Here is a 281,463-nt window from a genome sequence, read left to right as displayed (position 1 = left end):
GTCAACTCTGGGTCTGACTGAGCGCCTCCAGGAGAGAGACCCAAGCAAGACGCGCCCCGAGGAGTGTCTTGCCACATGTCAACACTGTGTGTGACAGAGGGCCTCCAGGAGAGATGCCCAAGCAACACGCGCCCCGAGGAGTGTCTTGCCATATGTCACCACTGGGTCTCACTGAGCGCCTCCAGGAGAGAGGCCCAAGAAAGACACGCCCCGAGGAGCGTCTTGCCACATGTCAGCACTCGGTCTGACTGAGCGCCTCCAGGAGAGAGGCCCAAGCAAGACGCGCCCCTAGGAGCGTCTTGCCACATGTCAACACTGGGTCTGACAGCGGGCCTCCAGGAGAGAGGCCCAAGCAAGACGCGCCCCGAGGAGTGTCTTGCCACATGTCACCACTGGGTCTGACTGAGCGCCTCCAGGAGAGAGGCCCAAGCAAGACGCGCCCCGAGGAGAGTCTTGCCACGTGTCAACACTGGGTCTGATTGAGGGCCTCCAGGAGAGAGGCCCAAGCAATACGTGGCCCGAGGAGCGTCTAGCCACATGTCACCACTGGGTCTGACTGAGCGCCTCCAGGAGAGAGGCCCGAGCAAGACGCGCCCCGAGGAGCGTCTTGCCACATGTCAGCACTCGGTCTGACTGAGCGCCTCCAGGAGAGAGGCCCAAGCAAGACGTGCCCCGAGGAGCGTCATGCCACATGTCACTACTCAGTCTGACTGAGCGCCTCCAGGAGAGAGGCCCAAGCAAGACGCGCCCCGAGGAGAGTCTTGCCACGTGTCAACACTGGGTCTGATTGAGGGCCTACAGGAGAGAGGCCCAAGCAAGACGCGCCCCGAGGAGCGTCTTGCCACATGTCAACACTGGGTCTGACAGAGGGCCTCCAGGAGAGAGGCCCAAGCAAGACGCGTCCCGAGGAGCGTCTTGCCACATGTCAACACTGGGTCTGACTGAGCGCCTCCAGGAGAGAGGCCCAAGTAAGACGCGCCCCGAGGAGCGTCTTGCCACATGTCAACACTGGGTCTGACTGAGCGCCTCCAGGAGAGAGGGCCAAGCAAGACGCGCCCCGAGGAGCGTCTTGCCACATGTCAACACTGGGTCTGACTGAGCGCCTCCAGGAGAGAGGCCCAAGCAAGACGTGCCCCGAGGAGCGTCTTGCCACAAGTCACTACTGGGTCTGACTGAGCGCCTCCAGGAGAGAGGCCCAAGCAAGAAGCGCCCCGAGGAGCGTCTTGCCACATGCCAACAATGGGTCTGACTGAGGTTCTCCAGGAGAGAAGCCCAAGCAAGACGCGCCCCGAGGAGTGTCTTGCCACATGTCAACACTGTGTCTGACAGAGGGCCTCCAGGAGAGAGGCCCAAGCAACACGCGCCCCGAGGAGCGACTTGCCATATGTCACCACTGGGTCTGACTGAGCGCCTCCAGGAGAGAGGCCCAAGCAAGACGCGCCCCTAGGAGCGTCTTGCCACATGTCAACACTGGGTCTGACAGCGGGCCTCCAGGAGAGAGGCCCAAGCAAGACACGCCCCGAGGAGTGTCTTGCCACATGTCACCACTGGGTCTGACTGAGCGCCTCCAGGAGAGAGGCCCTAGCAAGACGCGCCCCGAGGAGCGTCATTCCACATGTCAATACTCGGTCTGACATAGCGCCTCCAGGAGAGACGCCCAAGCAAGACGCACCCTGAGGAGCGTCTTGCCACGTGTCAACACTGGGTCTGATTGAGGGCCTCCAGGAGAGAGGCCCAAGCAAGACGCGCCCCGAGGAGCGTCTTGCCACATGTCAACACTGGGTCTGACAGAGGGCCTCCAGGAGAGAGGCCCAAGCAATACGTGCCCCGAGGAGCGTCTAGCCACATGTCACCATTGGGTCTGACTGAGCGCCTCCAGGAGAGAGGCCCAAGTAAGACGCGCCCCGAGGAGCGTCTTGCCACATGTCAACACTGGGTCTGACTGAGCGCCTCCAGGAGAGAGGGCCAAGCAAGACGCGCCCCGAGGAGCGTCTTGCCACATGTCAACACTGGGTCTGACTGAGCGCCTCCAGGAGAGAGGCCCAAGCAAGACGTGCCCCGAGGAGCGTCTTGCCACAAGTCACTACTGGGTCTGACTGAGCGCCTCCAGGAGAGAGGCCCAAGCAAGAAGCGCCCCGAGGAGCGTCTTGCCACATGCCAACAATGGGTCTGACTGAGGTTCTCCAGGAGAGAAGCCCAAGCAAGACGCGCCCCGAGGAGTGTCTTGCCACATGTCAACACTGTGTCTGACAGAGGGCCTCCAGGAGAGAGGCCCAAGCAACACGCGCCCCGAGGAGCGACTTGCCATATGTCACCACTGGGTCTGACTGAGCGCCTCCAGGAGAGAGGCCCAAGCAAGACGCGCCCCTAGGAGCGTCTTGCCACATGTCAACACTGGGTCTGACAGCGGGCCTCCAGGAGAGAGGCCCAAGCAAGACACGCCCCGAGGAGTGTCTTGCCACATGTCACCACTGGGTCTGACTGAGCGCCTCCAGGAGAGAGGCCCTAGCAAGACGCGCCCCGAGGAGCGTCATTCCACATGTCAATACTCGGTCTGACATAGCGCCTCCAGGAGAGACGCCCAAGCAAGACGCACCCTGAGGAGCGTCTTGCCACGTGTCAACACTGGGTCTGATTGAGGGCCTCCAGGAGAGAGGCCCAAGCAAGACGCGCCCCGAGGAGCGTCTTGCCACATGTCAACACTGGGTCTGACAGAGGGCCTCCAGGAGAGAGGCCCAAGCAATACGTGCCCCGAGGAGCGTCTAGCCACATGTCACCATTGGGTCTGACTGAGCGCCTCCAGGAGAGAGGCCCAAGTAAGACGCGCCCCGAGGAGCGTCTTGCCACATGTCAACACTGGGTCTGACTGAGCGCCTCCAGGAGAGAGGCCCAAGCAAGACGCGCCCCGAGGAGCGTCTTGCCACATGTCAACACTGGGTCTGACTGAGCGCCTCCAGGAGAGAAGCCCAAGCAAGACGTGCCCCGAGGAGCGTCTTGCCACATGTCAACACTGGGTCTGACTGAGCGCCTCCAGGAGAGAGGCCCAAGCAAGAAGTGCCCCGAGGAGCGTCTTGCCACATGTCAACAATGGGTCTGACTGAGGGCCTCCAGGGGAGAAGCCCAGGCAAGACGCGCCCCAAGGAGCTTCCTGCCATATGTCACCACTGGGTCTGACTGAGCGCCTCCAGGAGAGAGGCCCAAGCAAGACGCGCCCCGAGGAGCGTCTTGCCACATGTCAGCACTCGGTCTGACTGAGCGCCTCCAGGAGAGAGGCCCAAGCAAGACGCGCCCCTAGGAGCGTCTTGCCACATGTCAACACTGGGTCTGACTGAGCACCTCCAGGAGAGAGGCCCAAGCAAGACGCGCCCCGAGGAGTGTCTTGCCACATGTCAACACTGTGTCTGACAGAGGGCCTCCAGGAGAGAGGCCCAAGCAACACGCGCCCCGAGGAGCGTCTTGCCACATGTCAGCACTCGGTCTGACTGAGCGCCTCCAGGAGAGAGGCCCAAGCAAGACACGCCCCTAGGAGGCTCTTGCGACATGTCAACACTGGGTCTGACAGCGGGCCTCCAGGAGAGAGGCCCAAGCAAGACGCGCCCCGAGGAGTGTCTTGCCACATGTCACCACTGGGTCTGACTGAGCGCCTCCAGGAGAGAGGCCCAAGCAAGACGCGCCCCGAGGAGCGTCATGCCACATGTCAGCACTCGGTCTGACTGAGCGCCTCCAGGAGAGAGGCCCAAGCAAGACGTGCCCCGAGGAGCGTCTTGCCAAATGTTAACACTGGGTCTGACTGAGCGCCTCCAGGAGAGAGGCCCAAGCATGACGCGCCCCGAGGAGCGTCTTGCCACATGTCAACACTGTGTGTGACAGAGGGCCTCCAGGAGAGATGCCCAAGCAACACGCGCCCCGAGGAGTGTCTTGCCATATGTCACCACTGGGTCTGACTGAGCGCCTCCAGGAGAGAGGCCCAAGCAAGACGCGCCCCGAGGAGCGTCATGCCACATGTCAGCACTCGGTCTGACTGAGCGCCTCCAGGAGAGAGGCCCAAGCAAGACGTGCCCCGAGGAGCGTCTTGCCAAATGTTAACACTGGGTCTGACTGAGCGCCTCCAGGAGAGAGGCCCAAGCATGACGCGCCCCGAGGAGCGTCTTGCCACATGTCACCACTGGGTCTGACTGAGCGCCTCCAGGAGAGAGGCCCAAGCAAGACGCGCCCCGAGGAGCGTCTTGCCACATGTCAGCGCTCAGTCTGACTGAGCGCCTCCAGGAGAGAGGCCCAAGCAAGACGCGCCCCTAGGAGCGTCTTGCCACATGTCAACTCTGGGTCTGACTGAGCGCCTCCAGGAGAGAGACCCAAGCAAGACGCGCCCCGAGGAGTGTCTTGCCACATGTCAACACTGTGTGTGACAGAGGGCCTCCAGGAGAGATGCCCAAGCAACACGCGCCCCGAGGAGTGTCTTGCCATATGTCACCACTGGGTCTCACTGAGCGCCTCCAGGAGAGAGGCCCAAGAAAGACACACCCCGAGGAGCGTCTTGCCACATGTCAGCACTCGGTCTGACTGAGCGCCTCCAGGAGAGAGGCCCAAGCAAGACGCGCCCCTAGGAGCGTCTTGCCACATGTCAACACTGGGTCTGACAGCGGGCCTCCAGGAGAGAGGCCCAAGCAAGACGCGCCCCGAGGAGTGTCTTGCCACATGTCACCACTGGGTCTGACTGAGCGCCTCCAGGAGAGAGGCCCAAGCAAGACGCGCCCCGAGGAGAGTCTTGCCACGTGTCAACACTGGGTCTGATTGAGGGCCTCCAGGAGAGAGGCCCAAGCAATACGTGGCCCGAGGAGCGTCTAGCCACATGTCACCACTGGGTCTGACTGAGCGCCTCCAGGAGAGAGGCCCGAGCAAGACGCGCCCCGAGGAGCGTCTTGCCACATGTCAGCACTCGGTCTGACTGAGCGCCTCCAGGAGAGAGGCCCAAGCAAGACGTGCCCCGAGGAGCGTCATGCCACATGTCACTACTCAGTCTGACTGAGCGCCTCCAGGAGAGAGGCCCAAGCAAGACGCGCCCCGAGGAGAGTCTTGCCACGTGTCAACACTGGGTCTGATTGAGGGCCTACAGGAGAGAAGCCCAAGCAAGACGCGCCCCGAGGAGCGTCTTGCCACATGTCAACACTGGGTCTGACAGAGGGCCTCCAGGAGAGAGGCCCAAGCAAGACGCGTCCCGCGGAGCGTCTTGCCACATGTCAACACTGGGTCTGACTGAGCGCCTCCAGGAGAGAGGCCCAAGTAAGACGCGCCCCGAGGAGCGTCTTGCCACATGTCAACACTGGGTCTGACTGAGCGCCTCCAGGAGAGAGGGCCAAGCAAGACGCGCCCCGAGGAGCGTCTTGCCACATGTCAACACTGGGTCTGACTGAGCGCCTCCAGGAGAGAGGCCCAAGCAAGACGTGCCCCGAGGAGCGTCTTGCCACAAGTCACTACTGGGTCTGACTGAGCGCCTCCAGGAGAGAGGCCCAAGCAAGAAGCGCCCCGAGGAGCGTCTTGCCACATGCCAACAATGGGTCTGACTGAGGTTCTCCAGGAGAGAAGCCCAAGCAAGACGCGCCCCGAGGAGCGTCTTGCCACATGTCAACAATGGGTCTGACTGAGCGCCTCCAGGAGAGAGGCCCAAGCAAGACGCGCCCCGAGGAGAGTCTTGCCACGTGTCAACACTGGGTCTGATTGAGGGCCTCCAGGAGAGAGGCCCAAGAAATACGTGCCCCGAGGAGCGTCTAGCCACATGTCACCACTGGGTCTGACTGAGCGCCTCCAGGAGAGAGGCCCGAGCAAGACGCGCCCCGAGGAGCGTCTTGCCACATGTCAGCACTCGGTCAGACTGAGCGCCTCCAGGAGAGAGGCCCAAGCAAGACGCGCCCCTAGGAGCGTCTTGCCACATGTCAACACTGGGTCTGACTGCGGGCCTCCAGGAGAGAGGCCCAAGCAAGACGCGCCCCGAGGAGCGTCATGCCACATGTCACTACTCGGTCTGACTGAGCGCCTCCAGGAGAGAGGCCCAAGCAAGACGCGCCCCAAGGAGAGTCTTGCCACGTGTCAACACTGGGTCTGATTGAGGGCCTACAGGAGAGAGGCCCAAGCAAGACGCGCCCCGAGGAGCGTCTTGCCACATGTCAACACTGGGTCTGACTGAGCGCCTCCAGGAGAGAGGGCCAAGCAAGACGCGCCCCGAGGAGCGTCTTGCCACATGTCAACACTGGGTCTGACTGAGCGCCTCCAGGAGAGAGGGCCAAGCAAGACGCGCCCCGAGGAGCGTCTTGCCACATGTCAACACTGGGTCTGACTGAGCGCCTCCAGGAGAGAGGCCCAAGCAAGACGTGCCCCGAGGAGCGTCTTGCCACAAGTCACTACTGGGTCTGACTGAGCGCCTCCAGGAGAGAGGCCCAAGCAAGAAGCGCCCTGAGGAGCGTCTTGCCACATGTCAACAATGGGTCTGACTGAGGTTCTCCAGGAGAGAAGCCCAAGCAAGACATGCTCCGAGGAGCGTCTTGCCTCATGTCAACAATGGGTCTGACTGAGCGCCTCCAGGAGAGAGGCCCAAGCAAGAAGCGCCCCGAGGAGTGTCTTGACACTTGTCAACACTGGGTCTGACTGAGGGCCTACATGAGAGAAGCCCAAGCAAGACGCGCCCCGAGGAGTGTCTTGCCACATGTCAACACTGGGTCTGACTGAGGGCCTCCATGAGAGAAGCCCAAGCAAGACGCGCCCCGAGGAGTGTCTTGCCACATGTCAACACTGGGTCTGACAGAGGGCCTCCAGGAGAGGGGCCCAAACAATACGCGCCCCGAGGAGCGTCTTGCCATATGTCACCACTGGGTCTGACTGAGCGCCTCCAGGAGAGAGGCCCAAGCAAGACGCGCCCCGAGGAGCGTCTTGCCACATATCAGCACTCGGTCTGACTGAGCGCCTCCAGGAGAGAGGCCCAAGCAAGACGCGCCCCGAGGAGCGTCTTGCCACATGTCACCACTGGGTCTGATTGAGAGCCTCCAGGAGAGAGGCCCAAGCAAGACGCGCCCCGAGGAGCGTCTTGCCACATGTCAACACTGGGTCTGACTGAGCGCCTCCAGGAGAGAGGCCCAAGCAAGACGCGCCCCGAGGAGCGTCTTGCCACATGTCAACACTGGGTCTGACTGAGCGCCTCCGGGAGAGAGACCCAAGCAAGACTTGCCCCGAGGAGCGTCTTGCCACATGTCAACACTGGGTCTGACTGAGCGCCTCCAGGAGAGAGGCCCAAGCAATACGCGCCCCGAGGAGCGTCTTGCCACATGTGTACACTGGGTCTGACTGAGCGCCTCCAGGAGAGAGGCCCAAGCAAGAAGTGCCCCGAGGAGCGTCTTGACACATGTCAACAATGGGTCTGACTGAGGGCCTCCAGGAGAGAAGCCCAAGCAAGACGCGCCCCGAGGAGCGTCCTGCCACATGTCACCACTGGGTCTGACTGAGCGCCTCCAGGAGAGAGGCCCAAGCAAGAAGCGCCCCGAGGAGCGTCTTGCCACATGTCACCACTTAGTCTAACTGAGCGCCTCCAGGAGAGAGGTCCAAGTAAGACGCGCCCCGAGGAGCGTCTTGCCACATGTCAACACTGGGTCTGACTGAGCGCCTCCAGGAGAGAGGCCCAAGTAAGACGTGCCCCGAGGAGCGTCTTGCCACATGTCAACACTGGGTCTGACTGTGCGCCTCCAGGAGAGAGGGCCAAGCAAGACGCGCCCCGAGGAGCGTCTTGCCACATGTCAACACTGGGTCTGACTGCGCGCCTCCAGGAGAGAGGCCCAAGCAAGACGTGCCCCGAGGAGCGTCTTGCCACAAGTCACTACTGGGTCTGACTGAGCGCCTCCAGGAGAGAGGCCCAAGCAAGAAGCGCCCCGAGGAGCGTCTTGCCACATGTCAACAATGGGTCTGACTGAGGTTCTCCAGGAGAGAAGCCCAAGCAAGACATGCTCCGAGGAGCGTCTTGCCACATGTCAACAATGGGTCTGACTGAGCGCCTCCAGGAGAGAGGCCCAAGCAAGAAGCGCCCCGAGGAGTGTCTTGACACTTGTCAACACTGGGTCTGACTGAGGGCCTCCATGAGAGAAGCCCAAGCAAGACGCGCCCCGAGGAGTGTCTTGCCACATGTCAACACTGGGTCTGACTGAGGGCCTCCATGAGAGAAGCCCAAGCAAGACGCGCCCCAAGGAGTGTCTTGCCACATGTCAACACTGGGTCTGACAGAGGGCCTCCAGGAGAGGGGCCCAAACAATACGCGCCCCGAGGAGCGTCTTGCCATATGTCACCACTGGGTCTGACTGAGCGCCTCCAGGAGAGAGGCCCAAGCAAGACGCGCCCCGAGGAGCGTCTTGCCACATATCAGCACTCGGTCTGACTGAGCGCCTCCAGGAGAGAGAGCCAAGCAAGACGCGCCCCTAGGAGCGTCTTGCCAGATGTCAACACTGGGTCTGACAGAGGGGCTCCAGGAGAGAGGCCCAAGCAAGACGCGCCCCGAGGAGTGTCTTGCCACATGTCAACACTGGGTCTGACTGAGCGCCTCCAGGAGAGAGGCCCAAGCAAGACGCGCCCCGAGGAGCGTCTTGACACATGTCAACACTGGGTCTGACTGAGGGCCTCAATGAGAGAAGCCCAAGCAAGACGCGCCCCGAGGAGCGTTTTGCCACATGTCAACACTGGGTCTGACAGAGGGCCTCCAGGAGAGAGGCACAAGCAATACGTGCCCCGAGGAGCGTCTTGCCACATGTCACCACTGGGTCTGACTGAGCGCCTCCAGGAGAGAGGCCCAAGTAAGACGCGCCCCGAGGAGCGTCTTGCCATATGTCACCACTGGGTCTGACTGAGAGCCTCCAGGAGAGAGGCCCAAGCAAGACGCGCCCCGAGGAGCGTCTTGCCACATGTCAACACTGGGTCTGACTGAGCGCCTCCAGGAGAGAGGCCCAAGCAAGACGCGCCCCGAGGAGCGTCTTGCCACATGTCAACACTGGGTCTGACTGAGCGCCTCCGGGAGAGAGACCCAAGCAAGACGTGCCCCGAGGAGCGTCTTGCCACATGTCAACACTATGTCTGACTGAGCGCCTCCAGGAGAGAGGCCCAAGCAATACGCGCCCCGAGGAGCGTCTTGCCACATGTGTACACTGGGTCTGACTGAGCGCCTCCAGGAGAGAGGCCCAAGCAAGAAGTGCCCCGAGGAGCGTCTTGACACATGTCAACAATGGGTCTGACTGAGGGCCTCCAGGAGAGAAGCCCAAGCAAGACGCGCCCCGAGGAGCGTCCTGCCACATGTCACCACTGGGTCTGACTGAGCGCCTCCAGGAGAGAGGCCCAAGCAAGACGCGCCCCGAGGAGCGTCTTGCCACATGTCACCACTTGGTCTGACTGAGCACCTCCAGGAGAGAGGCCCAAGTAAGACACGCCCCGAGGAGCGTCTTGCCACATGTCAACACTGGGTCTGACTGAGCGCCTCCAGGAGAGAGGCCAAAGCAAGACGCGCCCCGAGGAGCGTCTTGCCACATGTCAACAATGGGTCTGACTGAGCGCCTCCAGGAGAGAGGCCCAAGCAAGAAGCGCCCCGAGGAGTGTCTTGACACTTGTCAACACTGGGTTCAGACCCAGAGGGCCTGAGGACTGGGTTCAGACCCAGAGGGCCTGAGGGCCTCCATGAGAGAAGCCCAAGCAAGACGCGCCCCGAGGAGTGTCTTGCCACATGTCAACACTGGGTCTGACTGAGGGCCTCCATGAGAGAAGCCCAAGCAAGACACGCCCCGAGGAGCGTCTTGCCACATGTCAGCACTTGGTCTGACTGAGCGCCTCCAGGTGAGAGGCCCAAGCAATACGCGCCCCGAGGAGCGTCTTGCCATATGTCACCACTGGGTCTGACTGAGCGCCTCCAGGAGAGAGGCCCAAGCAAGACGCGCCCCGAGGAGTGTCTTGCCACATGTCAGCACTCGGTCTTACTGAGCGCCTCCAGGAGAGAGGCCCAAGCAAGACGCGCCCCTAGGAGCGTCTTGCCACATGTCAACACTGGGTCTGACTGAGCGCCTCCAGGAGAGAGGCCCAAGCAAGACGCGCCCCGAGGAGTGTCTTGCCACATGTCAACACTGTGTCTGACTGAGCGCCTCCAGGAGAGAGGCCCAAGCAAGAAGCGCCCCGAGGAGTGTCTTGACACTTGTCAACACTGGGTTCAGACCCAGAGGGCCTGAGGACTGGGTTCAGACCCAGAGGGCCTGAGGGCCTCCATGAGAGAAGCCCAAGCAAGACGCGCCCCGAGGAGTGTCTTGCCACATGTCAACACTGGGTCTGACTGAGGGCCTCCATGAGAGAAGCCCAAGCAAGACACGCCCCGAGGAGCGTCTTGCCACATGTCAGCACTTGGTCTGACTGAGCGCCTCCAGGTGAGAGGCCCAAGCAATACGCGCCCCGAGGAGTGTCTTGCCATATGTCACCACTGGGTCTGACTGAGGGCCTCCAGGAGAGAGGCCCAAGCAAGACGCGCCCCGAGGAGTGTCTTGCCACATGTCAGCACTCGGTCTTACTGAGCGCCTCCAGGAGAGAGGCCCAAGCAAGACGCGGCCCTAGGAGCGTCTTGCCACATGTCAACACTGGGTCTGACTGAGCGCCTCCAGGAGAGAGGCCCAAGCAAGACGCGCCCCGAGGAGTGTCTTGCCACATGTCAACACTGTGTCTGACAGAGGGGCTCCAGGAGAGAGGCCCAAGCAACACGCGCCCCGAGGAGTGTCTTGCCATATGTCACCACTGGGTCTCACTGAGCGCCTCCAGGAGAGAGGACCAAGCAAGACGCGCCCCAAGGAGAGTCTTGCCACGTGTCAACACTGGGTCTGATTGAGGGCCTACAGGAGAGAGGCCCAAGCAAGACGCGCCCCGAGGAGCGTCTTGCCACATGTCAACACTGGGTCTGACTGAGCGCCTCCAGGAGAGAGGCCCAAGTAAGACGCGCCCCGAGGAGCGTCTTGCCACATGTCAACACTGGGTCTGACTGAGCGCCTCCAGGAGAGAGGGCCAAGCAAGACGCGCCCCGAGGAGCGTCTTGCCACATGTCAACACTGGGTCTGACAGCGGGCCTCCAGGAGAGAGGCCCAAGCAAGACGCGCCCCGAGGAGTGTCTTGCCACATGTCACCACTGGGTCTGACTGAGCGCCTCCAGGAGAGAGGCCCAAGCAAGACGCGCCCCGAGGAGAGTCTTGCCACGTGTCAACACTGGGTCTGATTGAGGGCCTCCAGGAGAGAGGCCCAAGCAATACGTGGCCCGAGGAGCGTTTAGCCACATGTCACCACTGGGTCTGACTGAGCGCCTCCAGGAGAGAGGCCCGAGCAAGACGCGCCCCGAGGAGCGTCTTGCCACATGTCAGCACTCGGTCTGACTGAGCACCTCCAGGAGAGAGGCCCAAGCAAGACGTGCCCCGAGGAGCGTCATGCCACATGTCACTACTCAGTCTGACTGAGCGCCTCCAGGAGAGAGGCCCAAGCAAGACGCGCCCCGAGGAGAGTCTTGCCACGTGTCAACACTGGGTCTGATTGAGGGCCTACAGGAGAGAGGCCCAAGCAAGACGCGCCCCGAGGAGCGTCTTGCCACATGTCAACACTGGGTCTGACAGAGGGCCTCCAGGAGAGAGGCCCAAGCAAGACGCGCCCCGAGGAGCGTCTTGCCACATGTCAACACTGGGTCTGACTGAGCGCCTCCAGGAGAGAGGCCCAAGTAAGATGCGCCCCGAGGAGCGTCTTGCCACATGTCAACACTGGGTCTGACTGAGCGCCTCCAGGAGAGAGGGCCAAGCAAGACGCGCCCCGAGGAGCGTCTTGCCACATGTCAACACTGGGTCTGACTGAGCGCCTCCAGGAGAGAGGCCCAAGCAAGACGTGCCCCGAGGAGCGTCTTGCCACAAGTCACTACTGGGTCTGACTGAGCGCCTCCAGGAGAGAGGCCCAAGCAAGAAGCGCCCCGAGGAGCGTCTTGCCACATACCAACAATGGGTCTGACTGAGGTTCTCCAGGAGAGAAGCCCAAGCAAGACGCGCCCCGAGGAGCGTCTTGCCACATGTCAACAATGGGTCTGACTGAGAGCCTCCAGGAGAGAGGCCCAAGCAAGACGCGCCCCGAGGAGAGTCTTGCCACGTGTCAACACTGGGTCTGATTGAGGGCCTCCAGGAGAGAGGCCCAAGAAATACGTGCCCCGAGGAGCGTCTAGCCACATGTCACCACTGGGTCTGACTGAGCGCCTCCAGGAGAGAGGCCCGAGCAAGACGCGCCCCGAGGAGCGTCTTGCCACATGTCAGCACTCGGTCAGACTGAGCGCCTCCAGGAGAGAGGCCCAAGCAAGACGCGCCCCTAGGAGCGTCTTGCCACATGACAACACTGGGTCTGACTGCGGGCCTCCAGGAGAGAGGCCCAAGCAAGACGCGCCCCGAGGAGCGTCATGCCACATGTCACTACTCGGTCTGACTGAGCGCCTCCAGGAGAGAGGCCCAAGCAAGACGCGCCCCAAGGAGAGTCTTGCCACATGTCAACACTGGGTCTGATTGAGGGCCTACAGGAGAGAGGCCCAAGCAAGACGCGCCCCGAGGAGCGTCTTGCCACATGTCAACACTGGGTCTGACTGAGCGCCTCCAGGAGAGAGGCCCAAGTAAGACGCGCCCAGAGGAGCGTCTTGCCACATGTCAACACTGGGTCTGACTGAGCGCCTCCAGGAGAGAGGGCCAAGCAAGACGCGCCCCGAGGAGCGTCTTGCCACATGTCAACACTGGGTCTGACTGAGCGCCTCCAGGAGAGAGGCCCAAGCAAGACGTGCCCCGAGGAGCGTCTTGCCACAAGTCACTACTGGGTCTGACTGAGCGCCTCCAGGAGAGAGGCCCAAGCAAGAAGCGCCCCGAGGAGCGTCTTGCCACATGTCAACAATGGGTCTGACTGAGGTTCTCCAGGAGAGAAGCCCAAGCAAGACATGCTCCGAGGAGCGTCTTGCCTCATGTCAACAATGGGTCTGACTGAGCGCCTCCAGTAGAGAGGCCCAAGCAAGAAGCGCCCCGAGGAGTGTCTTGACACTTGTCAACACTGGGTCTGACTGAGGGCCTACATGAGAGAAGCCCAAGCAAGACGCGCCCCGAGGAGTGTCTTGCCACATGTCAACACTGGGTCTGACTGAGGGCCTCCATGAGAGAAGCCCAAGCAAGACGCGCCCCGAGGAGTGTCTTGCCACATGTCAACACTGGGTCTGACAGAGGGCCTCCAGGAGAGGGGCCCAAACAATACGCGCCCCGAGGAGCGTCTTGCCATATGTCACCACTGGGTCTGACTGAGCGCCTCCAGGAGAGAGGCCAAAGCAAGACGCGCCCCAAGGAGCGTCTTGCCACATATCAGCACTCGGTCTGACTGAGCGCCTCCAGGAGAGAGGCCCAAGCAAGACGCGCCCCGAGGAGCGTCTTGCCACATGTCACCACTGGGTCTGATTGAGAGCCTCCAGGAGAGAGGCCCAAGCAAGACGCGCCCCGAGGAGCGTCTTGCCACATGTCAACACTGGGTCTGACTGAGCGCCTCCAGGAGAGAGGCCCAAGCAAGACGCGCCCCGAGGAGCGTCTTGCCACATGTCAACACTGGGTCTGACTGAGCGCCTCCGGGAGAGAGACCCAAGCAAGACGTGCCCCGAGGAGCGTCTTGCCACATGTCAACACTGGGTCTGACTGAGCGCCTCCAGGAGAGAGGCCCAAGCAATACGCGCCCCGAGGAGCGTCTTGCCACATGTGTACACTGGGTCTGACTGAGCGCCTCCAGGAGAGAGGCCCAAGCAAGAAGTGCCCCGAGGAGCGTCTTGACACATGTCAACAATGGGTCTGACTGAGGGCCTCCAGGAGAGAAGCCCAAGCAAGACGCGCCCCGAGGAGCGTCCTGCCACATGTCAACAATGGGTCTGACTGAGGTTCTCCAGGAGAGAAGCCCAAGCAAGACATGCTCCGAGGAGCGTCTTGCCTCATGTCAACAATGGGTCTGACTGAGCGCCTCCAGTAGAGAGGCCCAAGCAAGAAGCGCCCCGAGGAGTGTCTTGACACTTGTCAACACTGGGTCTGACTGAGGGCCTACATGAGAGAAGCCCAAGCAAGACGCGCCCCGAGGAGTGTCTTGCCACATGTCAACACTGGGTCTGACTGAGGGCCTCCATGAGAGAAGCCCAAGCAAGACATGCTCCGAGGAGCGTCTTGCCACATGTCAACACTGGGTCTGACAGAGGGCCTCCAGGAGAGAGGCCCAAGCAAGACGCGCCCCGAGGAGCGTCTTGCCACATGTCAACACTGGGTCTGACTGAGCGCCTCCAGGAGAGAGGCCCAAGTAAGACGCGCCCCGAGGAGCGTCTTGCCACATGTCAACACTGGGTCTGACTGAGCGCCTCCAGGAGAGAGGGCCAAGCAAGACGCGCCCCGAGGAGCGTCTTGCCACATGTCAACACTGGGTCTGACTGAGCGCCTCCAGGAGAGAGGCCCAAGCAAGACGTGCCCCGAGGAGCGTCTTGCCACAAGTCACTACTGGGTCTGACTGAGCGCCTCCAGGAGAGAGGCCCAAGCAAGAAGCGCCCCGAGGAGCGTCTTGCCACATGCCAACAATGGGTCTGACTGAGGTTCTCCAGGAGAGAAGCCCAAGCAAGACGCGCCCCGAGGAGCGTCTTGCCACATGTCAACAATGGGTCTGACTGAGAGCCTCCAGGAGAGAGGCCCAAGCAAGACGCGCCCCGAGGAGAGTCTTGCCACGTGTCAACACTGGGTCTGATTGAGGGCCTCCAGGAGAGAGGCCCAAGAAATACGTGCCCCGAGGAGCGTCTAGCCACATGTCACCACTGGGTCTGACTGAGCGCCTCCAGGAGAGAGGCCCGAGCAAGACGCGCCCCGAGGAGCGTCTTGCCACATGTCAGCACTCGGTCAGACTGAGCGCCTCCAGGAGAGAGGCCCAAGCAAGACGCGCCCCTAGGAGCGTCTTGCCACATGACAACACTGGGTCTGACTGCGGGCCTCCAGGAGAGAGGCCCAAGCAAGACGCGCCCCGAGGAGCGTCATGCCACATGTCACTACTCGGTCTGACTGAGCGCCTCCAGGAGAGAGGCCCAAGCAAGACGCGCCCCAAGGAGAGTCTTGCCACATGTCAACACTGGGTCTGATTGAGGGCCTACAGGAGAGAGGCCCAAGCAAGACGCGCCCCGAGGAGCGTCTTGCCACATGTCAACACTGGGTCTGACTGAGCGCCTCCAGGAGAGAGGCCCAAGTAAGACGCGCCCAGAGGAGCGTCTTGCCACATGTCAACACTGGGTCTGACTGAGCGCCTCCAGGAGAAAGGGGCCAAGCAAGACGCGCCCCGAGGAGCGTCTTGCCACATGTCAACACTGGGTCTGACTGAGCGCCTCCAGGAGAGAGGCCCAAGCAAGAAGTGCCCCGAGGAGCGTCTTGACACATGTCAACAATGGGTCTGACTGAGGGCCTCCAGGAGAGAAGCCCAAGCAAGACGCGCCCCGAGGAGCGTCCTGCCACATGTCACCACTGGGTCTGACTGAGCGCCTCCAGGAGAGAGGCCCAAGCAAGACGCGCCCCGAGGAGCGTCTTGCCACATGTCACCACTTAGTCTAACTGAGCGCCTCCAGGAGAGAGGCCCAAGTAAGACGCGCCCCGAGGAGCGTCTTGCCACATGTCAACACTGGGTCTGACTGAGCGCCTCCAGGAGAGAGGCCCAAGTAAGACGTGCCCCGAGGAGCGTCTTGCCACATGTCAACACTGGGTCTGACTGAGCGCCTCCAGGAGAGAGGGCCAAGCAAGACGCGCCCCGAGGAGCGTCTTGCCACATGTCAACACTGGGTCTGACTGAGCGCCTCCAGGAGAGAGGCCCAAGCAAGAAGCGCCCCGAGGAGCGTCTTGCCACAAGTCACTACTGGGTCTGACTGAGCGCCTCCAGGAGAGAGGCCCAAGCAAGAAGCGCCCCGAGGAGCGTCTTGCCACATGTCAACAATGGGTCTGACTGAGGTTCTCCAGGAGAGAAGCCCAAGCAAGACATGCTCCGAGGAGCGTCTTGCCACATGTCAACAATGGGTCTGACTGAGCGCCTCCAGGAGAGAGGCCCAAGCAAGAAGCGCCCCGAGGAGTGTCTTGACACTTGTCAACACTGGGTCTGACTGAGGGCCTCCATGAGAGAAGCCCAAGCAAGACGCGCCCCGAGGAGTGTCTTGCCACATGTCAACACTGGGTCTGACTGAGGGCCTCCATGAGAGAAGCCCAAGCAAGACGCGCCCCAAGGAGTGTCTTGCCACATGTCAACACTGGGTCTGACAGAGGGCCTCCAGGAGAGGGGCCCAAACAATACGCGCCCCGAGGAGCGTCTTGCCATATGTCACCACTGGGTCTGACTGAGCGCCTCCAGGAGAGAGGCCCAAGCAAGACGCGCCCCGAGGAGCGTCTTGCCACATATCAGCACTCGGTCTGACTGAGCGCCTCCAGGAGAGAGAGCCAAGCAAGACGCGCCCCTAGGAGCGTCTTGCCACATGTCAACACTGGGTCTGACAGAGGGGCTCCAGGAGAGAGGCCCAAGCAAGAAGCGCCCCGAGGAGTGTCTTGACACTTGTCAACACTGGGTCTGACTGAGGGCCTACATGAGAGAAGCCCAAGCAAGACGCGCCCCGAGGAGTGTCTTGCCACATGTCAACACTGGGTCTGACTGAGGGCCTCCATGAGAGAAGCCCAAGCAAGACGCGCCCCGAGGAGTGTCTTGCCACATGTCAACACTGGGTCTGACAGAGGGCCTCCAGGAGAGGGGCCCAAACAATACGCGCCCCGAGGAGCGTCTTGCCATATGTCACCACTGGGTCTGACTGAGCGCCTCCAGGAGAGAGGCCCAATCAAGACGCGCCCCGAGGAGTGTCTTGCCACATGTCACCACTGGGTCTGACTGAGCGCCTCCAGGAGAGAGGCCCAAGCAAGACGCGCCCCGAGGAGAGTCTTGCCACGTGTCAACACTGGGTCTGATTGAGGGCCTCCAGGAGAGAGGCCCAAGCAATACGTGGCCCGAGGAGCGTCTAGCCACATGTCACCACTGGGTCTGACTGAGCGCCTCCAGGAGAGAGGCCCGAGCAAGACGCGCCCCGAGGAGCGTCTTGCCACATGTCAGCACTCGGTCTGACTGAGCGCCTCCAGGAGAGAGGCCCAAGCAAGACGTGCCCCGAGGAGCGTCATGCCACATGTCACTACTCAGTCTGACTGAGCGCCTCCAGGAGAGAGGCCCAAGCAAGACGCGCCCCGAGGAGAGTCTTGCCACGTGTCAACACTGGGTCTGATTGAGGGCCTACAGGAGAGAGGCCCAAGAAAGACGCGCCCCGAGGAGCGTCTTGCCACATGTCAACACTGGGTCTGATTGAGGGCCTCCAGGAGAGAGGCCCAAGAAATACGTGCCCCGAGGAGCGTCTAGCCACATGTCACCACTGGGTCTGACTGAGCGCCTCCAGGAGAGAGGCCCGAGCAAGACGCGCCCCGAGGAGCGTCTTGCCACATGTCAGCACTCGGTCAGACTGAGCGCCTCCAGGAGAGAGGCCCAAGCAAGACGCGCCCCTAGGAGCGTCTTGCCACATGTCAACACTGGGTCTGACTGCGGGCCTCCAGGAGAGAGGCCCAAGCAAGACGCGCCCCGAGGAGCGTCATGCCACATGTCACTACTCGGTCTGACTGAGCGCCTCCAGGAGAGAGGCCCAAGCAAGACGCGCCCCAAGGAGAGTCTTGCCACATGTCAACACTGGGTCTGATTGAGGGCCTACAGGAGAGAGGCCCAAGCAAGACGCGCCCCGAGGAGCGTCTTGCCACATGTCAACACTGGGTCTGACTGAGCGCCTCCAGGAGAGAGGCCCAAGTAAGACGCGCCCCGAGGAGCGTCTTGCCACATGTCAACACTGGGTCTGACTGAGCGCCTCCAGGAGAGAGGGCCAAGCAAGACGCGCCCCGAGGAGCGTCTTGCCACATGTCAACACTGGGTCTGACTGAGCGCCTCCAGGAGAGAGGCCCAAGCAAGACGTGCCCCGAGGAGCGTCTTGCCACAAGTCACTACTGGGTCTGACTGAGCGCCTCCAGGAGAGAGGCCCAAGCAAGAAGCGCCCCGAGGAGCGTCTTGCCACATGTCAACAATGGGTCTGACTGAGGTTCTCCAGGAGAGAAGCCCAAGCAAGACATGCTCCGAGGAGCGTCTTGCCTCATGTCAACAATAGGTCTGACTGAGCGCCTCCAGGAGAGAGGCCCAAGCAAGAAGCGCCCCGAGGAGTGTCTTGACACTTGTCAACACTGGGTCTGACTGAGGGCCTACATGAGAGAAGCCCAAGCAAGACGCGCCCCGAGGAGTGTCTTGCCACATGTCAACACTGGGTCTGACTGAGGGCCTCCATGAGAGAAGCCCAAGCAAGACGCGCCCCGAGGAGTGTCTTGCCACATGTCAACACTGGGTCTGACAGAGGGCCTCCAGGAGAGGGGCCCAAACAATACGCGCCCCGAGGAGCGTCTTGCCATATGTCACCACTGGGTCTGACTGAGCGCCTCCAGGAGAGAGGCCCAAGCAAGAAGCGCCCCGAGGAGCGTCTTGCCACATATCAGCACTCGGTCTGACTGAGCGCCTCCAGGAGAGAGGCCCAAGCAAGACGCGCCCCGAGGAGCGTCTTGCCACATGTCACCACTGGGTCTGATTGAGAGCCTCCAGGAGAGAGGCCCAAGCAAGACGCGCCCCGAGGAGCGTCTTGCCAATTGTCAACACTGGGTCTGACTGAGCGCCTCCAGGAGAGAGGCCCAAGCAAGACGCGCCCCGAGGAGCGTCTTGCCACATGTCAACACTGGGTCTGACTGAGCGCCTCCGGGAGAGAGACCCAAGCAAGACGTGCCCCGAGGAGCGTCTTGCCACATGTCAACACTGGGTCTGACTGAGCGCCTCCAGGAGAGAGGCCCAAGCAATACGCGCCCCGAGGAGCGTCTTGCCACATGTGTACACTGGGTCTGACTGAGCGCCTCCAGGAGAGAGGCCCAAGCAAGAAGTGCCCCGAGGAGCGTCTTGACACATGTCAACAATGGGTCTGACTGAGGGCCTCCAGGAGAGAAGCCCAAGCAAGACGCGCCCCGAGGAGCGTCCTGCCACATGTCACCACTGGGTCTGACTGAGCGCCTCCAGGAGAGAGGCCCAAGCAAGACGCGCCCCGAGGAGCGTCTTGCCACATGTCACCACTTAGTCTAACTGAGCGCCTCCAGGAGAGAGGCCCAAGTAAGACGCGCCCCGAGGAGCGTCTTGCCACATGTCAACACTGGGTCTGACTGAGCGCCTCCAGGAGAGAGGCCCAAGTAAGACGTGCCCCGAGGAGCGTCTTGCCACATGTCAACACTGGGTCTGACTGAGCGCCTCCAGGAGAGAGGGCCAAGCAAGACGCGCCCCGAGGAGCGTCTTGCCACATGTCAACACTGGGTCTGACTGAGCGCCTCCAGGAGAGAGGCCCAAGCAAGACGTGCCCCGAGGAGCGTCTTGCCACAAGTCACTACTGGGTCTGACTGAGCGCCTCCAGGAGAGAGGCCCAAGCAAGAAGCGCCCCGAGGAGCGTCTTGCCACATGTCAACAATGGGTCTGACTGAGGTTCTCCAGGAGAGAAGCCCAAGCAAGACATGCTCCGAGGAGCGTCTTGCCACATGTCAACAATGGGTCTGACTGAGCGCCTCCAGGAGAGAGGCCCAAGCAAGAAGCGCCCCGAGGAGTGTCTTGACACTTGTCAACACTGGGTCTGACTGAGGGCCTCCATGAGAGAAGCCCAAGCAAGACGCGCCCAGAGGAGTGTCTTGCCACATGTCAACACTGGGTCTGACTGAGGGCCTCCATGAGAGAAGCCCAAGCAAGACGCGCCCCAAGGAGTGTCTTGCCACATGTCAACACTGGGTCTGACAGAGGGCCTCCAGGAGAGGGGCCCAAACAATACGCGCCCCGAGGAGCGTCTTGCCATATGTCACCACTGGGTCTGACTGAGCGCCTCCAGGAGAGAGGCCCAAGCAAGACGCGCCCCGAGGAGCGTCTTGCCACATATCAGCACTCGGTCTGACTGAGCGCCTCCAGGAGAGAGAGCCAAGCAAGACGCGCCCCTAGGAGCGTCTTGCCACATGTCAACACTGGGTCTGACAGAGGGGCTCCAGGAGAGAGGCCCAAGCAAGAAGCGCCCCGAGGAGTGTCTTGACACTTGTCAACACTGGGTCTGACTGAGGGCCTACATGAGAGAAGCCCAAGCAAGACGCGCCCTGAGGAGTGTCTTGCCACATGTCAACACTGGGTCTGACTGAGGGCCTCCATGAGAGAAGCCCAAGCAAGACGCGCCCCGAGGAGTGTCTTGCCACATGTCAACACTGGGTCTGACAGAGGGCCTCCAGGAGAGGGGCCCAAACAATACGCGCCCCGAGGAGCGTCTTGCCATATGTCACCACTGGGTCTGACTGAGCGCCTCCAGGAGAGAGGCCCAAGCAAGACGCGCCCCGAGGAGCGTCTTGCCACATATCAGCACTCGGTCTGACTGAGCGCCTCCAGGAGAGAGGCCCAAGCAAGACGCGCCCCGAGGAGCGTCTTGCCACATGTCACCACTGGGTCTGATTGAGAGCCTCCAGGAGAGAGGCCCAAGCAAGACGCGCCCCGAGGAGCGTCTTGCCTCATGTCAACACTGGGTCTGACTGAGCGCCTCCAGGAGAGAGGCCCAAGCAAGACGCGCCCCGAGGAGCGTCTTGCCACATGTCAACACTGGGTCTGACTGAGCGCCTCCGGGAGAGAGACCCAAGCAAGACGTGCCCCGAGGAGCGTTTTGCCACATGTCAACACTGGGTCTGACTGAGCGCCTCCAGGAGAGAGGCCCAAGCAATACGCGCCCCGAGGAGCGTCTTGCCACATGTGTACACTGGGTCTGACTGAGCGCCTCCAGGAGAGAGGCCCAAGCAAGAAGTGCCCCGAGGAGCGTCTTGACACATGTCAACAATGGGTCTGACTGAGGGCCTCCAGGAGAGAAGCCCAAGCAAGACGCGCCCCGAGGAGCGTCCTGCCACATGTCACCACTGGGTCTGACTGAGCGCCTCCAGGAGAGAGGCCCAAGCAAGACGCGCCCCGAGGAGCGTCTTGCCACATGTCACCACTTAGTCTAACTGTGCGCCTCCAGGAGAGAGGCCCAAGTAAGACGCGCCCCGAGGAGCGTCTTGCCACATGTCAACACTGGGTCTGACTGAGCGCCTCCAGGAGAGAGGCCCAAGTAAGACGTGCCCCGAGGAGCGTCTTGCCACATGTCAACACTGGGTCTGACTGAGCGCCTCCAGGAGAGAGGGCCAAGCAAGACGCGCCCCGAGGAGCGTCTTGCCACATGTCAACACTGGGTCTGACTGAGCGCCTCCAGGAGAGAGGCCCAAGCAAGACGTGCCCCGAGGAGCGTCTTGCCACAAGTCACTACTGGGTCTGACTGAGCGCCTCCAGGAGAGAGGCCCAAGCAAGAAGCGCCCCGAGGAGCGTCTTGCCACATGTCAACAATGGGTCTGACTGAGGTTCTCCAGGAGAGAAGCCCAAGCAAGACATGCTCCGAGGAGCGTCTTGCCACATGTCAACAATGGGTCTGACTGAGCGCCTCCAGGAGAGAGGCCCAAGCAAGAAGCGCCCCGAGGAGTGTCTTGACACTTGTCAACACTGGGTCTGACTGAGGGCCTCCATGAGAGAAGCCCAAGCAAGACGCGCCCCGAGGAGTGTCTTGCCACATGTCAACACTGGGTCTGACTGAGGGCCTCCATGAGAGAAGCCCAAGCAAGACGCGCCCCAAGGAGTGTCTTGCCACATGTCAACACTGGGTCTGACAGAGGGCCTCCAGGAGAGGGGCCCAAACAATACGCGCCCCGAGGAGCGTCTTGCCATATGTCACCACTGGGTCTGACTGAGCGCCTCCAGGAGAGAGGCCCAAGCAAGACGCGCCCCGAGGAGCGTCTTGCCACATATCAGCACTCGGTCTGACTGAGCGCCTCCAGGAGAGAGAGCCAAGCAAGACGCGCCCCTAGGAGCGTCTTGCCACATGTCAACACTGGGTCTGACAGAGTGGCTCCAGGAGAGAGGCCCAAGCAAGACGCGCCCCGAGGAGTGTCTTGCCACATGTCAACACTGGGTCTGACTGAGCGCCTCCAGGAGAGAGGCCCAAGCAAGACGCGCCCCGAGGAGCGTCTTGACACATGTCAACACTGGGTCTGACTGAGGGCCTCAATGAGAGAAGCCCAAGCAAGACGCGCCCCGAGGAGCGTTTTGCCACATGTCAACACTGGGTCTGACAGAGGGCCTCCAGGAGAGAGGCACAAGCAATACGTACCCCGAGGAGCGTCTTGCCACATGTCACCACTGGGTCTGACTGAGCGCCTCCAGGAGAGAGGCCCAAGTAAGACGCGCCCCGAGGAGCGTCTTGCCACATGTCAACACTGGGTCTGACTGAGCGCCTCCAGGAGAGAGGCCCAAGCAAGACGCGCCCCGAGGAGCGTCTTGCCACATGTCAACACTGGGTCTGACTGAGCGCCTCCAGGAGAGAGGCCCAAGCAAGACGCGCCCCGAGGAGCGTCTTGCCACATGTCAACACTGGGTCTGACTGAGCGCCTCCGGGAGAGAGACCCAAGCAAGACGTGCCCCGAGGAGCGTCTTGCCACATGTCAACACTATGTCTGACTGAGCGCCTCCAGGAGAGAGGCCCAAGCAATACGCGCCCCGAGGAGCGTCTTGCCACATGTGTACACTGGGTCTGACTGAGCGCCTCCAGGAGAGAGGCCCAAGCAAGAAGTGCCCCGTGGAGCGTCTTGACACATGTCAACAATGGGTCTGACTGAGGGCCTCCAAGAGAGAAGCCCAAGCACGACGCGCCCCGAGGAGCGTCCTGCCACATGTCACCACTGGGTCTGACTGAGCGCCTCCAGGAGAGAGGCCCAAGCAAGACGCGCCCCGAGGAGCGTCTTGCCACATGTCACCACTTGGTCTGACTGAGCACCTCCAGGAGAGAGGCCCAAGTAAGACACGCCCCGAGGAGCGTCTTGCCACATGTCAACACTGGGTCTGACTGAGCGCCTCCAGGAGAGAGGCCAAAGCAAGACGCGCCCCGAGGAGCGTCTTGCCACATGTCAACACTGGGTCTGACTGAGCGCCTCCAGGAGAGAAGCCCAAGCAAGACGCGCCCCGAGGAGCGTCTTGCCACATGTCAACAATGGGTCTGACTGAGCGCCTCCAGGAGAGAGGCCCAAGCAAGACGCGCCCCGAGGAGTGTCTTGACACTTGTCAACACTGGGTTCAGACCCAGAGGGCCTGAGGACTGGGTTCAGACCCAGAGGGCCTGAGGGCCTCCATGAGAGAAGCCCAAGCAAGACGCGCCCCGAGGAGTGTCTTGCCACATGTCAACACTGGGTCTGACTGAGGGCCTCCATGAGAGAAGCCCAAGCAAGACACGCCCCGAGGAGCGTCTTGCCACATGTCAGCACTTGGTCTGACTGAGAGCCTCCAGGTGAGAGGCCCAAGCAATACGCGCCCCGAGGAGCGTCTTGCCATATGTCACCACTGGGTCTGACTGAGCGCCTCCAGGAGAGAGGCCCAAGCAAGACGCGCCCCGAGGAGTGTCTTGCCACATGTCAGCACTCGGTCTTACTGAGCGCCTCCAGGAGAGAGGCCCAAGCAAGACGCGCCCCTAGGAGCGTCTTGCCACATGTCAACACTGGGTCTGACTGAGCGCCTCCAGGAGAGAGGCCCAAGCAAGACGCGCCCCGAGGAGTGTCTTGCCACATGTCAACACTGTGTCTGACTGAGCGCCTCCAGGAGAGAGGCCCAAGCAAGAAGCGCCCCGAGGAGTGTCTTGACACTTGTCAACACTGGGTTCAGACCCAGAGGGCCTGAGGACTGGGTTCAGACCCAGAGGGCCTGAGGGCCTCCATGAGAGAAGCCCAAGCAAGACGCGCCCCGAGGAGTGTCTTGCCACATGTCAACACTGGGTCTGACTGAGGGCCTCCATGAGAGAAGCCCAAGCAAGACACGCCCCGAGGAGCGTCTTGCCACATGTCAGCACTTGGTCTGACTGAGCGCCTCCAGGTGAGAGGCCCAAGCAATACGCGCCCCGAGGAGCGTCTTGCCATATGTCACCACTGGGTCTGACTGAGCGCCTCCAGGAGAGAGGCCCAAGCAAGACGCGCCCCGAGGAGTGTCTTGCCACATGTCAGCACTCGGTCTTACTGAGCGCCTCCAGGAGAGAGGCCCAAGCAAGACGCGCCCCTAGGAGCGTCTTGCCACATGTCAACACTGGGTCTGACTGAGCGCCTCCAGGAGAGAGGCCCAAGCAAGACGCGCCCCGAGGAGTGTCTTGCCACATGTCAACACTGTGTCTGACAGAGGGCCTCCAGGAGAGAGGCCCAAGCAACACGCGCCCCGAGGAGTGTCTTGCCATATGTCACCACTGGGTCTCACTGAGCGCCTCCAGGAGAGAGGACCAAGCAAGACGCGCCCCGAGGAGCGTCTTGCCACATTTCAGCACTCGGTCTGACTGAGCGCCTCCAGGAGAGAGGCCCAAGCAAGACGCGCCCCGAGGAGAGTCTTGCCACGTGTCAACACTGGGTCTGATTGAGGGCCTCCAGGAGAGAGGCCCAAGAAATACGTGCCCCGAGGAGCGTCTAGCCACATGTCACCACTGGGTCTGACTGAGCGCCTCCAGGAGAGAGGCCCGAGCAAGACGCGCCCCGAGGAGCGTCTTGCCACATGTCAGCACTCGGTCAGACTGAGCGCCTCCAGGAGAGAGGCCCAAGCAAGACGCGCCCCTAGGAGCGTCTTGCCACATGTCAACACTGGGTCTGACTGCGGGCCTCCAGGAGAGAGGCCCAAGCAAGACGCGCCCCGAGGAGTGTCATGCCACATGTCACTACTCGGTCTGACTGAGCGCCTCCAGGAGAGAGGCCCAAGCAAGACGCGCCCCAAGGAGAGTCTTGCCACGTGTCAACACTGGGTCTGATTGAGGGCCTACAGGAGAGAGGCCCAAGCAAGACGCGCCCCGAGGAGCGTCTTGCCACATGTCAACACTGGGTCTGACTGAGCGCCTCCAGGAGAGAGGCCCAAGTAAGACGCGCCCCGAGGAGCGTCTTGCCACATGTCAACACTGGGTCTGACTGAGCGCCTCCAGGAGAGAGGGCCAAGCAAGACGCGCCCCGAGGAGCGTCTTGCCACATGTCAACACTGGGTCTGACTGAGCGCCTCCAGGAGAGAGGCCCAAGCAAGACGTGCCCCGAGGAGCGTTTTGCCACAAGTCACTACTGGGTCTGACTGAGCGCCTCCAGGAGAGAGGCCCAAGCAAGAAGCGCCCCGAGAAGCGTCTTGCCACATGTCAACAATGGGTCTGACTGAGGTTCTCCAGGAGAGAAGCCCAAGCAAGACATGCTCCGAGGAGCGTCTTGCCACATGTCAACAATGGGTCTGACTGAGCGCCTCCAGGAGAGAGGCCCAAGCAAGAAGCGCCCCGAGGAGTGTCTTGACACTTGTCAACACTGGGTCTGACTGAGGGCCTCCATGAGAGAAGCCCAAGCAAGACGCGCCCCGAGGAGTGTCTTGCCACATGTCAACACTGGGTCTGACTGAGGGCCTCCATGAGAGAAGCCCAAGCAAGACGCGCCCCAAGGAGTGTCTTGCCACATGTCAACACTGGGTCTGACAGAGGGCCTCCAGGAGAGGGGCCCAAACAATACGCGCCCCGAGGAGCGTCTTGCCATATGTCACCACTGGGTCTGACTGAGCGCCTCCAGGAGAGAGGCCCAAGCAAGACGCGCCCCGAGGAGCGTCTTGCCACATATCAGCACTCGGTCTGACTGAGCGCCTCCAGGAGAGAGAGCAAAGCAAGACGCGCCCCTAGGAGCGTCTTGCCACATGTCAACACTGGGTCTGACTGAGGGCCTCAATGAGAGAAGCCCAAGCAAGACGCGCCCCGAGGAGCGTTTTGCCACATGTCAACACTGGGTCTGACAGAGGGCCTCCAGGAGAGAGGCACAAGCAATACGTGCCCCGAGGAGCGTCTTGCCACATGTCAACACTGGGTCTGACTGAGCGCCTCCGGGAGAGAGACCCAAGCAAGACGTGCCCCGAGGAGCGTCTTGCCACATGTCAACACTGGGTCTGACTGAGCGCCTCCAGGAGAGAGGCCCAAGCAATACGCGCCCCGAGGAGCGTCTTGCCACATGTGTACACTGGGTCTGACTGAGCGCCTCCAGGAGAGAGGCCCAAGCAAGAAGTGCCCCGAGGAGCGTCTTGACACATGTCAACAATGGGTCTGACTGAGGGCCTCCAGGAGAGAAGCCCAAGCAAGACGCGCCCCGAGGAGCGTCCTGCCACATGTCACCACTGGGTCTGACTGAGCGCCTCCAGGAGAGAGGCCCAAGCAAGACGCGCCCCGAGGAGCGTCTTGCCACATGTAACCACTTAGTCTAACTGAGCGCCTCCAGGAGAGAGGCCCAAGTAAGACGCGCCCCGAGGAGCGTCTTGCCACATGTCAACACTGGGTCTGACTGAGCGCCTCCAGGAGAGAGGCCCAAGTAAGACGTGCCCCGAGGAGCGTCTTGCCACATGTCAACACTGGGTCTGACTGAGCGCCTCCAGGAGAGAGGGCCAAGCAAGACGCGCCCCGAGGAGCGTCTTGCCACATGTCAACACTGGGTCTGACTGAGCGCCTCCAGGAGAGAGGCCCAAGCAAGACGTGCCCCGAGGAGCGTCTTGCCACAAGTCACTACTGGGTCTGACTGAGCGCCTCCAGGAGAGAGGCCCAAGCAAGAAGCGCCCCGAGGAGCGTCTTGCCACATGTCAACAATGGGTCTGACTGAGGTTCTCCAGGAGAGAAGCCCAAGCAAGACATGCTCCGAGGAGCGTCTTGCCACATGTCAACAATGGGTCTGACTGAGCGCCTCCAGGAGAGAGGCCCAAGCAAGAAGCGCCCCGAGGAGTGTCTTGACACTTGTCAACACTGGGTCTGACTGAGGGCCTCCATGAGAGAAGCCCAAGCAAGACGCGCCCCGAGGAGCGTCTTGCCACATGTCAACACTGGGTCTGACTGAGCGCCTCCAGGAGAGAGGCCCAAGCAAGACGTGCCCCGAGGAGCGTCTTGCCACAAGTCACTACTGGGTCTGACTGAGCGCCTCCAGGAGAGAGGCCCAAGCAAGAAGCGCCCCGAGAAGCGTCTTGCCACATGTCAACAATGGGTCTGACTGAGGTTCTCCAGGAGAGAAGCCCAAGCAAGACATGCTCCGAGGAGCGTCTTGCCACATGTCAACAATGGGTCTGACTGAGCGCCTCCAGGAGAGAGGCCCAAGCAAGAAGCGCCCCGAGGAGTGTCTTGACACTTGTCAACACTGGGTCTGACTGAGGGCCTCCATGAGAGAAGCCCAAGCAAGACGCGCCCCGAGGAGTGTCTTGCCACATGTCAACACTGGGTCTGACTGAGGGCCTCCATGAGAGAAACCCAAGCAAGACGCGCCCCAAGGAGTGTCTTGCCACATGTCAACACTGGGTCTGACAGAGGGCCTCAAGGAGAGGGGCCCAAACAATACGCGCCCCGAGGAGCGTCTTGCCATATGTCACCACTGGGTCTGACTGAGCGCCTCCAGGAGAGAGGCCCAAGCAAGACGCGCCCCGAGGAGCGTCTTGCCACATATCAGCACTCGGTCTGACTGAGCGCCTCCAGGAGAGAGAGCCAAGCAAGACGCGCCCCTAGGAGCGTCTTGCCACATGTCAACACTGGGTCTGACTGAGGGCCTCAATGAGAGAAGCCCAAGCAAGACGCGCCCCGAGGAGCGTTTTGCCACATGTCAACACTGGGTCTGACAGAGGGCCTCCAGGAGAGAGGCACAAGCAATACGTGCCCCGAGGAGCGTCTTGCCACATGTCAACACTGGGTCTGACTGAGCGCCTCCGGGAGAGAGACCCAAGCAAGACGTGCCCCGAGGAGCGTCTTGCCACATGTCAACACTGGGTCTGACTGAGCGCCTCCAGGAGAGAGGCCCAAGCAATACGCGCCCCGAGGAGCGTCTTGCCACATGTGTACACTGGGTCTGACTGAGCGCCTCCAGGAGAGAGGCCCAAGCAAGAAGTGCCCCGAGGAGCGTCTTGACACATGTCAACAATGGGTCTGACTGAGGGCCTCCAGGAGAGAAGCCCAAGCAAGACGCGCCCCGAGGAGCGTCCTGCCACATGTCACCACTGGGTCTGACTGAGCGCCTCCAGGAGAGAGGCCCAAGCAAGACGCGCCCCGAGGAGCGTCTTGCCACATGTAACCACTTAGTCTAACTGAGCGCCTCCAGGAGAGAGGCCCAAGTAAGACGCGCCCCGAGGAGCGTCTTGCCACATGTCAACACTGGGTCTGACTGAGCGCCTCCAGGAGAGAGGCCCAAGTAAGACGTGCCCCGAGGAGCGTCTTGCCACATGTCAACACTGGGTCTGACTGAGCGCCTCCAGGAGAGAGGGCCAAGCAAGACGCGCCCCGAGGAGCGTCTTGCCACATTTCAACACTGGGTCTGACTGAGCGCCTCCAGGAGAGAGGCCCAAGCAAGACGTGCCCCGAGGAGCGTCTTGCCACAAGTCACTACTGGGTCTGACTGAGCGCCTCCAGGAGAGAGGCCCAAGCAAGAAGCGCCCCGAGGAGCGTCTTGCCACATGTCAACAATGGGTCTGACTGAGGTTCTCCAGGAGAGAAGCCCAAGCAAGACATGCTCCGAGGAGCGTCTTGCCACATGTCAACAATGGGTCTGACTGAGCGCCTCCAGGAGAGAGGCCCAAGCAAGAAGCGCCCCGAGGAGTGTCTTGACACTTGTCAACACTGGGTCTGACTGAGGGCCTCCATGAGAGAAGCCCAAGCAAGACGCGCCCCGAGGAGTGTCTTGCCACATGTCAACACTGGGTCTGACTGAGGGCCTCCATGAGAGAAGCCCAAGCAAGACGCGCCCCAAGGAGTGTCTTGCCACATGTCAACACTGGGTCTGACAGAGGGCCTCCAGGAGAGGGGCCCAAACAATACGCGCCCCGAGGAGCGTCTTGCCATATGTCACCACTGGGTCTGACTGAGCGCCTCCAGGAGAGAGGCCCAAGCAAGACGCGCCCCGAGGAGCGTCTTGCCACATATCAGCACTCGGTCTGACTGAGCGCCTCCAGGAGAGAGAGCCAAGCAAGACGCGCCCCTAGGAGCGTCTTGCCACATGTCAACACTGGGTCTGACAGAGGGGCTCCAGGAGAGAGGCCCAAGCAAGACGCGCCCCGAGGAGTGTCTTGCCACATGTCAACACTGGGTCTGACTGAGCGCCTCCAGGAGAGAGGCCCAAGCAAGACGCGCCCCGAGGAGCGTCTTGACACATGTCAACACTGGGTCTGACTGAGGGCCTCAATGAGAGAAGCCCAAGCAAGACGCGCCCCGAGGAGCGTTTTGCCACATGTCAACACTGGGTCTGACAGAGGGCCTCCAGGAGAGAGGCACAAGCAATACGTGCCCCGAGGAGCGTCTTGCCACATGTCACCACTGGGTCTGACTGAGCGCCTCCAGGAGAGAGGCCCAAGTAAGACGCGCCCCGAGGAGCGTCTTGCCACATGTCAACACTGGGTCTGACTGAGTGCCTCCAGGAGAGAGGCCCAAGCAAGACGCGCCCCGAGGAGCGTCTTGCCATATGTCACCACTGGGTCTGACTGAGAGCCTACAGGAGAGAGGCCCAAATAAGACGCGCCCCGAGGAGCGTCTTGCCACATGTCAACACTGGGTCTGACTGAGCGCCTCCAGGAGAGAGGCCCAAGCAAGACGCGCCCCGAGGAGCGTCTTGCCACATGTCAACACTGGGTCTGACTGAGCGCCTCCGGGAGAGAGACCCAAGCAAGACGTGCCCCGAGGAGCGTCTTGCCACATGTCAACACTATGTCTGACTGAGCGCCTCCAGGAGAGAGGCCCAAGCAATACGCGCCCCGAGGAGCGTCTTGCCACATGTGTACACTGGGTCTGACTGAGCGCCTCCAGGAGAGAGGCCCAAGCAAGAAGTGCCCCGAGGAGCGTCTTGACACATGTCAACAATGGGTCTGACTGAGGGCCTCCAGGAGAGAAGCCCAAGCAAGACGCGCCCCGAGGAGCGTCCTGCCACATGTCACCACTGGGTCTGACTGAGCGCCTCCAGGAGAGAGGCCCAAGCAAGACGCGCCCCGAGGAGCGTCTTGCCACATGTCACCACTTGGTCTGACTGAGCACCTCCAGGAGAGAGGCCCAAGTAAGACACGCCCCGAGGAGCGTCTTGCCACATGTCAACACTGGGTCTGACTGAGCGCCTCCAGGAGAGAGGCCAAAGCAAGACGCGCCCCGAGGAGCGTCTTGCCACATGTCAACACTGGGTCTGACTGAGCGCCTCCAGGAGAGAAGCCCAAGCAAGACGCGCCCCGAGGAGCGTCTTGCCACATGTCAACAATGGGTCTGACTGAGCGCCTCCAGGAGAGAGGCCCAAGCAAGAAGCGCCCCGAGGAGTGTCTTGACACTTGTCAACACTGGGTTCAGACCCAGAGGGCCTGAGGACTGGGTTCAGACCCAGAGGGCCTGAGGGCCTCCATGAGAGAAGCCCAAGCAAGACGCGCCCCGAGGAGTGTCTTGCCACATGTCAACACTGGGTCTGACTGAGGGCCTCCATGAGAGAAGCCCAAGCAAGACACGCCCCGAGGAGCGTCTTGCCACATGTCAGCACTTGGTCTGACTGAGAGCCTCCAGGTGAGAGGCCCAAGCAATACGCGCCCCGAGGAGCGTCTTGCCATATGTCACCACTGGGTCTGACTGCGCGCCTCCAGGAGAGAGGCCCAAGCAAGACGCGCCCCGAGGAGTGTCTTGCCACATGTCAGCACTCGGTCTTACTGAGCGCCTCCAGGAGAGAGGCCAAAGCAAGACGCGCCCCTAGGAGCGTCTTGCCACATGTCAACACTGGGTCTGACTGAGCGCCTCCAGGAGAGAGGCCCAAGCAAGACGCGCCCCGAGGAGTGTCTTGCCACATGTCAACACTGTGTCTGACTGAGCGCCTCCAGGAGAGAGGCCCAAGCAAGAAGCGCCCCGAGGAGTGTCTTGACACTTGTCAACACTGGGTTCAGACCCAGAGGGCCTGAGGACTGGGTTCAGACCCAGAGGGCCTGAGGGCCTCCATGAGAGAAGCCCAAGCAAGACGCGCCCCGAGGAGTGTCTTGCCACATGTCAACACTGGGTCTGACTGAGGGCCTCCATGAGAGAAGCCCAAGCAAGACACGCCCCGAGGAGCGTCTTGCCACATGTCAGCACTTGGTCTGACTGAGCGCCTCCAGGTGAGAGGCCCAAGCAATACGCGCCCCGAGGAGCGTCTTGCCATATGTCACCACTGGGTCTGACTGAGCGCCTCCAGGAGAGAGGCCCAAGCAAGACGCGCCCCGAGGAGTGTCTTGCCACATGTCAGCACTCGGTCTTACTGAGCGCCTCCAGGAGAGAGGCCCAAGCAAGACGCGCCCCTAGGAGCGTCTTGCCACATGTCAACACTGGGTCTGACTGAGCGCCTCCAGGAGAGAGGCCCAAGCAAGACGCGCCCCGAGGAGTGTCTTGCCACATGTCAACACTGTGTCTGACAGAGGGCCTCCAGGAGAGAGGCCCAAGCAACACGCGCCCCGAGGAGTGTCTTGCCATATGTCACCACTGGGTCTCACTGAGCGCCTCCAGGAGAGAGGACCAAGCAAGACGCGCCCCGAGGAGCGTCTTGCCACATTTCAGCACTCGGTCTGACTGAGCGCCTCCAGGAGAGAGGCCCAAGCAAGACGCGCCCCGAGGAGAGTCTTGCCACGTGTCAAAACTGGGTCTGATTGAGGGCCTCCAGGAGAGAGGCCCAAGAAATACGTGCCCCGAGGAGCGTCTAGCCACATGTCACCACTGGGTCTGACTGAGCGCCTCAAGGAGAGAGGCCCGAGCAAGACGCGCCCCGAGGAGCGTCTTGCCACATGTCAGCACTCGGTCAGACTGAGCGCCTCCAGGAGAGAGGCCCAAGCAAGACGCGCCCCTAGGAGCGTCTTGCCACATGTCAACACTGGGTCTGACTGCGGGCCTCCAGGAGAGAGGCCCAAGCAAGACGCGCCCCGAGGAGTGTCATGCCACATGTCACTACTCGGTCTGACTGAGCGCCTCCAGGAGAGAGGCCCAAGCAAGACGCGCCCCAAGGAGAGTCTTGCCACGTGTCAACACTGGGTCTGATTGAGGGCCTACAGGAGAGAGGCCCAAGCAAGACGCGCCCCGAGGAGCGTCTTGCCACATGTCAACACTGGGTCTGACTGAGCGCCTCCAGGAGAGAGGCCCAAGTAAGACGCGCCCCGAGGAGCGTCTTGCCACATGTTAACACTGGGTCTGACTGAGCGCCTCCAGGAGAGAGGGCCAAGCAAGACGCGCCCCGAGGAGCGTCTTGCCACATGTCAACACTGGGTCTGACTGAGCGCCTCCAGGAGAGAGGCCCAAGCAAGACGTGCCCCGAGGAGCGTCTTGCCACAAGTCACTACTGGGTCTGACTGAGCGCCTCCAGGAGAGAGGCCCAAGCAAGAAGCGCCCCGAGGAGCGTCTTGCCACATGTCAACAATGGGTCTGACTGAGGTTCTCCAGGAGAGAAGCCCAAGCAAGACATGCTCCGAGGAGCGTCTTGCCACATGTCAACAATGGGTCTGACTGAGCGCCTCCAGGAGAGAGGCCCAAGCAAGAAGCGCCCCGAGGAGTGTCTTGACACTTGTCAACACTAGGTCTGACTGAGGGCCTCCATGAGAGAAGCCCAAGCAAGACGCGCCCCGAGGAGTGTCTTGCCACATGTCAACACTGGGTCTGACTGAGGGCCTCCATGAGAGAAGCCCAAGCAAGACGCGCCCCAAGGAGTGTCTTGCCACATGTCAACACTGGGTCTGACAGAGGGCCTCCAGGAGAGGGGCCCAAACGATACGCGCCCCGAGGAGCGTCTTGCCATATGTCACCACTGGGTCTGACTGAGCGCCTCCAGGAGAGAGGCCCAAGCAAGACGCGCCCCGAGGAGCGTCTTGCCACATATCAGCACTCGGTCTGACTGAGCGCCTCCAGGAGAGAGAGCCATGCAAGACGCGCCCCTAGGAGCGTCTTGCCACATGTCAACACTGGGTCTGACTGAGGGCCTCAATGAGAGAAGCCCAAGCAAGACGCGCCCCGAGGAGCGTTTTGCCACATGTCAACACTGGGTCTGACAGAGGGCCTCCAGGAGAGAGGCACAAGCAATACGTGCCCCGAGGAGCGTCTTGCCACATGTCACCACTGGGTCTGACTGAGCGCCTCCAGGAGAGAGGCCCAAGTAAGACGCGGCCCGAGGAGCGTCTTGCCACATGTCAACACTGGGTCTGACTGAGCGCCTCCAGGAGAGAGGCCCAAGCAAGACGCGCCCCAAGGAGCGTCTTGCCACATGTCACCACTGGGTCTGATATAGAGCCTCCAGGAGAGAGGCCCAAGCAAGACGCGCCCCGAGGAGCGTCTTGCCACATGTCAACACTGGGTCTGACTGAGCGCCTCCAGGAGAGAGGCCCAAGCAAGACGCGCCCCGAGGAGCGTCTTGCCACATGTCAACACTGGGTCTGACTGAGCGCCTCCGGGAGAGAGACCCAAGCAAGACGTGCCCCGAGGAGCGTCTTGCCACATGTCAACAATGGGTCTGACTGAGCGCCTCCAGGAGAGAGGCCCAAGCAATACGCGCCCCGAGGAGCGTCTTGCCACATGTGTACACTGGGTCTGACTGAGCGCCTCCAGGAGAGAGGCCCAAGCAAGAAGTGCCCCGAGGAGCGTCTTGACACATGTCAACAATGGGTCTGACTGAGGGCCTCCAGGAGAGAAGCCCAAGCAAGACGCGCCCCGAGGAGCGTCCTGCCACATGTCACCACTGGGTCTGACTGAGCGCCTCCAGGAGAGAGGCCCAAGCAAGACGCGCCCCGAGGAGCGTCTTGCCACATGTCACCACTTAGTCTAACTGAGCGCCTCCAGGAGAGAGGCCCAAGTAAGACGCGCCCCGAGGAGCGTCTTGCCACATGTCAACACTGGGTCTGACTGAGCGCCTCCAGGAGAGAGGCCCAAGTAAGACGTGCCCCGAGGAGCGTCTTGCCACATGTCAACACTGGGTCTGACTGAGCGCCTCCAGGAGAGAGGGCCAAGCAAGACGCGCCCCGAGGAGCGTCTTGCCACATGTCAACACTGGGTCTGACTGAGCGCCTCCAGGAGAGAGGCCCAAGCAAGACGTGCCCCGAGGAGCGTCTTGCCACAAGTCACTACTGGGTCTGACTGAGCGCCTCCAGGAGAGATTCCCAAGCAAGAAGCGCCCCGAGGAGCGTCTTGCCACATGTCAACAATGGGTCTGACTGAGGTTCTCCAGGAGAGAAGTCCAAGCAAGACATGCTCCGAGGAGCGTCTTGCCACATGTCAACAATGGGTCTGACTGAGCGCCTCCAGGAGAGAGGCCCAAGCAAGAAGCGCCCCGAGGAGTGTCTTGACACTTGTCAACACTGGGTCTGACTGAGGGCCTCCATGAGAGAAGCCCAAGCAAGACGCGCCCCGAGGAGTGTCTTGCCACATGTCAACACTGGGTCTGACTGAGGGCCTCCATGAGAGAAGCCCAAGCAAGACGCGCCCCAAGGAGTGTCTTGCCACATGTCAACACTGGGTCTGACAGAGGGCCTCCAGGAGAGGGGCCCAAACAATACGCGCCCCGAGGAGCGTCTTGCCATATGTCACCACTGGGTCTGACTGAGCGCCTCCAGGAGAGAGGCCCAAGCAAGACGCGCCCCGAGGAGCGTCTTGCCACATATCAGCACTCGGTCTGACTGAGCGCCTCCAGGAGAGAGAGCCAAGCAAGACGCGCCCCTAGGATCGTCTTGCCACATGTCAACACTGGGTCTGACAGAGGGGCTCCAGGAGAGAGGCCCAAGCAAGACGCGCCCCGAGGAGTGTCTTGCCACATGTCAACACTGGGTCTGACTGAGCGCCTCCAGGAGAGAGGCCCAAGCAAGACGCTCCCCGAGGAGCGTCTTGACACATGTCAACACTGGGTCTGACTGAGGGCCTCAATGAGAGAAGCCCAAGCAAGACGCGCCCCGAGGAGCGTTTTGCCACATGTCAACACTGGGTCTGACAGAGGGCCTCCAGGAGAGAGGCACAAGCAATACATGCCCCGAGGAGCGTCTTGCCACATGTCACCACTGGGTCTGACTGAGCGCCTCCAGGAGAGAGGCCCAAGCAAGACGCGCCCCGAGGAGCGTCTTGCCATATGTCACCACTGGGTCTGACTGAGAGCCTCCAGGAGAGAGGCCCAAGCAAGACGCGCCCCGAGGAGCGTCTTGCCACATGTCAACACTGGGTCTGACTGAGCGCCTCCAGGAGAGAGGCCCAAGCAAGACGCGCCCCGAGGAGCGTCTTGCCACATGTCAACACTGGGTCTGACTGAGCGCCTCCGGGAGAGAGACCCAAGCAAGACGTGCCCCGAGGAGCGTCTTGCCACATGTCAACACTGGGTCTGACTGAGCGCCTCCAGGAGAGAGGCCCAAGCAAGAAGTGCCCCGAGGAGCGTCTTGACACATGTCAACAATGGGTCTGACTGAGGGCCTCCAGGAGAGAAGCCCAAGCAAGACGCGCCCCGAGGAGCGTCCTGCCACATGTCACCACTGGGTCTGACTGAGCGCCTCCAGGAGAGAGGCCCAAGCAAGACGCGCCCCGAGGAGCGTCTTGCCACATGTCACCACTTGGTCTGACTGAGCACCTCCAGGAGAGAGGCCCAAGTAAGACGCGCCCCGAGGAGCGTCTTGCCACATGTCAACACTGGGTCTGACTGAGCGCCTCCAGGAGAGAGGCCAAAGCAAGACGCGCCCCGAGGAGCGTCTTGCCACATGTCAACACTGGGTCTGACTGAGCGCCTCCAGGAGAGAAGCCCAAGCAAGACGCGCCCCGAGGAGCGTCTTGCCACATGTCAACAATGGGTCTGACTGAGCGCCTCCAGGAGAGAGGCCCAAGCAAGAAGCGCCCCGAGGAGTGTCTTGACACTTGTCAACACTGGGTTCAGACCCAGAGGGCCTGAGGACTGGGTTCAGACCCAGAGGGCCTGAGGGCCTCCATGAGAGAAGCCCAAGCAAGACGCGCCCCGAGGAGTGTCTTGCCACATGTCAACACTGGGTCTGACTGAGGGCCTCCATGAGAGAAGCCCAAGCAAGACACGCCCCGAGGAGCGTCTTGCCACATGTCAGCACTTGGTCTGACTGAGCGCCTCCAGGTGAGAGGCCCAAGCAATACGCGCCCCGAGGAGCGTCTTGCCATATGTCACCACTGGGTCTGACTGAGCGCCTCCAGGAGAGAGGCCCAAGCAAGACGCGCCCCGAGGAGTGTCTTGCCACATGTCAGCACTCGGTCTTACTGAGCGCCTTCAGGAGAGAGGCCCAAGCAAGACGCGCCCCTAGGAGCGTCTTGCCACATGTCAACACTGTGTCTGACAGAGGGCCTCCAGGAGAGAGGCACAAGCAACACGCGCCCCGAGGAGTGTCTTGCCATATGTCACCACTGGGTCTCACTGAGCGCCTCCAGGAGAGAGGACCAAGCAAGACACGCCCCGAGGAGCGTCTTGCCACATTTCAGCACTCGGTCTGACTGAGCGCCTCCAGGAGAGAGGCCCAAGCAAGACGCGCCCCGAGAAGCGTCTTGCCACATGTACACTGGGTCTGACAGCGGGCCTCCAGGAGAGAGGCCCAAGCAAGACGCGCCCCGAGGAGTGTCTTGCCACATGTCACCACTGGGTCTGACTGAGCGCCTCCAGGAGAGAGGCCCAAGCAAGACGCGCCCCGAGGAGCGTCTTGCCACATGTCACTACTCGGTCTGACTGAGCGCCTCTAGGAGAGAGGCCCAAGCAAGACGTGCCCCGAGGAGCGTCTTGCCACGTGTCAACACTGGGTCTGATTGAGGGCCTCCAGGAGAGAGGCCCAAGCAAGACGCGCCCCGAGGAGTGTCTTGCCACATGTCAACACTGGGTCTGACAGAGTGCCTCCAGGAGAGAGGCCCAAGCAATACGTGCCCCGAGGAGCGTCTAGCCACATGTCACCACTGGGTCTGACTGAGCGCCTCCAGGAGAGAGGCCCAAGCAAGACGCGCCCCGAGGAGCGTCTTGCCACATGTCAGCACTCGGTCTGACTGAGCGCCTCCAGGAGAGAGGCCCAAGCAAGACGCGCCCCGAGGAGCATCTTGCCACATGTCACCACTGGGTCTGACTGAGAGCCTCCAGGAGAGAGGCCCAAGCAAGACGCGCCCCGAGGAGCGTCTTGCCACATGTCAGCACTCGGTCTGACTGAGCGCCTCCAGGAGAGAGGCCCAAGCAAGACGCGCCCCGAGGAGCGTCTTGCCACATGTCAACACTGGGTCTGACTGAGCCCCTCCAGGAGAGAGGCCCAAGCAAGACGCGCCCCGAGGAGCGTCTTGCCACATGTCAACACTGGGTCTGACTGAGCGCCTCCAGGAGAGAGGCCCAAGCAAGAAGCGCCCCGAGGAGCGTCTTGCCACATGTCAACACTGGGTCTGACAGAGGGCCTCCAGGAGAGAGGCCCAAGCAAGACGCGCCCCGAGGAGTGTCTTGCCACATGTCAACACTGGGTCTGACTGAGCGCCTCCGGGAGAGAGGCCCAAGCAAGACGCGCCCAGAGGAGCGTCTTGCCACATGTCACCACTGGGTCTGACTGAGGGCCTCCATGAGAGAAGCCCAAGCAAGACGCGCCCCGAGGAGCGTCTTGCCACATGTCAACACTGGGTCTGACTGGGCGCCTCCGGGAGAGAGACCCAAGCAAGACGCGCCCCGAGGAGCATCTTGCCACATGTCTACACTGTGTATGACTGAGCACCTCCAGGAGAGAGGCCCAAGCAATACGCGCCCCGAGGAGCGTCTTGCCACATGCAACAATGGGTCTGACTGAGGTTCTCCAGGAGAGAAGCCCAAGCAAGACGCGCCCCGAGGAGCGTCTTGCCACATGTCAACAATGGGTCTGACTGAGCGCCTCCAAGAGAGAGGCCCAAGCAAGAAGCGCCCCGAGGAGTGTCTTGACACTTGTCAACACTGGGTCTGACTGAGGGCCTCCATGAGAGAAGCCCAAGTAAGACGCGCCCCGAGGAGTGTCTTGCCACATGTCAACACTGGGTCTGACTGAGGGCCTCCATGAGAGAAGCCCAAGCAAGACGCGCCCCGAGGAGTTTCTTGCCACATGTCAACACTGGGTCTGACAGAGGGCCTCCAGGAGAGAGGCCCAAGCAAGACGCGCCCCGAGGAGTGTCTTGCCACATGTCAACACTGGGTCTGACTGAGCGCCTCCAGGAGAAAGGCCCAAGCAAGACGCGCCCCGAGGAGCGTCTTGACACATGTCAACACTGGGTCTGACTGAGGGCCTCAATGAGAGAAGCCCAAGCAAGACGCGCCCCGAGGAGCGTTTTGCCACATGTCAACACTGGGTCTGACAGAGGGCCTCCAGGAGAGAGGCACAAGCAATACGTGCCCCGAGGAGCGTCTTGCCACATGTCACCACTGGGTCTGACAGAGCGCCTCCAGGAGAGAGGCACAAGTAAGACGCGCCCCGAGGAGCGTCTTGCCACATGTCAACACTGGGTCTGACTGAGCGCCTCCAGGAGAGAGGCCCAAGCAAGACGCGCCCCGAGGAGCGTCTTGCCACATGTCAACACTGGGTCTGACTGAGGGCCTCAATGAGAGAAGCCCAAGCAAGACGCGCCCCGAGGAGCGTTTTGCCACATGTCAACACTGGGTCTGACAGAGGGCCTCCAGGAGAGAGGCACAAGCAATACATGCCCCGAGGAGCGTCTTGCCACATGTCACCACTGGGTCTGACTGAGCGCCTCCAGGAGAGAGGCCCAAGTAAGACGCGCCCCGAGGAGCGTCTTGCCACATGTCAACACTGGGTCTGACTGAGCGCCTCCAGGAGAGAGGCCCAAGCAAGACGCGCCCCGAGGAGCGTCTTGCCATATGTCACCACTGGGTCTGACTGAGAGCCTCCAGGAGAGAGGCCCAAGCAAGACGCGCCCCGAGGAGCGTCTTGCCACATGTCAACACTGGGTCTGACTGAGCGCCTCCAGGAGAGAGGCCCAAGCAAGACGCGCCCCGAGGAGCGTCTTGCCACATGTCAACACTGGGTCTGACTGAGCGCCTCCGGGAGAGAGACCCAAGCAAGACGTGCCCCGAGGAGCGTCTTGCCACATGTCAACACTGGGTCTGACTGAGCGCCTCCAGGAGAGAGGCCCAAGCAATACGCGCCCCGAGGAGCGTCTTGCCACATGTGTACACTGGGTCTGACTGAGCGCCTCCAGGAGAGAGGCCCAAGCAAGAAGTGCCCCGAGGAGCGTCTTGACACATGTCAACAATGGGTCTGACTGAGGGCCTCCAGGAGAGAAGCCCAAGCAAGACGCGCCCCGAGGAGCGTCCTGCCACATGTCACCACTGGGTCTGACTGAGCGCCTCCAGGAGAGAGGCCCAAGCAAGACGCGCCCCGAGGAGCGTCTTGCCACATGTCACCACTTGGTCTGACTGAGCACCTCCAGGAGAGAGGCCCAAGTAAGACGCGCCCCGAGGAGCGTCTTGCCACATGTCAACACTGGGTCTGACTGAGCGCCTCCAGGAGAGAGGCCGAAGCAAGACGCGCCCCGAGGAGCGTCTTGCCACATGTCAACACTGGGTCTGACTGAGCGCCTCCAGGAGAGAAGCCCAAGCAAGACGCGCCCCGAGGAGCGTCTTGCCACATGTCAACAATGGGTCTGACTGAGCGCCTCCAGGAGAGAGGCCCAAGCAAGAAGCGCCCCGAGGAGTGTCTTGACACTTGTCAACACTGGGTTCAGACCCAGAGGGCCTGAGGACTGGGTTCAGACCCAGAGGGCCTGAGGGCCTCCATGAGAGAAGCCCAAGCAAGACGCGCCCCGAGGAGTGTCTTGCCACATGTCAACACTGGGTCTGACTGAGGGCCTCCATGAGAGAAGCCCAAGCAAGACACGCCCCGAGGAGCGTCTTGCCACATGTCAGCACTTGGTCTGACTGAGCGCCTCCAGGTGAGAGGCCCAAGCAATACGCGCCCCGAGGAGCGTCTTGCCATATGTCACCACTGGGTCTGACTGAGCGCCTCCAGGAGAGAGGCCCAAGCAAGACGCGCCCCGAGGAGTGTCTTGCCACATGTCAGCACTCGGTCTTACTGAGCGCCTTCAGGAGAGAGGCCCAAGCAAGACGCGCCCCTAGGAGCGTCTTGCCACATGTCAACACTGTGTCTGACAGAGGGCCTCCAGGTGAGAGGCACAAGCAACACGCGCCCCGAGGAGTGTCTTGCCATATGTCACCACTGGGTCTCACTGAGCGCCTCCAGGAGAGAGGACCAAGCAAGACACGCCCCGAGGAGCGTCTTGCCACATTTCAGCACTCGGTCTGACTGAGCGCCTCCAGGAGAGAGGCCCAAGCAAGACGCGCCCCGAGAAGCGTCTTGCCACATGTACACTGGGTCTGACAGCGGGCCTCCAGGAGAGAGGCCCAAGCAAGACGCGCCCCGAGGAGTGTCTTGCCACATGTCACCACTGGGTCTGACTGAGCGCCTCCAGGAGAGAGGCCCAAGCAAGACGCGCCCCGAGGAGCGTCTTGCCACATGTCACTACTCGGTCTGACTGAGCGCCTCTAGGAGAGAGGCCCAAGCAAGACGTGCCCCGAGGAGCGTCTTGCCACGTGTCAACACTGGGTCTGATTGAGGGCCTCCAGGAGAGAGGCCCAAGCAAGACGCGCCCCGAGGAGTGTCTTGCCACATGTCAACACTGGGTCTGACAGAGTGCCTCCAGGAGAGAGGCCCAAGCAATACGTGCCCCGAGGAGCGTCTAGCCACATGTCACCACTGGGTCTGACTGAGCGCCTCCAGGAGAGAGGCCCAAGCAAGACGCGCCCCGAGGAGCGTCTTGCCACATGTCAGCACTCGGTCTGACTGAGCGCCTCCAGGAGAGAGGCCCAAGCAAGACGCGCCCCGAGGAGCATCTTGCCACATGTCACCACTGGGTCTGAGTGAGAGCCTCCAGTAGAGAGGCCCAAGCAAGACGCGCCCCGAGGAGCGTCTTGCCACATGTCAGCACTCGGTCTGACTGAGCGCCTCCAGGAGAGAGGCCCAAGCAAGACGCGCCCCGAGGAGCGTCTTGCCACATGTCAACACTGGGTCTGACTGAGCCCCTCCAGGAGAGAGGCCCAAGCAAGACGCGCCCCGAGGAGCGTCTTGCCACATGTCAACACTGGGTCTGACTGAGCGCCTCCAGGAGAGAGGCCCAAGCAAGAAGCGCCCCGAGGAGCGTCTTGCCACATGTCAACACTGGGTCTGACAGAGGGCCTCCAGGAGAGAGGCCCAAGCAAGACGCGCCCCGAGGAGTGTCTTGCCACATGTCAACACTGGGTCTGACTGAGCGCCTCCGGGAGAGAGGCCCAAGCAAGACGCGCCCAGAGGAGCGTCTTGCCACATGTCACCACTGGGTCTGACTGAGGGCCTCCATGAGAGAAGCCCAAGCAAGACGCGCCCCGAGGAGCGTCTTGCCACATGTCAACACTGGGTCTGACTGGGCGCCTCCGGGAGAGAGACCCAAGCAAGACGCGCCCCGAGGAGCATCTTGCCACATGTCTACACTGTGTATGACTGAGCACCTCCAGGAGAGAGGCCCAAGCAATACGCGCCCCGAGGAGCGTCTTGCCACATGCAACAATGGGTCTGACTGAGGTTCTCCAGGAGAGAAGCCCAAGCAAGACGCGCCCCGAGGAGCGTCTTGCCACATGTCAACAATGGGTCTGACTGAGCGCCTCCAAGAGAGAGGCCCAAGCAAGAAGCGCCCCGAGGAGTGTCTTGACACTTGTCAACACTGGGTCTGACTGAGGGCCTCCATGAGAGAAGCCCAAGTAAGACGCGCCCCGAGGAGTGTCTTGCCACATGTCAACACTGGGTCTGACTGAGGGCCTCCATGAGAGAAGCCCAAGCAAGACGCGCCCCGAGGAGTTTCTTGCCACATGTCAACACTGGGTCTGACAGAGGGCCTCCAGGAGAGAGGCCCAAGCAAGACGCGCCCCGAGGAGTGTCTTGCCACATGTCAACACTGGGTCTGACTGAGCGCCTCCAGGAGAAAGGCCCAAGCAAGACGCGCCCCGAGGAGCGTCTTGACACATGTCAACACTGGGTCTGACTGAGGGCCTCAATGAGAGAAGCCCAAGCAAGACGCGCCCCGAGGAGCGTTTTGCCACATGTCAACACTGGGTCTGACAGAGGGCCTCCAGGAGAGAGGCACAAGCAATACGTGCCCCGAGGAGCGTCTTGCCACATGTCACCACTGGGTCTGACAGAGCGCCTCCAGGAGAGAGGCCCAAGTAAGACGCGCCCCGAGGAGCGTCTTGCCACATGTCAACACTGGGTCTGACTGAGCGCCTCCAGGAGAGAGGCCCAAGCAAGACGCGCCCCGAGGAGCGTCTTGCCACATGTCACCACTGGGTCTGACTGAGAGCCTCCAGGAGAGAGGCCCAAGCAAGACGTGCCCCGAGGAGCGTCTTGCCACATGTCAACACTGGGTCTGACTGAGCGCCTCCAGGAGAGAGGCCCAAGCAAGACGCGCCCCGAGGAGCGTCTTGCCACATGTCAACACTGGGTCTGACTGAGCGCCTCCGGGAGAGAGACCCAAGCAAGACGTGCCCCGAGGAGCGTCTTGCCACATGTCAACACTGGGTCTGACTGAGCGCCTCCAGGAGAGAGGCCCAAGCAATACGCGCCCCGAGGAGCGTCTTGCCACATGTCAACACTGGGTCTGACTGAGCGCCTCCAGGAGAGAGGCCCAAGCAAGAAGTGCCCCGAGGAGCGTCTTGCCACATGTCAACAATGGGTCTGACTGAGGGCCTCCAGGAGAGAAGCCCAAGCAAGACGCGCCCCGAGGAGCGTCCTGCCACATGTCACCACTGGGTCTGACTGAGCGCCTCCAGGAGAGAGGCCCAAGCAAGACGCGCCCCGAGGAGCGTCTTGCCACATGTCACCACTTGGTCTGACTGAGCGCCTCCAGGAGAGAGGCCCAAGTAAGACGCGCCCCGAGGAGCGTCTTGCCACATGTCAACACTGGGTCTGACTGAGCGCCTCCAGGAGAGAGGCCCAAGCAAGACGCGCCCCGAGGAGCGTCTTGCCACATGTCAACAATGGGTCTGACTGAGCGCCTCCAGGAGAGAGGCCCAAGCAAGAAGCGCCCCGAGGAGTGTCTTGACACTTGTCAACACTGGGTTCAGACCCAGAGGGCCTGAGGACTGGGTTCAGACCCAGAGGGCCTGAGGGCCTCCATGAGAGAAGCCCAAGCAAGACGCGCCCCGAGGAGTGTCTTGCCACATGTCAACACTGGGTCTGACTGAGGGCCTCCATGAGAGAAGCCCAAGCAAGACACGCCCCGAGGAGCGTCTTGCCACATGTCAGCACTTGGTCTGACTGAGCGCCTAAAGGAGAGAGGCCCAAGCAAGACGCGCCCCGAGGAGTGTCTTGCCACATGTCAACACTGTGTCTGACAGAGGGCCTCCAGGAGAGAGGCCCAAGCAACACGCGCCCCGAGGAGTGTCTTGCCATATGTCACCACTGGGTCTCACTGAGCGCCTCCAGGAGAGAGGCCCAAGCAAGACACGCCCCGAGGAGCGTCTTGCCACATTTCAGCACTCGGTCTGACTGAGCGCCTCCAGGAGAGAGGCCCAAGCAAGACGCGCCCCGAGAAGCGTCTTGCCACATGTACACTGGGTCTGACAGCGGGCCTCCAGGAGAGAGGCCCAAGCAAGACGCGCCCCGAGGAGTGTCTTGCCACATATCACCACTGGGTCTGACTGAGCGCCTCCAGGAGAGAGGCCCAAGCAAGACGCGCCCCGAGGAGCGTCTTGCCACATGTCACTACTCGGTCTGACTGAGCGCCTCTAGGAGAGAGGCCCAAGCAAGACGTGCCCCGAGGAGCGTCTTGCCACGTGTCAACACTGGGTCTGATTGAGGGCCTCCAGGAGAGAGGCCCAAGCAAGACGCGCCCCGAGGATTGTCTTGCCAAATGTCAACACTGGGTCTGACAGAGTGCCTCCAGGAGAGAGGCCCAAGCAATACGTGCCCCGAGGAGCGTCTAGCCACATGTCACCACTGGGTCTGACTGAGCGCCTCCAGGAGAGAGGCCCAAGCAAGACGCGCCCCGAGGAGCGTCTTGCCACATGTCAGCACTCGGTCTGACTGAGCGCCTCCAGGAGAGAGGCCCAAGCAAGACGCGCCCCGAGGAGCATCTTGCCACATGTCACCACTGGGTCTGACTGAGAGCCTCCAGGAGAGAGGCCCAAGCAAGACGCGCCCCGAGGAGCGTCTTGCCACATATCAGCACTCGGTCTGACTGAGCGCCTCCAGGAGAGAGGCCCAAGCAAGACGCGCCCCGAGGAGCGTCTTGCCACATGTCAACACTGGGTCTGACTGAGCGCCTCCAGGAGAGAGGCCCAAGCAAGACGCGCCCCGAGGAGCGTCTTGCCACATGTCAACACTGAGTCTGACTGAGCGCCTCCAGGAGAGAGGCCCAAGCAAGACGCGCCCCGAGGAGCGTCTTGCCACATGTCAACACTGGGTCTGACTGAGCGCCTCCAGGAGAGAGGCCCAAGCAAGAAGCGCCCCGAGGAGCGTCTTGCCACATGTCAACACTGGGTCTGACAGAGGGCCTCCAGGAGAGAGGCCCAAGCAAGACGCGCCCCGAGGAGCGTCTTGCCACATGTCAACACTGGGTCTGACTGAGCGCCTCCAGGAGAGAGGCCCAAGCAAGACGCGCCCCGAGGAGCGTCTTGCCATATGTCACCACTGGGTCTGACTGAGGGCCTCCATGAGAGAAGCCCAAGCAAGACGCGCCCCGAGGAGCGTCTTGCCACATGTCAACACTGGGTCTGACTGAGCGCCTCCAGGAGAGAGGCCCAAGCAAGACGCGCCCCGAGGAGCGTCTTGCCACATGTCAACACTGGGTCTGACTGAGCGCCTCCAGGAGAGAGGCCCAAGCAAGAAGCGCCCCGAGGAGCGTCTTGCCACATGTCAACACTGGGTCTGACAGAGGGCCTCCAGGAGAGAGGCCCAAGCAAGACGCGCCCCGAGGAGCGTCTTGCCACATGTCAACACTGGGTCTGACTGAGCGCCTCCAGGAGAGAGGCCCAAGCAAGACGCGCCCCGAGGAGCGTCTTGCCACATGTCACCACTGGGTCTGACTGAGGGCCTCCATGAGAGAAGCCCAAGCAAGACGCGCCCCGAGGAGCGTCTTGCCACATGTCAACACTGGGTCTGACTGAGCGCCTCCGGGAGAGAGACCCAAGCAAGACGCGCCCCGAGGAGCGTCTTGCCACATGTCTACACTGTGTCTGACTGAGCACCTCCAGGAGAGAGGCCCAAGCAATACGCGCCCCGAGGAGCGTCTTGCCACATGTCACCTCTGTTTCTGACTGAGTGCCTCCAGGAGAGAGGCCCAAGCAAGATGCGCCCCGAGGAGCGTCTTGCCACATGTCAGCACTCGGTCCGACTGAGCGCCTCCAGGAGAGAGGCCCAAGCAAGACGCGCCCCGAGGAGCGTCTTGCCACATGTACACTGGGTCTGACAGCGGGCCTCCAGGAGAGAGGCCCAAGCAAGACGCGCCCCGAGGAGTGTCTTGCCACATGTCACCACTGGGTCTGACTGAGCGCCTCCAGGAGAGAGGCCCAAGCAAGACGCGCCCCGAGGAGAGTCATGCCACATGTCACTACTCGGTCTGACTGAGTGCCTCCAGGAGAGAGGCCCAAGCAAGACGCGCCCCGAGGAGCGTCTTGCCACATGTCACCTCTGTTTCTGACTGAGTGCCTCCAGGAGAGAGGCCCAAGCAAGACGCGCCCCGAGGAGCGTCTTGCCACATGTCAGCACTCGGTCCGACTGAGCGCCTCCAGGAGAGAGGCCCAAGCAAGACGCGCCCCGAGGAGTGTCTTGCCACATGTCAACACTGTGTCTGACAGAGGGCCTCCAGGAGAGAGGCCCAAGCAACACGCGCCCCGAGGAGTGTCTTGCCATATGTCACCACTGGGTCTCACTGAGCGCCTCCAGGAGAGAGACCCAAGCAAGACACGCCCCAAGGAGCGTCTTGCCACATTTCAGCACTCGGTCTGACTGAGCGCCTCCAGGAGAGAGGCCCAAGCAAGACGCGCCCCGAGAAGCGTCTTGCCACATGTACACTGGGTCTGACAGCGGGCCTCCAGGAGAGAGGCCCAAGCAAGACGCGCCCCGAGGAGTGTCTTGCCACATGTCACCACTGGGTCTGACTGAGCGCCTCCAGGAGAGAGGCCCAAGCAAGACGCGCCCCGAGGAGCGTCTTGCCACATGTCACTACTCGGTCTGACTGAGCGCCTCTAGGAGAGAGGCCCAAGCAAGACGTGCCCCGAGGAGCGTCTTGCCACGTGTCAACACTGGGTCTGATTGAGGGCCTCCAGGAGAGAGGCCCAAGCAAGACGCGCCCCGAGGATTGTCTTGCCACATGTCAACACTGGGTCTGACAGAGTGCCTCCAGGAGAGAGGCCCAAGCAATACGTGCCCCGAGGAGCGTCTAGCCACATGTCACCACTGGGTCTGACTGAGCGCCTCCAGGAGAGAGGCCCAAGCAAGACGCGCCCCGAGGAGCGTCTTGCCACATGTCAGCACTCGGTCTGACTGAGCGCCTCCAGGAGAGAGGCCCAAGCAAGACGCGCCCCGAGGAGCATCTTGCCACATGTCACCACTGGGTCTGACTGAGAGCCTCCAGGAGAGAGGCCCAAGCAAGACGCGCCCCGAGGAGCGTCTTGCCACATGTCAGCACTCGGTCTGACTGAGCGCCTCCAGGAGAGAGGTCCAAGCAAGACGCGCCCCGAGGAGCGTCTTGCCACATGTCAACACTGGGTCTGACTGAGCGCCTCCAGGAGAGAGGCCCAAGCAAGACGCGCCCCGAGGAGCGTCTTGCCACATGTCAACACTGAGTCTGACTGAGCGCCTCCAGGAGAGAGGCCCAAGCAAGACGCGCCCCGAGGAGCGTCTTGCCACATGTCAACACTGGGTCTGACTGAGCGCCTCCAGGAGAGAGGCCCAAGCAAGAAGCGCCCCGAGGAGCGTCTTGCCACATGTCAACACTGGGTCTGACAGAGGGCCTCCAGGAGAGAGGCCCAAGCAAGACGCGCCCCGAGGAGCGTCTTGCCACATGTCAACACTGGGTCTGACTGAGCGCCTCCAGGAGAGAGGCCCAAGCAAGACGCGCCCCGAGGATTGTCTTGCCACATGTCAACACTGGGTCTGACAGAGTGCCTCCAGGAGAGAGGCCCAAGCAATACGTGCCCCGAGGAGCGTCTAGCCACATGTCACCACTGGGTCTGACTGAGCGCCTCCAGGAGAGAGGCCCAAGCAAGACGCGCCCCGAGGAGCGTCTTGCCACATGTCAGCACTCGGTCTGACTGAGCGCCTCCAGGAGAGAGGCCCAAGCAAGACGCGCCCCGAGGAGCATCTTGCCACATGTCACCACTGGGTCTGACTGAGAGCCTCCAGGAGAGAGGCCCAAGCAAGACGCGCCCCGAGGAGCGTCTTGCCACATGTCAGCACTCGGTCTGACTGAGCGCCTCCAGGAGAGAGGCCCAAGCAAGACGCGCCCCGAGGAGCGTGTTGCCACATGTCAACACTGGGTCTGACTGAGCGCCTCCAGGAGAGAGGCCCAAGCAAGACGCGCCCCGAGGAGCGTCTTGCCACATGTCAACACTGAGTCTGACTGAGCGCCTCCAGGAGAGAGGCCCAAGCAAGACGCGCCCCGAGGAGCGTCTTGCCACATGTCAACACTGGGTCTGACTGAGCGCCTCCAGGAGAGAGGCCCAAGCAAGAAGCGCCCCGAGGAGCGTCTTGCCACATGTCAACACTGGGTCTGACAGAGGGCCTCCAGGAGAGAGGCCCAAGCAAGACGCGCCCCGAGGAGCGTCTTGCCACATGTCAACACTGGGTCTGACTGAGCGCCTCCAGGAGAGAGGCCCAAGCAAGACGCGCCCCGAGGAGCGTCTTGCCACATGTCACCACTGGGTCTGACTGAGGGCCTCCATGAGAGAAGCCCAAGCAAGACGCGCCCCGAGGAGCGTCTTGCCACATGTCAACACTGGGTCTGACTGAGCGCCTCCGGGAGAGAGACCCAAGCAAGACGCGCCCCGAGGAGCGTCTTGCCACATGTCTACACTGTGTCTGACTGAGCACCTCCAGGAGAGAGGCCCAAGCAATACGCGCCCCGAGGAGCGTCTTGCCACATGTCACCTCTGTTTCTGACTGAGTGCCTCCAGGAGAGAGGCCCAAGCAAGACGCGCCCCGAGGAGCGTCTTGCCACATGTCAGCACTCGGTCCGACTGAGCGCCTCCAGGAGAGAGGCCCAAGCAAGACGCGCCCCGAGGAGCGTCTTGCCACATGTACACTGGGTCTGACAGCGGGCCTCCAGGAGAGAGGCCCAAGCAAGACGCACCCCGAGGAGTGTCTTGCCACATGTCACCACTGGGTCTGACTGAGCGCCTCCAGGAGAGAGGCCCAAGCAAGACGCGCCCCGAGGAGAGTCATGCCACATGTCACTACTCGGTCTGACTGAGTGCCTCCAGGAGAGAGGCCCAAGCAAGACGCGCCCCGAGCAGCGTCTTGCCACGTGTCAACACTGGGTCTGATTGAGGGCCTCCAGGAGAGAGGCCCAAGCAAGACGCGCCCTGAGGAGCGTCTTGCCACATGTCAACACTGGGTCTGACAGAGGGCCTCCAGGAGAGAGGCCCAAGCAATACGTGCCCCGAGGAGCGTCTAGCCACATGTCACCACTGGGTCTGACTGAGCGCCTCCAGGAGAGAGGCCCAAGCAAGATGCGCCCCGAGGAGCGTCTTGCCACATGTCAGCACTCCGTCTGACTGAGCGCCTCCAGGAGAGAGGCCCAAGCAAGACGCACCCCGAGGAGCGTCTTGCCACATGTCACCACTGGGTCTGACTGAGAGCCTCCAGGAGAGAGGCCCAAGCAAGACGCGCCCCGAGGAGCGTGTTGCCACATGTCAACACTGGGTCTGACTGAGCGCCTCCAGGAGAGAGGCCCAAGTAAGATGCGCCCCGAGGAGCGTCTTGCCACATGTCAACACTGGGTCTGACTGAGCGCCTCCAAGAGAGAGGCCCAAGCAAGACGCGCCCCGAGGAGCGTCTTGCCACATGTCAACACTGAGTCTGACTGAGCGCCTCCAGGAGAGAGGCCCAAGCAAGATGCGCCCAGAGGAGAGTCTTGCCACATGTCAACACTGGGTCTGACTGAGCCCCTCCAGGAGAGAGGCCCAAGCAAGAAGCGCCCCGAGGAGCGTCTTGCCACATGTCAACAATGGGTCTGACTGAGGGCCTCCAGGAGAGAAGCCCAAGCAAGACGCGCCCCGAGGAGCGTCTTGCCACATGTCAACACTGGGTCTGACTGAGCGCCTCCAGGAGAGAGGACCAAGCAAGAAGCGCCCCGAGGAGTGTCTTGACACTTGTCAACACTGGGTCTGACTGAGGGCCTCCAGTAGAGAAGCCCAAGCAAGACGCGCCCCGAGGAGCGTCTTGCCACATGTCAACAATGGGTCTGACTGAGCGCCTCCAGGAGAGAGGCCCAAGCAAGAAGCGCCCCGAGGAGTGTCTTGACACTTGTCAACACTGGGTCTGACTGAGGGCCTCCATGAGAGAAGCCCAAGCAAGACGCGCCCCGAGGAGTGTCTTGCCACATGTCAACACTGGGTCTGACTGAGGGCCTCCATGAGAGAAGCCCAAGCAAGACGCGCCCCGAGGAGTGTCTTGCCACATGTCAACACTGGGTCTGACAGAGGGCCTCCAGGAGAGAGGCCCAAGCAATACGCGCCCCGAGGAGCGTCTTGCCACGTGTCAACACTGGGTCTGACTGAGCGCCTCCAGGAGAGAGGCCCAAGCAAGACGCGCCCCGAGGAGCGTCTTGCCACATGTCACCACTCGGTCTGACTGAGCGCCTCCAGGAGAGAGGCCCAAGCAAGACGCCCCCCGAGGAGCGTCTTGCCACATGTCACCACTGGGTCTGACTGAGAGCCTCCAGGAGAGAGGCCCAAGCAAGACGCGCCCCGAGGAGTGTCTTGCCACATGTCAACACTGGGTCTGACTGAGGGCCTCCATGAGAGAAGCCCAAGCAAGACACGCCCCAAGGAGTGTCTTGCCACATGTCAACACTGGGTCTGAAAGAGGGCCTCCAGGAGAGAGGCCCAAGCAATACGCACCCTGAGGAGCGTCTTGCCACGTGTCAACACTGGGTCTGATTGAGGGCCTCCAGGAGAGAGGCCCAAGCAAGACGCGCCCCGAGGAGCGTCTTGCCACATGTCAACACTGGGTCTGACAGAGGGCCTCCAGGAGAGAGGCCCAAGCAATACGTGCCCCGAGGAGCGTCTTGCCACATGTCAGCACTCGGTCTGACTGAGCGCCTCCAGGAGAGAGGCCCAAGCAAGACGCGCCCCGAGGAGCGTCTTGCCACATGTCACCACTTGGTCTGACTGAGCGCCTCCAGGAGAGAGGCCCAAGTAAGACGCGCCCCGAGGAGCGTCTTGCCACATGTCAACACTGGGTCTGACTGAGCGCCTCCAGGAGAGAGGCCCAAGCAAGACGCGCCCCGAGGAGCGTCTTGCCACATGTCAACACTGGGTCTGACTGAGCGCCTCCAGGAGAGAGGCCCAAGCAAGACGTGCCCCGAAGAGCGTCTTGCCACATGTCAACACTGTGTCTGACTGAGCGCCTCCAGGAGAGAGGCCCAAGCAAGACGCGGCCCGAGGAGCGTCTTGCCACATGTCAACAATGGGTCTGACTGAGCGCCTCCAGGAGAGAGGCCCAAGCAAGACGCGCCCCGAGGAGCGTCTTGCCACATGTCAGCACTTGGTCTGACTGAGCGCCTCCAGGTGAGAGGCCCAAGCAATACACGCCCCGAGGAGCGTCTTGCCATATGTCACCACTGGGTCTGACTGAGCGCCTCCAGGAGAGAGGCCCAAGCAAGACGCGCCCCGAGGAGTGTCTTGCCACATGTCAGCACTCGGTCTTACTGAGCGCCTCCAGGAGAGAGGGCCAAGCAAGACGCGCCCCTAGGAGCGTCTTGCCACATGTCAACACTGGGTCTGACTGAGCGCCTCCAGGAGAGAGGCCCAAGCAAGACGCGCCCCGAGGAGTGTCTTGCCACATGTCAACACTGTGTCTGACAGAGGGCCTCCAGGAGAGAGGCCCAAGCAACACTCACCCCGAGGAGTGTCTTGCCATATGTCACCACTGGGTCTCACTGAGCGCCTCCAGGAGAGAGGCCCAAGCAAGACACGCCCCGAGGAGCGTCTTGCCACATTTCAGCACTCGGTCTGACTGAGCGCCTCCAGGAGAGAGGCCCAAGCAAGACGCGCCCCGAGGAGCGTCTTGCCACATGTACACTGGGTCTGACAGCGGGCCTCCAGGAGAGAGGCGCAAGCAAGACGCACCCCGAGGAGTGTCTTGCCACATGTCACCACTGGGTCTGACTGAGCGCCTCCAGGAGAGAGGCCCAAGCAAGACGCGCCCCGAGGAGCGTCATGCCACATGTCACTACTCGGTCTGACTGAGCGCCTCCAGGAGAGAGGCCCAAGCAAGACGTGCCCCGAGGAGCGTCTTGCCACGTGTCAACACTGGGTCTGATTGAGGGCCTCCAGGAGAGAGGAACAAGCAAGACGCGCCCCGAGGAGCGTCTTGCCACATGTCAACACTGGGTCTGACAGAGGGCCTCCAGGAGAGAGGCCCAAGCAATACGTGCCCCGAGGAGCGTCTAGCCACATGTCACCACTGGGTCTGACTGAGCGCCTCCAGGAGAGAGGCCCAAGCAAGACGCGCCCCGAGGAGCGTCTTGCCACATGTCAGCACTCGGTCTGACTGAGCGCCTCCAGGAGAGAGGCCCAAGCAAGACGCGCCCCGAGGAGCATCTTGCCACATGTCACCACTGGGTCTGACTGAGAGCCTCCAGGAGAGAGGCCCAAGCAAGACGCGCCCCGAGGAGCGTGTTGCCACATGTCAACACTGGGTCTGACTGAGCGCCTCCAGGAGAGAGGCCCAAGTAAGACGCGCCCCGAGGAGCGTCTTGCCACATGTCAACACTGGGTCTGACTGAGCGCCTCCAGGAGAGAGGCCCAAGCAAGACGCGCCCCGAGGAGCGTCTTGCCACATGTCAACACTGAGTCTGACTGAGCGCCTCCAGGAGAGAGGCCCAAGCAAGACGCGCCCCGAGGAGCGTCTTGCCACATGTCAACACTGGGTCTGACTGAGCGCCTCCAGGAGAGAGGCCCAAGCAAGAAGCGCCCCGAGGAGCGTCTTGCCAAATGTCAACACTGGGTCTGACAGAGGGCCTCCAGGAGAGAGGCCCAAGCAAGACGCGCCCCGAGGAGTGTCTTGCCACATGTCAACACTGGGTCTGACTGAGCGCCTCCAGGAGAGAGGCCCAAGCAAGACGCGCCCCGAGGAGCGTCTGGCCACATGTCACCACTGGGTCTGACTGAGGGCCTCCATGAGAGAAGCCCAAGCAAGACGCGCCCCGAGGAGCGTCTTGCCACATGTCAACACTGGGTCTGACTGAGGGCCTCCAGGAGAGAGGCCCAAGCAAGAAGCGCCCCGAGGAGCGTCTTGCCACATGTCAACACTGGGTCTGACAGAGGGCCTCCAGGAGAGAGGCCCAAGCAAGACGCGCCCCGAGGAGTGTCTTGCCACATGTCAACACTGGGTCTGACTGAGCGCCTCCAGGAGAGAGGCCCAAGCAAGACGCGCCCCGAGGAGCGTCTGGCCACATGTCACCACTGGGTCTGACTGAGGGCCTCCATGAGAGAAGCCCAAGCAAGACGCGCCCCGAGGAGCGTCTTGCCACATGTCAACACTGGGTCTGACTGAGCGCCTCCGGGAGAGAGACCCAAGCAAGACGTGCCCCGAGGAGCGTCTTGCCACATGTCAACACTGGGTCTGACTGAGCACCTCCAGGAGAGAGGCCCAAGCAATACGCGCCCCGAGGAGCGTCTTGCCACATGTCACCTCTGGTTCTGACTGAGTGCCTCCAGGAGAGAGGCCCAAGCAAGACGTGCCCCGAGGAGCGTCTTGCCACATGTCAACACTGGGTCTGACTGAGCACCTCCAGGAGAGAGGCCCAAGCAATACGCGCCCCGAGGAGCGTCTTGCCACATGTCACCTCTGGTTCTGACTGAGCGCCTCCAGGAGAGAGGCCCAAGCAATACGCGCCCCGAGGAGCGTCTTGCCACATGTACACTGGGTCTGACAGCGGGCCTCCAGGAGAGAGGCCCAAGCAAGACGCGCCCCGAGGAGTGTCTTGCCACATGTCACCACTGGGTCTGACTGAGCGCCTCCAGGAGAGAGGCCCAAGCAAGACGCGCCCCGAGGAGCGTCATGCCACGTGTCACTACTCGGTCTGACTGAGCGCCTCCAGGAGAGAGGCCCAAGCAAGACGCGCCCCAAGGAGCGTCTTGCCACGTGTCAACACTGGGTGTGATTGAGGGCCTCCAGGAGAGAGGCCCAAGCAAGATGCGCCCTGAGGAGCGTCTTGCCACATGTCACCACTGGGTCTGACTAAGAGCCTCCAGGAGAGAGGCCCAAGCAAGACGCGCCCCGAGGAGCGTGTTGCCACATGTCAACACTGGGTCTGACTGAGCGCCTCCAGGAGAGAGGCCCAAGTAAGACGCGCCCCGAGGAGCGTCTTGCCACATGTCAACACTGGGTCTGACTGAGCGCCTCCAGGAGAGAGGCCCAAGCAAGACGCGCCCCGGGGAGCGTCTTGCCACATGTCAACACTGAGTCTGACTGAGCGCCTCCAGGAGAGAGGCCCAAGCAAGACGCGCCCCGAGGAGCGTCTTGCCACATGTCAACACTGGGTCTGACTGAGCGCCTCCAGGAGAGAGGCCCAAGCCAAAAGCGCCCCGAGGAGCGTCTTGCCACATGTCAACAATGGGTCTGACTGAGGGCCTCCAGGAGAGAAGCCCAAGCAAGACGCGCCCCGAGGAGCGTCTTGCCACATGTCAACAATGGGTCTGACTGAGCGCCTCCAGGAGAGAGGCCCAAGCAAGAAGCGCCCCGAGGAGTGTCTTGACACTTGTCAACACTGGGTCTGACTGAGGGCCTCCAGTAGAAAAGCCCAAGCAAGACGTGCCCCGAGGAGCGTCTTGCCACATGTCACCACTTGGTCTGACTGAGCGCCTCCAGGAGAGAGGCCCAAGTAAGACGCACCCCGAGGAGCGTCTTGCCACATGTCAACACTGGGTCTGACTGAGCGCCTCCAGGAGAGAGGCCCAAGCAAGACGCGCCCCGAGGAGCGTCTTGCCACATGTCAACACTGGGTCTGACTGAGCGCCTCCAGGAGAGAGGCCCAAGCAAGACGTGCCCCGAGGAGCGTCTTGCCACTTGTCAACACTGGGTCTGACTGAGCGCCTCCAGGAGAGAGGCCCAAGCAAGACGCGGCCCGAGGAGCGTCTTGCCCCATGTACACTGGGTCTGACAGTGGCCCAAGCAAGATGTGCCCCGAGGAGCGTCTTGCCACTTGTCACCACTGGGTCTGACTGAGCGCCTCCAGGAGAGAGGCCCAAGCAAGACGCGCCCCGAGGAGCGTCTTGCCACATGTCAGCACTTGGTCTGACTGAGCGCCTCCAGGTGAGAGGCCCAAGCAATACGCGCCCCGAGGAGCGTCTTGCCATATGTCACCACTGGGTCTGACTGAGCGCCTCCAGGAGAGAGGCCCAAGCAAGACGCGCCCCGAGGAGTGTCTTGCCACGTGTCAACACTGGGTCTGATTGAGGGCCTCCAGGAGAGAGGCCCAAGCAAGACGCGCCCCGAGGAGCGTCTTGCCACATGTCAACACTGGGTCTGACAGAGGGCCTCCAGGAGAGAGGCCCAAGCAATACGTGCCCCGAGGAGCGTCTTGCCACATGTCAGCACTCGGTCTGACTGAGCGCCTCCAGGAGAGAGGCCCAAGCAAGACGCGCCCCGAGGAGCGTCTTGCCACATGTCACCACTTGGTCTGACTGAGCGCCTCCAGGAGAGAAGCCCAAGTAAGACGCGCCCCGAGGAGCGTCTTGCCACATGTCAACACTGGGTCTGACTGAGCGCCTCCAGGAGAGAGGCCCAAGCAAGACGCGCCCCGAGGAGAGTCTTGCCACATGTCAACAATGGGTCTGACTGAGCGCCTCCAGGAGAGAGGTCCAAGCAAGACGCGCCCCGAGGAGCGTCTTGCCACATGTCACCACTTGGTCTGACTGAGCGCCTCCAGGAGAGAGGCCCAAGTAAGACGCGCCCCGAGGAGCGTCTTGCCACATGTCAACACTGGGTCTGACTGAGCGCCTCCAGGAGAGAGGCCCAAGCAAGACGCGCCCCGAGGAGAGTCTTGCCACATGTCAACACTGGGTCTGACTGAGGGCCTCCAGTAGAGAAGCCCAAGCAAGACGCGCCCCGAGGAGCGTCTTGCCACATGTCACCACTTGGTCTGACTGAGCGCCTCCAGGAGAGAGGCCCAAGTAAGACGCGCCCCGAGGAGCGTATTGCCACATGTCAACACTGGGTCTGACTGAGCGCCGTCAGGAGAGAGGCCCAAGCAAGACGCGCCCCGAGGAGCGTCTTGCCACATGTCAACACTGGGTCTGACTGAGCGCCTCCAGGAGAGAGGCCCAAGCAAGACGTGCCCCGAGGAGCGTCTTGCCACTTGTCAACACTGGGTCTGACTGAGCGCCTCCAGGAGAGAGGCCCAAGCAAGACGCGGCCCGAGGAGCGTCTTGCCCCATGTACACTGGGTCTGACAGTGGCCCAAGCAAGACGTGCCCCGAGGAGCGTCTTGCCACTTGTCAACACTGGTTCTGACTGAGCGCCTCCAGGAGAGAGGCCCAAGCAAGACGCGGCCCGAGGAGCGTCTTGCCACATGTCAACAATGGGTCTGACTGAGCGCCTCCAGGAGAGAGGCCCAAGCAAGACGCGCCCCGAGGAGCGTCTTGCCATATGTCACCACTGGGTCTGACTGAGCGCCTCCAGGAGAGAGGCCCAAGCAAGACGCGCCCCGAGGAGCGTCTTGCCACATGTCAGCACTTGGTCTGACTGAGCGCCTCCAGGTGAGAGGCCCAAGCAATACGCGCCCCGAGGAGCGTCTTGCCATATGTCACCACTGGGTCTGACTGAGCGCCTCCAGGAGAGAGGCCCAAGCAAGACGCGCCCCGAGGAGTGTCTTGCCACATGTCAACACTGGGTCTGATTGAGGGCCTCCAGGAGAGAGGCCCAAGCAAGACGCGCCCCAAGGAGCGTCTTGCCACATGTCAACACTGGGTCTGACAGAGGGCCTCCAGGAGAGAGGCCCAAGCAATACGTGCCCCGAGGAGCGTCTTGCCACATGTCAGCACTCGGTCTGACTGAGCGCCTCCAGGAGAGAGGCCCAAGTAAGACGCGCCCCGAGGAGCGTCTTGCCACATGTCAACACTGGGTCTGACTGAGCGCCTCCAGGAGAGAGGCCCAAGCAAGACGCGCCCCGAGGAGAGTCTTGCCACATGTCAACAATGGGTCTGACTGAGCGCCTCCAGGAGAGAGGTCCAAGCAAGACGCGCCCCGAGGAGCGTCTTGCCATATGTCACCACTGGGTCTGACTGAGCGCCTCCAGGAGAGAGGCCCAAGCAAGACGCGCCCCGAGGAGCGTCTTGCCACATGTCAGCACTTGGTCTGACTGAGCGCCTCCAGGTGAGAGGCCCAAGCAATACGCGCCCCGAGGAGCGTCTTGCCATATGTCACCACTGGGTCTGACTGAGCGCCTCCAGGAGAGAGGCCCAAGCAAGACGCGCCCCGAGGAGTGTCTTGCCACATGTAAGCACTCGGTCTTACTGAGCGCCTCCAGGAGAGAGGCCCAAGTAAGACGCGCCCCTAGGAGCGTCTTGCCACATGTCAACACTGGGTCTGACTGAGCGCCTCCAGGAGAGAGGCCCAAGCAAGACGCGCCCCGAGGAGTGTCTTGCCACATGTCAACACTGTGTCTGACAGAGGGCCTCCAGGAGAGAGGCCCAAGCAACACGCGCCCCGAGGAGTTTCTTGCCATATGTCACCACTGGGTCTCACTGAGCGCCTCCAGGAGAGAGGCCCAAGCAAGACACGCCCCGAGGAGCGTCTTGCCACATGTCAGCACTCGGTCTGACTGAGCGCCTCCAGGATAGAGGCCCAAGCAAGACGCGCCCCGAGGAGCGTCTTGCCACATGTACACTGGGTCTGACAGTGGGCCTCCAGGAGAGAGGCCCAAGCAAGACGCGCCCCGAGGAGTGTCTTGCCACATGTCACCACCGGGTCTGACTGAGCGCCTCCAGGAGAGAGGCCCAAGCAAGACGCGCCCCGAGGAGCGTCATGCCACATGCCACTACTCGGTCTGACTGAGCGCCTCCAGGAGAGAGGCCCAAGCAAGACGTCCCCCGAGGAGCGTCTTGCCACGTGTCAACACTGGGTCTGATTGAGGGCCTCCAGGAGAGAGGCCCAAGCAACACGCGCCCCGAGGAGCGTCTTGCCACATGTCAACACTGGGTCTGACAGAGGGCCTCCAGGAGAGAGGCCCAAGCAATACGTGCCCCGAGGAGCGTCTAGCCACATGTCACCACTGGGTCTGACTGAGCGCCTCCAGGAGAGAGGCCCAAGCAAGACGCGCCCCGAGGAGCGTCTTGCCACATATCAGCACTCGGTCTGACTGAGCGCCTCCAGGATAGAGGCCCAAGCAAGACGCGCCCCGAGGAGCGTCTTGCCACATGTACACTGGGTCTGACAGTGGGCCTCCAGGAGAGAGGCCCAAGCAAGACGCGCCCCGAGGAGTGTCTTGCCACATGTCACCACCGGGTCTGACTGAGCGCCTCCAGGAGAGAGGCCCAAGCAAGACGCGCCCCGAGGAGCGTCATGCCACATGTCACTACTCGGTCTGACTGAGCGCCTCCAGGAGAGAGGCCCAAGCAAGACGTCCCCCGAGGAGCGTCTTGCCACGTGTCAACACTGGGTCTGATTGAGGGCCTCCAGGAGAGAGGCCCAAGCAACACGCGCCCCGAGGAGCGTCTTGCCACATGTCAACACTGGGTCTGACAGAGGGCCTCCAGGAGAGAGGCCCAAGCAATACGTGCCCCGAGGAGCGTCTAGCCACATGTCACCACTGGGTCTGACTGAGCGCCTCCAGGAGAGAGGCCCAAGCAAGACGCGCCCCGAGGAGCGTCTTGCCACATATCAGCACTCGGTCTGACTGAGCGCCTCCAGGATAGAGGCCCAAGCAAGACGCGCCCCGAGGAGCGTCTTGCCACATGTACACTGGGTCTGACAGTGGGCCTCCAGGATAGAGGCCCAAGCAAGACGCGCCCCGAGGAGCGTCTTGCCACATGTACACTGGGTCTGACAGTGGGCCTCCAGGAGAGAGGCCCAAGCAAGACGCGCCCCGAGGAGTGTCTTGCCACATGTCACCACCGGGTCTGACTGAGCGCCTCCAGGAGAGAGGCCCAAGCAAGACGCGCCCCGAGGAGCGTCATGCCACATGTCACTACTCGGTCTGACTGAGCGCCTCCAGGAGAGAGGCCCAAGCAAGACGTCCCCCGAGGAGCGTCTTGCCACGTGTCAACACTGGGTCTGATTGAGGGCCTCCAGGAGAGAGGCCCAAGCAACACGCGCCCCGAGGAGCGTCTTGCCACATGTCAACACTGGGTCTGACAGAGGGCCTCCAGGAGAGAGGCCCAAGCAATACGTGCCCCGAGGAGCGTCTAGCCACATGTCACCACTGGGTCTGACTGAGCGCCTCCAGGAGAGAGGCCCAAGCAAGACGCGCCCCGAGGAGCGTCTTGCCACATATCAGCACTCGGTCTGACTGAGCGCCTCCAGGAGAGAGGCCCAAGCAAGACGCGCCCCGAGGAGCGTCTTGCCACATGTCACCACTGGGTCTGACTGAGAGCCTCCAGGAGAGAGGCCCAAGCAAGACGCGCCCCGAGGAGCGTGGTGCCACATGTCAACACTGGGTCTGACTGAGCGCCTCCAGGAGAGAGGCCCAAGTAAGACGCGCCCCGAGGAGCGTCTTGCCACTTGTCAACACTGGGTCTGACTGAGCGCCTCCAGGAGAGAGGCCCAAGCAAGACGCGCCCCGAGGAGCGTCTTGCCACATGTCAACACTGAGTCTGACTGAGCGCCTCCAGGAGAGAGGCCCAAGCAAGACGCGCCCCGAGGAGCGTCTTGCCACATGTCAACACTGGGTCTGACTGAGTGCCTCCAGGAGAGAGGCCCAAGCAATACGCGCCCCGAGGAGCGTCTTGCCACGTGTCAACACTGGGTCTGATTGAGGGCCTCCAGGAGAGAGGCCCAAGCAAGACGCGCCCCGAGGAGCGTCTTGCCACATGTCAACACTGGGTCTGACAGAGGGCCTCCAGGAGAGAGGCCCAAGCAATACGTGCCCCGAGGAGCGTCTTGCCACATGTCAGCACTCGGTCTGACTGAGCGCCTCCAGGAGAGAGGCCCAAGCAAGACGCGCCCCGAGGAGCGTCTTGCCACATGTCACCACTCGGTCTGACTGAGCGCCTCCCCGAGAGAGGCCCAAGCAAGACGCCCCCCGAGGAGCGTCTTGCCACATGTCACCACTGGGTCTGACTGAGAGCCTCCAGGAGAGAGGCCCAAGCAAGACGCGCCCCGAGGAGTGTCTTGCCACATGTCAACACTGGGTCTGACTGAGGGCCTCCATGAGAGAAGCCCAAGCAAGACACGCCCCAAGGAGTGTCTTGCCACATGTCAACACTGGGTCTGACAGAGGGCCTCCAGGAGAGAGGCCCAAGCAATACGCACCCCGAGGAGCGTCTTGCCACGTGTCAACACTGGGTCTGATTGAGGGCCTCCAGGAGAGAGGCCCAAGCAAGACGCGCCCCGAGGAGCGTCTTGCCACATGTCAACACTGGGTCTGACAGAGGGCCTCCAGGAGAGAGGCCCAAGCAATACGTGCCCCGAGGAGCGTCTTGCCACATGTCAGCACTCGGTCTGACTGAGCGCCTCCAGGAGAGAGGCCCAAGCAAGACGCGCCCCGAGGAGCGTCTTGCCACATGTCACCACTTGGTCTGACTGAGCGCCTCCAGGAGAGAGGCCCAAGTATGACGCGCCCCGAGGAGCGTCTTGCCACATGTCAACACTGGGTCTGACAGAGGGCCTCCAGGAGAGAGGCCCAAGCAATACGTGCCCCGAGGAGCGTCTAGCCACATGTCACCACTGGGTCTGACTGAGCGCCTCCAGGAGAGAGGCCCAAGCAAGACGCGCCCCGAGGAGCGTCTTGCCACATATCAGCACTCGGTCTGACTGAGCGCCTCCAGGATAGAGGCCCAAGCAAGACGCGCCCCGAGGAGCGTCTTGCCACATGTACACTGGGTCTGACAGTGGGCCTCCAGGAGAGAGGCCCAAGCAAGACGCGCCCCGAGGAGTGTCTTGCCACATGTCACCACCGGGTCTGACTGAGCGCCTCCAGGAGAGAGGCCCAAGCAAGACGCGCCCCGAGGAGCGTCATGCCACATGTCACTACTCGGTCTGACTGAGCGCCTCCAGGAGAGAGGCCCAAGCAAGACGTCCCCCGAGGAGCGTCTTGCCACGTGTCAACACTGGGTCTGATTGAGGGCCTCCAGGAGAGAGGCCCAAGCAACACGCGCCCCGAGGAGCGTCTTGCCACATGTCAACACTGGGTCTGACAGAGGGCCTCCAGGAGAGAGGCCCAAGCAATACGTGCCCCGAGGAGCGTCTAGCCACATGTCACCACTGGGTCTGACTGAGCGCCTCCAGGAGAGAGGCCCAAGCAAGACGCGCCCCGAGGAGCGTCTTGCCACATATCAGCACTCGGTCTGACTGAGCGCCTCCAGGATAGAGGCCCAAGCAAGACGCGCCCCGAGGAGCGTCTTGCCACATGTACACTGGGTCTGACAGTGGGCCTCCAGGATAGAGGCCCAAGCAAGACGCGCCCCGAGGAGCGTCTTGCCACATGTACACTGGGTCTGACAGTGGGCCTCCAGGAGAGAGGCCCAAGCAAGACGCGCCCCGAGGAGTGTCTTGCCACATGTCACCACCGGGTCTGACTGAGCGCCTCCAGGAGAGAGGCCCAAGCAAGACGCGCCCCGAGGAGCGTCATGCCACATGTCACTACTCGGTCTGACTGAGCGCCTCCAGGAGAGAGGCCCAAGCAAGACGTCCCCCGAGGAGCGTCTTGCCACGTGTCAACACTGGGTCTGATTGAGGGCCTCCAGGAGAGAGGCCCAAGCAACACGCGCCCCGAGGAGCGTCTTGCCACATGTCAACACTGGGTCTGACAGAGGGCCTCCAGGAGAGAGGCCCAAGCAATACGTGCCCCGAGGAGCGTCTAGCCACATGTCACCACTGGGTCTGACTGAGCGCCTCCAGGAGAGAGGCCCAAGCAAGACGCGCCCCGAGGAGCGTCTTGCCACATATCAGCACTCGGTCTGACTGAGCGCCTCCAGGAGAGAGGCCCAAGCAAGACGCGCCCCGAGGAGCGTCTTGCCACATGTCACCACTGGGTCTGACTGAGAGCCTCCAGGAGAGAGGCCCAAGCAAGACGCGCCCCGAGGAGCGTGGTGCCACATGTCAACACTGGGTCCGACTGAGCGCCTCCAGGAGAGAGGCCCAAGTAAGACGCGCCCCGAGGAGCGTCTTGCCACTTGTCAACACTGGGTCTGACTGAGCGCCTCCAGGAGAGAGGCCCAAGCAACACGCGCCCCGAGGAGCGTCTTGCCACATGTCAACACTGAGTCTGACTGAGCGCCTCCAGGAGAGAGGCCCAAGCAAGACGCGCCCCGAGGAGCGTCTTGCCACATGTCAACACTGGGTCTGACTGAGTGCCTCCAGGAGAGAGGCCCAAGCAATACGCGCCCCGAGGAGCGTCTTGCCACGTGTCAACACTGGGTCTGATTGAGGGCCTCCAGGAGAGAGGCCCAAGCAAGACGCGCCCCGAGGAGCGTCTTGCCACATGTCAACACTGGGTCTGACAGAGGGCCTCCAGGAGAGAGGCCCAAGCAATACGTGCCCCGAGGAGCGTCTTGCCACATGTCAGCACTCGGTCTGACTGAGCGCCTCCAGGAGAGAGGCCCAAGCAAGACGCGCCCCGAGGAGCGTCTTGCCACATGTCACCACTCGGTCTGACTGAGCGCCTCCCCGAGAGAGGCCCAAGCAAGACGCCCCCCGAGGAGCGTCTTGCCACATGTCACCACTGGGTCTGACTGAGAGCCTCCAGGAGAGAGGCCCAAGCAAGACGCGCCCCGAGGAGTGTCTTGCCACATGTCAACACTGGGTCTGACTGAGGGCCTCCATGAGAGAAGCCCAAGCAAGACACGCCCCAAGGAGTGTCTTGCCACGTGTCAACACTGGGTCTGACAGAGGGCCTCCAGGAGAGAGGCCCAAGCAATACGCACCCGAGGAGCGTCTTGCCACGTGTCAACACTGGGTCTGATTGAGGGCCTCCAGGAGAGAGGCCCAAGCAAGACGCGCCCCGAGGAGCGTCTTGCCACATGTCAACACTGGGTCTGACAGAGGGCCTCCAGGAGAGAGGCCCAAGCAATACGTGCCCCGAGGAGCGTCTTGCCACATGTCAGCACTCGGTCTGACTGAGCGCCTCCAGGAGAGAGGCCCAAGCAAGACGCGCCCCGAGGAGCGTCTTGCCACATGTCACCACTTGGTCTGACTGAGCGCCTCCAGGAGAGAGGCCCAAGTATGACGCGCCCCGAGGAGCGTCTTGCCACATGTCAACACTGGGTCTGACTGAGCGCCTCCAGGAGAGAGGCCCAAGCAAGACGCGCCCCGAGGAGCGTCTTGCCACATGTCAACACTGGGTCTGACTGAGCGCCTCCAGGAGAGAGGCCCAAGCAAGACGTGCCCCGAAGAGCGTCTTGCCACATGTCACCACTGGGTCTGACTGAGCGCCTCCATGAGAGAGGCCCAAGCAAGACGCGCCCCGAGGAGTGTCTTGCCACATGTCAGCACTCGGTCTTACTGAGCGCCTCCAGGAGAGAGGCCCAAGCAAGACGTGCCCCGAGGAGCGTCTTGCCATATGTCACCACTGGGTCTGACTGAGCGCCTCCAGGAGAGAGGCCCAAGCAAGACGCGCCCCGTGGAGCGTCTTGCCACATGTCAGCACTTGGTCTGACTGATCGCCTCCAGGTGAGAGGCCCAAGCAATACGCGCCCCGAGGAGCGTCTTGCCATATGTCACCACTGGGTCTGACTGAGCGCCTCCAGGAGAGAGGCCCAAGCAAGACGCGCCCCGAGGAGTGTCTTGCCACATGTCAGCACTCGGTCTTACTGAGCGCCTCCAGGAGAGAGGGCCAAGCAAGACGCGCCCCTAGGAGCGTCTTGCCACATGTCAACACTGGGTCTGACTGAGCGCCTCCAGGAGAGAGGCCCAAGCAAGACGCGCCCCGAGGAGTGTCTTGCCACATGTCAACACTGTGTCTGACAGAGGGCCTCCAGGAGAGAGGCCCAAGCAACACTCGCCCCGAGGAGTGTCTTGCCATATGTCACCACTGGGTCTCACTGAGCGCCTCCAGGAGAGAGGCCCAAGCAAGACACGCCCCGAGGAGCGTCTTGCCACATTTCAGCACTCGGTCTGACTGAGCGCCTCCAGGAGAGAGGCCCAAGCAAGACGCGCCCCGAGGAGCGTCTTGCCACATGTACACTGGGTCTGACAGCGGGCCTCCAGGAGAGAGGCCCAAGCAAGACGCGCTCCGAGGAGTGTCTTGCCACATGTCACCACTGGGTCTGACTGAGCTTCTCCAGGAGAGAGGCCCAAGCAAGACGCGCCCCGAGGAGCGTCATGCCACATGTCACTACTCGGTCTGACTGAGCGCCTCCAGGAGAGAGGCCCAAGCAAGACGTGCCCCGAGGAGCGTCTTGCCACGTGTCAACACTGGGTCTGATTGAGGGCCTCCAGGAGAGAGGCCCAAGCAAGACGCGCCCCGAGGAGCGTCTTGCCACATGTCAACACTGGGTCTGACAGAGGGCCTCCAGGAGAAAGGCCCAAGCAATACGTGCCCCGAGGAGCGTCTAGCCACATGTCACCACTGGGTCTGACTGAGCGCCTCCAGGAGAGAGGCCCAAGCAAGACGCGCCCCTAGGAGCGTCTTGCCACATGTCAGCACTCGGTCTGACTGAGCGCCTCCAGGAGAGAGGCTCAAGCAAGACGCGCCCCGAGGAGCATCTTGCCACATGTCACCACTGGGTCTGACTGAGAGCCTCCAGGAGAGAGGCCCAAGCAAGACGCGCCCCGAGGAGCGTGTTGCCACATGTCAACACTGGGTCTGACTGAGCGCCTCCAGGAGAGAGGCCCAAGTAAGACGCGCCCCGAGGAGCGTCTTGCCACATGTCAACACTGGGTCTGACTGAGCGCCTCCAGGAGAGAGGCCCAAGCAAGACGCGCCCCGAGGAGCGTCTTGCCAAATGTCAACACTGAGTCTGACTGAGCGCCTCCAGGAGAGAGGCCCAAGCAAGACGCGCCCCGAGGAGCGTCTTGCCACATGTCAACACTGGGTCTGACTGAGCGCCTCCAGGAGAGAGGCCCAAGCAAGAAGCGCCCCGAGGAGCGTCTTGCCACATGTCAACACTGGGTCTGACAGAGGGCCTCCAGGAGAGAGGCCCAAGCAAGACGCGCCCCGAGGAGTGTCTTGCCACATGTCAACACTGGGTCTGACTGAGCGCCTCCAGGAGAGAGGCCCAAGCAAGACGCGCCCCGAGGAGCGTCTGGCCACATGTCACCACTGGGTCTGACTGAGCGCCTCCAGGAGAGAGGCCCAAGCAAGACGCGCCCCGAGGAGCGTCTTGCCACATGTCAACACTGGGTCTGACTGAGCGCCTCCAGGAGAGAGGCCCAAGCAAGACGCGCCCCGAGGAGCGTCTTGCCACATGTCAACACTGAGTCTGACTGAGCGCCTCCAGGAGAGAGGCCCAAGCAAGACGCGCCCCGAGGAGCGTCTTGCCACATGTCAACACTGGGTCTGACTGAGCGCCTCCAGGAGAGAGGCCCAAGCAAGAAGCGCCCCGAGGAGCGTCTTGCCAAATGTCAACACTGGGTCTGACAGAGGGCCTCCAGGAGAGAGGCCCAAGCAAGACGCGCCCCGAGGAGCGTCTTGCCACATGTCAACACTGGGTCTGACTGAGCGCCTCCAGGAGAGAGGCCCAAGCAAGACGCGCCCCGAGGAGCGTCTGGCCACATGTCACCACTGGGTCTGACTGAGGGCCTCCATGAGAGAAGCCCAAGCAAGACGCGCCCCGAGGAGCGTCTTGCCACATGTCAACACTGGGTCTGACTGAGCGCCTCCAGGAGAGAGGCCCAAGCAAGAAGCGCCCCGAGGAGCGTCTTGCCACATGTCAACACTGGGTCTGACAGAGGGCCTCCAGGAGAGAGGCCCAAGCAAGACGCGCCCCGAGGAGTGTCTTGCCACATGTCAACACTGGGTCTGACTGAGCGCCTCCAGGAGAGAGGCCCAAGCAAGACGCGCCCCGAGGAGCGTCTGGCCACATGTCACCACTGGGTCTGACTGAGGGCCTCCATGAGAGAAGCCCAAGCAAGACGCGCCCCGAGGAGCGTCTTGCCACATGTCAACACTGGGTCTGACTGAGCGCCTCCGGGAGAGAGACCCAAGCAAGACGTGCCCCGAGGAGCGTCTTGCCACATGTCAACACTGGGTCTGACTGAGCACCTCCAGGAGAGAGGCCCAAGCAATACGCGCCCCGAGGAGCGTCTTGCCACATGTCACCTCTGGTTCTGACTGAGTGCCTCCAGGAGAGAGGCCCAAGCAAGACGCGCCCCGAGGAGCGTCTTGCCACATGTCAGCACTCGGTCCGACTGAGCGCCTCCAGGAGAGAGGCCCAATTAATACGCGCCCCGAGGAGCGTCTTGCCACATGTACACTGGGTCTGACAGCGGGCCTCCAGGAGAGAGGCCCAAGCAAGACGCGCCCCGAGGAGTGTCTTGCCACATGTCACCACTGGGTCTGACTGAGCGCCTCCAGGAGAGAGGCCCAAGCAAGACGCGCCCCGAGGAGCGTCATGCCACATGTCACTACTCGGTCTGACTGAGCGCCTCCAGGAGAGAGGCCCAAGCAAGACGCGCCCCGAGGAGAGTGTTGCCACATGTCAACACTGGGTCTGACTGAGCGCCTCCAGGAGAGAGGCCCAAGTAAGACGCGCCCCGAGGAGCGTCTTGCCACATGTCAACACTGGGTCTGACTGAGCGCCTCCAGGAGAGAGGCCCAAGCAAGACGCGCCCCGGGGAGCGTCTTGCCACATGTCAACACTGAGTCTGACTGAGCGCCTCCCGGAGAGATCCCCAAGCAAGACGCGCCCCGAGGAGCATCTTGCCACATGTCAACACTGGGTCTGACTGAGCGCCTCCAGGAGAGAGGCCCAAGCCAAAAGCGCCCCGAGGAGCGTCTTGCCACATGTCAACAATGGGTCTGACTGAGGGCCTCCAGGAGAGAAGCCCAAGCAAGATGCGCCCCGAGGAGCGTCTTGCCACATGTCAACAATGGGTCTGACTGAGCGCCTCCAGGAGAGAGGCCCAAGCAAGAAGCGCCCCGAGGAGTGTCTTGACACTTGTCAACACTTGGTCTGACTGAGGGCCTCCAGTAGAAAAGCCCAAGCAAGACGCGCCCCGAGGAGCGTCTTGCCACATGTCACCACTTGGTCTGACTGAGCGCCTCCAGGAGAGAGGCCCATGTAAGACGCGCCCCGAGGAGCGTCTTGCCACATGTCAACACTGGGTCTGACTGAGCGCCTCCAGGAGAGAGGCCCAAGCAAGACGCGCCCCGAGGAGCGTCTTGCCACATGTCAACACTGGGTCTGACTGAGCGCCTCCAGGAGAGAGGCCCAAGCAAGACGTGCCCCGAGGAGCGTCTTGCCACTTGTCAACACTGGGTCTGACTGAGCGCCTCCAGGAGAGAGGCCCAAGCAAGACGCGGCCCGAGGAGCGTCTTGCCCCATGTACACTGGGTCTGACAGTGGCCCAAGCAAGATGTGCCCCGAGGAGCGTCTTGCCACTTGTCAACACTGGGTCTGACTGAGCGCCTCCAGGTGAGAGGCCCAAGCAATACGCGCCCCGAGGAGCGTCTTGCCATATGTCACTACTGGGTCTGACTGAGCGCCTCCAGGAGAGAAGCCCAAGTAAGACACGCCCCGAGGAGCGTCTTGCCACATGTCAACACTGGGTCTGACTGAGCGCCTCCAGGAGAGAGGCCCAAGCAAGACGCGCCGCGAGGAGAGTCTTGCCACATTTCAACAATGGGTCTGACTGAGCGCCTCCAGGAGAGAGGTCCAAGCAAGACGCGCCCCGAGGAGCGTCTTGCCACATGTCACCAGTTGGTCTGACTGAGCGCCTCCAGGAGAGAGGCCCAAGTAAGACGCGCCCCGAGGAGCGTCTTGCCACATGTCAACACTGGGTCTGACTGAGCGCCTCCAGGAGAGAGGCCCAAGCAAGACGCGCCCCGAGGAGAGTCTTGCCACATGTCAACACTGGGTCTGACTGAAGGGCCTCTAGTAGAGAAGCCCAAGCAAGACGCGCCCCGAGGAGCGTCTTGCCACATGTCACCACTTGGTCTGACTGAGCGCCTCCAGGAGAGAGGCCCAAGTAAGACGCGCCCCGAGGAGCGTATTTCCACATGTCAACACTGGGTCTGACTGAGCGCCATCAGGAGAGAGGCCCAAGCAAGACGCGCCCCGAGGAGCGTCTTGCCACATGTCAACACTGGGTCTGACTGAGCGCCTCCAGGAGAGAGGCCCAAGCAAGACGTGCCCCGAGGAGCGTCTTGCCACTTGTCAACACTGGGTCTGACTGAGCGCCTCCAGGAGAGAGGCCCAAGCAAGACGCAGCCCGAGGAGCGTCTTGCCCCATGTACACTGGGTCTGACAGTGGCCCAAGCAAGACGTGCCCCGAGGAGCGTCTTGCCACTTGTCAACACTGGGTCTGACTGAGCGCCTCCAGGAGAGAGGCCCAAGCAAGACGCGGCCCGAGGAGCGTCTTGCCACATGTCAACAATGGGTCTGACTGAGCGCCTCCAGGAGAGAGGGCCAAGCAAGACGCGCCCCGAGGAGCGTCTTGCCATATGTCACCACTGGGTCTGACTGAGCGCCTCCAGGAGAGAGGCCCAAGCAAGACGCGCCCCGAGGAGCGTCTTGCCACATGTCAGCACTTGGTCTGACTGAGCGCCTCCAGGTGAGAGGCCCAAGCAATACGCGCCCCGAGGAGCGTCTTGCCATATGTCACCACTGGGTCTGACTGAGCGCCTCCAGGAGAGAGGCCCAAGCAAGACGCGCCCCGAGGAGTGTCTTGCCACGTGTCAACACTGGGTCTGATTGAGGGCCTCCAGGAGAGAGGCCCAAGCAAGACGCGCCCCAAGGAGCGTCTTGCCACATGTCAACACTGGGTCTGACAGAGGGCCTCCAGGAGAGAGGCCCAAGCAATACGTGCCCCGAGGAGCGTCTTGCCACATGTCAGCACTCGGTCTGACTGAGCGCCTCCAGGAGAGAGGCCCAAGCAAGACGCGCCCCGAGGAGCGTCTTGCCACATGTCACCACTTGGTCTGACTGAGCGCCTCCAGGAGAGAGGCCCAAGTAAGACGCGCCCCGAGGAGCGTCTTGCCACATGTCAACACTGGGTCTGACTGAGCGCCTCCAGGAGAGAGGCCCAAGCAAGACGCGCCCCGAGGAGCGTCTTGCCACATGTCAACAATGGGTCTGACTGAGCGCCTCCAGGAGAGAGGTCCAAGCAAGACGCGCCCCGAGGAGCGTCTTGCCATATGTCACCACTGGGTCTGACTGAGCGCCTCCAGGAGAGAGGCCCAAGCAAGACGCGCCCCGAGGAGCGTCTTGCCACATGTCAGCACTTGGTCTGACTGAGCGCCTCCAGGTGAGAGGCCCAAGCAATACGCGCCCCGAGGAGCATCTTGCCATATGTCACCACTGGGTCTGACTGAGCGCCTCCAGGAGAGAGGCCCAAGCAAGACGCGCCCCGAGGAGTGTCTTGCCACATGTAAGCACTCGGTCTTACTGAGCGCCTCCAGGAGAGAGGCCCAAGCAAGACGCGCCCCTAGGAGCGTCTTGCCACATGTCAACACTGGGTCTGACTGAGCGCCTCCAGGAGAGAGGCCCAAGAAAGACGCGCCCCGAGGAGTGTCTTGCCACATGTCAACACTGTGTCTGACAGAGGGCCTCCAGGAGAGAGGCCCAAGCAACACGCGCCCCGAGGAGTTTCTTGCCATATGTCATCACTGGGTCTCACTGAGCGCCTCCAGGAGAGAGGCCCAAGCAAGACACGCCCCGAGGAGCGTCTTGCCACATGTCAGCACTCGGTCTGACTGAGGGCCTCCAGGAGAGAGGCCCAAGCAAGACGCGCCCCGAGGAGCATCTTGCCACATGTACACTGGGTCTGACAGTGGGCCTCCAGGAGAGAGGCCCAAGCAAGACGCGCCCCGAGGAGTGTCTTGCCACATGTCACCACCGGGTCTGACTGAGCGCCTCCAGGAGAGAGGCCCAAGCAAGACGCGCCCCGAGGAGCGTCTTGCCACATGTCAGCACTCGGTCTGACTGAGCGCCTCCAGGAGAGAGGCCCAAGCAAGACGCGCCCCGAGGAGCGTCTTGCCACATGTCACCACTGGGTCTGACTGAGCGCCTCCAGGAGAGAGGCCCAAGCAAGACGCGCCCCGAGGAGTGTCTTGCCACATGTCAACACTGGGTCTGACTGAGCGCCTCCAGGAGAGAGGCCCAAGCAAGACCTGCCCCGAGTAGCGTCTTGCCACATGTCAACACTGGGTCTGACTGAGCGCCTCCGGGAGAGAGACCCAAGCAAGACATGCCCCGAGGAGCGTCTTGCCACATGTCAACACTGGGTCTGACTGAGCACCTCCAGGAGAGAGGCCAAAGCAAGAAGCGCCCCAAGGAGCGTCTTGCCACATGTCAACAATGGGTCTGACTGAGGGCCTCCAGGAGAGAAGCCCAAGCAAGACGCGCCCCGAGGAGCGTCTTGCCACATGTCAGCACTCGGTCTGACTGAGCGCCTCCAGGAGAGAGGCCCAAGCAAGACGCGCCCCGAGGAGCGTCTTGCCACATGTCACCACTGGGTCTGACTGAGAGCCTCCAGGAGAGAGGCCCAAGCAAGACGCGCCCCGAGGAGCGTGGTGCCACATGTCAACACTGGGTCTGACTGAGCGCCTCCAGGAGAGAGGCCCAAGTAAGACGCGCCCCGAGGAGCGTCTTGCCACATGTCAACACTGGGTCTGACTGAGCGCCTCCAGGAGAGAGGCCCAAGCAAGACGCGCCCCGAGGAGCGTCTTGCCACATGTCAACACTGAGTCTGACTGAGCGCCTCCAGGAGAGAGGCCCAAGCAAGACGCGCCCCGAGGAGCGTCTTGCCTCATGTCAACACTGGGTCTGACTGAGCGCCTCCAGGAGAGAGGCCAAAGCAAGAAGCGCCCCAAGGAGCGTCTTGCCACATGTCAACAATGGGTCTGACTGAGGGCCTCCAGGAGAGAAGCCCAAACAAGACGCGCCCCGAGGAGCGTCTTGCCACATGTCAACAATGGGTCTGACTGAGCGCCTCCAGGAGAGAGAACCAAGCAAGAAGCGCCCCGAGGAGTGTCTTGACACTTGTCAACACTGGGTCTGACAGAGGGCCTCCAGGAGAGAGGCCCAAGCAATATGCGCCCCGAGGAGCGTCTTGCCATATGTCACCACTGGGTCTGACTGAGCGCATCCAGGAGAGAGGCCCAAGCAAGACGCGCCCCGAGGAGCGTCTTGCCACATGTCAGCACTCGGTCTGACTGAGCGCCTCCAGGAGAGAGTGCCAAGCTAGACGCGCCCCTAGGAGCGTCTTGCCACATGTCAACACTGGGTCTGACAGAGGGCCTCCAGGAGAGAGGCCCAAGCAAGACGCGCCCCGAGGAGTGTCTTGCCACATGTCAACACTGGGTCTGACTGAGCGCCTCCAGGAGAGAGGCCCAAGCAAGACGCGCCCCGAGGAGCTTCTTGACACATGTCAACACTGGGTCTGACTGAGGGCCTCAATGAGAGAAGCCCAAGCAAGACGCGCCCCGAGGAGCGTCTTGCCACATGTCAACACTGGGTCTGACAGAGGGCCTCAAGGAGAGAGGCCCAAGCAAGACGTGCCCGGGGAGCGTCTTGCCACATGTCACCACTGGGTCTGACTGAGCGCCTCCAGGAGATAGGCCCAAGTAAGACGCGCCCCGAGGAGCGTCTTGCAACATATCAACACTGGGTCTGACTGAGCGCCTCCAGGAGAGAGGCCCAAGCAAGACGCGCCCCGAGGAGTGTCTTGCCACATGTCAACACTGGGTCTGACTGAGCGCCTCCAGGAGAGAGGCCCAAGCAAGACCTGCCCCGAGTAGCGTCTTGCCACATGTCAGCACTGGGTCTGACTGAGCGCCTCCGGGAGAGAGACCCAAGCAAGACGTGCCCCGAGGAGCGTCTTGCCACATGTCAACACTGGGTCTGACTGAGCACCTCCAGGAGAGAGGCCCAAGCAATATGCGCCCCAAGGAGCGTCTTGCCACATGTCACCACTGGGTCTGACTGAGCGCCTCCAGGAGAGAGGCCCAAGCAAGACGCGCCCCGAGGAGCGTCTTTCCACATGTCAACACTGTGTCTGATTGAGGGCCTCCAGGAGAGAGGCCCAAGCAAGACGCGCCCCAAGGAGCGTCTTGCCACATGTCACCTCTGGTTCTGACTGAGTGCCTCCAGGAGAGAGGCCCAAGCAACACGCGCCCCAAGGAGCGTCTTGCCACATGTCAGCACTCTGTCTGACTGAGCGCCTCCAGGAGAGAGGCCCAAGCAAGACGCGCCCCGAGGAGCGTCTTGCCAGATGTACACTGGGTCTGACAGCGGGCCTCCAGGAGAGAGGCCCAAGCAAGACGCGCCCCGAGGAGTGTCTTGCCACATGTCACCACTAGGTCTGACTGAGCGCCTCCAGGAGAGAGGCCCAAGCAAGACGCGCCCCGAGGAGCGTCTTGCCACATGTCAGCACTTGGTCTGACTGAGCGCCTCCAGGTGAGAGGCCCAAGCAATACGCGCCCCGAGGAGCGTCTTGCCATATGTCACCACTGGGTCTGACTGAGCGCCTCCAGGAGAGAGGCCCAAGCAAGACGCGCCCCGAGGAGTGTCTTGCCACATGTCAGCACTCGGTCTTACTGAGCGCCTCCAGGAGAGAGGCCCAAGCAAGACGCGCCCCTAGGAGCGTCTTGCCACATGTCAACACTGGGTCTGACTGAGCGCGTCCAGGAGAGAGGCCCAAGCAAGACGCGCCCCGAGGAGTGTCTTGCCACATGTCAACACTGTGTCTGACAGAGGGCCTCCAGGAGAGAGGCCCAAGCAACACGCGCCCCGAGGAGTTTCTTGCCATATGTCACCACTGGGTCTCACTGAGGGCCTCCAGGAGAGAGGCCCAAGCAAGACACGCCCCGAGGAGCGTCTTGCCACATGTCAGCACTCGGTCTGACTGAGCGCCTCCAGGAGAGAGGCCCAAGCAAGACGCGCCCCGAGGAGCGTCTTGCCAAATGTACACTGGGTCTGACAGTGGGCCTCCAGGAGAGAGGCCCAAGCAAGACGCGCCCCGAGGAGTGTCTTGCCACATGTCACCACTGGGTCTGACTGAGCGCCTCCAGGAGAGAGGCCCAAGCAAGACGCGCCCCGAGGAGCGTCATGCCACATGTCACTACTCGGTCTGACTGAGCGCCTCCAGGAGAGAGGCCCAAGCAAGACGTCCCCCGAGGAGCGTCTTGCCACGTGTCAACACTGGGTCTGATTGAGGGCCTCCAGGAGAGAGGCCCAAGCAAGACGCGCCCCGAGGAGCGTCTTGCCACATGTCAACACTGGGTCTGACAGAGGGCCTCCAGGAGAGAGGCCCAAGCAATACGTGCCCCGAGGAGCGTCTAGCCACATGTCACCACTGGGTCTGACTGAGCGCCTCCAGGAAAGAGGCCCAAGCAAGACGCGCCCCGAGGAGCGTCTTGCCACATGGCACCACTGGGTCTGACTGAGAGCCTCCAGGAGAGAGGCCCAAGCAAGACGCGCCCCGAGGAGCGTGGTGCCACATGTCAACACTGGGTCTGACTGAGCGCCTCCAGGAGAGAGGCCCAAGTAAGACGCGCCCCGAGGAGCGTCTTGCCACATGTCAACACTGGGTCTGACTGAGCGCCTCCAGGAGAGAGGCCCAAGCAAGACGCGCCCCGAGGAGCGTCTTGCCACATGTCAACACTGAGTCTGACTGAGCGCCTCCAGGAGAGAGGCCCAAGCAAGACGCGACCGGGGAGCGTCTTGCCACATGTCAACACTGGGTCTGACTGAGTGCCTCCAGGAGAGAGGCCCAAGCAAGACGCGCCCCGAGGAGCGTCTTGCCACATGTCAACACTGGGTCTGACTGAGCGCCTCCAGGAGAGAGGCCCAAGCAAGACGCGCCCCGAGGAGCGTCTTGACACATGTACACTGGGTCTGACAGCGGGCCTCCAGGAGAGAGGCCCAAGCAAGACGCGCCCCGAGGAGCGTCTTGCCACATGTCAACACTGGGTCTGACAGAGGGCCTCCAGGAGAGAGGCCCAAGCAAGACGCGCCCCGAGGAGCGTGGTGCCACATGTCAACACTGGGTGTGACTGAGCGCCTCCAGGAGAGAGGCCCAAGTAAGACGCGCCCCGAGGAGCGTCTTGCCACATGTCAACACTGGGTCTGACTGAGCGCCTCCAGGAGAGAGGCCCAAGCAAGACGCGCCCCGAGGAGCGTCTTGCCACATGTCAACACTGAGTCTGACTGAGCGCCTCCAGGAGAGAGGCCCAAGCAAGACGCGACCGGGGAGCGTCTTGCCACATGTCAACACTGGGTCTGACTGAGTGCCTCCAGGAGAGAGGCCCAAGCAAGACGCGCCCCGAGGAGCATCTTGCCACATGTCAACACTGGGTCTGACTGAGCGCCTCCAGGAGAGAGGCCCAAGCAAGACGCGCCCCGAGGAGCGTCTTGACACATGTACACTGGGTCTGACAGCGGGCCTCCAGGAGAGAGGCCCAAGCAAGACGCGCCCCGAGGAGCGTCTTGCCACATGTCAACACTGGGTCTGACAGAGGGCCTCCAGGAGAGAGGCCCAAGCAATACGTGCCCCGAGGAGCGTCTAGCCAAATGTCACCACTGGGTGTGACTGAGCGCCTCCAGGAGAGAGGCCCAAGCAAGACGCGCCCCGAGGAGCGTCTTGCCACATGTCAGCACTCGGTCTGACTGAGCGCCTCCAGGAGAGAGGCCCAAGCAAGACGCGCCCCGAGGAGCGTGGTGCCACATGTCAACACTGGGTCTGACTGAGAGCCTCCAGGAGAGAGGCCCAAGTAAGACGCGCCCCGAGGAGCGTCTTGCCACATGTCAACACTGGGTCTGACTGAGCGCCTCCAGGAGAGTGGCCCAAGCAAGACGCGCCCCGAGGAGCGTCTTGCCACATGTCAACACTGAGTCTGACTGAGCGCCTCCAGGAGAGAGGCCCAAGCAAGACGCGCCCCGAGGAGCGTCTTGCCTCATGTCAACACTGGGTCTGACTGAGCGCCTCCAGGAGAGAGGCCCAAGCAAGAAGCGCCCCGAGGAGCGTCTTGCCACATGTCAACAATGGGTCTGACTGAGGGCCTCCAGGAGAGAAGCCCAAGCAAGACGCGCCCCGAGGAGCGTCTTGCCACATGTCAACAATGGGTCTGACTGAGCGCCTCCAGGAGAGAGGCCCAAGCAAGACGTCCCCCGAGGAGCGTCTTGCCACGTGTCAACACTGTGTCTGATTGAGGGCCTCCCGGAGAGAGGCCCAAGCAAGACGCGCCCCAAGGAGCGTCTTGCCACATGTCAACACTGGGTCTGACAGAGGGCCTCCAGGAGAGAGGCCCAAGCAAGACGCGCCCCGAGGAGCGTCTTGCCACATGTCACCTCTGGTTCTGACTGAGTGCCTCCAGGAGAGAGGCCCAAGCAAGACGCGCCCCGAGGAGCGTCTTGCCACATGTCAGCACTCTGTCTGACTGAGCGCCTCCAGGAGAGAGGCCCAAGCAAGACGCGCCCCGAGGAGCGTCTTGCCACATATACACTGGGTCTGACAGCGGGCCTCCAGGAGAGAGGCCCAAGCAAGACGCGCCCCGAGGAGTGTCTTGCCACATGTCACCACTAGGTCTGACTGAGCGCCTCCAGGAGAGAGGCCCAAGCAAGACGCGCCCCGAGGAGCGTCATGCCACATGTCACTACTCGGTCTGACTGAGCGCCTCCAGGAGAGAGGCCCAAGCAAGACGCGCCCCGAGGAGCGTCTTGCCACGTGTCAACACTGGGTCTGATTGAGGGCCTCCAGGAGAGAGGCCCAAGCAAGACGCGCCCCAAGGAGCGTCTTGCCACATGTCAACACTGGGTCTGAAAGGAGGGCCTCCAGGAGAGAGGCCCAAGCAATACATGCCCCGAGGAGCGTCTAGCCACATGTCACCACTGGGTCTGACTGAGCGCCTCCAGGAGAGAGGCCCAAGCAAGACGTGCCCCGAGGAGCGTCTTGCCACATGTCAGCACTGGGTCTGACTGAGAGCCTCCAGGAGAGAGGCCCAAGCAAGACGCGCCCGAGGAGCGTGTTGCCACATGTCAACACTGGGTCTGACTGAGCGCCTCCAGGAGAGAGGCCCAAGTAAGACGCGCCCCGAGTAGCGTCTTGCCACATGTCAACACTGGGTCTGACTGAGCGCCTCCAGGAGAGAGGCCCAAGCAAGACGAGACCCGAGGAGCGTCTTGCCACATGTCAACACTGAGTCTGACTGAGCGCCTCCAGGAGAGAGGCCCAAGCAAGACGCGCCCCGAGGAGCGTCTTGCCACATGTCAACACTGGGTCTGACTGAGCGCCTCCAGGAGAGAGGCCCAAGCAAGAAGCGCCCCGAGGAGCGTCTTGCCACATGTCAACAATGGGTCTGACTGAGGGCCTCCAGGAGAGATGCCCAATTAAGAAGCGCCCCGAGGAGTGTCTTGACACTTGTCAACACTGGGTCTGACTGAGGGCCTCCATGAGAGAAGCCCAAGCAAGACGCGCCCCGAGGAGTATCTTGCCACATGTCAACACTGGGTCTGACAGAGGGCCTCCAGGAGAGAGGCCCAAGCAATACGTGCCCCGAGGAGCGTCTTGCCACATGTCAGCACTCGGTCTGACTGAGCGCCTCCAGGAGAGAGGCCCAAGCAAGACGCGCCCCGAGTAGCGTCTTGCCACATGTCAACACTGGGTCTGCCTGAGCGCCTCCAGGAGAGAGGCCCAAGCAAGACGCGACCCGAGGAGCGTCTTGCCACATGTCAACACTGGGTCTGACTGAGCGCCTCCAGGAGAGAGGCACAAGCAAGAAGCGCCCCGAGGAGGGTCTTGCCACTGGTCAACAATGGGTCTGACTGAGGGCCTCCAGGAGAGATGCCCAAGCAAGACGCGCCCCGAGGAGCGTCTTGCCACATGTCAACAATGGGTCTGACTGAGCGCCTCCAGGAGAGAGGCCCAAGCAAGAAGCGCCCCGAGGAGCGTCTTGACACTTGTCAACACTGGGTCTGACTGAGGGCCTCCATGAGAGAAGCCCAAGGAAGACGCGCCCCGAGGAGTGTCTTGCCACATGTCAACACTGGGTCTGACTGAGGGCCTCCATGAGAAAAGCCCAAGCAATACGTGCCCCGAGGAGCGTCCTGCCACATGTCACCACTGGGTCTGACTGAGCGCCTCCAGGAGAGAGGCCCAAGTAAGACGCGCCCCGAGGAGCGTCTTGCCACATGTCAACACTGGGTCTGACTGAGCGCCTCCAGGAGAGAGGCCCAAGCAAGACCTGCCCCGAGGAGCGTCTTGCCACATGTCAACACTGGGTCTGACTGAGCGCCTCCAGGAGAGAGGCCCAAGTAAGACGCGCCCCGAGTAGCGTCTTGCCACATGTCAACACTGGGTCTGACTGAGCGCCTCCAGGAGAGAGGCCCAAGCAAGACGCGACCCGAGGAGCGTCTTGCCACATGTCAACACTGAGTCTGACTGAGCGCCTCCAGGAGAGAGGCCCAAGCAAGACGCGCCCCGAGGAGCGTCTTGCCACATGTCAACACTGGGTCTGACTGAGCGCCTCCAGGAGAGAGGCCCAAGCAAGAAGCGCCCCGAGGAGCGTCTTGCCACATGTCAACAATGGGTCTGACTGAGGGCCTCCAGGAGAGATGCCCAATTAAGAAGCGCCCCGAGGAGTGTCTTGACACTTGTCAACACTGGGTCTGACTGAGGGCCTCCATGAGAGAAGCCCAAGCAAGACGCGCCCCGAGGAGTATCTTGCCACATGTCAACACTGGGTCTGACAGAGGGCCTCCAGGAGAGAGGCCCAAGCAATACGTGCCCCGAGGAGCGTCTTGCCACATGTCAGCACTCGGTCTGACTGAGCGCCTCCAGGAGAGAGGCCCAAGCAAGACGCGCCCCGAGTAGCGTCTTGCCACATGTCAACACTGGGTCTGCCTGAGCGCCTCCAGGAGAGAGGCCCAAGCAAGACGCGACCCGAGGAGCGTCTTGCCACATGTCAACACTGGGTCTGACTGAGCGCCTCCAGGAGAGAGGCACAAGCAAGAAGCGCCCCGAGGAGGGTCTTGCCACTGGTCAACAATGGGTCTGACTGAGGGCCTCCAGGAGAGATGCCCAAGCAAGACGCGCCCCGAGGAGCGTCTTGCCACATGTCAACAATGGGTCTGACTGAGCGCCTCCAGGAGAGAGGCCCAAGCAAGAAGCGCCCCGAGGAGCGTCTTGACACTTGTCAACACTGGGTCTGACTGAGGGCCTCCATGAGAGAAGCCCAAGGAAGACGCGCCCCGAGGAGTGTCTTGCCACATGTCAACACTGGGTCTGACTGAGGGCCTCCATGAGAAAAGCCCAAGCAATACGTGCCCCGAGGAGCGTCCTGCCACATGTCACCACTGGGTCTGACTGAGCGCCTCCAGGAGAGAGGCCCAAGTAAGACGCGCCCCGAGGAGCGTCTTGCCACATGTCAACACTGGGTCTGACTGAGCGCCTCCAGGAGAGAGGCCCAAGCAAGACCTGCCCCGAGGAGCGTCTTGCCACATGTCAACACTGGGTCTGACTGAGCACCTCCAGGAGAGAGGCCCAAGCAAGACGCGCCCCGAGGAGTGTCTTTCCACATGTCAACCCTGGGTCTGATTGAGGGCCTCCAGGAGAGAGGCCCAGGCAAGACGCGCCCCAAGGAGCGTCTTGCCACATGTCAACACTGGGTCTGACAGAGGTCCTCCAGGAGAGAGGCCAAAGCAAGACGCGCCCCGAGGAGCGTCTTGCCACATGTCACGTCTGGTTCTGACTGAGTGCCTCCAGGAGAGAGTTCCAAGCAAGACGCGCCCCGAGGAGCGTCTTGCCACATGTCAGCACTCTGTCTGACTGAGCGCCTCCAGGAGAGAGGCCCAAGCAAGACGCGCCCCGAGGAGCGTCTTGCCACATGTACACTGGGTCTGACAGCGGGCCTCCAGGAGAGAGGCCCAAGCAAGACGCGCTCCGAGGAGTGTCTTGCCACATGTCACCACTGGGTCTGACTGAGCGCCTCCAGGAGAGAGGCCCAAGCAAGACGCGCCCCGAGGAGCGTCATGCCACATGTCACTACTCGGTCTGACTGAGCGCCTCCAGGAGAGAGGCCCAAGCAAGACGCGCCCCGGGGAGAATCTTGCCACGTGTCAACAGTGGGTCTGATTGAGGGCCTCCAGGAGAGAGGCCCAAGCAAGACGCGCCCCGAGGAGTGTCTTGCCACATGTCAGCACTCGGTCTTACTGAGCGCCTCCAGGAGAGAGGCCCAAGCAAGACGCGCCCCTAGGAGCGTCTTGCCACATGTCAACACTGGGTCTGACTGAGCGCGTCCAGGAGAGAGGCCCAAGCAAGACGCGCCCCGAGGAGTGTCTTGCCACATGTCAACACTGTGTCTGACAGAGGGCCTCCAGGAGAGAGGCCCAAGCAACACGCGCCCCGAGGAGTTTCTTGCCATATGTCACCACTGGGTCTCACTGAGCGCCTCCAGGAGAGAGGCCCAAGCAAGACACGCCCCGAGGAGCGTCTTGCCACATGTCAGCACTCGGTCTGACTGAGCGCCTCCAGGAGAGAGGCCCAAGCAAGACGCGCCCCGAGGAGCGTCTTGCCAAATGTACACTGGGTCTGACAGTGGGCCTCCAGGAGAGAGGCCCAAGCAAGACGCGCCCCGAGGAGTGTCTTGCCACATGTCACCACTGGGTCTGACTGAGCGCCTCCAGGAGAGAGGCCCAAGCAAGACGCGCCCCGAGGAGCGTCATGCCACATGTCACTACTCGGTCTGACTGAGCGCCTCCAGGAGAGAGGCCCAAGCAAGACGTCCCCCGAGGAGCGTCTTGCCACGTGTCAACACTGGGTCTGATTGAGGGCCTCCAGGAGAGAGGCCCAAGCAAGACGCGCCCCGAGGAGCGTCTTGCCACATGTCAACACTGGGTCTGACAGAGGGCCTCCAGGAGAGAGGCCCAAGCAATACGTGCCCCGAGGAGCGTCTAGCCACATGTCACCACTGGGTCTGACTGAGCGCCTCCAGGAAAGAGGCCCAAGCAAGACGCGCCCCGAGGAGCGTCTTGCCACATGTCAGCACTCGGTCTGAATGAGCGCCTCCAGGAGAGAGGCCCAAGCAAGACGCGCCCCGAGGAGCGTCTTGCCACATGTCACCACTGGGTCTGACTGAGAGCCTCCAGGAGAGAGGCCCAAGCAAGACGCGCCCCGAGGAGCGTGGTGCCACATGTCAACACTGGGTCTGACTGAGAGCCTCCAGGAGAGAGGCCCAAGTAAGACGCGCCCCGAGGAGCGTCTTGCCACATGTCAACACTGGGTCTGACTGAGCGCCTCCAGGAGAGAGGCCCAAGCAAGACGCGCCCCGAGGAGCGTCTTGCCACATGTCAACACTGAGTCTGACTGAGCGCCTCCAGGAGAGAGGCCCAAGCAAGACGCGACCGGGGAGCGTCTTGCCACATGTCAACACTGGGTCTGACTGAGTGCCTCCAGGAGAGAGGCCCAAGCAAGACGCGCCCCGAGGAGCGTCTTGCCACATGTCAACACTGGGTCTGACTGAGCGCCTCCAGGAGAGAGACCCAAGCAAGACGCGCCCCGAGGAGCGTCTTGACACATGTACACTGGGTCTGACAGCGGGCCTCCAGGAGAGAGGCCCAAGCAAGACGCGCCCCGAGGAGCGTCTTGCCACATGTCAACACTGGGTCTGACAGAGGGCCTCCAGGAGAGAGGCCCAAGCAATACGTGCCCCGAGGAGCGTCTAGCCAAATGTCACCACTGGGTCTGACTGAGCGCCTCCAGGAGAGAGGCCCAAGCAAGACGCGCCCCGAGGAGCGTCTTGCCACATGTCAGCACTCGGTCTGACTGAGCGCCTCCAGGAGAGAGGCCCAAGCAAGACGCGCCCCGAGGAGCGTGGTGCCACATGTCAACACTGGGTCTGACTGAGAGCCTCCAGGAGAGAGGCCCAAGTAAGACGCGCCCCGAGGAGCGTCTTGCCACATGTCAACACTGGGTCTGACTGAGCGCCTCCAGGAGAGTGGCCCAAGCAAGACGCGCCCCGAGGAGCGTCTTGCCACATGTCAACACTGAGTCTGACTGAGCGCCTCCAGGAGAGAGGCCCAAGCAAGACGCGCCCCGAGGAGCGTCTTGCCTCATGTCAACACTGGGTCTGACTGAGCGCCTCCAGGAGAGAGGCCCAAGCAAGAAGCGCCCCGAGGAGCGTCTTGCCACATGTCAACAATGGGTCTGACTGAGGGCCTCCAGGAGAGAAGCCCAAGCAAGACGCGCCCCGAGGAGCGTCTTGCCACATGTCAACAATGGGTCTGACTGAGCGCCTCCAGGAGAGAGGCCCAAGCAAGAAGCGCCCCGAGGATTGTCTTGACACTTGTCAACACTGGGTCTGACAGAGGGCCTCCAGGAGAGAGGCCCAAGCAATATGCGCCTCGAGGAGCGTCTTGCCATATGTCACCACTGGGTCTGACTGAGCGCATCCAGGAGAGAGGCCCAAGCAAGACGTGCCCCGAGGAGCGTCTTGCCACATGTCAGCACTCGGTCTGACTGAGTGCCTCCAGGAGAGAGAGCCAAGCTAGACGCGCCCCTAGGAGCGTCTTGCTACATGTCAACACTGGGTCTGACAGAGGGCCTCCAGGAGAGAGGCCCAAGCAAGACGCGCCCCGAGGAGTGTCTTGCCACATGTCAACACTGGGTCTGACTGAGGGCCTCAATGAGAGAGGCCCAAGCAAGACGCGCCCCGAGGAGCGTCTTGACACATGTCAACACTGGGTCTGACTGAGGGCCTCAATGAGAGAAGCCCAAGCAAGACGCGCCCCGAGGAGCGTCTTGCCACATGTCAACACTGGGTCTGACAGAGGGCCTCAAGGAGAGAGGCCCAAGCAAGACGTGCCCCGAGGAGCGTCTTGCCACATGTCACCACTGGGTCTGACTGAGCGCCTCCAGGAGATAGGCCCAAGTAAGACGCGCCCCGAGGAGCGTCTTGCAACATATCAACACTGGGTCTGACTGAGCGCCTCCAGGAGAGAGGCCCAAGCAAGACGCGGCCCGAGGAGCGTCTTGCCACATGTCAACACTGGGTCTGACTGAGCGCCTCCAGGAGAGAGGCCCAAGCAAGCCGCGACCCGAGGAGCGTCTTGCCACATGTCAACACTGAGTCTGACTGAGCGCCTCCAGGAGAGAGGCCCAAGCAAGACGTGCCCCGAGGAGCGTCTTGCCACATGTCAACACTGGGTCTGACTGAGCGCCTCCAGGAGAGAGGCCCAAGCAAGAAGCGCCCCGAGGAGCGTCTTGCCACATGTCAACAATGGGTCTGACTGAGGGCCTCCAGGAGAGATGCCCAAGCAAGACGCGCCCCGAGGAGCGTCTTGCCACATGTCAACAATGGGTCTGACTGAGCGCCTCCAGGAGAGAGGCCCAAGCAAGAAGCGCCCCGAGGAGTGTCTTGACACTTGTCAACACTGGGTCTGACTGAGGGCCTCCATGAGAAAAGCCCAAGCAAGACGCGCCCCGAGGAGTATCTTGCCACATGTCAACACTGGGTCTGACAGAGGGCCTCCAGGAGAGAGGCCCAAGCAATACGTGCCCCGAGGAGCGTCTTGCCACATGTCAGCACTCGGTCTGACTGAGCGCCTCCAGGAGAGAGGCCCAAGCAAGACGCGCCCCGAGTAGCGTCTTGCCACATGTCAACACTGGGTCTGCCTGAGCGCCTCCAGGAGAGAGGCCCAAGCAAGACGCGACCCGAGGAGCGTCTTGCCACATGTCAACACTGGGTCTGACTGAGCGCCTCCAGGAGAGAGGCCCAAGCAAGAAGCGCCCCGAGGAGCGTCTTGCCACATGTCAACAATGGGTCTGACTGAGGGCCTCCAGGAGAGATGCCCAAGCAAGACGCGCCCCGAGGAGCGTCTTGTCACATGTCAACAATGGGTCTGACTGAGCGCCTCCAGGAGAGAGGCCCAAGCAAGAAGCGCCCCGAGGAGCGTCTTGAAACTTGTCAACACTGGGTCTGACTGAGGGCCTCCATGAGAGAAGCCCAAGGAAGACGCGCCCCGAGGAGTGTCTTGCCACATGTCAACACTGGGTCTGACTGAGGGCCTCCATGAGAAAAGCCCAAGCAATACGTGCCCCGAGGAGCGTCCTGCCACATGTCACCACTGGGTCTGACTGAGCGCCTCCAGGAGAGAGGCCCAAGTAAGACGCGCCCCGAGGAGCGTCTTGCCACATGTCAACACTGGGTCTGACTGAGCGCCTCCAGGAGAGAGGCCCAAGCAAGACCTGCCCCGAGGAGCGTCTTGCCACATGTCAACACTGGGTCTGACTGAGCACCTCCAGGAGAGAGGCCCAAGCAAGACGCGCCCCGAGGAGTGTCTTTCCACATGTCAACCCTGGGTCTGATTGAGGGCCTCCAGGAGAGAGGCCCAGGCAAGACGCGCCCCAAGGAGCGTCTTGCCACATGTCAACACTGGGTCTGACAGAGGTCCTCCAGGAGAGAGGCCAAAGCAAGACGCGCCCCGAGGAGCGTCTTGCCACATGTCACGTCTGGTTCTGACTGAGTGCCTCCAGGAGAGAGTTCCAAGCAAGACGCGCCCCGAGGAGCGTCTTGCCACATGTCAGCACTCTGTCTGAATGAGCGCCTCCAGGAGAGAGGCCCAAGCAAGACGCGCCCCGAGGAGCGTCTTGCCACATGTACACTGGGTCTGACAGCGGGCCTCCAGGAGAGAGGCCCAAGCAAGACGCGCCCCGAGGAGTGTCTTGCCACATGTCACCACTGGGTCTGACTGAGCGCCTCCAGGAGAGAGGCCCAAGCAAGACGCGCCCCGAGGAGCGTCATGCCACAGGTCACTACTCGGTCTGACTGAGCGCCTCCAGGAGAGAGGCCCAAGCAAGACCCGCCCCGGGGAGAATCTTGCCACGTGTCAACAGTGGGTCTGATTGAGGGCCTCCAGGAGAGAGGCCCAAGCAAGATGCGCCCCGAGGAGCGTCTTGCCACATGTCAACACTGGGTCTGACAGAGGGCCTCCAGGAGAGAGGCCCAAGCAATACATGCCCCGAGGAGCGTCTAGCCACATGTCACCACTGGGTCTGACTGAGCGCCTCCAGGAGAGAGGCCCAAGCAAGACGCGCCCCGAGGAGCGTCTTGCCACATGTCAGCACTCGGTCTGACTGAGCGCCTCCAGGAGAGAGGCCCAAGCAAGACGCGCCCCGAGGAGCGTGTTGCCACATGTCAACACTGGGTCTGACTGAGCGCCTCCAGGAGAGAGGCCCAAGTAAGAAGCGCCCCGAGGAGTGTCTTGACACATGTCAACAATGGGTCTGACTGAGCGCCTCCAGGAGAGAGGCCCAAGCAAGAAGCGCCCCGAGGAGTGTCTTGACACTTGTCAACACTGGGTCTGACTGAGGGCCTCCATGAGAGAAGCCCAAGCAAGACGCGCCCCGAGGAGTGTCTTGCCACATGTCAACACTGGGTCTGACTGAGGGCCTCCATGAGAGAAGCCCAAGCAAGACGCGCCCCGAGGAGTGTCTTGCCACATGTCAACACTGGGTCTGACAGAGGGCCTCCAGGAGAGAGGCCCAAGCAATACGAGCCCCGAGGAGCGTCTTGCCACGTGTCAACACTGGGTCTGATTGAGAGCCTCCAGGAGAGAGGCCCAAGCAAGACGCGCCCCGAGGAGCGTCTTGCCACATGTCAACACTGGGTCTGATTGAGGGCCTCCAGGAGAGAGGCCCAAGCAAGACGCGCCCCGAGGAGCGTCTTGCCACATGTCAACACTGGGTCTGAAAGAGGGCCTCCAGGAGAGAGGTGCAAGCAATACGTGCCCCGAGGAGCGTCTTGCCACATGTCAGCACTCGGTCTGACTGAGCGCCTCCAGGAGAGAGGCCCAAGCAAGACGCGCCCCGAGGAGCGTCTTGCCACATGTCAACACTGGGTCTGACTGAGCGCCTCCAGGAGAGAGGCCCTAGCAAGAAGCGCCCCGAGGAGCGTCTTGCCACATGTCAACAATGGGTCTGACTGAGGGCCTCCAGGAGAGAAGCCCAAGCAAGATGCGCCCCGAGGAGCGTCTTGCCACATGTCAACAATGGGTCTGACTGAGCGCCTCCAGGAGAGAGGCCAAAGCAAGAAGCGCCCCGAGGAGTGTCTTGACACTTGTCAACACTGGGTCTGACTGAGGGCCTCCATGAGAGAAGCCCAAGCAAGACGCGCCCCGAGGAGTGTCTTGCCACATGTCAACACTGGGTCTGACTGAGGGCCTCCATGAGAAAAGCCCAAGCAATACGTGCCCCGAGGAGCGTCTTGCCACATGTCACCACTGGGTCTGACTGAGCGCCTCCAGGAGAGAGGCCCAAGTAAGACGCGCCCCGAGGAGCGTCTTGCAACATGTCAACACTGGGTCTGACTGAGCGCCTCCAGGAGAGAGGCCCAAGCAAGACGCGCCCCGAGGAGCGTCTTGCCACATGTCAACACTGGGTCTGACTGAGCGCCTCCAGGAGAGAGGCCCAAGCAAGACCTGCCCCGAGGAGCGTCTTGCCACATGTCAACACTGGGTCTGACTGAGCGCCTCCAGGAGAGAGGCCAAAGCAAGAAGCGCCCCGAGGAGCGTCTTGCCACATGTCAACAATGGGTCTAACTGAGGGCCTCCAGGAGAGAAGCCCAAGCAAGACGCGCCCCGAGGAGCGTCTTGCCACATTTCAACAATGGGTCTGACTGAGCGCCTCCAGGAGAGAGGCCCAAGCAAGACGCACCCCGAGGAGCGTCTTGCCACATTTCACCACTGGGTCTGACTGAGGGCCTCCATGAGAGAAGCCCAAGCAAGACGCGCCCCGAGGAGCGTCTTGCCACATGTCAACACTGGGTCTGACTGAGCGCCTCCGGGAGAGAGACCCAAGCAAGACGTGCCCCGAGGAGCGTCTTGCCACATGTCAACACTGGGTCTGACTGAGCACCTCCAGGAGAGAGGCCCAAGCAATACATGCCCCGAGGAGCGTCTAGCCACATGTCACCACTGGGTCTGACTGAGCGCCTCCAGGAGAGAGGCCCAAGCAAGACGCGCCCCGAGGAGCGTCTTGCCACATGTCAGCACTCGGTCTGACTGAGCGCCTCCAGGAGAGAGGCCCAAGCAAGACGCGCCCCGAGGAGCGTCTTGCCACATGTCACCACTGGGTCTGACTGAGAGCCTCTAGGAGAGAGGCCCAAGCAAGACGCGCCCCGAGGAGCGTGTTGCCACATGTCAACACTGGGTCCGACTGAGCGCCTCCAGGAGAGAGGCCCAAGTAAGAAGCGCCCCGAGGAGTGTCTTGACACTTGTCAACACTGGGTCTGACTGAGGGCCTCCAGTAGAGAAGCCCAAGCAAGACGCGCCCCGAGGAGCGTCTTGCCACATGTCAACAATGGGTCTGACTGAGCGCCTCCAGGAGAGAGGCCCAAGCAAGAAGCGCCCCGAGGAGTGTCTTGACACTTGTCAACACTGGGTCTGACTGAGGGCCTCCATGAGAGAAGCCCAAGCAAGACGCGCCCCGAGGAGTGTCTTGCCACATGTCAACACTGGGTCTGACTGAGGGCCTCCATGAGAGAAGCCCAAGCAATACGAGCCCCGAGGAGCGTCTTGCCACGTGTCAACACTGGGTCTGATTGAGAGCCTCCAGGAGAGAGGCCCAAGCAAGACGCGCCCCGAGGAGCGTCTTGCCACATGTCAACACTGGGTCTGATTGAGGGCCTCCAGGAGAGAGGCCCAAGCAAGACGCGCCCCGAGGAGTGTCTTGCCACATGTCAACACTGGGTCTGACAGAGGGCCTCCAGGAGAGAGGCCCAAGCAATACGTGCCCCGAGGAGCGTCTTGCCACATGTCAGCACTCGGTCTGACTGAGCGCCTCCAGGAGAGAGGCCCAAGCAAGACGCGCCCCGAGGAGCGTCTTGCCACATGTCAACACTGGGTCTGACTGAGCGCCTCCAGGAGAGAGGCCCTAGCAAGAAGCGCCCCGAGGAGCGTCTTGCCACATGTCAACAATGGGTCTGACTGAGGGCCTCCAGGAGAGAAGCCCAAGCAAGATGCGCCCCGAGGAGCGTCTTGCCACATGTCAACAATGGGTCTGACTGAGCGCCTCCAGGAGAGAGGCCCAAGCAAGAAGCGCCCCGAGGAGTGTCTTGACACTTGTCAACACTGGGTCTGACTGAGGGCCTCCATGAGAGAAGCCCAAGCAAGACGCGCCCCGAGGAGTGTCTTGCCACATGTCAACACTGGGTCTGACTGAGGGCCTCCATGAGAAAAGCCCAAGCAATACGTGCCCCGAGGAGCGTCTTGCCACATGTCACCACTGGGTCTGACTGAGCGCCTCCAGGAGAGAGGCCCAAGTAAGACGCGCCCCGAGGAGCGTCTTGCAACATGTCAACACTGGGTCTGACTGAGCGCCTCCAGGAGAGAGGCCCAAGCAAGACGCGCCCCGAGGAGCGTGTTGCCACATGTCAACACTGGGTCTGACTGAGCGCCTCCAGGAGAGAGGCCCAAGCAAGAAGCGCCCCGAGGAGCGTCTTGCCACATGTCAACAATGGGTCTAACTGAGGGCCTCCAGGAGAGAAGCCCAAGCAAGACGCGCCCCGAGGAGCGTCTTGCCACATTTCAACAATGGGTCTGACTGAGGGCCTCCAGGAGAGAAGCCCAAGCAAGACGCGCCCCGAGGAGCGTCTTGCCACATTTCAACAATGGGTCTGACTGAGCGCCTCCAGGAGAGAGGCCCAAGCAAGACGCGCCCCGAGGAGCGTCTTGCCACATGTCAACACTGGGTCTGACTGAGCGAATTCCGGGAGAGAGACCCAAGCAAGACGTGCCCCGAGGATCGTCTTGCCACATGTCAACACTGGGTCTGACTGAGCACCTCCAGGAGAGAGGCCCATGCAATACGCGCCCCGAGGAGCGTCTTGCCACATGTCACCACTGGGTCTGACTGAGCACCTCCAGGAGAGAGGCCCAAGCAAGACGCGCCCCGAGGAGCGTCTTTCCACATGTCAACACTGGGTCTGATTGAGGGCCTCCAGGAGAGAGGCCCAGGCAAGACGCGCCCCAAGGAGCGTCTTGCCACATGTCAACACTGGGTCTGACAGAGGGCCTCCAGGAGAGAGGCCAAAGCAAGACGCACCCCGAGGAGCGTCTTGCCACATGTCACCTCTGGTTCTGACTGAGTGCCTCCAGGAGAGAGTTCCAAGCAAGACGCGCCCCGAGGAGCGTCTTGCCACATGTCAGCACTCTGTCTGACTGAGCGCCTGCAGGAGAGAGGCCCAAGCAAGACGCGCCGCGAGGAGCGTCTTGCCACATGTACACTGGGTCTGACAGCGGGCCTCCAGGAGAGAGGCCCAAGCAAGACGCGCCCCGAGGAGTGTCTTGCCACATGTCACCACTGGGTCTGACTGAGCGCCTCCAGGAGAGAGGCCCAAGCAAGACGCGCCCCGAGGAGCGTCATGCCACATGTCACTACTCGGTCTGACTGAGCGCCTCCAGGAGATAGGCCCAAGCAAGACGCGCCCCGGGGAGAATCTTGCCACGTGTCAACACTGGGTCTGATTGAGGGCCTCCAGGAGAGAGGCCCAAGCAAGACGCGCCCCGAGGAGCGTCTTGCCACATGTCAACACTGGGTCTGACAGGGGGCCTCCAGGAGAGAGGCCCAAGCAATACATGCCCCGAGGAGCGTCTAGCCACATGTCACCACTGGGTCTGACTGAGCGCCTCCAGGAGAGAGGCCCAAGCAAGACGCGCCCCGAGGAGCGTCTTGCCACATGTCAGCACTCGGTCTGACTGAGCGCCTCCAGGAGAGAGGCCCAAGCAAGACGCGCCCCGAGGAGCGTCTTGCCACATGTCACCACTGGGTCTGACTGAGAGCCTCCAGGAGAGAGGCCCAAGCAAGACGCGCCCCGAGGAGCGTCTTGCCACATGTCACCACTGGGTCTGACTGAGCGCCTCCAGGAGAGAGGCCCAAGCAAGACGCGCCCCGAGGAGCGTCTTGCCAATTGTCAACACTGGGTCTGACTGAGCGCCTCCAGGAGAGAGGCCCAAGCAAGAAGCGCCCCGAGGAGCGTCTTGCCACATGTCAACAATGGGTCTGACTGAGGGCCTCCAGGAGAGAAGCCCAAGCAAGACGCGCCCCGAGGAGCGTCTTGCCACATGTCAACAATGGGTCTGACTGAGCGCCTCCAGGAGAGAGGCCCAAGCAAGAAGCGCCCCTAGGAGTGTCTTGACACTTGTCAACACTGGGTCTGACTGAGGGCCTCCATGAGAGAAGCCCAAGCAAGACGCGCCCCGAGGAGTGTCTTGCCACATGTCAACACTGGGTCTGACTGAGGGCCTCCATGAGAGAAGCCCAAGCAAGACGCGCCCCGAGGAGTGTCTTGCCACATGTCAACAATGGGTCTGACAGAGGGCCTCTAGGAGAGAGGCCCAAGCAATATGCGCCCCGAGGAGCGTCTTGCCATATGTCACCACTGGGTCTTACTGAGCACCTCCAGGAGAGAGGCCCAAGCAAGACGCGCCCCGAGGAGCGTCTTGCCACATTTCAGCACTCGGTCTGACTCAGCGCCTCCAGAAGAGAGAGCCAAGCAAGACGCGCCCCTAGGAGCGTCTTGCCACATGTCAACACTGGGTCTGACAGAGGGCCTCCAGGAGAGAGGCCCAAGCAAGACGCGCCCCGAGGAGTGTCTTGCCACATGTCAACACTGGGTCTGACTGAGCGCCTCCAGGAGAGAGGCCCAAGCAAGACGCGCCCCGAGGAGCGTCTTGCCACATGTCAGCACTCGGTCTGACTGAGCGCCTCCAGGAGAGAGGCCCAAGCAAGACGCGCCCCGAGGAGCGTCTTGGCACATGTCACCAATGGGTCTGACTGAGAGCCTCCAGGAGAGAGGCCCAAGCAAGACGCGCTCCGAGGAGCGTGTTGCCACATGTCAAGACTGGGTCTGACTGAGCGCCTCCAGGAGAGAGGCCCAAATAAGACGCGCCCCGAGGAGCGTCTTGCCACAAATCAACACTGGGTCTGACAGAGGGCCTCCAGGAGAGAGGCCCAAGCAATACGTGCCCCGAGGAGTGTCTTGCCACATGTCAGCACTCGGTCTGACTGAGCGCCTCCAGGAGAGAGGCCCAAGCAAGACGCGCCCCGAGGAGCGTCTTGCCACATGTCAACACTGGGTCTGACTGAGGGCCTCCAGGAGAGAAGCCCAAGCAAGATGCGCCCCGAGGAGCGTCTTGCCACATGTCAACAATGGGTCTGACTGAGCGCCTCCAGGAGAGAGGCCCAAGCAAGAAGCGCCCCGAGGAGTGTCTTGACAATTGTCAACACTGGGTCTGACTGAGGGCCTCCATGAGAGAAGCCCAAGCAAGACGCGCCCCGAGGAGTGTCTTGCCACATGTCAACACTGGGTCTGACTGAGGGCCTCCATGAGAAAAGCCCAAGCAATACGTGCCCCGAGGAGCGTCTTGCCACATGTCACCACTGGGTCTGACTGAGCGCCTCCAGGAGAGAGGCCCAAGAAAGACGCGCCCCGAGGAGCGTCTTGCAACATGTCAACACTGGGTCTGACTGAGCGCCTCCAGGAGAGAGGCCCAAGCAAGACGCGCCCCGAGGAGCGTCTTGCCACATGTCAACACTGGGTCTGACTGAGCGCCTCCAGGAGAGAGGCCCAAGCAAGACCTGCCCCGAGGAGCGTCTTGCCACATGTCAACACTGGGTCTGACTGAGCGCCTCCAGGAGAGAGGCCCAAGCAAGAAGCGCCCCGAGGAGCGTCTTGCCACATGTCAACAATGGGTCTAACTGAGGGCCTCCAGGAGAGAAGCCCAAGCAAGACGCGCCCCGAGGAGCGTCTTGCCACATGTCAACAATGGGTCTGACTGAGCGCCTCCAGGAGAGAGGCCCAAGCAAGACGCGCCCCGAGGAGCGTCTTGCCACATGTCACCACTGGGTCTGACTGAGGGCCTCCATGAGAGAAGCCCAAGCAAGACGTGCCCCGAGGAGCGTCTTGCCACATGTCAACACTGGGTCTGACTGAGCGCCTCCGGGAGAGAGACCCAAGCAAGACGTGCCCCGAGTAGCGTCTTGCCACATGTCAGCACTGGGTCTGACTGAGCACCTCCAGGAGAGAGGCCCAAGCAATACGCGCCCCGAGGAGCGTCTTGCCACATGTCACCACTGGGTCTGACTGAGCACCTCCAGGAGAGAGGCCCAAGCAAGACGCGCCCTGAGGAGCGTCTTTCCACATGTCAACACTGGGTCTGATTGAGGGCCTCCAGGAGAGAGGCCCAGGCAAGAAGCGCCCCAAGGAGCGTCTTGCCACATGTCAACACTGGGTCTGACAGAGGGCCTCCAGGAGAGAGGCCCAAGCAAGACGCGCCCCGAGGAGCGTCTTGCCACATGTCACCACTGGGTCTGACTGAGCGCCTCCAGGAGAGAGGCCCAAGCAAGACGCGCCCCGAGGAGCGTCTTGCCAATTGTCAACACTGGGTCTGACTGAGCGCCTCCAGGAGAGAGGCCCAAGCAAGAAGCGCCCCGAGGAGCGTCTTGCCACATGTCAACAATGGGTCTGACTGAGGGCCTCCAGGAGAGAAGCCCAAGCAAGACGCGCCCCGAGGAGCGTCTTGCCACATGTCAACAATGGGTCTGACTGAGCGCCTCCAGGAGAGAGGCCCAAGCAAGAAGCGCCCCGAGGAGTGTCTTGACACTTGTCAACACTGGGTCTGACTGAGGGCCTCCATGAGAGAAGCCCAAGCAAGACGCGCCCCGAGGAGTGTCTTGCCACATGTCAACACTGGGTCTGACTGAGGGCCTCCATGAGAGAAGCCCAAGCAAGACGCGCCCCGAGGAGTGTCTTGCCACATGTCAACAATGGGTCTGACAGAGGGCCTCCAGGAGAGAGGCCCCAGCAATACATGCCCCGAGGAGCGTCTAGCCACATGTCACCACTGGGTCTGACTGAGCGCCTCCAGGAGAGAGGCCCAAGCAAGACGCGCCCCGAGGAGCGTCTTGCCATATGTCAGCACTCGGTCTGACTGAGCGCCTCCAGGAGAGAGGCCCAAGCAAGACGCGCCCCGAGGAGCGTCTTGCCACATGTCACCACTGGGTCTGACTGAGAGCCTCCAGGAGAGAGGCCCAAGCAAGACGCGCCCCGAGGAGCGTCTTGCCACATGTCACCACTGGGTCTGACTGAGCGCCTCCAGGAGAGAGGCCCAAGCAAGACGCGCCCCGAGGAGCGTCTTGCCAATTGTCAACACTGGGTCTGACTGAGCGCCTCCAGGAGAGAGGCCCAAGCAAGAAGCGCCCCGAGGAGCGTCTTGCCACATGTCAACAATGGGTCTGACTGAGGGCCTCCAGGAGAGAAGCCCAAGCAAGACGCGCCCCGAGGAGCGTCTTGCCACATGTCAACAATGGGTCTGACTGAGCGCCTCCAGGAGAGAGGCCCAAGCAAGAAGCGCCCCGAGGAGTGTCTTGACATTTGTCAACACTGGGTCTGACTGAGGGCCTCCATGAGAGAAGCCCAAGCAAGACGCGCCCCGAGGAGTGTCTTGCCACATGTCAACACTGGGTCTGACTGAGGGCCTCCATGAGAGAAGCCCAAGCAAGACGCGCCCCGAGGAGTGTCTTGCCACATGTCAACAATGGGTCTGACAGAGGGCCTCTAGGAGAGAGGCCCAAGCAATACGCGCCCCGAGGAGCGTCTTGCCATATGTCACCACTGGGTCTTACTGAGCACCTCCAGGAGAGAGGCCCAAGCAAGACGCGCCCCGAGGAGCGTCTTGCCACATGTCAGCACTCGGTCTGACTGAGCGCCTCCAGAAGAGAGAGCCAAGCAAGACGCGCCCCTAGGAGCGTCTTGCCACATGTCAACACTGGGTCTGACAGAGGGCCTCCAGGAGAGAGGCCCAAGCAAGACGCGCCCCGAGGAGTGTCTTGCCACATGTCAACACTGGGTCTGACTGAGCGCCTCCAGGAGAGAGGCCCAAGCAAGACGCGCCCCGAGGAGCGTCTTGCCACATGTCAGCACTCGGTCTGACTGAGCGCCTCCAGGAGAGAGGCCCAAGCAAGACGCGCCCCGAGGAGCGTCTTGGCACATGTCACCAATGGGTCTGACTGAGAGCCTCCAGGAGAGAGGCCCAAGCAAGACGCGCCACGAGGAGCGTGTTGCCACATGTCAAGACTGGGTCTGACTGAGCGCCTCCAGGAGAGAGGCCCAAATAAGACGCGCCCCGAGGAGCGTCTTGCCACATATCAACACTGGGTCTGACAGAGGGCCTCCAGGAGAGAGGCCCAAGCAATACGTGCCCCGAGGAGCGTCTTGCCACATGTCAGCACTCGGTCTGACTGAGCGCCTCCAGGAGAGAGGCCCAAGCAAGACGCGCCCCGAGGAGCGTCTTGCCACATGTCAACACTGGGTCTGACTGAGGGCCTCCAGGAGAGAAGCCCAAGCAAGATGCGCCCCGAGGAGCGTCTTGCCACATGTCAACAATGGGTCTGACTGAGCGCCTCCAGGAGAGAGGCCCAAGCAAGAAGCGCCCCGAGGAGTGTCTTGACACTTGTCAACACTGGGTCTGACTGAGGGCCTCCATGAGAGAAGCCCAAGCAAGACGCGCCCCGAGGAGTGTCTTGCCACATGTCAACACTGGGTCTGACTGAGGGCCTCCATGAGAAAAGCCCAAGCAATACGTGCCCCGAGGAGCGTCTTGCCACATGTCACCACTGGGTCTGACTGAGCGCCTCCAGGAGAGAGGCCCAAGAAAGACGCGCCCCGAGGAGCGTCTTGCAACATGTCAACACTGGGTCTGACTGAGCGCCTCCAGGAGAGAGGCCCAAGCAAGACGCGCCCCGAGGAGCGTCTTGCCACATGTCAACACTGGGTCTGACTGAGCGCCTCCAGGAGAGAGGCCCAAGCAAGACCTGCCCCGAGGAGCGTCTTGCCACATGTCAACACTGGGTCTGACTGAGCGCCTCCAGGAGAGAGGCCCAAGCAAGAAGCGCCCCGAGGAGCGTCTTGCCACATGTCAACAATGGGTCTAACTGAGGGCCTCCAGGAGAGAATCCCAAGCAAGACGCGCCCCGAGGAGAGTCTTGCCACATGTCAACAATGGGTCTGACTGAGCGCCTCCAGGAGAGAGGCCCAAGCAAGACGCGCCCCGAGGAGCGTCTTGCCACATGTCACCACTGGGTCTGACTGAGGGCCTCCATGAGAGAAGCCCAAGCAAGACGTGCCCCGAGGAGCGTCTTGCCACATGTCAACACTGGGTCTGACTGAGCGCCTCCGGGAGAGAGACCCAAGCAAGACGTGCCCCGAGTAGCGTCTTGCCACATGTCAGCACTGGGTCTGACTGAGCACCTCCAGGAGAGAGGCCCAAGCAATACGCGCCCAGAGGAGCGTCTTGCCACATGTCACCACTGGGTCTGACTGAGCACCTCCAGGAGAGAGGCCCAAGCAAGACGCGCCCCGAGGAGCGTCTTTCCACATGTCAACACTGGGTCTGATTGAGGGCCTCCAGGAGAGAGGCCCAAGCAAGACGCGCCCCGAGGAGCGTCTTGCCACATGTCACCACTGGGTCTGACTGAGAGCCTCCAGGAGAGAGGCCCAAGCAAGACGCGCCGCGAGGAGCGTCTTGCCACATGTCACCACTGGGTCTGACTGAGAGCCTCCAGGAGAGAGGCCCAAGCAAGAAGCGCCCCGAGGAGTGTCTTGACACTTGTCAACACTGGGTCTGACTGAGGGCCTCCATGAGAGAAGCCCAAGCAAGACGCGCCCCGAGGAGTGTCTTGCCACATGTCAACACTGGGTCTGACTGAGGGCCTCCATGAGAGAAGCCCAAGCAAGACGCGCCCCGAGGAGTGTCTTGCCACATGTCAACAATGGGTCTGACAGAGGGCCTCCAGGAGAGAGGCCCCAGCAATACATGCCCCGAGGAGCGTCTAGCCACATGTCACCACTGGGTCTGACTGAGCGCCTCCAGGAGAGAGGCCCAAGCAAGACGCGCCCCGAGGAGCGTCTTGCCATATGTCAGCACTCGGTCTGACTGAGCGCCTCCAGGAGAGAGGCCCAAGCAAGACGCGCCCCGAGGAGCGTCTTGCCACATGTCACCACTGGGTCTGACTGAGAGCCTCCAGGAGAGAGGCCCAAGCAAGACGCGCCCCGAGGAGCGTCTTGCCACATGTCACCACTGGGTCTGACTGAGCGCCTCCAGGAGAGAGGCCCAAGCAAGACGCGCCCCGAGGAGCGTCTTGCCAATTGTCAACACTGGGTCTGACTGAGCGCCTCCAGGAGAGAGGCCCAAGCAAGAAGCGCCCCGAGGAGCGTCTTGCCACATGTCAACAATGGGTCTGACTGAGGGCCTCCAGGAGAGAATCCCAAGCAAGACGCGCCCCGAGGAGAGTCTTGCCACATGTCAACAATGGGTCTGACTGAGCGCCTCCAGGAGAGAGGCCCAAGCAAGACGCGCCCCGAGGAGCGTCTTGCCACATGTCACCACTGGGTCTGACTGAGGGCCTCCATGAGAGAAGCCCAAGCAAGACGTGCCCCGAGGAGCGTCTTGCCACATGTCAACACTGGGTCTGACTGAGCGCCTCCGGGAGAGAGACCCAAGCAAGACGTGCCCCGAGTAGCGTCTTGCCACATGTCAGCACTGGGTCTGACTGAGCACCTCCAGGAGAGAGGCCCAAGCAATACGCGCCCAGAGGAGCGTCTTGCCACATGTCACCACTGGGTCTGACTGAGCACCTCCAGGAGAGAGGCCCAAGCAAGACGCGCCCCGAGGAGCGTCTTTCCACATGTCAACACTGGGTCTGATTGAGGGCCTCCAGGAGAGAGGCCCAGGCAAGAAGCGCCCCAAGGAGCGTCTTGCCACATGTCAACACTGGGTCTGACAGAGGGCCTCCAGGAGAGAGGCCAAAGCAAGACGCGCCCCGAGGAGCGTCTTGCCACATGTCACCTCTGGTTCTGACTGAGCGCCTCCAGGAGAGAGGCCCAAGCAAGACGCGCCCCGAGGAGCGTCTTGCCACATGTCACCACTGGGTCTGACTGAGAGCCTCCAGGAGAGAGGCCCAAGCAAGACGCGCCCCGAGGAGCGTCTTGCCACATGTCACCACTGGGTCTGACTGAGAGCCTCCAGGAGAGAGGCCCAAGCAAGAAGCGCCCCGAGGAGTGTCTTGACACTTGTCAACACTGGGTCTGACTGAGGGCCTCCATGAGAGAAGCCCAAGCAAGACGCGCCCCGAGGAGTGTCTTGCCACATGTCAACACTGGGTCTGACTGAGGGCCTCCATGAGAGAAGCCCAAGCAAGACGCGCCCCGAGGAGTGTCTTGCCACATGTCAACAATGGGTCTGACAGAGGGCCTCCAGGAGAGAGGCCCCAGCAATACATGCCCCGAGGAGCGTCTAGCCACATGTCACCACTGGGTCTGACTGAGCGCCTCCAGGAGAGAGGCCCAAGCAAGACGCGCCCCGAGGAGCGTCTTGCCATATGTCAGCACTCGGTCTGACTGAGCGCCTCCAGGAGAGAGGCCCAAGCAAGACGCGCCCCGAGGAGCGTCTTGCCACATGTCACCACTGGGTCTGACTGAGAGCCTCCAGGAGAGAGGCCCAAGCAAGACGCGCCCCGAGGAGCGTCTTGCCACATGTCACCACTGGGTCTGACTGAGCGCCTCCAGGAGAGAGGCCCAAGCAAGACGCGCCCCGAGGAGCGTCTTGCCAATTGTCAACACTGGGTCTGACTGAGCGCCTCCAGGAGAGAGGCCCAAGCAAGAAGCGCCCCGAGGAGCGTCTTGCCACATGTCAACAATGGGTCTGACTGAGGGCCTCCAGGAGAGAAGCCCAAGCAAGACGCGCCCCGAGGAGCGTCTTGCCACATGTCAACAATGGGTCTGACTGAGCGCCTCCAGGAGAGAGGCCCAAGCAAGAAGCGCCCCGAGGAGTGTCTTGACATTTGTCAACACTGGGTCTGACTGAGGGCCTCCATGAGAGAGGCCCAAGCAAGACGCGCCCCGAGGAGCGTCTTTCCACATGTCAACACTGGGTCTGATTGAGGGCCTCCAGGAGAGAGGCCCAGGCAAGAAGTGCCCCAAGGAGTGTCTTGCCACATGTCAACACTGGGTCTGACAGAGGGCCTCCAGGAGAGAGGCCAAAGCAAGACGCGCCCCGAGGAGCGTCTTGCCACATGTCACCTCTGGTTCTGACTGAGCGCCTCCAGGAGAGAGGCCCAAGCAAGACGCGCCCCGAGGAGCGTCTTGCCAATTGTCAACACTGGGTCTGACTGAGCGCCTCCAGGAGAGAGGCCCAAGCAAGAAGCGCCCCGAGGAGCGTCTTGCCACATGTCAACAATGGGTCTGACTGAGGGCCTCCAGGAGAGAAGCCCAAGCAAGACGCGCCCCGAGGAGCGTCTTGCCACATGTCAACAATGGGTCTGACTGAGCGCCTCCAGGAGAGAGGCCCAAGCAAGAAGCGCCCCGAGGAGTGTCTTGACATTTGTCAACACTGGGTCTGACTGAGGGCCTCCATGAGAGAAGCCCAAGCAAGACGCGCCCCGAGGAGTGTCTTGCCACATGTCAACACTGGGTCTGACTGAGGGCCTCCATGAGAGAAGCCCAAGCAAGACGCGCCCCGAGGAGTGTCTTGCCACATGTCAACAATGGGTCTGACAGAGGGCCTCTAGGAGAGAGGCCCAAGCAATACGCGCCCCGAGGAGCGTCTTGCCATATGTCACCACTGGGTCTTACTGAGCACCTCCAGGAGAGAGGCCCAAGCAAGACGCGCCCCGAGGAGCGTCTTGCCACATGTCAGCACTCGGTCTGACTGAGCGCCTCCAGAAGAGAGAGCCAAGCAAGACGCGCCCCTAGGAGCGTCTTGCCACATGTCAACACTGGGTCTGACAGAGGGCCTCCAGGAGAGAGGCCCAAGCAAGACGCGCCCCGAGGAGTGTCTTGCCACATGTCAACACTGGGTCTGACTGAGCGCCTCCAGGAGAGAGGCCCAAGCAAGACGCGCCCCGAGGAGCGTCTTGCCACATGTCAGCACTCGGTCTGACTGAGCGCCTCCAGGAGAGAGGCCCAAGCAAGACGCGCCCCGAGGAGCGTCTTGCCACATGTCAACACTGGGTCTGACAGAGGGCCTCCAGGAGAGAGGCCCAAGCAAGACGCGCCCCGAGGAGTGTCTTGCCACATGTCAACACTGGGTCTGACTGAGGGCCTCCATGAGAGAAGCCCAAGCAAGACGCGCCCCGAGGAGTGTCTTGCCACATGTCAACAATGGGTCTGACAGAGGGCCTCTAGGAGAGAGGCCCAAGCAATACGCGCCCCGAGGAGCGTCTTGCCATATGTCACCACTGGGTCTTACTGAGCACCTCCAGGAGAGAGGCCCAAGCAAGACGCGCCCCGAGGAGCGTCTTGCCACATGTCAGCACTCGGTCTGACTGAGCGCCTCCAGAAGAGAGAGCCAAGCAAGACGCGCCCCTAGGAGCGTCTTGCCACATGTCAACACTGGGTCTGACAGAGGGCCTCCAGGAGAGAGGCCCAAGCAAGACGCGCCCCGAGGAGTGTCTTGCCACATGTCAACACTGGGTCTGACTGAGCGCCTCCAGGAGAGAGGCCCAAGCAAGACGCGCCCCGAGGAGCGTCTTGCCACATGTCAGCACTCGGTCTGACTGAGCGCCTCCAGGAGAGAGGCCCAAGCAAGACGCGCCCCGAGGAGCGTCTTGGCACATGTCACCAATGGGTCTGACTGAGAGCCTCCAGGAGAGAGGCCCAAGCAAGACGCGCCACGAGGAGCGTGTTGCCACATGTCAAGACTGGGTCTGACTGAGCGCCTCCAGGAGAGAGGCCCAAATAAGACGCGCCCCGAGGAGCGTCTTGCCACATATCAACACTGGGTCTGACAGAGGGCCTCCAGGAGAGAGGCCCAAGCAATACGTGCCCCGAGGAGCGTCTTGCCACATGTCAGCACTCGGTCTGACTGAGCGCCTCCAGGAGAGAGGCCCAAGCAAGACGCGCCCCGAGGAGCGTCTTGCCACATGTCAACACTGGGTCTGACTGAGGGCCTCCAGGAGAGAAGCCCAAGCAAGATGCGCCCCGAGGAGCGTCTTGCCACATGTCAACAATGGGTCTGACTGAGCGCCTCCAGGAGAGAGGCCCAAGCAAGAAGCGCCCCGAGGAGTGTCTTGACACTTGTCAACACTGGGTCTGACTGAGGGCCTCCATGAGAGAAGCCCAAGCAAGACGCGCCCCGAGGAGTGTCTTGCCACATGTCAACACTGGGTCTGACTGAGGGCCTCCATGAGAAAAGCCCAAGCAATACGTGCCCCGAGGAGCGTCTTGCCACATGTCACCACTGGGTCTGACTGAGCGCCTCCAGGAGAGAGGCCCAAGAAAGACGCGCCCCGAGGAGCGTCTTGCAACATGTCAACACTGGGTCTGACTGAGCGCCTCCAGGAGAGAGGCCCAAGCAAGACGCGCCCCGAGGAGCGTCTTGCCACATGTCAACACTGGGTCTGACTGAGCGCCTCCAGGAGAGAGGCCCAAGCAAGACCTGCCCCGAGGAGCGTCTTGCCACATGTCAACACTGGGTCTGACTGAGCGCCTCCAGGAGAGAGGCCCAAGCAAGAAGCGCCCCGAGGAGCGTCTTGCCACATGTCAACAATGGGTCTAACTGAGGGCCTCCAGGAGAGAAGCCCAAGCAAGACGCGCCCCGAGGAGCGTCTTGCCACATGTCAACAATGGGTCTGACTGAGCGCCTCCAGGAGAGAGGCCCAAGCAAGACGCGCCCCGAGGAGCGTCTTGCCACATGTCACCACTGGGTCTGACTGAGGGCCTCCATGAGAGAAGCCCAAGCAAGACGTGCCCCGAGGAGCGTCTTGCCACATGTCAACACTGGGTCTGACTGAGCGCCTCCGGGAGAGAGACCCAAGCAAGACGTGCCCCGAGTAGCGTCTTGCCACATGTCAGCACTGGGTCTGACTGAGCACCTCCAGGAGAAAGGCCCAAGCAATACGCGCCCCGAGGAGCGTCTTGCCACATGTCACCACTGGGTCTGACTGAGCACCTCCAGGAGAGAGGCCCAAGCAAGACGCGCCCCGAGGAGCGTCTTTCCACATGTCAACACTGGGTCTGATTGAGGGCCTCCAGGAGAGAGGCCCAGGCAAGAAGTGCCCCAAGGAGTGTCTTGCCACATGTCAACACTGGGTCTGACAGAGGGCCTCCAGGAGAGAGGCCAAAGCAAGACGCGCCCCGAGGAGCGTCTTGCCACATGTCACCTCTGGTTCTGACTGAGCGCCTCCAGGAGAGAGGCCCAAGCAAGACGCGCCCCGAGGAGCGTCTTGCCACATGTCACCACTGGGTCTGACTGAGAGCCTCCAGGAGAGAGGCCCAAGCAAGACGCGCCCCGAGGAGCGTCTTGCCACATGTCACCACTGGGTCTGACTGAGCGCCTCCAGGAGAGAGGCCCAAGCAAGACGCGCCCCGAGGAGCGTCTTGCCAATTGTCAACACTGGGTCTGACTGAGCGCCTCCAGGAGAGAGGCCCAAGCAATACGCGCCCCGAGGAGCGTCTTGCCATATGTCACCACTGGGTCTTACTGAGCACCTCCAGGAGAGAGGCCCAAGCAAGACGCGCCCCGAGGAGCGTCTTGCCACATGTCAGCACTCGGTCTGACTGAGCGCCTCCAGAAGAGAGAGCCAAGCAAGACGCGCCCCTAGGAGCGTCTTGCCACATGTCAACACTGGGTCTGACAGAGGGCCTCCAGGAGAGAGGCCCAAGCAAGACGCGCCCCGAGGAGTGTCTTGCCACATGTCAACACTGGGTCTGACTGAGCGCCTCCAGGAGAGAGGCCCAAGCAAGACGCGCCCCGAGGAGCGTCTTGCCACATGTCAGCACTCGGTCTGACTGAGCGCCTCCAGGAGAGAGGCCCAAGCAAGACGCGCCCCGAGGAGCGTCTTGGCACATGTCACCAATGGGTCTGACTGAGAGCCTCCAGGAGAGAGGCCCAAGCAAGACGCGCCACGAGGAGCGTGTTGCCACATGTCAAGACTGGGTCTGACTGAGCGCCTCCAGGAGAGAGGCCCAAATAAGACGCGCCCCGAGGAGCGTCTTGCCACATATCAACACTGGGTCTGACAGAGGGCCTCCAGGAGAGAGGCCCAAGCAATACGTGCCCCGAGGAGCGTCTTGCCACATGTCAGCACTCGGTCTGACTGAGCGCCTCCAGGAGAGAGGCCCAAGCAAGACGCGCCCCGAGGAGCGTCTTGCCACTTGTCAACACTGGGTCTGACTGAGGGCCTCCAGGAGAGAAGCCCAAGCAAGATGCGCCCCGAGGAGCGTCTTGCCACATGTCAACAATGGGTCTGACTGAGCGCCTCCAGGAGAGAGGCCCAAGCAAGAAGCGCCCCGAGGAGTGTCTTGACACTTGTCAACACTGGGTCTGACTGAGGGCCTCCATGAGAGAAGCCCAAGCAAGACGCGCCCCGAGGAGTGTCTTGCCACATGTCAACACTGGGTCTGACTGAGGGCCTCCATGAGAAAAGCCCAAGCAATACGTGCCCCGAGGAGCGTCTTGCCACATGTCACCACTGGGTCTGACTGAGCGCCTCCAGGAGAGAGGCCCAAGAAAGACGCGCCCCGAGGAGCGTCTTGCAACATGTCAACACTGGGTCTGACTGAGCGCCTCCAGGAGAGAGGCCCAAGCAAGACGCGCCCCGAGGAGCGTCTTGCCACATGTCAACACTGGGTCTGACTGAGCGCCTCCAGGAGAGAGGCCCAAGCAAGACCTGCCCCGAGGAGCGTCTTGCCACATGTCAACACTGGGTCTGACTGAGCGCCTCCAGGAGAGAGGCCCAAGCAAGAAGCGCCCCGAGGAGCGTCTTGCCACATGTCAACAATGGGTCTAACTGAGGGCCTCCAGGAGAGAAGCCCAAGCAAGACGCGCCCCGAGGAGCGTCTTGCCACATGTCAACAATGGGTCTGACTGAGCGCCTCCAGGAGAGAGGCCCAAGCAAGACGCGCCCCGAGGAGCGTCTTGCCACATGTCACCACTGGGTCTGACTGAGGGCCTCCATGAGAGAAGCCCAAGCAAGACGTGCCCCGAGGAGCGTCTTGCCACATGTCAACACTGGGTCTGACTGAGCGCCTCCGGGAGAGAGACCCAAGCAAGACGTGCCCCGAGTAGCGTCTTGCCACATGTCAGCACTGGGTCTGACTGAGCACCTCCAGGAGAGAGGCCCAAGCAATACGCGCCCCGAGGAGCGTCTTGCCACATGTCACCACTGGGTCTGACTGAGCACCTCCAGGAGAGAGGCCCAAGCAAGACGCGCCCCGAGGAGCGTCTTTCCACATGTCAACACTGGGTCTGATTGAGGGCCTCCAGGAGAGAGGCCCAGGCAAGAAGCGCCCCAAGGAGCGTCTTGCCACATGTCAACACTGGGTCTGACAGAGGGCCTCCAGGAGAGAGGCCAAAGCAAGACGCGCCCCGAGGAGCGTCTTGCCACATGTCACCTCTGGTTCTGACTGAGCGCCTCCAGGAGAGAGGCCCAAGCAAGACGCGCCCCGAGGAGCGTCTTGCCACATGTCACCACTGGGTCTGACTGAGCGCCTCCAGGAGAGAGGCCCAAGCAAGACGCGCCCCGAGGAGCGTCTTGCCAATTGACAACACTGGGTCTGACTGAGCGCCTCCAGGAGAGAGGCCCAAGCAAGAAGCGCCCCGAGGAGCGTCTTGCCACATGTCAACAATGGGTCTGACTGAGGGCCTCCAGGAGAGAAGCCCAAGCAAGACGCGCCCCGAGGAGCGTCTTGCCACATGTCAACAATGGGTCTGACTGAGCGCCTCCAGGAGAGAGGCCCAAGCAAGAAGCGCCCCGAGGAGTGTCTTGACACTTGTCAACACTGGGTCTGACTGAGGGCCTCCATGAGAGAAGCCCAAGCAAGACGCGCCCCGAGGAGTGTCTTGCCACATGTCAACACTGGGTCTGACTGAGGGCCTCCATGAGAGAAGCCCAAGCAAGACGCGCCCCGAGGAGTGTCTTGCCACATGTCAACAATGGGTCTGACAGAGGGCCTCTAGGAGAGAGGCCCAAGCAATACGCGCCCCGAGGAGCGTCTTGCCATATGTCACCACTGGGTCTTACTGAGCACCTCCAGGAGAGAGGCCCAAGCAAGACGCGCCCCGAGGAGCGTCTTGCCACATGTCAGCACTCGGTCTGACTGAGCGCCTCCAGAAGAGAGAGCCAAGCAAGACGCGCCCCTAGGAGCGTCTTGCCACATGTCAACACTGGGTCTGACAGAGGGCCTCCAGGAGAGAGGCCCAAGCAAGACGCGCCCCGAGGAGTGTCTTGCCACATGTCAACACTGGGTCTGACTGAGCGCCTCCAGGAGAGAGGCCCAAGCAAGACGCGCCCCGAGGAGCGTCTTGCCACATGTCAGCACTCGGTCTGACTGAGCGCCTCCAGGAGAGAGGCCCAAGCAAGACGCGCCCCGAGGAGCGTCTTGGCACATGTCACCAATGGGTCTGACTGAGAGCCTCCAGGAGAGAGGCCCAAGCAAGACGCGCCCCGAGGAGCGTGTTGCCACATGTCAAGACTGGGTCTGACTGAGCGCCTCCAGGAGAGAGGCCCAAATAAGACGCGCCCCGAGGAGCGTCTTGCCACATGTCAACACTGGGTCTGACAGAGGGCCTCCAGGAGAGAGGCCCAAGCAATACGTGCCCCGAGGAGCGTCTTGCCACATGTCAGCACTCGGTCTGACTGAGCGCCTCCAGGAGAGAGGCCCAAGCAAGACGCGCCCCGAGGAGCGTCTTGCCACATGTCAACACTGGGTCTGACTGAGGGCCTCCAGGAGAGAAGCCCAAGCAAGATGCGCCCCGAGGAGCGTCTTGCCACATGTCAACAATGGGTCTGACTGAGCGCCTCCAGGAGAGAGGCCCAAGCGAGAAGCGCCCCGAGGAGTGTCTTGACACTTGTCAACACTGGGTCTGACTGAGGGCCTCCATGAGAGAAGCCCAAGCAAGACGCGCCCCGAGGAGTGTCTTGCCACATGTCAACACTGGGTCTGACTGAGGGCCTCCATGAGAAAAGCCCAAGCAATACGTGCCCCGAGGAGCGTCTTGCCACATGTCACCACTGGGTCTGACTGAGCGCCTCCAGGAGAGAGGCCCAAGAAAGACGCGCCCCGAGGAGCGTCTTGCAACATGTCAACACTGGGTCTGACTGAGCGCCTCCAGGAGAGAGGCCCAAGCAAGACGCGCCCCGAGGAGCGTCTTGCCACATGTCAACACTGGGTCTGACTGAGCGCCTCCAGGAGAGAGGCCCAAGCAAGACCTGCCCCGAGGAGCGTCTTGCCACATGTCAACACTGGGTCTGACTGAGCGCCTCCAGGAGAGAGGCCCAAGCAAGAAGCGCCCCGAGGAGCGTCTTGCCACATGTCAACAATGGGTCTAACTGAGGGCCTCCAGGAGAGAAGCCCAAGCAAGACGCGCCCCGAGGAGCGTCTTGCCACATGTCACCACTGGGTCTGACTGAGGGCCTCCATGAGAGAAGCCCAAGCAAGACGTGCCCCGAGGAGCGTCTTGCCACATGTCAACACTGGGTCTGACTGAGCGCCTCCGGGAGAGAGACCCAAGCAAGACGTGCCCCGAGTAGCGTCTTGCCACATGTCAACACTGGGTCTGACTGAGCACCTCCAGGAGAGAGGCCCAAGCAATACGCGCCCCGAGGAGCGTCTTGCCACATGTCACCACTGGGTCTGACTGAGCACCTCCAGGAGAGAGGCCCAAGCAAGACCCGCCCCGAGGAGCGTCTTTCCACATGTCAACACTGGGTCTGATTGAGGGCCTCCAGGAGAGAGGCCCAGGCAAGACGCGCCCCAAGGAGCGTCTTGCCACATGTCAACACTGGGTCTGACAGAGGGCCTCCAGGAGAGAGGCCAAAGCAAGACGCGCCCCGAGGAGCGTCTTGCCACATGTCACCTCTGGTTCTGACTGAGTGCCTCCAGGAGAGAGTTCCAAGCAAGACGCGCCCCGAGGAGCGTCTTGCCACATGTCAGCACTCTGTCTGACTGAGCGCCTGCAGGAGAGAGGCCCAAGCAAGACGCGCCGCGAGGAGCGTCTTGCCACATGTACACTGGGTCTGACAGCGGGCCTCCAGGAGAGAGGCCCAAGCAAGACGCGCCCCGAGGAGTGTCTTGCCACATGTCACCACTGGGTCTGACTGAGCGCCTCCAGGAGAGAGGCCCAAGCAAGACGCGCCCCGAGGAGCGTCATGCCACATGTCACTACTCGGTCTGACTGAGCGCCTCCAGGAGAGAGGCCCAAGCAAGACGCGCCCCGGGGAGAATCTTGCCACGTGTCAACACTGGGTCTGATTGAGGGCCTCCAGGAGAGAGGCCCAAGCAAGACGCGCCCCGAGGAGCGTCTTGCCACATGTCAACACTGGGTCTTACAGAGGGCCTCCAGGAGAGAGGCCCAAGCAATACATGCCCCGAGGAGCGTCTAGCCACATGTCACCACTGGGTCTGACTGAGCGCCTCCAGGAGAGAGGCCCAAGCAAGACGCGCCCCGAGGAGCGTCTTGCCACATGTCAGCACTCGGTCTGACTGAGCGCCTCCAGGAGAGAGGCCCAAGCAAGACGCGCCCCGAGGAGCGTCTTGCCACATGTCACCACTGGGTCTGACTGAGAGCCTCCAGGAGAGAGGCCCAAGCAAGACGCGCCCCGAGGAGCGTGTTGCCACATGTCAACACTGGGTCTGACTGAGCGCCTCCAGGAGAGAGGCCAAAGTAAGACGCGCCCCGAGTAGCGTCTTGCCACATGTCAACACTGGGTCTGACTGAGCGCCTCCAGGAGAGAGGCCCAAGCAAGACACGCCCCGAGGAGCGTCTTGCCACATGTCAACACTGGGTCTGACTGAGCGCCTCCAGGAAAGAGGCCCAAGCAAGAAGCGCCCCGAGGAGCGTCTTGCCACATGTCAACAATGGGTCTGACTGAGGGCCTCCAGGAGAGAAGCCCAAGCAAGACGCGCCCCGAGGAGCGTCTTGCCACATGTCAACAATGGGTCTGACTGAGCGCCTCCAGGAGAGAGGCCCAAGCAAGAAGCGCCCCGAGGAGTGTCTTGACACTTGTCAACACTGGGTCTGACTGAGGGCCTCCATGAGAGAAGCCCAAGCAAGACGCGCCCCGAGGATAGTCTTGCCACATGTCAACACTGGGTCTGACTGAGGGCCTCCATGAGAGAAGCCCAAGCAAGACGCGCCCCGAGGAGTGTCTTGCCACATGTCAACACTGGGTCTGACAGAGGGCCTCCAGGAGAGAGGCCAAAGCAATACGCGCCCAGAGGAGCGTCTTGCCATATGTCACCACTGGGTCTGACTGAGCACCTCCAGGAGAGAGGCCCAAGCAAGACGCGCCCCGAGGAGCGTCTTGCCACATGTCAGCACTCGGTCTGACTGAGCGCCTCCAGAAGAGAGAGCCAAGCAAGACGCGCCCCTAGGAGCGTCTTGCCACATGTCAACACTGGGTCTGACAGAGGGCCTCCAGGAGAGAGGCCCAAGCAAGACGCGCCCCGAGGAGTGTCTTGCCACATGTCAACACTGGGTCTGACTGAGCGCCTCCTGGAGAGAGGCCCAAGCAAGACACGCCCCGAGGAGCGTCTTGCCACATGTCAGCACTCGGTCTGACTGAGCGCCTCCAGGAGAGAGGCCCAAGCAAGACGCGCCCCGAGGAGCGTCTTGGCACATGTCACCAATGGGTCTGACTGAGAGCCTCCAGGAGAGAGGCCCAAGCAAGACGCGCCCCGAGGAGCGTGTTGCCACATGTCAACACTGGGTCTGACTGAGCGCCTCCAGGAGAGAGGCCCAAGTAAGACGCGCCCCGAGGAGCGTCTTGCCACATGTCAACACTGGGTCTGACATAGCGCCTCCAGGAGAGAGGCCCAAGCAAGAAGCGCCCCGAGGAGCGTCTTGCCACATGTCAACAATGGGTCTGACTGAGGGCCTCCTGGAGAGAAGCCCAAGCAAGACGCGCCCCGAGGAGCGTCTTGCCACATGTCAACAATGGGTCTGACTGAGCGCCTCCAGGAGAGAGGCCCAAGCAAGAAGCGCCCCGAGGAGTGTCTTGACACTTGTCAACACTGGGTCTGACTGAGGGCCTCCATTAGAGAAGCCCAAGCAAGACGCGCCCCGACGAGTGTCTTGCGACATGTCAACACTGGGTCTGACTGAGGGCCTCCATGAGAGAAGCCCAAGCAAGACGCGCCCCGAGGAGTGTCTTGCCACATGTCAACACTGGGTCTGACAGAGGGCCTCCAGGAGAGAGGCCCAAGCAAGACGCGCCCCGAGGAGCGTCTTGCCACGTGTCAACACTGGGTCTGATTGAGGGCCTCCAGCAGAGAGGCCCAAGCAAGACGCGCCCCGAGGAAAGTCTTGCCACGTGTCAACACTGGGTCTGACAGAGGGCCTCCAGGAGAGAGGCCGAAGCAATACGTGCCCCGAGGAGCGTCTTGCCACATGTCGGCACTCGGTCTGACTGAGCGCCTCCAGGAGAGAGGCCCAAGCAAGACGCGCCCCGAGGAGCGTCTTGCCACATGTCAACACTGGGTCTGACTGAGCGCCTCCAGGAGAGAGGCCCAAGCAAGAAGCGCCCCGAGGAGCGTCTTGCCACATGTCAACAATGGGTCTGACTGAGGGCCTCCAGGAGAGAAGCCCAAGCAAGACGCGCCCCGAGGAGCGTCTTGCCACATGTCAACAATGGGTCTGACTGAGCGCCTCCAGGAGAGAGGCCCAAGCAAGAAGCGCCCCGAGGAGTGTCTTGACACTTGTCAACACTGGGTCTGACTGAGGGCCTCCATGAGAGAAGCCCAAGCAAGACGCGCCCCGAGGAGTGTCTTACCACATGTCAACACTGGGTCTGACTGAGGGCCTCCATGAGAGAAGCCCAAGCAATACGTGCCCCGAGGAGCGTCTTGCCACATGTCACCACTGGGTCTGACTGAGCGCCTCCAGGAGAGAGGCCCAAGCAAGATGCGCCCCGAGGAGCGTCTTGCCACATGTCAGCACTCGGTCTGACTGAGCGCCTCCAGGAGAGAGGCCCAAGCAAGACGCGCCCCGAGGAGCGTCTTGCCACATGTCACCACTGGGTCTGACTGAGAGCCTCCAGGAGAGAGGCCCAAGCAAGACGCGCCCCGAGGAGCGTGTTGCCACATGTCAACACTGGGTCTGACTGAGCGCCTCCAGGAGAGAGGCCCAAGTAAGACGCGCCCCGAGGAGCGTCTTGCCACATGTCAACACTGGGTCTGACTGAGCGCCTCCAGGAGAGAGGCCCAAGCAAGACGCGCCCCGGGGAGCGTCTTGCCACATGTCAACACTGAGTCTGACTGAGCGCCTCCAGGAGAGAGGCCCAAGCAAGACGCGCCCCGAGGAGCGTCTTGCCACATGTCAACACTGGGTCTGACTGAGCGCCTCCAGGAGAGAGGCCCAAGCAAGAAGCGCCCCGAGGAGCGTCTTGCCACATGTCAACACTGGGTCTGACTGAGCGCCTCCAGGAGAGAGGCCCAAGCAAGAAGCGCCCCGAGGAGTGTCTTGACACTTGTCAACACTGGGTCTGACTGAGGGCCTCCAGTAGAGAAGCCCAAGCAAGACGCGCCCCGAGGAGCGTCTTGCCACATGTCAACAATGGGTCTGACTGAGCTCCTCCAGGAGAGAGGCCCAAGCAAGAAGCGCCCCGAGGAGTGTCTTGACACTTGTCAACACTGGGTCTGACTGAGGGCCTCCATGAGAGAAGCCCAAGCAAGACGCGCCCCGAGGAGTGTCTTGCCACATGTCAACACTGGGTCTGACTGAGGGCCTCCATGAGAGAAGCCCAAGCAAGACGCGCCCCGAGGAGTGTCTTGCCACATGTCAACACTGGGTCTGACAGAGGGCCTCCAGGAGAGAGGCCCAAGCAATACGTGCCCCGAGGAGCATCTTGCCACGTGTCAACACTGGGTATGATTGAGAGCCTCCAGGAGAGAGGCCCAAGCAGGACGCGCCCCGAGGAGCGTCTTGCCACATGTCAACACTGGGTCTGACTGAGCGCCTCCAGGAGAGAGGCCCAAGCAAGAAGCGCCCCGAGGAGCGTCTTGCCACATGTCAACAATGAGTCTGACTGAGGGCCTCCAGGAGAGAAGCCCAAGCAAGACGCGCCCCGAGGAGCGTCTTGCCACATGTCAACAATGGGTCTGACTGAGCGCCTCCAGGAGAGAGGCCCAAGCAAGAAGCGCCCCGAGGAGTGTCTTAACACTTGTCAACACTTGGTCTGACTGAGGGCCTCCAGTAGAGAAGCCCAAGCAAGACGCGCCCCGAGGAGCGTCTTGCCACATGTCAACAATGGGTCTGACTGAGCGCCTCCAGGAGAGAGGCCCAAGCAAGAAGCGCCCCGAGGAGTGTCTTGACACTTGTCAACACTGGGTCTGACTGAGGGCCTCCATGAGAGAAGCCCAAGCAAGACACGCCCCGAGGAGTGTCTTGCCACATGTCAACACTGGGTCTGACTGAGGGCCTCCATGAGATGAGCCCAAGCAAGACGCTCCCCGAGGAGTGTCTTGCCACATGTCAACACTGGGTCTGACAGAGGGCCTCCAGGAGAGAGGCCCAAGCAATATGCGCCCCGAGGAGCGTCTTGCCACGTGTCAACACTGGGTCTGATTGAGATTCTCCAGGAGAGAGGCCCAAGCAAGACGCGCCCCGAGGAGCGTCTTGCCACATGTCAACACTGGGTCTGACAGAGGGCCTCCAGGAGAGAGGCCCAAGCAAGACGTGCCCCGAGGAGCGTCTTGCCACATGTCAACACTGGGTCTGACTGAGCGCCTCCAGGAGAGAGGCCCAAGCAAGACGCGGCCCGAGGAGCGTCTTGCCACATGTCAACAATGGGTCTGACTGAGCGCCTCCAGGAGAGAGGCCCAAGCAAGACGCGCCCCGAGGAGCGTCTTGCCATATGTCACCACTGGGTCTGACTGAGCGCCTCCAGGAGAGAGGCCCAAGCAAGACGCGCCCCGAGGAGCGTCTTGCCACATGTCAGCACTTGGTCTGACTGAGCGCCTCCAGGTGAGAGGCCCAAGCAATACGCGCCCCGAGGAGTGTCTTGCCATATGTCAACACTGGGTCTGACTGAGCGCCTCCAGGAGAGAGGCCCAAGTAAGACGCGCCCCGAGTAGCGTCTTGCCACATGTCAACACTGGGTCTGACTGAGCGCCTCCAGGAGAGAGGCCCAAGCAAGACGCGCCCCGAGGAGCGTCTTGCCACATGTCAACACTGGGTCTGACTGAGCGCCTCCAGGAGAGAGGCCCAAGCAAGAAGCGCCCCGAGGAGCGTCTTGCCACATGTCAACAATGGGTCTGACTGAGGGCCTCCAGGAGAGAAGCCCAAGCAAGACGCGCCCCGAGGAGCGTCTTGCCACATGTCAACAATGGGTCTGACTGAGCGCCTCCAGGAGAGAGGCCCAAGCAAGAAGCGGCCCGAGGAGTGTCTTGACACTTGTCAACACTGGGTCTGACTGAGGGCCTCCATGAGAGAAGCCCAAGCAAGACGCGCCCCGAGGATAGTCTTGCCACATGTCAACACTGGGTCTGACTGAGGGCCTCCATGGGAGAAGCCCAAGCAAGACGTGCCCCGAGGAGTGTCTTGCCACATGTCAACACTGGGTCTGACAGAGGGCCTCCAGGAGAGAGGCCAAAGCAATACGCGCCCAGAGGAGCGTCTTGCCATATGTCACCACTGGGTCTGACTGAGCACCTCCAGGAGAGAGGCCCAAGCAAGACGCGCCCCTAGGAGCGTCTTGCCACATGTCAACACTGGGTCTGACAGAGGGCCTCCAGGAGAGAGGCCCAAGCAAGACGCGCCCCGAGGAGTGTCTTGCCACATGTCAACACTGGGTCTGACTGAGCGCCTCCTGGAGAGAGGCCCAAGCAAGACGCGCCCCGAGGAGCGTCTTGCCACATGTCAGCACTCGGTCTGACTGAGCGCCTCCAGGAGAGAGGCCCAAGCAAGACGCGCCCCGAGGAGCGTCTTGGCACATGTCACCAATGGGTCTGACTGAGAGCCTCCAGGAGAGAGGCCCAAGCAAGACGCGCCCCGAGGAGCGTGTTGCCACATGTCAACACTGGGTCTGACTGAGCGCCTCCAGGAGAGAGGCCCAAGTAAGATGCGCCCCGAGGAGCGTCTTGCCACATGTCAACACTGGGTCTGACTTAGCGCCTCCAGGAGAGAGGCCCAAGCAAGAAGCGCCCCGAGGAGCGTCTTGCCACATGTCAACAATGGGTCTGACTGAGGGCCTCCTGGAGAGAAGCCCAAGCAAGACGCGCCCCGAGGAGCGTCTTGCCACATGTCAACAATGGGTCTGATTGAGCGCCTCCAGGAGAGAGGCCCAAGCAAGAAGCGCCCCGAGGAGTGTCTTGACACTTGTCAACACTGGGTCTGACTGAGGGCCTCCATTAGAGAAGCCCAAGCAAGACGCGCCCCGAGGAGTGTCTTGCCACATGTCAACACTGGGTCTGACTGAGGGCCTCCATGAGAGAAGCCCAAGCAAGACGCGCCCCGAGGAGTGTCTTGCCACATGTCAACACTGGGTCTGACAGAGGGCCTCCAGGAGAGAGGCCCAAGCAATACGCGCCCCGAGGAGCGTCTTGCCACGTGTCAACACTGGGTCTGATTGAGGGCCTCCAGCAGAGAGGCCCAAGCAAGACGCGCCCCGAGGAAAGTCTTGCCACATGTCAACACTGGGTCTGACAGAGGGCCTCCAGGAGAGAGGCCGAAGCAATACGTGCCCCGAGGAGCGTCTTGCCACATGTCGGCACTCGGTCTGACTGAGCGCCTCCAGGAGAGAGGCCCAAGCAAGACGCGCCCCGAGGAGCGTCTTGCCACATGTCAACACTGGGTCTGACTGAGCGCCTCCAGGAGAGAGGCCCAAGCAAGAAGCGCCCCGAGGAGCGTCTTGCCACATGTCAACAATGGGTCTGACTGAGGGCCTCCAGGAGAGAAGCCCAAGCAAGACGCGCCCCGAGGAGCGTCTTGCCACATGTCAACAATGGGTCTGACTGAGCGCCTCCAGGAGAGAGGCCCAAGCAAGAAGCGCCCCGAGGAGTGTCTTGACACTTGTCAACACTGGGTCTGACTGAGGGCCTCCATGAGAGAAGCCCAAGCAAGACGCGCCCCGAGGAGTGTCTTGCCACATGTCAACACTGGGTCTGACTGAGGGCCTCCATGAGAGAAGCCCAAGCAATACGTGCCCCGAGGAGCGTCTTGCCACATGTCACCACTGGGTCTGACTGAGCGCCTCCAGGAGAGAGGCCCAAGCAAGATGCGCCCCGAGGAGCGTCTTGCCACATGTCAGCACTCGGTCTGACTGAGCGCCTCCAGGAGAGAGGCCCAAGCAAGACGCGCCCCGAGGAGCGTCTTGCCACATGTCAGCACTGGGTCTGACTGAGAGCCTCCAGGAGAGAGGCCCAAGCAAGACGCGCCCCGAGGAGCATGTTGCCACATGTCAACACTGGGTCTGACTGAGCGCCTCCAGGAGAGAGGCCCAAGTAAGACGCGCCCCGAGGAGCGTCTTGCCACATGTCAACACTGGGTCTGACTGAGCGCCTCCAGGAGAGAGGCCCAAGCAAGACGCGCCCCGGGGAGCGTCTTGCCACATGTCAACACTGAGTCTGACTGAGCGCCTCCAGGAGAGAGGCCCAAGCAAGACGCGCCCCGAGGAGCGTCTTGCCACATGTCAACACTGGGTCTGACTGAGCGCCTCCAGGAGAGAGGCCCAAGCAAGAAGCGCCTCGAGGAGCGTCTTGCCACATGTCAACAATGGGTCTGACTGAGGGCCTCCAGGAGAGAGGCCCTAGCAAGAAGCGCCCCGAGGAGTATCTTGACACTTGTCAACACTGGGTCTGACTGAGCGCCTCCAGGAGAGAGGCCCAAGCAAGAAGCGCCCCGAGGAGTGTCTTGACACTTGTCAACACTGGGTCTGACTGAGGGCCTCCAGTAGAGAAGCCCAAGCAAGACGCGCCCCGAGGAGCGTCTTGCCACATGTCAACAATGGGTCTGACTGAGCGCCTCCAGGAGAGAGGCCCAAGCAAGAAGCGCCCCGAGGAGTGTCTTGACACTTGTCAACACTGGGTCTGACTGAGGGCCTCCATGAGAGAAGCCCAAGCAAGACGCGCCCCGAGGAGTGTCTTGCCACATGTCAACACTGGGTCTGACTGAGGGCCTCCATGAGAAAAGCCCAAACAATACGTGCCCCGAGGAGCGTCTTGCCACATGTCACCACTGGGTCTGACTGAGCGCCTCCAGGAGAGAGGCCCAAGAAAGACGCGCCCCGAGGAGCGTCTTGCAACATGTCAACACTGGGTCTGACTGAGCGCCTCCAGGAGAGAGGCCCAAGCAAGACGCGCCCCGAGGAGCGTCTTGCCACATGTCAACACTGGGTCTGACTGAGCGCCTCCAGGAGAGAGGCCCAAGCAAGACCTGCCCCGAGGAGCGTCTTGCCACATGTCAACACTGGGTCTGACTGAGCGCCTCCAGGAGAGAGGCCCAAGCAAGAAGCGCCCCGAGGAGCGTCTTGCCACATGTCAACAATGGGTCTAACTGAGGGCCTCCAGGAGAGAAGCCCAAGCAAGACGCGCCCCGAGGAGCGTCTTGCCACATGTCAACAATGGGTCTGACTGAGCGCCTCCAGGAGAGAGGCCCAAGCAAGACGCGCCCCGAGGAGCGTCTTGCCACATGTCACCACTGGGTCTGACTGAGGGCCTCCATGAGAGAAGCCCAAGCAAGACGTGCCCCGAGGAGCGTCTTGCCACATGTCAACACTGGGTCTGACTGAGCGCCTCCGGGAGAGAGACCCAAGCAAGACGTGCCCCGAGTAGCGTCTTGCCACATGTCAGCACTGGGTCTGACTGAGCACCTCCAGGAGAAAGGCCCAAGCAATACGCGCCCCGAGGAGCGTCTTGCCACATGTCACCACTGGGTCTGACTGAGCACCTCCAGGAGAGAGGCCCAAGCAAGACGCGCCCCGAGGAGCGTCTTTCCACATGTCAACACTGGGTCTGATTGAGGGCCTCCAGGAGAGAGGCCCAGGCAAGAAGTGCCCCAAGGAGTGTCTTGCCACATGTCAACACTGGGTCTGACAGAGGGCCTCCAGGAGAGAGGCCAAAGCAAGACGCGCCCCGAGGAGCGTCTTGCCACATGTCACCTCTGGTTCTGACTGAGCGCCTCCAGGAGAGAGGCCCAAGCAAGACGCGCCCCGAGGAGCGTCTTGCCACATGTCACCACTGGGTCTGACTGAGAGCCTCCAGGAGAGAGGCCCAAGCAAGACGCGCCCCGAGGAGCGTCTTGCCACATGTCACCACTGGGTCTGACTGAGCGCCTCCAGGAGAGAGGCCCAAGCAAGACGCGCCCCGAGGAGCGTCTTGCCAATTGTCAACACTGGGTCTGACTGAGCGCCTCCAGGAGAGAGGCCCAAGCAATACGCGCCCCGAGGAGCGTCTTGCCATATGTCACCACTGGGTCTTACTGAGCACCTCCAGGAGAGAGGCCCAAGCAAGACGCGCCCCGAGGAGCGTCTTGCCACATGTCAGCACTCGGTCTGACTGAGCGCCTCCAGAAGAGAGAGCCAAGCAAGACGCGCCCCTAGGAGCGTCTTGCCACATGTCAACACTGGGTCTGACAGAGGGCCTCCAGGAGAGAGGCCCAAGCAAGACGCGCCCCGAGGAGTGTCTTGCCACATGTCAACACTGGGTCTGACTGAGCGCCTCCAGGAGAGAGGCCCAAGCAAGACGCGCCCCGAGGAGCGTCTTGCCACATGTCAGCACTCGGTCTGACTGAGCGCCTCCAGGAGAGAGGCCCAAGCAAGACGCGCCCCGAGGAGCGTCTTGGCACATGTCACCAATGGGTCTGACTGAGAGCCTCCAGGAGAGAGGCCCAAGCAAGACGCGCCACGAGGAGCGTGTTGCCACATGTCAAGACTGGGTCTGACTGAGCGCCTCCAGGAGAGAGGCCCAAATAAGACGCGCCCCGAGGAGCGTCTTGCCACATATCAACACTGGGTCTGACAGAGGGCCTCCAGGAGAGAGGCCCAAGCAATACGTGCCCCGAGGAGCGTCTTGCCACATGTCAGCACTCGGTCTGACTGAGCGCCTCCAGGAGAGAGGCCCAAGCAAGACGCGCCCCGAGGAGCGTCTTGCCACTTGTCAACACTGGGTCTGACTGAGGGCCTCCAGGAGAGAAGCCCAAGCAAGATGCGCCCCGAGGAGCGTCTTGCCACATGTCAACAATGGGTCTGACTGAGCGCCTCCAGGAGAGAGGCCCAAGCAAGAAGCGCCCCGAGGAGTGTCTTGACACTTGTCAACACTGGGTCTGACTGAGGGCCTCCATGAGAGAAGCCCAAGCAAGACGCGCCCCGAGGAGTGTCTTGCCACATGTCAACACTGGGTCTGACTGAGGGCCTCCATGAGAAAAGCCCAAGCAATACGTGCCCCGAGGAGCGTCTTGCCACATGTCACCACTGGGTCTGACTGAGCGCCTCCAGGAGAGAGGCCCAAGAAAGACGCGCCCCGAGGAGCGTCTTGCAACATGTCAACACTGGGTCTGACTGAGCGCCTCCAGGAGAGAGGCCCAAGCAAGACGCGCCCCGAGGAGCGTCTTGCCACATGTCAACACTGGGTCTGACTGAGCGCCTCCAGGAGAGAGGCCCAAGCAAGACCTGCCCCGAGGAGCGTCTTGCCACATGTCAACACTGGGTCTGACTGAGCGCCTCCAGGAGAGAGGCCCAAGCAAGAAGCGCCCCGAGGAGCGTCTTGCCACATGTCAACAATGGGTCTAACTGAGGGCCTCCAGGAGAGAAGCCCAAGCAAGACGCGCCCCGAGGAGCGTCTTGCCACATGTCAACAATGGGTCTGACTGAGCGCCTCCAGGAGAGAGGCCCAAGCAAGACGCGCCCCGAGGAGCGTCTTGCCACATGTCACCACTGGGTCTGACTGAGGGCCTCCATGAGAGAAGCCCAAGCAAGACGTGCCCCGAGGAGCGTCTTGCCACATGTCAACACTGGGTCTGACTGAGCGCCTCCGGGAGAGAGACCCAAGCAAGACGTGCCCCGAGTAGCGTCTTGCCACATGTCAGCACTGGGTCTGACTGAGCACCTCCAGGAGAGAGGCCCAAGCAATACGCGCCCCGAGGAGCGTCTTGCCACATGTCACCACTGGGTCTGACTGAGCACCTCCAGGAGAGAGGCCCAAGCAAGACGCGCCCCGAGGAGCGTCTTTCCACATGTCAACACTGGGTCTGATTGAGGGCCTCCAGGAGAGAGGCCCAGGCAAGAAGCGCCCCAAGGAGCGTCTTGCCACATGTCAACACTGGGTCTGACAGAGGGCCTCCAGGAGAGAGGCCAAAGCAAGACGCGCCCCGAGGAGCGTCTTGCCACATGTCACCTCTGGTTCTGACTGAGCGCCTCCAGGAGAGAGGCCCAAGCAAGACGCGCCCCGAGGAGCGTCTTGCCACATGTCACCACTGGGTCTGACTGAGCGCCTCCAGGAGAGAGGCCCAAGCAAGACGCGCCCCGAGGAGCGTCTTGCCAATTGACAACACTGGGTCTGACTGAGCGCCTCCAGGAGAGAGGCCCAAGCAAGAAGCGCCCCGAGGAGCGTCTTGCCACATGTCAACAATGGGTCTGACTGAGGGCCTCCAGGAGAGAAGCCCAAGCAAGACGCGCCCCGAGGAGCGTCTTGCCACATGTCAACAATGGGTCTGACTGAGCGCCTCCAGGAGAGAGGCCCAAGCAAGAAGCGCCCCGAGGAGTGTCTTGACACTTGTCAACACTGGGTCTGACTGAGGGCCTCCATGAGAGAAGCCCAAGCAAGACGCGCCCCGAGGAGTGTCTTGCCACATGTCAACACTGGGTCTGACTGAGGGCCTCCATGAGAGAAGCCCAAGCAAGACGCGCCCCGAGGAGTGTCTTGCCACATGTCAACAATGGGTCTGACAGAGGGCCTCTAGGAGAGAGGCCCAAGCAATACGCGCCCCGAGGAGCGTCTTGCCATATGTCACCACTGGGTCTTACTGAGCACCTCCAGGAGAGAGGCCCAAGCAAGACGCGCCCCGAGGAGCGTCTTGCCACATGTCAGCACTCGGTCTGACTGAGCGCCTCCAGAACAGAGAGCCAAGCAAGACGCGCCCCTAGGAGCGTCTTGCCACATGTCAACACTGGGTCTGACAGAGGGCCTCCAGGAGAGAGGCCCAAGCAAGACGCGCCCCGAGGAGTGTCTTGCCACATGTCAACACTGGGTCTGACTGAGCGCCTCCAGGAGAGAGGCCCAAGCAAGACGCGCCCCGAGGAGCGTCTTGCCACATGTCAGCACTCGGTCTGACTGAGCGCCTCCAGGAGAGAGGCCCAAGCAAGACGCGCCCCGAGGAGCGTCTTGGCACATGTCACCAATGGGTCTGACTGAGAGCCTCCAGGAGAGAGGCCCAAGCAAGACGCGCCCCGAGGAGCGTGTTGCCACATGTCAAGACTGGGTCTGACTGAGCGCCTCCAGGAGAGAGGCCCAAATAAGACGCGCCCCGAGGAGCGTCTTGCCACATGTCAACACTGGGTCTGACAGAGGGCCTCCAGGAGAGAGGCCCAAGCAATACGTGCCCCGAGGAGCGTCTTGCCACATGTCAGCACTCGGTCTGACTGAGCGCCTCCAGGAGAGAGGCCCAAGCAAGACGCGCCCCGAGGAGCGTCTTGCCACATGTCAACACTGGGTCTGACTGAGGGCCTCCAGGAGAGAAGCCCAAGCAAGATGCGCCCCGAGGAGCGTCTTGCCACATGTCAACAATGGGTCTGACTGAGCGCCTCCAGGAGAGAGGCCCAAGCGAGAAGCGCCCCGAGGAGTGTCTTGACACTTGTCAACACTGGGTCTGACTGAGGGCCTCCATGAGAGAAGCCCAAGCAAGACGCGCCCCGAGGAGTGTCTTGCCACATGTCAACACTGGGTCTGACTGAGGGCCTCCATGAGAAAAGCCCAAGCAATACGTGCCCCGAGGAGCGTCTTGCCACATGTCACCACTGGGTCTGACTGAGCGCCTCCAGGAGAGAGGCCCAAGAAAGACGCGCCCCGAGGAGCGTCTTGCAACATGTCAACACTGGGTCTGACTGAGCGCCTCCAGGAGAGAGGCCCAAGCAAGACGCGCCCCGAGGAGCGTCTTGCCACATGTCAACACTGGGTCTGACTGAGCGCCTCCAGGAGAGAGGCCCAAGCAAGACCTGCCCCGAGGAGCGTCTTGCCACATGTCAACACTGGGTCTGACTGAGCGCCTCCAGGAGAGAGGCCCAAGCAAGAAGCGCCCCGAGGAGCGTCTTGCCACATGTCAACAATGGGTCTAACTGAGGGCCTCCAGGAGAGAAGCCCAAGCAAGACGCGCCCCGAGGAGCGTCTTGCCACATGTCACCACTGGGTCTGACTGAGGGCCTCCATGAGAGAAGCCCAAGCAAGACGTGCCCCGAGGAGCGTCTTGCCACATGTCAACACTGGGTCTGACTGAGCGCCTCCGGGAGAGAGACCCAAGCAAGACGTGCCCCGAGTAGCGTCTTGCCACATGTCAACACTGGGTCTGACTGAGCACCTCCAGGAGAGAGGCCCAAGCAATACGCGCCCCGAGGAGCGTCTTGCCACATGTCACCACTGGGTCTGACTGAGCACCTCCAGGAGAGAGGCCCAAGCAAGACCCGCCCCGAGGAGCGTCTTTCCACATGTCAACACTGGGTCTGATTGAGGGCCTCCAGGAGAGAGGCCCAGGCAAGACGCGCCCCAAGGAGCGTCTTGCCACATGTCAACACTGGGTCTGACAGAGGGCCTCCAGGAGAGAGGCCAAAGCAAGACGCGCCCCGAGGAGCGTCTTGCCACATGTCACCTCTGGTTCTGACTGAGTGCCTCCAGGAGAGAGTTCCAAGCAAGACGCGCCCCGAGGAGCGTCTTGCCACATGTCAGCACTCTGTCTGACTGAGCGCCTGCAGGAGAGAGGCCCAAGCAAGACGCGCCGCGAGGAGCGTCTTGCCACATGTACACTGGGTCTGACAGCGGGCCTCCAGGAGAGAGGCCCAAGCAAGACGCGCCCCGAGGAGTGTCTTGCCACATGTCACCACTGGGTCTGACTGAGCGCCTCCAGGAGAGAGGCCCAAGCAAGACGCGCCCCGAGGAGCATCATGCCACATGTCACTACTCGGTCTGACTGAGCGCCTCCAGGAGAGAGGCCCAAGCAAGACGCGCCCCGGGGAGAATCTTGCCACGTGTCAACACTGGGTCTGATTGAGGGCCTCCAGGAGAGAGGCCCAAGCAAGACGCGCCCCGAGGAGCGTCTTGCCACATGTCAACACTGGGTCTTACAGAGGGCCTCCAGGAGAGAGGCCCAAGCAATACATGCCCCGAGGAGCGTCTAGCCACATGTCACCACTGGGTCTGACTGAGCGCCTCCAGGAGAGAGGCCCAAGCAAGACGCGCCCCGAGGAGCGTCTTGCCACATGTCAGCACTCGGTCTGACTGAGCGCCTCCAGGAGAGAGGCCCAAGCAAGACGCGCCCCGAGGAGCGTCTTGCCACATGTCACCACTGGGTCTGACTGAGAGCCTCCAGGAGAGAGGCCCAAGCAAGACGCGCCCCGAGGAGCGTGTTGCCACATGTCAACACTGGGTCTGACTGAGCGCCTCCAGGAGAGAGGCCAAAGTAAGACGCGCCCCGAGTAGCGTCTTGCCACATGTCAACACTGGGTCTGACTGAGCGCCTCCAGGAGAGAGGCCCAAGCAAGACACGCCCCGAGGAGCGTCTTGCCACATGTCAACACTGGGTCTGACTGAGCGCCTCCAGGAAAGAGGCCCAAGCAAGAAGCGCCCCGAGGAGCGTCTTGCCACATGTCAACAATGGGTCTGACTGAGGGCCTCCAGGAGAGAAGCCCAAGCAAGACGCGCCCCGAGGAGCGTCTTGCCACATGTCAACAATGGGTCTGACTGAGCGCCTCCAGGAGAGAGGCCCAAGCAAGAAGCGCCCCGAGGAGTGTCTTGACACTTGTCAACACTGGGTCTGACTGAGGGCCTCCATGAGAGAAGCCCAAGCAAGACGCGCCCCGAGGATAGTCTTGCCACATGTCAACACTGGGTCTGACTGAGGGCCTCCATGAGAGAAGCCCAAGCAAGACGCGCCCCGAGGAGTGTCTTGCCACATGTCAACACTGGGTCTGACAGAGGGCCTCCAGGAGAGAGGCCAAAGCAATACGCGCCCAGAGGAGCGTCTTGCCATATGTCACCACTGGGTCTGACTGAGCACCTCCAGGAGAGAGGCCCAAGCAAGACGCGCCCCGAGGAGCGTCTTGCCACATGTCAGCACTCGGTCTGACTGAGCGCCTCCAGAAGAGAGAGCCAAGCAAGACGCGCCCCTAGGAGCGTCTTGCCACATGTCAACACTGGGTCTGACAGAGGGCCTCCAGGAGAGAGGCCCAAGCAAGACGCGCCCCGAGGAGTGTCTTGCCACATGTCAACACTGGGTCTGACTGAGCGCCTCCTGGAGAGAGGCCCAAGCAAGACACGCCCCGAGGAGCGTCTTGCCACATGTCAGCACTCGGTCTGACTGAGCGCCTCCAGGAGAGAGGCCCAAGCAAGACGCGCCCCGAGGAGCGTCTTGGCACATGTCACCAATGGGTCTGACTGAGAGCCTCCAGGAGAGAGGCCCAAGCAAGACGCGCCCCGAGGAGCGTGTTGCCACATGTCAACACTGGGTCTGACTGAGCGCCTCCAGGAGAGAGGCCCAAGTAAGACGCGCCCCGAGGAGCGTCTTGCCACATGTCAACACTGGGTCTGACATAGCGCCTCCAGGAGAGAGGCCCAAGCAAGAAGCGCCCCGAGGAGCGTCTTGCCACATGTCAACAATGGGTCTGACTGAGGGCCTCCTGGAGAGAAGCCCAAGCAAGACGCGCCCCGAGGAGCGTCTTGCCACATGTCAACAATGGGTCTGACTGAGCGCCTCCAGGAGAGAGGCCCAAGCAAGAAGCGCCCCGAGGAGTGTCTTGACACTTGTCAACACTGGGTCTGACTGAGGGCCTCCATTAGAGAAGCCCAAGCAAGACGCGCCCCGACGAGTGTCTTGCGACATGTCAACACTGGGTCTGACTGAGGGCCTCCATGAGAGAAGCCCAAGCAAGACGCGCCCCGAGGAGTGTCTTGCCACATGTCAACACTGGGTCTGACAGAGGGCCTCCAGGAGAGAGGCCCAAGCAAGACGCGCCCCGAGGAGCGTCTTGCCACGTGTCAACACTGGGTCTGATTGAGGGCCTCCAGCAGAGAGGCCCAAGCAAGACGCGCCCCGAGGAAAGTCTTGCCACGTGTCAACACTGGGTCTGACAGAGGGCCTCCAGGAGAGAGGCCGAAGCAATACGTGCCCCGAGGAGCGTCTTGCCACATGTCGGCACTCGGTCTGACTGAGCGCCTCCAGGAGAGAGGCCCAAGCAAGACGCGCCCCGAGGAGCGTCTTGCCACATGTCAACACTGGGTCTGACTGAGCGCCTCCAGGAGAGAGGCCCAAGCAAGAAGCGCCCCGAGGAGCGTCTTGCCACATGTACACTGGGTCTGACAGCGGGCCTCCAGGAGAGAGGCCCAAGCAAGACGCGCCCCGAGGAGTGTCTTGCCACATGTCACCACTGGGTCTGACTGAGCGCCTCCAGGAGAGAGGCCCAAGCAAGACGCGCCCCGAGGAGCATCATGCCACATGTCACTACTCGGTCTGACTGAGCGCCTCCAGGAGAGAGGCCCAAGCAAGACGCGCCCCGGGGAGAATCTTGCCACGTGTCAACACTGGGTCTGATTGAGGGCCTCCAGGAGAGAGGCCCAAGCAAGACGCGCCCCGAGGAGCGTCTTGCCACATGTCAACACTGGGTCTTACAGAGGGCCTCCAGGAGAGAGGCCCAAGCAATACATGCCCCGAGGAGCGTCTAGCCACATGTCACCACTGGGTCTGACTGAGCGCCTCTAGGAGAGAGGCCCAAGCAAGACGCGCCCCGAGGAGCGTCTTGCCACATGTCAGCACTCGGTCTGACTGAGCGCCTCCAGGAGAGAGGCCCAAGCAAGACGCGCCCCGAGGAGCGTCTTGCCACATGTCACCACTGGGTCTGACTGAGAGCCTCCAGGAGAGAGGCCCAAGCAAGACGCGCCCCGAGGAGCGTGTTGCCACATGTCAACACTGGGTCTGACTGAGCGCCTCCAGGAGAGAGGCCAAAGTAAGACGCGCCCCGAGTAGCGTCTTGCCACATGTCAACACTGGGTCTGACTGAGCGCCTCCAGGAGAGAGGCCCAAGCAAGACACGCCCCGAGGAGCGTCTTGCCACATGTCAACACTGGGTCTGACTGAGCGCCTCCAGGAAAGAGGCCCAAGCAAGAAGCGCCCCGAGGAGCGTCTTGCCACATGTCAACAATGGGTCTGACTGAGGGCCTCCAGGAGAGAAGCCCAAGCAAGACGCGCCCCGAGGAGCGTCTTGCCACATGTCAACAATGGGTCTGACTGAGCGCCTCCAGGAGAGAGGCCCAAGCAAGAAGCGCCCCGAGGAGTGTCTTGACACTTGTCAACACTGGGTCTGACTGAGGGCCTCCATGAGAGAAGCCCAAGCAAGACGCGCCCCGAGGATAGTCTTGCCACATGTCAACACTGGGTCTGACTGAGGGCCTCCATGAGAGAAGCCCAAGCAAGACGCGCCCCGAGGAGTGTCTTGCCACATGTCAACACTGGGTCTGACAGAGGGCCTCCAGGAGAGAGGCCAAAGCAATACGCGCCCAGAGGAGCGTCTTGCCATATGTCACCACTGGGTCTGACTGAGCACCTCCAGGAGAGAGGCCCAAGCAAGACGCGCCCCGAGGAGCGTCTTGCCACATGTCAGCACTCGGTCTGACTGAGCGCCTCCAGAAGAGAGAGCCAAGCAAGACGCGCCCCTAGGAGCGTCTTGCCACATGTCAACACTGGGTCTGACAGAGGGCCTCCAGGAGAGAGGCCCAAGCAAGACGCGCCCCGAGGAGTGTCTTGCCACATGTCAACACTGGGTCTGACTGAGCGCCTCCTGGAGAGAGGCCCAAGCAAGACACGCCCCGAGGAGCGTCTTGCCACATGTCAGCACTCGGTCTGACTGAGCGCCTCCAGGAGAGAGGCCCAAGCAAGACGCGCCCCGAGGAGCGTCTTGGCACATGTCACCAATGGGTCTGACTGAGAGCCTCCAGGAGAGAGGCCCAAGCAAGACGCGCCCCGAGGAGCGTGTTGCCACATGTCAACACTGGGTCTGACTGAGCGCCTCCAGGAGAGAGGCCCAAGTAAGACGCGCCCCGAGGAGCGTCTTGCCACATGTCAACACTGGGTCTGACATAGCGCCTCCAGGAGAGAGGCCCAAGCAAGAAGCGCCCCGAGGAGCGTCTTGCCACATGTCAACAATGGGTCTGACTGAGGGCCTCCTGGAGAGAAGCCCAAGCAAGACGCGCCCCGAGGAGCGTCTTGCCACATGTCAACAATGGGTCTGACTGAGCGCCTCCAGGAGAGAGGCCCAAGCAAGAAGCGCCCCGAGGAGTGTCTTGACACTTGTCAACACTGGGTCTGACTGAGGGCCTCCATTAGAGAAGCCCAAGCAAGACGCGCCCCGACGAGTGTCTTGCGACATGTCAACACTGGGTCTGACTGAGGGCCTCCATGAGAGAAGCCCAAGCAAGACGCGCCCCGAGGAGTGTCTTGCCACATGTCAACACTGGGTCTGACAGAGGGCCTCCAGGAGAGAGGCCCAAGCAAGACGCGCCCCGAGGAGCGTCTTGCCACGTGTCAACACTGGGTCTGATTGAGGGCCTCCAGCAGAGAGGCCCAAGCAAGACGCGCCCCGAGGAAAGTCTTGCCACGTGTCAACACTGGGTCTGACAGAGGGCCTCCAGGAGAGAGGCCGAAGCAATACGTGCCCCGAGGAGCGTCTTGCCACATGTCGGCACTCGGTCTGACTGAGCGCCTCCAGGAGAGAGGCCCAAGCAAGACGCGCCCCGAGGAGCGTCTTGCCACATGTCAACACTGGGTCTGACTGAGCGCCTCCAGGAGAGAGGCCCAAGCAAGAAGCGCCCCGAGGAGCGTCTTGCCACATGTCAACAATGGGTCTGACTGAGGGCCTCCAGGAGAGAAGCCCAAGCAAGACGCGCCCCGAGGAGCGTCTTGCCACATGTCAACAATGGGTCTGACTGAGCGCCTCCAGGAGAGAGGCCCAAGCAAGAAGCGCCCCGAGGAGTGTCTTGACACTTGTCAACACTGGGTCTGACTGAGGGCCTCCATGAGAGAAGCCCAAGCAAGACGCGCCCCGAGGAGTGTCTTACCACATGTCAACACTGGGTCTGACTGAGGGCCTCCATGAGAGAAGCCCAAGCAATACGTGCCCCGAGGAGCGTCTTGCCACATGTCACCACTGGGTCTGACTGAGCGCCTCCAGGAGAGAGGCCCAAGCAAGATGCGCCCCGAGGAGCGTCTTGCCACATGTCAGCACTCGGTCTGACTGAGCGCCTCCAGGAGAGAGGCCCAAGCAAGACGCGCCCCGAGGAGCGTCTTGCCACATGTCACCACTGGGTCTGACTGAGAGCCTCCAGGAGAGAGGCCCAAGCAAGACGCGCCCCGAGGAGCGTGTTGCCACATGTCAACACTGGGTCTGACTGAGCGCCTCCAGGAGAGAGGCCCAAGTAAGACGCGCCCCGAGGAGCGTCTTGCCACATGTCAACACTGGGTCTGACTGAGCGCCTCCAGGAGAGAGGCCCAAGCAAGACGCGCCCCGGGGAGCGTCTTGCCACATGTCAACACTGAGTCTGACTGAGCGCCTCCAGGAGAGAGGCCCAAGCAAGACGCGCCCCGAGGAGCGTCTTGCCACATGTCAACACTGGGTCTGACTGAGCGCCTCCAGGAGAGAGGCCCAAGCAAGAAGCGCCCCGAGGAGCGTCTTGCCACATGTCAACACTGGGTCTGACTGAGCGCCTCCAGGAGAGAGGCCCAAGCAAGAAGCGCCCCGAGGAGTGTCTTGACACTTGTCAACACTGGGTCTGACTGAGGGCCTCCAGTAGAGAAGCCCAAGCAAGACGCGCCCCGAGGAGCGTCTTGCCACATGTCAACAATGGGTCTGACTGAGCGCCTCCAGGAGAGAGGCCCAAGCAAGAAGCGCCCCGAGGAGTGTCTTGACACTTGTCAACACTGGGTCTGACTGAGGGCCTCCATGAGAGAAGCCCAAGCAAGACGCGCCCCGAGGAGTGTCTTGCCACATGTCAACACTGGGTCTGACTGAGGGCCTCCATGAGAGAAGCCCAAGCAAGACGCGCCCCGAGGAGTGTCTTGCCACATGTCAACACTGGGTCTGACAGAGGGCCTCCAGGAGAGAGGCCCAAGCAATACGCGCCCCGAGGAGCATCTTGCCACGTGTCAACACTGGGTATGATTGAGAGCCTCCAGGAGAGAGGCCCAAGCAGGACGCGCCCCGAGGAGCGTCTTGCCACATGTCAACACTGGGTCTGACTGAGCGCCTCCAGGAGAGAGGCCCAAGCAAGAAGCGCCCCGAGGAGCGTCTTGCCACATGTCAACAATGAGTCTGACTGAGGGCCTCCAGGAGAGAAGCCCAAGCAAGACGCGCCCCGAGGAGCGTCTTGCCACATGTCAACAATGGGTCTGACTGAGCGCCTCCAGGAGAGAGGCCCAAGCAAGAAGCGCCCCGAGGAGTGTCTTGACACTTGTCAACACTTGGTCTGACTGAGGGCCTCCAGTAGAGAAGCCCAAGCAAGACGCGCCCCGAGGAGCGTCTTGCCACATGTCAACAATGGGTCTGACTGAGCGCCTCCAGGAGAGAGGCCCAAGCAAGAAGCGCCCCGAGGAGTGTCTTGACACTTGTCAACACTGGGTCTGACTGAGGGCCTCCATGAGAGAAGCCCAAGCAAGACACGCCCCGAGGAGTGTCTTGCCACATGTCAACACTGGGTCTGACTGAGGGCCTCCATGAGATGAGCCCAAGCAAGACGCTCCCCGAGGAGTGTCTTGCCACATGTCAACACTGGGTCTGACAGAGGGCCTCCAGGAGAGAGGCCCAAGCAATATGCGCCCCGAGGAGCGTCTTGCCACGTGTCAACACTGGGTCTGATTGAGATTCTCCAGGAGAGAGGCCCAAGCAAGACGCGCCCCGAGGAGCGTCTTGCCACATGTCAACACTGGGTCTGACAGAGGGCCTCCAGGAGAGAGGCCCAAGCAAGACGTGCCCCGAGGAGCGTCTTGCCACATGTCAACACTGGGTCTGACTGAGCGCCTCCAGGAGAGAGGCCCAAGCAAGACGCGGCCCGAGGAGCGTCTTGCCACATGTCAACAATGGGTCTGACTGAGCGCCTCCAGGAGAGAGGCCCAAGCAAGACGCGCCCCGAGGAGCGTCTTGCCATATGTCACCACTGGGTCTGACTGAGCGCCTCCAGGAGAGAGGCCCAAGCAAGACGCGCCCCGAGGAGCGTCTTGCCACATGTCAGCACTTGGTCTGACTGAGCGCCTCCAGGTGAGAGGCCCAAGCAATACGCGCCCCGAGGAGTGTCTTGCCATATGTCAACACTGGGTCTGACTGAGCGCCTCCAGGAGAGAGGCCCAAGTAAGACGCGCCCCGAGTAGCGTCTTGCCACATGTCAACACTGGGTCTGACTGAGCGCCTCCAGGAGAGAGGCCCAAGCAAGACGCGCCCCGAGGAGCGTCTTGCCACATGTCAACACTGGGTCTGACTGAGCGCCTCCAGGAGAGAGGCCCAAGCAAGAAGCGCCCCGAGGAGCGTCTTGCCACATGTCAACAATGGGTCTGACTGAGGGCCTCCAGGAGAGAAGCCCAAGCAAGACGCGCCCCGAGGAGCGTCTTGCCACATGTCAACAATGGGTCTGACTGAGCGCCTCCAGGAGAGAGGCCCAAGCAAGAAGCGGCCCGAGGAGTGTCTTGACACTTGTCAACACTGGGTCTGACTGAGGGCCTCCATGAGAGAAGCCCAAGCAAGACGCGCCCCGAGGATAGTCTTGCCACATGTCAACACTGGGTCTGACTGAGGGCCTCCATGGGAGAAGCCCAAGCAAGACGTGCCCCGAGGAGTGTCTTGCCACATGTCAACACTGGGTCTGACAGAGGGCCTCCAGGAGAGAGGCCAAAGCAATACGCGCCCAGAGGAGCGTCTTGCCATATGTCACCACTGGGTCTGACTGAGCACCTCCAGGAGAGAGGCCCAAGCAAGACGCGCCCCTAGGAGCGTCTTGCCACATGTCAACACTGGGTCTGACAGAGGGCCTCCAGGAGAGAGGCCCAAGCAAGACGCGCCCCGAGGAGTGTCTTGCCACATGTCAACACTGGGTCTGACTGAGCGCCTCCTGGAGAGAGGCCCAAGCAAGACGCGCCCCGAGGAGCGTCTTGCCACATGTCAGCACTCGGTCTGACTGAGCGCCTCCAGGAGAGAGGCCCAAGCAAGACGCGCCCCGAGGAGCGTCTTGGCACATGTCACCAATGGGTCTGACTGAGAGCCTCCAGGAGAGAGGCCCAAGCAAGACGCGCCCCGAGGAGCGTGTTGCCACATGTCAACACTGGGTCTGACTGAGCGCCTCCAGGAGAGAGGCCCAAGTAAGATGCGCCCCGAGGAGCGTCTTGCCACATGTCAACACTGGGTCTGACTTAGCGCCTCCAGGAGAGAGGCCCAAGCAAGAAGCGCCCCGAGGAGCGTCTTGCCACATGTCAACAATGGGTCTGACTGAGGGCCTCCTGGAGAGAAGCCCAAGCAAGACGCGCCCCGAGGAGCGTCTTGCCACATGTCAACAATGGGTCTGATTGAGCGCCTCCAGGAGAGAGGCCCAAGCAAGAAGCGCCCCGAGGAGTGTCTTGACACTTGTCAACACTGGGTCTGACTGAGGGCCTCCATTAGAGAAGCCCAAGCAAGACGCGCCCCGAGGAGTGTCTTGCCACATGTCAACACTGGGTCTGACTGAGGGCCTCCATGAGAGAAGCCCAAGCAAGACGCGCCCCGAGGAGTGTCTTGCCACATGTCAACACTGGGTCTGACAGAGGGCCTCCAGGAGAGAGGCCCAAGCAATACGCGCCCCGAGGAGCGTCTTGCCACGTGTCAACACTGGGTCTGATTGAGGGCCTCCAGCAGAGAGGCCCAAGCAAGACGCGCCCCGAGGAAAGTCTTGCCACATGTCAACACTGGGTCTGACAGAGGGCCTCCAGGAGAGAGGCCGAAGCAATACGTGCCCCGAGGAGCGTCTTGCCACATGTCGGCACTCGGTCTGACTGAGCGCCTCCAGGAGAGAGGCCCAAGCAAGACGCGCCCCGAGGAGCGTCTTGCCACATGTCAACACTGGGTCTGACTGAGCGCCTCCAGGAGAGAGGCCCAAGCAAGAAGCGCCCCGAGGAGCGTCTTGCCACATGTCAACAATGGGTCTGACTGAGGGCCTCCAGGAGAGAAGCCCAAGCAAGACGCGCCCCGAGGAGCGTCTTGCCACATGTCAACAATGGGTCTGACTGAGCGCCTCCAGGAGAGAGGCCCAAGCAAGAAGCGCCCCGAGGAGTGTCTTGACACTTGTCAACACTGGGTCTGACTGAGGGCCTCCATGAGAGAAGCCCAAGCAAGACGCGCCCCGAGGAGTGTCTTGCCACATGTCAACACTGGGTCTGACTGAGGGCCTCCATGAGAGAAGCCCAAGCAATACGTGCCCCGAGGAGCGTCTTGCCACATGTCACCACTGGGTCTGACTGAGCGCCTCCAGGAGAGAGGCCCAAGCAAGATGCGCCCCGAGGAGCGTCTTGCCACATGTCAGCACTCGGTCTGACTGAGCGCCTCCAGGAGAGAGGCCCAAGCAAGACGCGCCCCGAGGAGCGTCTTGCCACATGTCAGCACTGGGTCTGACTGAGAGCCTCCAGGAGAGAGGCCCAAGCAAGACGCGCCCCGAGGAGCATGTTGCCACATGTCAACACTGGGTCTGACTGAGCGCCTCCAGGAGAGAGGCCCAAGTAAGACGCGCCCCGAGGAGCGTCTTGCCACATGTCAACACTGGGTCTGACTGAGCGCCTCCAGGAGAGAGGCCCAAGCAAGACGCGCCCCGGGGAGCGTCTTGCCACATGTCAACACTGAGTCTGACTGAGCGCCTCCAGGAGAGAGGCCCAAGCAAGACGCGCCCCGAGGAGCGTCTTGCCACATGTCAACACTGGGTCTGACTGAGCGCCTCCAGGAGAGAGGCCCAAGCAAGAAGCGCCCCGAGGAGCGTCTTGCCACATGTCAACAATGGGTCTGACTGAGGGCCTCCAGGAGAGAGGCCCTAGCAAGAAGCGCCCCGAGGAGTATCTTGACACTTGTCAACACTGGGTCTGACTGAGTGCCTCCAGGAGAGAGGCCCAAGCAAGAAGCGCCCCGAGGAGTGTCTTGACACTTGTCAACACTGGGTCTGACTGAGGGCCTCCAGTAGAGAAGCCCAAGCAAGACGCGCCCCGAGGAGCGTCTTGCCACATGTCAACAATGGGTCTGACTGAGCGCCTCCAGGAGAGAGGCCCAAGCAAGAAGCGCCCCGAGGAGTGTCTTGACACTTGTCAACACTGGGTCTGACTGAGGGCCTCCATGAGAGAAGCCCAAGCAAGACGCGCCCCGAGGAGTGTCTTGCCACATGTCAACACTGGGTCTGACTGAGGGCCTCCATGAGAGAAGCCCAAGCAAGACGCGCCCCGAGGAGTGTCTTGCCACATGTCAACACTGGGTCTGACAGAGGGCCTCCAGGAGAGAGGCCCAAGCAATACGCGCCCCGAGGAGCATCTTGCCACGTGTCAACACTGGGTATGATTGAGAGCCTCCAGGAGAGAGGCCCAAGCAAGACGCGCCCCGAGGAGCGTCTTGCCACATGTCAACACTGGGTCTGACTGAGCGCCTCCAGGAGAGAGGCCCAAGCAAGAAGCGCCCCGAGGAGCGTCTTGCCACATGTCAACAATGGGTCTGACTGAGGGCCTCCAGGAGAGAAGCCAAAGCAAGACGCGCCCCGAGGAGCGTCTTGCCACATGTCAACAATGGGTCTGACTGAGCGCCTCCAGGAGAGAGGCCCAAGCAAGAAGCGCCCCGAGGAGTGTCTTGACACTTGTCAACACTTGGTCTGACTGAGGGCCTCCAGTAGAGAAGCCCAAGCAAGATGCGCCCCGAGGAGCGTCTTGCCACATGTCAACAATGGGTCTGACTGAGCGCCTCCAGGAGAGAGGCCCAAGCAAGAAGCGCCCCGAGGAGTGTCTTGACACTTGTCAACACTGGGTCTGACTGAGGGCCTCCATGAGAGAAGCCCAAGCAAGACACGCCCCGAGGAGTGTCTTGCCACATGTCAACACTGGGTCTGACTGAGGGCCTCCATGAGAGGAGCCCAAGCAAGACGCTCCCCGAGGAGTGTCTTGCCACATGTCAACACTGGGTCTGACAGAGGGCCTCCAGGAGAGAGGCCCAAGCAATACGCGCCCCGAGGAGCGTCTTGCCACGTGTGAACACTGGGTCTGATTGAGAGCCTCCAGGAGAGAGGCCCAAGCAAGACGCGCCCCGAGGAGCATCTTGCCACATGTCAACACTGGGTCTGACAGAGGGCCTCCAGGAGAGAGGCCCAAGCAAGACGTGCCCCGAGGAGCGTCTTGCCACATGTCAACACTGGGTCTGACTGAGCGCCTCCAGGAGAGAGGCCCAAGCAAGACGCGGCCCGAGGAGCGTCTTGCCACATGTCAACAATGGGTCTGACTGAGCGCCTCCAGGAGAGAGGCCCAAGCAAGACGCGCCCCGAGGAGCGTCTTGCCATATGTCACCACTGGGTCTGACTGAGCGCCTCCAGGAGAGAGGCCCAAGCAAGACGCGCCCCGAGGAGCGTCTTGCCACATGTCAGCACTTGGTCTGACTGAGCGCCTCCAGGTGAGAGGCCCAAGCAATACGCGCCCCGAGGAGTGTCTTGCCATATGTCACCACTGGGTCTGACTGAGCGCCTCCAGGAGAGAGGCCCAAGCAAGACGCGCCCCGAGGAGTGTCTTGCCACATGTCAACAATGGGTCTGACTGAGGGCCTCCAGGAGAGAAGCCCAAGCAAGACGCGCCCCGAGGAGCGTCTTGCCACATGTCAACAATGGGTCTGACTGAGCGCCTCCAGGAGAGAGGCCCAAGCAAGAAGCGCCCCGAGGAGTGTCTTGACACTTGTCAACACTGGGTCTGACTGAGGGCCTCCAGTAGAGAAGCCCAAGCAAGATGCGCCCCGAGGAGCGTCTTGCCACATGTCAACAATAGGTCTGACTGAGCGCCTCCAGGAGAGAGGCCCAAGCAAGAAGCGCCCCGAGGAGTGTCTTGACACTTGTCAACACTGGGTCTGACTGAGGGCCTCCATGAGAGAAGCCCAAGCAAGACACGCCCCGAGGAGTGTCTTGCCATATGTCAACACTGGGTCTGACTGAGGGCCTCCATGAGAGGAGCCCAAGCAAGACGCTCCCCGAGGAGTGTCTTGCCACATGTCAACACTGGGTCTGACAGAGGGCCTTCAGGAGAGAGGCCCAAGCAATACGCGCCCCGAGGAGCGTCTTGCCACGTGTCAACACTGGGTCTGATTGAGAGCCTCCAGGAGAGAGGCCCAAGCAAGACGCGCCCCGAGGAGCGTCTTGCCACATGTCAACACTGGGTCTGACAGAGGGCCTCCAGGAGAGAGGCCCAAGCAAGACGTGCCCCGAGGAGCGTCTTGCCACATGTCAACACTGGGTCTGACTGAGCGCCTCCAGGAGAGAGGCCCAAGCAAGACGCGGCCCGAGGAGCGTCTTGCCACATGTCAACAATGAGTCTGACTGAGCGCCTCCAGGAGAGAGGCCCAAGCAAGACGCGCCCCGAGGAGCGTCTTGCCATATGTCACCACTGGGTCTGACTGAGCGCCTCCAGGAGAGAGGCCCAAGCAAGACGCGCCCCGAGGAGCGTCTTGCCACATGTCAGCACTTGGTCTGACTGAGCGCCTCCAGGTGAGAGGCCCAAGCAATACGCGCCCCGAGGAGCGTCTTGCCATATGTCACCACTGGGTCTGACTGAGCGCCTCCAGGAGAGAGGCCCAAGCAAGACGCGCCCCGAGGAGTGTCTTGCCACGTGTCAACACTGGGTCTGATTGAGGGCCTCCAGGAGAGAGGCCCAAGCAAGACGCGCCCCGAGGAGCGTCTTGCCACATGTCAACACTGGGTCTGACAGAGGGCCTCCAGGAGAGAGGCCCAAGCAATACGTGCCCCGAGGAGCGTCTTGCCACATGTCAGCACTCGGTCTGACTGAGCGCCTCCAGGAGAGAGGCCCAAGCAAGACGCGCCCCGAGGAGCGTCTTGCCACATGTCACCACTTGGTCTGACTGAGCGCCTCCAGGAGAGAGGCCCAAGTAAGACGCGCCCCGAGGAGCGTCTTGCCACATGTCAACACTGGGTCTGACTGAGCGCCTCCAGGATAGAGGCCCAAGCAAGACGCGCCCCGAGGAGCGTCTTGCCACATGTCAACACTGGGTCTGACTGAGAGCCTCCAGGAGAGAGGCCCAAGCAAGACGTGCCCCGAGGAGCGTCTTGCCACATGTCAACACTGGGTCTGACTGAGCGCCTCCAGGAGAGAGGCCCAAGCAAGACGCGCCCCGAGGAGAGTCTTGCCACATGTCAACAATGGGTCTGACTGAGCGCCTCCAGGAGAGAGGTCCAAGCAAGACGCGCCCCGAGGAGCGTCTTGCCATATGTCACCACTGGGTCTGACTGAGCGCCTCCAGGAGAGAGGCCCAAGCAAGACGCGCCCCGAGGAGCGTCTTGCCACATGTCAGCACTTGGTCTGACTGAGCGCCTCCAGGTGAGAGGCCCAAGCAATACGCGCCCCGAGGAGCGTCTTGCCATATGTCACCACTGGGTGTGACTGAGCGCCTCCAGGAGAGAGGCCCAAGCAAGACGCGCCCCGAGGAGTGTCTTGCCACATGTCAGCACTCGGTCTTACTGAGCGCCTCCAGGAGAGAGGCCCAAGCAAGACGCGCCCCTAGGAGCGTCTTGCCACATGTCAACACTGGGTCTGACTGAGCGCCTCCAGGAGAGAGGCCCAAGCAAGACGCGCCCCGAGGAGTGTCTTGCCACATGTAAACACTGTGTCTGACAGAGGGCCTCCAGGAGAGAGGCCCAAGCAAGACGCGCCCCGAGGAGTGTCTTGCCACATGTCACCACTGGGTCTGACTGAGCGCCTCCAGGAGAGAGGCCCAAGCAAGACGCGCCCCGAGGAGCGTCATGCCACATGTCACTACTCGGTCTGACTGAGCGCCTCCAGGAGAGAGGCCCAAGAAAGACGTCCCCCGAGGAGCGTCTTGCCACGTGTCAACACTGGGTCTGATTGAGGGCCTCCAGGAGAGAGGCCCAAGCAAGACGCGCCCCGAGGAGCGTCTTGCCACATGTCAACACTGGGTCTGACAGAGGGCCTCCAGGAGAGAGGCCCAAGCAATACGTGCCCCGAGGAGCGTCTAGCCACATGTCACCACTGGGTCTGACTGAGCGCCTCCAGGAGAGAGGCCCAAGCAAGACGTGCCCCGAGGAGCGTCTTGCCACATGTCAGCACTCGGTCTGACTGAGCGCCTCCAGGAGAGAGGCCCAAGCAAGACGCGCCCCGAGGAGCGTCTTGCCACATGTCACCACTGGGTCTGACTGAGAGCCTCCAGGAGAGAGGCCCAAGCAAGACGCGCCCCGAGGAGCGTGGTGCCACATGTCAACACTGGGTCTGACTGAGCGCCTCCAGGAGAGAGGCCCAAGTAAGACGCGCCCCGAGGAGCGTCTTGCCACATGTCAACACTGGGTCTGACTGAGCGCCTCCAGGAGAGAGGCCCAAGCAAGACGCGCCCCGAGGAGCGTCTTGACACATGTACACTGGGTCTGACAGCGGGCCTCCAGGAGAGAGGCCCAAGCAAGACGCGCCCCGAGGAGCGTCTTGCCACATGTCAACACTGGGTCTGACAGAGGGCCTCCAGGAGAGAGGCCCAAGCAATACGTGCCCCGAGGAGCGTCTAGCCACATGTCACCACTGGGTCTGACTGAGCGCCTCCAGGAGAGAGGCCCAAGCACGACGCGCCCCGAGGAGCGTCTTGCCACTTGTCAGCACTCGGTCTGACTGAGCGCCTCCAGGAGAGAGGCCCAAGCAAGACGCGCCCCGAGGAGCGTCTTGCCACATGTCACCACTGGGTCTGACTGAGAGCCTCCAGGAGAGAGGCCCAAGCAAGACGCGCCCCAAGGAGCGTGATGCCACATGTCAACACTGGGTCTGACTGAGCGCCTCCAGGAGAGAGGCCCAAGTAAGACGCGCCCCGAGGAGCGTCTTGCCACATGTCAACACTGGGTCTGACTGAGCGCCTCCAGGAGAGAGGCCCAAGCAAGACACGCCCCGAGGAGCGTCTTGCCACATGTCAACACTGAGTCTGACTGAGCGCCTCCAGGAGAGAGGCCCAAGCAAGACGCGCCCCGAGGAGCGTCTTGCCACATGTCAACACTGGGTCTGACTGAGCGCCTCCAGGAGAGAGGCCCAAGCAAGAAGCGCCCCGAGGAGCGTCTTGCCACATGTCAATAATGGGTCTGACTGAGGGCCTCCAGGAGAGAAGCCCAAGCAAGACGCGCCCCGAGGAGCGTCTTGCCACATGTCAACAATGGGTCTGACTGAGCGCCTCCAGGAGAGAGGCCCAAGCAAGAAGCGCCCCGAGGAGTGTCTTGACACTTGTCAACACTGGGTCTGACAGAGGGCCTCCAGGAGAGAGGCCCAAGCAATACGCGCCCCGAGGAGCGTCTTGCCATATGTCACCACTGGGTCTGACTGAGCGCCTCCAGGAGACAGGCCCAAGCAAGACGCGCCCCGAGGAGCGTCTTGCCACATGTCAGCACTCGGTCTGACTGAGCGCCTCCAGGAGAGAGAGCCAAGCAAGACGCACCCCTAGGAGCGTCTTGCCACATGTCAACACTGGGTCTGACAGAGGGCCTCCAGGAGAGAGGCCCAAGCAAGACGCGCCCCGAGGAGTGTCTTGCCACATGTATCGCGTCATACCCCTGTCAAAACCCGTGCACGCGCATTGGGTCCACAGCGCGCGTGTGAACGGGACTCGCGAGCGAAAATATACATGGCGAGAGGTCATTTGTGCACTGAGAGGGAGCAAACTGTGTCTGTGAGCGCACAAGGATGTGCACAAGTGACAAACCTGCGTGCGCGCGTTGTCAACGAGCACACTGCAGAGGAAAACGTGCGCGCGCGGCAGCCTCTGTGCGCGCTCGGCAGCCTCTCTGCGCGCTCGGCAGCCTCTCTGCGCGCTCGGTTTCTGACTCCTGCTCGCTCGGCTGTAAGGGTTTTGGCACTCTGGAGGCGTGGCCTGTGGCAGATCTCCTCTGTCCTCTGATTGGTTAGTGTATCCCGCACTTTACCCTCTACCTATCTATATAAAAAAGTCTACTGGTCAAGTAGTTGCTGGCATAGCTCAGTTGGAAGAGCGGGTGACTCTCGCCCCGGAGGATCCAGGTTCGAGGCCGGGCAAGGAAAATGTAGTAGATGTCATGTTAATTTTTCTTAATTTCAGGTATTTTACAGTTGTGACCGTTCAACTGTCATTAAACGTCCGAATGTTTGCTGGGCAGTGTTTTAAAAAGTGCACATAAGCTAGATGGTTTTAACCATATAAAATTACATTTTTTGTGATACTGGAAAAATACATACTGAAATAAAATTACTGATTGAAAACTTTATGACTGTGGTTGTACAATGTATGACTCACTAATACACTGCAAACTCCCTTAGAGTGGGGCTTCCAGAGAGAGAGAGAGAGAGAGAGACAGAGAGACAGAGAGAGACAGAGAGAGAGACAGAGAGAGAAAAGTTCTTGCCTCATTAATGAATTGTTTATTTTTTTCAGTATTTAATTGACAAATTATCCTTTCAAATAATTAATTGATGAGTTACATAATTGTCCATTTAGAATTGTTGAATGGACTGAGTCAAGTTTGGTGCACTTTATATATTTCAAAACATGTTTTTTTTTTTTAATGATGCATATAAATAATTTAAATGTTAATTTAATGAAATATTTCTATTTTTTCATTACCTCACCCTTGTTTTGACAAAAACGGGACCTTGCTGGATAATATCATGGAGAAACTATTTGTTCACAGTACATGGCTCCGTAAGGATCTGTGTACCAAAGGAGGAGATACTCAGAAATCTGTCTGCAGATTGTTACATCCCAGACTGGAAGTGGTGGGCTGTAATAAGAAAGGAGACCAAACAGAGGAGTGGGGGTTCAACAACTGATTTATTTAACAAAAGTAAGGATTTACTAAAGCAAGTTAGTGAACAGAAAATGGCCAGTGAGGACTCTCCACCACACAGGAGAGACCCAGTGAAAGCAGAAAAACAGTAGGCTTTGTAGGCAGCACCACACCCTGAGCCCAGGTGCCTCCAAGGCTGCTTAACCAGCTGCCTACAACAGAAGAAAAACACAATTAAACACAAATAAAAACCCAATGAGATGGTGGGGGCATCACAACACGTTCAGGACTACCCAAACACCAGTAAATCTTGACTGCACTGATCTGAGGTGTCAATGGCCATATTCCCCTCTCTTCCAGAGTCATATATTTTCCTCAAGTTCAACTGCACTCTGAAGAGGCTCATTTGGATTGTGCCACATAGGCCAGTGACCTTTGTCTCAGCACTGTATGCTGGAACTATCAGCGACCAACCTGGGAATCTGGTGTGTTGAAAATGCTACAACTAGAGATGGTCATCTTGGTAGACAGGGGTTTCTTCATTGATGACATTGTGCCCTGCAAAGTGTACAGGCCAGCTTTCCTTTCTGGCAAACCTCAAATGTCTGCATGTAAAGTTATAGAAACAGAAGCCATAACATCTCTGAGTGCATGTGAAGCGCTCCATTCATCTGGTCCAAGAACACAAGCATTTTGATTGTTATTCCCCTCCTTGCATTTGTAAACAATCAGCTATATGCTGTGGTTTTTCTCCTTACCAACTTTTAAAATAGCCCACTAGTGAAGGCCTGGGCAAAGAAGCCTGATGTCTGAGAACCTCAACATATGTACGGCAACCATACTGTATATTTACACACTTTCATAAAGAAACTGCATATCAAGCTTTCATTCAGATGACCTTCAACAGTGCTGCACCCTGCTGAGGGACATCCGAGTAAAACCTTGAGATGGCCATTTTCTGTTCACTAACTTGCTTTAGTAAATCCCTACTTTTGTTAAATAAATCAGTTGTTGAACCCCCACTCCTCTGTTTGGTCTCCTTTCTTATTACAGCCTGCCACTTCCAGTCTGGGTTGTAACAATCTGCAGACAGATTTCTGAGTATCTCCTCCTTTGGTACACAGATCCTTACGGAGCCATGTACTGTGAACAAATAGTTTCTCCATGATATTATCCAGCAAGGTCCCGTTTTTGTCAAAACAAGGGTGAGGTAATGAAAAAATAGAAATATTTCATTAAATTAACATTTAAATTATTTATATGCATCATTAAAATTTAAAAAAAAACATGTTTTGAAATATATAAAGTGCACCAAACTTGACTCAGTCCTTTCAACAATTCTAAATGGACAATTATGTAACTAATCAATTAATTATTTGAAAGGATAATTTGTCAATTAAATACTGAAAAAAATAAACAATTCATTAATGAGGCAAGAACTTTTCTCTCTCTGTCTCTCTCTCTGTCTCTCTCTCTCTCTCTCTCTCTCTCTCTCTCTCTCTCTCTCTCTCTCTCTCTCTCTCTCTCTGGAAGCCCCACTCTAAGGGAGTTTGCAGTGTATTAGTGAGTCATATATTGTACAACCACAGTCATAAAGTTTTCAATCAGTAGTTTTATTTCAGTATGTATTTTTCCAGTATCACAAAAAATGTAATTTTATATGGTTAAAACCATCTAGCTTATGTGCACTTTTTAAAACACTGCCCAGCAAACATTCGGACGTTTAATGACAGTTGAACGGTCACAACTGTAAAATACCTGAAATTAAGAAAAATTAACATGACATCTACTGCATTTTCCTTGCCCGGCCTCGAACCTGGATCCTCCGGGGCGAGAGTCACCCGCTCTTCCAACTGAGCTATGCCAGTGACTACTTGACTAGCAGACTTTTTTATATAGATAGGTAGAGGGTAAAGTGCGGGGTACACTAACCAATCAGAGGACAGAGAAGATCTGCCACAGGCCACGCCTCCAGAGTGCCAAAACCCTTACAGCCGAGCGAGCAGGAGTCAGAAACCGAGCGCGCAGAGAGGCTGCCGAGCGCGCACAGAGGCTGCCGCGCGCGCACGTTTTCCTCTGCCGTGTGCTCGTTGACCACGCGCGCACGCAGGTTTGTCACTTGTGCACATCCTTGTGCGCTCACAGACACAGTTTGCTCCCTCTCAGTGCACAAATGACCTCTCGCCATGTATATTTCCGCTCGCGAGTCCCGTTCACACGCGCGCTGTGGACCCAATGCGCGTGCACGGGTTGTGGCACGCTTTAAACGCCATACACATGTCAACACTGGGTCTGACTGAGCGCCTCCAGGAGAGAGGCCCAAGCAAGACGCGCCCCGAGGAGCGTCTTGACACATGTCAACACTGGGTCTGACTGAGGGCCTCAATGAGAGAAGCCCAAGCAAGACGCGCCCGAGGAGCGTCTTGCCAAATGTCAACACTGGGTCTGACAGAGGGCATCCAGGAGAGAAGCCCAAGCAATACGTGCCCCGAGGAGCGTCTTGCCACATGTCACCACTGGGTCTGACTGAGCGCCTCCAGGAGAGAGGCCCAAGAAATACGCGCCCCGAGGAGCGTCTTGCCACATGTCACCACTGGGTCTGACTGAGCGCCTCCAGGAGAGAGGCCCAAGCAACACGCGCCCCGAGGAGCGTCTTTCCACAAGTCAGCACTGTGTCTGATTGAGGGCCTCCAGGAGAGAGGCCCAAGCAAGACGCGCCCCAAGTTGCGTCTTGCCACATGTCAACACTGGGTCTGACAGAGGGCCTCCAGGAGAGAGGCCCAAGCAAGACGCGCCCCGAGGAGCGTCTTGCCACATGTCACCTCTGGTTCTGACTGAGTGCCTCCAGGAGAGAGGCCCAAGCAAGACGCGCCCCGAGGAGCGTCTTGCCACATGTCAGCACTCTGTCTGACTGAGCGCCTCCAGGAGAGAGGCCCAAGCAAGACGCGCCCCGAGGAGCGTCTTGCCACATGTACACTGGGTCTGACAGCGGGCCTCCAGGAGAGAGGCCCAAGCAAGACGCGCCCCGAGGAGTGTCTTGCCACATGTCACCACTGGGTCTGACTGAGCGCCTCCAGGAGAGAGGCCCAAGCAAGACGCGCCCCGAGGAGCTTCATGCCACATGTCACTACTCGGTCTGACTGAGCGCCTCCAGGAGAGAGGCCCAAGCAAGACGCGCCCCGAGGAGCGTCTTGCCACGTGTCAACACTGGGTCTGATTGAGGGCCTCCAGGAGAGAGGCCCAAGCAAGACGCGCCCCGAGGAGCGTCTTGCCACATGTCAACACTGGGTCTGACAGAGGGCCTCCAGGAGAGAGTCCCAAGCAATACATGCCCCGAGGAGCGTCTAGCCACATGTCACCACTGGGTCTGACTGAGCGCCTCCAGGAGAGAGGCCCAAGCAAGACGCGCCCCGAGGAGCGTCTTGCCACATGTCGGCACTGGGTCTGACTGAGAGCCTCCAGGAGAGAGGCCCAAGCAAGACGAGCCCCGAGGAGCGTGTTGCCACATGTCAACACTGGGTCTGACTGAGCGCCTCCAGGAGAGAGGCCCAAGTAAGATGCGCCCCGAGTAGCGTCTTGCCACATGTCAACACTGGGTCTGACTGAGCGCCTCCAGGAGAGAGGCCCAAGCAAGACGCGCCCCGAGGAGCGTCTTGCCACATGTCAACACTGAGTCTGACTGAGCGCCTCCAGGAGAGAGGCCCAAGCAAGACGCGCCCCGAGGAGCGTCTTGCCACATGTCAACACTGGGTCTGACTGAGCGCCTCCAGGAGAGAGGCCCAAGCAAGAAGCGCCCCGAGGAGCGTCTTGCCACATGTCAACAATGGGTCTGACTGAGGGCCTCCAGGAGAGAAGCCCAAGCAAGACGCGGCCCGAGGAGCGTCTTGCCACATGTCAACAATGGGTCTGACTTAGCGCCTCCAGGAGAGAGGCCCAAGCAAGAAGCGCCCCGAGGAGTTTCTTGACACTTGTCAACACTGGGTCTGACTGAGGGCCTCCATGAGAGAAGCCCAAGCAAGACGAGCCCCGAGGAGTGTCTTGCCACATGTCAACACTGGGTCTGACTGAGGGCCTCCATGAGAGAAGCCCAAGCAAGATGCGCCCCGAGGAGTGTCTTGCCACATGTCAACACTGGGTCTGACAGAGGGCCTCCAGGAGAGAGGCCCAAGCAATACGCGCCCCGAGGAGCGTCTTGCCATATGTCACCACTGGGTCTGACTGAGCACCTCCAGGAGAGAGGCCCAAGCAAGACGCGCCCCGAGGAGCGTCTTGCCACATGTCAGCACTCGGTCTGACTGAGCGCCTCCAGGAGAGAGAGCCAAGCAAGACGCGCCCCTAGGAGCGTCTTGCCACATGTCAACACTGGGTCTGACAGAGGGCCTCCAGGAGAGAGGCCCAAGCAAGACGCGCCCCGAGGAGTGTCTTGCCACATGTCAACACTGGGTCTGACTGAGCGCCTCCAGGAGAGAGGCCCAAGCAAGACGCGCCGCGAGGAGCGTCTTGCCTTATATCAGCACTCGGTCTGACTGAGCGCCTCCAGGAGAGAGGCCCAAGCAAGACGCGCCCCGAGGAGCGTCTTGCCACATGTCACCAATGGGTCTGACTGAGAGCCTCCAGGAGAGAGGCACAAGCAAGACGCGCCCCGAGGAGCGTGTTGCCACATGTCAACACTGGGTCTGACTGAGCGCCTCCAGGAGAGAGGCCCAAGAAAGACGCGCCCCGAGGAGCGTCTTGCCACATGTCAACACTGGGTCTGACTGAGCGCCTCCAGGAGAGAGGCCCAAGCAAGAAGCGCCCCGAGGAGCGTCTTGCCACATGTCAACAATGGGTCTGACTGAGGGCCTCCAGGAGAGAAGCCCAAGCAAGACGCGCCCCGAGGAGCGTCTTGCCACATGTCAACAATGGGTCTGACTGAGCGCCTCCAGGAGAGAGGGCCAAGCAAGAAGCGCCCCGAGGAGTGTCTTGACACTTGTCAACACTGGGTCTGACTGAGGGCCTCCATGAGAGAAGCCCAAGCAAGACGCGCCCCGAGGAGTGTCTTGCCACATGTCAACACTGGGTCTGACTGAGGGCCTCCATGAGAGAAGCCCAAGCAAGACGCGCCCCGAGGAGTGTCTTGCCACATGTCAACACTGGGTCTGACAGAGGGCCTCCAGGAGAGAGGCCCAAGCAATACGCGCCCCGAGGAGCGTCTTGCCACGTGTCAATACTGGGTCTGATTGAGGGCCTCCAGGAGAGAGGCCCAAGCAAGACGCGCCACAAGGAGTGTCTTGCCACATGTCAACACTGGGTCTGACAGAGGGCCTCCAGGAGAGAGGCCCAAGCAATACGTGCCCCGAGGAGCGTCTTGCCACATGTCAGCACTCGGTCTGACTGAGCGCCTCCAGGAGAGAGGCCCAAGCAAGACGCGCCCCGAGGAGCGTCTTGCCACATGTCAACACTGGGTCTGACTGAGCGCCTCCAGGAGAGAGGCCCAAGCAAGAAGCGCCCCGAGGAGCGTCCTGCCACATGTCAACAATGGGTCTGACTGAGGGCCTCCAGGAGAGAAGCCCAAGCAAAACGCGCCCCGAGGAGCGTCTTGCCATATGTCAACAATGGGTCTGACTGAGCGCCTCCAGGAGAGAGGCCCAAGCAAGAAGTGCCCCGAGGAGTGTCTTGACACTTGTCAACACTGGGTCTGACTGAGGGCCTCCATGAGAGAAGCCCAAGCAAGACGCGCCCCGAGGAGTGTCTTGCCACATGTCAACACTGTGTCTGACTGAGGGCCTCCATGAGAGAAGCCCAAGCAATACGTGCCCCGAGGAGCGTCTTGCCACATGTCCCCACTGGGTCTGACTGAGCGCCTCCAGGAGAGAGGCCCAAGTAAGACGCGCCCCGAGGAGCGTCTTGCAACATGTCAACACTGGGTCTGACTGAGCGCCTCCAGGAGAGAGGCCCAAGCAAGACGCGCCCCGAGGAGCGTCTTGCCACATGTCACCACTGGGTCTGACTGAGGGCCTCCATGAGAGAAGCCCAAGCAAGACGCGCCCCAAGGAGCGTCTTGCCACATGTCAACACTGAGTCTGACTGAGCGCCTCCGGGAGAGAGACCCAAGCAAGACGTGCCCCGAGGAGCGTCTTGCCACATGTCAACACTGGGTCTGACTGAGCACCTCCAGGAGAGAGGCCCAAGCAAGACGCGCCCCGAGGAGCGTCTTGCCACATGTACACTGGGTCTGACAGCGGGACTCCAGGAGAGAGGCCCAAGCAAGACGCGCCCCGAGGAGTGTCTTGCCACATGTCACCACTGGGTCTGACTGAGCGCCTCCAGGAGAGAGGCCCAAGCAAGACGCGCCCCGAGAAGCGTCATGCCACATGTCACTACTCGGTCTGACTGAGCGCCTCCAGGAGAGAGGCCCAAGCAAGACGCGCCCCGAGGAGCGTCTTGCCACGTGTCAACACTGGGTCTGATTGAGGGCCTCCAGGAGAGAGGCCCAAGCAAGACGCGCCCCGAGGAGCGTCTTGCCACATGTCAACACTGGGTCTGACAGAGGGCCTCCAGGAGAGAGTCCCAAGCAATACATGCCCCGAGGAGCGTCTAGCCACATGTCACCACTGGGTCTGACTGAGCGCCTCCAGGAGAGAGGCCCAAGCAAGACGCGCCCCGAGGAGCGTCTTGCCACATGTCAGCACTGGGTCTGACTGAGAGCCTCCAGGAGAGAGGCCCAAGCAAGACGCGCCCCGAGGAGCGTGTTGCCACATGTCAACACTGGGTCTGACTGAGCGCCTCCAGGAGAGAGGCCCAAGTAAGACGCGCCCCGAGTAGCGTCTTGCCACATGTCAACACTGGGTCTGACTGAGCGCCTCCAGGAGAGAGGCCCAAGCAAGACGCGCCCCGAGGAGCGTCTTGCCACATGTCAACACTGGGTCTGACTGAGCGCCTCCAGGAGAGAGGCCCAAGCAAGAAGCGCCCCGAGGAGCTACTTGCCACATGTCAACAATGGGTCTGACTGAGGGCCTCCAGGAGAGAAGCCCAAGCAAGACGCGGCCCGAGGAGCGTCTTGCCACATGTCAACAATGGGTCTGACTGAGCGCCTCCAGGAGAGAGGCCCAAGCAAGAAGCGCCCCGAGGAGTTTCTTGACACTTGTCAACACTGGGTCTGACTGAGGGCCTCCATGAGAGAAGCCCAAGCAAGACGAGCCCCGAGGAGTGTCTTGCCACATGTCAACACTGGGTCTGACTGAGGGCCTCCATGAGAGAAGCCCAAGCAAGATGCGCCCCGAGGAGTGTCTTGCCACATGTCAACACTGGGTCTGACAGAGGGCCTCCAGGAGAGAGGCCCAAGCAATACGCGCCCCGAGGAGCGTCTTGCCATATGTCACCACTGGGTCTGACTGAGCACCTCCAGGAGAGAGGCCCAAGCAAGACGCGCCCCGAGGAGTGTCTTGCCACATGTCAACACTGGGTCTGACTGAGCGCCTCCAGGAGAGAGGCCCAAGCAAGACGCGCCCCGAGGAGCGTCTTGCCACATATCAGCACTCGGTCTGACTGAGCGCCTCCAGGAGAGAGGCCCAAGCAAGACGCGCCCCGAGGAGCGTCTTGCCACATGTCACCAATGGGTCTGACTGAGAGCCTCCAGGAGAGAGGCACAAGCAAGACGCGCCCCGAGGAGCGTGTTGCCACATGTCAACACTGGGTCTGACTGAGCGCCTCCAGGAGAGAGGCCCAAGTAAGACGCACCCCGAGGAGCGTCTTGCCACATGTCAACACTGGGTCTGACTGAGCGCCTCCAGGAGAGAGGCCCAAGCAAGAAGCGCCCCGAGGAGCGTCTTGCCACATGTCAACAATGGGTCTGACTGAGGGCCTCCAGGAGAGAAGCCCAAGCAAGACGCGCCCCGAGGAGCGTCTTGCCACATGTCAACAATGGGTCTGACTGAGCGCCTCCAGGAGAGAGGGCCAAGCAAGAAGCGCCCCGAGGAGTGTCTTGACACTTGTCAACACTGGGTCTGACTGAGGGCCTCCATGAGAGAAGCCCAAGCAAGACGCGCCCCGAGGAGTGTCTTGCCACATGTCAACACTGGGTCTGACTGAGGGCCTCCATGAGAGAAGCCCAAGCAAGACGCGCCCCGAGGAGTGTCTTGCCACATGTCAACACTGGGTCTGACAGAGGGCCTCCAGGAGAGAGGCCCAAGCAATACGCGCCCCGAGGAGCGTCTTGCCACGTGTCAACACTGGGTCTGATTGAGGGCCTCCAGGAGAGAGGCCCAATCAAGACGCGCCCCAAGGAGTGTCTTGCCACATGTCAACACTGGGTCTGACAGAGGGCCTCCAGGAGAGAGGCCCAAGCAATACGTGCCCCGAGGAGCGTCTTGCCACATGTCAGCACTCGGTCTGACTGAGCGCCTCCAGGAGAGAGGCCCAAGCAAGACGCGCCCCGAGGAGCGTCTTGCCACATGTCAACACTGGGTCTGACTGAGAGCCTCCAGGAGAGAGGCACAAGCAAGACGCGCCCCGAGGAGCGTGTTGCCACATGTCAACACTGGGTCTGACTGAGCGCCTCAAGGAGAGAGGCCCAAGTAAGACGCACCCCGAGGAGCGTCTTGCCACATGTCAACACTGGGTCTGACTGAGCGCCTCCAGGAGAGAGGCCCAAGCAATACGCGCCCCGAGGAGCGTCTTGCCATATGTCACCACTGGGTCTGACTGAGCACCTCCAGGAGAGAGGCCCAAGCAAGACGCGCCCCGAGGAGTGTCTTGCCACATGTCAACACTGGGTCTGACTGAGCGCCTCCAGGAGAGAGGCCCAAGCAAGACGCGCCCCGAGGAGCGTCTTGCCACATATCAGCACTCGGTCTGACTGAGCGCCTCCAGGAGAGAGGCCCAAGCAAGACGCGCCCCGAGGAGCGTCTTGCCACATGTCACCAATGGGTCTGACTGAGAGCCTCCAGGAGAGAGGCACAAGCAAGACGCGCCCCGAGGAGCGTGTTGCCACATGTCAACACTGGGTCTGACTGAGCGCCTCCAGGAGAGAGGCCCAAGTAAGACGCACCCCGAGGAGCGTCTTGCCACATGTCAACACTGGGTCTGACTGAGCGCCTCCAGGAGAGAGGCCCAAGCAAGAAGCGCCCCGAGGAGCGTCTTGCCACATGTCAACAATGGGTCTGACTGAGGGCCTCCAGGAGAGAAGCCCAAGCAAGACGCGCCCCGAGGAGCGTCTTGCCACATGTCAACAATGGGTCTGACTGAGCGCCTCCAGGAGAGAGGGCCAAGCAAGAAGCGCCCCGAGGAGTGTCTTGACACTTGTCAACACTGGGTCTGACTGAGGGCCTCCATGAGAGAAGCCCAAGCAAGACGCGCCCCGAGGAGTGTCTTGCCACATGTCAACACTGGGTCTGACTGAGGGCCTCCATGAGAGAAGCCCAAGCAAGACGCGCCCCGAGGAGTGTCTTGCCACATGTCAACACTGGGTCTGACAGAGGGCCTCCAGGAGAGAGGCCCAAGCAATACGCGCCCCGAGGAGCGTCTTGCCACGTGTCAACACTGGGTCTGATTGAGGGCCTCCAGGAGAGAGGCCCAATCAAGACGCGCCCCAAGGAGTGTCTTGCCACATGTCAACACTGGGTCTGACAGAGGGCCTCCAGGAGAGAGGCCCAAGCAATACGTGCCCCGAGGAGCGTCTTGCCACATGTCAGCACTCGGTCTGACTGAGCGCCTCCAGGAGAGAGGCCCAAGCAAGACGCGCCCCGAGGAGCGTCTTGCCACATGTCAACACTGGGTCTGACTGAGCGCCTCCAGGAGAGAGGCCCAAGCAAGAAGCGCCCCGAGGAGCGTCTTGCCACATGTCAACAATGGGTCTGACTGAGGGCCTCCAGGAGAGAAGCCCAAGCAAAACGCGCCCCGAGGAGCGTCTTGCCACATGTCAACAATGGGTCTGACTGAGCGCCTCCAGGAGAGAGGCCCAAGCAAGAAGCGCCCCGAGGAGTGTCTTGACACTTGTCAACACTGGGTCTGACTGAGGGCCTCCATGAGAGAAGCCCAAGCAAGACGCGCCCCGAGGAGTGTCTTGCCACATGTCAACACTGGGTCTGACTGAGGGCCTCCATGAGAGAAGCCCAAGCAATACGTGCCCCGAGGAGCGTCTTGCCACATGTCACCACTGGGTCTGACTGAGCGCCATCAGGAGAGAGGCCCAAGTAAGACGCGCCCCGAGGAGCGTCTTGCAACATGTCAACACTGGGTCTGACTGAGCGCCTCCAGGAGAGAGGCCCAAGCAAGACGCGCCCCGAGGAGCGTCTTGCCACATGTCACCACTGGGTCTGACTGAGCACCTCCAGGAGAGAGGCCCAAGCAATACGCGCCCCGAGGAGCGTCTTGCCACATGTCACCACTGGGTCTGACTGAGCACCTCCAGGAGAGAGGCCCAAGCAAGACGCGCCCCGAGGAGCGTCTTTCCACATGTCAACACTGGGTCTGATTGAGGGCCTCCAGGAGAGAGGCCCAAGCAAGACGCGCCCCAAGGAGCGTCTTGCCACATGTCAACACTTTGTCTGACAGAGGGCCTCCAGGAGAGAGGCCCAAGCAAGACGCGCCCCGAGGAGCGTCTTGCCACATGTCAACTCTGGTTCTGACTGAGTGCCTCCAGGAGAGAGGCCCAAGCAAGACGCGCCCCGAGGAGCGTCTTGCCACATGTCAGCACTCTGTCTGACTGAGCGCCTCCAGGAGAGAGGCCCAAGCAAGACGCGCCCCGAGGAGCGTCTTGCCACATGTCAACACTGAGTCTGACTGAGCGCCTCCAGGAGAGAGGCCCAAGCAAGACGCGCCCCGAGGAGCGTCTTGCCACATGTCAACAATGGGTCTGACTGAGCGCCTCCAGGAGAGAGGCCCAAGCAAGAAGCGCCCTGAGGAGTTTCTTGACACTTGTCAACACTGGGTCTGACTGAGGGCCTCCATGAGAGAAGCCCAAGCAAGACGCGCCCCGAGGAGTGTCTTGCCACATGTCAACACTGGGTCTGACTGAGGGCCTCCATGAGAGAAGCCCAAGCAAGACGCGCCCCGAGGAGTGTCTTGCCACATGTCAACACTGGGTCTGACAGAGGGCCTCCAGGAGAGAGGCCCAAGCAATACGCGCCCCGAGGAGCGTCTTGCCATATGTCACCACTGGGTCTGACTGAGCACCTCCAGGAGAGAGGCCCAAGCAAGACGCGCCCCGAGGAGCGTCTTGCCACATGTCAGCACTCGGTCTGACTGAGCGCCTCCAGGAGAGAGAGCCAAGCAAGACGCGCCCCTAGGAGCGTCTTGCCACATGTCAACACTGGGTCTGACAGAGGGCCTCCAGGAGAGAGGCCCAAGCAAGACGCGCCCCGAGGAGTGTCTTGCCACATGTCAACACTGGGTCTGACTGAGCGCCTCCAGGAGAGAGGCCCAAGCAAGACGCGCCCCGAGGAGCGTCTTGCCACATGTCAGCACTCGGTCTGACTGAGCGCCTCCAGGAGAGAGGCCCAAGCAAGACGCGCCCCGAGGAGCGTCTTGCCACATGTCACCAATGGGTCTGACTGAGAGCCTCCAGGAGAGAGGCACAAGCAAGACGCGCCCCGAGGAGCGTGTTGCCACATGTCAACACTGGGTCTGACTGAGCGCCTCCAGGAGAGAGGCCCAAGTAAGACGCGCCCCGAGGAGCGTCTTGCCACATGTCAAAAATGGGTCTGACTGAGGGCCTCCAGGAGAGAAGCCCAAGCAAAACGCGCCCCGAGGAGCGTCTTGCCACATGTCAACAATGGGTCTGACTGAGCGCCTCCAGGAGAGAGGCCCAAGCAAGAAGCGCCCCGAGGAGTGTCTTGACACTTGTCAACACTGGGTCTGACTGAGGGCCTCCATGAGAGAAGCCCAAGCAATACGTGCCCCGAGGAGCGTCTTGCCACATGTCACCACTGGGTCTGACTGAGCGCCTCCAGGAGAGAGGCCCAAGAAAGACGCGCCCCGAGGAGCGTCTTGCAACATGTCAACACTGGGTCTGACTGAGCGCCTCCAGGAGAGAGGCCCAAGCAAGACGCGCCCCGAGGAGCGTCTTGCCACATATCAACACTGGGTCTGACTGAGCGCCTCCAGGAGAGAGGCCCAAGCAAGACCTGCCCCGAGGAGCGTCTTGCCACATATCAACACTGGGTCTGACTGAGCGCCTCCAGGAGAGAGGCCCAAGCAAGACGCGCCCCGAGGAGCGTCTTGCCACATGTCACCACTGGGTCTGACTGAGGGCCTCCATGAGAGAAGCCCAAGCAAGACGCGCCCCAAGGAGCGTCTTGCCACATGTCAACACTGAGTCTGACTGAGCGCCTCCGGGAGAGAGACCCAAGCAAGACGTGCCCCGAGGAGCGTCTTGCCACATGTCAACAGTGGGTCTGACTGAGCACCTCCAGGAGAGAGGCCCAAGCAATACGCGCCCCGAGGAGCGTCTTGCCACATGTCACCACTGGGTCTGACTGAGCACCTCCAGGAGAGAGGCCCAAGCAAGACGCGCCCCGAGGAGCGTCTTTCCACATGTCAACACTGGGTCTGATTGAGGGCCTCCAGGAGAGAGGCCCAAGCAAGACGCGCCCCAAGGAGCGTCTTGCCACATGTCAACACTTTGTCTGACAGAGGGCCTCCAGGAGAGAGGCCCAAGCAAGACGCGCCCCGAGGAGCGTCTTGCCACATGTCAACTCTGGTTCTGAATGAGTGCCTCCAGGAGAGAGGCCCAAGCAAGACGCGCCCCGAGGAGCGTCTTGCCACATGTCAGCACTCTGTCTGACTGAGCGCCTCCAGGAGAGAGGCCCAAGCAAGACGCGCCCCGAGGAGCGTCTTGCCACATGTCAACACTGAGTCTGACTGAGCGCCTCCAGGAGAGAGGCCCAAGCAAGACGCGCCCCGAGGAGCGTCTTGCCACATGTCAACACTGGGTCTGACTGAGCGCCTCCAGGAGAGAGGCCCAAGCAAGAAGCGCCCCGAGGAGCGTCTTGCCACATGTCAACAATGGGTCTGACTGAGGGCCTCCAGGAGAGAAGCCCAAGCAAGACGCGGCCCGAGGAGCGTCTTGCCACATGTCAACAATGGGTCTGACTGAGCGCCTCCAGGAGAGAGGCCCAAGCAAGAAGCGCCCCGAGGAGTTTCTTGACACTTGTCAACACTGGGTCTGACTGAGGGCCTCCATGAGAGAAGCCCAAGCAAGACGCGCCCCGAGGAGTGTCTTGCCACATGTCAAAACTGGGTCTGACTGAGGGCCTCCATGAGAGAAGCCCAAGCAAGACGCGTCCCGAGGAGTGTCTTGCCACATGTCAACACTGGGTCTGACAGAGGGCCTCCAGGAGAGAGGCCCAAGCAATACGCGCCCCGAGGAGCGTCTTGCCATATGTCACCACTGGGTCTGACTGAGCACCTCCAGGAGAGAGGCCCAAGCAAGACGCGCCCCGAGGAGCGTCTTGCCACATGTCAGCACTCGGTCTGACTGAGCGCCTCCAGGAGAGAGAGCCAAGCAAGACGCGCCCCTAGGAGCGTCTTGCCACATGTCAACACTGGGTCTGACAGAGGGCCTCCAGGTGAGAGGCCCAAGCAAGACGCGCCCCGAGGAGTGTCTTGCCACATGTCAACACTGGGTCTGACTGAGCGCCTCCAGGAGAGAGGCCCAAGCAAGACGCGCCCCGAGGAGCGTCTTGCCACATGTCAGCACTCGGTCTGACTGAGCGCCTCCAGGAGAGAGGCGCAAGCAAGACGCGCCCCGAGGAGCGTCTTGCCACATGTCACCAATGGGTCTGACTGAGAGCCTCCAGGAGAGAGGCACAAGCAAGAAGCGCCCCGAGGAGCGTGTTGCCACATGTCAACACTGGGTCTGACTGAGCGCCTCCAGGAGAGAGGCCCAAGTAAGACGCGCCCCGAGGAGCGTCTTGCCACATGTCAACACTGGGTCTGACTGAGCGCCTCCAGGAGAGAGGCCCAAGCAAGAAGCGCCCCGAGGAGCGTCTTGCCACATGTCAACAATGGGTCTGACTGAGGGCCTCCAGGAGAGAAGCCCAAGCAAGACGCGCCCCGAGGAGCGTCTTGCCACATGTCAACAATGGGTCTGACTGAGCGCCTCCAGGAGAGAGGGCCAAGCAAGAAGCGCCCCGAGGAGTGTCTTGACACTTGTCAACACTGGGTCTGACTGAGGGCCTCCATGAGAGAAGCCCAAGCAAGACGCGCCCCGAGGAGTGTCTTGCCACATGTCAACACTGGGTCTGACTGAGGGCCTCCATGAGAGAAGCCCAAGCAAGACGCGCCCCGAGGAGTGTCTTGCCACATGTCAACACTGGGTCTGACAGAGGTTCCACCAGGAGAGAGGCCCAAGCAAGACGCGCCCCAAGGAGTGTCTTGCCACATGTCAACACTGGGTCTGACTGAGCGCCTCCAGGAGAGAGGCCCAAGTAAGACGCGCCCCGAGGAGCGTCTTGCAACATGTCAACACTGGGTCTGACTGAGCGCCTCCAGGAGAGAGGCCCAAGCAAGACGCGCCCCGAGGAGCGTCTTGCCACATATCAACACTGGGTCTGACTCAGCGCCTCCAGGAGAGAGGCCCAAGCAAGACCTGCCCCGAGGAGCGTCTTGCCACATATCAACACTGGGTCTGACTGAGCGCCTCCAGGAGAGAGGCCCAAGCAAGACGCGCCCCGAGGAGCGTCTTGCAACATGTCACCACTGGGTCTGACTGAGGGCCTCCATGAGAGAAGCCCAAGCAAGACGCGCCCCAAGGAGCGTCTTGCCACATGTCAACACTGAGTCTGACTGAGCGCCTCCGGGAGAGAGACCCAAGCAAGACGTGCCCCGAGGAGCGTCTTGCCACATGTCAACACTAAGTCTGACTGAGCACCTCCAGGAGAGAGGCCCAAGCAATACGCGCCCCGAGGAGCGTCTTGCCACATGTCACCACTGGGTCTGACTGAGCACCTCCAGGAGAGAGGCCCAAGCAAGACGCGCCCCGAGGAGCGTCTTTCCACATGTCAACACTGGGTCTGATTGAGGGCCTCCAGGAGAGAGGCCCAAGCAAGACGCGCCCCAAGGAGCGTCTTGCCACATGTCAACACTTTGTCTGACAGAGGGCCTCCAGGAGAGAGGCCCAAGCAAGACGCGCCCCGAGGAGCGTCTTGCCACATGTCAACTCTGGTTCTGACTGAGTGTCTCCAGGAGAGAGGCCCAAGCAAGACGCGCCCCGAGGAGCGTCTTGCCACATGTCAGCACTCTGTCTGACTGAGCGCCTCCTGGAGAGAGGCCCAAGCAAGACGCGCCCCGAGGAGCGTCTTGCCACATGTACACTGGGTCTGACAGCGGGCCTCCAGGAGAGAGGCCCAAGCAAGACGCGCCCCGAGGAGCGTCTTGCCACATATCAACACTGGGTCTGACTCAGCGCCTCCAGGAGAGAGGCCCAAGCAAGACCTGCCCCGAGGAGCGTCTTGCCACATATCAACACTGGGTCTGACTGAGCGCCTCCAGGAGAGAGGCCCAAGCAAGACGCGCCCCGAGGAGCGTCTTGCAACATGTCACCACTGGGTCTGACTGAGGGCCTCCATGAGAGAAGCCCAAGCAAGACGCGCCCCAAGGAGCGTCTTGCCACATGTCAACACTGAGTCTGACTGAGCGCCTCCGGGAGAGAGACCCAAGCAAGACGTGCCCCGAGGAGCGTCTTGCCACATGTCAACACTAAGTCTGACTGAGCACCTCCAGGAGAGAGGCCCAAGCAAGACGCGCCCCGAGGAGCGTCTTTCCACATGTCAACACTGGGTCTGATTGAGGGCCTCCAGGAGAGAGGCCCAAGCAAGACCTGCCCCGAGGAGCGTCTTGCCACATATCAACACTGGGTCTGACTGAGCGCCTCCAGGAGAGAGGCCCAAGCAAGACGCGCCCCGAGGAGCGTCTTGCAACATGTCACCACTGGGTCTGACTGAGGGCCTCCATGAGAGAAGCCCAAGCAAGACGCGCCCCAAGGAGCGTCTTGCCACATGTCAACACTGAGTCTGACTGAGCGCCTCCGGGAGAGAGACCCAAGCAAGACGTGCCCCGAGGAGCGTCTTGCCACATGTCAACACTAAGTCTGACTGAGCACCTCCAGGAGAGAGGCCCAAGCAAGACGCGCCCCGAGGAGCGTCTTGCCACATGTCAGCACTTGGTCTGGCTGAGCGCCTCCAGGTGAGAAGCCCAAGCAATACGCGCCCCGAGGAGCGTCTTGCCATATGTCACCACTGGTTGTGACTGAGCGCCTCCAGGAGAGAGGCCCAAGCAAGACGCGCCCCGAGGAGTGTCTTAACGCATGTCAGCACTCGTTCTTACTGAGCGCCTCCAGGAGAGAGGCCCAAGCAAGACGCGCCCCGAGGAGTGTCTTGCCACATGTCACCACTGGGTCTGACTGAGCGCCTCCAGGAGAGAGGCCCAAGCAAGACGCGCCCCGAGGAGCGTCATGCCACATGTCACTACTCGGTCTGACTGAGCGCCTCCAGGAGAGAGGCCCAAGAAAGACGTCCCCCGAGGAGCGTCTTGCCACGTGTCAACACTGGGTCTGACAGCGGGCCTCCAGGAGAGAGGCCCAAGCAAGACGCGCCCCGAGGAGCGTCTTGCCACATGTCAACACTGGGTCTGACAGAGGGCCTCCAGGAGAGAGGCCCAAGCAATACGTGCCCCGAGGAGCGTCTAGCCACATGTCACCACTGGGTCAAACTGAGCGCCTCCAGGAGAGAGGCCCAAGCAAGAAGCGCCCCGAGGAGTTTCTTGACACTTGTCAACACTGGGTCTGACTGAGGGCCTCCATGAGAGAAGCCCAAGCAAGACGCGCCCCGAGGAGTGTCTTGCCACATGTCAACACTGGGTCTGACTGAGGGCCTCCATGAGAGAAGCCCAAGCAAGACGCGCCCCGAGGAGTGTCTTGCCACATGTCAACACTGGGTCTGACAGAGGGCCTCCAGGAGAGAGGCCCAAGCAATACGCGCCCCGAGGAGCGTCTTGCCATATGTCACCACTGGGTCTGACTGAGCACCTCCAGGAGAGAGGCCCAAGCAAGACGCGCCCCGAGGAGCGTCTTGCCACATGTCAGCACTCGGTCTGACTGAGTGCCTCCAGGAGAGAGAGCCAAGCAAGACGCGCCCCTAGGAGCGTCTTGCCACATGTCAACACTGGGTCTGACAGAGGGCCTCCAGGAGAGAGGCCCAAGCAAGACGCGCCCCGAGGAGTGTCTTGCCACATGTCAACACTGGGTCTGACTGAGCGCCTCCAGGAGAGAGGCCCAAGCAAGACGCGCCCCGAGGAGCGTCTTGCCACATGTCAGCACTCGGTCTGACTGAGCGCCTCCAGGAGAGAGGCCCAAGCAAGACGCGCCCCGAGGAGCGTCTTGCCACATGTCACCAATGGGTCTGACTGAGAGCCTCCAGGAGAGAGGCACAAGCAAGACGCGCCCCGAGGAGCGTGTTGCCACATGTCAACACTGGGTCTGACTGAGCGCCTCCAGGAGAGAGGCCCAAGTAAGACGCGCCCCGAGGAGCGTCTTGCCACATGTCAACACTGGGTCTGACTGAGCGCCTCCAGGAGAGAGGCCCAAGCAAGAAGCGCCCCGAGGAGCGTCTTGCCACATGTCAACAATGGGTCTGACTGAGGGCCTCCAGGAGAGAAGCCCAAGCAAAACGCGCCCCGAGGAGCGTCTTGCCACATGTCAACAATGGGTCTGACTGAGCGCCTCCAGGAGAGAGGCCCAAGCAAGAAGCGCCCCGAGGAGTGTCTTGACACTTGTCAACACTGGGTCTGACTGAGGGCCTCCATGAGAGAAGCCCAAGCAATACGTGCCCCGAGGAGCGTCTTGCCACATGTCACCACTGGGTCTGACTGAGCGCCTCCAGGAGAGAGGCCCAAGAAAGACGCGCCCCGAGGAGCGTCTTGCAACATGTCAACACTGGGTCTGACTGAGCGCCTCCAGGAGAGAGGCCCAAGCAAGACGCGCCCCGAGGAGCGTCTTGCCACATATCAACACTGGGTCTGACTGAGCGCCTCCAGGAGAGAGGCCCAAGCAAGACCTGCCCCGAGGAGCGTCTTGCCACATATCAACACTGGGTCTGACTGAGCGCCTCCAGGAGAGAGGCCCAAGCAAGACGCGCCCCGAGGAGCGTCTTGCCACATGTCACCAGTGGGTCTGACTGAGGGCCTCCATGAGAGAAGCCCAAGCAACACGCGCCCCAAGGAGGGTCTTGCCACATGTCAACACTGAGTCTGACTGAGCGCCTCCGGGAGAGAGACCCAAGCAAGACGTGCCCCGAGGAGCGTCTTGCCACATGTCAACACTGGGTCTGACTGAGCACCTCCAGGAGAGAGGCCCAAGCAATACGCGCCCCGAGGAGCGTCTTGCCACATGTCACCACTGGGTCTGACTGAGCACCTCCAGGAGAGAGGCCCAAGCAAGACGCGCCCCGAGGAGCGTCTTTCCACATGTCAACACTGGGTTTGATTGAGGGCCTCCAGGAGAGAGGCCCAAGCAAGACGCGCCCCAAGGAGCGTCTTGCCACATGTCAACACTTTGTCTGACAGAGGGCCTCCAGGAGAGAGGCCCAAGCAAGACGCGCCCCGAGGAGCGTCTTGCCACATGTCAACTCTGGTTCTGACTGAGTGCCTCCAGGAGAGAGGCCCAAGCAAGACGCGCCCCGAGGAGCGTCTTGCCACATGTCAGCACTCTGTCTGACTGAGCGCCTCCAGGAGAGAGGCCCAAGCAAGACGCGCCCCGAGGAGCGTCTTGCCACATGTCAACACTGGGTCTGACTGAGCGCCTCCAGGAGAGAGGCCCAAGCAAGACGCGCCCCGAGGAGCGTCTTGCCACATGTCACCACTGGGTCTGACTGAGCACCTCCAGGAGAGAGGCCCAAGCAAGACGCGCCCCGAGGAGCGTCTTTCCACATGTCAACACTGGGTCTGATTGAGGGCCTCCAGGAGAGAGGCCCAAGCAAGACGCGCCCCAAGGAGCGTCTTGCCACATGTCAACACTTTGTCTGACAGAGGGCCTCCAGGAGAGAGGCCCAAGCAAGACGCGCCCCGAGGAGCGTCTTGCCACATGTCAACTCTGGTTCTGACTGAGTGCCTCCAGGAGAGAGGCCCAAGCAAGACGCGCCCCGAGGAGCGTCTTGCCACATGTCAGCACTCTGTCTGACTGAGCGCCTCCAGGAGAGAGGCCCAAGCAAGACGCGCCCCGAGGAGCGTCTTGCCACATGTCAACACTGAGTCTGACTGAGCGCCTCCAGGAGAGAGGCCCAAGCAAGACGCGCCCCGAGGAGCGTCTTGCCACATGTCAACACTGGGTCTGACTGAGCGCCTCCAGGAGAGAGGCCCAAGCAAGAAGCGCCCCGAGGAGCGTCTTGCCACATGTCAACAATGGGTCTGACTGAGGGCCTCCAGGAGAGAAGCCCAAGCAAGACGCGGCCCGAGGAGCGTCTTGCCACATGTCAACAATGGGTCTGACTGAGCGCCTCCAGGAGAGAGGCCCAAGCAAGAAGCGCCCCGAGGAGTTTCTTGACACTTGTCAACACTGGGTCTGACTGAGGGCCTCCATGAGAGAAGCCCAAGCAAGACGCGCCCCGAGGAGTGTCTTGCCACATGTCAACACTGGGTCTGACTGAGGGCCTCCATGAGAGAAGCCCAAGCAAGACGCGCCCCGAGGAGTGTCTTGCCACATGTCAACACTGGGTCTGACAGAGGGCCTCCAGGAGAGAGGCCCAAGCAATACGCGCCCCGAGGAGCGTCTTGCCATATGTCACCACTGGGTCTGACTGAGCACCTCCAGGAGAGAGGCCCAAGCAAGACGCGCCCCGAGGAGCGTCTTGCCACATGTCAGCACTCGGTCTGACTGAGCGCCTCCAGGAGAGAGAGCCAAGCAAGACGCGCCCCTAGGAGCGTCTTGCCACATGTCAACACTGGGTCTGACAGAGGGCCTCCAGGTGAGAGGCCCAAGCAAGACGCGCCCCGAGGAGTGTCTTGCCACATGTCAACACTGGGTCTGACTGAGCGCCTCCAGGAGAGAGGCCCAAGCAAGACGCGCCCCGAGGAGCGTCTTGCCACATGTCAGCACTCGGTCTGACTGAGCGCCTCCAGGAGAGAGGCGCAAGCAAGACGCGCCCCGAGGAGCGTCTTGCCACATGTCACCAATGGGTCTGACTGAGAGCCTCCAGGAGAGAGGCACAAGCAAGAAGCGCCCCGAGGAGCGTGTTGCCACATGTCAACACTGGGTCTGACTGAGCGCCTCCAGGAGAGAGGCCCAAGTAAGACGCGCCCCGAGGAGCGTCTTGCCACATGTCAACACTGGGTCTGACTGAGCGCCTCCAGGAGAGAGGCCCAAGCAAGAAGCGCCCCGAGGAGCGTCTTGCCACATGTCAACAATGGGTCTGACTGAGGGCCTCCAGGAGAGAAGCCCAAGCAAGACGCGCCCCGAGGAGCGTCTTGCCACATGTCAACAATGGGTCTGACTGAGCGCCTCCAGGAGAGAGGGCCAAGCAAGAAGCGCCCCGAGGAGTGTCTTGCCACATGTCAACACTGGGTCTGACAGAGGTTCCTCCAGGAGAGAGGCCCAAGCAATACGCGCCCCGAGGAGCGTCTTGCCACATGTCAACACTGGGTCTGATTGAGGGCCTCCAGGAGAGAGGCCCAAGCAAGACGCGCCCCAAGGAGTGTCTTGCCACATGTCAACACTGGGTCTGACTGAGCGCCTCCAGGAGAGAGGCCCAAGTAAGACGCGCCCCGAGGAGCGTCTTGCAACATGTCAACACTGGGTCTGACTGAGCGCCTCCAGGAGAGAGGCCCAAGCAAGATGCGCCCCGAGGAGCGTCTTGCCACATATCAACACTGGGTCTGACTCAGCGCCTCCAGGAGAGAGGGCCAAGCAAGACCTGCCCCGAGGAGCGTCTTGCCACATATCAACACTGGGTCTGACTGAGCGCCTCCAGGAGAGAGGCCCAAGCAAGACGCGCCCCGAGGAGCGTCTTGCAACATGTCACCACTGGGTCTGACTGAGGGCCTCCATGAGAGAAGCCCAAGCAAGACGCGCCCCAAGGAGCGTCTTGCCACATGTCAACACTGAGTCTGACTGAGCGCCTCCGGGAGAGAGACCCAAGCAAGACGTGCCCCGAGGAGCGTCTTGCCACATGTCAACACTAAGTCTGACTGAGCACCTCCAGGAGAGAGGCCCAAGCAATACGCGCCCCGAGGAGCGTCTTGCCACATGTCACCACTGGGTCTGACTGAGCACCTCCAGGAGAGAGGCCCAAGCAAGACGCGCCCCGAGGAGCGTCTTTCCACATGTCAACACTGGGTCTGATTGAGGGCCTCCAGGAGAGAGGCCCAAGCAAGACGCGCCCCAAGGAGCGTCTTGCCACATGTCACCACTGGGTCTGACTGAGCACCTCCAGGAGAGAGGCCCAAGCAAGACGCGCCCCGAGGAGCGTCTTGCCACATGTCAACTCTGGTTCTGACTGAGTGTCTCCAGGAGAGAGGCCCAAGCAAGACGCGCCCCGAGGAGCGTCTTGCCACATGTCAGCACTCTGTCTGACTGAGCGCCTCCTGGAGAGGGGCCCAAGCAAGACGCGCCCCGAGGAGCGTCTTGCCACATGTACACTGGGTCTGACAGCGGGCCTCCAGGAGAGAGGCCCAAGCAAGACGCGCCCCGAGGAGTGTCTTGCCACATGTCACCACTGGGTCTGACTGAGCGCCTCCAGGAGAGAGGCCCAAGCAAGACGCGCCCCGAAGAGCGTCATGCCACATGTTACTACTCGGTCTGACTGAGCGCCTCCAGGAGAGAGGCCCAAGCAAGACGCGCCCCGGGGAGCGTCTTGCCACATGTCAACACTGGGTCTGATTGAGGGCCTCCAGGAGAGAGGCCCAAGCAAGACGCGCCCCGAGGAGCATCTTGCCACAGGTCAACACTGGGTCTGACAGAGGGCCTCCAGGAGAGAGGCCCAAGCAATACTTGCCCCGAGGAGCGTCTTGCCACATGTCAGCACTCGGTCTGACTGAGCGCCTCCAGGAGAGAGGCCCAAGCAAGACGCGCCCCGAGGAGCGCCTTGCCACATGTCAACACTGGGTCTGACTGAGCGCCTCCAGGAGAGAGGCCCAAGCAAGACGCGCCCCGAGGAGTGTCTTGCCACGTGTCAACACTGGGTCTGATTGAGGGCCTCCAGGAGAGAGGCCCAAGCAAGACGCGCCCCGAGGAGCGTCTTGCCACATGTCAACACTGGGTCTGACAGAGGGCCTCCAGGAGAGAGGCCCAAGCAATACGTGCCCCGAGGAGCATCTTGCCACATGTCAGCACTCGGTCTGACTGAGCGCCTCCAGGAGAGAGGCCCAAGCAAGACGCGCCCCGAGGAGCGTCTTGCCACATGTCACCACTTGGTCTGACTGAGCGCCTCCAGGAGAGAGGCCCAAGTAAGACGCGCCCCGAGGAGCGTCTTGCCACATGTCAACACTGGGTCTGACTGAGCGCCTCCAGGATAGAGGCCCAAGCAAGACGCGCCCCGAGGAGCGTCTTGCCACATGTCAACACTGGGTCTGACTGAGCGCCTCCAGGAGAGAGGCCCAAGCAAGACGTGCCCCGAGGAGCGTCTTGCCACATGTCAACACTGGGTCTGACTGAGCGCCTCCAGGAGAGAGGCCCAAGCAAGACGCGCCCCGAGGAGAGTCTTGCCACATGTCAACAATGGGTATGACTGAGCGCCTCCAGGAGAGAGGTCCAAGCAAGACGCGCCCCGAGGAGCGTCTTGCCATATGTCACCACTGGGTCTGACTGAGCGCCTCCAGGAGAGAGGCCAAAGCAAGACGCGCCCCGAGGAGCGTCTTGCCACATGTCAGCACTTGGTCTGGCTGAGCGCCTCCAGGTGAGAAGCCCAAGCAATACGCGCCCCGAGGAGCGTCTTGCCATATGTCACCACTGGGTGTGACTGAGCGCCTCCAGGAGAGAGGCCCAAGCAAGACGCGCCCCGAGGAGTGTCTTAACACATGTCAGCACTCGTTCTTACTGAGCGCCTCCAGGAGAGAGGCCCAAGCAAGACGCGCCCCTAGGAGCGTCTTGCCACATGTCAACACTGGGTCTGACTGAGCGCCTCCAGGAGAGAGGCCCAAGCAAGACGCACCCCGAGGAGTGTCTTGCCACATGTCAACACTGTGTCTGACAGAGGGCCTCCAGGAGAGAGGCCCAAGCAAGACGCGCCCCGAGGAGTGTCTTGCCACATGTCACCACTGGGTCTGACTGAGCGCCTCCAGGAGAGAGGCCCAAGCAAGACGCGCCCCGAGGAGCGTCATGCCACATGTCACTACTCGGTCTGACTGAGCGCCTCCAGGAGAGAGGCCCAAGAAAGACGTCCCCCGAGGAGCGTCTTGCCACGTGTCAACACTGGGTCTGACAGCGGGCCTCCAGGAGAGAGGCCCAAGCAAGACGCGCCCCGAGGAGCGTCTTGCCACATGTCAACACTGGGTCTGACAGAGGGCCTCCAGGAGAGAGGCCCAAGCAATACGTGCCCCGAGGAGCGTCTAGCCACATGTCACCACTGGGTCTGACTGAGCGCCTCCAGGAGAGAGGCCCAAGCACGACGCGCCCCGAGGAGCGTCTTGCCACTTGTCAGCACTCGGTCTGACTGAGCGCCTCCAGGAGAGAGGCCCAAGCAAGACGTGCCCCGAGGAGCGTCTTGCCACATGTCACCACTGGGTCTGACTGAGAGCCTCCAGGAGAGAGGCCCAAGCAAGACGCGCCCCAAGGAGCGTGATGCCACATGTCAACACTGGGTCTGACTGAGCGCCTCCAGGAGAGAGGCCCAAGTAAGACGCGCCCCGAGGAGCGTCTTGCCACATGTCAACACTGGGTCTGACTGAGCGCCTCCAGGAGAGAGGCCCAAGCAAGAAGCGCCCCGAGGAGTGTCTTGACACTTGTCAACACTGGGTCTGACAGAGGGCCTCCAGGAGAGAGGCCCAAGCAATACGCGCCCCGAGGAGCGTCTTGCCATATGTCACCACTGGGTCTGACTGAGCGCCTCCAGGAGACAGGCCCAAGCAAGACGCGCCCCGAGGAGCGTCTTGCCACATGTCAGCACTCGGTCTGACTGAGCGCCTCCAGGAGAGAGAGCCAAGCAAGACGCACCCCTAGGAGCATCTTGCCACATGTCAACACTGGGTCTGACAGAGGGCCTCCAGGAGAGAGGCCCAAGCAAGAAGCGCCCCGAGGAGTGTCTTGCCACATGTCAACACTGGGTCTGACTGAGCGCCTCCAGGAGAGAGGCCCAAGCAAGACGCGCCCCGAGGAGCGTCTTGACACATGTCAACACTGGGTCTGACTGAGGGCCTCAATGAGAGAAGCCCAAGCAAGACGCGCCCCGAGGAGCGTCTTGCCACATGTCAACACTGGGTCTGACAGAGGGCATCCAGGAGAGAGGCCCAAGCAATACGTGCCCCGAGGAGCGTCTTGCCACATGTCACCACTGGGTCTGACTGAGCGCCTCCAGGAGAGAGCCCCAAGTAAGACGCGCCCCGAGGAGCGTCTTGCAACATGTCAACACTGGGTCTGACTGAGCGCCTCCAGGAGAGAGGCCCAAGCAAGACGCGCCCCGAGGAGCGTCTTGCCACATGTCAACACTGGGTCTGACTGAGCGCCTCCAGGAGAGAGGCCCAAGCAAGACCTGCCCCGAGGAGCGTCTTGCCACATATCAACACTGGGTCTGACTGAGCACCTCCAGGAGAGAGGCCCAAGCAATATGCGCCCCGAGGAGCGTCTTGCCACATGTCACCACTGGGTCTGACTGAGCGCCTCCAGGAGAGAGGCCCAAGCAAGACGCGCCCCGAGGAGCGTCTTTCCACATGTCAACACTGTGTCTGATTGAGGGCCTCCAGGAGAGAGGCCCAAGCAAGACGCGCCCCAAGTTGCGTCTTGCCACATGTCAACACTGGGTCTGACAGAGGGCCTCCAGGAGAGAGGCCCAAGCAAGACGCGCCCCGAGGAGCGTCTTGCCACATGTCAGCACTCGGTCTGACTGAGCGCCTACAGGAGAGAGAGCCAAGCAAGACGCGCCCCTAGGAGCGTCTTGCCACATGTCAACACTGGGTCTGACAGAGGGCCTCCAGGTGAGAGGCCCAAGCAAGACGCGCCCCGAGGAGTGTCTTGCCACATGTCAACACTGGGTCTGACTGAGCGCCTCCAGGAGAGAGGCCCAAGCAAGACGCGCCCCGAGGAGCGTCTTGCCACATGTCAGCACTCGGTCTGACTGAGCGCCTCCAGGAGAGAGGCCCAAGCAAGACGCGCACGAGGAGCGTCTTGCCACATGTCACCAATGGGTCTGACTGAGAGCCTCCAGGAGAGAGGCACAAGCAAGACGCGCCCCGAGGAGCGTGTTGCCACATGTCAACACTGGGTCTGACTGAGCGCCTCCAAGAGAGAGGCCCAAGTAAGACGCGCCCCGAGGAGCGTCTTGCCACATGTCAACACTGGGTCTGACTGAGCGCCTCCAGGAGAGAGGCCCAAGCAAGAAGCGCCCCGAGGAGCGTCTTGCCACATGTCAACAATGGGTCTGACTGAGGGCCTCCAGGAGAGAAGCCCAAGCAAGACGCGCCCCGAGGAGCGTCTTGCCACATGTCAACAATGGGTCTGACTGAGCGCCTCCAGGAGAGAGGGCCAAGCAAGAAGCGCCCCGAGGAGTGTCTTGACACTTGTCAACACTGGGTCTGACTGAGGGCCTCCATGAGAGAAGCCCAAGCAAGACGCGCCCCGAGGAGTGTCTTGCCACATGTCAACACTGGGTCTGACTGAGCGCCTCCAGGAGAGAGGTCCAAGCAAGACGCGCCCCGAGGAGTGTCTTGCCACGTGTCAACACTGGGTCTGATTGAGGGCCTCCAGGAGAGAGGCCCAAGCAAGACGCGCCCCGAGGAGCGTCTTGCCACATGTCAACACTGGGTCTGACAGAGGGCCTCCAGGAGAGAGGCCCAAGCAATACGTGCCCCGAGGAGCATCTTGCCACATGTCAGCACTCGGTCTGACTGAGCGCCTCCAGGAGAGAGGCCCAAGCAAGACGCGCCCCGAGGAGCGTCTTGCCACATGTCACCACTTGGTCTGACTGAGCGCCTCCAGGAGAGAGGCCCAAGTAAGACGCGCCCCGAGGAGCGTCTTGCCACATGTCAACACTGGGTCTGACTGAGCGCCTCCAGGATAGAGGCCCAAGCAAGACGCGCCCCGAGGAGCGTCTTGCCACATGTCAACACTGGGTCTGACTGAGCGCCTCCAGGAGAGAGGCCCAAGCAAGACGTGCCCCGAGGAGTGTCTTGCCACATGTCAACACTGGGTCTGACTGAGCGCCTCCAGGAGAGAGGCCCAAGCAAGACACGCCCCGAGGAGAGTCTTGCCACATGTCAACAATGGGTCTGACTGAGCGCCTCCAGGAGAGAGGTCCAAGCAAGACGCGCCCCGAGGAGCGTCTTGCCATATGTCACCACTGGGTCTGACTGAGCGCCTCCAGGAGAGAGGCCCAAGCAAGACGCGCCCCGAGGAGCGTCTTGCCTCATGTCAGCACTTGGTCTGGCTGAGGGCCTCCAGATGAGAAGCCCAAGCAATACGCGCCCCGAGGAGCGTCTTGCCATATGTCACCACTGGGTGTGACTGAGCGCCTCCAGGAGAGAGGCCCAAGCAAGACGCGCCCCGAGGAGTGTCTTAACACATGTCAGCACTCGTTCTTACTGAGCGCCTCCAGGAGAGAGGCCCAAGCAAGACGCGCCCCTAGGAGCGTCTTGCCACATGTCAACACTGGGTCTGACTGAGCGCCTCCAGGAGAGAGGCCCAAGCAAGACGCGCCCCGAGGAGTGTCTTGCCACATGTCAACACTGTGTCTGACAGAGGGCCTCCAGGAGAGAGGCCCAAGCAAGACGCGCCCCGAGGAGTGTCTTGCCACATGTCACCACTGGGTCTGACTGAGCGCCTCATGGAGAGAGGCCCAAGCAAGACGCGCCCCGAGGAGCGTCATGCCACATGTCACTACTCGGTCTGACTGAGCGCCTCCAGGAGAGAGGCCCAAGAAAGACGTCCCCCGAGGAGCGTCTTGCCACGTGTCAACACTGGGTCTGACAGCGGGCCTCCAGGAGAGAGGCCCAAGCAAGACGCGCCCCGAGGAGCGTCTTGCCACATGTCAACACTGGGTCTGACAGAGGGCCTCTAGGAGAGAGGCCCAAGCAATACGTGCCCCGAGGAGCGTCTAGCCACATGTCACCACTGGGTCTGACTGAGCGCCTCCAGGAGAGAGGCCCAAGCACGACGCGCCCCGAGGAGCGTCTTGCCACTTGTCAGCACTCGGTCTGACTGAGCGCCTCCAGGAGAGAGGCCCAAGCAAGACGCGCCCCGAGGAGCGTCTTGCCACATGTCACCACTGGGTCTGACTGAGAGCCTCCAGGAGAGAGGCCCAAGCAAGAAGCGCCCCGAGGAGTGTCTTGCCACATGTCAACACTGGGTCTGACTGAGCGCCTCCAGGAGAGAGGCCCAAGCAAGACGCGCCCCGAGGAGCGTCTTGACACATGTCAACACTGGGTCTGACTGAGGGCCTCAATGAGAGAAGCCCAAGCAAGACGCGCCCCGAGGAGCGTCTTGCCACATGTCAACACTGGGTCTGACAGAGGGCATCCAGGAGAGAGGCCCAAGCAATACGTGCCCCGAGGAGCGTCTTGCCACATGTCACCACTGGGTCTGACTGAGCGCCTCCAGGAGAGAGCCCCAAGTAAGACGCGCCCCGAGGAGCGTCTTGCAACATGTCAACACTGGGTCTGACTGAGCGCCTCCAGGAGAGAGGCCCAAGCAAGACGCGCCCCGAGGAGCGTCTTGCCACATGTCAACACTGGGTCTGACTGAGCGCCTCCAGGAGAGAGGCCCAAGCAAGACCTGCCCCGAGGAGCGTCTTGCCACATATCAACACTGGGTCTGACTGAGCACCTCCAGGAGAGAGGCCCAAGCAATATGCGCCCCGAGGAGCGTCTTGCCACATGTCACCACTGGGTCTGACTGAGCGCCTCCAGGAGAGAGGCCCAAGCAAGACGCGCCCCGAGGAGCGTCTTTCCACATGTCAACACTGTGTCTGATTGAGGGCCTCCAGGAGAGAGGCCCAAGCAAGACGCGCCCCAAGTTGCGTCTTGCCACATGTCAACACTGGGTCTGACAGAGGGCCTCCAGGAGAGAGGCCCAAGCAAGACGCGCCCCGAGGAGCGTCTTGCCACATGTCAGCACTCGGTCTGACTGAGCGCCTCCAGGAGAGAGAGCCAAGCAAGACGCGCCCCTAGGAGCGTCTTGCCACATGTCAACACTGGGTCTGACAGAGGGCCTCCAGGTGAGAGGCCCAAGCAAGACGCGCCCCGAGGAGTGTCTTGCCACATGTCAACACTGGGTCTGACTGAGCGCCTCCAGGAGAGAGGCCCAAGCAAGACGCGCCCCGAGGAGCGTCTTGCCACATGTCAGCACTCGGTCTGACTGAGCGCCTCCAGGAGAGAGGCCCAAGCAAGACGCGCACGAGGAGCGTCTTGCCACATGTCACCAATGGGTCTGACTGAGAGCCTCCAGGAGAGAGGCACAAGCAAGACGCGCCCCGAGGAGCGTGTTGCCACATGTCAACACTGGGTCTGACTGAGCGCCTCCAAGAGAGAGGCCCAAGTAAGACGCGACCCGAGGAGCGTCTTGCCACATGTCAACACTGGGTCTGACTGAGCGCCTCCAGGAGAGAGGCCCAAGCAAGAAGCGCCCCGAGGAGCGTCTTGCCACATGTCAACAATGGGTCTGACTGAGGGCCTCCAGGAGAGAAGCCCAAGCAAGACGCGCCCCGAGGAGCGTCTTGCCACATGTCAACAATGGGTCTGACTGAGCGCCTCCAGGAGAGAGGGCCAAGCAAGAAGCGCCCCGAGGAGTGTCTTGACACTTGTCAACACTGGGTCTGACTGAGGGCCTCCATGAGAGAAGCCCAAGCAAGACGCGCCCCGAGGAGTGTCTTGCCACATGTCAACACTGGGTCTGACTGAGCGCCTCCAGGAGAGAGGTCCAAGCAAGACGCGCCCCGAGGAGTGTCTTGCCACGTGTCAACACTGGGTCTGATTGAGGGCCTCCAGGAGAGAGGCCCAAGCAAGACGCGCCCCGAGGAGCGTCTTGCCACATGTCAACACTGGGTCTGACAGAGGGCCTCCAGGAGAGAGGCCCAAGCAATACGTGCCCCGAGGAGCATCTTGCCACATGTCAGCACTCGGTCTGACTGAGCGCCTCCAGGAGAGAGGCCCAAGCAAGACGCGCCCCGAGGAGCGTCTTGCCACATGTCACCACTTGGTCTGACTGAGCGCCTCCAGGAGAGAGGCCCAAGTAAGACGCGCCCCGAGGAGCGTCTTGCCACATGTCAACACTGGGTCTGACTGAGCGCCTCCAGGATAGAGGCCCAAGCAAGACGCGCCCCGAGGAGCGTCTTGCCACATGTCAACACTGGGTCTGACTGAGCGCCTCCAGGAGAGAGGCCCAAGCAAGACGTGCCCCGAGGAGTGTCTTGCCACATGTCAACACTGGGTCTGACTGAGCGCCTCCAGGAGAGAGGCCCAAGCAAGACACGCCCCGAGGAGAGTCTTGCCACATGTCAACAATGGGTCTGACTGAGCGCCTCCAGGAGAGAGGTCCAAGCAAGACGCGCCCCGAGGAGCGTCTTGCCATATGTCACCACTGGGTCTGACTGAGCGCCTCCAGGAGAGAGGCCCAAGCAAGACGCGCCCCGAGGAGCGTCTTGCCTCATGTCAGCACTTGGTCTGGCTGAGGGCCTCCAGATGAGAAGCCCAAGCAATACGCTCCCCGAGGAGCGTCTTGCCATATGTCACCACTGGGTGTGACTGAGCGCCTCCAGGAGAGAGGCCCAAGCAAGACGTGCCCCGAGGAGTGTCTTAACACATGTCAGCACTCGTTCTTACTGAGCGCCTCCAGGAGAGAGGCCCAAGCAAGACGCGCCCCTAGGAGCGTCTTGCCACATGTCAACACTGGGTCTGACTGAGCGCCTCCAGGAGAGAGGCCCAAGCAAGACGCGCCCCGAGGAGTGTCTTGCCACATGTCAACACTGTGTCTGACAGAGGGCCTCCAGGAGAGAGGCCCAAGCAAGACGCGCCCCGAGGAGTGTCTTGCCACATGTCACCACTGGGTCTGACTGAGCGCCTCCAGGAGAGAGGCCCAAGCAAGACGCGCCCCGAGGAGCGTCATGCCACATGTCACTACTCGGTCTGACTGAGCGCCTCCAGGAGAGAGGCCCAAGAAAGACGTCCCCCGAGGAGCGTCTTGCCACGTGTCAACACTGGGTCTGACAGCGGGCCTCCAGGAGAGAGGCCCAAGCAAGACGCGCCCCGAGGAGCGTCTTGCCACATGTCAACACTGGGTCTGACAGAGGGCCTCTAGGAGAGAGGCCCAAGCAATACGTGCCCCGAGGAGCGTCTAGCCACATGTCACCACTGGGTCTGACTGAGCGCCTCCAGGAGAGAGGCCCAAGCACGACGCGCCCCGAGGAGCGTCTTGCCACTTGTCAGCACTCGGTCTGACTGAGCGCCTCCAGGAGAGAGGCCCAAGCAAGACGCGCCCCGAGGAGCGTCTTGCCACATGTCACCACTGGGTCTGACTGAGAGCCTCCAGGAGAGAGGCCCAAGCAAGACGCGCCCCAAGGAGCGTGATGCCACATGTCAACACTGGGTCTGACTGAGCGCCTCCAGGAGAGAGGCCCAAGTAAGACGCGCCCCGAGGAGCGTCTTGCCACATGTCAACACTGGGTCTGACTGAGCGCCTCCAGGAGAGAGGCCCAAGCAAGAAGCGCCCCGAGGAGTGTCTTGACACTTGTCAACACTGGGTCTGACAGAGGGCCTCCAGGAGAGAGGCCCAAGCAATACGCGCCCCGAGGAGCGTCTTGCCATATGTCACCACTGGGTCTGACTGAGCGCCTCCAGGAGACAGGCCCAAGCAAGACGCGCCCCGAGGAGCGTCTTGCCACATGTCAGCACTCGGTCTGACTGAGCGCCTCCAGGAGAGAGGCCCAAGCAAGACGCGCCCCGAGGAGCGTCTTGCCACATGTCAACACTGGGTCTGACTGAGCGCCTCCAGGAGAGAGGCCCAAGCAAGACCTGCCCCGAGGAGCGTCTTGCCACATGTCAACACTGGGTCTGACTGAGCACCTCCAGGAGAGAGGCCCAAGCAATATGCGCCCCGAGGAGCGTCTTGCCACATGTCACCACTGGGTCTGACTGAGCGCCTCCAGGAGAGAGGCCCAAGCAAGACGCGCCCCGAGGAGCGTCTTTCCACATGTCAACACTGTGTCTGATTGAGGGCCTCCAGGAGAGAGGCCCAAGCAAGACGCGCCCCAAGTTGCGTCTTGCCACATGTCAACACTGGGTCTGACAGAGGGCCTCCAGGAGAGAGGCCCAAGCAAGACGCGCCCCGAGGAGCGTCTTGCCACATGTCACCACTGGGTCTGACTGAGCACCTCCAGGAGAGAGGCCCAAGCAAGACGCGCCCCGAGGAGCGTCTTTCCACATGTCAACACTGGGTCTGATTGAGGGCCTCCAGGAGAGAGGCCCAAGCAAGACGCGCCCCAAGGAGCGTCTTGCCACATGTCAACACTTTGTCTGACAGAGGGCCTCCAGGAGAGAGGCCCAAGCAAGACGCGCCCCGAGGAGCGTCTTGCCACATGTCAACTCTGGTTCTGACTGAGTGTCTCCAGGAGAGAGGCCCAAGCAAAACGCGCCCCGAGGAGCGTCTTGCCACATGTCAGCACTCTGTCTGACTGACGCCTCCTGGAGAGAGGCCCAAGCAAGACGCGCCCCGAGGAGCGTCTTGCCACATGTACACTGGGTCTGACAGCGGGCCTCCAGGAGAGAGGCCCAAGCAAGACGCGCCCCGAGGAGTGTCTTGCCACATGTCACCACTGGGTCTGACTGAGCGCCTCCAGGAGAGAGGCCCAAGCAAGACGCGCCCCGAAGAGCGTCATGCCACATGTTACTACTCGGTCTGACTGAGCGCCTCCAGGAGAGAGGCCCAAGCAAGCCGCGCCCCGGGGAGCGTCTTGCCACATGTCAACACTGGGTCTGATTGAGGGCCTCCAGGAGAGAGGCCCAAGCAAGACGCGCCCCGAGGAGCGTCTTGCCACAGGTCAACACTGGGTCTGACAGAGGGCCTCCAGGAGAGAGGCCCAAGCAATACGTGCCCCGAGGAGCGTCTTGCCACATGTCAGCACTCGGTCTGACTGAGCGCCTCCAGGAGAGAGGCCCAAGCAAGACGCGCCCCGAGGAGCGTCTTGCCACATGTCAACACTGGGTCTGACTGAGCGCCTCCAGGAGAGAGGCCCAAGCAAGAAGCGCCCCGAGGAGCGTCTTGCCATATGTCACCACTGGGTCTGACTGAGCGCCTCCAGGAGAGAGGCCCAAGCAAGACGCGCCCCGAGGAGTGTCTTGCCACGTGTCAACACTGGGTCTGATTGAGGGCCTCCAGGAGAGAGGCCCAAGCAAGACGCGCCCCGAGGAGCGTCTTGCCACATGTCAACACTGGGTCTGACAGAGGGCCTCCAGGAGAGAGGCCCAAGCAATACGTGCCCCGAGGAGCGTCTTGCCACATGTCAGCACTCGGTCTGACTGAGCGCCTCCAGGAGAGAGGCCCAAGCAAGACGCGCCCCGAGGAGCGTCTTGCCACATGTCACCACTTGGTCTGACTGAGCGCCTCCAGGAGAGAGGCCCAAGTAAGACGCGCCCCGAGGAGCGTCTTGCCACATGTCAACACTGGGTCTGACTGAGCGCCTCCAGGATAGAGGCCCAAGCAAGACACGCCCCGAGGAGCGTCTTGCCACATGTCAACACCGGGTCTGACTGAGCGCCTCCAGGAGAGAGGCCCAAGCAAGACGTGCCCCGAGGAGCGTCTTGCCACATGTCAACACTGGGTCTGACTGAGCGCCTCCAGGAGAGAGGCCCAAGCAAGACGCGCCCCGAGGAGAGTCTTGCCACATGTCAACAATGGGTCTGACTGAGCGCCTCCAGGAGAGAGGTCCAAGCAAGACGCGCCCCGAGGAGCGTCTTGCCATATGTCACCACTGGGTCTGACTGAGCACCTCCAGGAGAGAGGCCCAAGCAAGACGCGCCCCGAGGAGCGTCTTGCCACATGTCAGCACTTGGTCTGACTGAGCGCCTCCAGGTGAGAGGCCCAAGCAATACGCGCCCCGAGGAGCGTCTTGCCATATGTCACCACTGGGTGTGACTGAGCGCCTCCAGGAGAGAGGCCCAAGCAAGACGCGCCCCGAGGAGTGTCTTGCCACATGTCAGCACTCGGTCTTACTGAGCGCCTCCAGGAGAGAGGCCCAAGCAAGACGCGCCCCTAGGAGTGTCTTGCCACATGTCAACACTGTGTCTGACAGAGGGCCTCCAGGAGAGAGGCCCAAGCAAGACGCGCCCCGAGGAGTGTCTTGCCACATGTCACCACTGGGTCTGACTGAGCGCCTCCAGGAGAGAGGCCCAAGCAAGACGCGCCCCGAGGAGCGTCATGCCACATGTCACTACTCGGTCTGACTGAGCGCCTCCAGGAGAGAGGCCCAAGAAAGACGTCCCCCGAGGAGCGTCTTGCCACGTGTCAACACTGGGTCTGATTGAGGGCCTCCAGGAGAGAGGCCCAAGCAAGACGCGCCCCGAGGAGCGTCTTGCCACATGTCAACACTGGGTCTGACAGAGGGCCTCCAGGAGAGAGGCCCAAGCAATACGTGCCCCGAGGAGCATCTAGCCACATGTCACCACTGGGTCTGACTGAGCGCCTCCAGGAGAGAGGCCCAAGCAAGACGTGCCCCGAGGAGCGTCTTGCCACATGTCAGCACTCGGTCTGACTGAGCGCCTCCAGGAGAGAGGCCCAAGCAAGACGCGCCCCGAGGAGCGTCTTGCCACATGTCACCACTGGGTCTGACTGAGAGCCTCCAGGAGAGAGGCCCAAGCAAGACGCGCCCCGAGGAGCGTGGTGCCACATGTCAACACTGGGTCTGACTGAGCGCCTCCAGGAGAGAGGCCCAAGTAAGACGCGCCCCGAGGAGCGTCTTGCCACATGTCAACACTGGGTCTGACTGAGCGCCTCCAGGAGAGAGGCCCAAGCAAGACGCGCCCCGAGGAGCGTCTTGACACATGTACACTGGGTCTGACAGCGGGCCTCCAGGAGAGAGGCCCAAGCAAGACGCGCCCCGAGGAGCGTCTTGCCACATGTCAACACTGGGTCTGACAGAGGGCCTCCAGGAGAGAGGCCCAAGCAATACGTGCCCCGAGGAGCGTCTAGCCACATGTCACCACTGGGTCTGACTGAGCGCCTCCAGGAGAGAGGCCCAAGCACGACGCGCCCCGAGGAGCGTCTTGCCACTTGTCAGCACTCGGTCTGACTGAGCGCCTCCAGGAGAGAGGCCCAAGCAAGACGCGCCCCGAGGAGCGTCTTGCCACATGTCACCACTGGGTCTGACTGAGAGCCTCCAGGAGAGAGGCCCAAGCAAGACGCGCCCCAAGGAGCGTGATGCCACATGTCAACACTGGGTCTGACTGAGCGCCTCCAGGAGAGAGGCCCAAGTAAGACGCGCCCCGAGGAGCGTCTTGCCACATGTCAACACTGGGTCTGACTGAGCGCCTCCAGGAGAGAGGCCCAAGCAAGACGCGCCCCGAGGAGCGTCTTGCCACATGTCAACACTGAGTCTGACTGAGCGCCTCCAGGAGAGAGGCCCAAGCAAGACGCGCCCCGAGGAGCGTCTTGCCACATGTCAACACTGGGTCTGACTGAGCGCCTCCAGGAGAGAGGCCCAAGCAAGAAGCGCCCCGAGGAGCGTCTTGCCACATGTCAATAATGGGTCTGACTGAGGGCCTCCAGGAGAGAAGCCCAAGCAAGACGCGCCCCGAGGAGCGTCTTGCCACATGTCAACAATGGGTCTGACTGAGCGCCTCCAGGAGAGAGGCCCAAGCAAGAAGCGCCCCGAGGAGTGTCTTGACACTTGTCAACACTGGGTCTGACAGAGGGCCTCCAGGAGAGAGGCCCAAGCAATAGGCGCCCCGAGGAGCGTCTTGCCATATGTCACCACTGGGTCTGACTGAGCACCTCCAGGAGACAGGCCCAAGCAAGACGCGCCCCGAGGAGCGTCTTGCCACATGTCAGCACTCGGTCTGACTGAGCGCCTCCAGGAGAGAGAGCCAAGCAAGACGCACCCCTAGGAGCGTCTTGCCACATGTCAACACTGGGTCTGACAGAGGGCCTCCAGGAGAGAGGCCCAAGCAAGACGCGCCCCGAGGAGTGTCTTTCCACATGTCAACACTGGGTCTGACTGAGCGCCTCCAGGAGAGAGGCCCAAGCAAGACGCGCCCCGAGGAGCGTCTTGACACATGTCAACACTGGGTCTGACTGAGGGCCTCAATGAGAGAAGCCCAAGAAAGACGCGCCCCGAGGAGCGTCTTGCCACATGTCAACACTGGGTCTGACAGAGGGCATCCAGGAGAGAGGCCCAAGCAATACGTGCCCCGAGGAGCGTCTTGCCACATGTCACCACTGGGTCTGACTGACCGCCTCCAGGAGAGAGGCCCAAGTAAGACGCGCCCCGAGGAGCGTCTTGCAACATGTCAACACTGGGTCTGACTGAGCGCCTCCAGGAGAGAGGCCCAAGCAAGACGCGCCCCGAGGAGCGTCTTGCCACATGTCAACACTGGGTCTGACTGAGCGCCTCCAGGAGAGAGGCCCAAGCAAGACCTGCCCCGAGGAGCGTCTTGCCACATGTCAACACTGGGTCTGACTGAGCACCTCCAGGTGAGAGGCCCAAGCAATACGCGCCCCGAGGAGCGTCTTGCCACATGTCACCACTGGGTCTGACTGAGCGCCTCCAGGAGAGAGGCCCAAGCAAGACGCGCCCCGAGGTGCGTCTTTCCACATGTCAACACTGTGTCTGATTGAGGGCCTCCAGGAGAGAGGCCCAAGCAAGACGCGCCCCAAGTTGCGTCTTGCCACATGTCAACACTGGGTCTGACAGAGGGCCTCCAGGAGAGAGGCCCAAGCAAGACGCGCCCCGAGGAGCGTCTTGCCACATGTCACCTCTGGTTCTGACTGAGTGCCTCCAGGAGAGAGGCCCAAGCAAGACGCGCCCCGAGGAGCGTCTTGCCACATGTCAGCACTCTGTCTGACTGAGCGCCTCCAGGAGAGAGGCCCAAGCAAGACGCGCCCCGAGGAGCGTCTTGCCACATGTACACTGGGTCTGACAGCGGGCCTCCAGGAGAGAGGCCCAAGCAAGACGCGCCCCGAGGTGTGTCTTGCCACATGTCACCACTGGGTCTGACTGAGCGCCTCCAGGAGAGAGGCCCAAGCAAGACGCGCCCCAAGGAGCGTCATGCCACATGTCACTACTCGGTCTGACTGAGCGCCTCCAGGAGAGAGGCCCAAGCAAGACGCGCCCCGAGGAGCGTCTTGCCACGTGTCAACACTGGGTCTGATTGAGGGCCTCCAGGAGAGAGGCCCAAGCAAGACGCGCCCCGAGGAGCGTCTTGCCACATGTCAACACTGGGTCTGACAGAGGGCCTCCAGGAGAGAGTCCCAAGCAATACATGCCCCGAGGAGCGTCTTGCCACATGTCACCACTGGGTCTGACTGAGCGCCTCCAGGAGAGAGGCCCAAGCAAGACGCGCCCCGAGGAGCGTCTTGCCACATGTCACCACTGGGTCTGACTGAGAGCCTCCAGGAGAGAGGCCCAAGCAAGACGCGCCCCGAGGAGCGTGTTGCCACATGTCAACACTGGGTCTGACTGAGCGCCTCCAGGAGAGAGGCCCAAGTAAGACGCGCCCCGAGTAGCGTCTTGCCACATGTCAACACTGGGTCTGACTGAGCGCCTCCAGGAGAGAGGCCCAAGCAAGACGCGCCCCGAGGAGCGTCTTGCCACATGTCAACACTGAGTCTGACTGAGCGCCTCCAGGAGAGAGGCCCAAGCAAGACGCGCCCCGAGGAGCGTCTTGCCACATGTCAACACTGGGTCTGACTGAGCGCCTCCAGGAGAGAAGCCCAAGCAAGACGCGGCCCGAGGAGCGTCTTGCCACATGTCAACAATGGGTCTGACTGAGCGCCTCCAGGAGAGAGGCCCAAGCAAGAAGCGCCCCGAGGAGTTTCTTGACACTTGTCAACACTGGGTCTGACTGAGGGCCTCCATGAGAGAAGCCCAAGCAAGACGCGCCCCGAGGAGTGTCTTTCCACATGTCAACACTGGGTCTGACTGAGGGCCTCCATGAGAGAAGCCCAAGCAAGACGCGCCCCGAGGAGTGTCTTGCCACATGTCAACACTGGGTCTGACAGAGGGCCTCCAGGAGAGAGGCCCAAGCAATACGCGCCCCGAGGAGCGTCTTGCCATATGTCACCACTGGGTCTGACTGAGCACCTCCAGGAGAGAGGCCCAAGCAAGACGCGCCCCGAGGAGCGTCTTGCCACATGTCAGCACTCGGTCTGACTGAGCGCCTCCAGGAGAGAGAGCCAAGCAAGACGCGCCCCTAGGAGCGTCTTGCCACATGTCAACACTGGGTCTGACAGAGGGCCTCCAGGAGAGAGGCCCAAGCAAGACGCGCCCAGAGGAGTGTCTTGCCACATGTCAACACTGGGTCTGACTGAGCGCCTCCAGGAGAGAGGCCCAAGCAAGACGCGCCCCGAGGAGCGTCTTGCCACATGTCAGCACTCGGTCTGACTGAGCGCCTCCAGGAGAGAGGCCCAAGCAAGACGCGCCCCGAGGAGCGTCTTGCCACATGTCACCAATGGGTCTGACTGAGAGCCTCCAGGAGAGAGGCACAAGCAAGACGCGCCCCGAGGAGCGTGTTGCCACATGTCAACACTGGGTCTGACTGAGCGCCTCCAGGAGAGAGGCCCAAGTAAGACGCGCCCCGAGGAGCGTCTTGCCACATGTCAACACTGGGTCTGACTGAGCGCCTCCAGGAGAGAGGCCCAAGCAAGAAGCGCCCCGAGGAGCGTCTTGCCACATGTCAACAATGGGTCTGACTGAGGGCCTCCAGGAGAGAAGCCCAAGCAAGACGCGCCCCGAGGAGCGTCTTGCCACATGTCAACAATGGGTCTGACTGAGCGCCTCCAGGAGAGAGGGCCAAGCAAGAAGCGCCCCGAGGAGTGTCTTGACACTTGTCAACACTGGGTCTGACTGAGGGCCTCCATGAGAGAAGCCCAAGCAAGACGCGCCCCGAGGAGTGTCTTGCCACATGTCAACACTGGGTCTGACTGAGGGCCTCCATGAGAGAAGCCCAAGCAAGACGCGCCCCGAGGAGTGTCTTGCCACATGTCAACACTGGGTCTGACAGAGGGCCTCCAGGAGAGAGGCCCAAGCAATACGCGCCCCGAGGAGCGTCTTGCCACGTGTCAACACTGGGTCTGATTGAGGGCCTCCAGGAGAGAGGCCCAAGCAAGACGAGCCCCAAGGAGTGTCTTGCCACATGTCAACACTGGGTCTGACAGAGGGCCTCCAGGAGAGAGGTTCAAGCAATACGTGCCCCGAGGAGCGTCTTGCCACATGTCAGCACTCGGTCTGACTGAGCGCCTCCAGGAGAGAGGCCCAAGCAAGACGCGCCCCGAGGAGCGTCTTGCCACATGTCAACACTGGGTCTGACTGAGCGCCTCCAGGAGAGAGGCCCAAGCAAGAAGCGCCCCGAGGAGCGTCTTGCCACATGTCAACAATGGGTCTGACTGAGGGCCTCCAGGAGAGAAGCCCAAGCAAAACGCGCCCCGAGGAGCGTCTTGCCACATGTCAACAATGGGTCTGACTGAGCGCCTCCAGGAGAGAGGCCCAAGCAAGAAGCGCCCCGAGGAGTGTCTTGACACTTGTCAACACTGGGTCTGACTGAGGGCCTCCATGAGAGAAGCCCAAGCAAGACGCGCCCCGAGGAGTGTCTTGCCACATGTCAACACTGGGTCTGACTGAGGGCCTCCATGAGAGAAGCCCAAGCAATACGTGCCCCGAGGAGCGTCTTGCCACATGTCACCACTGGGTCTGACTGAGCGCCTCCAGGAGAGAGGCCCAAGTAAGACGTGCCCCGAGGAGCGTCTTGCAACATGTCAACACTGGGTCTGACTGAGCGCCTCCAGGAGAGAGGCCCAAGCAAGACGCGCCCCGAGGAGCGTCTTGCCACATGTCACCACTGGGTCTGACTGAGGGCCTCCATGAGAGAAGCCCAAGCAAGACGCGCCCCAAGGAGCGTCTTGCCACATGTCAACACTGAGTCTGACTGAGCGCCTCCGGGAGAGAGACCCAAGCAAGACGTGCCCCGAGGAGCGTCTTGCCACATGTCAACACTGGGTCTGACTGAGCACCTCCAGGAGAGAGGCCCAAGCAATACGCGCCCCGAGGAGCGTCTTGCCACATGTCACCACTGGGTCTGACTGAGCACCTCCAGGAGAGAGGCCCAAGCAAGACGCGCCCCGAGGAGCGTCTTTCCACATGTCAACACTGGGTCTGATTGAGGGCCTCCAGGAGAGAGGCCCAAGCAAGACGCGCCCCAAGGAGCGTCTTGCCACATGTCAACACTTTGTCTGACAGAGGGCCTCCAGGAGAGAGGCCCAAGCAAGACGCGCCCCGAGGAGCGTCTTGCCACATGTCAACACTGAGTCTGACTGAGCGCCTCCAGGAGAGAGGCCCAAGCAAGACGCGCCCCGAGGAGCGTCTTGCCACATGTCAACACTGGGTCTGACTGAGCGCCTCCAGGAGAGAGGCCCAAGCAAGAAGCGCCCCGAGGAGCGTCTTGCCACATGTCAACAATGGGTCTGACTGAGGGCCTCCAGGAGAGAAGCCCAAGCAAGACGCGGCCCGAGGAGCGTCTTGCCACATGTCAACAATGGGTCTGACTGAGCGCCTCCAGGAGAGAGGCCCAAGCAAGAAGCGCCCCGAGGAGTTTCTTGACACTTGTCAACACTGGGTCTGACTGAGGGCCTCCATGAGAGAAGCCCAAGCAAGACGCGCCCCGAGGAGTGTCTTGCCACATGTCAACACTGGGTCTGACTGAGGGCCTCCATGAGAGAAGCCCAAGCAAGACGCGCCCCGAGGAGTGTCTTGCCACATGTCAACACTGGGTCTGACAGAGGGCCTCCAGGAGAGAGGCCCAAGCAATACGCGCCCCGAGGAGCGTCTTGCCATATGTCACCACTGGGTGTGACTGAGCGCCTCCAGGAGAGAGGCCCAAGCAAGACGTGCCCCGAGGAGTGTCTTAACACATGTCAGCACTCGTTCTTACTGAGCGCCTCCAGGAGAGAGGCCCAAGCAAGACGCGCCCCTAGGAGCGTCTTGCCACATGTCAACACTGGGTCTGACTGAGCGCCTCCAGGAGAGAGGCCCAAGCAAGACGCGCCCCGAGGAGTGTCTTGCCACATGTCAACACTGTGTCTGACAGAGGGCCTCCAGGAGAGAGGCCCAAGCAAGACGCGCCCCGAGGAGTGTCTTGCCACATGTCACCACTGGGTCTGACTGAGCGCCTCCAGGAGAGAGGCCCAAGCAAGACGCGCCCCGAGGAGCGTCATGCCACATGTCACTACTCGGTCTGACTGAGCGCCTCCAGGAGAGAGGCCCAAGAAAGACGTCCCCCGAGGAGCGTCTTGCCACGTGTCAACACTGGGTCTGACAGCGGGCCTCCAGGAGAGAGGCCCAAGCAAGACGCGCCCCGAGGAGCGTCTTGCCACATGTCAACACTGGGTCTGACAGAGGGCCTCTAGGAGAGAGGCCCAAGCAATACGTGCCCCGAGGAGCGTCTAGCCACATGTCACCACTGGGTCTGACTGAGCGCCTCCAGGAGAGAGGCCCAAGCACGACGCGCCCCGAGGAGCGTCTTGCCACTTGTCAGCACTCGGTCTGACTGAGCGCCTCCAGGAGAGAGGCCCAAGCAAGACGCGCCCCGAGGAGCGTCTTGCCACATGTCACCACTGGGTCTGACTGAGAGCCTCCAGGAGAGAGGCCCAAGCAAGACGCGCCCCAAGGAGCGTGATGCCACATGTCAACACTGGGTCTGACTGAGCGCCTCCAGGAGAGAGGCCCAAGTAAGACGCGCCCCGAGGAGCGTCTTGCCACATGTCAACACTGGGTCTGACTGAGCGCCTCCAGGAGAGAGGCCCAAGCAAGAAGCGCCCCGAGGAGTGTCTTGACACTTGTCAACACTGGGTCTGACAGAGGGCCTCCAGGAGAGAGGCCCAAGCAATACGCGCCCCGAGGAGCGTCTTGCCATATGTCACCACTGGGTCTGACTGAGCGCCTCCAGGAGACAGGCCCAAGCAAGACGCGCCCCGAGGAGCGTCTTGCCACATGTCAGCACTCGGTCTGACTGAGCGCCTCCAGGAGAGAGGCCCAAGCAAGACGCGCCCCGAGGAGCGTCTTGCCACATGTCAACACTGGGTCTGACTGAGCGCCTCCAGGAGAGAGGCCCAAGCAAGACCTGCCCCGAGGAGCGTCTTGCCACATGTCAACACTGGGTCTGACTGAGCACCTCCAGGAGAGAGGCCCAAGCAATATGCGCCCCGAGGAGCGTCTTGCCACATGTCACCACTGGGTCTGACTGAGCGCCTCCAGGAGAGAGGCCCAAGCAAGACGCGCCCCGAGGAGCGTCTTTCCACATGTCAACACTGTGTCTGATTGAGGGCCTCCAGGAGAGAGGCCCAAGCAAGACGCGCCCCAAGTTGCGTCTTGCCACATGTCAACACTGGGTCTGACAGAGGGCCTCCAGGAGAGAGGCCCAAGCAAGACGCGCCCCGAGGAGCGTCTTGCCACATGTCACCACTGGGTCTGACTGAGCACCTCCAGGAGAGAGGCCCAAGCAAGACGCGCCCCGAGGAGCGTCTTTCCACATGTCAACACTGGGTCTGATTGAGGGCCTCCAGGAGAGAGGCCCAAGCAAGACGCGCCCCAAGGAGCGTCTTGCCACATGTCAACACTTTGTCTGACAGAGGGCCTCCAGGAGAGAGGCCCAAGCAAGACGCGCCCCGAGGAGCGTCTTGCCACATGTCAACTCTGGTTCTGACTGAGTGTCTCCAGGAGAGAGGCCCAAGCAAAACGCGCCCCGAGGAGCGTCTTGCCACATGTCAGCACTCTGTCTGACTGACGCCTCCTGGAGAGAGGCCCAAGCAAGACGCGCCCCGAGGAGCGTCTTGCCACATGTACACTGGGTCTGACAGCGGGCCTCCAGGAGAGAGGCCCAAGCAAGACGCGCCCCGAGGAGTGTCTTGCCACATGTCACCACTGGGTCTGACTGAGCGCCTCCAGGAGAGAGGCCCAAGCAAGACGCGCCCCGAAGAGCGTCATGCCACATGTTACTACTCGGTCTGACTGAGCGCCTCCAGGAGAGAGGCCCAAGCAAGCCGCGCCCCGGGGAGCGTCTTGCCACATGTCAACACTGGGTCTGATTGAGGGCCTCCAGGAGAGAGGCCCAAGCAAGACGCGCCCCGAGGAGCGTCTTGCCACAGGTCAACACTGGGTCTGACAGAGGGCCTCCAGGAGAGAGGCCCAAGCAATACGTGCCCCGAGGAGCGTCTTGCCACATGTCAGCACTCGGTCTGACTGAGCGCCTCCAGGAGAGAGGCCCAAGCAAGACGCGCCCCGAGGAGCGTCTTGCCACATGTCAACACTGGGTCTGACTGAGCGCCTCCAGGAGAGAGGCCCAAGCAAGAAGCGCCCCGAGGAGCGTCTTGCCATATGTCACCACTGGGTCTGACTGAGCGCCTCCAGGAGAGAGGCCCAAGCAAGACGCGCCCCGAGGAGTGTCTTGCCACGTGTCAACACTGGGTCTGATTGAGGGCCTCCAGGAGAGAGGCCCAAGCAAGACGCGCCCCGAGGAGCGTCTTGCCACATGTCAACACTGGGTCTGACAGAGGGCCTCCAGGAGAGAGGCCCAAGCAATACGTGCCCCGAGGAGCGTCTTGCCACATGTCAGCACTCGGTCTGACTGAGCGCCTCCAGGAGAGAGGCCCAAGCAAGACGCGCCCCGAGGAGCGTCTTGCCACATGTCACCACTTGGTCTGACTGAGCGCCTCCAGGAGAGAGGCCCAAGTAAGACGCGCCCCGAGGAGCGTCTTGCCACATGTCAACACTGGGTCTGACTGAGCGCCTCCAGGATAGAGGCCCAAGCAAGACACGCCCCGAGGAGCGTCTTGCCACATGTCAACACCGGGTCTGACTGAGCGCCTCCAGGAGAGAGGCCCAAGCAAGACGTGCCCCGAGGAGCGTCTTGCCACATGTCAACACTGGGTCTGACTGAGCGCCTCCAGGAGAGAGGCCCAAGCAAGACGCGCCCCGAGGAGAGTCTTGCCACATGTCAACAATGGGTCTGACTGAGCGCCTCCAGGAGAGAGGTCCAAGCAAGACGCGCCCCGAGGAGCGTCTTGCCATATGTCACCACTGGGTCTGACTGAGCACCTCCAGGAGAGAGGCCCAAGCAAGACGCGCCCCGAGGAGCGTCTTGCCACATGTCAGCACTTGGTCTGACTGAGCGCCTCCAGGTGAGAGGCCCAAGCAATACGCGCCCCGAGGAGCGTCTTGCCATATGTCACCACTGGGTGTGACTGAGCGCCTCCAGGAGAGAGGCCCAAGCAAGACGCGCCCCGAGGAGTGTCTTGCCACATGTCAGCACTCGGTCTTACTGAGCGCCTCCAGGAGAGAGGCCCAAGCAAGACGCGCCCCTAGGAGTGTCTTGCCACATGTCAACACTGTGTCTGACAGAGGGCCTCCAGGAGAGAGGCCCAAGCAAGACGCGCCCCGAGGAGTGTCTTGCCACATGTCACCACTGGGTCTGACTGAGCGCCTCCAGGAGAGAGGCCCAAGCAAGACGCGCCCCGAGGAGCGTCATGCCACATGTCACTACTCGGTCTGACTGAGCGCCTCCAGGAGAGAGGCCCAAGAAAGACGTCCCCCGAGGAGCGTCTTGCCACGTGTCAACACTGGGTCTGATTGAGGGCCTCCAGGAGAGAGGCCCAAGCAAGACGCGCCCCGAGGAGCGTCTTGCCACATGTCAACACTGGGTCTGACAGAGGGCCTCCAGGAGAGAGGCCCAAGCAATACGTGCCCCGAGGAGCATCTAGCCACATGTCACCACTGGGTCTGACTGAGCGCCTCCAGGAGAGAGGCCCAAGCAAGACGTGCCCCGAGGAGCGTCTTGCCACATGTCAGCACTCGGTCTGACTGAGCGCCTCCAGGAGAGAGGCCCAAGCAAGACGCGCCCCGAGGAGCGTCTTGCCACATGTCACCACTGGGTCTGACTGAGAGCCTCCAGGAGAGAGGCCCAAGCAAGACGCGCCCCGAGGAGCGTGGTGCCACATGTCAACACTGGGTCTGACTGAGCGCCTCCAGGAGAGAGGCCCAAGTAAGACGCGCCCCGAGGAGCGTCTTGCCACATGTCAACACTGGGTCTGACTGAGCGCCTCCAGGAGAGAGGCCCAAGCAAGACGCGCCCCGAGGAGCGTCTTGACACATGTACACTGGGTCTGACAGCGGGCCTCCAGGAGAGAGGCCCAAGCAAGACGCGCCCCGAGGAGCGTCTTGCCACATGTCAACACTGGGTCTGACAGAGGGCCTCCAGGAGAGAGGCCCAAGCAATACGTGCCCCGAGGAGCGTCTAGCCACATGTCACCACTGGGTCTGACTGAGCGCCTCCAGGAGAGAGGCCCAAGCACGACGCGCCCCGAGGAGCGTCTTGCCACTTGTCAGCACTCGGTCTGACTGAGCGCCTCCAGGAGAGAGGCCCAAGCAAGACGCGCCCCGAGGAGCGTCTTGCCACATGTCACCACTGGGTCTGACTGAGAGCCTCCAGGAGAGAGGCCCAAGCAAGACGCGCCCCAAGGAGCGTGATGCCACATGTCAACACTGGGTCTGACTGAGCGCCTCCAGGAGAGAGGCCCAAGTAAGACGCGCCCCGAGGAGCGTCTTGCCACATGTCAACACTGGGTCTGACTGAGCGCCTCCAGGAGAGAGGCCCAAGCAAGACGCGCCCCGAGGAGCGTCTTGCCACATGTCAACACTGAGTCTGACTGAGCGCCTCCAGGAGAGAGGCCCAAGCAAGACGCGCCCCGAGGAGCGTCTTGCCACATGTCAACACTGGGTCTGACTGAGCGCCTCCAGGAGAGAGGCCCAAGCAAGAAGCGCCCCGAGGAGCGTCTTGCCACATGTCAATAATGGGTCTGACTGAGGGCCTCCAGGAGAGAAGCCCAAGCAAGACGCGCCCCGAGGAGCGTCTTGCCACATGTCAACAATGGGTCTGACTGAGCGCCTCCAGGAGAGAGGCCCAAGCAAGAAGCGCCCCGAGGAGTGTCTTGACACTTGTCAACACTGGGTCTGACAGAGGGCCTCCAGGAGAGAGGCCCAAGCAATAGGCGCCCCGAGGAGCGTCTTGCCATATGTCACCACTGGGTCTGACTGAGCGCCTCCAGGAGACAGGCCCAAGCAAGACGCGCCCCGAGGAGCGTCTTGCCACATGTCAGCACTCGGTCTGACTGAGCGCCTCCAGGAGAGAGAGCCAAGCAAGACGCACCCCTAGGAGCGTCTTGCCACATGTCAACACTGGGTCTGACAGAGGGCCTCCAGGAGAGAGGCCCAAGCAAGACGCGCCCCGAGGAGTGTCTTGCCACATGTCAACACTGGGTCTGACTGAGCGCCTCCAGGAGAGAGGCCCAAGCAAGACGCGCCCCGAGGAGCGTCTTGACACATGTCAACACTGGGTCTGACTGAGGGCCTCAATGAGAGAAGCCCAAGAAAGACGCGCCCCGAGGAGCGTCTTGCCACATGTCAACACTGGGTCTGACAGAGGGCATCCAGGAGAGAGGCCCAAGCAATACGTGCCCCGAGGAGCGTCTTGCCACATGTCACCACTGGGTCTGACTGACCGCCTCCAGGAGAGAGGCCCAAGTAAGACGCGCCCCGAGGAGCGTCTTGCAACATGTCAACACTGGGTCTGACTGAGCGCCTCCAGGAGAGAGGCCCAAGCAAGACGCGCCCCGAGGAGCGTCTTGCCACATGTCAACACTGGGTCTGACTGAGCGCCTCCAGGAGAGAGGCCCAAGCAAGACCTGCCCCGAGGAGCGTCTTGCCACATGTCAACACTGGGTCTGACTGAGCACCTCCAGGTGAGAGGCCCAAGCAATACGCGCCCCGAGGAGCGTCTTGCCACATGTCACCACTGGGTCTGACTGAGCGCCTCCAGGAGAGAGGCCCAAGCAAGACGCGCCCCGAGGTGCGTCTTTCCACATGTCAACACTGTGTCTGATTGAGGGCCTCCAGGAGAGAGGCCCAAGCAAGACGCGCCCCAAGTTGCGTCTTGCCACATGTCAACACTGGGTCTGACAGAGGGCCTCCAGGAGAGAGGCCCAAGCAAGACGCGCCCCGAGGAGCGTCTTGCCACATGTCACCTCTGGTTCTGACTGAGTGCCTCCAGGAGAGAGGCCCAAGCAAGACGCGCCCCGAGGAGCGTCTTGCCACATGTCAGCACTCTGTCTGACTGAGCGCCTCCAGGAGAGAGGCCCAAGCAAGACGCGCCCCGAGGAGCGTCTTGCCACATGTACACTGGGTCTGACAGCGGGCCTCCAGGAGAGAGGCCCAAGCAAGACGCGCCCCGAGGTGTGTCTTGCCACATGTCACCACTGGGTCTGACTGAGCGCCTCCAGGAGAGAGGCCCAAGCAAGACGCGCCCCAAGGAGCGTCATGCCACATGTCACTACTCGGTCTGACTGAGCGCCTCCAGGAGAGAGGCCCAAGCAAGACGCGCCCCGAGGAGCGTCTTGCCACGTGTCAACACTGGGTCTGATTGAGGGCCTCCAGGAGAGAGGCCCAAGCAAGACGCGCCCCGAGGAGCGTCTTGCCACATGTCAACACTGGGTCTGACAGAGGGCCTCCAGGAGAGAGTCCCAAGCAATACATGCCCCGAGGAGCGTCTTGCCACATGTCACCACTGGGTCTGACTGAGCGCCTCCAGGAGAGAGGCCCAAGCAAGACGCGCCCCGAGGAGCGTCTTGCCACATGTCACCACTGGGTCTGACTGAGAGCCTCCAGGAGAGAGGCCCAAGCAAGACGCGCCCCGAGGAGCGTGTTGCCACATGTCAACACTGGGTCTGACTGAGCGCCTCCAGGAGAGAGGCCCAAGTAAGACGCGCCCCGAGTAGCGTCTTGCCACATGTCAACACTGGGTCTGACTGAGCGCCTCCAGGAGAGAGGCCCAAGCAAGACGCGCCCCGAGGAGCGTCTTGCCACATGTCAACACTGAGTCTGACTGAGCGCCTCCAGGAGAGAGGCCCAAGCAAGACGCGCCCCGAGGAGCGTCTTGCCACATGTCAACACTGGGTCTGACTGAGCGCCTCCAGGAGAGAAGCCCAAGCAAGACGCGGCCCGAGGAGCGTCTTGCCACATGTCAACAATGGGTCTGACTGAGCGCCTCCAGGAGAGAGGCCCAAGCAAGAAGCGCCCCGAGGAGTTTCTTGACACTTGTCAACACTGGGTCTGACTGAGGGCCTCCATGAGAGAAGCCCAAGCAAGACGCGCCCCGAGGAGTGTCTTTCCACATGTCAACACTGGGTCTGACTGAGGGCCTCCATGAGAGAAGCCCAAGCAAGACGCGCCCCGAGGAGTGTCTTGCCACATGTCAACACTGGGTCTGACAGAGGGCCTCCAGGAGAGAGGCCCAAGCAATACGCGCCCCGAGGAGCGTCTTGCCATATGTCACCACTGGGTCTGACTGAGCACCTCCAGGAGAGAGGCCCAAGCAAGACGCGCCCCGAGGAGCGTCTTGCCACATGTCAGCACTCGGTCTGACTGAGCGCCTCCAGGAGAGAGAGCCAAGCAAGACGCGCCCCTAGGAGCGTCTTGCCACATGTCAACACTGGGTCTGACAGAGGGCCTCCAGGAGAGAGGCCCAAGCAAGACGCGCCCAGAGGAGTGTCTTGCCACATGTCAACACTGGGTCTGACTGAGCGCCTCCAGGAGAGAGGCCCAAGCAAGACGCGCCCCGAGGAGCGTCTTGCCACATGTCAGCACTCGGTCTGACTGAGCGCCTCCAGGAGAGAGGCCCAAGCAAGACGCGCCCCGAGGAGCGTCTTGCCACATGTCACCAATGGGTCTGACTGAGAGCCTCCAGGAGAGAGGCACAAGCAAGACGCGCCCCGAGGAGCGTGTTGCCACATGTCAACACTGGGTCTGACTGAGCGCCTCCAGGAGAGAGGCCCAAGTAAGACGCGCCCCGAGGAGCGTCTTGCCACATGTCAACACTGGGTCTGACTGAGCGCCTCCAGGAGAGAGGCCCAAGCAAGAAGCGCCCCGAGGAGCGTCTTGCCACATGTCAACAATGGGTCTGACTGAGGGCCTCCAGGAGAGAAGCCCAAGCAAGACGCGCCCCGAGGAGCGTCTTGCCACATGTCAACAATGGGTCTGACTGAGCGCCTCCAGGAGAGAGGGCCAAGCAAGAAGCGCCCCGAGGAGTGTCTTGACACTTGTCAACACTGGGTCTGACTGAGGGCCTCCATGAGAGAAGCCCAAGCAAGACGCGCCCCGAGGAGTGTCTTGCCACATGTCAACACTGGGTCTGACTGAGGGCCTCCATGAGAGAAGCCCAAGCAAGACGCGCCCCGAGGAGTGTCTTGCCACATGTCAACACTGGGTCTGACAGAGGGCCTCCAGGAGAGAGGCCCAAGCAATACGCGCCCCGAGGAGCGTCTTGCCACGTGTCAACACTGGGTCTGATTGAGGGCCTCCAGGAGAGAGGCCCAAGCAAGACGCGCCCCAAGGAGTGTCTTGCCACATGTCAACACTGGGTCTGACAGAGGGCCTCCAGGAGAGAGGTTCAAGCAATACGTGCCCCGAGGAGCGTCTTGCCACATGTCAGCACTCGGTCTGACTGAGCGCCTCCAGGAGAGAGGCCCAAGCAAGACGCGCCCCGAGGAGCGTCTTGCCACATGTCAACACTGGGTCTGACTGAGCGCCTCCAGGAGAGAGGCCCAAGCAAGAAGCGCCCCGAGGAGCGTCTTGCCACATGTCAACAATGGGTCTGACTGAGGGCCTCCAGGAGAGAAGCCCAAGCAAAACGCGCCCCGAGGAGCGTCTTGCCACATGTCAACAATGGGTCTGACTGAGCGCCTCCAGGAGAGAGGCCCAAGCAAGAAGCGCCCCGAGGAGTGTCTTGACACTTGTCAACACTGGGTCTGACTGAGGGCCTCCATGAGAGAAGCCCAAGCAAGACGCGCCCCGAGGAGTGTCTTGCCACATGTCAACACTGGGTCTGACTGAGGGCCTCCATGAGAGAAGCCCAAGCAATACGTGCCCCGAGGAGCGTCTTGCCACATGTCACCACTGGGTCTGACTGAGCGCCTCCAGGAGAGAGGCCCAAGTAAGACGTGCCCCGAGGAGCGTCTTGCAACATGTCAACACTGGGTCTGACTGAGCGCCTCCAGGAGAGAGGCCCAAGCAAGACGCGCCCCGAGGAGCGTCTTGCCACATGTCACCACTGGGTCTGACTGAGGGCCTCCATGAGAGAAGCCCAAGCAAGACGCGCCCCAAGGAGCGTCTTGCCACATGTCAACACTGAGTCTGACTGAGCGCCTCCGGGAGAGAGACCCAAGCAAGACGTGCCCCGAGGAGCGTCTTGCCACATGTCAACACTGGGTCTGACTGAGCACCTCCAGGAGAGAGGCCCAAGCAATACGCGCCCCGAGGAGCGTCTTGCCACATGTCACCACTGGGTCTGACTGAGCACCTCCAGGAGAGAGGCCCAAGCAAGACGCGCCCCGAGGAGCGTCTTTCCACATGTCAACACTGGGTCTGATTGAGGGCCTCCAGGAGAGAGGCCCAAGCAAGACGCGCCCCAAGGAGCGTCTTGCCACATGTCAACACTTTGTCTGACAGAGGGCCTCCAGGAGAGAGGCCCAAGCAAGACGCGCCCCGAGGAGCGTCTTGCCACATGTCAACACTGAGTCTGACTGAGCGCCTCCAGGAGAGAGGCCCAAGCAAGACGCGCCCCGAGGAGCGTCTTGCCACATGTCAACACTGGGTCTGACTGAGCGCCTCCAGGAGAGAGGCCCAAGCAAGAAGCGCCCCGAGGAGCGTCTTGCCACATGTCAACAATGGGTCTGACTGAGGGCCTCCAGGAGAGAAGCCCAAGCAAGACGCGGCCCGAGGAGCGTCTTGCCACATGTCAACAATGGGTCTGACTGAGCGCCTCCAGGAGAGAGGCCCAAGCAAGAAGCGCCCCGAGGAGTTTCTTGACACTTGTCAACACTGGGTCTGACTGAGGGCCTCCATGAGAGAAGCCCAAGCAAGACGCGCCCCGAGGAGTGTCTTGCCACATGTCAACACTGGGTCTGACTGAGGGCCTCCATGAGAGAAGCCCAAGCAAGACGCGCCCCGAGGAGTGTCTTGCCACATGTCAACACTGGGTCTGACAGAGGGCCTCCAGGAGAGAGGCCCAAGCAATACGCGCCCCGAGGAGCGTCTTGCCATATGTCACCACTGGGTCTGACTGAGCGCCTCCAGGAGAGAGGCCCAAGTAAGATGCGCCCCGAGGAGCGTCTTGCAACATGTCAACACTGGGTCTGACTGAGCGCCTCCAGGAGAGAGGCCCAAGCAAGACGCGCCCCGAGGAGCGTCTTGCCACATGTCAACACTGGGTCTGACTGAGCGCCTCCAGGAGAGAGGCCCAAGCAAGACCTGCCCCGAGGAGCGTCTTGCCACATGTCAACACTGGGTCTGACTGAGCACCTCCAGGAGAGAGGCCCAAGCAATACGCGCCCCGAGGAGCGTCTTGCCACATGTCACCACTGGGTCTGACTGAGCGCCTCCAGGAGAGAGGCCCAAGCAAGACGCGCCCCGAGGAGCGTCTTTCCACATGTCAACACTGTGTCTGATTGAGGGCATCCAGGAGAGAGGCCCAAGCAAGACGCGCCCCAAGTTGCGTCTTGCCACATATCAACACTGGGTCTGACAGAGGGCCTCCAGGAGAGAGGCCCAAGCAAGACGCGCCCCGAGGAGCGTCTTGCCACATGTCACCTCTGGTTCTGACTGACTGCCTCCAGGAGAGAGGCCCAAGCAAGACGCGCCCCGAGGAGCGTCTTGCCACATGTCAGCACTCTGTCTGACTGAGCGCCTCCAGGAGAGAGGCCCAAGCAAGACGCGCCCCGAGGAGCGTCTTGCCACATGTACACTGGGTCTGACAGCGGGCCTCCAGGAGAGAGGCCCAAGCAAGACGCGCCCCGAGGAGTGTCTTGCCACATGTCACCACTGGGTCTGACTGAGCGCCTCCAGGAGAGAGGCCCAAGCAAGACGCGCCCCGAGGAGCGTCATGCCACATGTCACTACTCGGTCTGACTGAGCGCCTCCAGGAGAGAGGCCCAAGCAAGACGCGCCCCGAGGAGCGTCTTGCCACGTGTCAACACTGGGTCTGATTGAGGGCCTCCAGGAGAGAGGCCCAAGCAAGACGCGCCCCGAGGAGCGTCTTGCCACATGTCAACACTGGGTCTGACAGAGGGCCTCCAGGAGAGAGTCCCAAGCAATACATGCCCCGAGGAGCGTCTTGCCACATGTCACCACTGGGTCTGACTGAGCGCCTCCAGGAGAGAGGCCCAAGCAAGACGCGCCCCGAGGAGCGTCTTGCCACATGTCAGCACTGGGTCTGACTGAGAGCCTCCAGGAGAGAGGCCCAAGCAAGACGCGCCCCGAGGAGCGTGTTGCCACATGTCAACACTGGGTCTGACTGAGCGCCTCCAGGAGAGAGGCCCAAGTAAGACGCGCCCCGAGTAGCGTCTTGCCACATGTCAACACTGGGTCTGACTGAGCGCCTCCAGGAGAGAGGCCCAAGCAAGACGCGCCCCGAGGAGCGTCTTGCCACATGTCAACACTGAGTCTGACTGAGCGCCTCCAGGAGAGAGGCCCAAGCAAGACGCGCCCCGAGGAGCGTCTTGCCACATGTCAACACTGGGTCTGACTGAGCGCCTCCAGGAGAGAGGCCCAAGCAAGAAGCGCCCCGAGGAGCGTCTTGCCACATGTCAACAATGGGTCTGACTGAGGGCCTCCAGGAGAGAAGCCCAAGCAAGACGCGGCCCGAGGAGCGTCTTGCCACATGTCAACAATGGGTCTGACTGAGGGCCTCCAGGAGAGAAGCCCAAGCAAGACGCGGCCCGAGGAGCGTCTTGCCACATGTCAACAATGGGTCTGACTGAGCGCCTCCAGGAGAGAGGCCCAAGCAAGAAGCGCCCCGAGGAGTTTCTTGACACTTGTCAACACTGGGTCTGACTGAGGGCCTCCATGAGAGAAGCCCAAGCAAGACGCGCCCCGAGGAGTGTCTTGCCACATGTCAACACTGGGTCTGACTGAGGGCCTCCATGAGAGAAGCCCAAGCAAGACGCGCCCCGAGGAGTGTCTTGCCACATGTCAACACTGGGTCTGACAGAGGGCCTCCAGGAGAGAGGCCCAAGCAATACGCGCCCCGAGGAGCGTCTTGCCATATGTCACCACTGGGTCTGACTGAGCACCTCCAGGAGAGAGGCCCAAGCAAGACGCGCCCCGAGGAGCGTCTTGCCACATGTCAGCACTCGGTCTGACTGAGCGCCTCCAGGAGAGAGAGCCAAGCAAGACGCGCCCCTAGGAGCGTCTTGCCACATGTCAACACTGGGTCTGACAGAGGGCCTCCAGGAGAGAGGCCCAAGCAAGACGCGCCCCGAGGAGTGTCTTGCCACATGTCAACACTGGGTCTGACTGATCGCCTCCAGGAGAGAGGCCCAAGCAAGACGCGCCCCGAGGAGTGTCTTGCCACATGTCAACACTGGGTCTGACTGAGCGCCTCCAGGAGAGAGGCCCAAGCAAGACGCGCCCCGAGGAGCGTCTTGCCACATGTCAGCACTCGGTCTGACTGAGCGCCTCCAGGAGAGAGGCCCAAGCAAGACGCGCCCCGAGGAGCGTCTTGCCACATGTCACCAATGGGTTTGACTGAGAGCCTCCAGGAGAGAGGCACAAGCAAGACGCGCCCCGAGGAGCGTGTTGCCACATGTCAACACTGGGTCTGACTGAGCGCCTCCAGGAGAGAGGCCCAAGTAAGACGCGCCCCGAGGAGCATCTTGCCACATGTCAACACTGGGTCTGACTGAGCGCCTCCAGGAGAGAGGCCCAAGCAAGAAGCGCCCCGAGGAGCGTCTTGCCACATGTCAACAATGGGTCTGACTGAGGGCCTCCAGGAGAGAAGCCCAAGCAAGACGCGCCCCGAGGAGCGTCTTGCCACATGTCAACAATGGGTCTGACTGAGCGCCTCCAGGAGAGAGGGCCAAGCAAGAAGCGCCCCGAGGAGTGTCTTGACACTTGTCAACACTGGGTCTGACTGAGGGCCTCCATGAGAGAAGCCCAAGCAAGACGCGCCCCGAGGAGTGTCTTGCCACATGTCAACACTGTGTCTGACTGAGGGCCTCCATGAGAGAAGCCCAAGCAAGACGCGCCCCGAGGAGTGTCTTGCCACATGTCAACACTGGGTCTGACAGAGGGCCTCCAGGAGAGAGGCCCAAGCAATACGCGCCCCGAGGAGCGTCTTGCCACGTGTCAACACTGGGTCTGATTGAGGGCCTCCAGGAGAGAGGCCCAAGCAAGACGCGCCCCAAGGAGTGTCTTGCCACATGTCAACACTGGGTCTGACAGAGGGCCTCCAGGAGAGAGGCCCAAGCAATACGTGCCCCGAGGAGCGTCTTGCCACATGTCAGCACTCGGTCTGACTGAGCGCCTCCAGGAGAGAGGCCCAAGCAAGACGCGCCCCGAGGAGCGTCTTGCCACATGTCAACACTGGGTCTGACTGAGCGCCTCCAGGAGAGAGGCCCAAGCAAGAAGCGCCCCGAGGAGCGTCTTGCCACATGTCAACAATGGGTCTGACTGAGGATCTCCAGGAGAGAAGCCCAAGCAAAACGCGCCCCGAGGAGCGTCTTGCCACATGTCAACAATGGGTCTGACTGAGCGCCTCCAGGAGAGAGGCCCAAGCAAGAAGCGCCCCGAGGAGTGTCTTGACACTTGTCAACACTGGGTCTGACTGAGGGCCTCCATGAGAGAAGCCCAAGCAAGACGCGCCCCGAGGAGTGTCTTGCCACATGTCAACACTGGATCTGACTGAGGGCCTCCATGAGAGAAGCCCAAGCAATACGTGCCCCGAGGAGCGTCTTGCCACATGTCACCACTGGGTCTGACTGAGCGCCTCCAGGAGAGAGGCCCAAGTAAGACGCGCCCCGAGGAGCGTCTTGCAACATGTCAACACTGGGTCTGACTGAGCGCCTCCAGGAGAGAGGCCCAAGCAAGACGCGCCCCGAGGAGCGTCTTGCCACATGTCACCACTGGGTCTGACTGAGGGCCTCCATGAGAGAAGCCCAAGCAAGACGCGCCCCAAGGAGCGTCTTGCCACATGTCAACACTGAGTCTGACTGAGCGCCTCCGGGAGAGAGACCCAAGCAAGACGTGCCCCGAGGAGCGTCTTGCCACATGTCAACACTGGGTCTGACTGAGCACCTCCAGGAGAGAGGCCCAAGCAATACGCGCCCCGAGGAGCGTCTTGCCACATGTCACCACTGGGTCTGACTGAGCACCTCCAGGAGAGAGGCCCAAGCAAGACGCGCCCCGAGGAGCGTCTTTCCACATGTCAACACTGGGTCTGATTGAGGGCCTCCAGGAGAGAGGCCCAAGCAAGACGCGCCCCAAGGAGCGTCTTGCCACATGTCAACACTTTGTCTGACAGAGGGCCTCCAGGAGAGAGGCCCAAGCAAGACGCGCCCCGAGGAGCGTCTTGCCACATGTCAACACTGAGTCTGACTGAGCGCCTCCAGGAGAGAGGCCCAAGCAAGACGCGCCCCGAGGAGCGTCTTGCCACATGTCAACACTGGGTCTGACTGAGCGCCTCCAGGAGAGAGGCCCAAGCAAGAAGCGCCCCGAGGAGCGTCTTGCCACATGTCAACAATGGGTCTGACTGAGGGCCTCCAGGAGAGAAGCCCAAGCAGGACGCGGCCGAAGGAGTGTCTTGCCACATGTCAACAATGGGTCTGACTGAGCGCCTCCAGGAGAGAGGCCCAAGCAAGAAGCGCCCCGAGGAGTTTCTTGACACTTGTCAACACTGGGTCTGACTGAGGGCCTCCATGAGAGAAGCCCAAGCAAGACGCGCCCCGAGGAGTGTCTTGCCACATGTCAACACTGGGTCTGACTGAAGGCCTCCATGAGAGAAGCCCAAGCAAGACGCGCCCCGAGGAGTGTCTTGCCACATGTCAACACTGGGTCTGACAGAGGGCCTCCAGGAGAGAGGCCCAAGCAATACGCGCCCCGAGGAGCGTCTTGCCATATGTCACCACTGGGTCTGACTGAGCGCCTCCAGGAGAGAGGCCCAAGTAAGATGCGCCCCGAGGAGCGTCTTGCAACATGTCAACACTGGGTCTGACTGAGCGCCTCCAGGAGAGAGGCCCAAGCAAGACGCGCCCCGAGGAGCGTCTTGCCACATGTCAACACTGGGTCTGACTGAGCGCCTCCAGGAGAGAGGCCCAAGCAAGACCTGCCCCGAGGAGCGTCTTGCCACATGTCAACACTGGGTCTGACTGAGCACCTCCAGGAGAGAGGCCCAAGCAATACGCGCCCCGAGGAGCGTCTTGCCACATGTCACCACTGGGTCTGACTGAGCGCCTCCAGGAGAGAGGCCCAAGCAAGACGCGCCCCGAGGAGCGTCTTTCCACATGTCAACACTGTGTCTGATTGAGGGCCTCCAGGAGAGAGGCCCAAGCAAGACGCGCCCCAAGTTGCGTCTTGCCACATATCAACACTGGGTCTGACAGAGGGCCTCCAGGAGAGAGGCCCAAGCAAGACGCGCCCCGAGGAGCGTCTTGCCACATATCACCTCTGGTTCTGACTGAGTGCCTCCAGGAGAGAGGCCCAAGCAAGACGCGCCCCGAGGAGCGTCTTGCCACATGTCAGCACTCTGTCTGACTGAGCGCCTCCAGGAGAGAGGTCCAAGCAAGACGCGCCCCGAGGAGCGTCTTGCCACATGTACACTGGGTCTGACAGCGGGCCTCCAGGAGAGAGGCCCAAGCAAGACGCGCCCCGAGGAGTCTCTTGCCACATGTCACCACTGGGTCTGACTGAGCGCCTCCAGGAGAGAGGCCCAAGCAAGACGCGCCCCGAGGAGCGTCATGCCACATGTCACTACTCGGTCTGACTGAGCGCCTCCAGGAGAGAGGCCCAAGCAAGACGCGCCCCGAGGAGCGTCTTGCCACGTGTCAACACTGGGTCTGATTGAGGGCCTCCAGGAGAGAGGCCCAAGCAAGACGCGCCCCGAGGAGCGTCTTGCCACATGTCAACACTGGGTCTGACAGAGGGCCTCCAGGAGAGAGTCCCAAGCAATACATGCCCCGAGGAGCGTCTTGCCACATGTCACCACTGGGTCTGACTGAGCGCCTCCAGGAGAGAGGCCCAAGCAAGACGCGCCCCGAGGAGCGTCTTGCCACATGTCAGCACTGGGTCTGACTGAGAGCCTCCAGGAGAGAGGCCCAAGCAAGACGCGCCCCGAGGAGCGTGTTGCCACATGTGAACACTGGGTCTGACTGAGCGCCTCCAGGAGAGAGGCCCAAGTAAGAGGCGCCCCGAGTAGCGTCTTGCCACATGTCAACACTGGGTCTGACTGAGCGCCTCCAGGAGAGAGGCCCAAGCAAGACGCGCCCCGAGGAGCGTCTTGCCACATGTCAACACTGAGTCTGACTGAGCGCCTCCAGGAGAGAGGCCCAAGCAAGACGCGCCCCGAGGAGCGTCTTGCCACATGTCAACACTGGGTCTGACTGAGCGCCTCCAGGAGAGAGGCCCAAGCAAGAAGCGCCCCGAGGAGCGTCTTGCCACATGTCAACAATGGGTCTGACTGAGGGCCTCCAGGAGAGAAGCCCAAGCAAGACGCGGCCCGAGGAGCGTCTTGCCACATGTCAACAATGGGTCTGACTGAGCGCCTCCAGGAGAGAGGCCCAAGCAAGAAGCGCCCCGAGGAGTTTCTTGACACTTGTCAACACTGGGTCTGACTGAGGGCCTCCATGAGAGAAGCCCAAGCAAGACGCGCCCCGAGGAGTGTCTTGCCACATGTCAACACTGGGTCTGACTGAGGGCCTCCATGAGAGAAGCCCAAGCAAGACGCGCCCCGAGGAGTGTCTTGCCACATGTCAACACTGGGTCTGACAGAGGGACTCCAGGAGAGAGGCCCAAGCAATACGCGCCCCGAGGAGCGTCTTGCCATATGTCACCACTGGGTCTGACTGAGCACCTCCAGGAGAGAGGCCCAAGCAAGACGCGCCCCGAGGAGCGTCTTGCCACATGTCAGCACTCGGTCTGACTGAGCGCCTCCAGGAGAGAGAGCCAAGCAAGACGCGCCCCTAGGAGCGTCTTGCCACATGTCAACACTGGGTCTGACAGAGGGCCTCCAGGAGAGAGGCCCAAGCAAGACGCGCCCCGAGGAGTGTCTTGCCACATGTCAACACTGGGTCTGACTGAGCGCCTCCAGGAGAGAAGCCCAAGCAAGACGCGCCCCGAGGAGCGTCTTGCCACATGTCAGCACTCGGTCTGACTGAGCGCCTCCAGGAGAGAGGCCCAAGCAAGACGCGCCCCGAGGAGCGTCTTGCCACATGTCACCAATGGGTCTGACTGAGAGCCTCCAGGAGAGAGGCACAAGCAAGACGCGCCCCGAGGAGCGTGTTGCCACATGTCAACACTGGGTCTGACTGAGCGCCTCCAGGAGAGAGGCCCAAGTAAGACGCGCCCCGAGGAGCGTCTTGCCACATGTCAACACTGGGTCTGACTGAGCGCCTCCAGGAGAGAGGGCCAAGCAAGAAGCGCCCCGAGGAGTGTCTTGACACTTGTCAACACTGGGTCTGACTGAGGGCCTCCATGAGAGAAGCCCAAGCAAGACGCGCCCCGAGGAGTGTCTTGCCACATGTCAACACTGGGTCTGACTGAGGGCCTCCATGAGAGAAGCCCAAGCAAGACGCGCCCCGAGGAGTGTCTTGCCACATGTCAACACTGGGTCTGACAGAGGGCCTCCAGGAGAGAGGCCCAAGCAATACGCGCCCCGAGGAGCGTCTTGCCACGTGTCAACACTGGGTCTGATTGAGGGCCTCCAGGAGAGAGGCCCAAGCAAGACGCGCCCCAAGGAGTGTCTTGCCACATGTCAACACTGGGTCTGACAGAGGGCCTCCAGGAGAGAGGCCCAAGCAATACGTGCCCCGAGGAGCGTCTTGCCACATGTCAGCACTCGGTCTGACTGAGCGCCTCCAGGAGAGAGGCCCAAGCAAGACGCGCCGCGAGGAGCGTCTTGCCACATGTCAACACTGGGTCTGACTGAGCGCCTCCAGGAGAGAGGCCCAAGCAAGAAGCGCCCCGAGGAGCGTCTTGCCACATGTCAACAATGGGTCTGACTGAGGGCCTCCAGGAGAGAAGCCCAAGCAAAACGCGCCCCGAGGAGCGTCTTGCCACATGTCAACAATGGGTCTGACTGAGCGCCTCCAGGAGAGAGGCCCAAGCAAGAAGCGCCCCGAGGAGTGTCTTGACACTTGTCAACACTGGGTCTGACTGAGGGCCTCCATGAGAGAAGCCCAAGCAAGACGCGCCCCGAGGAGTGTCTTGCCACATGTCAACACTGGGTCTGACTGAGGGCCTCCATGAGAGAAGCCCAAGCAATACGTGCCCCGAGGAGCGTCTTGCAACATGTCAACACTGGGTCTGACTGAGCGCCTCCAGGAGAGAGGCCCAAGCAAGACGCGCCCCGAGGAGCGTCTTGCCACATGTCACCACTGGTTCTGACTGAGGGCCTCCATGAGAGAAGCCCAAGCAAGACGCGCCCCAAGGAGCGTCTTGCCACATGTCAACACTGAGTCTGACTGAGCGCCTCCGGGAGAGAGACCCAAGCAAGACGTGCCCCGAGGAGCGTCTTGCCACATGTCAACACTGGGTCTGACTGAGCACCTCCAGGAGAGAGGCCCAAGCAATACGCGACCCGAGGAGCGTCTTGCCACATGTCACCACTGGGTCTGACTGAGCACCTCCAGGAGAGAGGCCCAAGCAAGACGCGCCCCGAGGAGCGTCTTTCCACATGTCAACACTGGGTCTGATTGAGGGCCTCCAGGAGAGAGGCCCAAGCAAGACGCGCCCCAAGGAGCGTCTTGCCACATGTCAACACTTTGTCTGACAGAGGGCCTCCAGGAGAGAGGCCCAAGCAAGACGCGCCCCGAGGAGCGTCTTGCCACATGTCAACTCTGGTTCTGACTGAGTGCCTCCAGGAGAGAGGCCCAAGCAAGACGCGCCCCGAGGAGCGTCTTGCCACATGTCAGCACTCTGTCTGACTGAGCGCCTCCAGGAGAGAGGCCCAAGCAAGACGCGCCCCGAGGAGCGTCTTGCCACATGTCAACACTGAGTCTGACTGAGCGCCTCCAGGAGAGAGGCCCAAGCAAGACGCGCCCCGAGGTGCGTCTTGCCACATGTCAACACTGGGTCTGACTGAGCGCCTCCAGGAGAGAGGCCCAAGCAAGAAGCGCCCCGAGGAGCGTCTTGCCACATGTCAACAATGGGTCTGACTGAGGGCCTCCAGGAGAGAAGCCCAAGCAAGACGCGGCCCGAGGAGCGACTTGCCACATGTCAACAATGGGTCTGACTGAGCGCCTCCAGGAGAGAGGCCCAAGCAAGAAGCGCCCCGAGGAGTTTCTTGACACTTGTCAACACTGGGTCTGACTGAGGGCCTCCATGAGAGAAGCCCAAGCAAGACGCGCCCCGAGGAGTGTCTTGCCACATGTCAACACTGGGTCTGACTGAGGGCCTCCATGAGAGAAGCCCAAGCAAGACGCGCCCCGAGGAGTGTCTTGCCACATGTCAACACTGGGTCTGACAGAGGGCCTCCAGGAGAGAGGCCCAAGCAATACGCGCCCCGAGGAGCGTCTTGCCATATGTCACCACTGGGTCTGACTGAGCACCTCCAGGAGAGAGGCCCAAGCAAGACGCGCCCCGAGGAGCGTCTTGCCACATGTCAGCACTCGGTCTGACTGAGCGCCTCCAGGAGAGAGAGCCAAGCAAGACGCGCCCCTAGGAGCGTCTTGCCACATGTCAACACTGGGTCTGACAGAGGGCCTCCAGGAGAGAGGCCCAAGCAAGACGCGCCCCGAGGAGTGTCTTGCCACATGTCAACACTGGGTCTGACTGAGCGCCTCCAGGAGAGAGGCCCAAGCAAGACGCGCCCCGAGGAGCGTCTTGCCACATGTCAGCACTCGGTCTGACTGAGCGCCTCCAGGAGAGAGGCCCAAGCAAGACGCGCCCCGAGGAGCGTCTTGCCACATGTCACCAATGGGTCTGACTGAGAGCCTCCAGGAGAGAGGCACAAGCAAGACGCGCCCCGAGGAGCGTGTTGCCACATGTCAACACTGGGTCTGACTGAGCGCCTCCAGGAGAGAGGCCCAAGTAAGACGCGCCCCGAGGAGCGTCTTGCCACATGTCAACACTGGGTCTGACTGAGCGCCTCCAGGAGAGAGGCCCAAGCAAGAAGCGCCCCGAGGAGCGTCTTGCCACATGTCAACAATGGGTCTGACTGAGGGCCTCCAGGAGAGAAGCCCAAGCAAAACGCGCCCCGAGGAGCGTCTTGCCACATGTCAACAATGGGTCTGACTGAGCGCCTCCAGGAGAGAGGCCCAAGCAAGAAGCGCCCCGAGGAGTGTCTTGACACTTGTCAACACTGGGTCTGACTGAGGGCCTCCATGAGAGAAGCCCAAGCAAGACGCGCCCCGAGGAGTGTCTTGCCACATGTCAACACTGGGTCTGACTGAGGGCCTCCATGAGAGAAGCCCAAGCAATACGTGCCCCGAGGAGCGTCTTGCCACATGTCACCACTGGGTCTGACTGAGCGCCTCCAGGAGAGAGGCCCAAGTAAGACGCGCCCCGAGGAGCGTCTTGCAACATGTCAACACTGGGTCTGACTGAGCGCCTCCAGGAGAGAGGCCCAAGCAAGACGCGCCCCGAGGAGCGTCTTGCCACATATCAACACTGGGTCTGACTGAGCGCCTCCAGGAGAGAGGCCCAAGCAAGACCTGCCCCGAGGAGCGTCTTGCCACATATCAACACTGGGTCTGACTGAGCGCCTCCAGGAGAGAGGCCCAAGCAAGACGCGCCCCGAGGAGCGTCTTGCCACATGTCACCACTGGGTCTGACTGAGGGCCTCCATGAGAGAAGCCCAAGCAAGACGCGCCCCAAGGAGCGTCTTGCCACATGTCAACACTGAGTCTGACTGAGCGCCTCCGGGAGAGAGACCCAAGCAAGACGTGCCCCGAGGAGCGTCTTGCCACATGTCAACACTGGGTCTGACTGAGCACCTCCAGGAGAGAGGCCCAAGCAATACGCGCCCCGAGGAGCGTCTTGCCACATGTCACCACTGGGTCTGACTGAGCACCTCCAGGAGAGAGGCCCAAGCAAGACGCGCCCCGAGGAGCGTCTTTCCACATGTCAACACTGGGTCTGATTGAGGGCCTCCAGGAGAGAGGCCCAAGCAAGACGCGCCCCAAGGAGCGTCTTGCCACATGTCAACACTTTGTCTGACAGAGGGCCTCCAGGAGAGAGGCCCAAGCAAGACGCGCCCCGAGGAGCGTCTTGCCACATGTCAACTCTGGTTCTGACTGAGTGCCTCCAGGAGAGAGGCCCAAGCAAGACGCGCCCCGAGGAGCGTCTTGCCACATGTCAGCACTCTGTCTGACTGAGCGCCTTCAGGAGAGAGGCCCAAGCAAGACGCGCCCCGAGGAGCGTCTTGCCACATGTCAACACTGAGTCTGACTGAGCGCCTCCAGGAGAGAGGCCCAAGCAAGACGCGCCCCGAGGAGCGTCTTGCCACATGTCAACACTGGGTCTGACTGAGCGCCTCCAGGAGAGAGGCCCAAGCAAGAAGCGCCCCGAGGAGCGTCTTGCCACATGTCAACAATGGGTCTGACTGAGGGCCTCCAGGAGAGAAGCCCAAGCAAGACGCGGCCCGAGGAGCGTCTTGCCACATGTCAACAATGGGTCTGACTGAGCGCCTCCAGGAGAGAGGCCCAAGCAAGAAGCGCCCCGAGGAGTTTCTTGACACTTGTCAACACTGGGTCTGACTGAGGGCCTCCATGAGAGAAGCCCAAGCAAGACGCGCCCCGAGGAGTGTCTTGCCACATGTCAACACTGGGTCTGACTGAGGGCCTCCATGAGAGAAGCCCAAGCAAGACGCGCCCCGAGGAGTGTCTTGCCACATGTCAACACTGGGTCTGACAGAGGGCCTCCAGGAGAGAGGCCCAAGCAATACGCGCCCCGAGGAGCGTCTTGCCACATGTCACCACTGGGTCTGACTGAGCACCTCCAGGAGAGAGGCCCAAGCAAGACGCGCCCCGAGGAGCGTCTTGCCACATGTCAGCACTCGGTCTGACTGAGCGCCTCCAGGAGAGAGGCCCAAGCAAGACGCGCCCCGAGGAGCGTCTTGCCACATGTCAGCACTCGGTCTGACTGAGCGCCTCCAGGAGAGAGGCCCAAGCAAGACGCGCCCCTAGGAGCGTCTTGCCACATGTCAACACTGGGTCTGACAGAGGGCCTCCAGGTGAGAGGCCCAAGCAAGACGCGCCCCGAGGAGCGTCTTGCCACATGTCAGCACTCTGTCTGACTGAGCGCCTCCAGGAGAGAGGCCCAAGCAAGACGCGCCCCGAGGAGCGTCTTGCCACATGTACACTGGGTCTGACAGCGGGCCTCCAGGAGAGAGGCCCAAGCAAGACGCGCCCCGAGGAGTGTCTTGCCACATGTCACCACTGGGTCTGACTGAGCGCCTCCAGGAGAGAGGCCCAAGCAAGACGCGCCCCGAGGAGCGTCATGCCACATGTTACTACTCGGTCTGACTGAGCGCCTCCAGGAGAGAGGCCCAAGCAAGACGCGCCCCGGGGAGCGTCTTGCCACGTGTCAACACTGGGTCTGATTGAGGGCCTCCAGGAGAGAGGCCCAAGCAAGACGCGCCCCGAGGAGCGTCTTGCCACATGTCAACACTGGGTCTGACAGAGCGCCTCCAGGAGAGAGACCCAAGCAAGACGTGCCCCGAGGAGCGTCTTGCCACATGTCAACACTGGGTCTGACTGAGCGCCTCCAGGAGAGAGGCCCAAGCAATACGCGCCCCGAGGAGCGTCTTGCCACATGTCACCACTGGGTCTGACTGAGCACCTCCAGGAGAGAGGCCCAAGCAAGACGCGCCCCGAGGAGCGTCTTTCCACATGTCAACACTGGGTCTGATTGAGGGCCTCCAGGAGAGAGGCCCAAGCAAGACGCGCCCAAAGGAGCGTCTTGCCACATGTCAACACTGGGTCTGACAGAGGGCCTCCAGGAGAGAGGCCCAAGCAAGCCGCGCCCCGAGGAGCGTCTTGCCACATGTCAACTCTGGTTCTGACTGAGTTCCTCCAGGAGAGAGGCCCAAGCAAGACGCGCCCCGAGGAGCGTCTTGCCACATGTCAGCACTCTGTCTGACTGCGGGCCTCCAGGAGAGAGGCCCAAGCAAGACGCACCCCGAGGAGTGTCTTGCCACATGTCACCACTGGGTCTGACTGAGCGCCTCCAGGAGAGAGGCCCAAGCAAGACGCGCCCCGTGGAGCGTCATGCCACATGTCACTACTCGGTCTGACTGAGCGCCTCCAGGAGAGAGGCCCAAGCAAGACGCGCCCCGAGGAGCGTCTTGCCACATGTCACCAATGGGTCTGACTGAGATTCTCCAGGAGAGAGGCACAAGCAAGACGCGCCCCGAGGAGCGTGTTGCCACATGTCAACACTGGGTCTGACTGAGCGCCTCCAGGAGAGAGGCCCAAGTAAGACGCGCCCCGAGGAGCGTCTTGCCACATGTCAACACTGGGTCTGACTGAGCGCCTCCAGGAGAGAGGCCCAAGCAAGAAGCGCCCCGAGGAGCGTCTTGCCACATGTCAACAATGGGTCTGACTGAGGGCCTCCAGGAGAGAAGCCCAAGCAAGACGCACCCCGAGGAGCGTCTTGCCACATGTCAACAATGGGTCTGACTGAGCGCCTCCAGGAGAGAGGGCCAAGCAAGAAGCGCCCCGAGGAGTGTCTTGACACTTGTCAACACTGGGTCTGACTGAGGGCCTCCATGAGAGAAGCCCAAGCAAGACGCGCCCCGAGGAGTGTCTTGCCACATGTCAACACTGGGTCTGACTGAGGGCCTCCATGAGAGAAGCCCAAGCAAGACGCGCCCCGAGGAGTGTCTTGCCACATGTCAACACTGGGTCTGACAGAGGGCCTCCAGGAGAGAGGCCCAAGCAATACGTGCCCCGAGGAGCGTCTTGCCACATGTCAACACTGGGTCTGATTGAGGGCCTCCAGGAGAGAGGCCCAAGCAAGACGCGCCCCAAGGAGTGTCTTGCCACATGTCAACACTGGGTCCGACAGAGGGCCTCCAGGAGAGAGGCCCAAGCAATACGTGCCCCGAGGAGCGTCTTGCCACATGTCAGCACTCGGTCTGACTGAGCGCCTCCAGGAGAGAGGCCCAAGCAAGACGCGCCCCGAGGAGTGTCTTGCCACATGTCACCACTGGGTCTGACTGAGCGCCTCCAGGAGAGAGGCCCAAGCAAGACGCGCCCCGAGGAGCGTCATGCCACATGTTACTACTCGGTCTGACTGAGCGCCTCCAGGAGAGAGGCCCAAGCAAGACGCGCCCCGGGGAGCGTCTTGCCACGTGTCAACACTGGGTCTGATTGAGGGCCTCCAGGAGAGAGGCCCAAGCAAGACGCGCCCCGAGGAGCGTCTTGCCACATGTCAACACTGGGTCTGACAGAGCGCCTCCAGGAGAGAGACCCAAGCAAGACGTGCCCCGAGGAGCGTCTTGCCACATGTCAACACTGGGTCTGACTGAGCGCCTCCAGGAGAGAGGCCCAAGCAATACGCGCCCCGAGGAGCGTCTTGCCACATGTCACCACTGGGTCTGACTGAGCACCTCCAGGAGAGAGGCCCAAGCAAGACGCGCCCCGAGGAGCGTCTTTCCACATGTCAACACTGGGTCTGATTGAGGGCCTCCAGGAGAGAGGCCCAAGCAAGACGCGCCCAAAGGAGCGTCTTGCCACATGTCAACACTGGGTCTGACAGAGGGCCTCCAGGAGAGAGGCCCAAGCAAGCCGCGCCCCGAGGAGCGTCTTGCCACATGTCAACTCTGGTTCTGACTGAGTTCCTCCAGGAGAGAGGCCCAAGCAAGACGCGCCCCGAGGAGCGTCTTGCCACATGTCAGCACTCTTTCTGACTGCGGGCCTCCAGGAGAGAGGCCCAAGCAAGACGCACCCCGAGGAGTGTCTTGCCACATGTCACCACTGGGTCTGACTGAGCGCCTCCAGGAGAGAGGCCCAAGCAAGACGCGCCCCGTGGAGCGTCATGCCACATGTCACTACTCGGTCTGACTGAGCGCCTCCAGGAGAGAGGCCCAAGCAAGACGCGCCCCGAGGAGCGTCTTGCCACATGTCACCAATGGGTCTGACTGAGATTCTCCAGGAGAGAGGCACAAGCAAGACGCGCCCCGAGGAGCGTGTTGCCACATGTCAACACTGGGTCTGACTGAGCGCCTCCAGGAGAGAGGCCCAAGTAAGACGCGCCCCGAGGAGCGTCTTGCCACATGTCAACACTGGGTCTGACTGAGCGCCTCCAGGAGAGAGGCCCAAGCAAGAAGCGCCCCGAGGAGCGTCTTGCCACATGTCAACAATGGGTCTGACTGAGGGCCTCCAGGAGAGAAGCCCAAGCAAGACGCACCCCGAGGAGCGTCTTGCCACATGTCAACAATGGGTCTGACTGAGCGCCTCCAGGAGAGAGGGCCAAGCAAGAAGCGCCCCGAGGAGTGTCTTGACACTTGTCAACACTGGGTCTGACTGAGGGCCTCCATGAGAGAAGCCCAAGCAAGACGCGCCCCGAGGAGTGTCTTGCCACATGTCAACACTGGGTCTGACTGAGGGCCTCCATGAGAGAAGCCCAAGCAAGACGCGCCCCGAGGAGTGTCTTGCCACATGTCAACACTGGGTCTGACAGAGGGCCTCCAGGAGAGAGGCCCAAGCAATACGCGCCCCGAGGAGCGTCTTGCCACATGTCAACACTGGGTCTGATTGAGGGCCTCCAGGAGAGAGGCCCAAGCAAGACGCGCCCCAAGGAGTGTCTTGCCACATGTCAACACTGGGTCCGACAGAGGGCCTCCAGGAGAGAGGCCCAAGCAATACGTGCCCCGAGGAGCGTCTTGCCACATGTCAGCACTCGGTCTGACTGAGCGCCTCCAGGAGAGAGGCCCAAGCAAGAAGCGCCCCGAGGAGCGTCTTGCCACATGTCAACAATGGGTCTGACTGAGGGCCTCCAGGAGAGAAGCCCAAGCAAAACGCGCCCCGAGGAGCGTCTTGCCACATGTCAACAATGGGTCTGACTGAGCGCCTCCAGGAGAGAGGCCCAAGCAAGAAGCGCCCCGAGGAGTGTCTTGACACTTGTCAACACTGGGTCTGACTGAGGGCCTACATGAGAGAAGCCCAAGCAAGACGCGCCCCGAGGAGTGTCTTGCCACATGTCAACACTGGGTCTGACTGAGGGCCTCCATGAGAGAAGCCCAAGCAAGACATGCTCCGAGGAGCGTCTTGCCACATGTCAACACTGGGTCTGACAGAGGGCCTCCAGGAGAGAGGCCCAAGCAAGACGCGCCCCGAGGAGCGTCTTGCCACATGTCAACACTGGGTCTGACTGAGCGCCTCCAGGAGAGAGGCCCAAGTAAGACGCGCCCCGAGGAGCGTCTTGCCACATGTCAACACTGGGTCTGACTGAGCACCTCCAGGAGAGAGGGCCAAGCAAGACGCGCCCCGAGGAGCGTCTTGCCACATGTCAACACTGGGTCTGACTGAGCGCCTCCAGGAGAGAGGCCCAAGCAAGACGTGCCCCGAGGAGCGTCTTGCCACAAGTCACTACTGGGTCTGACTGAGCGCCTCCAGGAGAGAGGCCCAAGCAAGAAGCGCCCCGAGGAGCGTCTTGCCACATGCCAACAATGGGTCTGACTGAGGTTCTCCAGGAGAGAAGCCCAAGCAAGACGCGCCCCGAGGAGCGTCTTGCCACATGTCAACAATGGGTCTGACTGAGAGCCTCCAGGAGAGAGGCCCAAGCAAGACGCGCCCCGAGGAGAGTCTTGCCACAAGTCACTACTGGGTCTGACTGAGCGCCTCCAGGAGAGAGGCCCAAGCAAGAAGCGCCCCGAGGAGCGTCTTGCCACATGCCAACAATGGGTCTGACTGAGGTTCTCCAGGAGAGAAGCCCAAGCAAGACGCGCCCCGAGGAGCGTCTTGCCACATGTCAACAATGGGTCTGACTGAGAGCCTCCAGGAGAGAGGCCCAAGCAAGACGCGCCCCGAGGAGAGTCTTGCCACGTGTCAACACTGGGTCTGATTGAGGGCCTCCAGGAGAGAGGCCCAAGAAATACGTGCCCCGAGGAGCGTCTAGCCACATGTCACCACTGGGTCTGACTGAGCGCCTCCAGGAGAGAGGCCCGAGCAAGACGCGCCCCGAGGAGCGTCTTGCCACATGTCAGCACTCGGTCAGACTGAGCGCCTCCAGGAGAGAGGCCCAAGCAAGACGCGCCCCTAGGAGCGTCTTGCCACATGACAACACTGGGTCTGACTGCGGGCCTCCAGGAGAGAGGCCCAAGCAAGACGCGCCCCGAGGAGCGTCATGCCACATGTCACTACTCGGTCTGACTGAGCGCCTCCAGGAGAGAGGCCCAAGCAAGACGCGCCCCAAGGAGAGTCTTGCCACATGTCAACACTGGGTCTGATTGAGGGCCTACAGGAGAGAGGCCCAAGCAAGACGCGCCCCGAGGAGCGTCTTGCCACATGTCAACACTGGGTCTGACTGAGCGCCTCCAGGAGAGAGGCCCAAGTAAGACGCGCCCAGAGGAGCGTCTTGCCACATGTCAACACTGGGTCTGACTGAGCGCCTCCAGGAGAGAGGGCCAAGCAAGACGCGCCCCGAGGAGCGTCTTGCCACATGTCAACACTGGGTCTGACTGAGCGCCTCCAGGAGAGAGGCCCAAGCAAGACGTGCCCCGAGGAGCGTCTTGCCACAAGTCACTACTGGGTCTGACTGAGCGCCTCCAGGAGAGAGGCCCAAGCAAGAAGCGCCCCGAGGAGCGTCTTGCCACATGTCAACAATGGGTCTGACTGAGGTTCTCCAGGAGAGAAGCCCAAGCAAGACATGCTCCGAGGAGCGTCTTGCCTCATGTCAACAATGGGTCTGACTGAGCGCCTCCAGTAGAGAGGCCCAAGCAAGAAGCGCCCCGAGGAGTGTCTTGACACTTGTCAACACTGGGTCTGACTGAGGGCCTACATGAGAGAAGCCCAAGCAAGACGCGCCCCGAGGAGTGTCTTGCCACATGTCAACACTGGGTCTGACTGAGGGCCTCCATGAGAGAAGCCCAAGCAAGACGCGCCCCGAGGAGTGTCTTGCCACATGTCAACACTGGGTCTGACAGAGGGCCTCCAGGAGAGGGGCCCAAACAATACGCGCCCCGAGGAGCGTCTTGCCATATGTCACCACTGGGTCTGACTGAGCGCCTCCAGGAGAGAGGCCCAAGCAAGACGCGCCCCGAGGAGCGTCTTGCCACATATCAGCACTCGGTCTGACTGAGCGCCTCCAGGAGAGAGGCCCAAGCAAGACGCGCCCCGAGGAGCGTCTTGCCACATGTCACCACTGGGTCTGATTGAGAGCCTCCAGGAGAGAGGCCCAAGCAAGACGCGCCCCGAGGAGCGTCTTGCCACATGTCAACACTGGGTCTGACTGAGCGCCTCCAGGAGAGAGGCCCAAGCAAGACGCGCCCCGAGGAGCGTCTTGCCACATGTCAACACTGGGTCTGACTGAGCGCCTCCGGGAGAGAGACCCAAGCAAGACGTGCCCCGAGGAGCGTCTTGCCACATGTCAACACTGGGTCTGACTGAGCGCCTCCAGGAGAGAGGCCCAAGCAATACGCGCCCCGAGGAGCGTCTTGCCACATGTGTACACTGGGTCTGACTGAGCGCCTCCAGGAGAGAGGCCCAAGCAAGAAGTGCCCCGAGGAGCGTCTTGACACATGTCAACAATGGGTCTGACTGAGGGCCTCCAGGAGAGAAGCCCAAGCAAGACGCGCCCCGAGGAGCGTCCTGCCACATGTCACCACTGGGTCTGACTGAGCGCCTCCAGGAGAGAGGCCCAAGCAAGACGCGCCCCGAGGAGCGTCTTGCCACATGTCACCACTTAGTCTAACTGAGCGCCTCCAGGAGAGAGGCCCAAGTAAGACGCGCCCCGAGGAGCGTCTTGCCACATGTCAACACTGGGTCTGACTGAGCGCCTCCAGGAGAGAGGGCCAAGCAAGACGCGCCCCGAGGAGCGTCTTGCCACATGTCAACACTGGGTCTGACTGAGCGCCTCCAGGAGAGAGGCCCAAGCAAGACGTGCCCCGAGGAGCGTCTTGCCACAAGTCACTACTGGGTCCGACTGAGCGCCTCCAGGAGAGAGGCCCAAGCAAGAAGCGCCCCGAGGAGCGTGTTGCCACATGTCAGCACTCGGTCTGACTGAGCGCCTCCAGGAGAGAGAGCCAAGCAAGACGCGCCCCTAGGAGCGTCTTGCCACATGTCAACACTGGGTCTGACAGAGGGCCTCCAGGAGAGAGGCCCAAGCAAGACGCGCCCCGCGGAGTGTCTTGCCACATGTCAACACTGGGTCTGACTGAGCGCCTCCAGGAGAGAGGCCCATGCAAGACGCGCCCCGAGGAGCGTCTTGCCACATGTACACTGGGTCTGACAGCGGGCCTCCAGGAGAGAGGCCCAAGCAAGACGCGCCCCGAGGAGTGTCTTGCCACATGTCACCACTGGGTCTGACTGAGCGCCTCCAGGAGAGAGGCCCAAGCAAGACGCGCCCCGAGGAGCGTCATGCCACATGTCACTACTCGGTCTGACTGAGCGCCTCCAGGAGAGAGGCCCAAGCAAGACGCGCCCCGAGGAGCGTCTTGCCACATGTCAACACTGGGTCTGACAGAGGGCCTCCAGGAGAGAGGCCCAAGCAATACGTGCCCCGAGGAGTGTCTAGCCACATGTCAGCACTCGGTCTGACTGAGCGCCTCCAGGAGAGAGGCCCAAACAAGACGCGCCCCGAGGAGCGTCTTGCCACATGTCACCACTGGGTCTGACTGAGAGCCTCCAGGAGAGAGGCCCAAGCAAGACGCACCCCGAGGAGCGTGTTGCCACATGTCAACACTGGGTCTGACTGAGCGCCTCCAGGAGAGAGGCCCAAGTAAGACGCGCCCCGAGTAGCGTCTTGCCACATGTCAACACTGGGTCTGACTGAGCGCCTCCAGGAGAGAGGCCCAAGCAAGACGCGCCCCGAGGAGCGTCTTGCCACATGTCAACACTGAGTCTGACTGAGCGCCTCCAGGAGAGAGGCCCAAGCAAGAAGCGCCCCGAGGAGCGTCTTGCCACATGTCAACAATGGGTCTGACTGAGGGCCTCCAGGAGAGAAGCCCAAGCAAGACGCGCCTCGAGGAGCGTCTTGCCACATGTCAACAATGGGTCTGACTGAGCGCCTCCAGGAGAGAGGCCCAAGCAAGACGCGCCCCGAGGAGCGTGTTGCCACATGTCAACACTGGGTCTGACTGAGCGCCTCCAGGAGAGAGGCCCAAGTAAGACGCGCCCCGAGTAGCGTCTTGCCACATGTCAACACTGGGTCTGACTGAGCGCCTCCAGGAGAGAGGCCCAAGCAAGACGCGCCCCGAGGAGCGTCTTGCCACATGTCAACACTGGGTCTGACTGAGCGCCTCCAGGAGAGAGGCCCAAGCAAGAAGCGCCCCGAGGAGCGTTTTGCCACATGTCAACAATGGGTCTGACTGAGGGCCTCCAGGAGAGAAGCCCAAGCAAGACGCGCCTCGAGGAGCGTCTTGCCACATGTCAACAATGGGTCTGACTGAGCGCCTCCAGGAGAGAGGCCCAAGCAAGAAGCGCCCCGAGGAGTGTCTTGACACTTGTCAACACTGGGTCTGACTGAGGGCCTCCATGAGAGAAGCCCAAGCAAGACGCGCCCCGAGGAGTGTCTTGCCACATGTCAACACTGGGTCTGACTGAGGGCCTCCATGAGAGAAGCCCAAGCAAGATGCGCCCCGAGGAGTGTCTTGCCACATGTCAACACTCGGTCTGACAGAGGGCCTCCAGGAGAGAGGCCCAAGCAATACGCGCCCCGAGGAGTGTCTTACCATATGTCACCACTGGGTCTGACTGAGCGCCACCAGGAGAGAGGCCCAAGCAAGACGCGCCCCGAGGAGCGTGTTGCCACATGTCAGCACTCGGTCTGACTGAGCGCCTCCAGGAGAGAGAGCCAAGCAAGACGCGCCCCTAGAAGCGTCTTGCCACATGTCAACACTGGGTCTGACAGAGGGCCTCCAGGAGAGAGGCCCAAGCAAGACGCGCCCCGCGGAGTGTCTTGCCACATGTCAACACTGGGTCTGACTGAGCGCCTCCAGGAGAGAGGCCCATGCAAGACGCGCCCCGAGGAGCGTCTTGCCACATGTCACCAATGGGTCTGACTGAGAGCCTCCAGGAGAGAGGCCCAAGCAAGACGCGCCCCGAGGAGCGTGTTGACACATGTCAACACTGGGTCTGACTGAGCGCCTCCAGGAGAGAGGTCCAAGTAAGACGCGCCCCGAGGAGCTTCTTGCCACATGTCACCACTGGGTCTGACTGAGAGCCTCCAGGAGAGAGGCCCAAGCAAGACGCGCCCCGAGGAGCGTGTTGCCACATGTCAACACTGGGTCTGACTGAGCGCCTCCAGGAGAGAGGCCCAAGTAAGACGCGCCCCGAGGAGCGTCTTGCCAAATGTCAACACTGGGTCTGACTGAGCGCCTCCAGGAGAGAGGCCCAAGCAAGACGCGCCCCGAGGAGCGTCTTGCCACATGTCAACACTGAGTCTGACTGAGCGCCTCCAGGAGAGAGGCCCAAGCAAGACGCGCCCCGAGGAGCGTCTTGCCACATGTCAACACTGGGTCTGACTGAGCGCCTCCAGGAGAGAGGCCCAAGCAAGAAGCGCCCCGAGGAGAGTCTTGCTACATGTCAACAATGGGTCTGACTGAGGGCCTCCAGGAGAGAAGCCCAAGCAAGACACGCCCAGAGGAGCGTCTTGCCACATGTCAACAATGGGTCTGACTGAGCGGCTCCAGGAGAGAGGCCCAAGCAAGAAGCGCCCCGAGGAGTGTCTTGACACTTGTCAACACTGGGTCTGACTGAGGGCCTCCATGAGAGAAGCCCAAGCAAGACGCGCCCCGAGGAGTGTCTTTCCACATGTCAACACTGGGTCTGACTGAGGGCCTCCATGAGAGAAGCCCAAGCAAGACGCGCCCCGAGGAGTGTCTTGCCACATGTCAACACTGGGTCTGACAGAGGGCCTCCAGGAGAGAGGCCCAAGCAATACGCGCCCCGAGGAGTGTCTTGCCACATGTCAACACTGGGTCTGAGAGAGGGCCTCCAGGAGAGAGGCCCAAGCAATACGTGCCCCGAGGAGCGTCTAGCCACATGTCACCACTGGGTCTGACTGAGCGCCTCCAGGAGAGAGGCCCAAGCAAGACGCGCCCCGAGGAGCGTCTTGACACATGTCAACACTGGGTCTGACTGAGGGCCTCAATGAGAGAAGCCCAAGCAAGACGCGCCCCGAGGAGCGTCTTGCCGCATGTCAACACTGGGTCTGACAAAGGGCCTCCAGTAGAGAGGCCCAAGCAATACGTGCCCCGAGGAGCGTCTTGCCACATGTCACCACTGGGTCTGACAGAGGGCCTCCAGGAGAGAGGCCCAAGCAAGACGCGCCCCGAGGAGTGTCTTGCCACATGTCGACACTGGGTCTGACTGAGCGCCTCCAGGAGAGAGGCCCAAGCAAGACGCGCCCCGAGGAGCGTCTTGACACATGTCAACACTGGGTCTGACTGAGGGCCTCAATGAGAGAAGCCCAAGCAAGACGCGCCCCGAGGAGCGTCTTGCCACATGTCAACACTGGGTCTTACAGAACGCCTCCAGGAGAGAGGCCCAAGCAAGACGCGCCCCGAGGAGCGTCTTGCCACATGTCAACACTGGGTCTGACTGAGCGCCTCCAGGAGAGAGGCCCAAGCAAGAAGCGCCCCGAGGAGCGCCTTGCCACATGTCAAGAATGGGTCTAACTGAGGGCCTCCAGGAGAGAAGCCCAAGCAAGACGCGCCCCTAGGAGCGTCTTGCCACATGTCAACACTGGGTCTGACAGAGGGCCTCCAGGAGAGAGGCCCAAGCAAGACGCGCCCCGAGGAGCGTCTTGCCACATGTCAGCACTCGGTCTGACTGAGCGCCTCCAGGAGAGAGGCCCATGCAAGACGCGCCCCGAGGAGCGTCTTGCCACATGTCACCAATTAGTCTGACTGAGAGCCTCCAGGAGAGAGGCCCAAGCAAGACGCGCCCCGAGGAGCGTGTTGCCACATGTCAACACTGGGTCTGACTGAGCGGGCCTCCAGGAGAGAGGCCCAAGTAAGACGCGCCCCGAGGAGCGTCTTGCCACATGTCAACACTGGGTCTGACTGAGCGCCTCCAGGAGAGAGGCCCAAGCAAGACGCGCCCCGAGGAGCGTCTTGCCACATGTCAACACTGGATCTGACTGAGCGCCTCCAGGAGAGAGGCCCAAGCAAGACGCGCCCCGAGGAGCGTCTTGCCACATGTCAAAACTGGGTCTGACTGAGCGCCTCCAGGAGAGAGGCCCAAGCAAGAAGCGCCCCGAGGAGCGTCTTGCCACATGTCAACAATGGGTCTGACTGAGCGCCTCCAGGAGAGAGGCCCAAGCAAGAAGCGCCCCGAGGAGTGTCTTGACACTTGTCAACACTGGGTCTGACTGAGGGCCTCCATGAGAGAAGCCCAAGCAAGACGCGCCCCGAGGAGTGTCTTGCCACATGTCAACACTGGGTCTGACTGAGGGCCTCCATGAGAGAAGCCCAAGCAAGACGCGCCACGAGGAGTGTCTTGCCACATGTCAACACTGGGTCTGACAGAGGGCCTCCAGGAGAGAGGCCCAAGCAATACGCGCCCCGAGGAGCGTCTTGCCACATGTCAGCACTCGGTCTGACTGAGCACCTCCAGGAGAGAGGCCCAAGCAAGACGCGCCCCGAGGAGCGTCTTGCCACATGTCACCACTCGGTCTGACTGAGCGCCTCCAGGAGAGAGGCCCAAGTGAGACGCGCCCCGAGGAGCGTCTTGCCACATGTCAACACTGGGTCTGACTGAGCACCTCCAGGAGAGAGGCCCAAGCAAGACGCGCCCCGAGGAGCGTCTTGCAACATGTCAACACTGGGTCTGACTGAGCGCCTCCAGGAGAGAGTCCCAAGCAAGACGTGCCCCGAGGAGCGTCTTGCCACATGTCAACACTGGGTCTGACTGAGCGCCTCCAGGAGAGAGGCCCAAGCAAGACGCGCCCCGAGGAGCTTCTTGCCACATGTCAGCACTTGGTCTGACTGAGCGCCTCCAGGTGAGAGGCCCAAGCGAGACGCGCCCCGAGGAGTGTCTTGCCACATGTCAACACTGGGTCTGACTGAGGGCCTCCATGAGAGAAGCCCAAGCAAGACGCGCCCCGAGGAGTGTCTTGCCACATGTCAACACTGGGTCTGACAGAGGGCCTCCAGGAGAGAGGCCCAAGCAATACGCGCCCCGAGGAGCGTCTTGCCACATGTCAGCACTTGGTCTGACTGAGCGCCTCCAGGAGAGAGTCCCAAGCAAGACGTGCCCCGAGGAGCGTCTTGCCACATGTCAACACTGGGTCTGACTGAGCGCCTCCAGGAGAGAGGCCCAAGCAAGACGCGCCCCAAGGAGCTTCTTGCCACATGTCAGCACTTGGTCTGACTGAGCGCCTCCAGGTGAGAGGCCCAAGCAATACCTGCCCCGAGGAGTGTCTTGCCACATGTCAGCACTCGGTCTTACTGAGCGCCTCCAGGAGAGAGGCCCAAGCAAGACGCGCCCCTAGGAGCGTCTTGCCACATGTCAACACTGGGTCTGACTGAGCGTCTCCAGAAGAGAGGCCCAAGCAAGACGCGCCCCGAGGAGTGTCTTGCCACATGTCAACACTGTGTCTGACAGCGGGCCTCCAAGAGAGAGGCCCAAGCAAGACGCGCCCCGAGGAGTGTCTTGCCACATGTCACCACTGGGTCTGACTGAGCGCCTCCAGGAGAGAGGCCCAAGCAAGACGCGCCCCGAGGAGCGTCATGCCAAATGTCACTACTCGGTCTGACTGAGCGCCTCCAGGAGAGAGGCCCAAGCAAGATGTGCCCCGAGGAGCGTCTTGCCACGTGTCAACACTGGGTTTGATTGAGGGCCTCCAGGAGAGAGGCCCAAGCAAGACGCGCCCCGAGGAGCGTCTTGCCACATGTCAACACTGGGTCTGACAGAGGGCCTCCAGGAGAGAGGCCCAAGCAATACGTGCCCCAAGGAGCGTCTAGCCACATGTCACCACTGGGTCTGACTGAGCACCTCCAGGAGAGAGGCCCAAGCAAGACGCGCCCCGAGGAGCGTCTTGCCACATGTCAGCACTCGGTCTGACTAAGCGCCTCCAGGAGAGAGGCCCAAGCAAGACGCGCCCGGAGGAGCGTCTTGCCACATGTCACCACTGGGTCTGACTGAGAGCCTCCAGGAGAGAGGCCCAAGCAAGACGCGCCCCGGGGAGCGTGTTGCCACATGTCAACACTGGGTCTGACTGAGCGCCTCCAGGAGAGAGGCCCAAGTAAGACGCGCCCCGAGGAGTGTCTTGCCACATGTCAACACTGGGTCTGACTGAGCGCCTCCAGGAGAGAGGCCCAAGCAAGACGCGCCCCGAGGAGCGTCTTGCCACATGTCAACACTGAGTCTGACTGAGCCCCTCCAGGAGAGAGGCCCAAGCAAGACGCGCCCCGAGGAGCGTCTTGCCACATGTCAACACTGGGTCTGACTGAGCGCCTCCAGGAGAGAGGCCCAAGCAAGAAGCGCCCCGAGGAGCGTCTTGCCACATGTCAACAATGGGTCTGACTGAGGGCCTCCAGGAGAGAAGCCCAAGCAAGACGCGCCCCGAGGAGCGTCTTGCCACATGTCAACAATGGGTCTGACTGAGAGCCTCCAGGAGAGAGGCCCAAGCAAGAAGCGCCCCGAGGAGTGTCTTGACACTTGTCAACACTGGGTCTGACTGAGAGCCTCCATGAGAGAAGCCCAAGCAAGACGCGCCCCGAGGAGTGTCTTGCCACATGTCAACACTGGGTCTGACTGAGGGCCTCCATGAGAGAAGCCCAAGCAAGACGCGCCCCGAGGAGTGTCTTGCCACATGTCAACACTGGGTCTGACAGAGGTCCTCCAGGAGAGAGGCCCAAGCAATACGCGCCCCGAGGAGTGTCTTGCCACATGACAACACTGGGTCTGACTGAGCGCCTCCAGGAGAGAGGCCCAAGCAAGACGCGCCCCGAGGAGCGTCTTGCCACATGTGAACACTGGGTCTGATTGAGGGCCTCCAGGAGAGAGGCCCAAGCAAGACGCGCCCCAAGGAGCGTCTTGCCACATGTCAACACTGTCTGACAGAGGGCCTCCAGGAGAGAGGCCCAAGCAACACGCGCCCCGAGGAGTGTCTTGCCATATGTCACCACTGGGTCTCACTGAGCGCCTCCAGGAGAGAGACCCAAGCAAGACACGCCCCGAGGAGCGTCTTGCCACATGTCAGCACTCGGTCTGACTGAGCGCCTCCAGGAGAGAGGCCCAAGCAAGACGCGCCCCGAGGAGCGTCTTGCCACATGTACACTGGGTCTGACAGCGGGCCTCCAGGAGAGAGGCCCAAGCAAGACGCGCCCCGAGGAGTGTCTTGCCACATGTCACCACTGGGTCTGACTGAGCGCCTCCAGGAGAGAGGCCCAAGCAAGACGCGCCCCGAGGAGCGTCATGCCAAATGTCACTACTCGGTCTGACTGAGCGCCTCCAGGAGAGAGGCCCAAGCAAGATGTGCCCCGAGGAGCGTCTTGCCACGTGTCAACACTGGGTTTGATTGAGGGCCTCCAGGAGAGAGGCCCAAGCAAGACGCGCCCCGAGGAGCGTCTTGCCACATGTCAACACTGGGTCTGACAGAGGGCCTCCAGGAGAGAGGCCCAAGCAATACGTGCCCCGAGGAGCGTCTAGCCACATGTCACCACTGGGTCTGACTGAGCGCCTCCAGGAGAGAGGCCCAAGCAAGACGCGCCCCGAGGAGCGTCTTGCCACATGTCAGCACTCGGTCTGACTGAGCGCCTCCAGGAGAGAGGCCCAAGCAAGACGCGCCCGGAGGAGCGTCTTGCCACATGTCACCACTGGGTCTGACTGAGAGCCTCAAGGAGAGAGGCCCAAGCAAGACGCGCCCCGGGGAGCGTGTTGCCACATGTCAACACTGGGTCTGACTGAGCGCCTCCAGGAGAGAGGCCCAAGTAAGACGCGCCCCGAGGAGCGTCTTGCCACATGTCACCACTGGGTCTGACTGAGCGCCTCCAGGAGAGAGGCCCAAGCAAGACGCGCCCCGAGGAGCGTCATGCCACATGTCACTACTCGGTCTGACTGAGCGCCTCCAGGAGAGAGACTCAAGCAAGACGCGCCCCGAGGAGCGTCTTGCCACGTGTCAACACTGGGTCTGATTGAGGGCCTCCAGGAGAGAGGCCCAAGCAAGACGCGCCCCGAGGTGCGTCTTGCCACATGTCAACACTGTGTCTGACAGAGGGCCTCCAGGAGAGAGGCCCAAGCAATACGTGCCCCGAGGAGCGTCTAGCCACATGTCAGCACTCGGTCTGACTGAGCGCCTCCAGGAGAGAGGCCCAAGAAAGACGCGCCCCGAGGAGCGTGTTGCCACATGTCAACACTGGGTCTGACTGAGCGCCTCCAGGAGAGAGGCCCAAGTAAGACGCGCCCCGAGTAGCGTCTTGCCACATGTCAACACTGGGTCTGACTGAGCGCCTCCAGGAGAGAGGCCCAAGCAAGACGCGCCCCGAGGAGAGTCTTGCCACATGTCAACACTGGGTCTGACTGAGGGCCTCCATGAGAGAAGCCCAAGCAAGACGTGCCCCGAGGAGTGTCTTGCCACATGACAACACTGGGTCTGACTGAGCGCCTCCAGGAGAGAGGCCCAAGCAAGACGCGCCCCGAGGAGCGTCTTGCCACATGTCAACACTGGGTCTGATTGAGGGCCTCCAGGAGAGAGGCCCAAGAAAGACGCGCCCCAAGGAGCGTCTTGCCACATGTCAACACTGGGTCTGACAGAGGGCCTCCAGGAGAGAGGCCCAAGCAAGACGCGCCCCGAGGAGCGTCTTGCCACATGTCACCTCTGGTTCTGACTGAGTGCCTCCAGGAGAGAGGCCCAAGCAAGACGCGCCCCGAGGAGCGTCTTGCCACATGTCAGCACTCGGTCTGACTGAGCGCCTCCAGGAGAGAGGCCCAAGCAAGACGCGCCCCGAGGAGCGTCTTGCCACATGTACACTGGGTCTGACAGCGGGCCTCCAGGAGAGAGGCCCAAGCAAGACGCGCCCCGAGGAGTGTCTTGCCACATGTCACCACTGGGTCTGACTGAGCGCCTCCAGGAGAGAGGCCCAAGCAAGACGCGCCCCGAGGAGCGTCATGCCACATGTCACTACTCGGTCTGACTGAGCGCCTCCAGGAGAGAGGCCCAAGCAAGACGCGCCCCGAGGAGCGTCTTGCCACGTGTCAACACTGGGTCTGATTGAGGGCCTCCAGGAGAGAGGCCCAAGCAAGACGCGCCCCGAGGAGCGTCTTGCCACATGTCAACACTGGGTCTGACAGAGGGCCTCCAGGAGAGAGGCCCAAGCAATACGTGCCCCGAGGAGCGTCTAGCCACATGTCACCACTGGGTCTGACTGAGCGCCTCCAGGAGAGAGGCCCAAGCAAGACGCGCCCCGAGGAGCGTCTTGCCACATGTACACTGGGTCTGACAGCGGGCCTCCAGGAGAGAGGCCCAAGCAAGACGGGCCCCGAGGAGTGTCTTGCCACATGTCACCACTGGGTCTGACTGAGCGCCTCCAGGAGAGAGGCCCAAGCAAGACGCGCCCCGAGGAGCGTCATGCCACATGTCACTACTCGGTCTGACTGAGCGCCTCCAGGAGAGAGGCCCAAGCAAGACGCGCCCCGAGGAGCGTCTTGCCACGTGTCAACACTGGGTCTGATTGAGGGCCTCCAGGAGAGAGGCCCAAGCAAGACGCGCCCCGAGGAGCGTCTTGCCACATGTCAACACTGTGTCTGACAGAGGGCCTCCAGGAGAGAGGCCCAAGCAAGACGCGCCCCGAGGAGCGTCATGCCACATGTCACTACTCGGTCTGACTGAGCGCCTCCAGGAGAGAGGCCCAAGCAAGACGCGCCCCGAGGAGCGTCTTGCCACGTGTCAACACTGGGTCTGATTGAGGGCCTCCAGGAGAGAGGCCCAAGCAAGACGCGCCTCGAGGAGCGTCTTGCCACATGTCAACACTGGGTCTGACAGAGGGCCTCCAGGAGAGAGGCCCAAGCAATACGTGCCCCGAGGAGCGTCTAGCCACATGTCACCACTGGGTCTGACTGAGCGCCTCCAGGAGAGAGGCCCAAGCAAGACGCGCCCCGAGGAGCGTCTTGCCACATGTACACTGGGTCTGACAGCGGGCCTCCAGGAGAGAGGCCCAAGCAAGACGGGCCCCGAGGAGTGTCTTGCCACATGTCACCACTGGGTCTGACTGAGCGCCTCCAGGAGAGAGGCCCAAGCAAGACGCGCCCCGAGGAGCGTCATGCCACATGTCACTACTCGGTCTGACTGAGCGCCTCCAGGAGAGAGGCCCAAGCAAGACGCGCCCCGAGGAGCGTCTTGCCACGTGTCAACACTGGGTCTGATTGAGGGCCTCCAGGAGAGAGGCCCAAGCAAGACGCGCCCCGAGGAGCGTCTTGCCACATGTCAACACTGTGTCTGACAGAGGGCCTCCAGGAGAGAGGCCCAAGCAATACGTGCCCCGAGGAGCGTCTAGCCACATGTCAGCACTCGGTCTGACTGAGCGCCTCCAGGAGAGAGGCCCAAGTAAGACGCGCCCCGAGGAGCGTCTTGCCACATGTCACCACTGGGTCTGACTGAGAGCCTCCAGGAGAGAGGCCCAAGCAAGACGCGCCCCGAGGAGCGTGTTGCCACATGTCAACACTGGGTCTGACTGAGCGCCTCCAGGAGAGAGGCCCAAGTAAGACGCGCCCCGAGTAGCGTCTTGCCACATGTCAACACTGGGTCTGACTGAGCGCCTCCAGGAGAGAGGCCCAAGCAAGACACGCCCCGAGGAGCGTCTGGCCACATGTCAACACTGAGTCTGACTGAGCGCCTCCAGGAGAGAGGCCCAAGCAAGACGCGCCCCGAGGAGCGTCTTGCCACATGTCAACACTGGGTCTGACTGAGCGCCTCCAGGAGAGAGGCCCAAGCAAGAAGCGCCCCGAGGAGCGTCTTGCCACATGTCAACAATGGGTCTGACTGAGGGCCTCCAGGAGAGAAGCCCAAGTAAGACGCGCCCCGAGTAGCGTCTTGCCACATGTCAACAATGGGTCTGACTGAGCGCCTCCAGGAGAGAGGCCCAAGCAAGAAGCGCCCCGAGGAGTGTCTTGACACTTGTCAACACTGGGTCTGACTGAGGGCCTCCATGAGAGAAGCCCAAGCAAGACGCGCCCCGAGGAGTGTCTTGCCACATGTCAACACTGGGTCTGACTGAGGGCCTCCATGAGAGAAGCCCAAGCAAGACGCGCCCCGAGGAGTGTCTTGCCACATGTCACCACTGGGTCTGACTGAGCGCCTCCAGGAGAGAGGCCCAAGCAAGACGCGCCCCGAGGAGCGTCATGCCACATGTCACTACTCGGTCTGACTGAGCGCCTCCAGGAGAGAGGCCCAAGCAAGACGCGCCCCGAGGAGCGTCTTGCCACGTGTCAACACTGGGTCTGATTGAGGGCCTCCAGGAGAGAGGCCCAAGCAAGACGCACCCCGAGGAGCGTCTTGCCACATGTCAACACTGTGTCTGACAGAGGGCCTCCAGGAGAGAGGCCCAAGCAATACGTGCCCCGAGGAGCGTCTAGCCACATGTCAGCACTCGGTCTGACTGAGCGCCTCCAGGAGAGAGGCCCAAGCAAGACGCGCCCCGAGGAGCGTCTTGCCACATGTCACCACTGGGTCTGACTGAGAGCCTCCAGGAGAGAGGCCCACGCAAGACGCGCCCCGAGGAGCGTGTTGCCACATGTCAACACTGGGTCTGACTGAGCGCCTCCAGGAGAGAGGCCCAAGTAAGACGCGCCCCGAGTAGCGTGTTGCCACATGTCAACACTGGGTCTGACTGAGCGCCTCCAGGAGAGAGGCCCAAGCAAGACGCGCCCCGAGGAGCGTCTTGCCACATGTCAACACTGAGTCTGACTGAGCGCCTCCAGGAGAGAGGCCCAAGCAAGACGCGCCCCGAGGAGCGTCTTGCCACATGTCAACACTGGGTCTGACTGAGCGCCTCCAGGAGAGAGGCCCAAGCAAGAAGCGCCCCGAGGAGCGTCTTGCCACATGTCAACAATGGGTCTGACTGAGGGCCTCCAGGAGAGAAGCCCAAGCAAGACGCGCCTCGAGGAGCGTCTTGCCACATGTCAACAATGGGTCTGACTGAGCGCCTCCAGGAGAGAGGCCCAAGCAAGAAGCGCCCCGAGGAGTGTCTTGACACTTGTCAACACTGGGTCTGACTGAGGGCCTCCATGAGAGAAGCCCAAGCAAGACGCGCCCCGAGGAGTGTCTTGCAGCATGTCAACACTGGGTCTGACTGAGGGCCTCCATGAGAGAAGCCCAAGCAAGACGCGCCCCGAGGAGTGTCTTGCCACATGTCAACACTGGGTCTGACTGAGCGCCTCCAGGAGAGAGGCCCAAGCAAGACGCGCCCCGAGGAGCGTCATGCCACATGACAGCACTCGGTCTGACTGAGCGCCTCCAGGAGAGAGAGCCAAGCAAGACGCGCCCCGAGGAGCGTGTTGCCACTTGTCAACACTGGCTCTGACTGAGCGCCTCCAGGAGAGAGGCCCAAGTAAGACGCGCCCCGAGGAGCGTCTTGCCACATGTCAACACTGGGTCTGACTGAGCGCCTCCAGGAGAGAGGCCCAAGCAAGAAGCGCCCCGAGGAGCGTCTTGCCACATGTCAACAATGGGTCTGACTGAGGGCCTCCAGGAGAGAAGCCCAAGCAAGACGCGCCCAGAGGAGCATCTTGCCACATGTCAACAATGGGTCTGACTGAGCGGCTCCAGGAGAGAGGCCCAAGCAAGAAGCGCCCCGAGGAGTGTCTTGACACTTGTCAACACTGGGTCTGACTGAGGGCCTCCATGAGAGAAGCCCAAGCAAGACGCGCCCCGAGGAGTGTCTTTCCACATGTCAACACTGGGTCTGACTGAGGGCCTCCATGAGAGAAGCCCAAGCAAGACGCGCCTCGAGGAGTGTCTTGCCACATGTCAACACTGGGTCTGACAGAGGGCCTCCAGGAGAGAGGCCCAAGCAATACGCGCCCCGAGGAGTGTCTTGCCACATGTCAACACTGGGTCTGACTGAGCGCCTCCAGGAGAGAGGCCCAAGCAAGACGCGCCCCGAGGAGCGTCTTGACACATGTCACCAATGGGTCTGACTGAGAGCCTCCAGGAGAGAGGCCCAAGCAAGACGCGCCCCGAGGAGCGTGTTGCCACATGTCAACACTGGGTCTGACTGAGCGCCTCCAGGAGAGAGGCCCAAGTAAGACGCGCCCCGAGGAGCGTCTTGCCACATGTCACCACTGGGTCTGACTGAGAGCCTCCAGGAGAGAGGCCCAAGCAAGACGCGCCCCGAGGAGCGTGTTGCCACTTGTCAACACTGGCTCTGACTGAGCGCCTCCAGGAGAGAGGCCCAAGTAAGACGCGCCCCGAGGAGCGTCTTGCCACATGTCAACACTGGGTCTGACTGAGCGCCTCCAGGAGAGAGGCCCAAGCAAGAAGCGCCCCGAGGAGCGTCTTGCCACATGTCAACAATGGGTCTGACTGAGGGCCTCCAGGAGAGAAGCCCAAGCAAGACGCGCCCAGAGGAGCATCTTGCCACATGTCAACAATGGGTCTGACTGAGCGGCTCCAGGAGAGAGGCCCAAGCAAGAAGCGCCCCGAGGAGTGTCTTGACACTTGTCAACACTGGGTCTGACTGAGGGCCTCCATGAGAGAAGCCCAAGCAAGACGCGCCCCGAGGAGTGTCTTTCCACATGTCAACACTGGGTCTGACTGAGGGCCTCCATGAGAGAAGCCCAAGCAAGACGCGCCTCGAGGAGTGTCTTGCCACATGTCAACACTGGGTCTGACAGAGGGCCTCCAGGAGAGAGGCCCAAGCAATACGCGCCCCGAGGAGTGTCTTGCCACATGTCAACACTGGGTCTGACTGAGCGCCTCCAGGAGAGAGGCCCAAGCAAGACGCGCCCCGAGGAGCGTCTTGACACATGTCAACACTGGGTCTGACTGAGGGCCTCAATGAGAGAAGCCCAAGCAAGACGCGCCCCGAGGAGCGTCTTGCCGCATGTCAACACTGGGTCTGACAGAGGGCCTCCAGGAGAGAGGCCCAAGCAATACGTGCCCCGAGGAGCGTCTTGCCACATGTCTCCACTGGGTCTGACAGAGGGCCTCCAGGAGAGAGGCCCAAGCAAGACGCGCCCCGAGGAGTGTCTTGCCACATGTCGACACTGGGTCTGACTGAGCGCCTCCAGGAGAGAGGCCCAAGAAAGACGCGCCCCGAGGAGCGTCTTGACACATGTCAACACTGGGTCTGACTGAGGGCCTCAATGAGAGAAGCCCAAGCAAGACGCGCCCCGAGGAGCGTCTTGCCACATGTCAACACTGGGTCTGACAGAGCGCCTCCAGGAGAGAGGCCCAAGCAAGATGCGCCCCGAGGAGCGTCTTGCCACATGTCAACACTGGGTCTGACTGAGCACCTCCAGGAGAGAGGCCCAAGCAAGACGTGCCCCGAGGAGCGTCTTGCCACATGTCAACACTGGGTCTGACTGAGCGCCTCCAGGAGAGAGGCCCAAGCAAGAAGCGCCCCGAGGAGCGTCTTGCCAAATGTCAACAATGGGTCTAACTGAGGGCCTCCAGGAGAGAAGCCCAAGCAAGACGCGCCCCTAGGAGCGTCTTGCCACATGTCAACACTGGGTCTGACAGAGGGTCTCCAGGAGAGAGGCCCAAGCAAGACGCGCCCCGCGGAGTGTCTTGCCACATGTCAACACTGGGTCTGACTGAGCGCCTCCAGGAGAGAGGCCCAAGCAAGACGCGCCCCGAGGAGCGTCTTGCCACATGTCAGCACTCGGTCTGACTGAGCGCCTCCAGGAGAGAGGCCCATGCAAGACGTGCCCCGAGGAGCGTCTTGCCACATGTCACCAATGGGTCTGACTGAGAGCCTCCAGGAGAGAGGCCCAAGCAAGACGCGCCCCGAGGAGCGTGTTGCCACATGTCAACACTGGGTCTGACTGAGCGCCTCCAGGAGAGAGGCCCAAGTAAGACGTGCCCCGAGGAGCGTCTTGCCACATGTCAACACTGGGTCTGACTGAGCACCTCCAGGAGAGAGGCCCAAGCAAGACGCGCCCCGAGGAGCGTCTTGCCACATGTCAACACTGGGTCTGACTGAGCGCCTCCAGGAGAGAGGCCCAAGCAAGACGCGCCCCGAGGAGCGTCTTGCCACATGTCAACACTGGGTCTGACTGAGCGCCTCCAGGAGAGAGGCCCAAGCAAGAAGCGCCCCGAGGAGCGTCTTGCCACATGTCAAAAATGGGTCTGACTGAGCGCCTCCAGGAGAGAGGCCCAAGCAAGAAGCGCCCGGAGGAGTGTCTTGACACTTGTCAACACTGGGTCTGACTGAGGGCCTCCATGAGAGAAGCCCAAGCAAGACGGGCCCCGAGGAGTGTCTTGCCACATGTCAACACTGGGTCTGACTGAGGGCCTCCATGAGAGAAGCCCAAGCAAGACGCGCCCCGAGGAGTGTCTTGCCACATGTCAACACTGGGTCTGACAGAGGGCCTCCAGGAGAGAGGCCCAAGCAATACGCGCCCCGAGGAGAGTCTTGCCACGTGTCAACACTGGGTCTGATTGAGGGCCTCCAGGAGAGAGGCCCAAGCAAGACGCGCCCCGAGGAGCGTCTTGCCACATGTCAACACTGGGTCTGACAGAGGGCCTCCAGGAGAGAGGCCCAAGCAATACGCGCCCCGAGGAGAGTCTTGCCACGTGTCAACACTGGGTCTGATTGAGGGCCTCCAGGAGAGAGGCCCAAGCAAGACGCGCCCCGAGGAGCGTCTTGCCACATGTCACCACTCGGTCTGACTGAGCGCCTCCAGGAGAGAGGCCCAAGCAAGACGCGCCCCGAGGAGCGTCTTGCCACATGTCAACACTGGGTCTGACTGAGCGCCTCCAGGAGAGAGGCCCAAGCAAGACGCGCCCCGAGGAGCGTCTTGCCACATGTCAACACTGGGTCTGACTGAGCGCCTCCAGGAGAGAGGCCCAAGCAAGACGTGCCCTGAGGAGCGTCTTGCCACATGTCAACACTGGGTCTGACTGAGGGCCTCCAGGAGAGAGGCCCAAGCAAGACGCGCCCCGAGGAGCGTCTTGCCACATGTCACCACTGGGTCTGACTGAGCGCCTCCAGGAGAGAGGCCCAAGCAAGACGCGCCCCGAGGAGCTTCTTGCCACATGTCAGCACTTGGTCTGACTGAGCGCCTCCAGGTGAGAGGCCCAAGCAATACGCGCCCCGCGGAGCGTCTTGCCACATGTCAACAATGGGTCTGACTGAGGGCCTCCAGGAGAGAAGCCCAAGCAAGACGCGCCCAGAGGAGTGTCTTGCCACATGTCAACAATGGGTCTGACTGAGCGGCTCCAGGAGAGAGGCCCAAGCAAGAAGCGCCCCGAGGAGTGTCTTGACACTTGTCAACACTGGGTCTGACTGAGGGCCTCCATGAGAGAAGACCAAGCAAGACGCGCCCCGAGGAGTGTCTTGCCACATGTCAACACTGGGTCTGACAGAGGGCCTCCAGGAGAGAGGCCCAAGCAATACGCGCCCCGAGGAGTGTCTTGCCACATGTCAACACTGGGTCTGACTGAGCGCCTCCAGGAGAGAAGCCCAAGCAAGACGCGCCCCGAGGAGCGTCTTGACACATGTCAACACTGGGTCTGACTGAGGGCCTCAATGAGAGACGCCCAAGCAAGACGCGCCCCGAGGAGCGTCTTGCCGCATGTCAAATCTGGGTCTGACAGAGGGCCTCCAGGAGAGAGGCCCAAGCAATACGTGCCCCGAGGAGCGTCTTGCCAATTGTCACCACTGGGTCTGACAGAGGGCCTCCAGGAGAGAGGCCCAAGCAAGACGCGCCCCGAGGAGTGTCTTGCCACATGTCGACACTGGGTCTGACGGAGCTCCTCCAGGAGAGAGGCCCAAGCAAGACGCGCCCCGAGGAGCGTCTTGACACATGTCAACACTTGGTCTGACTGAGGGCCTCAATGAGAGAAGCCCAAGCAAGACGCGCCCCGAGGAGCGTCTTGCCACATGTCAACACTGGGTCTGACTGAGCTCCTCCACGAGAGAGGCCCAAGCAAGACGCGCCCCGAGGTGCGTCTTGCCACATGTCAACACTGGGTCTGACTGAGCGCCTCCAGGAGAGAGGCCCAAGCAAGACGTGCCCCGAGGAGCATCTTGCCACATGTCAACACTGGGTCTGACTGAGCGCCTCCAGGAGAGAGGCCCAAGCAAGAAGCGCCCCGAGGAGCGTCTTGCCACATGTCAACAATGGGTCTAACTGAGGGCCTCCAGGAGAGAAGCCCAAGCAAGACGCGCCCCTAGGAGCGTCTTGCCACATGTCAACACTGGGTCTGACAGAGGGCCTCCAGGAGAGAGGCCCAAGCAAGACGCGCCCCGCGGAGTGTCTTGCCACATGTCAACACTGGGTCTGACTGAGCGCCTCCAGGAGAGAGGCCCAAGCAAGACGCGCCCCGAGGAGCGTCTTGCCACATGTCAGCACTCGGTCTGACTGAGCGCCTCCAGGAGAGAGGCCCATGCAAGACGCGCCCCGAGGAGCGTCTTGCCACATGTCACCAATGGGTCTGACTGAGAGCCTCCAGGAGAGAGGCCCAAGCAAGACGCGCCCCGAGGAGCGTGTTGCCACATGTCAACACTGGGTCTGACTGAGCGCCTCCAGGAGAGAGGCCCAAGTAAGACGCGCCCCGAGGAGCGTCTTGCCACATGTCAACACTGGGTCTGACTGAGCGCCTCCAGGAGAGAGGCCCAAGCAAGACGCGCCCCGAGGAGCGTCTTGCCACATGTCAACACTGGGTCTGACTGAGCGCCTCCAGGAGAGAGGCCCAAGCAAGACGGGCCCCGAGGAGCGTCTTGCCACCTATCAACACTGGGTCTGACTGAGCGCCTCCAGGATAGAGGCCCAATCAGAAGCGCCCCGAGGAGTGTCTTGTCACTTGTCAACACTGGGTCTGACTGAGGGCCTCCATGAGAGAAGCCCAAGCAAGACGCGCCCCGAGGAGTGTCTTGCCACATTTCAACACTGGGTCTGACTGAGGGCCTCCATGAGAGAAGCCCAAGCAAGACGCACCCCGAGGAGTGTCTTGCCACATGTCAACACTGGGTCTGAAAGAGGGCCTCCAGGAGAGAGGCCCAAGCAATACGCGCCCTGAGGAGCGTCTTGCCACGTGTCAACACTGGGTCTGATTGAGGGCCTCCAGGAGAGAGGCCCAAGCAAGACGCGCCCCGAGGAGCGTCTTGCCACATGTCAACACTGGGTCTGACAGAGGGCCTCCAGGAGAGAGGCCCAAGCAATACGTGCCCCGAGGAGCGTCTTGCCACATGTCAGCACTCGGTCTGACTGAGCGCCTCCAGGAGAGAGGCCCAAGCAAGACGCGCCCCGAGGAGCGTCTTGCCACATGTCACCACTTGGTCTGACTGAGCGCCTCCAGGAGAGAGGCCCAAGCAAGACGCGCCCCGAGGAGTGTCTTGCCACATGTCAGCACTCGGTCTTACTGAGCGCCTCCAGGAGAGAGGCCCAAGCAAGACGCGCCCCTAGGAGCGTCTTGCCACATGTCAACACTGGGTCTGACTGAGCGCCTCCAGAAGAGAGGCCCAAGCAAGACGCGCCCCGAGGAGTGTCTTGCCACATGTCAACACTGTGTCTGACAGAGGGCCTCCAGGAGAGAGGCCCAAGCAATACGCGCCCTGAGGAGCGTCTTGCCACGTGTCAACCCTGGGTCTGATTGAGGGCCTCCAGGAGAGAGGCCCAAGCAAGACGCGCCCCAAGGAGCTTCTTGCCACATGTCAACACTGGGTCTGACAGAGGGCCTCCAGGAGAGAGGCCCAAGCAATACGTGCCCCGAGGAGCGTCTTGCCACATGTCAGCACTCGGTCTGACTGAGCGCCTCCAGGAGAGAGGCCCAAGCAAGACGCGCCCCGAGGAGCGTCTTGCCACATGTCACCACTTGGTCTGACTGAGCGCCTCCAGGAGAGAGGCCCAAGCAAGACGCGCCCCGAGGAGTGTCTTGCCACATGTCAGCACTCGGTCTTACTGAGCGCCTCCAGGAGAGAGGCCCAAGCAAGACGCGCCCCTAGGAGCGTCTTGCCACATGTCAACACTGGGTCTGACTGAGCGCCTCCAGAAGAGAGGCCCAAGCAAGACGCGCCCCGAGGAGTGTCTTGCCACATGTCAACACTGTGTCTGACAGAGGGCCTCCAGGAGAGAGGCCCAAGCAACACGCGCCCCGAGGAGTGTCTTGCCATATGTCACCACTGGGTCTCACTGAGCGCCTCCAGGAGAGAGACCCAAGAAAGACACGCCCCGAGGAGCGTCTTGCCACATGTCAGCACTCGGTCTGACTGAGCGCCTCCAGGAGAGAGGCCCAAGCATGACGCGCCCCGAGGAGCGTCTTGCCACATGTACACTGGGTCTGACAGCGGGCCTCCAGGAGAGAGGCCCAAGCAAGACGCGCCCCGAGGAGTGTCTTGCCACATGTCACCACTGGGTCTTACTGAGCGCCTCCAGGAGAGAGGCCCAAGCAAGACGCGCCCCGAGGAGCGTCATGCCAAATGTCACTACTCGGTCTGACTGAGCGCCTCCAGGAGAGAGGCCCAAGCAAGATGTGCCCCGAGGAGCGTCTTGCCACGTGTCAACACTGGGTTTGATTGAGGGCCTCCAGGAGAGAGGCCCAAGCAAGACGCGCCCCGAGGAGCGTGTTGCCACATGTCAACACTGGGTCTGACTGAGCGCCTCCAGGAGAGAGGCCCAAGTAAGACGTGCCCCGAGGAGCGTCTTGCCACATGTCAACACTGGGTCTGACTGAGCACCTCCAGGAGAGAGGCCCAAGCAAGACGCGCCCCGAGGAGCGGCTTGCCACATGTCAACACTGGGTCTGACTGAGCGCCTCCAGGAGAGAGGCCCAAGCAAGACGCGCCCCGAGGAGCGTCTTGCCACATGTCAACACTGGGTCTGACTGAGCGCCTCCAGGAGAGAGGCCCAAGCAAGAAGCGCCCCGAGGAGCGTCTTGCCACATGTCAAAAATGGGTCTGACTGAGCGCCTCCAGGAGAGAGGCCCAAGCAAGAAGCGCCCCGAGGAGTGTCTTGACACTTGTCAACACTGGGTCTGACTGAGGGCCTCCATGAGAGAAGCCCAAGCAAGACGGGCCCCGAGGAGTGTCTTGCCACATGTCAACACTGGGTCTGACTGAGGGCCTCCATGAGAGAAGCCCAAGCAAGACGCGCCCCGAGGAGTGTCTTGCCACATGTCAACACTGGGTCTGACAGAGGGCCTCCAGGAGAGAGGCCCAAGCAATACGCGCCCCGAGGAGAGTCTTGCCACGTGTCAACACTGGGTCTGATTGAGGGCCTCCAGGAGAGAGGCCCAAGCAAGACGCGCCCCGAGGAGCGTCTTGCCACATGTCAACACTGGGTCTGACAGAGGGCCTCCAGGAGAGAGGCCCAAGCAATACGCGCCCCGAGGAGAGTCTTGCCACGTGTCAACACTGGGTCTGATTGAGGGCCTCCAGGAGAGAGGCCCAAGCAAGACGCGCCCCGAGGAGCGTCTTGCCACATGTCACCACTCGGTCTGACTGAGCGCCTCCAGGAGAGAGGCCCAAGCAAGACGCGCCCCGAGGAGCGTCTTGCCACATGTCAACACTGGGTCTGACTGAGCGCCTCCAGGAGAGAGGCCCAAGCAAGACGCGCCCCGAGGAGCGTCTTGCCACATGTCAACACTGGGTCTGACTGAGCGCCTCCAGGAGAGAGGCCCAAGCAAGACGTGCCCTGAGGAGCGTCTTGCCACATGTCAACACTGGGTCTGACTGAGCGCCTCCAGGAGAGAGGCCCAAGCAAGACGTGCCCTGAGGAGCGTCTTGCCACATGTCAACACTGGGTCTGACTGAGGGCCTCCAGGAGAGAGGCCCAAGCAAGACGCGCCCCGAGGAGCGTCTTGCCACATGTCACCACTGGGTCTGACTGAGCGGCTCCAGGAGAGAGGCCCAAGCAAGAAGCGCCCCGAGGAGTGTCTTGACACTTGTCAACACTGGGTCTGACTGAGGGCCTCCATGAGAGAAGACCAAGCAAGACGCGCCCCGAGGAGTGTCTTGCCACATGTCAACACTGGGTCTGACAGAGGGCCTCCAGGAGAGAGGCCCAAGCAATACGCGCCCCGAGGAGTGTCTTGCCACATGTCAACACTGGGTCTGACTGAGCGCCTCCAGGAGAGAAGCCCAAGCAAGACGCGCCCCGAGGAGCGTCTTGACACATGTCAACACTGGGTCTGACTGAGGGCCTCAATGAGAGACGCCCAAGCAAGACGCGCCCCGAGGAGCGTCTTGCCGCATGTCAAATCTGGGTCTGACAGAGGGCCTCCAGGAGAGAGGCCCAAGCAATACGTGCCCCGAGGAGCGTCTTGCCAATTGTCACCACTGGGTCTGACAGAGGGCCTCCAGGAGAGAGGCCCAAGCAAGACGCGCCCCGAGGAGTGTCTTGCCACATGTCGACACTGGGTCTGACGGAGCTCCTCCAGGAGAGAGGCCCAAGCAAGACGCGCCCCGAGGAGCGTCTTGACACATGTCAACACTTGGTCTGACTGAGGGCCTCAATGAGAGAAGCCCAAGCAAGACGCGCCCCGAGGAGCGTCTTGCCACATGTCAACACTGGGTCTGACTGAGCGCCTCCACGAGAGAGGCCCAAGCAAGACGCGCCCCGAGGTGCGTCTTGCCACATGTCAACACTGGGTCTGACTGAGCGCCTCCAGGAGAGAGGCCCAAGCAAGACGTGCCCCGAGGAGCATCTTGCCACATGTCAACACTGGGTCTGACTGAGCGCCTCCAGGAGAGAGGCCCAAGCAAGAAGCGCCCCGAGGAGCGTCTTGCCACATGTCAACAATGGGTCTAACTGAGGGCCTCCAGGAGAGAAGCCCAAGCAAGACGCGCCCCTAGGAGCGTCTTGCCACATGTCAACACTGGGTCTGACAGAGGGCCTCCAGGAGAGAGGCCCAAGCAAGACGCGCCCCGCGGAGTGTCTTGCCACATGTCAACACTGGGTCTGACTGAGCGCCTCCAGGAGAGAGGCCCAAGCAAGACGCGCCCCGAGGAGCGTCTTGCCACATGTCAGCACTCGGTCTGACTGAGCGCCTCCAGGAGAGAGGCCCATGCAAGACGCGCCCCGAGGAGCGTCTTGCCACATGTCACCAATGGGTCTGACTGAGAGCCTCCAGGAGAGAGGCCCAAGCAAGACGCGCCCCGAGGAGCGTGTTGCCACATGTCAACACTGGGTCTGACTGAGCGCCTCCAGGAGAGAGGCCCAAGTAAGACGCGCCCCGAGGAGCGTCTTGCCACATGTCAACACTGGGTCTGACTGAGCGCCTCCAGGAGAGAGGCCCAAGCAAGACGCGGCCCGAGGAGCGTCTTGCCACATGTCAACACTGGGTCTGACTGAGCGCCTCCAGGAGAGAGGCCCAAGCAAGACGCGCCCCGAGGAGCGTCTTGCCACCTATCAACACTGGGTCTGACTGAGCGCCTCCAGGATAGAGGCCCAATCAGAAGCGCCCCGAGGAGTGTCTTGTCACTTGTCAACACTGGGTCTGACTGAGGGCCTCCATGAGAGAAGCCCAAGCAAGACGCGCCCCGAGGAGTGTCTTGCCACATTTCAACACTGGGTCTGACTGAGGGCCTCCATGAGAGAAGCCCAAGCAAGACGCACCCCGAGGAGTGTCTTGCCACATGTCAAAACTGGGTCTGAAAGAGGGCCTCCAGGAGAGAGGCCCAAGCAATACGCGCCCTGAGGAGCGTCTTGCCACGTGTCAACACTGGGTCTGATTGAGGGCCTCCAGGAGAGAGGCCCAAGCAAGACGCGCCCCGAGGAGCGTCTTGCCACATGTCAACACTGGGTCTGACAGAGGGCCTCCAGGAGAGAGGCCCAAGCAATACGTGCCCCGAGGAGCGTCTTGCCACATGTCAGCACTCGGTCTGACTGAGCGCCTCCAGGAGAGAGGCCCAAGCAAGACGCGCCCCGAGGAGCGTCTTGCCACATGTCACCACTTGGTCTGACTGAGCGCCTCCAGGAGAGAGGCCCAAGCAAGACGCGCCCCGAGGAGTGTCTTGCCACATGTCAGCACTCGGTCTTACTGAGCGCCTCCAGGAGAGAGGCCCAAGCAAGACGCGCCCCTAGGAGCGTCTTGCCACATGTCAACACTGGGTCTGACTGAGCGCCTCCAGAAGAGAGGCCCAAGCAAGACGCGCCCCGAGGAGTGTCTTGCCACATGTCAACACTGTGTCTGACAGAGGGCCTCCAGGAGAGAGGCCCAAGCAATACGCGCCCTGAGGAGCGTCTTGCCACGTGTCAACCCTGGGTCTGATTGAGGGCCTCCAGGAGAGAGGCCCAAGCAAGACGCGCCCCAAGGAGCTTCTTGCCACATGTCAACACTGGGTCTGACAGAGGGCCTCCAGGAGAGAGGCCCAAGCAATACGTGCCCCGAGGAGCGTCTTGCCACATGTCAGCACTCGGTCTGACTGAGCGCCTCCAGGAGAGAGGCCCAAGCAAGACGCGCCCCGAGGAGCGTCTTGCCACATGTCACCACTTGGTCTGACTGAGCGCCTCCAGGAGAGAGGCCCAAGCAAGACGCGCCCCGAGGAGTGTCTTGCCACATGTCAGCACTCGGTCTTACTGAGCGCCTCCAGGAGAGAGGCCCAAGCAAGACGCGCCCCTAGGAGCGTCTTGCCACATGTCAACACTGGGTCTGACTGAGCGCCTCCAGAAGAGAGGCCCAAGCAAGACGCGCCCCGAGGAGTGTCTTGCCACATGTCAACACTGTGTCTGACAGAGGGCCTCCAGGAGAGAGGCCCAAGCAACACGCGCCCCGAGGAGTGTCTTGCCATATGTCACCACTGGGTCTCACTGAGCGCCTCCAGGAGAGAGACCCAAGAAAGACACGCCCCGAGAAGCGTCTTGCCACATGTCAGCACTCGGTCTGACTGAGCGCCTCCAGGAGAGAGGCCCAAGCATGACGCGCCCCGAGGAGCGTCTTGCCACATGTACACTGGGTCTGACAGCGGGCCTCCAGGAGAGAGGCCCAAGCAAGACGCGCCCCGAGGAGTGTCTTGCCACATGTCACCACTGGGTCTTACTGAGCGCCTCCAGGAGAGAGGCCCAAGCAAGACGCGCCCCGAGGAGCGTCATGCCAAATGTCACTACTCGGTCTGACTGAGCGCCTCCAGGAGAGAGGCCCAAGCAAGATGTGCCCCGAGGAGCGTCTTGCCACGTGTCAACACTGGGTTTGATTGAGGGCCTCCAGGAGAGAGGCCCAAGCAAGACGCGCCCCGAGGAGCGTCTTGCCACATGTCAACACTGGGTCTGACAGAGGGCCTCCAGGAGAGAGGCCCAAGCAATATGTGCCCGGAAGAGCATCTAGCCACATGTCAACACTGGGTCTGACTGAGCGCCTCCAGGAGAGAGGCCCAAGCAAGACGCGCCCCGAGGAGCGTCTTTCCACATGTCAACACTGTGTCTGATTGAGGGCCTCCAGGAGAGAGGCCCAAGCAAGACGCGCCCCAAGTTGCGTCTTGCCACATGTCAACACTGGGTCTGACTGAGCGCCTCCAGGAGAGAGGCCCAAGCAAGACGCGCCCCGAGGAGCGTCTTGCCACCTATCAACACTGGGTCTGACTGAGCGCCTCCAGGATAGAGGCCCAATCAGAAGCGCCCCGAGGAGTGTCTTGTCACTTGTCAACACTGGGTCTGACTGAGGGCCTCCATGAGAGAAGCCCAAGCAAGACGCGCCCCGAGGAGTGTCTTGCCACATTTCAACACTGGGTCTGACTGAGGGCCTCCATGAGAGAAGCCCAAGCAAGACGCACCCCGAGGAGTGTCTTGCCACATGTCAACACTGGGTCTGAAAGAGGGCCTCCAGGAGAGAGGCCCAAGCAATACGCGCCCTGAGGAGCGTCTTGCCACGTGTCAACACTGGGTCTGATTGAGGGCCTCCAGGAGAGAGGCCCAAGCAAGACGCGCCCCGAGGAGCGTCTTGCCACATGTCAACACTGGGTCTGACAGAGGGCCTCCAGGAGAGAGGCCCAAGCAATACGTGCCCCGAGGAGCGTCTTGCCACATGTCAGCACTCGGTCTGACTGAGCGCCTCCAGGAGAGAGGCCCAAGCAAGACGCGCCCCGAGGAGCGTCTTGCCACATGTCACCACTTGGTCTGACTGAGCGCCTCCAGGAGAGAGGCCCAAGCAAGACGCGCCCCGAGGAGTGTCTTGCCACATGTCAGCACTCGGTCTTACTGAGCGCCTCCAGGAGAGAGGCCCAAGCAAGACGCGCCCCTAGGAGCGTCTTGCCACATGTCAACACTGGGTCTGACTGAGCGCCTCCAGAAGAGAGGCCCAAGCAAGACGCGCCCCGAGGAGTGTCTTGCCACATGTCAACACTGTGTCTGACAGAGGGCCTCCAGGAGAGAGGCCCAAGCAATACGCGCCCTGAGGAGCGTCTTGCCACGTGTCAACCCTGGGTCTGATTGAGGGCCTCCAGGAGAGAGGCCCAAGCAAGACGCGCCCCAAGGAGCTTCTTGCCACATGTCAACACTGGGTCTGACAGAGGGCCTCCAGGAGAGAGGCCCAAGCAATACGTGCCCCGAGGAGCGTCTTGCCACATGTCAGCACTCGGTCTGACTGAGCGCCTCCAGGAGAGAGGCCCAAGCAAGACGCGCCCCGAGGAGCGTCTTGCCACATGTCACCACTTGGTCTGACTGAGCGCCTCCAGGAGAGAGGCCCAAGCAAGACGCGCCCCGAGGAGTGTCTTGCCACATGTCAGCACTCGGTCTTACTGAGCGCCTCCAGGAGAGAGGCCCAAGCAAGACGCGCCCCTAGGAGCGTCTTGCCACATGTCAACACTGGGTCTGACTGAGCGCCTCCAGAAGAGAGGCCCAAGCAAGACGCGCCCCGAGGAGTGTCTTGCCACATGTCAACACTGTGTCTGACAGAGGGCCTCCAGGAGAGAGGCCCAAGCAACACGCGCCCCGAGGAGTGTCTTGCCATATGTCACCTCTGGGTCTCACTGAGCGCCTCCAGGAGAGAGACCCAAGAAAGACACGCCCCGAGGAGCGTCTTGCCACATGTCAGCACTCGGTCTGACTGAGCGCCTCCAGGAGAGAGGCCCAAGCATGACGCGCCCCGAGGAGCGTCTTGCCACATGTACACTGGGTCTGACAGCGGGCCTCCAGGAGAGAGGCCCAAGCAAGACGCGCCCCGAGGAGTGTCTTGCCACATGTCACCACTGGGTCTGACTGAGCGCCTCCAGGAGAGAGGCCCAAGCAAGACGCGCCCCGAGGAGCGTCATGCCAAATGTCACTACTCGGTCTGACTGAGCGCCTCCAGGAGAGAGGCCCAAGCAAGATGTGCCCCGAGGAGCGTCTTGCCACGTGTCAACACTGGGTTTGATTGAGGGCCTCCAGGAGAGAGGCCCAAGCAAGACGCGCCCCGAGGAGCGTCTTGCCACATGTCAACACTGGGTCTGACAGAGGGCCTCCAGGAGAGAGGCCCAAGCAATATGTGCCCGGAAGAGCGTCTAGCCACATGTCACCACTGGGTCTGACTGAGCGCCTCCAGGAGAGAGGCCCAAGCAAGACGCGCCCCGAGGAGCGTCTTGCCACATGTCAACACTGGGTCTGACTGAGCGCCTCCAGGAGAGAGGCCCAAGCAAGACGCGCCCCGAGGAGTGTCTTGCCACATGTCAAAACTGGGTCTGACTGAGGGCCTCCAGGAGAGAGGCCCAAGCAATACGCGCCCCGAGGAGTGAATTGCCACATGTCAACACTGGGTCTGACTGAGCGCCTCCAGGAGAGAGGCCCAAGCAAGACGCGCCCCGAGGAGCGTCTTGACACATGTCAACACTGGGTCTGACTGAGGGCCTCAATGAGAGAAGCCCAAGCAAGACGCGCCCCGAGGAGCGTCTTGCTGCATGTCAACACTGGGTCTGACAGAGGGCCTCCAGGAGAGAGGCCCAAGCAATACTTGCCCCGAGGAGCGTCTTGCCACATGTCACCACTGGGTCAGACAGAGGGCCTCCAGGAGAGAGGCCCAAGCAAGACGCGCCCCGAGGAGTGTCTTGCCACATGTCGACACTGGGTCTGACTGAGCGCCTCCAGGAGAGAGGCCCAAGCAAGACGCGCCCCGAGGAGCGTCTTGACACATGTCAACACTGGGTCTGACTGAGGGCCTCAATGAGAGAAGCCCAAGCAATACGCGCCCCGAGGAGCGTCTTGCCACATGTCACCACTGGGTCTGACTGAGCACCTCCAGGAGAGAGGCCCAAGCAAGACGCGACCCGAGGAGCGTCTTGCCACATGTCAACACTGGGTCTGACTGAGCGCCTCTAGGAGAGAGGCCCAAGCAAGACGCGCCCCGAGGAGCGTCTTGCCACATGTCAACACTGGGTCTGACAGAGGGCCTCCAGGAGAGAGGCCCAAGCAATACGTGCCCCGAGGAGCGTCTTGCCACATGTCACCACTGGGTCTGACTGAGCGCCTCCAGGAGAGAGGCCCAAGCAAGACGCGCCCCGAGGAGCGTCTGGCCACATGTCAGCACTCGGTCTGACTGAGCGCCTCCAGGAGAGAGGCCCAAGCAAGACGCGCCCCGAGGAGCGTCATGCCACATGTCACTACTCGGTCTGACTGAGAGCCTCCAGGAGAGAGGCCCAAGGAAGACGCGCCCCAAGGAGCGTCTTGCCACATGTCAACACTGGGTCTGACAGAGGGCCTCCAGGAGAGAGGCCAAAGCAAGACGCGCCCCGAGGAGCGTCTTGCCACATGTCAACACTGGGTCTGACTGAGCGCCTCCAGGAGAGAGGCCCAAGCAAGACGCGCCCCGAGGAGCGTCTTTACACATGTCAACACTGGGTCCGACTGAGGGCCTCAATGAGAGAAGCCCAAGTAAGACGCGCCCCGAGGAGCGTCTTGCCACATGTCAACACTGGGTCTGACAGAGGGCCTCCAGGAGAGAGGCCCAAGCAATACGTGCCCCGAGGAGCGTCTTGCCACATGTCACCACTGGGTCTGACTGAGCGCCTCCAGGAGAGAGGCCCAAGCAAGACGAGCCCCGAGGAGCGTCTTGCCACATGTCAACACTGGGTCTGACTGAGCGCCTCCCGGAGAGAGGCCCAAGCAAGACGCGCCCCGAGGAGCGTCTTGCCACATATCAACACTGGGTCTGACTGAGCGCCTCCGGGAGAGAGACCCAAGCAAGACATGCCCCGAGGAGCGTCTTGCCAAATGTCAACACTGGGTCTGACTGAGCGCCTCCAGGAGAGAGGCCCAAGCAAGACGTACCCCGAGGAGCGTCTTGCCACATGTCAACAATGGGTCTGACTGAGCGCCTCCAGGAGAGAGGCCCAAGCAAGACGTGCCCCGAGGAGCGTCTTGACACTTGTCAACACTGGGTCTGACTGAGGGCCTCCAGGAGAGAAGCCCAAGCAAGACGCGCCCCGAGGAGTGTCTTGCCACATGTCAACACTGGGTCTGAAGGAGGGCCTCCAGGAGTGGCCCAAGCAACACGTGCCCCGAGGAGCGTCTTGCCATATGTCACCACTGGGTCTGACTGAGCGCCTCCAGGAGAGAGGCCCAAGCAAGACGCGCCCCGGGGAGCGTCTTGCCACATGTCAGCACTCGGTCTGACTGAGCGCCTCCAGGAGAGAGGCCCAAGCAAGACGCGCCCCGAGGAGCGTCTTGCCACATGTCAACACTGGGTATGACTGAGCGCCTCCAGGAGAGAGGCCCAAGCAAGACGCGCCCCGAGGAGCGTCTTGACACATGTCAACACTGGGTCTGACTGAGCGCCTCCAGGAGAGAGGCCCAAGCAAGACGCGCCCCGAGGAGCGTCTTGCCACATGTCTCCACTGGGTCTGACTGAGCGCCTCCAGGAGAGAGGCCCAAGTAAGACGCGCCCCGAGGAGCGTCTTGCCACATGTCAACACTGGGTCTGACTGAGCGCCTCCAGGAGAGAGGCCCAAGCAAGAAGCGCCCCGAGGAGCGTCTTGCCACATGTCAACACTGGGTCTGACTGAGCGCCTCCAGAAGAGAGGCCCAAGCAAGACGCGCCCCGAGGAGTGTCTTGCCACATGTCAACACTGTGTCTGACAGAGGGCCTCCAGGAGAGAGGCCCAAGCAACACGCGCCCCGAGGAGTGTCTTGCCATATGTCACCACTGGGTCTCACTGAGCGCCTCCAGGAGAGAGACCCAAGAAAGACACGCCCCGAGGAGCGTCTTGCCACATGTCAGCACTCGGTCTGACTGAGCGCCTCCAGGAGAGAGGCCCAAGCATGACGCGCCCCGAGGAGCGTCTTGCCACATGTACACTGGGTCTGACAGCGGGCCTCCAGGAGAGAGGCCCAAGCAAGACGCGCCCCGAGGAGTGTCTTGCCACATGTCACCACTGGGTCTGACTGAGCGCCTCCAGGAGAGAGGCCCAAGCAAGACGCGCCCCGAGGAGCGTCATGCCAAATGTCACTACTCGGTCTGACTGAGCGCCTCCAGGAGAGAGGCCCAAGCAAGATGTGCCCCGAGGAGCGTCTTGCCACGTGTCAACACTGGGTTTGATTGAGGGCCTCCAGGAGAGAGGCCCAAGCAAGACGCGCCCCGAGGAGCGTCTTGCCACATGTCAACACTGGGTCTGACAGAGGGCCTCCAGGAGAGAGGCCCAAGCAATACGTGCCCCGAAGAGCGTCTAGCCACATGTCACCACTGGGTCTGACTGAGCGCCTCCAGGAGAGAGGCCCAAGCAAGACGCGCCCCGAGGAGCGTCTTGCCACATGTCAGCACTCGGTCTGACTGAGCGCCTCCAGGAGAGAGGCCCAAGCAAGACGCGCCCCGAGGAGCGTCTTGCCACATGTCACCACTGGGTCTGACTGAGAGCCTCCAGGAGAGAGGCCCAAGCAAGACGCGCCCCGAGGAGCGTGTTGCCACATGTCAACACTGGGTCTGACTGAGCGACTCCAGGAGAGAGGCCCAAGTAAGACGCGCCCCGAGAAGCGTCTTGCCACATGTCAACACTGGGTCTGACTGAGCGCCTCCAGGAGAGAGGCCCAAGCAAGACGCGCCCCGAGGAGCGTCTTGCCACATGTCAACACTGAGTCTGACTGAGCGCCTCCAGGAGAGAGGCCCAAGCAAGACGCGCCCCGAGGAGCGTCTTGCCACATGTCAACACTGGGTCTGACTGAGCGCCTCCAGGAGAGAGGCCCAAGCAAGACGCGCCCCGAGGAGTGTCTTGCCACATGTCAAAACTGGGTCTGACTGAGGGCCTCCATGAGAGAAGCCCAAGCAAGACGCGCCCCGAGGAGTGTCTTGCCACATGTCAACACTGGGTCTGACAGAGGGCCTCCAGGAGAGAGGCCCAAGCAATACGCGCCCCGAGGAGTGTCTTGCCACATGTCAACACTGGGTCTGACTGAGCGCCTCCAGGAGAGAGGCCCAAGCAAGACGCGCCCCGAGGAGCGTCTTGACACATGTCAACACTGGGTCTGACTGAGGGCCTCACTGAGAGAAGCCCACGCAAGACGCGCCCCGAGGAGCGTCTTGCCACATGTCAACACTGGGTCTGACAGAGGGCCTCCAGGAGAGAGGCCCAAGCAATAACTTCCCCGAGGAGCGTCTTGCCACATGTCACCACTGGGTCTGACAGAGGGCCTCCAGGAGAGAGGCCCAAGCAAGACACTTCCCGAGGAGTGTCTTGCCACATGTCGACACTGGGTCTGACTGAGCGCCTCCAGGAGAGAGGCCCAAGCAAGACGCGCCCCGAGGAGCGTCTTGACACATGTCAACACTGGGTCTGACTGAGGGCCTCAATGAGAGAAGCCCAAGCAATACGCGCCCCGAGGAGCGTCTTGCCACATGTCACCACTGGGTCTGACTGAGCGCCTCCAGGAGAGAGGCCCAAGCAAGACGCGACCCGAGGAGCGTCTTGCCACATGTCAACACTGGGTCTGACTGAGCGCCTCTAGGAGAGAGGCCCAAGCAAGACACGCCCCGAGGAGCGTCTTGCCACATGTCAACACTGGGTCTGACAGAGGGCCTCCAGGAGAGAGGCCCAAGCAATACGTGCCCCGAGGAGCGTCTTGCCACATGTCACCACTGGGTCTGACTGAGCGCCTCCAGGAGAGAGGCCCAAGCAAGACACGCCCGGAGGAGCGTCTGGCCACATGTCAGCACTCGGTCTGACTGAGCGCCTCCAGGAGAGAGGCCCAAGCAAGACGCGCCCCGAGGAGCGTCATGCCACATGTCACTACTCGGTCTGACTGAGAGCCTCCAGGAGAGAGGCCCAAGGAAGACGCGCCCCGAGGAGCGTCTTGCCACATGTCAACACTGGGTCTGACAGAGGGCCTCCAGGAGAGAGGCCCAAGCAAGACGCGCCCCGAGGAGCGTCTTGCCACATGTCAACACTGGGTCTGACTGAGCGCCTCCAGGAGAGAGGCCCAAGCAAGACGCGCCCCGAGGAGCGTCTTTACACATGTCAACACTGGGTCCGACTGAGGGCCTCAATGAGAGAAGCCCAAGTAAGACGCGCCCCGAGGAGCGTCTTGCCACATGTCAACACTGGGTCTGACAGAGGGCCTCCAGGAGAGAGGCCCAAGCAATACGTGCCCCGAGGAGCGTCTTGCCACATGTCACCACTGGGTCTGACTGAGCGCCTCCAGGAGAGAGGCCCAAGCAAGACGAGCCCCGAGGATCGTCTTGCCACATGTCAACACTGGGTCTGACTGAGCGCCTCCCGGAGAGAGGCCCAAGCAAGACGCGCCCCGAGGAGCGTCTTGCCACATGTCAACACTGGGTCTGACTGAGCGCCTCCGGGAGAGAGACCCAAGCAAGACGTGCCCCGAGGAGCGTCTTGCCAAATGTCAACACTGGGTCTGACTGAGCGCCTCCAGGAGAGAGGCCCAAGCAAGAAGTGCCCTGAGGAGCGTCTTGCCACATGTGTACAATGGGTCTGACTGAGGGCCTCCAGGAGAGAGGCCCAAGCAAGACGTACCCCGAGGAGCGTCTTGCCACTTGTCAACACTGGGTCTGACTGAGGGCCTCCAGGAGAGAAGCCCAAGCAAGACGCGCCCCGAGGAGTGTCTTGCCACATGTCAACACTGGGTCTGAAGGAGGGCCTCCAGGAGTGGCCCAAGCAACACGTGCCCCGAGGAGCGTCTTGCCATATGTCACCACTGGGTCTGACTGAGCGCCTCCAGGAGAGAGGCCCAAGCAAGACGCGCCCCGAGGAGCGTCTTGCCACATGTCAGCACTCGGTCTGACTGAGCGCCTCCAGGAGAGAGGCCCAAGCAAGACGCGCCCCGAGGAGCGTCTTGCCACATGTCAACACTGGGTCTGACTGAGCGCCTCCAGGAGAGAGGCCCAAGCAAGACGCGCCCCGAGGAGCGTCTTGCCACATGTCAACACTGGGTCTGACTGAGCGCCTCCAGGAGAGAGGCCCAAGCAAGACGCGCCCCGAGGAGCGTCTTGCCACATGTCTCCACTGGGTCTGACTGAGCGCCTCCAGGAGAGAGGCCCAAGTAAGACGTGCCCCGAGGAGCGTCTCGCCACATGTCAACACTGGGTCTGACTGAGCGCCTCCAGGAGAGAGGCCCAAGCAAGAAGCGCCCCGAGGAGCGTCTTGCCACATGTCACCACTGGGTCTGACTGAGGGCCTCCATGAGAGAAGCCCAAGCAAGACGCGCCCCGAGGAGCGTCTTGCCACATGTCAACCATGGGTCTGACTGAGCGCCTCCGGGAGAGAGACCCAAGCAAGACGTGCCCCGAGGAGCGTCTTGCCACATGTCAACACTGGGTCTGACTGAGCACCTCCAGGAGAGAGGCCCAAGCAAGACGCGCCCCGAGGAGTGTCTTGCCACATGTCATCACTGGGTCTGACAGAGGGCCTCCAGGAGAGAGGCCCAAGCAATACGCGCCCCGAGGAGCGTCTTGCCACATGTCAACACTGGGTCTGACTGAGCGCCTCCAGGAGAGAGGCCCAAGCAAGACGTGCCCCGAGGAGCGTCTTGCCACATGTCAACACTGGGTCTGACTGAGCGCCTCCAGGAGAGAGGCCCAAGCAAGACTCGCCCCGAGGAGCGTCTTGCCATATGTCACCACTGGGTCTGACTGAGCGCCTCCAGGAGAGAGGCCCAAGCAAGACGCGTCCCGAGGAGCTTCTTGCCACATGTCAGCACTTGGTCTGACTGAGCACCTCCAGGTGAGAGGCCCAAGCAATACGCGCCCCGAGGAGCGTCTTGCCATATGTCACCACTGGGTCTGACTGAGCGCCTCCAGGAGAGAGGCCCAAGCAAGACGCGCCCCGAGGAGTGTCTTGCCACATGTCAGCACTCGGTCTTACTGAGCGCCTCCAGGAGAGAGGCCCAAGCAAGACGCGCCCCTAGGAGCGTCTTGCCACATATCAACACTGGGTCTGACTGAGCGCCTCCAGAAGAGAGGCCCAAGCAAGACGCGCCCCGAGGAGTGTCTTGCCACATGTCAACACTGTGTCTGACAGAGGGCCTCCAGGAGAGAGGCCCAAGCAACACGCGCCCCGAGGAGTGTCTTGCCATATGTCACCACTGGGTCTCACTGAGCGCCTCCAGGAGAGAGACCCAAGCAAGACACGCCCCGAGGAGCGTCTTGCCACATGTCAGCACTCGGTCTGACTGAGCGCCTCCAGGAGAGAGGCCCAAGCATGACGCGCCCCGAGGAGCGTCTTGCCAAATGTACACTGGGTCTGACAGCGGGCCTCCAGGAGAGAGGCCCAAGCAAGACGCGCCCCGAGGAGTGTCTTGCCACATGTCACCACTGGGTCTGACTGAGCGCCTCCAGGAGAGAGGCCCAAGCAAGACGCGCCCCGAGGAGCGTCATGCCAAATGTCACTAATCGGTCTGACTGAGCGCCTCCAGGAGAGAGGCCCAAGCAAGATGTGCCCCGAGGAGCGTCTTGCCACGTGTCAACACTGGGTTTGATTGAGGGCCTCCAGGAGAGAGGCCCAAGCAAGACGCGCCCCGAGGAGCGTCTTGCTACATGTCAACACTGGGTCTGACAGAGGGCCTCCAGGAGAGAGGCCCAAGCAATACGTGCCCCGAAGAGCGTCTAGCCACATGTCACCACTGGGTCTGACTGAGCGCCTCCAGGAGAGAGGCCCAAGCAAGACGCGCCCCGAGGAGCGTCTTGCCACATGTCAGCACTCGGTCTGACTGAGCGCCTCCAGGAGAGAGGCCCAAGCAAGACGCGCCCCGAGGAGCGTCTTACCACATGTCACCACTGGGTCTGACTGAGAGCCTCCAGGAGAGAGGCCCAAGCAAGACGCGCCCCGAGGAGCGTGTTGCCACATGTCAACACTGGGTCTGACTGAGCGCCTCCAGGAGAGAGGCCCAAGTAAGACGCGCCCCGAGAAGCGTCTTGCCACATGTCAACACTGGGTCTGACTGAGCGCCTCCAGGAGAAAGGCCCAAGCAAGACGCGCCCCGAGGAGCGTCTTGCCACATGTCAACACTGAGTCTGACTGAGCGCCTCCAGGAGAGAGGCCCAAGCAAGACGCGCCCCGAGGAGCGTCTTGCCACATGTCAACACTGGGTCTGACTGAGCGCCTCCAGGAGAGAGGCCCAAGCAAGAAGCGCCCCGAGGAGCTTCTTGCCACATGTCAACAATGGGTCTGACTGATGGCCTCCAGGAGAGAAGCCCAAGCAAGACGCGCCCCGAGGAGTGTCTTGCCACATGTCAAAACTGGGTCTGACTGAGGGCCTCCATGAGAGAAGCCCAAGCAAGACGCGCCCCGAGGAGCGTCTTGCTGCATGTCAACACTGGGTCTGACAGAGGGCCTCCAGGAGAGAGGCCCAAGCAATACTTGCCCCGAGGAGCGTCTTGCCACATGTCACCACTGGGTCTGACAGAGGGCCTCCAGGAGAGAGGCCCAAGCAAGACGCGCCCCGAGGAGTGTCTTGCCACATGTCGACACTGGGTCTGACTGAGCGCCTCCAGGAGAGAGGCCCAAGCAAGACGCGCCCCGAGGAGCGTCTTGACACATGTCAACACTGGGTCTGACTGAGGGCCTCAATGAGAGAAGCCCAAGCAATACGCGCCCCGAGGAGCGTCTTGCCACATGTCACCACTGGGTCTGACTGAGCGCCTCCAGGAGAGAGGCCCAAGCAAGACGCGACCCGAGGAGCGTCTTGCCACATGTCAACACTGGGTCTGACTGAGCGCCTCTAGGAGAGAGGCCCAAGCAAGACGCGCCCCGAGGAGCGTCTTGCCACATGTCAACACTGGGTCTGACAGAGGGCCTCCAGGAGAGAGGCCCAAGCAATACGTGCCCCGAGGAGCGTCTTGCCACATGTCACCACTGGGTCTGACTGAGCGCCTCCAGGAGAGAGGCCCAAGCAAGACGCGCCCCGAGGAGCGTCTGGCCACATGTCAGCACTCGGTCTGACTGAGCGCCTCCAGGAGAGAGGCCCAAGCAAGACGCGCCCCGAGGAGCGTCATGCCACATGTCACTACTCGGTCTGACTGAGAGCCTCCAGGAGAGAGGCCCAAGGAAGACGCGCCCCGAGGAGCGTCTTGCCACATGTCAACACTGGGTCTGACAGAGGGCCTCCAGGAGAGAGGCCCAAGCAAGACGCGCCCCGAGGAGCGTCTTGCCACATGTCAACACTGGGTCTGACTGAGCGCCTCCAGGAGAGAGGCCCAAGCAAGACGCGGCCCGAGGAGCGTCTTTACACATGTCAACACTGGGTCTGACTGAGGGCCTCAATGAGAGAAGCCCAAGTAAGACGCGCCCCGAGGAGCGTCTTGCCACATGTCAACACTGGGTCTGACAGAGGGCCTCCAGGAGAGAGGCCCAAGCAATACGTGCCCCGAGGAGCGTCTTGCCACATGTCACCACTGGGTCTGACTGAGCGCCTCCAGGAGAGAGGCCCAAGCAAGACGAGCCCCGAGGAGCGTCTTGCCACATGTCAACACTGGGTCTGACTGAGCGCCTCCGGGAGAGAGGCCCAAGCAAGACGCGCCCCGAGGAGCGTCTTGCCACATGTCAACACTGGGTCTGACTGAGCGCCTCCGAGAGAGAGACCCAAGCAAGACGTGCCCCGAGGAGCGTCTTGCCAAATGTCAACACTGGGTCTGACTGAGCGCCTCCAGGAGAGATGCCCAAGCAAGAAGTGCCCTGAGGAGCGTCTTGCCACATGTGTACAATGGGTCTGACTGAGGGCCTCCAGGAGAGAGGCCCAAGCAAGACGCACCCCGAGGAGCGTCTTGCCACATGTCAACAATGGGTCTGACTGAGCGCCTCCAGGAGAGAGGCCCAAGCAAGACGTGCCCCGAGGAGCGTCTTGACACTTGTCAACACTGGGTCTGACTGAGGGCCTCCAGGAGAGAAGCCCAAGCAAGACGCGCCCCGAGGAGTGTCTTGCCACATGTCAACACTGGGTCTGAAGGAGGGCCTCCAGGAGTGGCCCAAGCAACACGTGCCCCGAGGAGCGTCTTGCCATATGTCACCACTGGGTCTGACTGAGCGCCTCCAGGAGAGAGGCCCAAGCAAGACGCGCCCCGAAGAGCGTCTTGCCAAATGTCAACACTGGGTCTGACTGAGCGCCTCCAGGAGAGAGGCCCAAGCAAGACGCGCCCCGAGGAGCGTCTTGCCACATGTCAACACTGGGTCTGACTGAGCGCCTCCGAGAGAGAGACCCAAGCAAGACGTGCCCCGAGGAGCGTCTTGCCAAATGTCAACACTGGGTCTGACTGAGCGCCTCCAGGAGAGAGGCCCAAGCCAGAAGTGCCCTGAGGAGCGTCTTGCCACATGTGTACAATGGGTCTGACTGAGGGCCTCCAGGAGAGAGGCCCAAGCAAGACGCACCCCGAGGAGCGTCTTGCCACATGTCAACAATGGGTCTGACTGAGCGCCTCCAGGAGAGAGGCCCAAGCAAGACGTGCCCCGAGGAGCGTCTTGACACTTGTCAACACTGGGTCTGACTGAGGGCCTCCAGGAGAGAAGCCCAAGCAAGACGCGCCCCGAGGAGTGTCTTGCCACATGTCAACACTGGGTCTGAAGGAGGGCCTCCAGGAGTGGCCCAAGCAACACGTGCCCCGAGGAGCGTCTTGCCATATGTCACCACTGGGTCTGACTGAGCGCCTCCAGGAGAGAGGCCCAAGCAAGACGCGCCCCGAGGAGCGTCTTGCCACATGTCAGCACTCGGTCTGACTGAGCGCCTCCAGGAGAGAGGCCCAAGCAAGACGCGCCCCGAGGAGCGTCTTGCCACATGTCAACACTGGGTCTGACTGAGCGCCTCCAGGAGAGAGGCCCAAGCAAGACGCGCCCCGAGGAGCGTCTTGACACATGTCAACACTGGGTCTGACTGAGCGCCTCCAGGAGAGAGGCCCAAGCAAGACGCGCCCCGAGGAGCGTCTTGCCACATGTCTCCACTGGGTCTGACTGAGCGCCTCCAGGAGAGAGGCCCAAGTAAGACGCGCCCCGAGGAGCGTCTTGCCACATGTCAACACTGGGTCTGACTGAGCGGTTCCAGGAGAGAGGCCCAAGGAAGAAGCGCCCCGAGGAGCGTCTTGCCACATGTCACCACTGGGTCTGACTGAGGGCCTCCATGAGAGAAGCCCAAGCAAGACGCGCCCCGAGGAGCGTCTTGCCACATGTCAACACTGGGTCTGACTGAGCGCCTCCGGGAGAGAGACCCAAGCAAGACGTGCCCCGAGGAGCGTCTTGCCACATGTCAACACTGGGTCTGACTGAGCACCTCCAGGAGAGAGGCCCAAGCAAGACGCGCCCCGAGGAGTGTCTTGCCACATGTCATCACTGGGTCTGACAGAGGGCCTCCAGGAGAGAGGCCCAAGCAATACGCGCCCCGAGGAGCGTCTTGCCATATGTCACCACTGGGTCTGACTGAGCGCCTCCAGGAGAGAGGCCCAAGCAAGACGCGCCCCGAGGAGCGTCTTGCCACATGTCAGCACTCGGTCTGACTGAGCGCCTCCAGGAGAGAGAGCCAAGCAAGATGCGCCCCTAGGAGCGTCTTGCCACATGTCAACACAGGGTCTGACAGAGGGCCTGCAGGAGAGAGGCCCAAGCAAGACGCGCCCCGAGGAGTGTCTTGCCACATGTCAACACTGGGTCTGACTGAGCGCCTACAGGAGAGAGGCCCAAGCAAGACGCGCCCCGAGTAGCGTCTTGACACATGTCAACACTGGGTCTGACTGAGGGCCTCAATGAGAGAAGCCCAAGCAAGACGCGCCCCGAGGAGCGTCTTGCCACATGTCAACACTGGGTCTGACAGAGGGCCTCCAGGAGAGAGGCCCAAGCAATACGTGCCACGAGGAGCGTCTTGCCACATGTCTCCACTGGGTCTGACTGAGCGCCTCCAGGAGAGAGGCCCAAGTAAGACGCGCCCCGAGGAGCGTCTTGCAACATGTAAACACTGGGTCTGACTGAGCGCCTCCAGGAGAGAGGCCCAAGCAAGACGCGCCCCGAGGAGCGTCTTGCCACATGTCAACACTGGGTCTGACTGAGCGCCTCCAGGAGAGAGGCCCAAGCAAGACGCGCCCCGAGGAGCGTCTTGCCACATGTCAACTCTGGGTCTGACTGAGCGCCTCCAGGAGAGAGGCCCAAGCAAGAAGCGCCCCGAGGAGCGTCTTGCCACATGTCACCACTGGGTCTGACTGAGGGCCTCCATGAGAGAAGCCCAAGCAAGACGCGCCCCGAGGAGCGTCTTGCCACATGTCAACACTGGGTCTGACTGAGCGCCTCCGGGAGAGAGACCCAAGCAAGACGTGCCCCGAGGAGTGTCTTGCCACATGTCAACACTGGGTCTGACTGAGCACCTCCAGGAGAGAGGCCCAAGCAATACGCGCCCCGAGGAGCGTCTTGCCACATGTCACCACTGGGTCTTACTGAGCGCCTCCAGCAGAGAGGCCCAAGCAAGACGCGCCCCGAGGAGCGTCTTGACACATGTCAACACTGGGTCTGACAGAGGGCCTCCGGGAGAGAGGCCCAAGCACGACGCGCCCCGAGGAGTGTCTTGCCACATGTCACCACTGGGTCTGACTGAGCGACTCCAGGAGAGAGGCCCAAGCAAGACGCGCCCCGAGGAGCGTCATGCCACATGTCACTACTCGGTCTGACTGAGAGCCTCCAGGAGAGAGGCACAAGGAAGAAGCGCCCCGAGGAGCGTCTTGCAACGTGTCAACACTGGGTCTGATTGAGGGCCTCCAGGAGAGAGGCCCAACCAAGACGCGCCCCGAGGAGCGTCTTGCCACATGTCAACACTGGGTCTGACAGAGGGCCTCCAGGAGAGAGGCCAAAGCAATACGCGCCCCGAGGAGCGTCTTGCCACATGTCACCACAGGGTCTGACTGAGCGCCTCCAGGAGAGAGGCCCAAGCAAGACGTGACCCGAGGAGCGTCTTGCCACATGTCAACACTGGGTCTGACTGAGCGCCTCTAGGAGAGAGGCCCAAGCAAGACGCGCCCCGAGGAGCGTCTTGCCACATGTCAACACTGGGTCTGACAGAGGGCCTCCAGGAGAGAGGCCCAAGCAATACGTGCCCCGAGGAGTGTCTTGCCACATGTCACCACTGGGTCTGACTGAGCGCCTCCAGGAGAGAGGCCCAAGCAAGACGCGCCCCGAGGAGCGTCTTGCCACATGTCAGCACTCGGTCTGACTGAGCGCCTCCAGGAGAGAGGCCCAAGCAAGACGCGCCCCGAGGAGCGTCATGCCACATGTCACTACTCGGTCTGACTGAGAGCCTCCAGGAGAGAGGCCCAAGGAAGACGGGCCATGAGGAGCGTCTTGCCACATGTCAACACTGGGTCTGACAGAGGGCCTCCAGGAGAGAGGCCCAAGCAAGACGCGCCCCGAGGAGCGTCTTGCCACATGTCAACACTGGGTCTGACTGAGCGCCTCCAGGAGAGAGGCCCAAGCAAGACGCGCCCCGAGGAGCGTCTTGACACATGTCAACACTGGGTCTGACTGAGGGCCTCAATGAGAGAAGCCCAAGTAAGATGCGCCCCGAGGAGCGTCTTGCCACATGTCAACACTGGGTCTGACAGAGGGCCTCCAGGAGAGAGGCCCAAGCAATACGTGCCCCGAGGAGCGTCTTGCCACATGTCACCACTGGGTCTGACTGAGCGCCTCCAGGAGAGAGGCCCAAGCAAGACGAGCCCCGAGGAGCGTCTTGCCACATGTCAACACTGGGTATGACTGAGCGCCTCCGGGAGAGAGGCCCAAGCAAGACGCGCCCCGAGGAGCGTCTTGCCACATGTCAACACTGGGTCTGACTGAGCGCCTCCAAGAGAGAGGCCCAAGCAAGAAGTGCCCTGAGGAGCGTCTTGCCACATGTGTACAATGGGTCTGACTGAGGGCCTCCAGGAGAGAGGCCCAAGCAAGACGCGCCCCGAGGAGCGTCTAGCCACATGTCAACAATGGGTCTGACTGAGCGCCTCCAGGAGAGAGGCCCAAGCAAGACGTGCCCCGAGGAGCGTCTTGACACTTGTCAACACTGGGTCTGACTGAGGGCCTCCAGGAGAGAGGCCCAAGCAAGACGCGCCCCGAGGAGCGTCTTGCCACATGTCAGCACTCGGTCTGACTGAGCGCCTCCAGGAGAGAGGCCCAAGCAAGACGCGCCCCGAGGAGCGTCATGCCACATGTCACTACTCGGTCTGACTGAGAGCCTCCAGGAGAGAGGCCCAAGGAAGACGCGCCCCGAGGAGCGTCTTGCCACATGACAACACTCGGTCTGACAGAGGGCCTCCAGGAGAGAGGCCCAAGCAATACGTGCCCCGAGGAGCGTCTTGCCACATGTCACCACTGGGTCTGACTGAGCGCCTCCAGGAGAGAGGCCCAAGCAAGACGAGCCCCGAGGAGCGTCTTGCCACATGTCAACACTGGGTCTGACTGAGCGCCTCCGGGAGAGAGGCCCAAGCAAGACGCGCCCCGAGGAGAGTCTTGCCACATGTCAACACTGGGTCTGACTGAGCACCTCCGGGAGAGAGACCCAATCAAGACATGCCCCGAGGAGCGTCTTGCCACATGTCAACACTGGGTCTGACTGAGCTCCTCCAAGAGAGAGGCCCAAGCAAGAAGTGCCCTGAGGAGCGTCTTGCCACATGTGTACAATGGTCTGACTGAGGTTCTCCAGGAGAGAGGCCCAAGCAAGACGCGCCCCGAGGAGCGTCTTGCCACATGTCAACAATGGGTCTGACTGAGCGCCTCCAGGAGAGAGGCCCAAGCAAGACGTGCCCCGAGGAGCGTCTTGACAATTGTCAACACTGGGTCTGACAGAGGGCCTCCAGGAGAGAGGCCCAAGCAATACGTGCCCCGAGGAGCGTCTTGCCACATGTCACCACTGGGTCTGACTGAGCGCCTCCAGGAGAGAGGCCCAAGCAAGACGCGCCCCGAGGAGCGTCTTGCCACATGTCAGCACTCGGTCTGACTGAGCGCCTCCAGGAGAGAGGCCCAAGCAAGACGCGCCCCGAGGAGCGTCATGCCACATGTCACTACTCGGTCTGACTGAGAGCCTCCAGGAGAGAGGCCCAAGGAAGACGCGCCCCGAGGAGCGTCTTGCCACATGTCAACACTGGGTCTGACTGAGCGCCTCCAGGAGAGAGGCCCAAGCAAGACGCGCCCCGAGGAGCGTCTTGACACATGTCAACACTGGGTCTGACTGAGGGCCTCAATGAGAGAAGCCCAAGTAAGACGCGCCCCGAGGAGCGTCTTGCCACATGTCAACACTGGGTCTGACAGAGGGCCTCCAGGAGAGAGGCCCAAGCAATACGTGCCCCGAGGAGCGTCTTGCCACATGTCACCACTGGGTCTGACTGAGTGCCTCCAGGAGAGAGGCCCAAGCAAGACGCGCCCCGAGGAGCGTCTTGCCACATGTCAACAATGGGTCTGACTGAGCGCCTCCAGGAGAGAGGCCCAAGCAAGACGTGCCCCGAGGAGCGTCTTGACAATTGTCAACACTGGGTCTGACAGAGGGCCTCCAGGAGAGAGGCCCAAGCAATACGTGCCCCGAGGAGCGTCTTGCCACATGTCACCACTGGGTCTGACTGAGCGCCTCCAGGAGAGAGGCCCAAGCAAGACGCGCCCCGAGGAGCGTCTTGCCACATGTCAGCACTCGGTCTGACTGAGCGCCTCCAGGAGAGAGGCCCAAGCAAGACGCGCCCCGAGGAGCGTCATGCCACATGTCACTACTCGGTCTGACTGAGAGCCTCCAGGAGAGAGGCCCAAGGAAGACGCGCCCCGAGGAGCGTCTTGCCACATGTCAACACTGGGTCTGACAGAGGGCCTCCAGGAGAGAGGCCCAAGCAAGACGCGCCCCGAGGAGCGTCTTGCCACATGTCAACACTGGGTCTGACTGAGCGCCTCCAGGAGAGAGGCCCAAGCAAGACGCGCCCCGAGGAGCGTCTTGACACATGTCAACACTGGGTCTGACTGAGGGCCTCAATGAGAGAAGCCCAAGTAAGACGCGCCCCGAGGAGCGTCTTGCCACATGTCAACACTGGGTCTGACAGAGGGCCTCCAGGAGAGAGGCCCAAGCAATACGTGCCCCGAGGAGCGTCTTGCCACATGTCACCACTGGGTCTGACTGAGTGCCTCCAGGAGTGAGGCCCAAGCAAGACGAGCCCCGAGGAGCGTCTTGCCACATGTCAACACTGGGTCTGACTGAGCGCCTCCGGGAGAGAGGCCCAAGCAAGACGCGCCCCGAGGAGCGTCTTGCCACATGTCAACACTGGGTCTGACTGAGCGCCTCCGGGAAAGAGACCCAAGCAAGACGTGCCCCGAGGAGCGTCTTGCCACATGTAAACACTGGGTCTGACTGAGCGCCTCCAAGAGAGAGGCCCAAGCAAGAAGTGCCCCGAGGAGCGTCTTGACACTTGTCAACACTGGGTCTGACTGAGGGCCTCCAGGAGAGAGGCCCAAGCAAGACGCGCCCCGAGGAGCGTCTTGCCACATGTCAGCACTCGGTCTGACTGAGCGCCTCCAGGAGAGAGGCCCAAGCAAGACGCGCCCCGAGGAGCGTCATGCCACATGTCACTACTCGGTCTGACTGAGAGCCTCCAGGAGAGAGGCCCAAGGAAGACGCGCCCCGAGGAGCGTCTAGCCACATGTCAACACTGGGTCTGACAGAGGGCCTCCAGGAGAGAGGCCCAAGCAAGACGCGCCCCGAGGAGCGTCTTGCCACATGTCAACACTGGGTCTGACTGAGCGCCTCCAGGAGAGAGGCCCAAGCAAGACGCGCCCCGAGGAGCGTCTTGACATATGTCAACACTGGGTCTGACTGAGGGCCTCAATGAGAGAAGCCCAAGTAAGACGCGCCCCAAGGAGCGTCTTGCCACATGTCAACACTGGGTCTGACAGAGGGCCTCCAGGAGAGAGGCCCAAGCAATACGTGCCCCGAGGAGCGTCTTGCCACATGTCACCACTGGGTCTGACTGAGCGCCTCCAGGAGAGAGGCCCAAGCAAGACGAGCCCCGAGGAGCGTCTTGCCACATGTCAACACTGGGTCTGACTGAGCGCCTCCGGGAGAGAGGCCCAAGCAAGACGCGCCCCGAGGAGAGTCTTGCCACATGTCAACACTGGGTCTGACTGAGCGCCTCCGGGAGAGAGACCCAAGCAAGACGTGCCCCGAGGAGCGTCTTGCCACATGTCAACACTGGGTCTGACTGAGCGCCTCCAAGAGAGAGGCCCAAGCAAGAAGTGCCCTGAGGAGCGTCTTGCCACATGTGTACAATGGGTCGACTGAGGTTCTCCAGGAGAGAGGCCCAAGCAATACGCGCCCCGAGGAGCGTCTTGCCATATGTCACCACTGGGTCTGACTGAGCGCCTCCAGGAGAGAGGCCCAAGCAAGACGCGCCCTGAGGAGCGTCTTGCCACATGTCAGCACTCGGTCTGACTGAGCGCCTCCAGGAGAGAGAGCCAAGCAAGATGCGCCCCTAGGAGCGTCTTGCCACATGTCAACAATGGGTCTAACTGAGGGACTCCAGGAGAGAAGCCCAAGCAATACGCGCCCCGAGGAGCGTCTTGCCATATGTCACCACTGGGTCTGACTGAGCGCCTCCAGGAGAGAGGCCCAAGCAAGACGCGCCCCCAGGAGCGTCTTGCCACATGTCAGCACTCGGTCTGACTGAGCGCCTCCAGGAGAGAGAGCCAAGCAAGATGCGCCCCTAGGAGCGTCTTGCCACATGTCAACAATGGGTCTAACTGAGGGCCTCCAGGAGAGAAGCCCAAGCAAGACGCGCCCCTAGGAGCGTCTTGCCACATGTCAACACTGGGTCTGACAGAGGGCCTCCAGGAGAGAGGCCCAAGCAAGACGCGCCCCGCGGAGTGTCTTGCCACATGTCAACACTGGGTCTGACTGAGCGCCTCCAGGAGAGAGGCCCAAGCAAGACGCGCCCCGAGGAGCGTCTTGCCACATGTCAGCACTCGGTCTGACTGAGCGCCTCCAGGAGAGAGGCCCATGCAAGACGCGCCCCGAGGAGCGTCTTGCCACATGTCACCAATGGGTCTGACTGAGAGCCTCCAGGAGAGAGGCCCAAGCAAGACGCGCCCCGAGGAGCGTGTTGCCACATGTCAACACTGGGTCTGACTGAGCGCCTCCAGGAGAGAGGCCCAAGTAAGACGCGCCCCGAGGAGCGTCTTGCCACATGTCAACACTGGGTCTGACTGAGCGCCTCCAGGAGAGAGGCCCAAGCAAGACGCGCCCCGAGGAGCGTCTTGCCACATGTCAACACTGGGTCTGACTGAGCGCCTCCAGGAGAGAGGCCCAAGCAAGACGCGCCCCGAGGAGCGTCTTGCCACCTGTCAACACTGGGTCTGACTGTGCGCCTCCTGGAGAGAGGCCCAAGCAAGAAGCGCCCCGAGGAGCGTCTTGCCACATGTCAACAATGGGTCTGACTGAGCGCCTCCAGGATAGAGGCCCAATCAGAAGCGCTCCGAGGAGTGTCTTGACACTTGTCAACACTGGGTCTGACTGAGGGCCTCCATGAGAGAAGCCCAAGCAAGAAGCGCCCCGAGGAGTGTCTTGCCACATTTCAACACTGGGTCTGACTGAGGGCCTCCATGAGAGAAGCCCAAGCAAGACGCACCCCGAGGAGTGTCTTGCCACATGTCAACACTGGGTCTGACAGAGGGCCTCCAGGAGAGAGGCCCAAGCAATACGCGCCCTGAGGAGCGTCTTGCCACGTGTCAACACTGGGTCTTATTGAGGGCCTCCAGGAGAGAGGCCCAAGCAAGACGCGCCCCGAGGAGCGTCTTGCCACATGTCAACACTGGGACTGACAGAGGGCCTCCAGGAGAGAGGCCCAAGCAATACGTGCCCCGAGGAGCGTCTTGCCACATGTCAGCATTCGGTCTGACTGAGCGCCTCCAGGAGAGAGGCCCAAGCAAGACGCGCCCCGAGGAGCGTCTTGCCACATGTCACCACTTGGTCTGACTGAGCGCCTCCAGGAGAGAGGCCCAAGTAAGACGCGCCCCGAGGAGCGTCTTGCCACATGTCAACACTGTGTCTGACTGAGCGCCTCCAGGAGAGAGGCCCAAGCAAGACGCGCCCCGAGGAGCGTCTTGCCACATGTCAACACTGGGTCTGACTGAGCGCCTCCAGGAGAGAGGCCCAAGCAAGACGTGCCCCGAGGAGCGTCTTGCCACATGTCAACACTGGGTCTGACTGAGCGCCTCCAGGAGAGAGGCCCAAGCAAGACTCGCCCCGAGGAGCGTCTTGCCATATGTCACCACTGGGTCTGACTGAGCGCCTCCAGGAGAGAGGCCCAAGCAAGACGCGTCCCGAGGAGCTTCTTGCCACATGTCAGCACTTGGTCTGACTGAGCGCCTCCAGGTGAGAGGCCCAAGCAATACGCGCCCCAAGGAGCGTCTTGCCATATGTCACCACTGGGTCTGACTGAGCGCCTCCAGGAGAGAGGCCCAAGCAAGACGCGCCCCGAGGAGTGTCTTGCCACATGTCAGCACTCGGTCTTACTGAGCGCCTCCAGGAGAGAGGCCCAAGCAAGACGCGCCCCTAGGAGCGTCTTGCCACATGTCAACACTGGGTCTGACTGAGCGCCTCCAGAAGAGAGGCCCAAGCAAGACGCGCCCCGAGGAGTGTCTTGCCACATGTCAACACTGTGTCTGACAGAGGGCCTCCAGGAGAGAGGCCCAAGCAACACGCGCCCCGAGGAGTGTCTTGCCATATGTCACCACTGGGTCTCACTGAGCGCCTCCAGGAGAGAGACCCAAGCAAGACACGCCCCGAGGAGCGTCTTGCCACATGTCAGCACTCGGTCTGACTGAGCGCCTCCAGGAGAGAGGCCCAAGCATGACGCGCCCCGAGGAGCGTCTTGCCACATGTACACTGGGTCTGACAGCGGGCCTCCAGGAGAGAGGCCCAAGCAAGACGCGCCCCGAGGAGTGTCTTGCCACATGTCACCACTGGGTCTGACTGAGCGCCTCCAGGAGAGAGGCCCAAGCAAGACGCGCCCCGAGGAGCGTCAAGCCAAATGTCACTACTCGGTCTGACTGAGCGCCTCCAGGAGAGAGGCCCAAGCAAGATGTGCCCCGAGGAGCGTCTTGCCACGTGTCAACACTGGGTTTGATTGAGGGCCTCCAGGAGAGAGGCCCAAGCAAGACGCGCCCCGAGGAGCGTCTTGCCACATGTCAGCACTCGGTCTGACTGAGCGCCTCAAGGAGAGAGGCCCAAGCAAGACGCGCCCCGAGGAGCGTCTTGCCACATGTCACCACTGGGTCTGACTGAGAGCCTCCAGGAGAGAGGCCCAAGCAAGACGCGCCCCGAGGAGCGTGTTGCCACATGTCAACACTGGGTCTGACTGAGCGCCTCCAGGAGAGAGGCCCAAGTAAGACGCGCCCCGAGAAGCGTCTTGCCACATGTCAACACTGGGTCTGACTGAGCGCCTCCAGGAGAGAGACCCAAGCAAGACGCGCCCCGAGGAGCGTCTTGCCACATGTCAACACTGAGTCTGACTGAGCGCCTCCAGGAGAGAGGCCCAAGTAAGACGCGCCCCGAGAAGCGTCTTGCCACATGTCAACACTGGGTCTGACTGAGCGCCTCCAGGAGAGAGACCCAAGCAAGACGCGCCCCGAGGAGCGTCTTGCCACATGTCAACACTGAGTCTGACTGAGCGCCTCCAGGAGAGAGGCCCAAGCAAGACGCGCCCCGAGGAGCGTCTTGCCACATGTCAACACTGGGTCTGACTGAGCGCCTCCAGGAGAGAGGCCCAAGCAAGAAGCGCCCCAAGGAGCTTCTTGCCACATGTCAACAATGGGTCTGACTGAGGGCCTCCAGGAGAGAAGCCCAAGCAAGACGCGCCCCGAGGAGTGTCTTGCCACATGTCAAAACTGGGTCTGACTGAGGGCCTCCATGAGAGAAGCCCAAGCAAGACGCGCCCCGAGGAGCGTCTTGCTGCATGTCAACACTGGGTCTGACAGAGGGCCTCCAGGAGAGAGGCCCAAGCAATACTTGCCCCGAGGAGCGTCTTGCCACATGTCACCACTGGGTCTGACAGAGGGCCTCCAGGAGAGAGGCCCAAGCAAGACGCGCCCCGAGGAGTGTCTTGCCACATGTCGACACTGGGTCTGACTGAACGCCTCCAGGAGAGAGGCCCAAGCAAGACGCGCCCCGAGGAGCGTCTTGACACATGTCAACACTGGGTCTGAATGAGGGCCTCAATGAGAGAAGCCCAAGCAATACGCGCCCCGAGGAGCGTCTTGCCACATGTCACCACTGGGTCTGACTGAGCGCCTCCAGGAGAGAGGCCCAAGCAAGACGCGACCCGAGGAGCGTCTTGCCACATGTCAACACTGGGTCTGACTGAGCGCCTCTAGGAGAGAGGCCCAAGCAAGACGCGCCCCGAGGAGCGTCTTGCCACATGTCAACACTGGGTCTGACAGAGGGCCTCCAGGAGAGAGGCCCAAGCAATACGTGCCCCGAGGAGCGTCTTGCCACATGTCACCACTGGGTCTGACTGAGCGCCTCCAGGAGAGAGGCCCAAGCAAGACGCGCCCCGAGGAGCGTCTGGCCACATGTCAGCACTCGGTCTGACTGAGCGCCTCCAGGAGAGAGGCCCAATCAAGACGCGCCCCGAGGAGCGTCATGCCACATGTCACTACTCGGTCTGACTGAGAGCCTCCAGGAGAGAGGCCCAAGGAAGACGCGCCCCGAGGAGCGTCTTGCCACATGTCAACACTGGGTCTGACTGAGCGCCTCCAGGAGAGAGGCCCAAGCAAGACGCGCCCCGAGGAGCGTCTTTACACATGTCAACACTGGGTCTGACTGAGGGCCTCAATGAGAGAAGCCCAAGTAAGACGCGCCCCGAGGAGCGTCTTGCCACATGTCCACACTGGGTCTGACAGAGGGCCTCCAGGAGAGAGGCCCAAGCAATACGTGCCCCGAGGAGCGTCTTGCCACATGTCACCACTGGGTCTGACTGAGCGCCTCCAGGAGAGAGGCCCAAGCAAGACGAGCCCCGAGGACCGTCTTGCCACATGTCAACACTGGGTCTGACTGAGCGCCTCCAGGAGAGAGGCCCAAGCAAGACGCGCCCCGAGGAGCGTCTTGCCACATGTCAACACTGGGTCTGACTGAGCGCCTCCGGGAGAGAGACCCAAGCAAGACGTGCCCCGAGGAGCGTCTTGCCAAATGTCAACACTGGGTCTGACTGAGAGCCTCCAGGAGAGAGGCCCAAGCAAGAAGTGCCCTGAGGAGCGTCTTGCCACATGTGTACAATGGGTCTGACTGAGGGCCTCCAGGAGAGAGGGCCAAGCAAGACGCACCCCAAGGAGCGTCTTGCCACATGTCAACAATGGGTCTGACTGAGCACCTCCAGGAGAGAGGCCCAAGCAAGACGTGCCCCGAGGAGCGTCTTGACACTTGTCAACACTGGGTCTGACTGAGGGCCTCCAGGAGAGAAGCCCAAGCTAGACGCGCCCCGAGGAGTGTCTTGCCACATGTCAACACTGGGTCTGAAGGAGGGCCTCCAGGAGTGGCCCAAGCAACACGTGCCCCGAGGAGCGTCTTGCCATATGTCACCACTGGGTCTGACTGAGCGCCTCCAGGAGAGAGGCCCAAGCAAGACGCGCCCAGAGGAGCGTCTTGCCACATGTCAGCACTCGGTCTGACTGAGCGCCTCCAGGAGAGAGGCCCAAGCAAGACGCGCCCCGAGGAGCATCTTGCCACATGTCAACACTGGGTCTGACTGAGCGCCTCCAGGAGAGAGGCCCAAGCAAGACGCGCCCCGAGGAGCGTCTTGACACATGTCAACACTGGGTCTGACTGAGCGCCTCCAGGAGAGAGGCCCAAGCAAGACGCGCCCCGAGGAGCGTCTTGCCACATGTCTCCACTGGGTCTGACTGAGCGCCTCCAGGAGAGAGGCCCAAGTAAGACGCGCCCCGAGGAGCGTCTTGCCACATGTCAACACTGGGTCTGACTGAGCGCCTCCAGGAGAGAGGCCCAAGCAAGAAGCACCCCGAGGAGCGTCTTGCCACATGTCACCACTGGGTCTGACTGAGGGCCTCCATGAGAGAAGCCCAAGCAAGACGCGCCCCGAGGAGCGTCTTGCCACATGTCAACACTGGGTCTGACTGAGCGCCTCCGGGAGAGAGACCCAAGCAAGACGTGCCCCGAGGAGCGTCTTGCCACATGTCAACACTGGGTCTGACTGAGCACCTCCAGGAGAGAGGCCCAAGCAAGACGCGCCCCGAGGAGTGTCTTGCCACATGTCATCACTGGGTCTGACAGAGGGCCTCCAGGAGAGAGGCCCAAGCAATACGCGCCCCGAGGAGCGTCTTGCCATATGTCACCACTGGGTCTGACTGAGCGCCTCCAGGAGAGAGGCCCAAGCAAGACGCGCCCCGAGGAGCGTCTTGCCACATGTCAGCACTCGGTCTGACTGAGCGCCTCCAGGAGAGAGAGCCAAGCAAGATGCGCCCCTAGGAGCGTCTTGCCACATGTCAACACAGGGTCTGACAGAGGGCCTCCAGGAGAGAAGCCCAAGCAAGACGCGCCCCGAGGAGTGTCTTGCCACATGTCAACACTGGGTCTGACTGAGCGCCTACAGGAGAGAGGCCCAAGCAAGACGCGCCCCGAGTAGCGTCTTGACACATGTCAACACTGGGTCTGACTGAGGGCCTCAATGAGAGAAGCCCAAGCAAGACGCGCCCCGAGGAGCGTCTTGCCACATGTCAACACTGGGTCTGACAGAGGGCCTCCAGGAGAGAGGCCCAAGCAATACGTGCCACGAGGAGCGTCTTGCCACATGTCTCCACTGGGTCTGACTGAGCGCCTCCAGGAGAGAGGCCCAAGTAAGACGCGCCCCGAGGAGCGTCTTGCAACATGTAAACACTGGGTCTGACTGAGCACCTCCAGGAGAGAGGCCCAAGCAAGACGCGCCCCGAGGAGCGTCTTGCCACATGTCAACACTGGGTCTGACTGAGCGCCTCCAGGAGAGAGGCCCAAGCAAGACGTGCCCCGAGGAGCGTCTTGCCACATGTCAACACTGGGTCTGACTGAGCGCCTCCAGGAGAGAGGCCCAAGCAAGAAGCGCCCCGAGGAGCGTCTTGCCACATGTCACCACTGGGTCTGACTGAGGGCCTCCATGAGAGAAGCCCAAGCAAGACGCGCCCCGAGGAGCGTCTTGCCACATGTCAACACTGGGTCTGACTGAGCACCTCCGGGAGAGAGACCCAAGCAAGACGTGCCCCGAGGAGTGTCTTGCCACATGTCAACACTGGGTCTGACTGAGCACCTCCAGGAGAGAGGCCCAAGCAATACGCGCCCCGAGGAGCGTCTTGCCACATGTCACCACTGGGTCTTACTGAGCGCCTCCAGCAGAGAGGCCCAAGCAAGACGCGCCCCGAGGAGCGTCTTGACACATGTCAACACTGGGTCTGACAGAGGGCCTCCGGGAGAGAGGCCCAAGCAAGACGCGCCCCGAGGAGTGTCTTGCCACATGTCACCACTGGGTCTGACTGAGCGACTCCAGGAGAGAGGCCCAAGCAAGACGCGCCCCGAGGAGCGTCATGCCACATGTCACTACTCGGTCTGACTGAGAGCCTCCAGCAGAGAGGCACAAGGAAGAAGCGCCCCGAGGAGCGTCTTGCAACGTGTCAACACTGGGTCTGATTGAGGGCCTCCAGGAGAGAGGCCCAACCAAGACGCGCCCCGAGGAGCGTCTTGCCACATGTCAACACTGGGTCTGACATAGGGCCTCCAGGAGAGAGGCCAAAGCAATACGCGCCCCGAGGAGCGTCTTGCCACATGTCACCACTGGGTCTGACTGAGCGCCTCCAGGAGAGAGGCCCAAGCAAGACGTGACCCGAGGAGCGTCTTGCCACATGTCAACACTGGGTCTGACTGAGCGCCTCTAGGAGAGAGGCCCAAGCAAGACGCGCCCCGAGGAGCGTCTTGCCACATGTCAACACTGGGTCTGACAGAGGGCCTCCAGGAGAGAGGCCCAAGCAATACGTGCCCCGAGGAGCGTCTTGCCACATGTCACCACTGGGTCTGACTGAGCGCCTCCAGGAGAGAGGCCCAAGCAAGACGCGCCCCGAGGAGCGTCTTGCCACATGTCAGCACTCGGTCTGACTGAGCGCCTCCAAGAGAGAGGCCCAAGCAAGACGCGCCCCGAGGAGCGTCATGCCACATGTCACTACTCGGTCTGACTGAGAGCCTCCAGGAGAGAGGCCCAAGGAAGACGGGCCCTGAGGAGCGTCTTGCCACATGTCAACACTGGGTCTGACAGAGGGCCTCCAGGAGAGAGGCCCAAGCAAGACGCGCCCCGAGGAGCGTCTTGCCACATGTCAACACTGGGTCTGACTTAGCGCCTCCAGGAGAGAGGCCCAAGCAAGAGGCGCCCCGAGGAGCGTCTTGACACATGTCAACACTGGGTCTGACTGAGGGCCTCAATGAGAGAAGCCCAAGACGCGCCCCGAGGAGCGTCTTGCCACATGTCAACACTGGGTCTGACAGAGGGCCTCCAGGAGAGAGGCCCAAGCAATACGTGCCCCGAGGAGCGTCTTGCCACATGTCACCACTGGGTCTGACTGAGCGCCTCCAGGAGAGAGGCCCAAGCAAGACGAGCCCCGAGGAGCGTCTTGCCACATGTCAACACTGGGTCTGACTGAGCGCCTCCGGGAGAGAGGCCCAAGCAAGACGCGCCCCGAGGAGCGTCTTGCCACATGTCAACACTGGGTCTGACTGAGCACCTCCAAGAGAGAGGCCCAAGCAAGAAGTGCCCTGAGGAGCGTCTTGCCACATGTGTACAATGGGTCTGACTGAGGGCCTCCAGGAGAGAGGCCCAAGCAAGACGCGCCCCGAGGAGCGTCTTGCCACATGTCAACAATGGGTCTGACTGAGCGCCTCCAGGAGAGAGGCCCAAGCAAGACGTGCCCCGAGGAGCGTCTTGACACTTGTCAACACTGGGTCTGACTGAGGGCCTCCAGGAGAGAGGCCCAAGCAAGACGCGCCCCGAGGAGCGTCTTGCCACATGTCAGCACTCGGTCTGACTGAGCGCCTCCAGGAGAGAGGCCCAAGCAAGACGCGCCCCGAGGAGCGTCATGCCACATGTCACTACTCGGTCTGACTGAGAGCCTCCAGGAGAGAGGCCCAAGGAAGACGCGCCCCGAGGAGCGTCTTGCCACATGTCAACACTGGGTCTGACAGAGGGCCTCCAGGAGAGAGGCCCAAGCAAGACGCGCCCCGAGGAGCGTCTTGCCACATGTCAACACTGGGTCTGACTGAGCGCCTCCAGGAGAGAGGCCCAAGCAAGACGCGCCCCGAGGAGCGTCTTGACATATGTCAACACTGGGTCTGACTGAGGGCCTCAATGAGAGAAGCCCAAGTAAGACGCGCCCCGAGGAGCGTCTTGCCACATGACAACACTGGGTCTGACAGAGGGCCTCCAGGAGAGAGGCCCAAGCAATACGTGCCCCGAGGAGCGTCTTGCCACATGTCACCACTGGGTCTGACTGAGCGCCTCCAGGAGAGAGGCCCAAGCAAGACGAGCCCCGAGGAGCGTCTTGCCACAGGTCAACACTGGGTCTGACTGAGCGCCTACGGGAGAGAGGCCCAAGCAAGACGCGCCCCGAGGAGAGTCTTGCCACATGTCAACACTGGGTCTGACTGAGCACCTCCGGGAGAGAGACCCAATCAAGACGTGCCCCGAGGAGCGTCTTGCCACATGTCAACACTGGGTCTGACTGAGCGCCTCCAAGAGAGAGGCCCAAGCAAGAAGTGCCCTGAGGAGCGTCTTGCCACATGTGTACAATGGGTCTGACTGAGGTTCTCCAGGAGAGAGGCCCAAGCAAGACGCGCCCCGAGGAGCGTCTTGCCACATGTCAACAATGGGTCTGACTGAGCGCCTCCAGGAGAGAGGCCCAAGCAAGACGTGCCCCGAGGAGCGTCTTGACACTTGTCAACACTGGGTCTGACAGAGGGCCTCCAGGAGAGAGGCCCAAGCAATACGTGCCCCGAGGAGCGTCTTGCCACATGTCACCACTGGGTCTGACTGAGCGCCTCCAGGAGAGAGGCCCAAGCAAGACGCGCCCCGAGGAGCGTCTTGCCACATGTCAGCACTCGGTCTGACTGAGCGCCTCCAGGAGAGAGGCCCAAGCAAGACGCGCCCCGAGGAGCGTCATGCCACATGTCACTACTCGGTCTGACTGAGAGCCTCCAGGAGAGAGGCCCAAGGAAGACGCGCCCCGAGGAGCGTCTTGCCACATGTCAACACTGGGTCTGACAGAGGGCCTCCAGGAGAGAGGCCCAAGCAAGACGCGCCCCGAGGAGCGTCTTGCCACATGTCAACACTGGGTCTGACTGAGCGCCTCCAGGAGAGAGGCCCAAGCAAGACGCGCCCCGAGGAGCGTCTTGACACATGTCAACACTGGGTCTGACTGAGGGCCTCAATGAGAGAAGCCCAAGTAAGACGCGCCCCGAGGAGCGTCTTGCCACATGTCAACACTGGGTCTGACAGAGTGCCTCCAGGAGAGAGGCCCAAGCAATACGTGCCCCGAGGAGCGTCTTGCCACATGTCAGCACTCGGTCTGACTGAGCGCCTCCGGGAAAGAGACCCAAGCAAGACGTGCCCCGAGGAGCGTCTTGCCACATGTCAACACTGGGTCTGACTGAGCGCCTCCAAGAGAGAGGCCCAAGCAAGAAGTGCCCCGAGGAGCGTCTTGACACTTGTCAACACTGGGTCTGACTGAGGGCCTCCAGGAGAGAGGCCCAAGCAAGACGCGCCCCGAGGAGCGTCTTGCCACATGTCAGCACTCGGTCTGACTGAGCGCCTCCAGGAGAGAGGCCCAAGCAAGACGCGCCCCGAGGAGCGTCATGCCACATGTCACTACTCGGTCTGACTAAGAGCCTCCAGGAGAGAGGCCCAAGGAAGACGCGCCCCGAGGAGCGTCTAGCCACATGTCAACACTGGGTCTGACAGAGGGCCTCCAGGAGAGAGGCCCAAGCAAGACGCGCCCCGAGGAGCGTCTTGCCACATGTGAACACTGGGTCTGACTGAGCGCCTCCAGGAGAGAGGCCCAAGCAAGACGCGCCCCGAGGAGCGTCTTGACATATGTCAACACTGGGTCTGACTAAGGGCCTCAATGAGAGAAGCCCAAGTAAGACGCGCCCCAAGGAGCGTCTTGCCACATGTCAACACTGGGTCTGACAGAGGGCCTCCAGGAGAGAGGCCCAAGCAATACGTGCCCCGAGGAGCGTCTTGCCAGATGTCACCACTGGGTCTGACTGAGCGCCTCCAGGAGAGAGGCCCAAGCAAGACGAGCCCCGAGGAGCGTCTTGCCACATGTCAACACTGGGTCTGACTGAGCGCCTCGGGGAGAGAGGCCCAAGCAAGACGCACCCCGAGGAGAGTCTTGCCACATGTCAACACTGGGTCTGACTGAGCGCCTCCGGGAGAGAGACCCAAGCAAGACGTGCCCCGAGGAGCGACTTGCCACATGTCAACACTGGGTCTGACTGAGCGCCTCCAAGAGAGAGGCCCAAGCAAGAAGTGCCCTGAGGAGCGTCTTGCCACATGTGTACAATGGGTCTGACTGAGGTTCTCCAGGAGAGAGGCCCAAGCAAGACGCGCCCCGAGGAGCGTCTTGCCACATGTCAACAATGGGTCTGACTGAGCGCCTCCAGGAGAGAGGCCCAAGCAAGACGTGCCCCGAGGAGCGTCTTGACACTTGTCAACACTGGGTCTGACTGAGGGCCTCCAGGAGAGAAGCCCAAGCAAGACGCGCCCCGAGGAGTGTCTTGCCACATGTCAACACTGGGTCTGAAGGAGGGCCTCCAGGAGTGGCCCAAGCAACACGCGCCCCGAGGAGCGTCTTGCCATATGTCACCACTGGGTCTGACTGAGCGCCTCCAGGAGAGAGGCCCAAGCAAGACGCGCCCCGAGGAGCGTCTTGCCACATGTCAGCACTCGGTCTGACTGAGCGCCTCCAGGAGAGAGGCCCAAGCAAGACGCGCCCCGAGGAGCGTCTTGCCACATGTCAACACTGGGTCTGACTGAGCGCCTCCAGGAGAGAGGCCCAAGCAAGACGCGCCCCGAGGAGTGTCTTGACACATGTCAACACTGGGTCTGACTGAGCGCCTCCAGGAGAGAGGCCCAAGCAAGACGCGCCCCGAGGAGCGTCTTGCCACATGTCAACACTGGGTCTGACTGAGCGCCTCCGGGAGAGAGACCCAAGCAAGACGTGCCCCGAGGAGCGTCTTGCCACATGTCAACACTGGGTCTGACTGAGCGCCTCCAGGAGAGAGGCCCAAGCAATACGCGCCCCGAGGAGCGTCTTGCCACATGTCACCACTGGGTCTGACTGAGCGCCTCCAGGAGAGAGGCCCAAGCAAGAAGCGCCCCGAGGAGTGTCTTGACACTTGTCTACACTGGGTCTGACTGAGGGCCTAAATGAGAGAAGCCCAAGCAAGACGCGCCCCGAGGAGTGTCTTGCCACATGTCAACAATGGGTCTGACTGAGGGCCTCCATGAGAGAAGCCCAAGCAAGACGCGCCCGAGGAGTGTCTTGCCACATGTCAACACTGGGTCTGACAGAGGGCCTCCAGGAGAGAGGCCCAAGCAATACGCGCCCCGAGGAGCGTCTTGCCATATGTCACCACTGGGTCTGAGTGAGCGCCTCCAGGAGAGAGGCCCAAGCAAGACGCACCCCGAGGAGAGTCTTGCCACATGTCAACACTGGGTCTGACTGAGCGCCTCCGGGAGAGAGACCCAAGCAAGACGTGCCCCGAGGAGCGACTTGCCACATGTCAACACTGGGTCTGACTGAGCGCCTCCAAGAGAGAGGCCCAAGCAAGAAGTGCCCTGAGGAGCGTCTTGCCACATGTGTACAATGGGTCTGACTGAGGTTCTCCAGGAGAGAGGCCCAAGCAAGACGCGCCCCGAGGAGCGTCTTGCCACATGTCAACAATGGGTCTGACTGAGCGCCTCCAGGAGAGAGGCCCAAGCAAGACGTGCCCCGAGGAGCGTCTTGACACTTGTCAACACTGGGTCTGACTGAGGGCCTCCAGGAGAGAAGCCCAAGCAAGACGCGCCCCGAGGAGTGTCTTGCCACATGTCAACACTGGGTCTGAAGGAGGGCCTCCAGGAGTGGCCCAAGCAACACGCGCCCCGAGGAGCGTCTTGCCATATGTCACCACTGGGTCTGACTGAGCGCCTCCAGGAGAGAGGCCCAAGCAAGACGCGCCCCGAGGAGCGTCTTGCCACATGTCAGCACTCGGTCTGACTGAGCGCCTCCAGGAGAGAGGCCCAAGCAAGACGCGCCCCGAGGAGCGTCTTGCCACATGTCAACACTGGGTCTGACTGAGCGCCTCCAGGAGAGAGGCCCAAGCAAGACGCGCCCCGAGGAGTGTCTTGACACATGTCAACACTGGGTCTGACTGAGCGCCTCCAGGAGAGAGGCCCAAGCAAGACGCGCCCCGAGGAGCGTCTTGCCACATGTCAACACTGGGTCTGACTGAGCGCCTCCGGGAGAGAGACCCAAGCAAGACGTGCCCCGAGGAGCGTCTTGCCACATGTCAACACTGGGTCTGACTGAGCGCCTCCAGGAGAGAGGCCCAAGCAATACGCGCCCCGAGGAGCGTCTTGCCACATGTCACCACTGGGTCTGACTGAGCGCCTCCAGGAGAGAGGCCCAAGCAAGAAGCGCCCCGAGGAGTGTCTTGACACTTGTCTACACTGGGTCTGACTGAGGGCCTAAATGAGAGAAGCCCAAGCAAGACGCGCCCCGAGGAGTGTCTTGCCACATGTCAACAATGGGTCTGACTGAGGGCCTCCATGAGAGAAGCCCAAGCAAGACGCGCCCGAGGAGTGTCTTGCCACATGTCAACACTGGGTCTGACAGAGGGCCTCCAGGAGAGAGGCCCAAGCAATACGCGCCCCGAGGAGCGTCTTGCCATATGTCACCACTGGGTCTGAGTGAGCGCCTCCAGGAGAGAGGCCCAAGCAAGACCTGCCCCGAGGAGCGTCTTGCCACATGTCAGCACTCGGTCTGACTGAGCGCCTCCAGGAGAGAGAGCCAAGCAAGACGCGCCCCTAGGAGCGTCTTAACACATGTCAACAATGGGTCTGACTGAGCGCCTCCAGGAGAGAGGCCCAAGCAAGACGCGCCCTGAGGAGCGTCTTGACACATGTCAACACTGGGTCTGACTGAGGGCCTCAATGAGAGAAGCCCAAGCAAGACGCGCCCCGAGGAGCGTCTTGCCACATGTCAACACTGGGTCTGACAGAGGGCCTCCAGGAGAGAGGCCCAAGCAATACGTGCCCCGAGGAGCGTCTTGCCACATGTCACCACTGGGTCTGACTGAGCGCCTCCAGGAGAGAGGCCCAAGTAAGACGAGCCCCGAGGAGCGTCTTGCAACATGTCAACACTGGGTCTGACTGAGCGCCTCCAGGAGAGAGGCCCAAGCAAGACGCGCCCCGAGGAGCGTCTTGCCACATGTCAACACTGGGTCTGACTGAGCGCCTCCAGGAGAGAGGCCCAAGCAAGACGTGCCCCGAGGTGCGTCTTGCCACATGTCAACACTGGGTCTGACTGAGCGCCTCCAGGAGAGAGGCCCAAGCAAGAAGCGCCCCGAGGAGCGTCTTGCCACATGTCAACAATGGGTCTGACTGAGCACCTCCAGGAGAGAGGCCCAAGCAAGACGCGCCCCGAGGAGCGTCTTGCCACATGTCACCACTGGGTCTGACTGAGCGCCTCCAGGAGAGAGGCCCAAGCAAGACGCGCCCCGAGGTGCGTCTTGCCACATGTCAACACTGGGTCTGATTGAGGGCCTCCAGGAGAGAGGCCCAAGCAAGACGCGCCCCAAGGAGCGTCTTGCCACCTGTCAACACTGGGTCTGACAGAGGGCCTCCAGGAGAGAGGCCCAAGCAAGACGTGCCCCGAGGAGCGTCTTGCCACATGTCAACACTGGGTCTGACTGAGCGCCTCCAGGAGAGAGGCCCAAGCAAGAAGCGCCCCGAGGAGCGTCTTGCCACATGTCACCACTGGGTCTGACTGAGGGCCTCCATGAGAGAAGCCCAAGCAAGACGCGCCCCGAGGAGCGTCTTGCCACATGTCAACACTGGGTCTGACTGAGCACCTCCGGGAGAGAGACCCAAGCAAGACGTGCCCCGAGGAGTGTCTTGCCACATGTCAACACTGGGTCTGACTGAGCACCTCCAGGAGAGAGGCCCAAGCAATACGCGCCCCGAGGAGCGTCTTGCCACATGTCACCACTGGGTCTTACTGAGCGCCTCCAGCAGAGAGGCCCAAGCAAGACGCGCCCCGAGGAGCGTCTTGACACATGTCAACACTGGGTCTGACAGAGGGCCTCCGGGAGAGAGGCCCAAGCAAGACGCGCCCCGAGGAGTGTCTTGCCACATGTCACCACTGGGTCTGACTGAGCGACTCCAGGAGAGAGGCCCAAGCAAGACGCGCCCCGAGGAGCGTCATGCCACATGTCACTACTCGGTCTGACTGAGAGCCTCCAGGAGAGAGGCACAAGGAAGAAGCGCCCCGAGGAGCGTCTTGCAACGTGTCAACACTGGGTCTGATTGAGGGCCTCCAGGAGAGAGGCCCAACCAAGACGCGCCCCGAGGAGCGTCTTGCCACATGTCAACACTGGGTCTGACATAGGGCCTCCAGGAGAGAGGCCAAAGCAATACGCGCCCCGAGGAGCGTCTTGCCACATGTCACCACTGGGTCTGACTGAGCGCCTCCAGGAGAGAGGCCCAAGCAAGACGTGACCCGAGGAGCGTCTTGCCACATGTCAACACTGGGTCTGACTGAGCGCCTCTAGGAGAGAGGCCCAAGCAAGACGCGCCCCGAGGAGCGTCTTGCCACATGTCAACACTGGGTCTGACAGAGGGCCTCCAGGAGAGAGGCCCAAGCAATACGTGCCCCGAGGAGCGTCTTGCCACATGTCACCACTGGGTCTGACTGAGCGCCTCCAGGAGAGAGGCCCAAGCAAGACGCGCCCCGAGGAGCGTCTTGCCACATGTCAGCACTCGGTCTGACTGAGCGCCTCCAAGAGAGAGGCCCAAGCAAGACGCGCCCCGAGGAGCGTCATGCCACATGTCACTACTCGGTCTGACTGAGAGCCTCCAGTAGAGAGGCCCAAGGAAGACGGGCCCTGAGGAGCGTCTTGCCACATGTCAACACTGGGTCTGACAGAGGGCCTCCAGGAGAGAGGCCCAAGCAAGACGCGCCCCGAGGAGCGTCTTGCCACATGTCAACACTGGGTCTGACTTAGCGCCTCCAGGAGAGAGGCCCAAGCAAGAGGCGCCCCGAGGAGCGTCTTGACACATGTCAACACTGGGTCTGACTGAGGGCCTCAATGAGAGAAGCCCAAGACGCGCCCCGAGGAGCGTCTTGCCACATGTCAACACTGGGTCTGACAGAGGGCCTCCAGGAGAGAGGCCCAAGCAATACGTGCCCCGAGGAGCGTCTTGCCACATGTCACCACTGGGTCTGACTGAGCGCCTCCAGGAGAGAGGCCCAAGCAAGACGAGCCCCGAGGAGCGTCTTGCCACATGTCAACACTGGGTCTGACTGAGCGCCTCCGGGAGAGAGGCCCAAGCAAGACGCGCCCCGAGGAGCGTCTTGCCACATGTCAACACTGGGTCTGACTGAGCACCTCCAAGAGAGAGGCCCAAGCAAGAAGTGCCCTGAGGAGCGTCTTGCCACATGTGTACAATGGGTCTGACTGAGGGCCTCCAGGAGAGAGGCCCAAGCAAGACGCGCCCCGAGGAGCGTCTTGCCACATGTCAACAATGGGTCTGACTGAGCGCCTCCAGGAGAGAGGCCCAAGCAAGACGTGCCCCGAGGAGCGTCTTGACACTTGTCAACACTGGGTCTGACTGAGGGCCTCCAGGAGAGAGGCCCAAGCAAGACGCGCCCCGAGGAGCGTCTTGCCACATGTCAGCACTCGGTCTGACTGAGCGCCTCCAGGAGAGAGGCCCAAGCAAGACGCGCCCCGAGGAGCGTCATGCCACATGTCACTACTCGGTCTGACTGAGAGCCTCCAGGAGAGAGGCCCAAGGAAGACGCGCCCCGAGGAGCGTCTTGCCACATGTCAACACTGGGTCTGACAGAGGGCCTCCAGGAGAGAGGCCCAAGCAAGACGCGCCCCGAGGAGCGTCTTGCCACATGTCAACACTGGGTCTGACTGAGCGCCTCCAGGAGAGAGGCCCAAGCAAGACGCGCCCCGAGGAGCGTCTTGACATATGTCAACACTGGGTCTGACTGAGGGCCTCAATGAGAGAAGCCCAAGTAAGACGCGCCCCGAGGAGCGTCTTGCCACATGACAACACTGGGTCTGACAGAGGGCCTCCAGGAGAGAGGCCCAAGCAATACGTGCCCCGAGGAGCGTCTTGCCACATGTCACCACTGGGTCTGACTGAGCGCCTCCAGGAGAGAGGCCCAAGCAAGACGAGCCCCGAGGAGCGTCTTGCCACAGGTCAACACTGGGTCTGACTGAGCGCCTACGGGAGAGAGGCCCAAGCAAGACGCGCCCCGAGGAGAGTCTTGCCACATGTCAACACTGGGTCTGACTGAGCACCTCCGGGAGAGAGACCCAATCAAGACGTGCCCCGAGGAGCGTCTTGCCACATGTCAACACTGGGTCTGACTGAGCGCCTCCAAGAGAGAGGCCCAAGCAAGAAGTGCCCTGAGGAGCGTCTTGCCACATGTGTACAATGGGTCTGACTGAGGTTCTCCAGGAGAGAGGCCCAAGCAAGACGCGCCCCGAGGAGCGTCTTGCCACATGTCAACAATGGGTCTGACTGAGCGCCTCCAGGAGAGAGGCCCAAGCAAGACGTGCCCCGAGGAGCGTCTTGACACTTGTCAACACTGGGTCTGACAGAGGGCCTCCAGGAGAGAGGCCCAAGCAATACGTGCCCCGAGGAGCGTCTTGCCACATGTCACCACTGGGTCTGACTGAGCGCCTCCAGGAGAGAGGCCCAAGCAAGACGCGCCCCGAGGAGCGTCTTGCCACATGTCAGCACTCGGTCTGACTGAGCGCCTCCAGGAGAGAGGCCCAAGCAAGACGCGCCCCGAGGAGCGTCATGCCACATGTCACTACTCGGTCTGACTGAGAGCCTCCAGGAGAGAGGCCCAAGGAAGACGCGCCCCGAGGAGCGTCTTGCCACATGTCAACACTGGGTCTGACAGAGGGCCTCCAGGAGAGAGGCCCAAGCAAGACGCGCCCCGAGGAGCGTCTTGCCACATGTCAACACTGGGTCTGACTGAGCGCCTCCAGGAGAGAGGCCCAAGCAAGACGCGCCCCGAGGAGCGTCTTGACACATGTCAACACTGGGTCTGACTGAGGGCCTCAATGAGAGAAGCCCAAGTAAGACGCGCCCCGAGGAGCGTCTTGCCACATGTCAACACTGGGTCTGACAGAGTGCCTCCAGGAGAGAGGCCCAAGCAATACGTGCCCCGAGGAGCGTCTTGCCACATGTCAGCACTCGGTCTGACTGAGCGCCTCCGGGAAAGAGACCCAAGCAAGACGTGCCCCGAGGAGCGTCTTGCCACATGTCAACACTGGGTCTGACTGAGCGCCTCCAAGAGAGAGGCCCAAGCAAGAAGTGCCCCGAGGAGCGTCTTGACACTTGTCAACACTGGGTCTGACTGAGGGCCTCCAGGAGAGAGGCCCAAGCAAGACGCGCCCCGAGGAGCGTCTTGCCACATGTCAGCACTCGGTCTGACTGAGCGCCTCCAGGAGAGAGGCCCAAGCAAGACGCGCCCCGAGGAGCGTCATGCCACATGTCACTACTCGGTCTGACTAAGAGCCTCCAGGAGAGAGGCCCAAGGAAGACGCGCCCCGAGGAGCGTCTAGCCACATGTCAACACTGGGTCTGACAGAGGGCCTCCAGGAGAGAGGCCCAAGCAAGACGCGCCCCGAGGAGCGTCTTGCCACATGTGAACACTGGGTCTGACTGAGCGCCTCCAGGAGAGAGGCCCAAGCAAGACGCGCCCCGAGGAGCGTCTTGACATATGTCAACACTGGGTCTGACTAAGGGCCTCAATGAGAGAAGCCCAAGTAAGACGCGCCCCAAGGAGCGTCTTGCCACATGTCAACACTGGGTCTGACAGAGGGCCTCCAGGAGAGAGGCCCAAGCAATACGTGCCCCGAGGAGCGTCTTGCCAGATGTCACCACTGGGTCTGACTGAGCGCCTCCAGGAGAGAGGCCCAAGCAAGACGAGCCCCGAGGAGCGTCTTGCCACATGTCAACACTGGGTCTGACTGAGCGCCTCGGGGAGAGAGGCCCAAGCAAGACGCACCCCGAGGAGAGTCTTGCCACATGTCAACACTGGGTCTGACTGAGCGCCTCCGGGAGAGAGACCCAAGCAAGACGTGCCCCGAGGAGCGACTTGCCACATGTCAACACTGGGTCTGACTGAGCGCCTCCAAGAGAGAGGCCCAAGCAAGAAGTGCCCTGAGGAGCGTCTTGCCACATGTGTACAATGGGTCTGACTGAGGTTCTCCAGGAGAGAGGCCCAAGCAAGACGCGCCCCGAGGAGCGTCTTGCCACATGTCAACAATGGGTCTGACTGAGCGCCTCCAGGAGAGAGGCCCAAGCAAGACGTGCCCCGAGGAGCGTCTTGACACTTGTCAACACTGGGTCTGACTGAGGGCCTCCAGGAGAGAAGCCCAAGCAAGACGCGCCCCGAGGAGTGTCTTGCCACATGTCAACACTGGGTCTGAAGGAGGGCCTCCAGGAGTGGCCCAAGCAACACGCGCCCCGAGGAGCGTCTTGCCATATGTCACCACTGGGTCTGACTGAGCGCCTCCAGGAGAGAGGCCCAAGCAAGACGCGCCCCGAGGAGCGTCTTGCCACATGTCAGCACTCGGTCTGACTGAGCGCCTCCAGGAGAGAGGCCCAAGCAAGACGCGCCCCGAGGAGCGTCTTGCCACATGTCAACACTGGGTCTGACTGAGCGCCTCCAGGAGAGAGGCCCAGGCAAGACGCGCCCCGAGGAGTGTCTTGACACATGTCAACACTGGGTCTGACTGAGCGCCTCCAGGAGAGAGGCCCAAGCAAGACGCGCCCCGAGGAGCGTCTTGCCACATGTCAACACTGGGTCTGACTGAGCGCCTCCGGGAGAGAGACCCAAGCAAGACGTGCCCCGAGGAGCGTCTTGCCACATGTCAACACTGGGTCTGACTGAGCGCCTCCAGGAGAGAGGCCCAAGCAATACGCGCCCCGAGGAGCGTCTTGCCACATGTCACCACTGGGTCTGACTGAGCGCCTCCAGGAGAGAGGCCCAAGCAAGAAGCGCCCCGAGGAGTGTCTTGACACTTGTCTACACTGGGTCTGACTGAGGGCCTAAATGAGAGAAGCCCAAGCAAGACGCGCCCCGAGGAGTGTCTTGCCACATGTCAACAATGGGTCTGACTGAGGGCCTCCATGAGAGAAGCCCAAGCAAGACGCGCCCGAGGAGTGTCTTGCCACATGTCAACACTGGGTCTGACAGAGGGCCTCCAGGAGAGAGGCCCAAGCAATACGCGCCCCGAGGAGCGTCTTGCCATATGTCACCACTGGGTCTGAGTGAGCGCCTCCAGGAGAGAGGCCCAAGCAAGACCTGCCCCGAGGAGCGTCTTGCCACATGTCAGCACTCGGTCTGACTGAGCGCCTCCAGGAGAGAGAGCCAAGCAAGACGCGCCCCTAGGAGCGTCTTAACACATGTCAACAATGGGTCTGACTGAGCGCCTCCAGGAGAGAGGCCCAAGCAAGACGCGCCCTGAGGAGCGTCTTGACACATGTCAACACTGGGTCTGACTGAGGGCCTCAATGAGAGAAGCCCAAGCAAGACGCGCCCCGAGGAGCGTCTTGCCACATGTCAACACTGGGTCTGACAGAGGGCCTCCAGGAGAGAGGCCCAAGCAATACGTGCCCCGAGGAGCGTCTTGCCACATGTCACCACTGGGTCTGACTGAGCGCCTCCAGGAGAGAGGCCCAAGTAAGACGAGCCCCGAGGAGCGTCTTGCAACATGTCAACACTGGGTCTGACTGAGCGCCTCCAGGAGAGAGGCCCAAGCAAGACGCGCCCCGAGGAGCGTCTTGCCACATGTCAACACTGGGTCTGACTGAGCGCCTCCAGGAGAGAGGCCCAAGCAAGACGTGCCCCGAGGTGCGTCTTGCCACATGTCAACACTGGGTCTGACTGAGCGCCTCCAGGAGAGAGGCCCAAGCAAGAAGCGCCCCGAGGAGCGTCTTGCCACATGTCAACAATGGGTCTGACTGAGCACCTCCAGGAGAGAGGCCCAAGCAAGACGCGCCCCGAGGAGCGTCTTGCCACATGTCACCACTGGGTCTGACTGAGCGCCTCCAGGAGAGAGGCCCAAGCAAGACGCGCCCCGAGGTGCGTCTTGCCACATGTCAACACTGGGTCTGATTGAGGGCCTCCAGGAGAGAGGCCCAAGCAAGACGCGCCCCAAGGAGCGTCTTGCCACCTGTCAACACTGGGTCTGACAGAGGGCCTCCAGGAGAGAGGCCCAAGCAAGACGCGCCCCGAGGAGCGTCTTGCCACATGTCCACACTGGGTCTGACAGAGGGCCTCCAGGAGAGAGGCCCAAGCAATACGTGCCCCGAGGAGCGTCTTGCCACATGTCACCACTGGGTCTGACTGAGCGCCTCCAGGAGAGAGGCCCAAGCAAGACGAGCCCCGAGGACCGTCTTGCCACATGTCAACACTGGGTCTGACTGAGCGCCTCCAGGAGAGAGGCCCAAGCAAGACGCGCCCCGAGGAGCGTCTTGCCACATGTCAACACTGGGTCTGACTGAGCGCCTCCGGGAGAGAGACCCAAGCAAGACGTGCCCCGAGGAGCGTCTTGCCAAATGTCAACACTGGGTCTGACTGAGAGCCTCCAGGAGAGAGGCCCAAGCAAGAAGTGCCCTGAGGAGCGTCTTGCCACATGTGTACAATGGGTCTGACTGAGGGCCTCCAGGAGAGAGGGCCAAGCAAGACGCACCCCAAGGAGCGTCTTGCCACATGTCAACAATGGGTCTGACTGAGCACCTCCAGGAGAGAGGCCCAAGCAAGACGTGCCCCGAGGAGCGTCTTGACACTTGTCAACACTGGGTCTGACTGAGGGCCTCCAGGAGAGAAGCCCAAGCTAGACGCGCCCCGAGGAGTGTCTTGCCACATGTCAACACTGGGTCTGAAGGAGGGCCTCCAGGAGTGGCCCAAGCAACACGTGCCCCGAGGAGCGTCTTGCCATATGTCACCACTGGGTCTGACTGAGCGCCTCCAGGAGAGAGGCCCAAGCAAGACGCGCCCAGAGGAGCGTCTTGCCACATGTCAGCACTCGGTCTGACTGAGCGCCTCCAGGAGAGAGGCCCAAGCAAGACGCGCCCCGAGGAGCATCTTGCCACATGTCAACACTGGGTCTGACTGAGCGCCTCCAGGAGAGAGGCCCAAGCAAGACGCGCCCCGAGGAGCGTCTTGACACATGTCAACACTGGGTCTGACTGAGCGCCTCCAGGAGAGAGGCCCAAGCAAGACGCGCCCCGAGGAGCGTCTTGCCACATGTCTCCACTGGGTCTGACTGAGCGCCTCCAGGAGAGAGGCCCAAGTAAGACGCGCCCCGAGGAGCGTCTTGCCACATGTCAACACTGGGTCTGACTGAGCGCCTCCAGGAGAGAGGCCCAAGCAAGAAGCACCCCGAGGAGCGTCTTGCCACATGTCACCACTGGGTCTGACTGAGGGCCTCCATGAGAGAAGCCCAAGCAAGACGCGCCCCGAGGAGCGTCTTGCCACATGTCAACACTGGGTCTGACTGAGCGCCTCCGGGAGAGAGACCCAAGCAAGACGTGCCCCGAGGAGCGTCTTGCCACATGTCAACACTGGGTCTGACTGAGCACCTCCAGGAGAGAGGCCCAAGCAAGACGCGCCCCGAGGAGTGTCTTGCCACATGTCATCACTGGGTCTGACAGAGGGCCTCCAGGAGAGAGGCCCAAGCAATACGCGCCCCGAGGAGCGTCTTGCCATATGTCACCACTGGGTCTGACTGAGCGCCTCCAGGAGAGAGGCCCAAGCAAGACGCGCCCCGAGGAGCGTCTTGCCACATGTCAGCACTCGGTCTGACTGAGCGCCTCCAGGAGAGAGAGCCAAGCAAGATGCGCCCCTAGGAGCGTCTTGCCACATGTCAACACAGGGTCTGACAGAGGGCCTCCAGGAGAGAGGCCCAAGCAAGACGCGCCCCGAGGAGTGTCTTGCCACATGTCAACACTGGGTCTGACTGAGCGCCTACAGGAGAGAGGCCCAAGCAAGACGCGCCCCGAGTAGCGTCTTGACACATGTCAACACTGGGTCTGACTGAGGGCCTCAATGAGAGAAGCCCAAGCAAGACGCGCCCCGAGGAGCGTCTTGCCACATGTCAACACTGGGTCTGACAGAGGGCCTCCAGGAGAGAGGCCCAAGCAATACGTGCCACGAGGAGCGTCTTGCCACATGTCTCCACTGGGTCTGACTGAGCGCCTCCAGGAGAGAGGCCCAAGTAAGACGCGCCCCGAGGAGCGTCTTGCAACATGTAAACACTGGGTCTGACTGAGCACCTCCAGGAGAGAGGCCCAAGCAAGACGCGCCCCGAGGAGCGTCTTGCCACATGTCAACACTGGGTCTGACTGAGCGCCTCCAGGAGAGAGGCCCAAGCAAGACGTGCCCCGAGGAGCGTCTTGCCACATGTCAACACTGGGTCTGACTGAGCGCCTCCAGGAGAGAGGCCCAAGCAAGAAGCGCCCCGAGGAGCGTCTTGCCACATGTCACCACTGGGTCTGACTGAGGGCCTCCATGAGAGAAGCCCAAGCAAGACGCGCCCCGAGGAGCGTCTTGCCACATGTCAACACTGGGTCTGACTGAGCACCTCCGGGAGAGAGACCCAAGCAAGACGTGCCCCGAGGAGTGTCTTGCCACATGTCAACACTGGGTCTGACTGAGCACCTCCAGGAGAGAGGCCCAAGCAATACGCGCCCCGAGGAGCGTCTTGCCACATGTCACCACTGGGTCTTACTGAGCGCCTCCAGCAGAGAGGCCCAAGCAAGACGCGCCCCGAGGAGCGTCTTGACACATGTCAACACTGGGTCTGACAGAGGGCCTCCGGGAGAGAGGCCCAAGCAAGACGCGCCCCGAGGAGTGTCTTGCCACATGTCACCACTGGGTCTGACTGAGCGACTCCAGGAGAGAGGCCCAAGCAAGACGCGCCCCGAGGAGCGTCATGCCACATGTCACTACTCGGTCTGACTGAGAGCCTCCAGGAGAGAGGCACAAGGAAGAAGCGCCCCGAGGAGCGTCTTGCAACGTGTCAACACTGGGTCTGATTGAGGGCCTCCAGGAGAGAGGCCCAACCAAGACGCGCCCCGAGGAGCGTCTTGCCACATGTCAACACTGGGTCTGACATAGGGCCTCCAGGAGAGAGGCCAAAGCAATACGCGCCCCGAGGAGCGTCTTGCCACATGTCACCACTGGGTCTGACTGAGCGCCTCCAGGAGAGAGGCCCAAGCAAGACGTGACCCGAGGAGCGTCTTGCCACATGTCAACACTGGGTCTGACTGAGCGCCTCTAGGAGAGAGGCCCAAGCAAGACGCGCCCCGAGGAGCGTCTTGCCACATGTCAACACTGGGTCTGACAGAGGGCCTCCAGGAGAGAGGCCCAAGCAATACGTGCCCCGAGGAGCGTCTTGCCACATGTCACCACTGGGTCTGACTGAGCGCCTCCAGGAGAGAGGCCCAAGCAAGACGCGCCCCGAGGAGCGTCTTGCCACATGTCAGCACTCGGTCTGACTGAGCGCCTCCAAGAGAGAGGCCCAAGCAAGACGCGCCCCGAGGAGCGTCATGCCACATGTCACTACTCGGTCTGACTGAGAGCCTCCAGGAGAGAGGCCCAAGGAAGACGGGCCCTGAGGAGCGTCTTGCCACATGTCAACACTGGGTCTGACAGAGGGCCTCCAGGAGAGAGGCCCAAGCAAGACGCGCCCCGAGGAGCGTCTTGCCACATGTCAACACTGGGTCTGACTTAGCGCCTCCAGGAGAGAGGCCCAAGCAAGAGGCGCCCCGAGGAGCGTCTTGACACATGTCAACACTGGGTCTGACTGAGGGCCTCAATGAGAGAAGCCCAAGACGCGCCCCGAGGAGCGTCTTGCCACATGTCAACACTGGGTCTGACAGAGGGCCTCCAGGAGAGAGGCCCAAGCAATACGTGCCCCGAGGAGCGTCTTGCCACATGTCACCACTGGGTCTGACTGAGCGCCTCCAGGAGAGAGGCCCAAGCAAGACGAGCCCCGAGGAGCGTCTTGCCACATGTCAACACTGGGTCTGACTGAGCGCCTCCGGGAGAGAGGCCCAAGCAAGACGCGCCCCGAGGAGCGTCTTGCCACATGTCAACACTGGGTCTGACTGAGCACCTCCAAGAGAGAGGCCCAAGCAAGAAGTGCCCTGAGGAGCGTCTTGCCACATGTGTACAATGGGTCTGACTGAGGGCCTCCAGGAGAGAGGCCCAAGCAAGACGCGCCCCGAGGAGCGTCTTGCCACATGTCAACAATGGGTCTGACTGAGCGCCTCCAGGAGAGAGGCCCAAGCAAGACGTGCCCCGAGGAGCGTCTTGACACTTGTCAACACTGGGTCTGACTGAGGGCCTCCAGGAGAGAGGCCCAAGCAAGACGCGCCCCGAGGAGCGTCTTGCCACATGTCAGCACTCGGTCTGACTGAGCGCCTCCAGGAGAGAGGCCCAAGCAAGACGCGCCCCGAGGAGCGTCATGCCACATGTCACTACTCGGTCTGACTGAGAGCCTCCAGGAGAGAGGCCCAAGGAAGACGCGCCCCGAGGAGCGTCTTGCCACATGTCAACACTGGGTCTGACAGAGGGCCTCCAGGAGAGAGGCCCAAGCAAGACGCGCCCCGAGGAGCGTCTTGCCACATGTCAACACTGGGTCTGACTGAGCGCCTCCAGGAGAGAGGCCCAAGCAAGACGCGCCCCGAGGAGCGTCTTGACATATGTCAACACTGGGTCTGACTGAGGGCCTCAATGAGAGAAGCCCAAGTAAGACGCGCCCCGAGGAGCGTCTTGCCACATGACAACACTGGGTCTGACAGAGGGCCTCCAGGAGAGAGGCCCAAGCAATACGTGCCCCGAGGAGCGTCTTGCCACATGTCACCACTGGGTCTGACTGAGCGCCTCCAGGAGAGAGGCCCAAGCAAGACGAGCCCCGAGGAGCGTCTTGCCACAGGTCAACACTGGGTCTGACTGAGCGCCTACGGGAGAGAGGCCCAAGCAAGACGCGCCCCGAGGAGAGTCTTGCCACATGTCAACACTGGGTCTGACTGAGCACCTCCGGGAGAGAGACCCAATCAAGACGTGCCCCGAGGAGCGTCTTGCCACATGTCAACACTGGGTCTGACTGAGCGCCTCCAAGAGAGAGGCCCAAGCAAGAAGTGCCCTGAGGAGCGTCTTGCCACATGTGTACAATGGGTCTGACTGAGGTTCTCCAGGAGAGAGGCCCAAGCAAGACGCGCCCCGAGGAGCGTCTTGCCACATGTCAACAATGGGTCTGAATGAGCGCCTCCAGGAGAGAGGCCCAAGCAAGACGTGCCCCGAGGAGCGTCTTGACACTTGTCAACACTGGGTCTGACAGAGGGCCTCCAGGAGAGAGGCCCAAGCAATACGTGCCCCGAGGAGCGTCTTGCCACATGTCACCACTGGGTCTGACTGAGCGCCTCCAGGAGAGAGGCCCAAGCAAGACGCGCCCCGAGGAGCGTCTTGCCACATGTCAGCACTCGGTCTGACTGAGCGCCTCCAGGAGAGAGGCCCAAGCAAGACGCGCCCCGAGGAGCGTCATGCCACATGTCACTACTCGGTCTGACTGAGAGCCTCCAGGAGAGAGGCCCAAGGAAGACGCGCCCCGAGGAGCGTCTTGCCACATGTCAACACTGGGTCTGACAGAGGGCCTCCAGGAGAGAGGCCCAAACAAGACGCGCCCCGAGGAGCGTCTTGCCACATGTCAACACTGGGTCTGACTGAGCGCCTCCAGGAGAGAGGCCCAAGCAAGACGCGCCCCGAGGAGCGTCTTGACACATGTCAACACTGGGTCTGACTGAGGGCCTCAATGAGAGAAGCCCAAGTAAGACGCGCCCCGAGGAGCGTCTTGCCACATGTCAACACTGGGTCTGACAGAGTGCCTCCAGGAGAGAGGCCCAAGCAATACGTGCCCCGAGGAGCGTCTTGCCACATGTCAGCACTCGGTCTGACTGAGCGCCTCCGGGAAAGAGACCCAAGCAAGACGTGCCCCGAGGAGCGTCTTGCCACATGTCAACACTGGGTCTGACTGAGCGCCTCCAAGAGAGAGGCCCAAGCAAGAAGTGCCCCGAGGAGCGTCTTGACACTTGTCAACACTGGGTCTGACTGAGGGCCTCCAGGAGAGAGGCCCAAGCAAGACGCGCCCCGAGGAGCGTCTTGCCACATGTCAGCACTCGGTCTGACTGAGCGCCTCCAGGAGAGAGGCCCAAGCATGACGCGCCCCGAGGAGCGTCATGCCACATGTCACTACTCGGTCTGACTAAGAGCCTCCAGGAGAGAGGCCCAAGGAAGACGCGCCCCGAGGAGCGTCTAGCCACATGTCAACACTGGGTCTGACAGAGGGCCTCCAGGAGAGAGGCCCAAGCAAGACGCGCCCCGAGGAGCGTCTTGCCACATGTGAACACTGGGTCTGACTGAGCGCCTCCAGGAGAGAGGCCCAAGCAAGACGCGCCCCGAGGAGCGTCTTGACATATGTCAACACTGGGTCTGACTAAGGGCCTCAATGAGAGAAGCCCAAGTAAGACGCGCCCCAAGGAGCGTCTTGCCACATGTCAACACTGGGTCTGACAGAGGGCCTCCAGGAGAGAGGCCCAAGCAATACGTGCCCCGAGGAGCGTCTTGCCAGATGTCAACACTGGGTCTGACTGAGCGCCTCGGGGAGAGAGGCCCAAGCAAGACGCACCCCGAGGAGAGTCTTGCCACATGTCAACACTGGGTCTGACTGAGCGCCTCCGGGAGAGAGACCCAAGCAAGACGTGCCCCGAGGAGCGACTTGCCACATGTCAACACTGGGTCTGACTGAGCGCCTCCAAGAGAGAGGCCCAAGCAAGAAGTGCCCTGAGGAGCGTCTTGCCACATGTGTACAATGGGTCTGACTGAGGTTCTCCAGGAGAGAGGCCCAAGCAAGACGCGCCCCGAGGAGCGTCTTGCCACATGTCAACAATGGGTCTGACTGAGCGCCTCCAGGAGAGAGGCCCAAGCAAGACGTGCCCCGAGGAGCGTCTTGACACTTGTCAACACTGGGTCTGACTGAGGGCCTCCAGGAGAGAAGCCCAAGCAAGACGCGCCCCGAGGAGTGTCTTGCCACATGTCAACACTGGGTCTGAAGGAGGGCCTCCAGGAGTGGCCCAAGCAACACGCGCCCCGAGGAGCGTCTTGCCATATGTCACCACTGGGTCTGACTGAGCGCCTCCAGGAGAGAGGCCCAAGCAAGACGCGCCCCGAGGAGCGTCTTGCCACATGTCAGCACTCGGTCTGACTGAGCGCCTCCAGGAGAGAGGCCCAAGCAAGACGCGCCCCGAGGAGCGTCTTGCCACATGTCAACACTGGGTCTGACTGAGCGCCTCCAGGAGAGAGGCCCAAGCAAGACGCGCCCCGAGGAGTGTCTTGACACATGTCAACACTGGGTCTGACTGAGCGCCTCCAGGAGAGAGGCCCAAGCAAGACGCGCCCCGAGGAGCGTCTTGCCACATGTCAACACTGGGTCTGACTGAGCGCCTCCGGGAGAGAGACCCAAGCAAGACGTGCCCCGAGGAGCGTCTTGCCACATGTCAACACTGGGTCTGACTGAGCGCCTCCAGGAGAGAGGCCCAAGCAATACGCGCCCCGAGGAGCGTCTTGCCACATGTCACCACTGGGTCTGACTGAGCGCCTCCAGGAGAGAGGCCCAAGCAAGAAGCGCCCCGAGGAGTGTCTTGACACTTGTCTACACTGGGTCTGACTGAGGGCCTAAATGAGAGAAGCCCAAGCAAGACGCGCCCCGAGGAGTGTCTTGCCACATGTCAACAATGGGTCTGACTGAGGGCCTCCATGAGAGAAGCCCAAGCAAGACGCGCCCGAGGAGTGTCTTGCCACATGTCAACACTGGGTCTGACAGAGGGCCTCCAGGAGAGAGGCCCAAGCAATACGCGCCCCGAGGAGCGTCTTGCCATATGTCACCACTGGGTCTGAGTGAGCGCCTCCAGGAGAGAGGCCCAAGCAAGACCTGCCCCGAGGAGCGTCTTGCCACATGTCAGCACTCGGTCTGACTGAGCGCCTCCAGGAGAGAGAGCCAAGCAAGACGCGCCCCTAGGAGCGTCTTAACACATGTCAACAATGGGTCTGACTGAGCGCCTCCAGGAGAGAGGCCCAAGCAAGACGCGCCCTGAGGAGCGTCTTGACACATGTCAACACTGGGTCTGACTGAGGGCCTCAATGAGAGAAGCCCAAGCAAGACGCGCCCCGAGGAGCGTCTTGCCACATGTCAACACTGGGTCTGACAGAGGGCCTCCAGGAGAGAGGCCCAAGCAATACGTGCCCCGAGGAGCGTCTTGCCACATGTCACCACTGGGTCTGACTGAGCGCCTCCAGGAGAGAGGCCCAAGTAAGACGAGCCCCGAGGAGCGTCTTGCAACATGTCAACACTGGGTCTGACTGAGCGCCTCCAGGAGAGAGGCCCAAGCAAGACGCGCCCCGAGGAGCGTCTTGCCACATGTCAACACTGGGTCTGACTGAGCGCCTCCAGGAGAGAGGCCCAAGCAAGACGTGCCCCGAGGTGCGTCTTGCCACATGTCAACACTGGGTCTGACTGAGCGCCTCCAGGAGAGAGGCCCAAGCAAGAAGCGCCCCGAGGAGCGTCTTGCCACATGTCAACAATGGGTCTGACTGAGCACCTCCAGGAGAGAGGCCCAAGCAAGACGCGCCCCGAGGAGCGTCTTGCCACATGTCACCACTGGGTCTGACTGAGCGCCTCCAGGAGAGAGGCCCAAGCAAGACGCGCCCCGAGGTGCGTCTTGCCACATGTCAACACTGGGTCTGATTGAGGGCCTCCAGGAGAGAGGCCCAAGCAAGACGCGCCCCAAGGAGCGTCTTGCCACCTGTCAACACTGGGTCTGACAGAGGGCCTCCAGGAGAGAGGCCCAAGCAAGACGCGCCCCGAGGAGCGTCTTGCCACATGTTACCTCTGGTTCTGACTGAGTGCCTCCAGGAGAGAGGCCCAAGCAAGACGCGCCCCGAGGAGCGTCTTGCCACATGTCAGCAATCGGTCTGACTGAGGGCCTCCAGGAGAGAAGCCCAAGCAAGACGCGCCCCGAGGAGTGTCTTGCCACATGTCAACACTGGGTCTGAAGGAGGGCCTCCAGGAGTGGCCCAAGCAACACGCGCCCCGAGGAGCGTCTTGCCATATGTCAACACTGGGTCTGACTGAGCGCCTCCAGGAGAGAGGCCCAAGCAAGACGCGCCCCGAGGAGCGTCTTGACACATGTCAACACTGGGTCTGACTGAGCGCCTCCAGGAGAGAGGCCCAAGCAAGACGCGCCCCGAGGAGCGTCTTGCCACATGTCAACACTGGGTCTGACTGAGCGCCTCCGGGAGAGAGACCCAAGCAAGACGTGCCCCGAGGAGCCTCTTGCCACATGTCAACACTGGGTCTGACTGAGCGCCTCCAGGAGAGAGGCCCAAGCAATACGCGCCCCGAGGAGCGTCTTGCCACATGTCACCACTGGGTCTGACTGAGCGCCTCCAGGAGAGAAGCCCAAGCAAGAAGCGCCCCGAGGAGTGTCTTGACACTTGTCTACACTGGGTCTGACTGAGGGCCTAAATGAGAGAAGCCCAAGCAAGACGCGCCCCGAGGAGTGTCTTGCCACATGTCAACACTGGGTCTGACTGAGGGCCTCCATGAGAGAAGCCCAAGCAAGACGCGCCCCGAGGAGTGTCTTGCCACATGTCAACACTGGGTCTGACAGAGGGCCTCCAGGAGAGAGGCCCAAGCAATACGCGCCCCGAGGAGCGTCTTGCCATATGTCACCACTGGGTCTGACTGAGCGCCTCCAGGAGAGAGGCCCAAGCAAGACGCGCCCCGAGGAGCGTCATGCCACATGTCAGCACTCGGTCTGACTGAGCGCCTCCAGGAGACAGAGCCAAGCAAGACGCGCCCCTAGGAGCGTCTTAACACATGTCAACACTGGGTCTGACTGAGCGCCTCCAGGAGAGAGGCCCAAGCAAGACGCGCCCTGAGGAGCGTCTTGACACATGTCAACACTGGGTCTGACTGAGGGCCTCAATGAGAGAAGCCCAAGCAAGACGCGCCCCGAGGAGCGTCTTGCCACCTGTCAACACTGGGTCTGACAGAGGGCCTCCAGGAGAGAGGCCCAAGCAATACATGCCCCGAGGAGCGTCTTGCCACATGTCACCACTGGGTCTGACTGAGCGCCTCCAGGAGAGAGGCCCAAGCAAGACGCGCCCCGAGGAGCGTCTTGCCACATGTCAGCACTCGGTCTGACTGAGCGCCTCCAGGAGAGAGGCCCAAGCAAGACGCGCCCCGAGGAGCGTCATGCCACATGTCACTACTCGGTCTGACTGAGAGCCTCCAGGAGAGAGGCCCAAGGAAGACGCGCCCCGAGGAGCGTCTTGCCACATGTCAACACTGGGTCTGACAGAGGGCCTCCAGGAGAGAGGAACAAGCAAGACGCGCCCCGAGGAGCGTCCTGCCACATGTCAACACTGGGTCAGACTGAGCGCCTCCAGGAGAGAGGCCCAAGCAGGACGCGCCCCGAGGAGCGTCTTGACACATGTCAACACTGGGTCTGACTGAGGGCCTCAATGAGAGAAGCCCAAGTAAGACGCGCCCCGAGGAGCGTCTTGCCACATGTCAACACTGGGTCTGACAGAGGGCCTCCAGGAGAGAGGCCCAAGCAATACGTGCCCCGAGGAGCGTCTTGCCACATGTCACCACTGGGTCAGACTGAGCGCCTCCAGGAGAGAGGCCCAAGCAGGACGCGCCCCGAGGAGCGTCTTGACACATGTCAACACTGGGTCTGACTGAGGGCCTCAATGAGAGAAGCCCAAGTAAGACGCGCCCCGAGGAGCGTCTTGCCACATGTCAACACTGGGTCTGACAGAGGGCCTCCAGGAGAGAGGCCCAAGCAATACGTGCCCCGAGGAGCGTCTTGCCACATGTCACCACTGGGTCTGACTGAGCGCCTCCAGGAGAGAGGCCCAAGCAAGACGAGCCCCGAGGAGCGTCTTGCCACATGTCAACACTGGGTCTGACTGAGCGCCTCCGGGAGAGAGGCCCAAGCAAGACGCGCCCCGAGGAGCGTCTTGCCACATGTCAACACTGGGTCTGACTGAGCGCCTCCGGGAAAGAGACCCAAGCAAGACGTGCCCCGAGGAGCGTCTTGCCACATGTCAACACTGGGTCTGACTGAGCGCCTCCA

This window comes from Nothobranchius furzeri, chromosome 10 (assembly GCF_043380555.1).
Source record: "Nothobranchius furzeri strain GRZ-AD chromosome 10, NfurGRZ-RIMD1, whole genome shotgun sequence".
Taxonomy (NCBI): Eukaryota; Metazoa; Chordata; class Actinopteri; order Cyprinodontiformes; family Nothobranchiidae; genus Nothobranchius; species Nothobranchius furzeri.
Note: the sequence above shows the minus strand (reverse complement) of the source record.